The following is a 257556-nucleotide window of genomic DNA, read 5'->3' as shown; positions in this document are numbered from 1 at the left end:
CTCGAGGAAGTAAAATAGAGAGACGAGGCACCCAAGAAATTAAGTGATGAATGTGTGATGAAAAGGAAAAATGATACGAAGAGGATGGGAGAGGAGGGCGTCGGATGATGATATATTTATGAACCTATGTTGGGCCCTGGTTATTTATCCTCAAAAGGAAACCTGATGGGTCTGGGCAAGCAAGCCTGACCATCCCGGCAGCAGCAGCGGCGTACTGTAAGACAGCGAGGACGAGCGAGAGACAGCTCGTCGGACAGCTAGGCGGATAGGCAGGCGATCATGGCCGTTGACAGCAGCCGCGGTTTCCAGCGGTGAGAGAGAGACCCATATAGCTTGAACCGGCAGCATGGAAAACGAAGCGACCACACAGCCCAAGACCGACAAGGGTACCCATTTTCTGCGTCTATCGCATGCGAAGATTGAGTGTCCGCAAGCCCACTCTATACGCGGGTCCCGTGGAGATGCGAAAAGAAAGAAAAGGTGAAGCTGGGATGCTGGAACATGGACGAATCAGGGCCACATCGGGGAACCGGGGAGCGGGTCCAAATAGAATGGGACCTCTCAGTAAGGTAAAGTACAGGCTTCGATACGGATGCTCCGTATGGTCACGGACTACTGCGTGACGCTGCGAGTGCCGTCACCAGAGCCATGGATCTTGACCGCTATCTTCATTAATCACTCCAAAAGGGTATAGTCAGAGAAGGTAGGAGACCTGTTCCGCGTCGAAATTGGTGCTAGACTGGTACTAGCACGGAGCAGATGGAGTCCCAAGGGACTTTTAGCAGACTTTCGGACGGACGTACTAGTGATTAAGCCAAGTCACCCGGCAAATGGGGCCAGTCTGTGTTCGCCAAAAAAAAAAATGTTGTGCATGATGACCAGCAAATAGTACCGAGTTGCTGCGCCTATTGAAGTTGTTTTTTTTTTTTTTTCGCCCTGATCGCCCAATCCTTTCGGTCATGGCAATTTTTATGCGAGCGTAAAAGCAAAAAGATAAACTGAAATTCTTTTTTTTGGCGGCCCAATCAGATCGGCATTCAAAGCGATCCATGTCTGCAATGTGACAAACCCGGACAGATCAGCATAAGAGCCTGAAGTATTGCCTGCTGTCGTGGATGGCCAACTGTCAAATCATTAGCACGAGTGTCCTTTCTGGGGCTGGGTTTCGGCAGGAACAGAACAGCGCTACATTGGGCATCAACCATCGGTCCATCGGTCAGGAGCAATCTGCAAGCCGCATCTTCGTGGAGTAGCACTAAAAGGTGTTAGTTTTTGTAGTTTGAATTTTGTAGATTGTCGGTTTTCCATACTCTTGAGTTAGAGTCTTACTGTCGACCAAACCACGGTGAGGATTTGATTTGGAAAAGGCCCCATATTCCGGCACTTGGTACGTACAGCATTTCAAATTCCGTACTTGTGTATGCGCTGTCTGCGCAGGAGGGCACTGAGGTGTATCGGCAGTGAGACCGGACGCTGGTCACAGTCCTTTTTCCGACGGATGAGAATGTGTCACATTCCATTATTCCTTTTTTGTCTCTTTCCTTCTCTTTTTCTGGTTCCTTTTTCTTTATCTTCCTTTTATCTATCACGCCTCAAAAATTGCACCAACATCCTGACCCGGTGGGATGGAGTGATAATGAGGCTATACGTGCTCGATTTGGGGACAGCAAAAGCAAAACAGGTGACAGGGATGGCAGGATGAAAGAAAGCCGATCTATCCAAGTGCTGTGAACGAGCGATCTGAATTTGGAAAAAGATCCAGGCTGGAAAAAGCACAGAGGATCGGACACGGGCATGTTTTGCAGTGGATGAGAACGAGTCAGCGCCGTGGGCCCTGCGAGATGATCGATCTTATTCAAATCATGGTCTATACATACAGTAGTGCTGTAGTAGTTAGCCAGCTGCATGTTTTGTCACTGTAGTTGTATGTAGCCTTTCCTGCCTGACTGTCGTGGAGAGGTTCGTTGTTGTTGTTGAGGTCGCGCAGGTCACCTGCTTGGTCAGGTCACGGGAGCAGCCCTCCTTCACTCATTCGTACTCTGTACATACTCCGGAGTAGTCACTCAACCTCAACCGCTCTAAGCGCTGTTCCATCACATCTTACTCATATTCTATTCTAGACTAAAATCACAAATCCGTCCAGGTACCACCATCGACTGGATATATCACATCCCAGGATGCATGTCAGTACCCAATAACCCGGGACCACAGGTGCGTTATTACACCCAAACAAAAACAATCTCTGCCCTCCCACGAGCGTGCATACATAAGCTTACATATGATGACAGATCTATGCAGTGGATACGAAGTACAGCACTGAAAGGCATTGTTGTTCAGCCTATGATTCGACATATGCATGCATGGCCTACATTACGGCGCTCCGGGTACAGACACCCAAGTGCATACGGAACCTGCTGAGTACCTACGTATCTACGCAAGCTACGTCTAAAGAACACATAAGCAAGGATCGTGATGCAAATCAGATCGCGATGCATACGGCCCGCATTCTGCATGCTTTTTTGTTTCTCGGGGAAGGACCCGGTGCGAGTATATTGCGTGTGTTTTTGGCCCCCGAGGACGGCCGTACGAAGTATTCGAGGGAAAGTCGAGTACGAGGAAAAGAAAGGGTAACATACAAACAGCTGATGATATTTCTTTTTTTCTTCCGAATGAGGGAAATGGAATGACGGCGGAGTTGATATATCAAAATCCGGTGGTGAGGCACGTTCTGATTTGCCTGTTATCGTTTCAGCTGAATGAACTGAAGCCATCACAATTCCGGACAGTACGAAGTACGGGGAATGTCATTTATTCGTCGCATCCCACTAAGTGCCGATGGAATGTTCTACGACCCAACCTTCGCTATACGTCACAATTTCGGTACTCGCACGAAAAGCGTACGAAGGTACAAAGAACCTGGAATAACCTCGACCCGATCACTGACACTTGTATGCAGCATTACACTGTATGACGGTCAAAAACATGTGTGTCCCTTTCGGTCCAAGTGCAGACCACAAGTACTATGACACAATCCAAAGGTACACCGTAAAGGTACATCTGCCAATTCCCCAATCCATCCAGGTACATATTTCAGCAAGTCTCCATACTCGTCGGAAGACATTCGGAAAACAAAATCGGAAATCCACAGGTTGATTGACGATCAGAAAGCGGCGGTAAGACAACTGCTTGACAACTGTGCTGTGTACGGAGCGCTCCGTACTCCGCCCGTACTCCGTCCATGACTATGTGGCATAATTAATTGCCACTGGCATTGAGCTAGTCTGGATTTGATCTGGAAGCTCAGAGCTTGGAGCTCTGAAGACTATTGAGACCATTATTGAAGCCGGTCTTACTGCACCCCCACATCACGCACTATTTATTCAGCGGGACACGTTCCGACAACGCGTCGGTGGAGCTGACCGGTTCCTTCTAGACGATGACCGCCGAAGAATCGATATTGCTCTGGAATCCAGTAGTATCCCCGTACTTGTGCTATTGTGCGAAGACGAAAAGCCAGGGATACAATCTAGTATAGCATTCAACGTCTGTATGTCAGCCGTTGCCGTTGCGAGACATGCATTTGCAGCATGGATCACCAGTTCCTGGCAGACTGGTCATATAGGACTTTGGCAGTCCGACTGACTGTACTGCAAATGGCTTAGCACAGACTCATCAGAAAATCCATGATCAACATTCGTTGACTTGCGACTTGCGGTCTGGGCTGCTTCCTAGCCATGTCATTAGTACGTACGTCCCTACCTACTTCCGAAGTAGTCTACCGGCAACTGCAAGTGCGGTGGCTGACCGTTGCTTTGCTTTACGTTGCGTTGCTTTGCGTTTCCTTTCTCCGTCCGTCCATCCGTCCGGGGTTGATTGACTTGATTGTTGATCGTCTTGCCAAAATGAGTTGCCTCGGTTTGGACTTGCATCTACGCCTGCAGCTGCTATGTGCCTCTTTTTCTTTACCTTTTGTGTGCTATGCCTTCCGTTTTCATTCGCGTGCAGTGCTTGTCCCAGAGTTAATTTGGGTTTGGGCATTCGAATGAGGCTGGCTACCAGGCCAGGCCGTAAAAGCTAAAGCGAGCGAGAATCTGTCGGTCTACGGCCGAGAGGATCTGATTTGATTTCTCCGCTCCGCGCCATAACCTTCCAGAATGTTGGTTCATTCGACAGGAATTGTGCCATATGGCAATGCTGTTATGGAGCTCTTTCTCGGGGTTGAGCTGGCAATTTTGCCCCTGCATTGTGCATTGTACTCTGGAGCTGACTGGCTGGAGCTGACTAACAAATTCAAAGGTCCTTATGGCAATATACTATTGAAGCTATTCAGACGAGCAGCGTGACTGTTTGCTTCTCGTCCAAAGTTCCATGAATTAGACATTCTCAACGAGATAGCAGCTACGTAGAGAGCACTATTGAATCTCTGAAGATTCATCATGCCCAATTCGTAGAATGGAATCAAGTGGCGTTTCGTCCGAACTGCAACAGCCTCGGATGATGAGTATATAAACGCACACCAATATGCCAACTCAAATAATGATCGAGAATTAAGAAAGGTGACATCAATATGCCCATAATCCTCCTGTAAGCAATCCTCCCCCCTCGCCCCGTCCACAACCTAAAAACCACACAACAGCACTGGTGCAACCGGTTTCCTCGGCGGCGACATCCTCCATACCCTCACCCAACTTGGGACATAACCTGCCTCATCCACGACCCTCCAAAAGCCCTCACCCTCATCACAGGCAACCTCAACAGCACCGCATCGAAGACCAAGCCAGCCAAGCAGACATCGCCATCCACACAGCAGCCAGCGACGAACATGTCCTGTCAGCTGAAGCTACTGTTCGTGGCCTGAAAAGGCGGATGAAAACTGGGACAGGGTGTTATATACATACGTCGGGTGCGCTGAGCCTGGGGGGTGATAGTTTGATTACCAGGCGTTCTGAGGAGAGGGTTGTTTCGGGTGCTGGATGTGACAGTCAAGACGGCGGTTGTTGCGCCTGCGGTATTTTATGGTGTTGGGAGGGGACCGGGTAAGACATCGACGTTTCCGCTGTTCGGTGCATTTTTGAAGCATAAAAAGTGTCTTGTGTTGCGTTGAGAGCGAGGAAAGTCCTTGACTAGGAGTGGTGATGCCGAGATGAGGATATTTCAAATGCTATTGACGTTGATGCGAGGGCAATGGGGTTGGTATGGATATATTTAGTTCTCATTGCGGCTGCCAGAAGTCGTTTGTCAAGTCGAATGTAGCATAGGAGTTTGCCTCTTCTGGCAGGACTCCCATATCATTACCCATCCATGGACCTTGATACGCCCAGAGCAAATCATCTAACACCAGATCCAATCCGTTTCCATTAAAGCCCACTTCCTCATTTGTTACTGCTATCTCATTTCCATCATGAGTCCCTGCAGCTCCCCGGCCATTTTTCCTCTCAATAGAAACCACCCCAAAATATGGCACAACAATCCTCCTCACCTCCTTCCTCTCCCCCCTCCCCCTCCCCCTCCCCACAGCTCGAGTGTTATCCAACAACGTCTCCAAAGCCGTACAGCACTGTCCACATAACGACCCCGGCATCCCCGCAGCACAGCCCCTGAGTGCTGTGATCGTCCTGTTAATCAGGGCCTCATCGTACCCATGCCCGTTCCTCTGATCTTGGTTCTGACTCGTATGCCGCTCACCGATTAAATCCAAAAACACGATAACTACAGCGGTGAGCGCGGTAAGAGACGAGAGTTTAAAGGCATTGTCAATACTCGTTGCATCCGGGTCGCTTTCGTAGAGTACCAGATATGCTTCTAGTAGTGTTCTCGCGCTGTGAACACAGATTGTCCGGCCGTAGCCTTGTCTATCATATCCGTGCTCGTGTGCCGGGGAATTGAGGAAGAACGGAAGATACAAAAATGCTTTGAGTTGGTGGATATTTGCCAGTCGGAACGCGCGCGTGTACTTTTCCTTGTAATTTGGACATATAGATAGCTGGGACAGATCCACGTATCCGGGTGGTAGATGGCCTGTGACTTCATCAATGCGCTCCTCGACAGACACGGCGCTGGAAAGCGATGGTCCTTGAAGTGATTGTAGACAATCGATAACTCTTCTTGTTAGGATACTAAGATGCCGGTAATGATAGTCCACGGCCGTAATCCCATCCACGCCCGGAGCCGACGGGATGTACAAATCGCACAGCGCCTCGGGGACGGAATACGGTAACCCGATTAACAAACTCGCCCACCGATCCGCCGCGAATAGCTGCCAGAACAGCGAGTCCAACATCGCATTCTCCCTATGTCGTCGATGAATACCGTGTAGTTGCAGCAGTGTATTAGCACGTCTGTATACCGTCCACGCACGACGCGGCTGTAATGAACTAAGCAGACATAACCCCAACGCCATCAGACACTGAAAACCGTACTTGCCGGAAGCCAGCTCGTCGTCGTTGAGAATATACTGCTCTACTACCGGGATGTACCGCGCATGCTCGCCCGTGCTCAACGCGAGGCAGAGTAAGAGTGTACCCAGGAGGGAAGGATGGGCTGTGCGAATGGCGCGGGTTGCGAAGGATGGGAGGGTTGTGTCATCTTGGTCGCCCCAGAGGAGACCGAAGGATTCGCGCCATGCTGGCCACCAGTCGGTACGATGGTGAAATATGTACGTTACTTCTGAGTCGGGAGGTAGGGCGTGGGTGAGGGCTTTTAGAGCTGTGAGGTGTTGCTTTGATGGGGTTGGATGTGTTGTGTTGGGTGTTGGTTGTCGTCGAGCGCCGCCGATCTGGACATGTTAGCTCATGTATGTACCAAAATGAGTTGACGATTTAGTGACATACTAATTCATGATTGAAAAGCCTGATAATTGGTGCACAGTCATTTTCCAATGATTCCGATCTCCTAGTATCCCGTCCTCCCGGTTCCCTTGCAGATAACCCAGCGACACTCTGCCGCACTTCTTTCAACGCCTCGAAAAACGCCTCTTCATGTTCAGACCTCTCCCTCTCTTCAGCCAGTTCAATTGTTTCAGCGCTAGCCGGTACTTCAATATCTACATCTATATCCTCTCCCTGCGGCACGCAAGTCGACCCCCGTCGAACACAATGCACGCACTTGCTAGTCTGGCCCAAGGGATATGAACAGCGGACTTTTCGACGGCGGCCTTTTCTTCGTTAATATCCATTTCATTAGACGTATATATTAGGTTAAGAATACTTACATGCAGTACAGCTGCGAGTGCCCCTTCTCATTGGCCTTTTGGGTGGCATAGTGGCGGTTTTGCTTGGAGTGATGTCGGTTCGGACGAAGACGGTTGTTCGGACGAGTGGTTCGTCCGAGGGACAGAGTAGGGTTTAGGGTATTTAATGTGTATTGCCATAGCACAATAGAAAAGCAGGACATCCGAGCCAAGTCATTGATTCTCTATATGCTATTCAAGATGCTCAAACGCTCCAATAAACTCCTGTCGTCAAAAATGGGCAGACGCGAAATGAGAAAAGTATGACGCACGCAAGACTGGTATCCAACACTGGTATCTATATCTTTAAAACAAACAAAAAAACTAACCCAATAAAAATCGCAAAAGCGGACGTGAAAGAGAAGGGAAGAGGGGTTATATGTTTATGGACCGCCCGGGACACCACCCTCAAACGAAATCGGTCCGCTGGTACTGGCCGGTTTCGCGCTCCGTTCCCTTAACCGTCGACCCTCCATCAAACCGCGCAGACCACGTTTCTGTAACCCAATGACGCTGCTCAGATCGCCCGTCCAGATCTCTCCCTCCCCGTATGCATCGGTATCGTGGCGTTGACGCTGCCGACTCACAGAGCGCGAACGATCACCGCCCATCGTGTCAGAGTCGGAGTAATCGAAGCTAGTATTTGTGGATGCGGAGGTGGAAGTGCTGGCGTTGCTGATTGAATCTTCGCGCTCGCGGGTAGCGCCTCGTTCTTGACGGTGACGACGGTTCCGGCCGAAGGAGAAGTTGGTGTTGATGCGGAGGGGTGGGCCGCGAGATTGTCCTCCGGAACTGCTCGAGATCGAACGGCCAGAGGCCGTGCCATGTTCGGTGTCCGAGGAGTCGGAGTTGAGATGGCTGTTTGAGGCACTCGTTCCCGCGCCGATGGTCGCAGCGTCTCCGGCAGCGGCTGCAGCGGCTGCAGTATTCACGCCGTTGAGCGCTTCGAGGGTGCCGCCAATTCCACTGGTGAAGCCAGTGCCTCGTCCGCCTCCAGCGGCCATGGCAGCCGCGTTGAATACAGCTGCGGCGTTTCGGCCGTCGAGAACCTGGTGCAGACGTTCCACGGTCGCTTCTAGGAGACCGTCTATCTGATATGGTCGCGCCAGTTGCAGGAGAGAGCAGAGGATTTGTGGTGTGCAGAGTGATGATCCAGGTGCGGGAAGAGACGATGTATAGAAGTAATCGACGAGGACTTGCAGTGTGAAATAGGTATGAGGGAGGTAGAGGACACGAGGACGAGTAGTAGGAGGTAAGGTATGTGCGGAAGGAATTTCGAGGTTTGCCAACATGGCTTTGGTAGGGTCTGCATGGTTGTTGCTGACCAGGGTGGTCGCGTTCGAGTAGCTGCTGTTTTGGCCGATAGATGGGGTAATTGTGATAGTCGAGTTTCGATTTCCATACATTTGAGTCGGTGGCCGGAGTGTGGCAGAATCTGAAACTCCGTTGTCGCATGACTCTCGTAATAATTGGATGAAGTACGGACCCCATCGACGCGAGAGGATGCGCGAGTTTACCGGAATGCGTTCACCGCCGATGGCCTGAAGCTCCATATCGGCCATCTCTGGAAGAGACTGGGCGAGCTTGCCCAGCTCTTCCGAGGCGGGTGAGAACGGTCGTCCGCCCGACGAAGTCAACTGTAGTAACTTGTGCTGCAAAGAGGCTGGGATCGACGGAGCACTGTACGACTGGTACCCGGACGTAGGAGCGACCCTGCAAGGATTGTTGTGAAGCCCAAAGGCCTCCAATTCCACCAGGCACAAGTGTGAGAAGTTGATCCGTCGGTGGTTGTAATCCTCCACCAGACTGCGCTTGCGGTGACCAAGGATCACAAATGTGTTTCTTCTCAACCACAGCATGCCACGGTTCCAACTGCCTTGACCAAACACGGAGCCACCGGCATCAATCCGGCCCCATGTTAGGGTCCTCAAATCAAGCGCCCACAGCGCATACTCCTGTTTCGAAGAAGTGAGGTAGGTGCCACTCACGACGAAATGGCCATTGATAACGCCTCCGTTGGGGAATCGCAAGCCGGGAGGGGATGCCTGGCTGGGCATGGGCTTCTCGATCAAACGACCATCCGGTAAACGGATCTGGAGTTCCAACTTGACATCCAAGAAGTTGTAGTTCGAGTATATCAACATTGGACACCCTTCGACCTGCGAATCGTCAATCGGCTCATGCGCATCCTTATCCGTGCAAGCAGATCCGATTTCTGAGAGTTTCATGCCAACCAACGGTGCGACCACACTCCGATATGCACCGCAACTTCGACCCAGGAAGCTGGTGCTGGTCCATTCGAGACTCCGGAGGTTAAAGACGCTGACCTGTTCAATGTAATGGTTGGAGCTGTCTTGGCCTCCGGTCACGACCATTTCTGCACCTCCGAACCCGTCAATATCGACCCCAATGGACCCTTGATGGGGGTCTGCAGAAGAAGGGTTGAAGTGGATAGCAGACCGGGGTGCATTGGCTGAAGTAAAATAAGCACTGGATGGCAATATAGTTGCACAATGCGCGTATCGGCCTTGGGGTGAATCGACCGTGGACAGGCGCTTCCAAGTGCGAGACGGTACGTCGAAGACGTGGATATCAGACATGACGACGACTTCTGGCTGCGAATCTTGCCCTCCTGACCCATTATTCAACGACTCAGTCGGAGCCGGGGACATACCACCATAGCAAACCAATTTCTCATCGCCCAGAGCACAAACGCTATGAAAGTATCGAGGAGGGGGGATATCGCCGGTCGCTTCGATTTTGGACCAATGGCGGCGGACCAAATCGAGTTCGTATAGATCGGACGTCAATTGCGGACGACTCCGTGAGAGAATCCGGCCACCAAAAACGTAGAGTTTATCGCCCAGGATAGTCGTCGTCGCTCCAACCAGGGGACGCGGCTCCCTGCCTGTCGTCCTGCGCACATTGCAAACCAAACCCGACAAATTGATGGGACCCGAAGTAGAAGTGGACTGGTTAAAGGCAGGCGAGTTTCCCGCGGTCGAAGGGTCGTCTCTGACCGAATCCACCCAACCCAAGCTCGATTGACTTCGGGACATCATCTTGACAGGCGAGACCCGACTCAATTGATTCAGTGTATGGTCTTATAACGTAGCGCACATTCCACACTGTGATCGATAACCGGGGGAGGAGGGAACAGATAACGAGGGACACTCCGAAGCGAGTGGACGGTAATACGGCGGTACAAATAATTGATTTGATCGATCGTGGCAGGGTTACTGTCAGCCAAAGTCAGGGATAAGCCAATAGTTCAAAATCCCCTATAAAGAAATAGCAGGAAAAGCGAGACGTGTGCTATTAATATTATCCTGATCATCCCCGCCGATAAAATAAAGGCCAACGCAGAGCCTCACCGGGACGGAAAATCCAGAAGAGGAAGAGAGGGAGAGCCATACCAAACAATAGTCCGCAATTAAACGACAGTCACAGTTTCAGGTACTGCAAAGGAGAGATTATAGACAGGGTGGTGAAAGCCACAGAAAGACGAGAGAAGAACAGCGAAAATAGACACGGAAAAGGAGCCGTTGGGCAGAAACCTTAAGGCGGTCTGTCAGATGGACTTCGGCCCTTGACGTCCAGCCAGATATCATTACTGGTGAACCACTTCTCCCGACAATCAAGTCATGCTGGCCCAAGTTGGTGATCAAGAAGGGTTGGTTTAGGAATCATCGTCCACCGATGAGCAGGTGACATATGATGGCGTGAGTGATGGCGGATCCAGCTCGGCCATTATATCCTTGTGCCTACGGGCTTGTCGAGTCGCCGTGTCGGGATTCCAAAGAGCTTGGCTAATTCAATCACTCAGCAGGTGTCCATAAAGAGGTATCTATTCACCCGGTGTCGGCTAGGGTAGTCATGGGGATACTGATTCCATTGTAAACTATCTGACTATTCACATTGAATCCTTGTCCTCCGCTCAGTTGACTAAGATCCGACTCGCCTAGGTCGATACTTTCTAGTCCTAGGTCGGAGACTTTCTCCTGGGCTAGACTTTTCTCGCTTCATTGTTGATTCCATCTTCAGACACTGCAATCTGCTCGAGTTCCTTCAGTTCAGGGGTCGAGGGTTGGTGGGGCAATCTCGGGCGAGGTGGCCATGCTCCTGACAGTGGAAGCATCTGCCTTTATCAATCGTTCACGGTTAGTATCTGTACAGATAACATGGGTCGTTAGTTTTGAATTGAAATAAGGCAGAAGACCGCGACTTACATCGAATTGGTTGTCATCTCTTCCGAGCCGGTTGAAAAGGAGATGCCGGTACACCTGTCAAATCAGCCTACCACATTTCAGTCTTTAATTAGCCAGTCTTCAAATGGGGGAAGACTGGCTGCTCCTTGCCATCAGTGAGCATCGGGGGATCAGGGATCTTGGCTGACTTTCGTGCAGCAGGCACCGGCTCGCCTCTCACTGACAGGGCTGACATTCTGCACAATTATCTTCGCTATCTAGTTGGCGTAGATGCTTTTGTCTATCAGAGCTGAGTCCACTTCTGCTCAAGCCCATTCTTCTCGCGGTGTAGCAAGACCAAATAAACCTCCAAGAACTGGGTCTTCAGCTCAACCTCAGCAATCTGGTTATCACAGTCCAACAAGTCGCCGGTGCTCTTTTGGTATAACTCCAAGAGCTTAGCGTACAACGCTCGGGGGTTCGCTCGACACTGCTGGACGAACTCGTCACAGCTCAGTTGATTCACCACCTCTTTCCAGGGAGGCAACTCCTTAGGCCACAACAACCCGTTGTTGATGCAGTCAGGTAGAACTTGGTTCTTCGCCAGCCACATCTTTCCCAGGATGATGTCATGCTTGCCCAAATCCGCAAATCAACGTAGAGGTGTCCGCTAGTTTCCTTCTATCAACCCGCAGGTCCAATATTATGGCATGAGTTATGGACTCCTCCATCCTGCCATCATATCCTCTGACTGGACAGGCTTGGCTCAGTGGGAGAGTGCCTACACCAAAGAATTGAGCTAGTTTAATCGCCAGTGGTGTGCTCAAAAATACATCCATTTGCTCCAGTGTCAATCAAGACAATAGTTGCAATTGATACTCCATGTTCAGCTGCCTGTACACCTAAAGTGAAATCATCTTGTTCTCGTCCAAGTAAATGTTGCAAATCGATGCCATAAAGACTGACAGTGTGACGGCCTAAGCAGGAGACTTCACCTAGGCATCCCATTTCCCGAATTGCTTTTTGATATCTCAGGAACTGCTTCAATCTTGCGGGGTTGGGTAATGTTAGTGTTCTTCTTCCAACGGGGACAGTCCCAGAACACATGGCCTATCTCCTTGCAGTGGAAGCATTTGCCTTGGCTCATCAGCTCCTGTCGTGTATCGTCGTCAAGCTGGATATTGCCTGAGCTGTTAGTATCCTTCAAGGGATTAGTGTTGGGGTCGTTGCGGGAGTTGCAACTCAGATTGTGGGGTTTGGCCTCTTGGGCATTGGCATTCCAAGGACTGGACTACCGTACCTACATAGGCTGTGAATTCATCGAAAGTCTTATCATTGCCAATATAGGGAAGAGACAACTCCTTGACCTTATCAGTAAGTCGTCGGCTGAGCTCAATTTTGTATCGACCATCAGGGATCCCGGCCTCACTCACCAGGAATTTGGCCAGGAATTCAAGAAACCTATCACTAGGGTGCATGTACATAGTCTGTAACTCTGCGTCAGCTTCCATGCGGCGATGGGGATTTCGAAAAGCAGTAGTGAGTGTCTTGAACATCTGCTCAACACTGGTATATGGGTCGGTGGCATCTTGCGCGCAATCTGACACTCAGTTGCTGTCGTGCTAGACCGCCGGTGCGGGAGACGAGGTAAACTCGTTTCATCTGGTCATTATCAAAACGGTCTGCATTGGCCACAAACTTTACTTTCATCTCAATCAGCCGGTCCTCGAACTTAGGCTCTTTGCCATCAGTGAGGAGTGGAGGGCCAGGCACTTTCTCAGACTTTGCCTGATAGCTTGGTGCTCTCCACGGTGGAACCACGGGAACGCAGCTGCGCTCTCTGCATAGGCTGTCTTGTACTCGTCCCGTTCCGCCATCAACTCATCAATCTGGTGCTCTTTGTCCTTCAATCGATCCTTGTGTTCCTGAAGCTCATTCTGAAGGTTCTGGACAAGCTCTTCATCCATCTGCTCACGGTATTCATTCTCGATGTCAACCATACGGTTGAGAGTATCAGCAACATAGTAAAACAGCTCATTGGGTTAGTCACGGCACTGTGCCAGAAATTCTTCGTGGTTGATAATCTTTCGATCCTGTTCTTTCATGTCCAAAGTCAGGCGCCGACTCTGGGTTGGTTCGGTAGCGTCTCGAGCCATCTTGGCTGATTTGGTTCGTTGGTTCGTTCGTTCGTTCGTTCGTTGGTCGTTGGGGGTTCTCTATCGCAAGCGTATGGGTCTCTCTGACGGAGTCCTAGCTGTATGCGCCAGAGAGGTTGTGAAGAAGAATAAGAGTGATTCTAGTATTATGTGACGGTCCCATTCAATATAAAATCTATTGGTTGACTATCTCGTGAAATACTAGCATGAGGAGGGAAAGGAAACAACGCTGGGCCTGTCAGCGTTGTTTCATAGGATGTAGAGCCAGAGGCTGTACAGTCTTTTGTTCAGACAGAACTGACTCAACACAGGCTTAAAACAATTGATCTGGTTGAGTGAAAGTTCTATGTATCACAGTGTCTCCTTGTCATGAGACCAGTAGTCAGCTAGAATCCAAAACGCCTGAACAAACAAAATGACAGGATCTGACCAGCACAAAGTGTCATGCAATTAATTTCTGATCAGGTCCTCTTGATGGTCTCCTGCATGTACTGGTGTGTCCATTCTGGCCGTGAACTGTCAGACAGTACGAAGCACAGTATTTAATATAGACGAAACAAATACTCTGTACAAGTATATGAGGAATGCCGTTGGATGAACGGCGCGGCGTCTGGTTGAGGAAAAAGCAATACAAACACGCTTCGCTTGTCACTCTAATAGTTATAGTCGGCTTTTCCCGAAGGATCTAAATATGTAACTATAAGGCTATGGGGTATATATACGGAGTACATATGCCAGCTGTACTCCTGCAGGAACAGATGGCCTCCGCGGAGAGAATGCAAATGCACAGAAGATTATATTCGTAAGAGGTATCAATCAAATAATCTTCACAAGATCATTTCCACAGCCTTTTATCTATCCATCTAATCATAATTCGTGATACATTTACTCCTTCTTGACGTTGGTAAAGCGCAGGTAACTGTTTTTTTATGTTAGTATCGATCAGTTTCCCTAACGAAAGGAAGAAGACTCACGGCTTAACAGTGCGGACCTCACCGAACTTCTTCTGAGCATCCTCAGTGGAGACCGGAGGAGGAACGACAACATCGTCACCAGGGAGCCAGTTGATGGGGCAGGTAACACCGTGCTTGTCGGTGGTCTGCAGAGCATCAACGACACGGAGGACCTCAGCGGTGTTACGGCCGGTAGAGGCGGGGTAGGACATGATGAGACGGATCTTCTTGCTGGGGTCAATGATAAAGACAGAGCGGATGGTCAGAGCCTGGCCCTTGGTGTCGACGTTGGTGGTGTCCTGGTAGTCAACCATGTCGTAGGCGTAGGCGACCTTGCGTTCGGGGTCGGCGACGATGGGAAACTGGAGCTTGGAGCCGGTAACCTCGTCAATGTCCTTGATCCAGGCGTGGTGGGACTCGACACCGTTGGCGCTGAGACCGATCAACTTGACGCCACGAGCGGTGAACTCGGGCTCGAGCTTGGCGAAAGCACCCAGCTCGGTGGTACAGATGGGGGTGAAGTCATCGGGGTGGGAGAAGAGGATGGCCCAGCTGTCACCGATGAAGTCGTGGAAGGTAATGGGACCGTTAGAGGTCTGAGCATCGAAGTTGGGGGCAACGGAGCCGAGACGGAGGCTGTTGATTGTTGTCAGTATGCTTGAACTGTCGCTGGGAGAGTGCTGAGAGGGCAATTGAGACTTACGGAGCACGTTCCTGAGCCATTGTGGTTGATTGAGGGGTATGAATCGATATAGCAGAGATTAAGAGAATTGGATCGTAGTGAGAGAGGACCTCCGGAATTATATAGAGAGGTATACCCCTCCACCCCTCCGGTTACCTCGAAAACCCCTCCATCAATCACGCCATTGCCCAGGGTTGCTTACTGATTGGCTGCTCTCCCAAGGTTCTGCCCCGCGCTTCCGCTCGCTCTCGCCCGCATCCATCTCCAACTCACATGATGCCCCTCGACTTCTACTTTAACTGCTGCTCTTCCTTTTGTCTGGACAGTTACTGCTGCATTCTACTCTCCTGTTCAGGACCCTGTCCTCGTAACTCTTTATATGATGCATTGTTATCATTGTCCTCATTCATCCTATTCTCTCCCCCGAATCTGTCGGCCGAGCCATCCTTTGTCCAGGGATAGTCGGTCGACAATAGACCAATAAAGACGGTTGGCGATGGCGCAATTGCACCGTGAAAAGGACGAAGAACGACGGACTGAAGCATTAGGATGATCAATTATGCTATTAACTTTTACTATCTGCAGTATTACAGTTATGTATCGAGTACTGGATTCTAATTGCCAAGGCAGGTCGAATGCGACTTTTTGAATGCGCGCAGCTAACTCTGCTGCATGATTTGCTGCAAATAGGTCAGCGACATTTCGTTATGCATATGCACGGCGGAGGACCTACACTGGCAATCTTGCTCTTCGCACGGATTTGGGGCCCCTTCCACGCCAGCGCCCATGGCACGAGCGTCAACAGAATACCCTGCCGCAGGTTAGCAAAGTCCATAAGGAAAGATCGGTAGCTCGTCATACAATTCCTCCCAGCAAACTGGAAGCGCCAGGATACGTGAGATTCGTAAACATGAAATTCGCAACCAACGGGAAGATACCAGCGAGGATGTTTCGACAGAACGACTGCGCGGCAATTGCGGAACTAGCATATCGATGGTACGTATCGGCAAGGTAGTTAAACGTGGCCAGGTAGATGGAAAAGATACCCATAGTAGCACAACCTAGGGCGAGGGTGGGCACGATCCATGGAACGGACGAATAGGATGTCCATCCAAACCAGAACAGACCGATGGGCATGAGAATAGACTCGACGCAGGTGAAGTAGAGACGACCTTCCGGGGTATTGGGCATCTTGCCCAGGCGCATTGCCAGTTTCTCTTGATAAATACTCAACAGGGTGGCCAGGAGAGCTCCAATGGACACCGCTATGGATTGTCAGTGATGGACAAAACATAGTACAAACGGGTTCACTCACCGGAGAACACGGCGCCAACCTGTTGCACATTGAAACCATGGTTGGTCGAGAAGACAAGAGGAATAGAACTGAAGTTGAGGTACAGAATCGCCCAGCTAAATGCGACCCAAAGGGAGAAGAAGAACACCACCGGTTCAGTGCACAAAAGATCTAGTTTCGTTAGTTACTAACTTCATGCGGATGTCGGAATGGAACTTACGGAAAGGCCGGTAACAAGAGATGGAGATCATCCTGACCAACGTCTCTCGTTCCTCATCACTCTTGACCTTCCACCGGATGCGCTGCACACGTTGCTTTTCGCCTGAATCTTCTGCAGTGAAGACGACACCATAGTAACCTGCTTCCTCGAGCTTCTCGTAATACTTGTTGAGAGCCTTGGCCTTGCCGCTCAGCAGCACACTACCCCGAGTTTCCTTAAGGAAGGCTAACAAAAGAACCAGAAAGATGGCGGATGCGATGGCTTCGGAGTAGAAAATCCATCGCCAGGAGACGCGCATTTCGATAAAGCCCGAAATCAACGGTCCCAACCCAGTTCCAAATAGCGCGGCGCCGGAGAAGCAAGACATAGGACCATTGCGATCCTGGGCATGATATATATCACTGATGACACCACCCACCATGGTCGAGAACGTTGCTAAACTAAGTTAGCGTTGTGTGACAGCCAAAATTGAAATGTTCCACATACATCCCCCAATTCCCAGGAAGAATCTCCCGACCAGCATCCCAGCATAAGAATCAGTAGCACCGCATCCAATCAAGCACACTACAATCTCATCAGCGCATATCAAACAGCATGCCAAACTAACCACAACACACCTGTAAAAACCAACCCACTAGCCACAAAAATCGGCCGTCGCCCATTAATCTCCGAAAACGGCGCCAGCACCATCGGCGCAATACCAAACCCAAGCGTAAACAACGTAATCCCCACATTATATGCAACCTTACTAACATGCCATTTCGCCGTCAACTCCTCCGACGGCGGCGTATACTCTCCAGCTGCATACGCAGATAACGCCGTCACGCAGCACGAGATCATGGTGATGATTGTCTTGCGCGGCTTCGACCATAGGAATGGCGAGGTGTACTTCTTCAGACTTGGCGGTGACGGCGGTGATGATTGGCCGGGTCGCGGGGAGGATGAGATCCCCATGGGGTTTGGGAGTGAGGTGTCGAAGTCGAGGTAGAGGTAATCGATGTCTTGGTGGGATGCATCTTCTTCGTCTGTTGTGTGAAGGCCTTCTGGTTTGTTGTCCAGGTGGTTGGCATTATTGGTGTTGTTCTCCAGAGTCATAGTCGTTTCTGTCTCTGGAGATGCAGTTCCGATATTTGAATCCGAGGATTGGGATACCCGAGGGTTGTCGTTCATTGTCCGGAATTCGCAAACGTAGCACTCATGAACAGAACATGGAGAAAAAAAAAAAGAGGACAGGTTGACCATAAAAAAGAAAATATATAGTCTCTCAAAGAAAGAAAAAAAAAAGAAAACTGGCAATTGATAAGCTGGAATACCGATGGCGAGCTATGCCAGCAGATTCCCCAAATTGGGGATTTGGAGACGGGTAGAAATCCGAAGAGAGATCGGGTTCGGACCCGGCTGCTGGGTAGAACTGGGGAAAAGTTGGGGGAATTATCCAGCATGATTCATTCGAGACAAGCGTTGGATTGTTTTATGGGCTCTTTCTGGGCCAATTGAGCTTTTTTTTTTTTTTCTTTGAGTCATTGGGCGTTCAAGTTGGCTGTTGATTCCGGGGGTTCTACGGAGTATGGCTGGAGCATAGAGGGCTAACTACCGCATCCGACGCAGCTACAAGATCAACAGGAGCTCTCCAATTTGGTGCCGGGTTCCGAAGCTCAAAGCATGTACAAAGATGTTAAAGTTTTGATAATCTGCAAGGTTCGTCAATGCACATGCACGGATTTGAAAAGTCGGTGGCCTTAAGGCTGATACCGTTGTGCTTAGTACGGAGTTCTTGTAGATCATCTTAATCGTGCCTCTTCAACACATCTAAGGAATAGCAAGATCAAATCAAGGACTAGAGCATTCTTTCTGTCTTGATTGAAAAAATTGACGTTGTGAAGAGGGTATAATTACTCGCAGAGCTGTTCCGGAGAGTTGAGCCCGAAGCTTAGTCTCTGTCAGTTTTCATAGTTCTTTTCGTTGGACTTTGGGGTGCTAGAGATGAGCTTGTTTGGAAGTACTACATCCGATAATAGTGGAGGTCACTGGATTGGACATCGAAGAGAATCAAGTGGTGTTCACTGTTCAAAATGTAGTACCTAGCACCATCCCTATATATCTGTTCATGATCTGCAATGAAATAGTTTGATAGTGGGCGCTGTCAATGTCTTAAGTTTCCGAATATATATCCTGTTGCACCATAGATACTAAGCACGAATAGCCCAGATCAATTGATATTGTAGAACTCATTCTTATAATTATATATTTATATCAAAAGAACATCAGTATTCAAACTCCAACAGGGTGTCTTGACGGCCATATAAACGGCTACCATCAAAGTCACGTGCGCTCCACCCGTCGCGTTCAAAACAAAGCTTCAGATTTGCTGGAATCGGCGTCGATTTTGCCCAGTCCAGGACTCCTGCATCGCTCTCGCTCTCTCTTTTTCCTGCGCGCCTTTTTCCCTGGCCGTCTTTGCTTTTTTTGATTATTTTTCTTTATTTTTTGCTTCTTTTTGCTTGGGCGCATCTCCCGATTTCGCCCGTTTTACCTTCACCATCCTCTCCTCTCCCCGCTCGCTTCCTGTTGAGGAGTGAATCGACCCATCGTCTGCGACTGCTCGATTGTTTACCTGCCTTGTGACGATTTGGATAGGTTTTTATCGCCTTTGCGCGATTTTTCTGTAATTTTTCCTCGACCAATTTCAAGCCAAAAAAAAAAAATCAGCAAAATGCCGCCCAAAAAGCGAAAGACCTCTGACTCGCCAGAGACCGATGGGAATGACTTGACGGCAAACCAGGTAAGCGCATGTTTATGGGGAATAAACCAGGAGGATACTATTGCGTTTGCCTTGGTTTTCCTCTTTTCTTTATTTTCCCACTGATTTGAGAACCCTACGGCCGCCCAATTCCATCAATATCGCTTAGACTAACCCAATCCAGACAACGGCAGCGCCCCCAACTGGAGAGAAGAGAAAGAGAGGTCGTCCTCGCAAGTACCCCGAAAGTGCTACCCCCAAGCCACCACCAGGGCCCAAGCGGGGCCGTGGAAGGCCTCGCAAGGACGAGTCGGCGAAAGGTCCGTATGCCCCGATTTCAGTGTGGAGTGGATAGAAAACTTACCCGCGAGCCCTGGAGAAGTAACAACACCCAAGCCGGCGACACCGAAAGAAGGCAAGCGACCTGTAGGACGGCCGCGCAAATACCCATTACCGAACGGAGCGGACCAGCGTGCGACCAAGTCAACGTCGGTAGAAGCTAAGGAGCATTCGGAGGAGGAGGGGGAAAATCATGATTATGATGATGATGATGATGATGATGATTCGGGTCGGTCATACTGGTTGATGAAGGCCGAGCCGGAGTCGCGGCTGGAGAAGGGTGTTGATGTCAAGTTCTCGATTGATGACTTGCGCGCGGCGCAGGAGCCAGAGCCTTGGGATGGTAGGTTTACGATTGCCGTTGGATGTGTTGATTGAAACTACGTCGCTAACATCGTCTAGGTATCCGCAACCCTGTCGGTAAGGTGCTTTGAATGATGTACAACGGGAAATTGGCTTACGAGGAATAGCACGAAGACATCTTCGGGATATGAAAAAGGGCGACTTGGCTTTCTTCTACCACTCCAATTGCAAAGTTCCTGGGATTGTTGGCATTATGGAGATTGTCCAAGAGCACTCCCCAGATGGTCTGTTCGAGACCCTTCTCCGCACCGCAAGCACGCATACTGACCCAAGTTCCAGAATCCGCACTGGACCCCTCGAATCCCTACTACGACGAGAAATCCACCAAAGAAGACCCCAAATGGGACGTCGTCCATGTCGAGTTCCGACAGAAATTCCCGACCATGATCACTCTCAACGACCTCAAGGCCCAGTCCGCACCCGGCAAGCCCCTCGAGAACCTGCAGACCCTCAAACAGACCCGCCTTAGCGTATCGTCCGTGACGCGCGCACAATGGAAGTTCATTATGAGGTTAGCCAAGGAGAAGGAAGGCGCCGGGTTACGGCAGAGTACGTCGGGAGACGACGAGGAGAGCGAGGAGTCAAGTGAACAATAAACGAGGACGCAAACGCATGAAGCATTCTAGCCGATTCATAATTTGCAGCGACTCACGGGATGGGATGCCTGGGATATTCTTTTCTTGCTTTTTTTTTTTTTCATGGACATGGGTGTCATCATTTTTCTTTGTACACAGCCAATGGAGTATCTTACGATTTAGGACAATTCAATTCAACAATACAACTTTTGGAAAAAATGTTCATGGTTCAACCCGTCTGGCAGATGGTATCATCCCACCTCTAACCCACCTCCAATGCCTTGTTCGGGTCGCCTGCAGAGACCTCGATGGCATGCATCGCGCTGTCACTTTTATAGCACTGGTACCGTCATTCGAAGACACGGGGGGGTGGAAGGATTCGGAAGATCGCAGCATCGATGCGAGGTTCTCTGACGCCGGTCATGTCATTGTACAGAGATTTGTCTCGAATAGATGCACCTCTCTGTAGGCGTATCGCTTCAGTAACATCTGCAGGTCAGTAGCACCCGTCAATGGTACGAAGCAGCTGAAGTGGTTGTTAAAAGCTGTGAGAAAAGAAAAGCCCAGAAGAGAAGGTCGATCCGACGAGGGGCATCTGGACCGCCGTATCAGCGGATTGAGACTCCATTGGACAGTGCCGATTCTCTATTTATCACCAAGACAAGATAAATAACCAAGGAAACACGTAAATAATAAATAAGTGAAAGCCCATGCGTGGGCTTATGTTCTCCAGCGTCCGTCTGTGTGCGCGCAGTTTCCCCTCCTATCGTCATACCTTTTCCATTCCTCCTCCATACTACCGAGCATATCGATTCTTCCACAGCACTCACTCCAGAAGAATGTCGGATCTTACGCTTTCGTTGACGGCTCCGAACGGACGCCAGTATACCCAGCCTACTGGACTGTTTATTAACAATGAGTTCGTTGCGTCCAAGGCGGGGGATAAGTTTGCTACTATCAATCCTGCGTGAGTAGCACTCGGCAATAGTAAGAAGGATGAAGCTAATAGAGGCAGTGATGAATCGGAGATCGCCTCTGTCTATGCGGCCGGTGAAGAAGACGTTGATATCGCTGTCAAGGCAGCCCGGAAGGCTCTCAAAGATCCCTCGTGGAAGTCGTTGCCGGGCACGGATCGGGGCCGCTTGATGCTAAAGCTGGCTGATCTGGTCGAGCAGCACAAGGAGACTCTGGCCACGATTGAGACGTGGGATAATGGTATACTCCCCTCCCCTCCTCGCTTTTTTTGAATGCTTTAGCTAACCAGTACAGGAAAACCATACGGCGAGTCCCTCAACGCCGACGTAGGCGAAGTCATCAACACAATCCGCTACTACGCCGGCTGGGCCGACAAAGTCCACGGCCAAACCATCGGCACCTACCCCGAAAAACTAGCCTACACCCTTCGCCAGCCCATCGGCGTCGTAGCCCAGATCATCCCCTGGAACTTTCCCTTAGGCATGGCCGCCTGGAAGCTCGGCCCGGCCTTAGCCTGCGGCAACACAGTCGTCCTGAAACCCGCAGAGCAAACCCCGCTAAGCATCCTCTACTTCGCCACGCTCCTCAAGGAAGCGGGCTTTCCGCCGGGCGTTGTCAACATCCTGAACGGTCGCGGCCGCGTCTGCGGCAGCGCGCTGGTCACCCACCCGGACGTGGACAAGGTTGCCTTCACGGGGTCGACCCAGACAGGCCGCGAAATCATGAAAATGGCAGCGGGCACGATGAAGAACATCACCCTGGAGACGGGCGGCAAGTCGCCACTGATCGTCTTCGACGACGCAGACCTCGAACAGGCGGCTAAATGGGCGCACATGGGAATAATGTATAACCAGGGCCAAGTCTGCACCGCGACCTCGCGGGTGCTCGTCCACGACTCTGTCTATGACGACTTTGTCACACTTTTCAAGCAGGCCATGGCGTCGACGAACAAGGTCGGCGATCCCTTCGCCGACGACACCTTCCAGGGCCCCCAGGTGACGCAAGCCCAGTACGAGCGCGTGCTCGAGTACATCGAAGCCGGGAAGAAAGAAGGCGCGACTCTCGCCGCCGGAGGCGAACCCGTTAAGAACGTTGCCGGAGGCAAGGGCTTCTTCATCGCGCCGACCATCTTCACCAACGTGAAAGATAACATGCGCATCTACCGCGAGGAAGTCTTTGGTCCGTTCGTGGTGATTTCCAGCTTCGCGACTGAGGAGGAGGCGCTGCAGCGCGCAAATGATACTACGTTTGGTCTTGGTGCTGCGCTGTTTACGAAGGATATTGCGCGCGCGCACCGCGTAGCTGCTGATATCGAGGCTGGGATGGTTTGGATTAATAGTAGCAATGATAGCGACTTCCGGGTGCCGTTTGGGGGTGTTAAGCAGAGTGGGATTGGACGGGAGCTGGGTGAGGCTGGGCTTGAGGCGTATACGCAGACGAAGGCGATTCATGTTAATTTGGGGTCGAAGCTGTAGATTTCCACTACGCTGAGTTCGTTAGCTAGTCATTCAATGCAACGGAATGAATATAGCATCATTGAAGATATACGAACAACCCAGGTTAACATTAACCTATAAAAGTGACAATCCCAAAACCTAACCATACTAGCAAAGAAATCTATGCATCACATTTATACAAAAAAGCAATCTATCGCGGACGAGCCATAACCCACTTCGCCCAAATCCAAGCCTGGTTACTATTAATCCTGACACCATCATCCCCCAAATCGTCAACCGTAAGAGCCCTCAATTGTTCCGGCGTAATACCCAACCAATTGACTTTACCGTTAGGGTGTCTGTAATCCCGATCAGGAAGTCGAGAATAGTTAACATGGTCTAGCGCAACCCGCTGTAAGACAGCCATTTCATAACGCAAAACTGATAGCACGTCTTTCCACCTTCCGTTTAGTAGGTGGACAGTGTGTAGTTTGAACTCGCGGAGATGGCTATGGCGGCGGATGATGGAGGTGAGGTCTTCTGCGTTTAGGACCCAGTTTTCTAGGCTGAGAGTGTGTAATCGGGTGAGCTGTAGGGTTGGAGGGATGACATAGTCTATGGATAGGGGTTGGTGAGAGAGAGAGCTCAGGTGGAGGGATGTTAGGTTTGTGGTGGCGAGGAAGAAGTTGTGGAAGACGGTGGATAGGGCTGTTATGTTAGCGGTTGCGTCGGTTATGGGGTGGAAGGTGATGTCTAGGCTTGTCAGTCGTGTGGCTATGGTGGAAAGTAGCGTGGGCGGGACTTGGAGTAGCTTTGTTGTCATCTCGGGGGTGATGGTGTGGGTATGCGGTGTGTAGAATTGGATCGGTTTGCAGGTCGATTCTGATAGAGCGATTCCCAAGTTGATGATTGCGCGGGTGCATGCTGCCTCCCAGTCTAAGACCACCGTCTCTTCTAGAGGGCCGCCGCGAATGCATTCTCCCAAGTAATTGTCCGTTTTATCCACCAGTCGCAGTAATTTGACCTGTTTCAGCGACGGAAATGAAGCAAACGCACGTCGTAAAAGCACCAGATCACGGTTTGTAGCCGTCAGCGAGTTCTGATTCTCCAAACGGCTGCGTAACACAGAGATTGGAACACGACTGCCGTCAATGCCGACACCATTCAGGACCTGCGGCCAGCCTATCCAATGTTCATCAGCGCCGTTTCTCTTCACGGGTGTACGCAGGTAGTACCGCTTCCTTGGTAAAATGGTCGCACCATATACGTGAAATGTCGGACATAACAGGCCAGCTGCATATCCAGCAAATGTTCCAACCGCTTGAAACCTTCTTCAGAAAAACGGACAACAAAGCGAGAAAACTTTCGGGGTGTACCGATTCGCATGAATCGTTTGTTGACGAGTCGGAATCTGTCCAGATCGCTATTGGCTTCCGAGGGTAAGCCCCTAGTAGAGCTCGTGGAGCTAGTCATAGTGTACGGATTAAGTAAGGCTGGCAAGAAGTTGAACGGCCGTGGCTCTGGTCTTAATAGAAACGAGAGAACTTCGCTGAGCAGTTCATCTGCCAAGTCCTCAATGTGCCGTGGCCTATCCATTGCGTTTGCGCATTCAGACAGTCGCATGTCCTAACTGCCTTGACTGCTCGCAACGACATGGAATCAATGTCAATGCGGTCGATGGAAAAAGGTTAAAAAAAAAAAAGAAGAATCGACGCTAGATTTGACGTCGGTTCGTAGTCTTCAGGCGTTGAAAAAGAAAGAGGACAAGGTGATGCAGCGAAAAGGATATAAAAAGGTTCAGTAGAAAAAGCAACAAGAACACCAACTAGAAATAACAATGTTCAACAGCAACCAACAAAAGTGACACATCCCCTCTCATCTTCTGCTCCTGCATGTACACTGCATATCGGTAAGAACCCTCTAGATTCTGAACCAACAGATAGCGCGCTTGCAGTCCGGTTTGCTATGTCTGACAACAAACGGCATTCCGAAGCGTCCCGCCCAGAAAACCTATACCATTTGCCACGAAATCCGTCTACTGCGCACTGCAGTCATAGTCTATACGTGTTCAGGGGCTTCACGTCATCATAAGCAGGAGAGAATGGTGGATTGGTCGAGAGATGGCGTCCAAAGATCACATGATTGAATTTGCATGCGGGTTACCCAGCGCGAACCTGCAGGAGTGCCAGGTAAATGCAGATGTTTCATACTGAATGGACAGTGCGGTGGTGGCTGGCAGAGGAGCAGCAAGAACGCGGGATGATAATGCAACAGCAACCACAAGTCGGATAGACGCCAGCTGCAAGCTAGCCCCGCTAGCGATGAGTTAGAAGGGGGTTCAATTCGATAGCAGGGAATGATTCGGTGATTGTGCGCTTTAACATCCGCGAATAACATGAAACGCGCCAGGGAGACTGTTAACTATGCAGAACTGTATCGGAATGGCTCCATGGCCAATCATCGCCGGTGAAAAGGCCGGAAGGAAGGGATCAACACACTTTCGAGTACGGCCAGGCGATGGTGAAGAAATAAACAGTAAAAGCTCCGGCCCAAGTTGCGTTTGCATTGTGCCCAGCCTCGAATGATCGATATTCCAATGATTTAATATTCCGTATACAAACTACAGGAGAAGGGCCCTCAATTTGTCCCATTGAAGAACCAGTAGTATTGCGGTTGGATGCAGATTGATGCATTGTCGGCGGCACAGGGCCATTTTTGCTTTTTTTTTTTTTTGTACGGCAGTCATACTGTGAGATCTCAGGATTCAAGTGTGTCTTGTCGTCGCTCGCACTAACGCTTGTTGTTCGCGTCTAAGGCTGCTGATTGCAAGGAAACCGCAACTGATTGCAAAAGCGCTTCGCGGAACCAATCGACACTAGTTGTAGAAGAAACTACCTTGAAGCCATATCCATCCGTCGCCGTCTGATATCCGTACTGCTTAATTTCGATGCAAAACTCTCAGTCTCGGATGTTTGAACTTCACCCGACTGGAGCACATCGACCTCAAACACTTCGAGACTCTTCCAACCCTTCTTTATACGCTCGTCATTGACAGCAGAGCCGCCAGACCGAGTCTCCTTTGAGACAATGAGGGCGGTGATACTCTCTTCGGTAATCGTAGGCCCAAACATGTCAGATATCTCGACGAGTTTGAGGGTCAAGCCCGGCTGAAGTTTGATCAATAAATACTTTCCATTCGGTTCGGGTTGCGACACTCGTTGGATGCTGGGTGCACTCTTCTCGGGTGGTCTGAAATCGATGATCGCGGACAGGAAAGAACTAATACTCTGGCACCGTTCTTCCCAACTTTCAAGAAACTCTGCATATTTCTTGTTCACTAACAACTCCTCTCCCGTCACTCCCACGGAGAGCAACCTTTCTGTAGTCGAGTCTGCACCCTGAATGGGCTCCAAGGCCAGTGCAGTGGCTGTAAGTAACAACTTGTGTCCTAAATGGACGTGGTCGAATGTGCCCCCTACAATAGCCGAATAATGTGCGACAGATGACTGTTTATCTTCCAATTTCAGAAGCGATCCGGATGGGGTCTTTTCCGGTCCTCCTGGGATCGGATGTAGATTTCCGGCTGTGGAACCCTTGGATTGGGTGTAGATACTACTGAAGGCTGCGGCCAATTTTTGACCGCTGATATTATTTGGGTAGAAGATCCAATCCCATTGCCGCCCAGAGCTTGCCAGCGTATCCAGATTGAGAACAGGGCCATATTGTGAGTTCCGAAGAGACCCCTCGGATGTCGAACCAGGAGCGGGGTTGAAGTCCAGAAAGACCACTCGTACATCAACACCCCCCGGTAAGTCCAGTTCAATCCTCTGTTCGGTGCAGACAACGCCAATCAGTTTATAGACGTCCGATAGCAGGCGCTGGAGAGTTCCAAAGGCCCGTGTCCGGGGCAAACAGGTAGGAGAAAGCAGACCGGGTACGCAGAGCGCAATGTCCAATATTGCAATCTGATTGGCACTTTTGAGGCTTTGAGGGAGCTTGGAGCATGCCGCAGAAATAGAAGATCTATACGCCTCCTGGAGCTGCTCAAACGAAGCTGACGGAGGGGGAGGGAGGAGCAGCAGGGCGGAAGGAGGGCTGATGCGATCAAGATCCATGTTGGCGACAATATACCGTGAAACCAGCACAGTGCAAAAGCGATAGAATAGCCAGACACAAGCAAAACCAGATAGAATAGAAATCGAAGTTGAGAGAGAAAGAGAAAGTGAAGTCAAAGTCGTCTTGGAGAACAGAGCGCTGACTCAGCGGCACATGACGGTCGCTTTGGATAGCCTCATCTCCAGCCCGTGTCGTCTCTCTCTCTCTCTCTCTTGCCCGATGCCATTCGGATCCTCACAGGCATCGCTGTCTCTTACGCGCGCTGCACAATGCTCTGGTGAGCCGCTCGTTTCTATCTAGGGCATGATCCATCCCGCTCTTGCCAGCAACTAGGATTGTGGTGCGAATCCGAGTCTCCAGTGAGTGCCCATATGCGAAGGGCTCTGGGATCCCCACCGTCTCCCTCTACAGGACCAACAACTGGACTAGCATAGGCTGAAATTTGAGCTGCTTCAAAGAACTACAACTCGGCAGTTTATTCTACTCGAACGTTTTCATATAGCTCCCCCCCAGTTTCTACGTACGATGTCCAACCCCGCGCAGCCCTTCGAGTCCTCCCGACGGCAAAGCACCCTCGGGCGCCAGCCAGAAGAGCTTCATATTCCATCGTCATCAGGTATGGCGAATGCAAATTTGAACCGCCAGTCAATGGCCCTCGATTTCCACGCGCCCTCCGATCCGGCTTCCAACAACCACGTGCCTTCAATTAATGTCCACCAACCCTCGAATACTCAGTATGGCGGAACGAATCCTAGCAGCGCTGGCACTGCCCCAGTACCGGGAGCGCTCCAGCCAGGGAATATGAGCCGACCTCCAGTGATGTCTATGAACACAGCGCCGTCCGTACTACCCACGTTACCCCAGTTATCGACGCAGTTCTCGCAGCAACAGCAGCAGCAGCAGCAGCAGCAGCAGCAACCTACCACCCCTCGCTCGAGCATCAACATGTCGAACTCCCATAGCTATTCCAGGTCCAGCCCGTCGAATTTCGACCAATCCAGATACAGACAGCATGCGACGTCAGACTCGTCTAAATACGCATCGCCTCCGGGACCCGGTTACCCACCACAGACGCCGCAGGGGCCGAAATACTCTCCTCTCGGACTGGCTGACATTCGACCTCCACCAGACCTATTGGGGGATCATGTTACAAGTCCGGGCGGCAATCAATTTAATGGAGGAGACGCTCAAGTGCCAACAAACAGCAACTATATAGCACCCTGGCCTATTTACGCGGTGGATTGGTGTAAATGGCCGCTCTCCGGCTCAAACTATTTTGGGGGCAAGATTGCATTGGGAAGCTATCTGGAAGACAATCATAATTATGTACGTCGTTGCTGATTGTTTCTTTCTTCCCGTCTACTGACTAAGATATAGATACAAATTGTCGACACGCACTGGACACAGCCAGACCCAGATACACCAGATGCTCTAAATGGGGAGATCAAACTGGAGTATACAAAGACGGCAGAAGCCATGCATTCATACCCGGTTACGCGTATCCTCTGGGAACCACCTTCGTCACAGAAGCAAACGACCGATTTGCTAGCAACATCAGGAGACCACCTACGCTTGTGGTCGCTGCCCTCGCCGCAGTCATTGCATACAAACTCGATCACGCGGTCCGCCAATCAACGGGATCTTCCCACGGCAAAATTGTCACCGTTGGCATTACTGTCGAATTCGAAGTCCCCTGAGCACACCGCCCCAATAACGTCACTCGACTGGAATACTATTTCCCCGAGTTTGATTATCACGTCCAGCATTGACACGACCTGTACCATTTGGGATATTCCCACGCTCACGGCAAAGACACAATTGATTGCACATGACAAAGAGGTTTACGATGTTCGGTTCTGTGCCAACAGCGTTGACGTGTTTGTCAGCTGCGGAGCTGATGGTAGCGTGCGCATGTTCGATCTGCGTAGTCTCGAGCATAGTACTATCATCTACGAACCAACAGACAAGAATGAAAAGGGTAAGCTTTATCACCTCCCAAGGGCGTGAATGCACTGTCGCTGATTTGCATAGTCATGAGTCCTGGAAATGGCAGCCCGTCGGCGCCTCATAATCCTCCACCATTGCTGCGCATTGCAGGTAAGACTCACCGATCGACGTGAAATTGCAGAACAGCCTAACTAATGAATGAAGCCTCTCCTCACGACTCCCATCTTCTTGCCACCTTTTCCCAAGACTCCAATGTCGTCCGCGTATTGGACGTACGACAACCAGGTCAAGCTCTTCTAGAACTCAAGGGCCACTCATCACCCCTCAACTGCGTTGAATGGTCACCAAACCGCCGCGGAGTGCTGGCATCCGGGGCGGATGACAGTTTAGTCCTACTCTGGGACCTAATCAACCAACACAATGCTGCACCCGTGCCAACCACCAACCCTAACCCAGTACCCGCCACCAACCCCAACACGCGGGCACCGGCTACCACCACTGAACGGGGACCTGCCGCAGCATTTCAGTGTGATTATGAGGTCTCGAACATCAGCTGGTCGCCCCAGGGCGGGACTACCGGTTCTGGCCATCCGCGCGATTGGCTGGGCGTTTGTGGTGGGAGAGGGATTTGGGGTGTTGGACTATGATCTTCTTTTCTTATTTTCCTTATGGTTGCAAATGGGTCATTTTCTTGTCTTCAAAACTTGGGTTCCTTTTCATCTGTTCTATTTCTGCTCTCTTGCTTATTCTCCTATGGGTATGATCATGCAAAGCTGGCCATGAATGAATGATTGATGTATAAAGCCTGAATGCATATCTTTTTCTTCTCTAGTTAGAAATAGAGTTGGTGCCAAAACCCGTCTTTCGAAAGGATTATCCCATATTTAGCGCACATGACAGCCTGCTTCTCAACTCCATACCACGTCCTTATGCTTCCACCGACAATGTCAGGTGTTTGCACAATTATAGACTCCACAGACATATAACTGAAATTCCAGATCTTCCACCTCGCTTGGCTGACACAATACTCTACATGGCACATTCAGGGGAAGATAACTCATTCGCACATAACACCAGCCGCAGACAGGAGCCTCATCCCTGACGACGCAACATGCCGATGCTCCATACTCCTAGCTATAAATATTCTCAAACGTATCCGGCCCTGGAAAGGAAGCGTCCTCATGTTAACAGACCTACTATGCGTCAAGTACGGATCTCGTGTGCATTTGCCCGAGGCATCCACCATGCGCTTTATATCGCAGAACACGTCGATCCCGGTTTCTAGGGTTTATTGTGCGTTTACACATCAGGATTGCACATATATCGTGATGCAGAGGATTCAGGGGATAATGATGGGCGCTGGATGGGTGAAACGGAGTGAAGAGTCGAAGACTAGGCTTCTGTCGCAATTGGGGATGATGATACGGGAGATACGAGAACTTCAGCCTCCCAAAGATGTAAGGAGTGCTTCTGTAGATAGCGGATCTCTTTTTGATTGTCGCGTGTCAGGCCCGTCTTTACGATTTGGAACGTTTTGCAGCATTCATGACTTTCATTTGCATCTGCGAGAAGGCATGCGATTGATCCTAGGCTTAGTCCTGAAGTCCAGGACCTGATTAAACAGCATGTTAGGCATTGGCCTACTGTATTTACACATGGTGACCTTAACAGCTTTAATATCCTGATGCGCGGGAACGATGTTGTTGGGATTGATTGGGAGACTGCTGGATGGTATCCGTCGTATTGGAAATATACTACGGCCTGTCAAATTAATCCTCAAAATTTGTTTTTGATCAATGAGATTGATAGATTTCTTGATCCGAGGCCTAGAGAGTTAGCGATGGAGCGTACCCGGCAGAAGTATTTTGGAGATATCCCATTCTAACAAGCTATATAAGTTTCAAACTCGAATCATTTCCAGAATGAAAGGTCAGGGTGCAAAGACGCAGTAAGCTAGGAATTTAATGGACATGCCCATCCCGCTGACCCTCCGGATGCTTTGTGATTACCTTATCTTCCAGCCAGCGGGCAAATTTAACACTTGGGATATCAACGGCGCGCCAATAGATATCACCCAACCAGATAGCCAAAGGAAGACAGATTACCCATCCAACTAAGAACCCAAAACAATACTGGAAATTCGTCTCCTTGCCGACAACACTCCAGATGTTGGGCATGAGTGAGTATCCAAGAGAATGAAGAATGGGCCCATGCACGATATAGAACGCAAAGGAGATCTTGCCTAGATACTGTGAGAGAGGGTGGTTGAAGAATTTCTGAATGTCGGGGGAGCGGTTGATTCCCAGAACAATCAAGATAGCACCGATCGTCTGTGGGAAACGATGCGGTTCTGGGTAATATCTTGGGGTGAGGTCCCAAAGCCACATGTAGAAGGGAGTCCATTTGAAACCGATGTTGGGACAGGAACCAAAGTATAGGCCTGCGACGAAGACGGTGATCCAGAAATTACGTCTTAAGGGACGGAGCTGCAAGGGTAGCCATTCGGGGCCCATCTTCGCAGATGATGACAGCGGTGACCTTGGATGTTCCCAAGTGCCGTTGATCAAGTCAATCTCTGCCAGCAGGTTCCCGGAGAGGAAAAGCACAACGTCCCAACGGCCGTAGCGCATGCAAAACCATAGTAAACAAGCCACCATGGACATGCGCATTGATGTGCGAAGGCGCGAAGTACCAAGAATTGTGAGAAAGAGAACAACTGAGCAGCGGAACTCAACAGGGATGGTCCAGAGATGAGGGTTGTAGTAGTTGTAATACAGGGACCAGTTAAACGGATCGATGAGGTTTGCCAGCGTCAGGTAGTAATCCCAGTATTGATTATAGAAGTACTTGTAAATGGGTGGGTGTTGTTCGTTGGTCCCTTGGATAGTGTGGCCATGGTTGATCACTCGGTGCGAATAGTCGTACACGCCTGCGCGCACGGCCAGCATGACCAGAGTGATGCCCACGAACGAGGGAATATAGAGCCGGAACGCACGACGGAAAGTAGACGATGCGAGCGTAGTGAAGGTCTGCTCCCACGAGCGACTTCGGATCAACTTCAATGGTTTATAGGAGAGCACGTAGCCAGAAAGAACGAAGAAGATTGCGACCATGATATGGCCCGAGACAGCCATGTGGAGGATGGGTAGCTGCCAGAGCGCATAATTCTCGCCATTGAATCCCCAACCGACCGCGACCTTCCAGGTATAGGTAAAGAGGAAATGGAAGTTGAAAACAAGTAGCGAGGCCCAACCGCGCAGGCCGTCGAGCGCTGCGATCGCATGCTGCTTTGCGGGCGGAGACGGCTGGCCGCCTACATGATGCTGTAGAAAGCTTGGTGTGAGGGCGACGCCCAGTTTCGTGAGCATAAGATCAATAGTATCGGCCCAGTCATCTGCCAAGTGTTTTTTGCTCTGCTTGGAGTGTCCGTGTTCGGCAGGGTGCGAATGCGGGTAGGGACTGCTATTCGGTTCGAGAGTATGGAGGGGAATCTCAACGGTCGGAGAAGGAGACCGACGATGGTCCTTGTCGTGCGACATGTTCAACGAAAGAGTATTCACGTCGATAGAGAAGAGGTGGAGTGCAGGTCATTTATTCTCGAGGTACACAGAGGGAGGGGCCCTCAAACGGTCGCCATCCGCCACGAGGGGCTCTTGATCAAGTATGCCCGGATGCGACAGTCGCTCGCGGATTTGCGCAAGTTGAGTTCGACAAGATATATCTCTGGTTAGATGGAGGTATGGAGAGCCATCAAGGACATTCTATCAATTCAATGTGGTCAGTGAACTGTGCTCCGTATACTCCGCAATGACGCGGCGCCATCACATGCCTGACACACGTACGAACACGGGATCTAGAGTGACAGGTGTTGCGCAGATAGAGGGAAGTATTAATATGATAAGCAGCAGCTGAAAACGAGAAGAGTAAAAGTAAATAGTCTCGTATAGCGAAGTGTCAAGAAGTTCGTTGGAGAATGATACAAACCGAAGCTAAAATGAGTGCAGGTCACGGGACCGGGGATAGCTTCATCTTTTCTCTTTCCGGCAGAGCTTCGCCGTCTGCCATTCGCCCGCCCACGTCGCTTGGTCGCTGCGCTTCAAACTGCTTGTTCTCGATGTCGTGAATGGTCTCCCGTGTCTTCTTCCTCTTCCAGTTTTCTTCTTTTACCTTTTCTGCTCGTTTCTACTTCTCACTGTCTCGGACAACACCCCGAGTCTACTGCGATACAATAGCGCCATGGATTTGCGCAGCATCATCAACACCGAAAGCGCATCCAATTCTGACTCCTCTTCCTCTGAGAATCGCCCTCCAGTCCATGAGAGATCCTCGTTCGCTGCTCCTGCTCCTCCCGCGACTCCTTATGCGCCCTCTTCGCGTGAATCATTTGCAGCGCCCGCGCCTTACAACCATCCTCAACCGCATCCCCAACCGGTTGAACTACTGAGCTCCCCCTATACACCGCACTCTGCCAGTGCTGGGGTCCAACAGCACTCACCGCAACAATCGTTCGCGCCGAAGCGGTCTCAATCAATTCAATCTGTCCTTTCCTCCGACCCTGCCCCCAGCTACCCATACCACCCCAAAGATCACTCTCCCGTCGCCGCGCCGCAACCCTTGCCATCACAGCAATTTTCGCCTCGCACTCAAAGATCGTTGCCCGGAACCGCTCTTGGTCCACCTCCGGCGTTTGCGCGCAGTTCTCCCTCCTCCGTGCGCCCCCAGTCATCCGGACACGAGTCCCAACCAGGCCAACCCCCCAGTTCTTGGGTCGGGCAAGAGTCTGTTCATAGTCACGATCAAAAGCCGCTCGTATCCCCTTCTGCGCAATCGCGACCCTCCTGGCAGGATTCGAAACTTGTGGAACAGACCCCGCGACATCATTCAGCCGCGTCGGAGAAGGAGCACGAGGAGACTGTGAGCCCGAGGACAGTTGGCACCCCGCATACTCGTCAAGGAAGCTCTATAGGACCTGCGGATCAGGCGGCTGCGTCATCCGCACGAAGCCATAGTCACAGCGAAGAGCAAGGTTGGAAGCAGAGCCCTACAAGGTCCTTATCTCACTCTTCGCAGCAGCAACCGCAACAATACCAACAAACACCCGTGGACTTGGAGGACAAGGCTCAATCGTTGCCGTCACAAATGGACACCACACCTGATGTTACAGCAAGTCCCAGTTCCCAGCCGCCCAGGCGCAAGAGGAGACGCTTCAATGAACCGCCTATCTATGCGCAAAGATCCCGGCATGCCCGCGGAACAGGTCCTGTCATCAAGAACCCACTTCCACCAGTTCCGAAGCACATGCGAAATTCACCATCTAATCCGTGGTCGGCGCGCGCTCGGTCGTCCGCTGCTAGCGTCTCAGGTAGCTCAGTGCGCGCATCTTCGCAAGGACCGCTCAAGGTTCATGCGGATGAACCTATTCCTGCCAATGGCCCCCCGGTGCAAGCTGCTCCTTCTGCTCCTGCTGTCCCTGTCACCCCCCTTGCCCCCGCCCCACCACAATCGCAACCTGGATCTCTTGGTGCATGGGAACCGTCCATCACAGGTTATATTCCGCATGAAGACATGACCAAATTGGTGTGCGATTTCTTGTTCCAGCATGTCGTTCTGCGAAATGATGTTGGTGCAGGTCCAGCAGGCTCAGGTGCTACTGGCCAAGGGGCCATCATCGAGGTGGAAGCCAAATTGGGAAAGCACATCGACCAGGATCGAAGGGAGAGGTTATACCTACCAGTGATGACAGAAACTATCCTTAACCGAGAGAATTCGCGTTTCCGGACATCGTTTGAGAGTTCAATGAGCTTGGTAAGTACCTCTCAGGAGAAGCTACCCTGAAATGACCATCCACTAACCCACCTAGGCCCAACACCGCGCAATGAACAATTTCCTCAACGACATCGTCAAAGCCGCCATGCCCAACAGCAACCCAGGCCGCATCCCCCTCTCCTACGCCCACAAAAAAGAACGCGATACCTTCTACGAAGTCCCCCCATCAGAGCTCCCCCCACTGATTAGACAAAACCTCAACCCGCGCCACAAGCCCCGAGTCCGCGTAACCACCGACCAAAAAACCGGCGAAATCCTAGCCAAAATTGTCAAAATCCGAATCGCGGATCTGAACGTCCTCAGCCCCCGAACCTGCGTCGACTACCGGATCAGCGTAAACTTGGAAATGAACTACGATGGCGACGTCAACCATCTCCCTGTCGTCGATACCAATTCGGATGGCGGCAAGGCGCGGGATCGGAACAAGGACCGTATGAGCTATCGGCATTTGGCGTACCAGGTCGATCTTACGCAGGTTGCCAAATCGGAGGTATTTTCTTGTCCCCGAAGACGGCATATTATGGAATCAAGTGCTGACATGTCTTACCTCAGTCCGCGAAGAACGAATTCGACCACGAACTCGAAGTCGAAATCTCTGCCGCCGAAATCCGCCGTCAGGGACAGCTAGCCATGGCCGGGGATCCCAAAAACCAGTACGAAGACCTGGTTAAAGGATTCCTGGATAATATACGGGTATTGGCGAGAGCTGTGCCGCCACAATAAAGCTTTTCCCTTTCTTTTTGTTTAACCACTGCAGGCGTCTTATATGTTTTCTGTTCATGCATTATTAGCCATCGAGTTGCTATGGGATTATCATGGGTGGCCTTGTCTGAGTTTTTTCTAGTTCATTTTATGTTCTGCAGTTGTTCTGTAATCTCCTGTATTACGATCCATATCCTACGCTTTATTTTATTCGAATGGTATCCTCCTCTTTCAGAGTATCTCTTGTTATCCTGCTATGTACGGAGTATTTCAGGGATGGACTGTTACGAAGAGCAGTTGAAGTATCAGATAAACATGTACGATTTTTGAGTGTCTGTATGACGATTATACCCCAAATCCCCTAGTCCATGTAGCAAAGATAAAAAGAAAATAAAATACATAATCTTATTTGACCTCTTTGAGAATAAAACACTATGCATATACCCAGTAATAATAATAATAGAACATGAATGACCTCCTATGTCTCTAACAATCAAGGACTAGGAGACTCATCATACCGCGGCCCACCATCGTCCCCATCACCATAACCCCCCGGAGTAGCAGCCGCACCGCCAGGAGTCGGTGCATTAAACGCACCCGGTGTCGGCGCACTATCAGCCCATCCACCGGGCGTAGGCGCAGATAGACCCGGAGTCGGGGCGGCATACGAACCAGGCGTGGGAGCAGCGTACGCACCGGGTGTTGGGGCATCGTAACCGCGTGAGTCTTTGCTGCCACTGCCCGCCATGCCGCCGGCAGACCAGGCGGGTGTGCGGTTTCCTACGTTTGCACCACCGCCGCCCCAGGCTGGTGTTCGGGATCCGGATGCGAAGGCGTCGAAGTCGCTCATGCCGGAGCTGCCGCCGTATGGTGTACGGGCGCCTGCGTTCCAAGCTGGGGTGCGTCCGCCACCGCCGAATCCGCCGTAGGCCGTGCGGTTGCCGTCGTAAGGGTTTGATGTGCGAGAGCCGTCCATTTTCCAGGCGGGAGTACGAGAACCACCACCGAGACCGCCCCAGGCGGGTGCTGGAGAGTGTTAGCATATGGAAAATGTCTGAGTCAATGCGTTGCCACTTACTCCGTGCAGACGAAGGACCTCCCCAAGCAGGTGTCCTGGAAGAATCGGCAGCTGCCATAGGGGTACGTCCGCCGCTCCAGCTCGACGGTGGTGCAGCAGAGGCACCGTTGGGAACGCGCGGACCACCCCTCCCACGGGAGATATCGACGGTTTGTCCGGTAACAGGGCTGTGAAATTAGCAAGAGGGAACAGAAAACACCGAAAGAAGGCTACATACTTCTTGACAACAAGCAATTCCTTTGGTATCGTCACCAGCTTACTCTTCGAATGCAGTTCGACACGAGCTTGCACATCTGTGGAATCCTTGACAATACCAACAAGACCCTTGAAGGGACCCTTCCTGACCAACACGGTTTTTCCAAGCATTCGATCGCGACCAAAGCTCTTGGGAGGAGGCATTCCGCGGCCAGCACCGGCCATACCATTGCCCATCAAAGCCGGGTTCATCTTGGTCAAATCGGGGCCGGTGGATCTGCCTCCCTTGGCTGACACTGTGAGAACATTCGTTGTGCGTACAACGATGATGCCTGCGTTTTCAGCCTGTGCCTTGTTGTGCAGGAATAGGAACGAACGATGGATATGAAGGATGACACCGTTTCTTTGCTCTCCATACACCTCACGAACAGTATCCCCATGCCGGATCTCAGCACCGTTGCGGTCTGTTGCCACTGCGTCCCGGCGTGGAGTGATCTTATTTGCGACCTGGGTAGGAAGGACAGTCCGAATTGAGCCGTTTTGGTCCAAGCATTTTAGTGACTCGCGGTCGACCTTGATTACACAAGCAACGGTAGCGGCACTAAATTATAAGTTAGTACCTAGATTGTAGGGTTAATTGGGACAGATGAACTCACTCTAGTTGGACGAGATCATGGACATCAAACATTCCCAGCTTTCCGTCAACACCAGTCTCAGTGGAAAGTCGAAGATCTTTACTGAAGACCGTGATTTCTTGCATGCTCATGTCACTGAGCAAGGTCACTGTATCATCCTTGACTTGTACCACCATACCAAGCTCATCTTGGTATCTGCTGCCGCCAATGACCTTGACATGGTCACCTTCTCTGAAACGTTTCCGAAGAGATTTAACGGGTGCATCGATCAATTGCCCTTCCAGATCTCCTTCGGTTACTTGAATAGTGACGATATCACCTCTTGTCGAACTGGTGCGGCCAACCAATCCCTGCTGTTCACCCCTGAAAACTTCCACGGGATCACCTGGAAGGTATGCATCCTCAGCCGTAGAGTTCTTGAGTGTCTCGGCGAGAGAGGCAAGATCCAGATTCGACGTGCCGTCCTCAGAGCCACGAGCAAACATGGTAACTTCCTCGAGGCGCGGGTTGACATTCTTTGTGATAAGATGCTGGACCTTCATGTCCTTGATCAGGAAACCGTCAATGTAGGTTTCGCCAAGATAGTTCCACGACTTCCCACCCAGACCCGACGTAGCGGACAGATACTTGCCATGCTTTTTCTTGGCTTCTGCTTCACTGAACAAACGCTGCGGTGGCCGTGCGACTGCCAGATTCATACCAGGACGCTTCCTCTTTGGATCCACCACAGGAGCACTGGTATCTTCGTTCAAACCATAATCTAGTCGTGGAACCAGCCTAACTGTGACTTCGAGACCATTTGTCTCAACCTCCTCAATCTGGGCCAGATCATTCATGTACTTCCCACGCTTGATACGTACCCATCCACCAGGGACGAGTTCTTCCGACTTCTGAACCCGGAGAAGGTCGGGCATTTCCTTCACGGGGACCAGGATGACCTTCGATCTGGGGTAGACGTTTGTCATGTCTTGCAGTGCTTCCATGACATCCGCCTGTCTGCGTGCTTCACAATAGATATAACCGCTCATAGCACCCCCACGCTCAAATGCGGAGATAATTTTGACGGGTTTCCTCGAGCCTGGTGGTCTTTCTTCGATGCGCTTCTGAATGGCGAACACAACTTCCCGTTCCTTGCCGGGTTTGCAACGAACACCCCAGATGCTGGGATCGTCGACACTGGGGAGAAGCAGTCGCTTGGGGACGACGACGGCATCAGTCGCAGCAGCCCGGTTCCGACCATAACGCTCCTTGAGCATCTGAGCCTGCTTCTCCGCATCCATGCTCGCTTCGAGTTCACGCTGACGATCTAGTTGTCGGTGCCGGCGGTCGTCCGTTTCTGCGCCCATGGGCAAAGCATCCATATCGTCAGGGTGCATCTCGCCTCCAAACTCGCCCATTTCGTCTTCCTCCTCATCGCCTTCTTCTTCCTCTTCATCGACACCAGCCTCTTCTTCAATGAAGTTGTGCACACCTCCTCTTCTTCTGCGCTTGCGGGGACGACTCTGAACGAGAGAATGCAGGGTCAATTTCAGTTGTGGCTAACGGGGACTAACGGGGAAAGGCCAAATAACCCACCGAAACGGCTTCTTCATCGTCATCTTCCTCTTCCTCTTCTTCGTCCTCCTCTTCCTCATCCTGCTCTTCGCCACCCTCTTCTTCTTCTTCTTCTTCTTCTTCTTCTTCTTCCTCTTCTTCAGCGCCGCCCTCTTCTTTTATATTGGTGCTCGCTCGCGCGTGAGAGGCACTCCGGTCGTTGGTGTCTTCCTCTTCCTCTTCTTCTTCATCGCCCTGTACCTGACCTGGTGTCAGTTTATCCATAGCCCAGCACGAATCCTTCTTTCGCCATCTGGGTTCCACACACCTTTACTTGTTCCTCCTCATCGTCGGATTCCTTTGCAGGCATGGGATTAAAGTCATCATCGTCTTCCTCCTCAGAGCCGAAATCCTGGTTCATAAAGTTGCGTGACATATTGGTTCGAAGAATAGGTATCGGGGTTTGACGGCGAAATTGGATTCGTGAGAGTTCGGTGGAAAATAGCCTTTGAGCACACGCGAGGGATCGATTTAACCGTGAAGATACCTAACAAAGACAAAAACCAGTGTTAGTTGCGATCAGAATCAAGTCAATGTCCACGGCAGAACTACGAAGTAGGGAATCAAAATGAAGGTCCCCAGGAGCGTAAGAAGACGCGAAAGGGGATCGGCCTCCAGCACATACCTGTTGAGTACCAACTTAATCTGAAAAGGGATGTAGAAGTCTGAATGGCAAATCAACCGGACAGACAGTCGGACGGTTCCTCGGCGAGAGTGCGACCGCAACAGCGCCTCAGTCTGAATTCCACGAGGACACAGTTGAATGAGCCGAACGGAGCGATGAGAGAGAAGCTCCTCGCACAGGAGATACCAATATCAAAAATTCCGCGTGTCGTCCCAAACAGCGGCAAATGGAAAGAAGGAGGCTGTTCTCTTCGCGAATTTGAGGCTCTGATCGAAGCTGTAAAGGGACTGCGCATATGGTGTGAATGCCCTCCCGGAGTTGACCTTCACCTACAGATCTACATAAACGCTTTGAACCACTGCTCTAGCTCCCACTATGCACTCATATCTGATATAGCATTGCTTTTCTTATTGCCCTCACCAACTGGGTGACATAAAGAAATGCAAACATCTACATGAACAGGGCTGTTCATGACAAATGACAAGGCAGTCTCAGACGTCGAGGTAGATTATTCGGATCAAGCACGCTAACCAAGAAAAACTACAATTTCCTCGTGCTCTGACATAAAGTCATTACTATCAAGAACCATACCAACTGTACAAGAGTGTGGCGCAATACTGGTCTGCAAGACGAATTCATCGATGGAGGGAAGAACACAGGTCCCAATTACTGGATTGCAAACAAAGGAGGATAACATCCTCTGTGGAGAGCTGTCCCTATAGCTGGCCGCCATTAGAAACACTTACCAAGGTGGGGATGAACGACAAGGGAGCATCCCTTCCTCGGAAGAAGCAATACGATTCAACCATGAGAACAGAAGGCCTGATGGCCGCTATCGAAGAAGGTTCCTCAGAAAAAAAATTCACCGCCGTTGCTCCGTTTAGAGGCCCTTGCAGAGCCCCGTGAGTGGATTGGATCGCCGGTTCTCTTCAGGTGCCAATCTAAAGATGCAGTAACGGCGCTTAGAGATATGTATGTTTCTCAGCACAACATACTTGAGCAGACAGTCCTACCGCAGACGGTCGTTTCAGGCTCACATTCGAGCCTATATAAACTCGAGAACAAACGTGTCAAATTTTGATGATGCATGATACGTCTCTACGCCACGTTTAGCCGCGTTCTAGGAGACATCCTACAAGGAAGCCAGTAGCTGACGAAGTCCAAATGACTGTGGAAACCCATTGACCCACTAAATACAACGAGTGTGCAACTGTCACGACACAGATCATATCTGGAGCTTCAGCCCTTACAATGTTCTGCCAACATACCACGATGGGGGCTCTGATCTGAGAACCCACCACATTTGAGCTAATAAACCACGCCGAACCAATGCTATGGGGTCCAAAGCTAGCTTTTAACAATACGACCAGCATTAAAGAACCTTATAATTATATACAGATAGATCAGCGTCTTCAATCAGCCAGACCTCTGAAGTCGACTGAGACCTCAACTCTGCCGTTTGTGCTGTCGTGTATCACCGCGGTCCTACTAATTACGTGAAGAGCGCGGACTAGCTCATAGTCATTCCTGTCGTCCGCTAATGATGTTGCTAATTGAGCCATCCGGAACATCAATTCCTGCCTCGGGAGTCGAACCCACGGAAGCGCATGGAAAGAGCTTGGTTCTCGCAAAGAAGGTGAATTCTTTTCTCGAGTTCCAACTGACCATGCTTAGTTATACGAGTATCAATGGGTAGTAAAGAGGATGTGAAGAAACATGTAGCATGATAGAGCTATTATACATAAAGACATCCAAATTATAAGCAAAGGAATTATCCATCCTCATGGTATATCCAAACCCCAATAAACTGAAACCAAAAGAGACCAATCACAACTTCATACCAAACATCTTATGCACCCTCAAACTCTGCCTCATACTCAAATCCAACATAATCTCCTCACTCCCACCGGGAATAGCATAAGCCCTAACATCCCGATACAACCGCTCGATCTTGCCCCCCTGTCCACCACGACTATAACTCAACCCCCCAAAGATCTGACTTGCCTCGCGCGCACAGTACTCGAATGTCGTCGTCGACTGCGCCTTGAGACCAGCAATCGCACCGCCGAGTTTCAGCATGGCTTCGGTTTCCTCCATGCACTGGCATTGGTAGATAATATTCTCGAGCCAATTGTAGCTGGCTTCGATTTGGCGGGCCATGTGGGCGAGTTTGAGGCGGATGACGGGGTGGTCGATGAGGCGCTTGCCGAAGGTTTTGCGCTTGTGGGCGTATTTGACGGATTCTTCGTAGCAAACGCGAGCGAAGCGGACGCATTGGATTACGATGCCGATGCGCTCATGGTTAAAGTTGGTCATAATTACTGGTTGGTGTTAGTGAGGTTCGCAAATTTAAATGTGAGACGGTGTTGCTTACCCTTGAATCCCTGGTTCTCCTTTCCGAGGATGTTCTCCACGGGTACCTTGACATCTTCAAAGGTAACATACGTAGTACCACTGCTCCAGACACCCTGGCAGTCCATCCGTCTGGTGCTGACACCACCACTTTCTCTCTCTATCAGAAGCAGACTGAGACCGTTCATACCAGGCCCACCGGTACGAACCGCAGTTGTAAAGTAATCACACCAGTGTCCGTTAGTGATCCACTTCTTCTCACCATTGACAATGTAGTGCTTGCCATCGGGAGTGAGCTTAGCCTCGCACCCAAGGCTGGCAACATCACTGCCAGCATCCGGCTCAGTAATGGCAAGGCAGATACGCTTGTCACCAGCCAGGATACCAGGCAAGATCCTGTCAACAAGCTCCTTCTTGCCGAACTTGACGAGCGGCGGGCATCCGATACCGTAACCACCGAGCAAGTTCCAGACCAGACCACCGCTGCCCGCGCGCGACAGCTCATCGGTCAAGAGCATCTCGTGGAAGTGGTCCCAGCGCTCTGGGGGCACGGACTTGACTCTGTACGGAGTATGGTTGACAGGGTACTTGATACCAAGCAAGCCTCCCAGGTAGCCGCGTTCACCCATCTGCTTGTAGATCTTGTGCGGCACTTGCTTGCCCTCGTCCCATTCGGTGACATATGGTTCGATTTCGGACTCGACCCATTCGCGGATTTCAGTGCGGAGGGCTTCGTGGGTCTCGTTGAAGTAGGGAGAGTGGTACTGCAAAGCATTAGTCCAGCCCCTCACATCAAACATCCCAATCTCGAATACTTACGCCATGGTACCAAGCAGGATCGGCGAACGGTACAAGATCACCATACGGATCATGCGGCTGCGAAGGCTCAGACGAAGCCACAGCCGTCGAAGCAGCAGGCGCAGGAGCAGGGGGCTTGGGTGCCTCCTTAGCCGGAGCAGGCGCCGGTGGTGCAGGCTCAGCCTTCTTGGTGTTCAACGATCCAATCTGCAGCTTGCCCTTGTACTTCTTCAGAACTCCTTCGTTGTGGTATTTCCAGAACTGCTTCGAGGCATCTTTTCCGGCGACTCGGGAGAGGACTAAACTGCGTCAATAATCGTCTATGGGGAGGTTATCGCACGTAGTAAGACGCACTCTTCTTTCCACCTGTAATCGTACACTGTCAGCATCAGACCAAGACAAAACTTCGGCGCAAAAGGTTAGACATACCTGGGTGCTCCTCCTGGAACTGAGTCAAGTCATAGACATCTTCATCGATCACAACCCAGAGATTATCGGGCTTGCTATGCGACGCGACGTCTTCCTTGCTAAATGTCTTGGCCATTTTGTGCTGATTCCCGTTGAAGCTAAGAAAGAATCCGGGGTCTGGGGTAAAGAAGAAGGAGAAAACGAAAGGAGAAAACAGAAAAATTTAAAGAATCCACAAAAATGTCCGGGGTAGACCAGCGGCCTATATAAGGGGATCCAGAACCGGTGATATTACCGGATACGCCAAAGAGAGTATGGACAGAGTCAGTTACACGCACCCTCGGAGTTGCTGGATAAGGACGGTGAGATCTGCTATTTTAGCTCCATCACATGCCTGGAAGCGTCTCATGCTGAATGTCTCTTTGCGACCCCTTCTGGCAGCCAACGCGACGCCGCACAAAGGTCGCCTCGGTCATTCCGGGTGTCTTGATTGGGTCTGAGCAGCCGACTGCGTCATGGTGGCACGTGCGGAAGATTACTATGTTGGGAATGTACCGAGGCTGGGGAGGAGCTGCACATGATCAGAGCTTCAGGGACGACGAATTATTAATGACCATAACTGACTGGAATGACCACTAAAGGTATCATGTGAAGCATTCGGACCATGGTTATTCGTATAGTTAGGTTGAAGGTAAGGAGGAATGAACCATGTACTACAGTATACCTGCTTGCATCCAACATAAACAAATACCATCATTATTCTAGTAATACAACCAGCACAATATGCCACCCCATTACTCTTCCTCTTCCTCGCCCTCGGTCTCGTATTGGAACTCGTTCGGGACCGGTGCATCCTCATCCCCCTCCTCGTCTTCATCCACAGCAGTCAACACGCCCGCTGCGGCGGCTGCTCCGGCTGCAGCTTCCAAACCGCGTGCCGGGCGTTGAGGTGTCTGCATAGCAGCAGCGTCAATGGCGGCCTGAAGGCGGTCCGAGAGGGAGTCCGCTTGAGGGGCGGGCTGCTTAGCTTCCTTGCTGGCCTTCATCTCAATGATCTCGCGGGGCTCCTCGGGCTGCTTGTCAAGAACCACGACCACTCCACCAGTAGGCTGTATACATAGTTAGCAATCACGCTACTTTATAAAGGGGAATAACAGGGGGAAAGGACATACGCGCTTCACGGGCTCGTATCTCGGGTCAGGGAATGTGAGATACTTGAGCTGAGCAGGAAGGACCCTCGACATATTGTCAAGTTCATAGCCCACCTTCTCCCGCTCGACCTTCTTCTTCTGGCCCTCCCCAGCACCTTTCTCACCCTCCTTAGGCTCCTCCTCACCCTTAGCTTCATCGGTTTCCATCTTCTCCGGTAGCTGTCCCGACGGCTTCGGTGTCGTAGGTGTTTGGTCGACGTCCATGCTCTCACGGCGCTGTTGCTTCTCACGACGTTGAGCACGACGCTTGGCCTGGGCCGTGGTCGATAGAACCGCGGTCTTGACCTTCTCTGGTGCTTCTTCTGCCTTCACTTGCTGCTCGGGAGGATAGTCGAACAGACTTGGCCTCGTGTTGCTGTGGAACTTGAAGAAGGGCACTTCAAGCTTCTGGTCCACACCAATCACTGATGTAGGTGCCAAACTGAGCGACAAGAAGTGCGCAAGCGGGAACCAGTACCAGTATTGAATGAATACGGCGGCACCGACAATTCCGGGCATGTTAAGGTTGCCCGTCTGGGTCTGCAGGCTGATGGTGCAATTCCGACCACCGGCGTCAATGATACCCAGAGCAACGGCACAACCAAACTTGGCCATTGCGTCCTCGTGCCGGTCCCCAATCATCTTCATCATGGTCTTGCGGAGGCTGCTGACACGCGGGTTCATAGCCTCATTCTGTTGCACCAAGACCATAGCCAGGGAGATCAAAGCACCCTGTCTGACGAAGTCTGTTGAGTCCTTCAGCATTGGCTCGAGCAAATCGATTGCCTCGTCCAATCCTGTACCAGCGCACGAGATACCGAGTGCCATAGCCGCACCATAACGAACATGAGGGTTGTACGACTCGGAGAGCAGCTCAACCATCCGCGGCACGCTTTGGTGCTTCCTGAACAGAATAAAGCCCAAGCTCAGCACTGCCACACGGCGGACATCGTCGTTGACATCGCTGACGGCGACATGAAGAAGCCTGCGGACAGCCTTGTTGCTGCCACTTCCACAGTACGCCAAAGCGATGGTCATGATACCACCGTAGCGGAGAGTCGGGTCGGGATCAGCCAAAAGTCCGTTGATCAGTTCATCGGCCGCTTCTTGGCGACCGTACATAACCAACGCCATACCCATAGCACACCCGCGGACGATCTTCTCGTGCTGTGTTTCATGGGCATATTGGATCATGTCCTCAAGGGCCCGCATGTTGCCAGTTCCCAGCATGACGAGACCCATGGCCACCCCGACGGCTTCACCGTTCAGGGCGGAGTCGGTGTACAAAACGTTCCGAAGGTCTTCGTAGATACCCTCATCGCCAGTAGCCATTCCCGCAACACCAAGACCTAGAGCACCACCATGTTGGACGACCTCTTCCGTAGCTTTCTTGAAGTGATCGCGGATGAGGTCGACCGCCATCCCACCGTGGTTAGCATAGATCAACCCAAATGCGTACAGTGATCCTCCCTGGCTGTACACCGAGCCCGAGCCGCCGACACCGGCAATGTGTTCCCTTGGAAGGTAAGGCTGCAAAAGCTTCTGGCCCTGGCTCAAGTTGCCACGATGAATGACACCCAGCGCAGCAGTTGCGGTAAACTTGGACCAGTTGACAGCTTTTCCAAGCCATTCAAGGTTGTCCCGGAAAAACTTGTCGTGAGTAGTACCGGCATGCATAAACGCATTCGAAAGGGTCACAGCGGTGTGGAAGATGGAGTTGCGAGCCTCCAGGCTATCCCGAACCTTGTTGAGAATCGCGATATCGGCCTTGTTACTCCTATACAGAAACTCCAGGTTCAATTGAATAGACTTGATGCCGTCCAGGATGGCGAGGATATTTTTGAATGCTGCGCGAGCCTCCTCTGTGAGCTTGTCGCTGTTTCCTCCCAAAGTCCTTTGTTCCGATGAACCCTGGTCGGAAAGCAATGCATCGTTCTCGGTCGGCTCGGCCCTTTCACCTTCGGATTTCTGCTCTTCCCCTTCTGGGACGAGTTCGGCGATTTCCTGGCGAACCTTCTTAAGGAATTCCTGCGTGCTATTGTCGTACAGATCGAACGAAATCTGATATGCCACGGCAAGGGAGCGCGCATCGCCCTTTTCAACCAACTGACGAAGAATAGTGGAGGCCATCGAGTGCTCATTAAGGTAGACGACACATTTCGCGATGGAGAAGTAATCGGGAGCCGGGATTTCGTTAAGGAGGTCGAGGATAAGTTTCAGAATCTAGAAAAAATTTCGCGCGGTCAGAAATCAAGACGAGCAAGACTTGGAGTTGTGAACACAAACCTCGTTACGGAACCCGCGCTCCTGGACAATTCCCATGCAGATATCCAGAACGTATTCCAACAATTCCTCGCTTCGTCGGGATTCGCCATCCAGCTTCTTCTCATCGTCACTGGCCCTGACAATAGTCTTCCGAAGGACATCCAAGCTCTTCGCCTCAACTGCAATACCAATCACTTGGCGGTAACGCTTTTGCCGGTAACAGTCCTCGAATAGACGTTCGATAACCTCCTGCAACTGACCCTGGACACCTCGTCTCAGAACCAGCGGGGTTTCGATTTTCTTGACGCTAGCATCCTCCCCACCGGGGTGAGAGTCATCGATACCGGGAACCTCCTGCCGGGAGAGCAAGGATTTTGATGGCAAGGCCGACTGAGAGAAGGGGGTTATCGGAGAAGTTAGGCTAGCGGCGGTACTGCTGGCTCCCTCGCCAGATGTTGGGAATGCGGAGTTCAGGTTGGCGGGCTGGTCACCGGCAGCGGGCCGTTGAGCAGCAGAAAGGGAGATGAAGGTGTCGACGCATTTTGCTGTGAAGAGAAGCACTAAGTAAGCCAGATATTCTATGCATGTAATTCAGACAGTTCGGTGGACCTACCGATTATTGTCTCCTCGAATTCGCCACCCTTGTCCAGCTTGAACAGCTTTCCTGCACCAAGAGCAAACACCATACTCTCATTGTATTCCTGAAGGTGGTAGTAAACCTTTGCCGCAACTAGAGCGGCAAGCTCGCGCTCCGGGAACGTTTCATCTTCGTACAGCGCCTCTCTGAATGAATGACAACCAGTCAGCATCCATCGCCATCAAACTCATTTAATATCCAGCCCATGTATGATCACCCACATTTGAGGAACGGCATCGACGACTTCTGTCCAGAGCAGGTCAATCTGGGAATCCAGAGTCTTCAAGGCGAAGACTCTCAACTCCGGGTCCGGCTCAGACAGGAAGCCAACAAGACCCGCGGCCGAAGCAAGTCCGACCATCTTGGATTAATTATCGTGCGTCACAGCCAGTCCAGAAGGATGGAAGAAGGATCGTGATTGATTGTACTGTCGCTGGTGAATGAGGCGACAGCGGAGAGAGGGAGCTTTTAGACTAGTGAGGTCAGTTTGAGATCGACAAACGAGAATCGCGGGACAAACAGTTTTGACCGTAGATGAGACGTACAGGGCAGGAGCAGGGAGAAGAACAAGGAAAAAGAAAACAAAGCAAAGGACGAAAAACGTAGGTAAAGAAGGATCTTGAAAGCGCACTCTCTTCGGCGAGGCACACGTCAACGGGCGAAGCTGATGGGAGGTACTCTTGGTTCCTGCAGCCGACCCTATTATATCACGTGATCTATGATGGAATGAACAAGATCACGAGGGAACAACACTGCACTCCATGCCCACTTGCGATGGATTATTAGACGCTGGTTTTGAGGAACCATGTGCTGACAACACTACCTATCTCTCACGATTCTCTCAATAATAATATACCGCAGTTTCTTCCTGTCTTCACTGACTGATTTCTACCTCTGAACTAAAATCTTAGACTGCCTCCTACGTATCCAGGATGTCCGTCAGTCTCGCATACACGGACAAACATCTGAAGCCCCTGCCCATCCGAGCCTCTGCACACCACCAAGATCCCCTTCTCTACATTGATCGTCAAACGAAGCACATTCAGCGAAATCTCCAAGTCCTTATTGATGCCCAAAGTGAAGGTCTCCTGGCTGGTCTCTCGGGCCCACAACAGAATGACGCCCGATCGTTGTCAGACTCGAAGGTGACGGTGCCAGTTAGACAGCCTGCTCCCAAGAAAATCGGATTACGTGCTGCTCGGGAAGGGATATTCAAGTCTATATATGATTTGCTGAAGCTCAGAGAGGAGGAGCGGGAACTACTCGGATTTCGCGATGGAGAGAGAAAGGATGCACTGATTGAAATTGACGAATTTAGTTCGAAAAAGTCTGAGTTAGAAGAGGCAATATCGTCAATTCGCAACAACCCTGATAATCAACGCTCCACAAACCTGAAAGACGAGGCCCGTACTCTAGAATCGGAGATCCACGAACTCGAGACCAAGTTGTACGAGATGAAAGCGAAACACCGACACGTCGTACAGGAGATCTCGGAAATTGAAAATTCGGTGGACTCCAAGCTGTCTTCCTATAATGCCTCCCTGTCACTCGTGGAATCCAACATTCGCAAATACCTTCAGAACCCTCCTCTCCAGCCTCTGTCGCCCACTGCTGACGAGCCCACATTCTATTCATTACACCCTAAACGCCGCACACTTGATATGGCGCGAGAGCACTGGACAGCCGAGCAGGAAAGATTACACAAGAGACAGTCGGAGGTTGGCGCGGAAATTCAAGCGCTTGAAGCGGGTGGTGGTGTATGGAAACAAGTGGTCACAGAGGTCACCGGGTTTGAGAAGCGCTTAAGATCTGAAATGCGCCGTTCCATTCAAACACAGTCGCAAGTATTGGAAGCGGACTGTCCTTCTGGGAGCAAAGCGGAAGATGGTCGGGCCCAAACCATTATAGATGATTTGCAGGCCACTACACAGCGAATCGAAGGTCAGTTGGAACTTGCGGAGGAACGGGATTGGAAGCTACTTATGTGTTGTATTGGTGCTGAATTAGAAGCGTTGAGAGAGGCGCGCGAGATGCTTCTCGACGTGTTCAATGTGCAAGAATCACCCGAAAACAAGAAATCAGGCCCTAACGATCATGACCACCACGATGATCTACCAGCGGATCCCCTTGGGGTCGACAACCCGGAGCCTCCGGAGGATCTATTACGGGATACAGGCGATCATCGACATGAAACTACTGATGAGGATAATGAACCGGATCCCGCATGGCTGCTTCCTGAGTCGTAACAGTTTGTCACATTTAAAGCATTATTCAATTCGCATAGATAGATTATTGGTAGATCTTTTACTATGACACTCGTGATTTTATACAAATTTACAGTTCATTGGATATTGTAAAAGTTACTATAGAACCAAGTTGCGACTGCTACGGAGACGCTTTGTCGGCCGAACCCACCCACTTTCTAGAACTTCACCAACTACGCAAAGCCAGCGGTGCCACGAATATTTCTCATCATGTCATTAAAAGAAAATTCAAGGACGAAGAATAAAAGACGTTGAAATGTATCTCCCGCCTTCAAATTTCACCTTTACCATCCCCTCCGTTTATGACGGTACCCATCTCGACTGCCGCATCTATCTACCCCGCGAACTCCAGCAGTCAGATAATACATCACGATCACGCTGGGTAAAACGAGGAGCAATAGTAGCTCACCCCTACGCTCCTCTGGGAGGCTGCTATGATGATCCGGTGGTGAGCTTTATCGGCGGAGAGCTTCTCCGGTCTGGATATGTTGTGGGCACGTTCAATTTCCGGTATGCCTGGTTTCGACGCAACCCATGGAGCTATATATGGAACAGAAGCTAATACCGCTATTATAGAGGAGCTGGCGGTTCTGAAGGAAGGACTAGTTGGACAGCAAGGCCTGAATTGGCGGATTATGTCTCTTTCTACGGGTTTATGTTGCATTATCTGGGTTCGCTTGAGACAGAAGGCGATGCTAATATCATTCTTGGGGGTTATTCCTATGGGTCAATGATTGCTTCGAACCTCCCCGGTGTCGATGCAGTCACGGATATCTTTGAAAACGCTCCCAACCACCGTGAAATGGGTGCGATCTGTCAGACGGCAAAGGAGATGGCTACCTCGACAAACAGATGTCTTACCATGCAAGCTCGGTCGTCGTCACAGGAAGCATTCAAAACAACTTCCCATGGAAAAATTTCTTATCTTTTGATATCCCCCATCTTACCACCCATCAGCTCATTCCTGACATTATTCGGCACCTTTTCCATAGACATTCAAATGGGACCATCCGCACCTGGAAAGCATATTCCCTGCCCGAAGCCAGCTGATCAACTGTCTACACACGACACATTGGTCATCTACGGAAACGAGGACACTTTCACGCCAGCAAGCAAAATACGGAATTGGTCGAATGGGATTGCTAAGGTTTCGGGAAGTAAGCTTGAATCTCACGAGATCGACGGCGCTGGGCATTTCTGGCGAGAGGACGGTGTCGAATCACAGGCTAGAAGTGTTTTGAGGAATTGGCTGAGCCGGATTTCTTGATCAATGGCGTCCTCTATTCTTCTTCCTTTCCTTGGATGAGGTAGATGAATGTAAGACTTTGTTAACTATCTCTTCAGAACTACCTGCCTGTATTTTGGACCTTCTGGCAAGACAACAAATAACCCGGGCTTACTATCTAGATGGGTTAAGTTGGTTTAGAAGATTGGCTTGTGGTATATGACGCTGATGTCGATGGAGAACATAAACATTTATCTGAACAGATAAGGCAATGGATTTTAAAGTTGACAGCGTCCTAAATCGGTTGCCCAGTGACTGCTGGAGGAACATTCTGGACCTTCTTTCAGTGCACAACCTGATTTCAGTCTCGTATATCTGCAGAGCTGAATGCATTTGCAGAACCGCTGCTATACCGCGACATCTCGTGGAAATGGGACGTCGTGCCCGTTTGGCGGATTCTGCAGCTCCTGCGGGCGACCTGGCAGCATCCAGAGCGATTGCTGTATGTACAGCATGTAAGCTGGCTGTCTTCGGACCAGATGGGGGAATGGACAGTTCCAGAACTCAATGTAGACTGGAGTCAGAAGAAGGCAGATTACACAGATGTCGCCCAGCGTGCTGAAGCCATTGTGGACAGGGCTGAATTTCCAGACGCATCCAAATTGAACCAAACTCTGACTGATGGAGATGATTATGCCTTTGTCACAATCTTGTTGTCTCAGCTGCATAATCTCCAGTCCCTCCGTCTTGACTATGGGTTTGTCTGGAGGCCCGGTATCCAAGGTTAATGCTGAAGCATGTTCTCTTCTCTGCGCCAGAAGGATTACTATCCAAATTTAACGACCTGGAACTCTGTAATACGATGCTAATGTTCCTGAAGCCGAGTTTATATCTTATATCTCAGAGCGCGACAAAACAGACGGTTACCCGCGCTGCGATTCAAACCAGTTCATGGCATAGTTTTATCTTCAATCGGTCAAATCCCTAGGACTTTGGACCCAGAGCCTTCAAGGGGTGTTGTCAAAGGTTTTGGTCTGTAGAAGTGCCCATTACCATGCTCTTGGGCACAGATCCAGCAACGGCGGTTGATATCCGCACAGTCCTGCCTAGTACCTTACAGCAGTTGTGTCTGCAATGGGACTTTTCAGGAGTCACAGGACAAAATATCCGGAACAACGAGGGCCGGCTTCTGAGCTGTATTCGTCAACTGCTGCCCGACTGGCTTTCAATCCTGCCACACTTACAACAGCGGGCTTATGGACGCAGCCCTGCTTGAAGAGTGGATGAATAATCCTGCCAGGAATTAGCAGGATAACCTTTCCTGGAATGCACCTTGAGACAACGTTTAGCCTGTGCCTGCATCTGACAATAGAAAAAGCTTCGATTTTGTCTGGTGGACGGCTCTTCCGCGCTCAGGCCTGGTCATCTGCTGCATAATGATATGCCGAGAGATAAGACCGAGTGATCAAGTCTGAGATCATCTGTGCTGAGGATTCCCATGCCCAGTGAATGACACTGTTTCATTGCATGTAACAGTAAGATTGTAATTAATCTAATTTAGCTGTATATAGTCTTGTTAGTAATCTGGTAATCTGGTAATCTGGTTCATCCCCGGATATTCTCCCCCGCAAAAAGGATTCGTCGATCGCTGCTGTCCTCGTGACTTCTACATCTGCCTTGGCCTCGACCTCGACTTATCTGCCACCTCTTCACATGCCATTTCCTTGACTTGACTATATATTTACTTGACACACCCGCAAAGTGCGACTCATTGCTTTTCTCGAGTTAATAGGCATGACCTTGATACAAACACACAATCTATCATGTCATACTTTCGTGACCCCGGGATAGGCTGTTCGGAACGCCATAGCAACAATAAGGACCCTCTTGCATGCTCAGGACCGCCTGTAAGCAATCGTCAATTTCTTGGATCAAGCTGGAATCTGTCATTGTCGTCGATTCTAAGAAATCCGCTGGGATGGGTTGAGGATGGCTTCAACACATGTCGAGATGGCACCTCGAAAGAAGAACGGAAGGACCGAATGGACCGGGGAAACCGCAAACAGGTGCTATACCTGAAGATGCGAAATGTACGTATATAACCACGTTTATTCATTGAATGCTTCACGGAGGATCTCTTTTAACTAAGTTGTGACATGCAGGCTACGTCATACGACGAATGGAGAGATTGCGCCTACGAGCTAGACGAGCTGGAGGGCCATAATACCTGGAAGAAGACCTTCGAATGCTCCGACTACAACCCAGATCAGGTCCAAGAGCGGCTGAACCAGCTTGGAGACGCCCGGATCAGTTGCGATGTGGGCCGGATGTTGTTTCTGATTCGCACGTCGTTGAACCGTGATCTGGGTGGCATGAGCAACGCCTCTCTATACAGACACTCGCATGTTGGTACGAAGGATCTGATCGATAGATACATTACCACCGCTGTCGACACGATAAATGCTCTAGTGAATCTTTCGGAACAGAACCGTGACGAGGTAGAACTCAAATACATACTCGACCAGCTGCTAGCGACAAGGCAGGCCTTTGGCAGAAGTGCCTTGCTTTTTTCAGGTGGAGCTACCTTTGGAATGAACCATATTGGAGTGCTCAAGGTCTTGTGGGAGAAGAACCTGTTACCACGCATTATCTCAGGTGCGTCGGCTGGGAGCATTATCTGCGCCGTGTTCTGTACACGTACGGATGATGAGCTACCGGTTCTCTTGGATACGTATGCGTATGGTGACTTCAATGTGTTCAATGAGCATGCAAAGGAGGAGAACATCCTGCAGAAGACGGCACGGTTTTTGAAGTACGGCTCGTTCTTGGACATCTCCCATTTGGCCAAGGTCATGAGGAACTGGCTTGGGGATATCACATTCCAAGAAGCTTACAACAGGACACGGAGAATACTTAATATCTGCGTCTCTAGCGCTGGGGTCTACGAACTGCCACGGTTATTAAACTATCTAACTGCGCCTAATGTGCTCATTTGGTCGGCTGTGTAAGTGGTAGTCCCCTATTGATCTCTTCACACAACTGACATTTTCTAGGGCCGTATCTTGCTCTGTTCCCCTTGTCTTCAGACCGTTTGTTCTCATGGCCAAGGATCCCATTACCGAAGAACCTGTTCCTTGGAATGATCTCCACAGACAATATATCGATGGCTCTGTGGACGGCGATTTGCCCATGACCCGCTTGTCGGAGATATTCAACGTCAATCACTTTATCGTGTCGCAAGTGAATCCACATGTAGTCCCTTTTCTTCCAAGAGATGAGGGGCCTAGCGATTATACGGGCCCCGACTCAAAATCGTCCCCTGGATGGTTGCATACCATAACACACCTGGCCAAAGAGGAGGTTCTTCATCGCATGGCTGTCTTGTCGGACTTGGGTTTCTTTCCCACTTCGTTGACTAAGATCGCCTCCATCATGAATCAAAAGTACTTTGGCGACATTACTATCTATCCGGAAATACAGTACTCAGACATCCGGCGAGCGCTCACTAACCCGACAACCGAATTCATGCTCCAGTCATGCATAAATGGGGAGCGAGCTACATGGCCCAAAATGGGGCGTGTTAGAAACCATGTTGCGATTGAACTGGCCCTCGATTCAGCAGTTCAGAAGATGCGCGCAAGGGTCGCACTCAGCAATAGCCCTCTTGACATGAGGAGGCTCACCCGGCATTCGACGGATCCTTTTGACAGCAGTGGAGACCACGGACACGTACATCATCAAAGGAGAAATTCCTTTAGCCACGAAGTTGAACCAACCAAGCGAGTTCGGTGTAATTCTTCGAGTCGACGATTGAAGAGATCACAAAGTGTTGTGTCTTTCGAGAAACCCGCTCATGTCCGGACAACTCACTCGGAGCCTGCCATACAAGATTGGGGCGACATTCACGAGACTACCATAACAAGAGCTGGGGATGGTCCATCCATATCACGAACTAGCAGTAGGCAACCTAACCCTCTAAATCGTCGCGCGTCTTGGGGACCATTATCTGGAGCTGCGTCTGTTAGCTCAAGCCAGCATATTCGGCGCCCTCGCTCTCGACAGTCTTCTAGCAGCTCTTCTTCATGGCAATCAGTTCATACAGATGAACCCACATCCTCACAGACATATTCATGGCCTAATCCTATGTCACCTCTGTGCGGCCTGCTGAAAATGACGCCCAAGACCAGCGACAGCTACTTTGATTCATCGCCACAGAATAGTCTATACTGATTTGTCTTTCCTTTTCGTGTATTAATCACGTTTCGCTTTGACTGAATAAGCTACAGGCGGCGCGTTGGCGGCGCATTCGAATAGACTGCATCTTGGTCATTGCTTGACATGCTTGGCAGCCCACACAGAACAGATGGCGCATGAGGTAAATTGGCGTTTAGAAGATATGGTCACTATGTTTTTCTCGGCGTTTGGCCCTGGGCACAGTACGATTAGCCACGAAAATGGCACGGTGCTTGGGCATGACTCGGTATGTTATGATTTGAGTAGCTATAGCGTACATGTTGGGCATTTATATAATTGCTTACTATTGCCCTGAGTTTATAGGAAGAAATGACAATATTCGAGATGTGTTTGTCTCACAATTTCGCATTGCTACGCCGCCAACTTTACTCCGTACATATACAACAAAACCAACACCAACGACACCACGACCTCTCTACATGACTCACCGAAATAGAACCAACCCGATTCTAATCCATGCTCTTATGCAAAACATGAATAGAAACAAAAAGCGAAAGCACCAACACCAAAGAACCACCCGTCTCAGAACCCTGTCATCCCCGGCGCGTACAAACATCAATACTTCCTCTGATTGGTCAATGTCCCCGAATGAGCGCTAATTAATCTCATTAACACTCCAGCTTTGTTGCATTGCATTAGCGTTTAATGTCCTTAATATAGCAATCCCATGATTTGAATTGCCCGTTAATTGCTAAAATTGGCAGTGTTTGCTGCATCAGCGGTAAATTGGGTCTCTTTCGGCGAATGACCATTGCGGCGACTGGACAACAATGTGCTCTCGAGCGATGCAGGGCCCTAGTTGAGGGGTGTTTCAGAGCTCTGAGGAATAAAAAGAAACAAGATAATCATCGTTTTATGGCGCTTGAGATAAGAGGTGGTCAAGCTTTTATACCATCTATCATCCGCTCGGTTTATGGGTTTGTTTCTTGTCTTATTCTTGTTTCTGTCTGTGAGATGGAATAATCCCGTGTCTGGGCAAGTACTTGCTTGGCCCCATGCTTCTTGACTGAGAGAGTTATTATTTTGCTACTAATCTGATTAACACCGTTTATGATTGACAACCTTGTCCAACAAAATACCACCATGGCAAGCATCGTTCCCAACCCTCTAAACCGCTTCCGCAAACACGACTCCCACAAACCCCTTCACGCCAGATGGGGTGATGTATCCATCACAGCACCGACAGATGGATCCTGGTGCCAATACGATAACCCGCATAAATCCGCACAACGACGTCTAGGCTACGGACCCGGGTACGTCCCCGATGGGTTCCATCGAGCATCTATCTCACCGGCCCGGGACTTCGAAGACGAGTATGAAGATGACGAAGCCCCCAAGGCAGAGACATCTTCACGACGAATGAGCACACTAAACCCCCGACGCTTATCAATGCGTCTATCCCGGACGAAGTCTCCAGACGGCAGACAACAACAGCAACGCCGCCCCCGCGGCCTCGACAGAGCAGACTTCGCCTACAAACCCATAAGACAAGACTACTCCACCGAAGTCGCTGAGGTAGCGCATAGACGCGAGTCCCGGTTCCGGTATATCCCCGCTAGTCCGCAGTATCTCGAGGAGCTTGAGCGCAGTCAGTCGGTTAGCTCTGGGTATGGCTCTGTTTCTAGCTCTAACTCGTATGGTCATGAATGTGGCCATTCTTCTCGGAGCGGGAGTCCCTTGCGCTATGGTGCTGGTGTTGATGATGAGTTTGAACCTCATCGGGGACAGAGAGATAGGGGGAGTAGGGTATTCCCCATGGGTTGTTCTACTATTTCGGGACAAGGACACGGACAGAGGAATTGGTTGTCAGTGCCGGGTGACAGGAAGAAGAGGTACTCGACAAAGAGATTGACTACGGTTATGGTTCCGGATCCTGAGGATATGTATGGTTGATGGTTGAATTGGGCATTTGGTGTTGGGGTTGGGGTTTTCTTTTGGGGCGTTTTAGGGCAGTGTTTTTTCGGTTCTGGCTTGGCGTATGATTTCAATTGGCGTTAGGATTGGGATTTGAAGTTGACGATAATGCTACGGATCTACCTACGAAGTTTGGTCGTGTTCGATTGTAGAGCCCATTGCTATCCGAAGGCTGAATCTATACGGAGTACATAGCACAAAGCACGACGCTCTCGGGAAAGACTCCACAAATCAAGGCATTTCATTCTCTATTTCTACCAGATTACTGCCCTCTATATTATGCTTACTTGGCTACCAGTCCTGACGTCGACCAAGCCGATGACGTCACATACAAAACATCGTCTTGCAACGACCTTTTCCAGTCTGGATTATATTCCAGCTTGCCTGTTCCGATTGGCCTGGAGCGGTGTTCCTCAGTATGTAATGTAATCACGACGAGATGTCAGCTCTCATTATCGGTGTTTATCTCCAGATTTCTGTATCCGGATTCGACGGGGTTATGACGGCATTGTCAGCGCATGCTTGATCCGGTGTTCATATTTCTCATTCTGGATTCCTATATATCTTTTTTTCTTCGATTCAATCTGCGGAATATAGAGTTGCTGAATTGCTCTACGTCGACTGTTCCGCATATAAATTAGACCCCTTGAATATAACGACAATGGCGGACGCCGTGGTTCAACTTAGATGTGGTGTTAAGGTATGTCCAACATTATCCTCCGCAATATTGGTGCTAATCGATATATAGAACGATGGATGGGGAAAGCCGGGAAAGGAAGGAATGGCCGCGAAGCTGTGGTCGCAGACGCCCGGGAACCCGCAGATTGATGATTCGAAGACCTATTCAGAGGTAGGCTAAGGCGCAGATATTATATACGAGAAGAGAAGCTCATTTTGCAGATGTGGATGGGGACATATCCAACCAATCCGTCCTATGTCCTCTCAACCGGCGAGCTGCTCTCGGACTATCTCAAGAAGAACCAGCAACTGGTGGGTAAGTCTGTGTTGGATCGATTTGGACCAGAAATTCCGTTCCTGCCAAAGGTATGCAACACTTTACTTTTCAGATTGGAGTACCTTTACTAATTGATATAGATCCTTTCGTTCAGCAAGGCGCTCCCCCTCCAAATCCACCCCGACCTGTCGCTCGCCAAAAAGCTCCACGAAAAGGATCCCAAGAAATTCGGCGATACCAACCACAAGCCCGAGATTGCAATTGCACTTTCCAACTTTGAGCTTTTTGCTGGCTTCAAGCCCACCTGGGTGATTGAAAACCAGATGAAATTGAAGCCCCTCGAGAAATTCTTACCACCGCAAGACAGCAAGACCGATAACGAATACTTACGGGAAATCTGCCAGAACTTGCTCTCCCTGGAGCCAGATACCGTTGCTCAGACTATCAAGGAACTTCGAACCGTTCCTGAAGCCAACTTCGGGGAGGACAAATATATCCCCAGCATCTTGGATCGTTTGTGCCGGCAGTACGGCGACACCGACAATGGGAACCTGGTGGCGGCAATCTTGATGAACTATATAACACTGGGACCCGGTGACTCCGTTTGTGTGCCTGCAGACAGTATCCACGCCTATCTCTCAGGTGACATTGTCGAATGCATGGCGCGGTCGGACAATGTGTTGAACACGGGATTCTGTCCTCGTGCGCAACGCGATAATGTGGAGTTATTCTCGCAGGCGCTGAATTTTAAACCTCATTCGCGAGAAGCGGCTATTTTACCACGGAAAAAGAGCGACAAAGGTATGAATGGTAAGACAGAGGTCTATGCGCCGCCGTTCAGTGAGTTCAACGTCTTGTCGACTTGTCTGGGACCAGGCGAGTCGGAGACGCACAAATCCATTCTGGGGCCAAGTTTGATGATCGTCACCAAGGGATCTGGGAAGATGAATGCTCCTGGAAAGACAATCGAAATGAAGGAAGGATTTGTTTACTTTGTTGGTCAGGGAATTGCGCTGGACTTTAGCACTGAGAAGGGGATGGCGTTGTACCGGCCATTCGCGGAGTGACTTGTCGAATTAACCTTCCTTGCGATAAAATGCTATATCAATTCAGGCGTTTTGGTATCCATGTTCGGTAGAAATGCAGAAAACATGCCGCAATTCATTTAGGGCTATCGGTGCCTAAGGCACGTCAATTGCATCAGAATCTAAGATCTTCAGCAAAAATGGATACATCAATTCCAACAGCAGTTTTAGAAACCAACTCTTAACGCAGCCCAACGTGGCCCAATGGATTCTTTCTCCGACGTGGAGAAAAGCGCCCACTCGCGCGCACTGATACGCTTCCCGAAGCGCCTGGATCGAATGGAGTCGCAACAGCGGCCTCTCACAGCCAATCAATAGATGAAACCCGAACAATCTCAGTTAGAGGTTGCTATTTTGGGGAGAGCCGCCTTTAATTGTGGCAGCTGAGTTTGTTTATCCTTATTCTCAAAATAACACGCGCTGAAACGGAACGGTGAGAGGGTATAGCAATCTTCTCGTGCTGAGTGGAGGATGGGTTATTTGAATGGGGATTTGTCCGTCGATTCGGCTTTTGTGTTTTTACTTGGTCTGGGGTTGCTTGTCAGCTTTGCTTCTTGTGTCTGTTTATACCTGTCATATTGGTACGTTATGCTTATAGCTCGGCATGAGGGCAGTTTTCTCCAGGCTAGATCCCCGGATAGTTCGGTAGACGACATCAATGGCGTTTCGGGGGGCTCCAGTGAGCCCGACAGCCTCTCACCTGAGAAGCAAGCCATTATCGGGGCCGTTGTAGGAGGGGTCGCTGTCATTGTCAGTGAGTTAGCCCGAGCAATTCTATAGTATAGACTTGCACGAACCAATGCTGACGAAATAACTCCCATACAGTCACAGCAGGAATCCTCTTCTTCCTCATTAAAAAGCACAGATGGGATCAAATCCGACAGCGCGAAAAAGCCCTGCTGGCGCTTCACGCTCCTCCGCCAGCATACGATAGCAGCGATGCAAGCAATAGCTCGAGGTCCTCAAGAAAACCCTCTCCTTCTCCTCTCCTTCCTCCTGTTCCCATTCGTACTCCTGCACGCCCAGCAACCGTATCCATCCCCTCCTCGTATCAATGTCAAGTCAGCAGAGACATAGAAGAGCAACCACCAGCGTACGACACCCTGTCGATGCCAGTATACGATCCATCGAGATATCAACAGCAGCAGCAACAGTTCCGCCCCACATCGACTCTGACGGTAAACAACGGTTACCTGCACTATTTGACCGGCGACACCATGTACGGCCAGAGGTCTTCCCAACTATCAGTGCCGTTTCAGGGTCATCGGCATACCATTCAAAGTATGCCAAGGTCGCATATCGGGGGTCAAGGGTCAGGAACTGGACTGCGAGAGTCGAATCTTTCGTCTGTTCCGCAGCATGGTAACAATGGGACGAGGCCTCCTCGAAAGCCAAAGCCGGTGCTATCGAGGTTGATAACGAATTTCGGGTAACTGGGTATCATGGCGTTTGGGATCGTCTTTATGACATGGAGTTTGGAGGTGGCTTTTTTTTCTTTGATAAAAGCAGAAACAGTTGTCAATATAAATGAAAGAACAAATTCTGAGGATTGTGTAGAAAGAGCAGATCCATAAGATTTGTTCTCTTTCTTCACGCGCACTTGACCTCACTCTTTATACTCTACCAACTAAATCCCCTCTTCATATTCAAGCACAATGTTACCTTGTCTTCGGATATACTATTGACTAGACTTGGTTTACGATATTCACCAGGAATTGAATTTATTTTTTTTGTCGACGAGCACATAGACATAGACATACAACGACTCGGTAAGCACTTTATTCTACTTAATGCAGATGACCTGGATTCATACTAACACGCCGTTTGACGGAAAAAAGGTATAAGTTTGGGCCTGGACGCTCAGGACAAGTTGGACCCGCCGAGCAACGCTAGCCGATACACCGTTACGCTACCTCAGTACTATGATACAGAGGACTATACCCGGAACCTCCGCGTCAATCTACATGTGGATTACTACGGATGTCGGGCCGCATAGGATGTGCCGAAGACAATAGCAGCTTTTGCATATACGACCTGGACACGGATCATCCGGCGCTCACCTCTTACAAATACTTGCTCCGGTATTAATTCGCTTTCATATTACTTTCTGCAGCTACTGGTTAGCTCCCAATCGGCGCGTAGGTAAGCTCTGTGGATGGCCGACAGCCGGTCGATCAACCGTGCTTCTTACACTCCTCCACTCTCCCACTCATACGCTCTCATTTCCCTCGATCCTTTCCGTTCCCGCTATTTTCAGGGATCTTGATTAATTGTTGACAGGGTGGGCCCTGCTTTTTCCGTTTCCGGTTAATGTCGGGCAATTAAGATGCATGACTCTTTCCTGTCGCTCGAAACTGCGCTGACTTTTGGTTCTTCGATTTCCCAGGTTCATCTTCTAGCCGACGAGATAGCCCGGAATTCCAACCATTCCTATCGTTGCTTGCTACGGTTACATTGAGAGGACCCATAGTGAGACTGAACCATTCATCACACTCTCTCCTCGGACGACAAATAGATCAATGTCAGTCCCAGAGGCCTATAATGCAAGCGCCTTGCCAAGCCGCCAGACAAATGCTTGCATATCTGTACGACTGCAGTATCCCGGCGGGAAAACAAGTTGGCATGCTGGTTGACTGCGCCGCAATTTCTCTATCTACCAAAACTCGGGCTACTTACCCCTCGCGTGCTCATTATCGTCGGCCTAGCAGTCTGCCCCGCCCATTATCAGCCGCCGCGGTAGGGAACGGGCAAGGTACATATGCACTTTGTCCTATGATGACTTCGGGCCCTTTCCACCCTAGCGGCTGACCATGGCGCAAGAATTCCCCGTTGTCCCTCTCGTAATCCCTCGAGAGATCGTCTCCCGCTAAAGTGGAAGGGGCAGGCTGACCCAAACTGTCGGGTCGTGAGCGCGTTTTCGATAGCGACAGAGAGGCCCAAATTCTGCGCCGGACGACGATTGAGGAAATTCGTCCCCCTCTCTTTGTCCTTTCTTCACATTGTAAAAGAGAATATGCAAGCGGGCTGTGATTCTGCGTGCGCCTCAGCCGGCTCTGATATAAGCCCGTCCAATGCTGCCAAAGTGCCGGTTCAGTTTTTTTTTTTTTTTCCTTCTCCCTCATTCCATAAACTGAATCCTTAATTTTGCCCCGACTCGAGACTCCGGATGACTACGAACCTTGAAACCATCGTCAGGTAGGACCTCTCTTTTGTAGTCATCAATATTGTAAAACGTTCGAGTTTTGACTCATAAGTTGTACTAGGCTCAGTGCATAGTCGACCGAACATCATGGCTACCGTCTTTCGGAAAATTCGAGGAAAACGCAAGCTGTCCAGCGAACTAGACTCACGATGGGGTGATGTCTCCATCTCCTCCCCGAACGAGGGGTCTTGGAATCAAGGCTTTCAGCCATCGGGCTCCACTGTCAACACAAATCTGGGAAGCCCAGAGCAAGAGCAACGGCCTAACTCTATGAATTCGCTCGGACGGCGCAGTACCTCATCTCACAGAGCAACTAGGCCAGGCCCGTCGAGCGCCATTTCAGTGGATTCGATGCCGACAGGCCACTATAACGCCAACATACGAAGCCGGCCCCGAACGTCACACAAAAAACCATCAACAACAGGCCTTGGTATCGGAATGCTCCAAAATGGTTACAGTGCCTGGGATGATGCCAGCAGCGATGGCATGTCGTCGGACGATGAAATCAAAGACGGCGGAGGGCGTACCGGGCAATATCTGACCGTGGGTACGGAAGAGGACTACTCTCGAGCATCCAGGTCACCGCCTCTGTCAGTCACATCTCGCATGCGACGCCACAGCCACCAGACCACGATAGAGCCCAGCCCTTTCATACCAAGGACGACGAATTCGAGGCATGCGAGCTTCACTTCTTCCGCTCCAATGGCATCAACTGAGAATTCTCGGATCGGGTATGGACATCGCCATCCTCCATTTCCAGAAAGAAAGCATGTGCATCGTCCAAAGCCTTTGGAACTTGAAGCGGCTAGAGGACCGGAACTGGTTCCGTCGTACGATGAGCTGTACGGGTAGATGTGTGGTTTATATCTTTGATGACCGTTTCCTTTTTATCCCCTACACATTTCTTTCTTCTGGCAGATTCTAGAGATTTTCGATATTTTATGTCTTTATGAAACGCTTCGATACTTCCCTTTGCATGTCTTGTTATAATACGCCGGTAGGCATTTGGACCAAAAACGAAACTTCTTACATTTTTGGATTGTATATTTTGAAATGCGCGAAAACGCCTCGCCTTTTTTTTTTTTTCCTTTCCTTGTGGCATAAGTACGGAGTACGTACCCCGACTATATATATCCCGCATTAATCGGCGCCAAGGCATCGCTAGGAAATCGACACTTTCCTTTGTCCAAGACACACGTTCGCAGCGCTGATATTAAACTGATATTAATCATTATGGACCGTGCCAGACGGCAATACTCGGCATCATCAACCGATTGAACTCTCAGATCATAAAAATCAGTCGCCAGTGACTTTTGTCGATGAGTGAGCAAAGAGGGGATTCTCGTCGCGGATCGGCGAATGAGATGCTCGCAGCTGCATTCCCAATCACTATCACAATCAGGCCTTTGCTTGCTCGCCCATCACGTCCGTCACATCCACTTGGCCAAAGATGGTCCGGATCGAATCGCCCAGTGACTGCTTGCCGGCTGCTGGTCGTCAAATAGCGATCGTGTCCCCCGCTCCCCATCCGGCCTGCAATGTGGGTTTGCCTTTGTTGAATGGACGTCTGGGAGGCTTTCTCTAAGCGCCGGGGTGATGTCCCCTGCCGCATAGCGTGTGTTTGATTCGACGTTGACAAATGCGCTGCAGAGCCATGGTCTGAAACACTCACCCTCGAAAACGTTCATTTCTTTTATCACCTTGTGGGAAGTACCAACATACCAAGATGCTCACCAAGCTTTTTTTTGTTGCTTAATTGAAACAGCGAGAATCCTCTGATCCCGCGATAGAAATACGTATTGAACGCTGCTCATTACCGGTCTGGAACGTTTTTTATCTCGATACGAACGTTCTCTTGTCGCTCGGCGTCTGTCTCGTCTTGGCTGTGATCGCGGGCGTTAAGAAGACCGTCCAATCCAACCCAGAAGGAGCTGTCTCTTCCTCTGTTTGTGTGTGCATTTTTAATATCGAGGACGATGCTCGGCTTCTTGGGCCGCGGCCCAAGGCCCACGATTCAACTGACACTGGCGATCCTATTTGTATTCAGTCAGCTTACTTCCGTGGTCCTCGGTCTGAGAACAACAGCAGGCTCGCCTTGCGCAAGTGTCTGCAATCGCGACTCGACCAACACCACCTCGTCAGAAATCGTTTGCTTAGATCGACAATACAACAGTACCTTGAAGGGAACGCATTTTCAGGAATGCGTCGACTGTCAATTGCGCAGTGATTTCTTCGATACAATTTCGGGCGAATCAGATGTAACATGGGGGCTCTGTATGTCGGCCATATAGTACGGTTCGTTATGGTGTATGCTGACCAATATCCTCGTCTAGATAATCTTCGTTATGCTTTTACCTCGTGTCTCTATGGATACCCACGGCAAGTGGCCAACATCTCGTCGCCGTGTGTAGTATCCTGCTCGTCGCTGCAACCGGCTCTCGATCAGAACATCGAGAACCCAAGTGCCTATGGGTTCTTCGAATGGTGCGGCTCATCCGCGTTTGCCGATGTCGTCGTTACTCAGTGCCATGAGTGCTACAACCTGACAACCAACCAGATTTATCTGGGAAACTGTACGTTCACTTCACCCGTACAATTATGTATGCAGTGGCTAACATTTCCTGAAATCACAGTCGTCGAAGCCATCCGCTACAACTGCCACTTCCGCACTTCAGCCGGCCAAGCATTCCCCATCAGCCCAGACGACATCTTCACACAGAACCCGCTCCCGGAACATACGGTATCGCTAACCGATCCCCCAAAAGACGACTCGGGAGTAAACCTCCCCGTGGTCATCGCAGTCCCCATCGTCTGTTTCATCGTGTTAGTCTGCGCGCTTAGCGTCTGCTGTTTCTTCTGCATCCGCCACCGTCGCAAGAAGGCGAAGGCGCGCGAGGAGAGGGAGTTCCATGAGCAGTGGAATACTATGGCGCTTGCCTCACCGGGTCCCGGTGCTTGGGGCCAATATCCCGCACAAGTACCGGTCATGTCGCCGGCTGTCTGGGGGTATGGCGGGTATGGATATGGGCCTGGGGTTGCGTTTTCGGATAATAATGTGAATGATGGGCAAGCGCAGGGTGTGGGGTTTGCAAAGTCGGACTTTGATACTATTCAGCCGGCTGTGACTGTTACTTCGTCGTCGACTCCGGGGTCATCGGAGCAGGAGCAGCAGCAGCAGCAACATGCCGGGAACGGGAATGAGGAACAAGCTCATGCTCAAAATTATTTCCCTCCTCCCCCTGGTGCTTCGCAACCCCCGCCACAACGTGGTTCATGATGCATGGATCACAGATAATAGCTTGCCTTTCGGGCAGCTCTCTCTGACATTGACTGGGGACAAACATGCCTTTCTGAATGCTCTGCTATTGGTGTTTTTTTTTTTTTTTTTTGAAGCTTGCTTCGCTTATTGATACTTACTCTCCTTATATACCCCCTTGATGAAGCGTTGATACTGCTCTTGATATTTTGTTGCTATCATACGGATAATAACTGTACAACCAGAATAGTTACTATAAATACAGTGATACACAGCAAATTCCAAGTCCATAATGTACGGGAGAGCTTTCTCGGGACGCCCTTGGGGCTATCTGAAGCAGACAGTCGATTTTCCCAGAACACCCGCCATGTCGAGCGAGAGGTAGATATGGCATGCATGAAACGAACCAGATAGACGCGCTCACTATCCAACAAAGATACGCGGCATCTCCGCTGCTGAGCGTTGAACTTGGTAGAAGGTCTTTCATCAGGAGAGATTCTGGCACTTGAACGATCACATACTACCACAGCGTCACTTCAGACATAGCCACGTCGAGGTCAATGGCAAATGGTGGTTGCGATAACAACATCGGGACTGATAGTTTGTGGAAAGCCTTCCTCTGTGACAAATATGGGTTGTCGTTATTGCTGGAGTATAGAATTATTGCTGGAGTATAGAATTTGAATGAGAAGCAGACATTGTGCCCTCATAACACGCAATACCGTCTTTCAGCGAGATGTTTTCATCCCCGTAAACCAGATCGCAGAGAATGATTGCAGAGCATCCACAGGACATCTTTTCGAGTTTATGGTCATTTCTGCGGTCGTATTTCTCGGTCTTGAACCTTCTCGAGCGGCGTGCTGGTATCGGTTGCTCTTTTGGGTCTTCCCCGTTTCTTCTCCCGCACCCTTTTCGATGTCAAGGCATTGAGACAGAATGGACACCGTGAAAAATATTTGAGATATGGTAAGTTCATCTGGACAGTTATGCAGACATTAAATTGCCATTATCAGGCAGTTGTAATAAGGGCAACAGAAGTAATGTTGACATTCAAGATTTCATTGTAGGTGTTGCGGGCTGCTGAGAGATCATATTTGGATGGAAGACGAATGATACCGGCGTTGTTGATCAAGACTGTTTAGGAAGAATTATTATTATGATGATAATGTGATGATGATGTTGTTGGAATAGGGAGCAATGAGATTGGCCTACCATCCAGTCTACCATAAGTGTTGGTAACATGGTTGATGACTGTAGTGATCTGTTGGTCATTGGTGACATCCAGCTCGACCAAATCAATCTTAGCAGTCACTCCTAGATCTTTGAGCTTCTGGACCGCCTGTTGACCAGCATTTAGATCCCGGCTGCAAAAGATATAGGTGTTTATTGGGTGGCGCAGACCAGCAACCTGGAGGATGGCGAAACCCAAGCCTTGGTTGGCACCGGTACAACTTTTTCAGACATGATTGAGGGAGTAAACGCAGCTGCTTAGCTCAGACAGGTGGAGAGAGGAATGAAAATGAGGAAGAGGCTGGATTGATTGCTCATTCGCATGGAAGACTGTCTCTTTAACAGCAACTAAGGAGAGGATAGGATGAAAGTGGCATAACGGAGTTTAGCGGAATTAAGCCAGGAAGGAACAGACGGAGGAGGCGGAGATAGGCATATACACCGTGCAGGGGACAAAGACACGGAATCGAAGCTATCTCAAACATCCCATGCAGGCCAGATAATCAGTCATCATATCCAGAGCAGTCATGGATACGCAAATATTCAGCTGGATATGGTAAGCCACTTTTTACTCCACGGATGTCAAGTTTATTTCTCACAAGGATCAGGATTCAAGAGTTGGCATCCCCACTAACCCATGATATAAAGATACAGCAAACAGCTGTCATGAACCAGTTAAAATGTCATCTTAATCACTCATCGCTAGAAATGTATTCTCTCACATCCTGGTTGCTAGCCCTTGGTAATGCGTTGCATTTGCCTGTCATGTCAGCTTTGTTCCCCTCCATCAATCTTTCCTCTGTCTTGTCGTCTCCACAACTCGGTCTCTCATCTGCGACTGAGTTCTTCAGCCCCCCTTACTCCGACTGGACCAATGAGACCCAGCGGTGGACGACCTATGAGGCCCCTACATATGGTGTAGCAGTGAGGCCTTCTACAGAGGTGGATGCTCAGAAGCTGGTAGGTTTATTATCGGAGCCAAAGTGTCTGAGCCTTGTTCTGAGATGGTCCAATCCAATAGGTCGCGTTTGCTGCCATGGCTGGGGGGGATAGAACAGACTGACCCTCTGATATATCCCCCCTGGCAGGCCGAGGACCCTAGAACTAGCCAAAACATATGCCCTATCCGAGATGGGGCAGGTGTGGCCTTCCAACAATGGGCTGACCCATGCCCTCCACTCTCCATGTGCCTCTTCACCAACGGCAGCCGCTTGAGTAACTCAGATACTGTAGCTGATGCTGGATGGTATGAACACTGGGGTGCTTGGAATCAGGAGTCAGCTCGCGGCCATCTCTCCCTCCCACAACATGAAGTTTTTGATGCAGAGGCCACCGCAGCATATGAAGGGCTGAAGGCCACCTTTGATAGCGCCCAGGCTCCCTACACACAGAATTTATACATCCTCCTAGATAACCAGGAGGTAGCACGACAGCTAGTGGGCTCCCCCAGAGGCTCCAGCCAGAGCACCATTCTGGCCTTCCAAGAAATCACAAATGCCTCGCCCAATCGGCCCCTCAGATGCGAGGCTATCCCACCTGGGCGAGTACATGTTCGCTGGATCCCTGGGCATGCCGGTATTACAGGGAACGAGCAGGTCGATGAGCAAGCAAAGAAAGGAGCTAGGTCTACCCCACAGACCAACCCTCCTCCTGTAAGGTATGTCTGAGCTCGCCGGACGTTGAAGGAGGAATTCTGGCGGCGATTTCAATCATACTGAACTGAGAACGCGCCACAGCAATATCGCGATCGCTCCATCGACCTGGATAAACGACCCCATGAGCTATCCCTTCCCAGAGCTACCCTCGGTCGCCTCCTCGCTGCCCGGTCAGGGCATGGAGACTTCGCCCAATACCACGAGCGCTTCAAACATGATGATGCCTTATTATCCTGCTCATGTGGCAGCAGAAAGGAGCCTTTCCACTTCTATTTCTGCCGAGAGGGTCGCAAAGCAGCGGCACATCCATGGGGCCAACAGCCAGTAGCCGACATCCTCACCAAAAAGACAAGATTCAGTGCATACGCGGGTTGGCTGCGAAAATGGCAATTCTATACAGCCATCTGCAAACGCCATTAGGATGCCAAACCTATCAGACCTGAGGACCACACCTCTGGTTTCCCCTCTTTTCCTTTTTCATTGTTTTCTTTTTGTTCAGCCTCCCCTTCCCCTTCTCCTTTTCCTCAGTTTCCTTTTCAAGAAAACCCCAAGATGCGCAGTTTGCTGTTTAACAGTCATGAAAACCCAAGCAGAGCCCGCGCGGGGGGCTATTTGTATTTAGATGATAGATGATAGTTTAGCTAGAGTGTGTGTGTGTGTGTGTGTGTGTGTGTGTATCTATTTAACGTCGAGGGTCGGGTCTTTCCACGCATCCTTGGAGCTTCACCCCTCGGAGCGGGAGAACCCTGGTCCCGGTGCGGGACATACGACGGGCAGATCGGGACTGCCTGTCACCTAGCTAAACTACCATCTATCATCTAAATACAGGTAGCTCCCCGCGCGGGGAGCTGCTTGGGTTTTCACAGCTGTTAAGAGCGAACTGAGTGTCTTCAGGTTTTCTTGATACGAAAACTGAGGCAAGGAGAAGTAGGAGAAAAGAGGGGGGAGAGTGTCACGGCGCTCTACTAGGATGATGGAACGTCCAACTCATGGGTTCTACCTAGGTAGCTATCGACGAGAATAATCAACATGAGGAAGGAAGAAAGGAGGTAACGCCATATTTATCAACAAAGCAATAAAGCAAACAACCACACCTCACGTGATAATCAACCAACGTGACCAGGCCGTCACATTACCCCCCGGCTTCAATAGGCATTGTCCTCAATGTCATGGTCAACCCACAGGTAAGAAAACATGAGAAGGCAACAATACATGAGACACTTGAAAAAGAAAAACACATGAACATGTCCAAACATCTCCAAAAATCAATCATCGAGATCATTAAGGTCATCAAGACGGTTTGCCTCTAACCTTGCAATCATCTGCTGGTTCCATATTTTATTGGATTCCTTGTGTGCCTTCATGGAACAATCCTTCACCCAATGATCAGAGGAGCCACATCTCACACAGGATCCTTGTTGTCGTCGTCTGTTCCTTTCATCTAGGGAGGTGGACGCTGCTGACAGGGAGTTGATATTGATGACGCTGAGGTCCATAGGATCAGACTTGGTGTGAGAGCCAGATTGGTGTGATTGAGAGTGGGAAACATTGGTGGAATTTGAGCTGAAAGAATGACTTCCCAATTGTTGAACCACACGAAGGAAATCAGTGTATGATTTTGGAAGATTCAACTGCTGGTTGAGACGTCCTCGGAGAGTAGGATTGAGGCCTTTCCTGAACGCTGAAATCTTGGTGACATCAGGCCAATCTTTGCCCTTTGCCTCATAAAGAATCCTCTCAAACTTGGCGATGTAGGCTGCCACAGATTCACCACTATCCTGCTTTAGGACTAGTAGATAATCTTCAGCTTCTTGAACCTTGTTGGGGTTGTCATAAACCAGAGATAGTTGATCAAGGATGGTGTTGTAATCCCAGGTGTTGGTGTCTTCTGCATAAGATAACTGGGGAAGAACTAGAGCTTGGACTTTGCTTTCCAGATTCAGATAGACATAGTAGAACTGAGCCACTGCATCACCAATAGCTGGAGCATCAATCCTAAGCTTAGCCTTCATCGAAGCAAGCCAGGTATCAAACTTCAAAGATTGGCCATTGAATTTCTCGGGATCAGGGAGGCATGGCTTTGGTCGTTGAAGTGGTTTGGGTTCATTTTTGACGGATTCGATTTCATTCTGGAGGGCGCGGATCGTAGAAGAAAATTCGTTTCGGAGTTCTTGAAAGGGGTCCATGATCTTTAAGAAAGGGATCGTGAGCTTGAATCTTGAAAAACTTAAGTCTTGAGAACTTGAAGGGGTGCCAGCATAGTCGCAACCACTGGACTTCTTGAAAGTTGAACTTGAATATGCCAACAACAGAAGTTTCAGTCCTGAGCTCTAGAAACTTAACTGAAGCAGCGCTTGACTTGACTTGAGGATGAACTTGAGGATGGAAACTTGAATGGAGACACTGTTATAGCCTGGCCAGCTCCCGAACTGCGGCACCAGCGAATCCCTTGAAGGGAGAAGCCTTTGGTATTTCTCTCCCTAAGGTATAAAAGGAGGATGTTGATTATTATGTCACGGCGCTCTACTAGGATGATGGAACGTCCAACTCATGGGTTCTACCTAGGTAGCTATCGACGAGAATAATCAACATGAGGAAGGAAGAAAGGAGGTAACGCCATATTTATCAACAAAGCAATAAAGCAAACAACCACACCTCACGTGATAATCAACCAACGTGACCAGGCCGTCACAGAGAGATGGGAAGAGGAGGGGGAGGGGGGCAGACGAAAAGGAGAAACAGAGAGAAGGAAACCAGAGGTAAGCCTAGAGGTTCCCATGTTTGATGCATTTAGCATCCTAATGGCGTCTACAGATGGCAGTATAGAATTGTGATCTACCCAGCCAATCTGCATATGCAGTGAACCCGGCCTTTTTGGTGAGGATGTCCACTACTGGTTGTTGGCCCCATGGATGTGCCGCTGCTTTGCGACCGTCTCTGCAGAAGTAGAAGTGCGAGGGCTCCTTTCTGCGGCCACATGAGCATGTCAACAGGGCATTGTCATGTTTGAAGCGCTCATGGTACTCAGCAAAATCACCATGACCGCTCCTGGCGGCGAGGAGGTGACCCAGAGCTGCTCGGGGAGCTGGAGCTCTGGTGGCCGTTTCTCTATGGCTATGCCAAGGGCCTTATACCGTTCAGGGGCCTTGTCTGCCCAGTACTGTGTGAAATGTTGCCAGTGCACCCTCTGGGCTGCTCGCTTGGCAGCCGCTATTGAAGCAGGTGGTGGGGACTGCCCCAGGGGAGCTCGGCATCCCATCTTAGCTTCTTTATCTGCCTCGTCATTGCCTTCTATGCCTGTGTGGCCAGGGACCCATTTGACCTGCACTGCGCCTGGCCGTACACCAGGTGCTCTGGGATAGTCTGCCCACGACTGGGCCGTTTCTTGGAAGCTTCTGAAGACAGATTGGCTTGATCCTCCGGGCTGACCCTGGAGTTGTTGTACTGCCTCCAGGTTGTCCAGGCAGATATATAGGTTGGTGGCATGCCAGGGTCGGTGATTTTTGAGAGCTGCCTGCAGACCTAGCAGGGCAGCTCTGGCTTCTGCATCAAAGATCTCCTGATTAGGAAGCTTTGTGTGTCCACTGAAGATCTTGATCCTGCTGGTGCCCCAGTAGCCCACCCAGCCGGCTCCTGCTGCAGTGCTCCCCTTTTCTTTGGACCCATCTGTATAGACAACCAACGATGGTTGGGGGATGGAGCTAAGCCAGGACTGGAAATCCTCCCTGGCCTGTGCCCTAGGGGCTGCAGTAGGCCGACCTCTGGGCATTAGACTTGAGTCCCAGGGTCTTGTTAGCAAAGGGTCCACATGCTCAATGTTGTGGAAGTTCACTGGGTCAATGGCTCGAAGGAGGCGAGTTTTAATTTGGGGGTTCCGCGGGTGTGTTGCCCGGCGGTACACTGGGTGCCTGGTATCAAGTTGGTGCACTCTGACAGATAGCGCCTGTTTTCGTTGATCTAGGAGGAGTTCAATGGGTGGTATGGCTGTCTCCCGGTGGAGGGCAGCCGCTTGGGTGGTCCTATAGACCGGGAGGTTTCCACGGAGCGCACTGCGGAGCACCCGATCCAGACAGGCTAGCTGTGCAGCTACCCCATTAGATACCAGTTTTTGTTCACCTGAGATGCTCTGCCTTGGTCTGTGTCGTCCAGGCCACCATGCCTCTGCTCCATAGCATAGGACTGAGACCACGCAGGCAATTGTTGTTTGCCTCAGTAGGGGAGCTTTGACCCCTCGTACTGTGTTGGCAAGGGCTTGGATGCCATTGGCTGCCAGTTTGGCCTTGGCTGCCAGTGTCTGAATGTGTATTCTGAATTTTAGTCTCCGGTCAAACCAAATTCCCAGCCATCGTGTGGCCTCATTGAGTTGGGGAGGTATGATCTCCACCGTGCCCTCAGGGGTTTGGATTGAACAGGTGGGATTGTTCCTTTTCCAACCCCTGGCAAAGTGTTGGAGTTCTGTTTTGGCCAGGTCAAAGGTGAGACCCTCTCTTTGGCCCCATTCCATCAGGTCTGTTGCAATGCTTTGCAGTCTGGTAGTGTTTTCTTCAAGGGATTTGCTGATAACCAACTGGCAGATATCGTCTGCATATCCAAAACGACCTCTGCGGGCTATTGCCGGCCCTATCTTGAAGACGGGTTCAATGTACAGCATGAAAAGGATTGGTGAAACTGGGGAGCCCTGAGGCAGGCCTGCTGGGACTGCAAAAATTGGGCTCTGATGCCCATCCAATTGTATAGCTGCTGTTCGGTCTTGGGTGAAGCTCAGCACCCAATGAATCACTGCAGAGGGCCATCCTTGACCGCGGAGTCGTTGGGTTAGCCTGCCTGAAAGGACTGCATCAAATGCGCCTTTGACATCCATGGTTAGCATGGAGCCGCTGAGGCCGCAGGCCCAGGATTCTTCAACATCATGCACCAGAGCTGCCGCTAGGTCAGTAGCTGAGCGACAGGGGAGAGCCCCAAACTGTTGGGGATGAAGGATCTTGTGCTTGATGGTGTGACGGCCTGGTCACGTTGGCTGATTATCACGTGAGGTGTGGTTGTTTGCTTTATTGCTTTGTTGATAAATATGGCGTTACCTCCTTTCTTCCTTCCTCATGTTGATTATTCTCGTCGATAGCTACCTAGGTAGAACCCATGAGTTGGACGTTCCATCATCCTAGTAGAGCGCCGTGACATAATAATCAACATCCTCCTTTTATACCTTAGGGAGAGAAATACCAAAGGCTTCTCCCTTTAAGGGATTCACTGGTGCCGCAGTTCGGGAGCTGGCCAGGCTATAACAGTGTCTCCATTCAAGTTTCCATCCTCAAGTTCATCCTCAAGTCAAGTCAAGCGCTGCTTCAGTTAAGTTTCTAGAGCTCAGGACTGAAACTTCTGTTGTTGGCATATTCAAGTTCAACTTTCAAGAAGTCCAGTGGTTGCGACTATGCTGGCACCCCTTCAAGTTCTCAAGACTTAAGTTTTTCAAGCTTCAAGCTCACGATCCCTTTCTTAAAGATCATGGACCCCTTTCAAGAACTCCGAAACGAATTTTCTTCTACGATCCGCGCCCTCCAGAATGAAATCGAATCCATCAAAAACGAACCCAAACCACTTCAACGATCAAAGCCATGCCTCCCTGATCCCGAGAAATTCAATGGCCAATCTTTGAAGTTTGATACCTGGCTTGCTTCGATGAAGGCTAAGCTTAGGATTGATGCTCCAGCTATTGGTGATGCAGTGGCTCAGTTCTACTACGTCTATCTGAATCTGGAAAGCAAAGTCCAAGCTCTAGTTCTTCCCCAGTTATCTTATGCAGAAGACACCAACACCTGGGATTACAACACCATCCTTGATCAACTATCTCTGGTTTATGACAACCCCAACAAGGTTCAAGAAGCTGAAGATCATCTACTAGTCCTAAAGCAGGATAGTGGTGAATCTGTGGCAGCCTACATCGCCAAGTTTGAGAGGATTCTTTATGAGGCAAAGGGCAAAGATTGGCCTGATGTCACCAAGATTTCAGCGTTCAGGAAAGGCCTCAATCCTACTCTCCGAGGACGTCTCAACCAGCAGTTGAATCTTCCAAAATCATACACTGATTTCCTTCGTGTGGTTCAACAATTGGGAAGTCATTCTTTCAGCTCAAATTCCACCAATGTTTCCCACTCTCAATCACACCAATCTGGCTCTCACACCAAGTTTGATCCTATGGACCTCAGCGTCATCAATATCAACTCCCTGTCAGCAGCGTCCACCTCCCTAGATGAAAGGAACAGACGACGACAACAAGGATCCTGTGTGAGATGTGGCTCCTCTGATCATTGGGTGAAGGATTGTTCCATGAAGGCACACAAGGAATCCAATAAAATATGGAACCAGCAGATGATTGCAAGGTTAGAGGCAAACCGTCTTGATGACCTTAATGATCTCGATGATTGATTTTTGGAGATGTTTGGACATGTTCACGTGTTTTTCTTTTTCAAGTGTCTCATGTATTGTTGCCTTCTCATGTTTTCTTACCTGTGGGTTGACCATGACATTGAGGACAATGCCTATTGAAGCCGGGGGGTAATGTGACGGCCTGGTCACGTTGGCTGATTATCACGTGAGGTGTGGTTGTTTGCTTTATTGCTTTGTTGATAAATATGGCGTTACCTCCTTTCTTCCTTCCTCATGTTGATTATTCTCGTCGATAGCTACCTAGGTAGAACCCATGAGTTGGACGTTCCATCATCCTAGTAGAGCGCCGTGACAGATGGCTATCCAGGAGAGTCTGCGGGCCAACAAGCGTTCCAACCCTTTCCCCAAGGTGGAGAGGAGGGCGATTAGTCTGTATGAGCGTGGACTGCTGTAGTCCTTCTTCCCTGGCTTTGGAAGGGCTACCAACAGGGCTTGACGGAAGGGAGTTGGGTGCCATCCAGTTGCAGCACAGTGCTTGTAAAGAGCTGCAATGTGGAGGCCAAGGGCAGGCCAAGCTTTTTTCAACACTGCATTGGGTATCTCATCTTGACCGGGGGTACTGCTCTTGGCTTGGAAGATGGCTTGGTGTGCTTCCCCAGTTGTGACAGGTGGGAAGGGCAGAGTTGCCTCTGGATTGTTGTCATTACAGTCAATGGGAATATCCTCTGCGGAGGCAGCCTTCTGGAGGAGGGTTATTTATTTATTTATTTAATCAAGTTTAAGGTCCATACCGAGCCCTAGGGGCTATGACAGACCGCTACCAAGATGGTAGACTTATTCAGTACATTCAGTTTTTCTTAACATCTTTTTTCTTGACCATTCGTAGCTTTTTCCTCGCCCCAATCCGCCTTGTCTGCGCAGGGCATTTGGGCAGTACTTATTTCTTATGCCCCTATAGCGCTACGATAACTGTGGCTATAGGGCCCTAAGAAAGTTCCTAACCCTCCTTGTATTATTGGCTAGTTCACTCTAGCCACCTTCGACGGGTAAAGAACCCATGATTCCTTGTCCATAAGGACCGTACCCTATCCCTAGGGATAAGTAGCTTAGCTGAGGCATGAGCTTACCATCCGCTCCTTTTTACATCTGAGCTTGATGTGATTCAAACTGTTAATTGGCCTAGGCCGTTCTTCGTAAGCATCCTTAGGGGTTAGAGGCTGGGAAAAGGTCCTCTAACACCCCACACCGTGTGTGATAGACTAGAGAACGCTCACTTACTTCTTTTTTGGGAGCCCCTAGATGCTCCCGGGTGCCGTAGCATGCCAAATTCCTCGGAAAAAGGCCACATGGTGGTATAATGTGCCAGTGGTGAGAATCGAACTCACGACCTCCCAGTGGTAGAACTTTCTCTAGGAAAAGTTCCCAATAATGGGGGCTGCCTCGGGACGCTACCACAACGCCACGCCGCCGGCTCTGGAGGAGGGTTTTCACCAGGAGCTCTGCTTTGGCGTCAGGGGTGGTGTGTAGACTGCGACACGATCCGCAAAATATCCAAATTATACATATCCAAATCCGCAAATTTGCGGATTTGGATAGCATTTGACATCCTCATATCCGTGCGGATATGGATTTGGATAGCATTTGCTATCCGCATGTGGATTTGGATATCCATGTGGATATGTAAACAGTGCAAATTTGACGAATCTGTGTCTACATAATTTATGCGATCCTTGGCAGTATTAAATGGTATTGTAGTTGTAAGAAAGTCTACTGGTTGAATAATTCACATTTGTTGATATTGGATCGAAGAGAACTTTTGTCATAACTCAATTTATTGTAATTCTTCTAATAGGAACTAGTATCTATCAATTTCAAAGCCAGCTGGCATCTTTGGCTGTTTCCGAACTCTTCTTGAACGTGCCTGCATACTACTCTTTTCTTCTGGTATATTAGGTAGAGGATGATCACCATCATCATCATCAAGCTCATGGTCTATCTCATCCCTTGGCTCAGAAGAAATGCTTCTGCGTCGTTTCCCTAGGGCACGCTCACTAGGTGCTGCAGGCTGTGAGTTATATAGTATATCATCTTCCTCATTGTCGCTTATTGGTTCCAAATCTTCCTGGGGCTGAGAGAGGGCTTTTTCCTCCTCAATGCCTGTAATTTCACCAGCTGAGAGATACTCTTTTATCAAATCTAGCTCCTCTTGTTTAATCTCAAACTTTGATGTGCACATATACATCATCAGATCCTTGATTGTATCAGATTTGAGGTTTCCTCGACGATAATGACAGATATCACGAGCAGAGTTAAAGAGGCGCTCAACACCAGCACCACTAGCTGGGATAGAAAGGATATCCCGAGCAAGGCTTGATAGTGCTGGAAATTCAAGCTCATGCTCTTTCCAGAAGAGTCTTGGAGGAGTATAAACAAGACCTGCTATTAGTGTTAGTCATAATCATCCAAGACATAAAATAAGCACTGACCTCTCTCTAGATATTGTGTAAGCTCATCATTATTCTTTCTTGTTTGTGAATGCTGAGATCTGGGGGTTGTAGAGTTAAGTAGCATCTCAAGCTCAGAAGTAGGGCTTGTAGATGGTTGATGCATTGGCAGTATGTGCTTATCAGAAAGCTGCTTTTTATACCGCTCAAGATAGTTGTCAAGGCTATTGCGGTATCGTGCACAATAGTCAATTGTATCATCCTCCCAATCCTTAGTGGAAAAGAACTGAAGCTTGTTTGATGGAGCCATAATTGTGCTAATTGCGAAGATATCACCATGGAGCTCATTATCTGTATTACCATAGTAATCAGAGAGCTTAGACCGCGCTGCTTCTAGTGCATCAAGCATTGTCTTCTTCCAGGGGACTTTCTTGCGCTGAAGCTGCTGTATAGATGCCTCAAGGTGGTCAAACAGCTTATTGTAAATGCCAAAGATCAGATGAACAGTAACATCCTTTGTCTTTGAAAGGGCAGTGGTGAATTGAAAGAAAGGCTGGGTAACCCAAAGAAGATACTCAATTTGGCGCCATTCCTCCTTATTGAGCTTGAAATGGAGATATTGATGCATCATACAGTATTCATCGAAAATAGGCTGCAGTTGTTTGGCACGGCGAAGCATCAAAAATGTAGAATTCCAGCGTGTACGAACATCTTGGTAAGGAACAAGCTTTGGCTGTTTGGTCTGAAGATCTAGGAATGCTTCCCGGCGCTGTGGACTTGCATTGATAAAGATAGCAAGGCTCCGAACCTTTCAATACTGTTAGTAGTTATTAGATATTAGGGTAGAGGATAAGAGCATATTATACCTTGTTTAATGTGTCTGCAATCTCCTTTGTCTGATATCTTGTATGAAGGGAGTGTGTACATGCATCTGACCATTCTGTCTCTGTTGTATCGTTGACTGGGTTTGCTTTCATTTTCCCAAGGAGCTGATTCAAGCTCAGCTGAATAACATGTGCAATGCATGGAACCCGGATAATAATGGTATCACTATTAAGATTTTGTGCCTGAACAGATGCTTGAATGCTTGACATCATGGTGTTATTGTTCGATGCATTATCAGTTGTGATTGATAGCACACGGTCAGTGACATTATGCTCCTGGAGAATATTGAAGAGGACTGAGCTTAGATTACTGCCAGTATGGGTTCCATAAAGCGGCTCAAAGCCAAGAAGGATCTCACAGTAGTTCCATTCCTGATCAATAAAATAGCCAGTGATTGCCATAAATGCTTGGCAAAAGGGAGATGTCCAGCAGTCAAGTGCAATTGAAAGCTTCCCTCCTGGTGGAAGCCTCTGGAGCAGCTTTTGTTGTCGTTCTTTAACCATTGTGTGTAGATGGCGTCGAATAGTTGTGGTGGAAGGGATATCTGGTCTTGATGGGGCAAGCTGTGCAAGTTCAACAAGGTCCTTAAATTCAGGATGCTCAACAATACGGAAGGGAAGCCGTGCAATAGTGATGAAATTAAGCAGCTTTTCCATCCATAGATCTGGGGTAAACACTCTCTTGGCGGATAAATGTGACTAGAAATTATTAACATTATTAGTGTTCTTAAAGTAAGAAAAAGAATTATATCAGCACTTAGCCTTACTGAGTCCTGTAGAAGCTGATCAACACCTCGCTTTCTTGGTATTAGACTGCGACAGCCAGATCCTTTGAGGTGTGCTTGCATTGGAGATGATCCTGCACGGCGATGATGTGGGTGAACAAGGATATTATGGCAGCGTTTACACATGACCTTTGGCTCGCCAGTCTTTTCATGTGCAACTTGTTCAAATTGCTCCCAGCATTTGGATGATTTTCTACCATCCCAATGTATTGTATTCCTCACCTCCCTCTTTGATCCAAAGTCTGTTTTTAACCACCATTCAACAAAGTCGGTTTTTGCCATATTGCTGTAAAGAATCCAATTCTGGCGGAATTTAGGACCAACCCGAGCAAGAGTATCAGGAGCACGAGGTCGTGGTGGTGGAAAAGTGAAGTCTGAATCAGGTGCAGAAAGGATGGTTTGCTGACTATCAGAGAATGGTTGTATAATGTCTGATTGAAGAAAGTCAGAATCATAGAAAGAATCAGAAAACTGAGATTGTTGGTTTTGTGACATATTGAAAAATGTGTAAATAGGAAACTATCACTGAGCAAAATGTGAGGGACTCACAGAAAGATTTAAACATGGCTTCAGGGGACATTGACTATTGCAGGGAGTTACATGTAGAGTAGATAGATCTATTATTATGGAGTACCGCTCTATATTATGATAGGTTTAAATGAACACTAGTGCGGATATGATATGGATATCCTTGGATTATCCGCATGATATCCATTAATTATCCATGTAGATCCGCAAAGTTCACGATAAAATCATCAAGTTCCCATTTTCTTGATTTTCCAACAATTACATATTGAACTATATGGACTAGGCATTGGAAATATATAAAAATCAGCTCCTGCTACTGCTTGATATCTTATTCAGGCAAATGTTCCCCTAAATCAATCTTCATGAGAGTAGTTCTCTTGGTAGAGGATACACCTGCACACTCCAGCAGTAAATATATATTTTCACCTGTAACACCCAAGGTCAGCTTTTAATATCTAAATCATTAGTAGCTACCACCACTTCGCCTGTAATTTGAGATACTAGAATTACTTCAAATGCAGAGGGTCTAATATACCTAAGCATTTTCAAAAATTTCATAAGGAGGACAATGGAAAAGTGCCAACTGATCCTATTACAATCAGAACAGGCGTAAATAACTGATATTTACGAATCTGAATCAGCGAGTTATGCATCACATGACAGCCTGAATGTAGTTAATTTAGCGAGAATTGTGCAAATGCGGATACCATGCGGATATCCGCATCCTATCCACGCGGATTTGGATTTGGATTTGGATACCTGAGTCATATCCAAATCCGTGCGGATTTGGATGTGGATAGCAAAGTGGTATCCGCGGATGAGGATATGTCGCAGTCTAGTGGTGTGGACTGTCTCTCCATTTTTCAGAGGTGGGATTGGGAAGGATCCCTCTGTCCTGTTCCACCTGATTGCTCGGAAAACGTCCTGGCTGTCAGTGAAGCTATCCAGTTGTATGCACCAATACTGTCGTTTTGCTTGGCGTATTGTGCAGCGAAAGTTTCGTTTTGCAGCTTCTATCTCAAGTGGGGGGCTATCTGGATCCTTTAAGATCCTTCGGAGTGATGTCACTGACTCCTGGCAGTCCATGTTCCACCATCTATGGCCTGATGGGCGTGTGTGTGCCCTTTTTGTGGAGGCTTCAATGGCATTAGTGGTCGCCTGGATGATTGCTGTGGCATATCTATCCAAGGCATCGGATGGGAGGCTCGGCTGAACAGGTGGAGGTTGCCCCATTTTCTCTGCTTCCTTGCAGAGGGCTGAATGAAAGATGTCCTCCTGCATGGTGGACATTCAGAGGGGTGGCATTGTCTTCACATTGTTAACAGGGTGCCAGTGAACGGTTGTGGACAGAGCTACATGGTCCGCTAGGACTGGGATTCCTGGTGCTGGCTCTGTGAGTGTTCCTAGGCGAACCAGGGATCTATTGGCCCAGGCAAGATCAATGGTGTTTTTTCCATGCGTTGGGGTGTTTGGCTCCAGCGTCAAAGCTAGCCCCTGGTGGTTTGCCCATTGGAGGAAAGGCTCTGCTCCTGCTATGTTGATTGCATTGGTCTGCCAAGATGAGTGGTGGAGATTGAAGTCTCCTGCAACCAAACAGGGTCTGGTAGGGAGAGATTGGCTTAGGAGGTGTTTCAGCCCCTCCCCTGTGTCCACTGCTCCTGGAGGGGCATTATACAGATTTATTAGTGTCACATGTTGGCCTCCTGAACCCACCTGTACTGCTGTCAAGTCCCGGTTAGATTGGGGGCCGTGTGGCACTAGCTCTGCTTTGAGCTGTGGGTGTTTGTGGATATATGTGAGGGTGCGTGGCCTGTTTGACCAGTCTTCTATTGGTGTGAAGAGTTGGAAAGCAGGGTGATGTTTGGAAAGGCGTCGTTCTCGGAATTTCGAAACCCAAGGCTCTTGGATGAGAACAACATGGTAGTCTTGTTCAAAAGCGAGTTGGAGAGTAGCTTCATGGGGGGATGGGCTCCGGGCCACATTGACCTGGAGGATCCGCAGTTGTGGGAGAGATTTGTCATATCTCATTGAGGTGATGTGGGTCTGGGAACTGCCTCTACAGCAGTGTTATTTTTGGATGGTGGAGTTTGTTGTTGTTTGGATTCAATTCGTCGAATTGCTGCTACCTGTGTCTTGGGAACCCGGACCAAAATGCCTTGCTTGATACTGGGCCGTACAGGGCATTGTGCATGGTCAGCTGGAGCGGGTCTTAGGCAATTGGCACATTGTTGGGTGCTTTCTTTGTGGTCCTCTTCAGTGTGGTCTTTAGCTCCACATAGCCGGCATTTGGGTCGTCGGGTGCAGGACCGGGGGTTGTGATAGTCCCAGCAGCGGGCACACTGTTGGACCTTGGGGGTTATGATCTTGCGTCTAATGCGGAGGTTCTTGCCAAAAAAAATGGATCCAAGGTGGGATCCTGGAGGCAGAAGTCTCTGGCACTGCCAGGATTATTGTTGCTGTGTTGTCTGTGTTGAGAGAGTGTTCTTGGCTCTTCCTGGCCCAGTGTAGCTTTAGGGGCATGGTACCTGTCTGCAGCTTAAATTCTTCCTTTGCTGCTTGCTCTGTTACAGTGACAATAGAGGTATCATAGCCAATGTATTGTTTGATGGCACCGGGAATGACAAAGATTGCCCATCTCTGTTCTAGCTCAGCATTAGAGCCTTGGATTACCTGTTGTATATCGTCCTTATTGTTGAGTAGGACCTCTGCACTTTGGACATCTTTAGGCCCAATAGCGAGCCCCGTGGGAACATGTTGTATTTCCTTGATGGCGTCAGTGACTGCTGGATTTAGGCTACTGCGAAGCTTTTGTAGAGCCGCATGCGGGCTGGCATGTCGGGCAGGGTGGTCTGTTGGGAGTCGAAGGAAAAGGCGAAGAGGTCTTGCTGGCTTAGGGAGAGAGTGTGTGTGTGTGTGTACTATTTAACGTCGGGGGGCGAGTCCTACCGCCGAGGCGGTGAGGCTCTGGTCCCGGAGCGGGACATACGACGGGCAGATCGGAACTGCCTGTTCTCTAGCTAAACTACCATCTATCATCTAAATACAGGTAGCCCCCCGCGCGGGGGGCTGCTTGGGTTTTCGCAACTGTTAGACAGCGAATTGGGCGTCTTGGGGTTTCCTTAAGGAAATCAAGGGAAGGAAACCAGAAAAAAGGGGGGGGTGAACAAAGGAAAATGGAGGAGAAAGAGAATAGGAGGGAGGAGGGGGAGGGAGCCAGAGGTAAGCCTAGAGGTTCCCAGGTTTGATGCACTCAGCATCCTAATGGCGTTTACAGATGGCTGTATAGAATTGTGATTTACCCAGCCAATCCGCATATGCAGTAAATCCGGCCTTTTTGGTGAGGATGTCCGCTACTGGTTGTTGGCCCCATGGATGTGCTGCTGCTTTGCGACCGTCACGGCAGAAATAGAAGTGGGAGGGCTCCTTTCTGCGGCCACATGAGCATGTCAACAGGGCATTGTCATGTTTGAAGCGCTCATGGTACTCAGCAAAATCACCGTGACCGCTCCTGGCAGCAAGGAGGTGACCCAGAGCTGCTCGGGGGAGCTGGAGCTCTGGTGGCCGTTTCTCTATGGCTATGCCAAGGGCCTTATAGTGTTCAGGGGCCTTCTCTGCCCAGAATTGTGCAAAGCATTGCCAGTGCACTGTCCGGGCTGCCCGCTTGGCGGCTGCTATTGAGGCAGGTGGTAGGGGGAGACCTGGGCGAGCCTGGCAGCCCTTCTTGGCCTCCTTATCTGCTTCTTCATTTCCTTTGATGCCTGAGTGTCCAGGTACCCATTTCACCTGCACCCTGTCTGGCTGTGTGTTTGGTGCTCTCAGGTAGAATGGCCATGTCCGGGCGGCTTCTTGAAACTGTTTAAAGACTGATTGGCTCGATCCTGTGGGTTGGCCCCGGGATTGGAGTTGTTGTACTGCTTCCAGGTTGTCCAAACAGATGTATAGGTTTGTGGAGTGCTGTGCATTGGGGTCCTTAAGAGCCATCAGCAGTCCAAGCAGGGCCCCTCTGGCCTCTGCGTCAAAGACCTCATGGTTGGGGAGTTTCCTGTGTCCGCTGAAGATCTTGGTTTTGCAGGCACCCCAGTAGCCCACCCAGCCGGCTCCTGCAGCGTTACTGTCTTTTCCTTTTGATCCATCTGTATAGACGACCATCGATCGTGGTGGAATAGAAGTAAGCCACCTATGGAAATTCTCCTTGGCCTGTGCCCTATTGATTGCAGTTGGCTGCTCTTTGGGGATTGTGTTTCCATCCCAGGGGCTTGTCAGCAGCGGGTCTATCTGTTCAATGGTGTGAAAATTTGATGGGTCTAAGGCCCGGAGCAGGCGGGTGTTGATGTGGAAGCTTCTCTGGTGTGTGGCCCGGCGGTGTAGAGGATGTCGGGTGTCTAATTCATGTACTCTGATTGCCAGTCTGCGGCGTCTTTGATTGAGGAGCAGCTCCATTGGTTGTGACGGCCTGGTCACGTTGGTTGATTATCACGTGAGGTGTGGTTGTTTGCTTTATTGCTTTGTTGATAAATATGGCGTTACCTCCTTTCTTCCTTCCTCATGTTGATTATTCTCGTCGATAGCTACCTAGGTAGAACCCATGAGTTGGACGTTCCATCATCCTAGTAGAGCGCCGTGACATAATAATCAACATCCTCCTTTTATACCTTAGGGAGAGAAATACCAAAGGCTTCTCCCTTCAAGGGATTCGCTGGTGCCGCAGTTCGGGAGCTGGCCAGGCTATAACAGTGTCTCCATTCAAGTTTCCATCCTCAAGTTCATCCTCAAGTCAAGTCAAGCGCTGCTTCAGTTAAGTTTCTAGAGCTCAGGACTGAAACTTCTGTTGTTGGCATATTCAAGTTCAACTTTCAAGAAGTCCAGTGGTTGCGACTATGCTGGCACCCCTTCAAGTTCTCAAGACTTAAGTTTTTCAAGATTCAAGCTCACGATCCCTTTCTTAAAGATCATGGACCCCTTTCAAGAACTCCGAAACGAATTTTCTTCTACGATCCGCGCCCTCCAGAATGAAATCGAATCCGTCAAAAATGAACCCAAACCACTTCAACGACCAAAGCCATGCCTCCCTGATCCCGAGAAATTCAATGGCCAATCTTTGAAGTTTGATACCTGGCTTGCTTCGATGAAGGCTAAGCTTAGGATTGATGCTCCAGCTATTGGTGATGCAGTGGCTCAGTTCTACTATGTCTATCTGAATCTGGAAAGCAAAGTCCAAGCTCTAGTTCTTCCCCAGTTATCTTATGCAGAAGACACCAACACCTGGGATTACAACACCATCCTTGATCAACTATCTCTGGTTTATGACAACCCCAACAAGGTTCAAGAAGCTGAAGATTATCTACTAGTCCTAAAGCAGGATAGTGGTGAATCTGTGGCAGCCTACATCGCCAAGTTTGAGAGGATTCTTTATGAGGCAAAGGGCAAAGATTGGCCTGATGTCACCAAGATTTCAGCGTTCAGGAAAGGCCTCAATCCTACTCTCCGAGGACGTCTCAACCAGCAGTTGAATCTTCCAAAATCATACACTGATTTCCTTCGTGTGGTTCAACAATTGGGAAGTCATTCTTTCAGCTCAAATTCCACCAATGTTTCCCACTCTCAATCACACCAATCTGGCTCTCACACCAAGTCTGATCCTATGGACCTCAGCGTCATCAATATCAACTCCCTGTCAGCAGCGTCCACCTCCCTAGATGAAAGGAACAGACGACGACAACAAGGATCCTGTGTGAGATGTGGCTCCTCTGATCATTGGGTGAAGGATTGTTCCATGAAGGCACACAAGGAATCCAATAAAATATGGAACCAGCAGATGATTGCAAGGTTAGAGGCAAACCGTCTTGATGACCTTAATGATCTCGATGATTGATTTTTGGAGATGTTTGGACATGTTCATGTGTTTTTCTTTTTCAAGTGTCTCATGTATTGTTGCCTTCTCATGTTTTCTTACCTGTGGGTTGACCATGACATTGAGGACAATGCCTATTGAAGCCGGGGGGTAATGTGACGGCCTGGTCACGTTGGTTGATTATCACGTGAGGTGTGGTTGTTTGCTTTATTGCTTTGTTGATAAATATGGCGTTACCTCCTTTCTTCCTTCCTCATGTTGATTATTCTCGTCGATAGCTACCTAGGTAGAACCCATGAGTTGGACGTTCCATCATCCTAGTAGAGCGCCGTGACATTGGTGGGATGGCTGCTTCTCGATGCAGTACAGCTGTCTGTGTGGTCTTATAGACCGGGAGGAGTTTTAACAGTGCACTGCGGAGCACCCGGTCCAGGCAGGCTAGTTGGATGGATGCCCTATTGGAGATGGGCTTTTGTCTGCCTGAGCTGTCTTGTGCTGGTCTATTCATTCCTGGCCACCATGCCTCTGCTCCATAGCATAGGACTGAGACCACACAAGCTATTGTTGCTTGTCGCAATAGTGGTGCCTTGACCCCTCGTACAGTGTTGGCCAGGGCTTGGATGCTGTTACAGACCTTGTCGTATCAGCCTCACGTGATGATACCAGGTTAGGAGGGAATCATTGGATAACAGTTATTAGTGGATATGCAGGAGAGAACAGGGATCAGACTGATATTTGACGGCCATGTCACGTGATCGGCATATCAGTGATATGTTTCCGCATAGCGATGATATGAAACAACATAGCAGGGCTACGAAATACCATATCAGTGATATGAAGCGACAGATCACTGATATGATCGGAAAGGATATATAAGGACGCTCACTCATGTACTTAGTTTAGTCCTTCGCGATCAATACAAGTCATTCAGCATTGGTTACCTTCTAGTTTCTGACTCGTCCGCACTTAACCAACAACCCAGTATACGTACTCGGTTGGCCTTGTTTCTCTATTCGTTACCTTTACTGTTTCTACTTGTTGAATATCTTACGGAGCCTGGAGGGGGCGACATACCCATCAACGCATACGACATACCGGACCGGACCCGGAGGGGCATTGAGCATACGATCACTTGGGAGGCACTTAGGGTAAGTGTCCAGTCTCGAAATACAACTAACTAGAACCCTAGGTACGATACGAGAGAAGCCAGGTTGTGACACATTGATCGCCAGTCAGTACAAGTCAGGTTTCGAGACTATATTGACTTAAAACACGAACTGCAACCATGTCCAACAACAGTAACAGCAACACCACTCCCAGATCCTCTCGCGGATCTGAAGGACGAACGCCGACTTATGAAGAGCTCTTTGGAATGGTTAGCCAGCTGCAGGAAAGCATCACTACTTTGGAAGAACGACAGTCAGCCAAAGCTATCAAAGTTCGACCGCCGGAACCCTTTGATGGTACCCGATACAAGTTGCGACCCTTTATCACTCAGTTGGACTTGTATGTCCGCATGAACCGGAGCAAGCTCATCTTCGAATCCGACAAAGTCCTACTTGCAGCAACTTATTTGACTGGACCAGCATTTGATTGGTTTGAACCTACCTTGCGCGACTTCCAGGAGAAAGATGAACAATACCATAATGACAATACCACTGAGGTTTTCAGCAGCTTCACTGAATTCAAGAAACGACTCCAGGGAACATTTGGAGATATTGACGCCACACGGAACGCTGAACGGAAGCTATGGCGACTCAAACAGACAGGATCAGTAGCCAAGTTGGTATCTGATTTCCAGCAGATCATCACCCATCTGAACTGGGATAAAACGATGTACATTGCGAAATTCGAGGAAATGTTGAAACCGGAGATCCAGGAGAAACTGGTCTGGATGGAACGACCAAAAACATTGAACGAACTCTTTGAACGAGCCGTCAAGATTGACAACACCCTGTATGACCTTAGAGTCAGACAGAAGGAGTCAAGATATGGAAACACCTTCAGAGGAAACCCACGAACGAGCCACTATCGATCGAACGATAAACGACCAGCTCAACCACGAAGCCAAGGGTATGAAGATCCCTATGGACCACGACCAATGGAGCTGGATGCCACACAGCATAGGCCCTTCATATCCGACAAGGAAAGAGAACGAAGAAGGAAAGAGAAACTTTGCTTCACATGTGGAAAGCCGGGCCACATGACGAAGGCATGCAGGCAACGACAGAACGTTAGGCCTCAGCAACAACGAAACGATAATAAGCAACTGCACGCTACCCAGGAGAGAGGAGCGTATGACACCACAGGAATTGTGAACCCTGAACTCAGAGCAACGAATGATTCTGGATGGCACATGCAAGAGGCTTCGGATGAGCATGGAGGACCATGGAGATCCAGAACTACGATTGTACCCAACCTGAGCCCATTGAGGAGGTTGATGGAAGAACAGACGACCCTCACGACAGAGGAAATTGATGAGATCATGAGTTCAAGTGAAGAAGAATATTGGCCCAATGAACGGATGGTGGGATCCGACAGCGGAAGCGACAAAGCCCATATAAGGACGGATGGGTCCGAAAAAGCCATCAACGAGCCAGTTCAGGAGAAATCACTCAGCGAACTGCCCAACCAAGATTGGCCAGTTAATGATTTCCTTGACGAAGAGTACGGTACTCAGTGGAATGGCCACGATCCCAACGTGGAGGAACTCCATGAGATACCGGAGACACCTCAGAATGCAACTCCCGAAAATGATGAACAAGAAGAACAGAGTCTGGCAGAAGATAATGAGGGATACACGAAGTCCAGTGTGTATAGCCCTATCTCGAGACAACAGCTATGGTCCAAGCGATATACGGAACAACGAAAAGCCGATGAAGAAACAAATACCGACGTTGCCGCGTACTTCATTGATGATATAGTTATTTCACTCCAGGAGAACCCCAAGAGGCTCTCTAAAGGATTGAAGGAACTATTCAATGAATTGAACACGTATTGCCCACATCAGAACCTGAAATGTTGGGAACGAACGAACGAAACTTGGGATGAACACCTACGGAAATGCGACCAGCACCCATACACGTGCCACTACTGTGGACAGAACAATGGAGAACTATGGGGATACTTACAAGACATCACGACCAAACGACTACGAGGCCCCATCCACAGCTCATGCAAGTATGATTGGTGTGACTGTGTGCACTATCGAGAGCACCCAAAGCATAACCAATTACCTTGGATTGTGTGTTATAGCCATGCATGTGGAAAACACTATGATCGGAAGAAAATGGCGCATTATTTCCCAGAACGACCTAGGAAATATGACGACAGTTGTCCTTGTTGGGATTGGAACTGTGCATGCAGAGGATATCTACTGCATCCAGAGCATTCAAGTATGCACTGGACTGCTTGTTATGAAGACGACTGCATAGTTCACTTTGAACCCAAGGATTACTACCCAAGTCCACGACGTCTATGGCAACCAAGATGGCAAGCGAGCCTATCAGCGACACAGCGAGGATACCACTTGAAGTTTATGACACCAGTTCTCAATCAACTAGCCAGAGTGATGGTTGACTCAGGAGCTACTGGAAATTACATGGATCCAAGATTCCAGCGACAATTGGGGATCTTAGGAATTGAGAAGGCGCAGCCAGAGCCTATCTCAGGACTGAATGGTGAGAATTTGGGAAGCCACCTGACGGTCGAATCGGGATTTGTCCCTATGGCTGTAGCGGAACATGAAGAAAGGATCAATTTCGACGTGACACCGCTGGGACAATACGATATAGTGTTGGGGATTCCATGGCTCAGGAATCACAACCCGGAAATTAACTGGAAAACTGGACAAATGAACTTTGTGAATTGTGATTGCCCAAGAATGAAAGGACCGAGTCAACGGGAGGCCGGGACCTCACCACGATCTACAGGCAGGAGACCTGGTAGATACGTAAAGCAACCGAGAGGTGGGTTGAATAACAGAGAAATGAATGACACAGCAACGAACATTGTTTTAGCAGCCACCAGGGCCTCAGAACGACATTGGCTGATGAATTTACCCGGATGGGCACCGGACACGACCCAGAAGTATTGCGAATACTCCATGGACGAGGATATATCCAAGAGATCAGCACCGATTGAGGAATATCGCTCAGAAAGAGTTGATAGCAACCAAGAAGCATCAGACTCAGAGCTAAGCTCATGGGAATGGATTGACCATAAGGAGCTAGCAGCGACGACTCAGGAACCACAGATTCCACAGGAGTATATTGAGTTTCAGCACTTGTTCAAACAGCCTGAACAACCTGAACTACCGGACCATGGACCACACGATCATCGAATGCCCCTTATGGAAGGGAAGGAACCAACATGCAAAAAAATATACTCGATGTCAGAAAAAGAGTCAAAGGCATTACGAGAATGCATCAACGAACAACTGGAGAAAGGAACAATCCAACCATCAACATCACCAGCAGGACATGGAGTCCTATTCGTTCCAAAAAAGGATGGAAGCTTACGATTATGTGTGGATTATCGACCACTCAATGCCATCACTGTTAAGGACCGACATCCATTACCACGAATTGATGAAATGCAAGATCGAATTAGAGGAGCAAAATGGTTCACAAAACTTGATGTGACAGACGCATACAACCGACTACGAATCGCAAAAGGAGAAGAATGGAAGACAGCCTTTCAAACAAAATACGGACATTATGAATATTTGGTCATGCCATTTGGGCTTACCAACGCACCAGCATCATTTCAACGATTCATCAATGAGGTATTCGGAGAGTATCTCGACATCTTTGTGATAGCCTACCTTGATGATATTCTGATCTTTTCCAACACCTTTGAAGAACACATGCAGCATGTCAAGAAAGCACTGCAAAAACTTGAGGAAGCAAAGCTACGATTGAAGTTGAAGAAGTGCGAATTCCATGTTCAAGAAACCGAGTTCTTAGGACACTGGATCACTACAGAGGGAATCCAGATGGATAAGAACAAAGTTCAAGCAATCTTGGATTGGCCAGAACTGAAGAACACCAAGGAAGTTCAGCAGTTTACAGGACTTGTGAACTACTACCGACGATTCTTGAAGGACTACTCACAATTCATGACGCCACTGTTCAAATTGTTGAAAAAGGGACAAGAGTTTCAATGGGGACCAGAACAACAACAAGCATTTCAACAAGCCAAGGAAAGAATTGTATCTGCACCATCACTTGTGCAGTTCGACCCAGAAAAGGAAACCACGATTGAAACAGATGCATCAGACTACGCCATTGGTATGAGAATGACTCAACCAGGACCAGATGGAAAACCACGAGCCGTTGCATTCCACTCAAGGAAACTAGTTCAAGCAGAGTTGAACTATGACATCCATGACAAAGAATTGCTAGCTATAGTGGTAGCATTCAAGACTTGGAGAGTTTATTTGGAAGGAGCACAACACACTGTACTTGTGAAGACAGATCACAAGAACCTGACCTTCTTCACGACAACCAAAGAGTTGACCCGAAGACAGGCCAGATGGGCTGAAGTACTATCGCAATATGACTTCAAGATCATCCACTGCAAAGGAAATGAGAATGGACAGGCAGACGCACTCAGTCGACGACCAGACTATGAGATCAAAGACCGAACAATCAATCCAGCGATATTGAAAACCAACGAAGATGGAACCATCAGCTATAACCACCAGGTGTTAGCAGCAACAATGCATACTTCAAACGAACCTTTGGAAAAGAAAATTGTTGAAGAGACACAAAAAGACAAAATGATCCAGGATATGATTGAAAACTCAGCAGAAAACAACAAATTGACCACTGATGACAATGGATTAGTGTACTTGCACAATCTCATCTATGTGCCAAAGAGCATGAGAAATGAGATCATCAGCATGCACCATGACACTCCACTCCACGGACATTTGGGAACAGAGAAAACAGCTGAACAAATCATGAGAAACTACTATTTCCCAAACACGCGAAAAGTTGTTCAAGAATATGTGAAGAACTGTGAAACTTGCATTCAAGATAAGGCAGCAAGACATCAACCCTACGGAAAAATGCAATCCCCGGATGCTCCAACACATCCATGGGAATGGGTTACCATCGACTTCATCACACAGTTACCGACATCACAAGGATATGACTCCATCACAGTCATCACAGACCGAATGACCAAATATATCCATTTGGTACCAGCCAAAGGAACCATGACCGCAGCAGATATGGCACAGATATTCCTGAAGCATGTCATTACCAACAATGGAATGCCTCAGAAGATCACATCAGACAGAGACAAGCTGTTCACTTCGAAATTCTGGACGACACTCACAAACTTGATGGGTATAGAGCACTGCCTCACCACAGCCTACCACCCACAAGCAAATGGTCAAACTGAACGAACCAACCAAACAATTGAGCAATACCTACGGCACTACATCAACTATGAACAAGATGATTGGGTTAGATTCCTACCCATGGCACAGTTTGCATACAACAATGCAGAGCATTCAACACTCAGAGTAACGCCATTTTACGCCAATTATGGATACCACCCAGTGCTATATGAAAAGCCACGACCACAAGAATCCACATCAGAAGCAGCGAACGAGACAGTTCAAAAGCTGAAGAACTTACACCACCAACTATCAAGAGACATTGATTTCATGAACCTACGAGCGGCTATATATTACGACAAGCACCACGGAGAGGGACCTACCTTAAAAAGGGGGGAGAAAGTATTCCTGCTCCGCAGAAATATCAAAACGAAACGACCAAGTCAAAAGCTCGATCACCAGAAGATTGGACCTTTCACCATTGAAGAAAAAACAGGACCAGTGAATTACCGCTTGAAACTACCGAAATCAATGAAGCGCATACATCCAGTATTTCACATCTCGCTATTGGAACCAGCACCGAAAAACGCCATGCCAACAGAAAATATCGAAATCGAAAGCGATGATGATGAATATGAAGTTGAACGAATTCTGGATTACCGACAAGTCAATGGACGACCATGTTACCTGATCAAATGGAAAGGGTACGATACCTCTGAGAACACATGGGAACCTATTGCGAACTTGACTGGTTGCCACCAGTTGGTGAAGGAATACCACCAGCGACAGCAGAGTCGAAATTCTCCCAGAAGGAAGGGGAATTCAGCATCTGAGTCAAACTAGGATCATCAGACATTGATGCCAGTTGAGCATTGTACTCAACGTCCTTTCTTTGTTTCTGAAGATTCTCTTGCTCTTCACGAGCCTTACATTCCTTTTCAAGACGTTCAGATTCCTCTTTTTCTCGACGTTCAAGATCTTCCAACTCTGCAATCTCCTTATAATCGCGAGCGATAAAATCACCGGCACGAGAACGAAGCAAAGACTCCTGACGCTCAAGACGCATCACCTTAGCCAGAGCATCTCGCCGTTCCTCAGCAATTTGTTGTTGAAGTTTCACCAGTCGCCGCCATTCAGCATCGGAATAAGTTGGTTTGGACATTTCGCACTTTACCCCACTACCACGAACACACTCGCTACAATGATCGGAACTCTCGGACTTGAAGCAGACCTTATGAAGACGCACACAACGATCGCAAGGGATAACCGCACGAAAACCTTCGGATTCAATACGTTGACGTAACACGTTCTTGCGCACTGCAGTTCTGGAGGACATAATGAATCAGCAAAAGAAGATGAAAAGAAGTTGGGCAGCCAGGCGCTTACCTGAGGGATGCCGCAGCTTTATGACTTTCGAGGACGAAAGCCTGAAAGAGGGGGAGGTAATGTTACAGACCTTGTCGTATCAGCCTCACGTGATGATACCAGGTTAGGAGGGAATCATTGGATAACAGTTATTAGTGGATATGCAGGAGAGAACAGGGATCAGACTGATATTTGACGGCCATGTCACGTGATCGGCATATCAGTGATATGTTTCCGCATAGCGATGATATGAAACAACATAGCAGGGCTACGAAATACCATATCAGTGATATGAAGCGACAGATCACTGATATGATCGGAAAGGATATATAAGGACGCTCACTCATGTACTTAGTTTAGTCCTTCGCGATCAATACAAGTCATTCAGCATTGGTTACCTTCTAGTTTCTGACTCGTCCGCACTTAACCAACAACCCAGTATACGTACTCGGTTGGCCTTGTTTCTCTATTCGTTACCTTTACTGTTTCTACTTGTTGAATATCTTACGGAGCCTGGAGGGGGCGACATACCCATCAACGCATACGACATACCGGACCGGACCCGGAGGGGCATTGAGCATACGATCACTTGGGAGGCACTTAGGGTAAGTGTCCAGTCTCGAAATACAACTAACTAGAACCCTAGGTACGATACGAGAGAAGCCAGGTTGTGACAGATGCCTCCTGCTGCCTGTTTGGCCTTGCCTGCTAGTGTGCGGGCATGTGCTTTGAAGTTCAGTTTTCGGTCAAACCAGACTCCTAGCCAGCGTGTGGCCCCGTGGAGTGGGGGAGGTGTGATCTCCACTGTGTCTTCTGGGGTGCAGATTGTGCAGGTGGGGTTATTGCCCTTCCGATCTTTGGCATAGTGTTGGAGTTCTGTTTTGGCTAAATCAAAAGTGAGTCCCTCTCTGTGGCCCCATGATATCAGATCCATCACAATGTTTTGCAGTTTGGCTGTATTTTCTTCAAGGGATTTGCTAACAGCCAGTTGGCAGATGTCGTCTGCATATCCAAATCGACCTCTGCGGGCTATTGCTGGCCCTATTTTGAAAATGGGTTCAATGTACAGCATGAAGAGGATTGGTGACACTGGAGAGCCCTGTGGCAGGCCTGCTGGGACTGCAAAAGTTGGGCTCTGGTGTCCATCCAGCTGTAAAGCTGCTGTTCGGTCTTGGGTGAAGCTCGCTACCCAGTGGAGTACTGTAGGGGGCCATCCTTGATCGTGGAGCCGTTGGATTAGCCTGCCTCTTAGGACTGCGTCAAATGCGCCTTTGATATCCAAAGTCAGCATAGAGGCAAGAAGGCCGCGGGCCCATGCTTCCTCAATGTCGTGCACCAATGCTGCTGCCAGGTCGGTAGCTGAACGGCAGGGGAGGGCCCCAAATTGTTGGGGGGTGGAGGACCTTGTGTTTGATGGCTATCCAAGCTAATCTCCGGGCAATAAGGCGTTCTAGTCCTTTCCCCAAGGTAGAGAGGAGAGCAATTAGTCTGTATGAGCGTGGGCTACTGTAGTCCTTCTTCCCTGGCTTGGGGAGGGCTACCAACAGGGCTTGTCGGAAGGGAGTTGGGTGCCAACCAGTTGCAGCACAGTGTCTGTATAGTGCTGAGATGTGTGGGCCGAGGGCCGGCCAGGCTTTCTTTAGGACAGCATTTGATATTTCATCCTGTCCAGGTGTGCTGCTTTTGGCTCGGAAAATAGCTTGATGAACTTCCTCTGTTGTGATGTCTGGGAAGGGGAGAGTTGCCCCTGGATTGCTGCAGTTGACAGGGACATCTTCTGTACAGGCAGCCTTCTGGAGGAGGGTTTTTACCAGGAGCTCTGCTTTGGCATTGGCAGTGGTGTGAGTTCTGTTACCATCTTTGAGTGGCGGGGTGGGGAAGGTCCCTTCTGTCCTGTTCCATTTGATTGCTTTGAAAATGTCCTTGCTGTCAGAGAAGTTATCCAGTTGTGTACGCCAATAGTGCCGTTTTGCTTGGCGAACTGTGCAGCGGAAATTTCGTTGTGCTGTTCCTACTTCAGTTGGGGGGCTATCTGGATCTCGTGAGACTCTTCGGAGGGCTGAGACTGCCTCCTGGCAGTCCTCATTCCACCATCTATGGCCTGATGGATGAGCATGGGCTCTCTTTGTGGACACTTCCAGGGCATTCTTGATTGTTTGTATGATTGCAGAAGTGTGCTGGTCCAGAGCTTCAGGTGTGAGGTCCGGCTGTGTTGGTGGAGGTTCACCCAATGCTGCTGCTTCTTTGTGTATGGCTGAAAGAAATACATCTTCTTGCATGGTAGCCATTCGGAGGGGTGGCACTGGCTTTTTGTTGTTGACAGGGTGCCAGTGAATTGATGTGCTTATTGCTATGTGATCTGTCAGGGCTGGGAATCCTGGTGCTGGTTCTGTATGTGTGCCTTGGCAAATGAGAGAACTATTGGCCCAAACTAGGTCAATGGTGCTGTTCCCTCGTGTGGGGGTGTTCGGTTGGAGGGTTAGGTGCAATCCTTGTTGGTCTGCCCACTGTAGAAATGGCTCTGCGCCAGGTGAGGTGAAGTTGGTATTGGTTCGCCATTGAGAGTGGTGCAGGTTGAAGTCTCCAGCCACAAGACAGGGCCCAACTGGTAGAGACTGGCTTGTGAGGTGCTTCAGTCCCTCTCCAGAGTCCACAGTCCGTGGGGGAGCGTTGTATAGGTTTAGCAGAGTCAGCTGATGGTCTCCTGAGCCTACCTGGACCGCTGTCAGGTCCCGGCTGGGTTGGGGGCCATGTGGCACTAGCTCTGCTTTGAGTTGTGGGTGTTTGTGGATATATGTGAGGGTGCGTGGCCTGTTTGACCAGTCTTCTATTGGTGTGAAGAGTTGGAAAGCAGGATGATGTTTGGAAAGGCGTCGTTCTCGGAAGTTGGAGATCCATGGCTCTTGGATGAGAACCACATGATATTCTTGTTCAAAGGCAAGTTGAAGAGCAGCTTCATGCGGAGATGGGCTCCGGGCCACATTGACTTGGAGGATCCGCAGTTGTGAGAGAGATTTGTCATATCTCATTGAGGCGATGTGGGACTGGGAACTGCTTCTACAGCAGTGTTCTTGGAGGAGCCATCAGTGTCTGTTTGTTTATCCTGGTTGCTGTCCTCCATGCTTTTGGATGGTGGAGTTCGTTGTTGACTGGATTCAATTCGTCGAATAGCTGCTACCTGTGTCTTGGGAACCCGGACCAAAATGCCCTGCTTGATACTGGGCCGTACAGGGCATTGTGCATGGTCAGCAGGAGCAGGTCTAAGGCAATTGACACATTGTTGGGTGCTTTCTTTGTGATCCTCTTCAGTGTGGTCTTTAGCTCCACATAGCCGGCATTTGGGTCGTCGGGTGCAGGACCGGGGGCTATGGTAGTCCCAGCAACAGGCACATTGTTGGACTTTGGGGGTTATGATCTTGCGTCTAATGCGGAGGTTCTTGCCGAAGAAATGGACCCAAGGTGGAATCTTGGAGGCGGAAGTCTCTGGCACTGCCAGGACCATTGTTGCTGCATTGTCTGTATTGAGAGAGTGTTCTTGGCTCCTCTTGGACCAGTGTAGTTTTAGGGGCGTGATGCCTGTCTGCAGCTTAAATTCTTCCTTTGCTGCTTGCTCTGTTACAGTGACAATTGAGGTATCATAGCCAATGTATTGTTTGATGGCACCGGGAATGACAAAGATTGCCCATCTCTGTTCTAGCTCAGCATTAGAGCCTTGGATTACCTGTTGTATATCATCCTTATTGTCAAGTAGGATCTCTGCACTTTGGGCATCTTTAGGCCCAATGGCGAGCCCTGTGGGAACATGTTGTATTTCCTTGATGGCGTCAGTGACTGCTGGATCTAGGCTACTGCGAAGCTTTTGTAGAGCCGCATGCGGGCTGGCATGTCGGGCAGGGTGGTCTGTTGGGAGTCGAAGGAAAAGGCGAAGAGGTCTTGCTGGCTTAGGGGCTGAGACAACAAGTTTTTTTCCAGTAGTGTTGTTCGGTTTGGGCGTGGGGATAGCGTTTGCATACGTTTTGGGGGGGCTAGCTGGGGCTGGGTTGGCTGTGTGGCCTTGGTTATTTGCATTGGCACTGGGTTGGGTGAAGTAGTTGTGCGCAAAGGTTTGGAGGGCCTTGCCAAAAGAGGAGGCCCTGGGGAGGTTTTTCTGTTTCATAGAGGAGAGCTTCTTGTCCAGTATGTTGAGGAACTCCAGTATCTCCTCGTCTTCCTCTTCTTCTTTTTGGCTCGGGCTTGTAGGGCGATGCTGGCGTTTTTTCGGAGCTCGAATTCGAGTTGTTTGTTTGGGCTTTGTGGCTCCAGCATAGCTGGTGGCGTCTGGGTTGCCATTTCATGGTCCATGAACAGAGGTGTTGGGGGTGGAGGCGAGGCATTTGGCTCGCCTGTGTCTCCCTCCATCTGTTTATCTGGCTTTTCGCGTTTTCGGTGTTTGCGGGCTTTCACTAGCGCGGCTAAGCCTTGTTCCCGGGGGCTATCCCCGTGGCGGGGACCGCCTGAGGCGTGGCCTCTGGCCGAGTGCCTGGTGACAGGCGGCATTATTGAGGCGCTCCGGAATGGCGTCGATGGTGGCGTATGAGTCTGATAGTTTAGCTAGAGGACAGGCAGTTCTGATCTGCCCGTTGTATGTCCCGCTCCGGGACCAGGGTTCTCCCGCTTTCGAGGGTTCCAAGAATGCGCGGAAGGATCCGACCCTCGACGTAAAATATACACACACACACTACTACTGCTCAGTGAGCGGCCGTCCATGATGTGAAATACTCACTGAGCAAGCCCCTGAGTATGCTCGTTAAAGCAGCGGCATCCAGAAGGGGAAAGTCACGGTCGTTCTGAAAAAAAAAAAAAACAGATAATTTTAGTATATATTATAAAATGAGAAAATCATATCAGTAGCAGCGCTAGTGGTCAAGTGGTTACGATCCCGTCCTCCCATCAGTTGGATAGACGGTGGCCCGAGTTCGAATCTCGGCTGGCGCACGTGTTCTTTTTTTCTTTTTTCGTTCTTCGTTCTCTTTGCTATTTTTGGTTAATTAAATTTGCTTTGTTTTCTTTTTTTTTTCTTGGTATTGATAAATTCGAACAAGATGGTCCGGATATCCCTCTACTTGGTGCTTCAATACGCAGAATGGTTCTTGATGGAAGATCTATTCAATCATCACCCTAATATCGCGCTTTACCCAGTAGTCATTTAGAGAAATCATTATCATAAGCATAAGCATCGGCAGATGTACATTACAGTCCAGCCCGAATCAACTGTCCGCCTTCCCAGGAGTCACCAGCCTCCAGCGTCTGCCATCCAGCGACAGAACCAGCCTCGACACAAATCATCTTCTGGTACGCCTCGTCGGGGCTGAAATCAGCAATCGCCTTGGCCTTTTCGATCCACGGGTTCCAGACCACGACGTCGTTCAGGGCCTCGCGGGTAACGGAGAAGAGTGGCTTGTTACCGTCTGTAGACGAGACGACAATGGGGACTGTGGGTTCCAGGGCCTGGTAGATACGGTCTGTTTCGCCAACGATGGGCAGAGCGGACTGGCTTTCGGTGTGCGTGGTTGCGTCCTGAACCTTGTCGACGTAGGTCTTGGATTCGAGGTTGTTGATGCGGATCTTGGAGATGTCCTGTTTTTGTCAGTCAGTGCCCAAAGCCAATGCGCAGATGTCGCTGGAACTCACCTCAATACTCAGATAGGTATGCATCAAGACCTGGAACTCAAAGTTCTGGCTACCATTGTTCTGCACTTGCAGCGACGTTCTCAATCCTTCCTTGCTCAGGGTGACGCTGTACACGAGCGCAAACTCGTGTGGCCACGCCTTGCGGAAGTCCTCGCTAAGCAATGTATGCGACAGTCCAAAGTCGAGCTTGACAGAGTCATCCCCCTCTTTCCGGTCCTTGCCCAGGGATTCCGAAGAGGACTTGCCGAGAAACTCCCAGTTCGAATTCCGGGCGAAGCCGTGCTGCGGCAATGAGGATGTAGCATGATTCTGCGAGGTGCCGAAAACCTAGGATAGAGAGTGTGTTAGCTTGGATGCATTCAGGACGTTCATTGATAAGAGCATGTGGTATAAGATATGTAAACATACAGGGAAGACAACTGGAATTCCACCGCGGATAGGCTTGGAACCATCCAGACGAGCCTTTTCGCTCACGAACAATTGCTCCCGTCCATTGGCGAGCTTCCAGGATGTGACCGTGGCACCGAACAGGTGAACCGTGACGGATTCGCCGGTTGGCAAGGTGGCTTCAACCTTGTTCTCGCGGAGAGAGACGGTAGGCTGGGGAAGCGATGCGCCGACCCCAATGGCGGAGGGTTTGTTAGATCTGTCCATGGTTAGGGGTATATTTGTTGTTTACTAGATTACAGCGAGAAAAAACACGTAAAAGAAGTTGTAGGAAAACAACGGGGATCGAGCTTAGAGTTCAGCTGTAGGAGCTGTAGGAGAAGCGGGGCCGGCATCATCGCGGGGCAACGTCATCCGCAGCTTCACTTCTATAGCCGATTTACCACGCAAGAAATGGATTTGGGGCTATTACTAACAAAGAAACATGGTATTTCCATCAATCTAGGATCACATTACCAACATAATCATCCATGCTGCCACATAGCAGTTGTAGCTCCCTCAAGGCTAACCTTTTCAATCTCCCGCATCTCATCAGGTGTTAATCGCCATCCCAATGCCTGCATATTCTGCACAGCCTGCGCAGCACTGCGGACCCCAGTCACTGGCAAAACACCCTTGTTGATGTTGAAATTCAGCGCCACAGCAGCCATGGGAACCTGTCTCTTTTCCGAGATCCGCTGCAGGACATTGAGGGTCGGATCGAGCATATGCATGGGATAGCTGCTGAAACGATACGTGCGTGGAGCCTCGTTGAAGCGCGAGTACTTGCCTGTCAGTCGACCTTCAGCCAAGGCGGCATAGCCTTGGAAAACGATTCCGCGACTATGGCATTCGCGGATTAATCCTGATGTCTCGGGGTGCCGTCTGATGACGGAGTACTCGCATTGGTTGACGGCAAGGGGGACCCCGTGAGATGCGAGTTCATCGGCCATTTTTATCATCTCTTCTTTGCTGTAGTTGGCTACTCCGACAACCTTAGCCTTGCCGGTATTCACGCACTCAGCAAGACCTTTGGCCACTGTCGAGATCATATTGAGATGGATGGGTCCATCTACCATATAAATGTCCACATAGTCAAGACCGAGATTCGTCAGTGACGATAGAAGATCGTGCTGCGGTCCACGGGATTGAAGTATCGTGCTCGTCAAATTGCCCCAAGCCTTCCACTTGGTCTGGATCACGAACTGCTCCCGCCGCATCTTTTTGAATAATTGTCCGCAGATACGCTCACTCTCTCCATCTCCGTATGCCTGGTCCGTGTCAACAAATGTCAACCCGGCGCCCTGCAGCTTCTCCCAGGCTTCCATGATACGAGGGAGGTCATTGACGGCGTTGTACTTCCAGGTGGCCTTGTCTCCCCAGGACCATGCCCCGATACAGATATAGGGAACCAGGACGTCTTGGTTCTTCCCACGAAGTGCTACACGAGCGTTGGCATCCGGGGTGATAGATGCCGGCAATACGTACTCATCCTCGCTGTACTTTGGGTCCACTGGCTTGGGGTGAGGTGAGTGGATGCCCTCTGTTGCTGACATACCAAAGGTCAAGCCTGTCTGCAAGGCATATTGTGCTCCGGCGGCGGCCATTTCGATTTGTTAACAAGGGTCGAAAGTTACATATATAAGATGTGAAGAATATGGGTGTCTAGCTTCTTAGCAGGAGAGGATAAAGAGCAATTATCTTGTACCGTCCCCAGCTCAATTGTGGGGGGCCAGCCCCGGATTTTATTCAGCAACGCCTGGGGAAGCGTGAAGATACATTGCCTCATCAGGCATCATGATGACATGCAAAGACGGGCCCCATTGCTGCGGACCTAACCTCCGACTTTGGGTTACGGCAAACGAAGGCAAACTACGGAGTACTCCGGTTGCCACATCCCAATTGTACGGTTTGTAGATATAATGATATTCCGTATTGACACTGCCATGGACTCGGGATCCTGTCGAGTCCTGCGCATGATGATTCAGGTACTGAACCAGGCTTATTCTATCCTTACTCCTCTCAGAACGTACAGAATACTTGTTATTATAATAGATGTTGTGATAGAAAATAACGCGAGAAAAGGCGTACAATAGCCTCTGGGAGCTTAGATACAAGGTGACTGCCCAAGCCTTCTAGCCTACCTTTTTTTCTATGACGGTTGGCTTCAACAAACTCTGCATCTTGTCATCTACAGGTCATTCACTTGAAATAAACCTCTTACCTCTTCATGGTTAACCTATTCATGCTCTGTCATCCAAGCCATCAACTTCCTTCATCGCTTCTACAAGTACCACCACGCAATATCGTTCATTTTCAGTGTCGACATCTCTTTAACTATGCGCAACAAGGATAAAACGCCTGAGCCACCTCAATACGTATTATGGTGCGCATTCAGCGACAAGTTATTCGATTCATTTCCCATAACCTGCACACTTAACCACGACACCTATCGTGATCTAAAGAAGAAGATACGAGGCATGAGACGTTTCGATGACTCTGACCCCGACACTGACGACTGGGTTTTATGGGAGCCAGGACGACCACGGAATATAGAAGAGACCTTTATACCAGAGAAATGTGACGAGCACTTGGCGTCCAGGCTTACAGTGCAGCGCAGTCAGTCAAAAGATCGACTTGATGTTGTGGTTGTTGTGTGTGATGATGATGTCCCACAGCGTCAGAATGGGAAGAAGGATATTAGAACTGTTTTTGGGAAGACAGGTTCTTATTCAACCTTTAAATTCGTTCGAGTTTATGTGCTAACTTGATAACGGACAGGACTTCCATATCGACCCCCTGCATCAGATGTTCTTCTCAACTCGGCCGGGCGAGATTGGGATTACCAAGTCTCGCCAGAGCTTATCGACACACTGCACTGGCAAATATCAGAACAATACCAGAGCTACAAAAATGGCTTTATGGACAAATTGACTATCCCACTTTATCTTTTCCTGTCCGGTGCCGGAACGGGGAAGTCACGAAATGCTGCTGAGCTTCATCACACTGCGTACAAATGTTTCAATGGCACATATCTTGGAATGGCTAGAAACGACGAGCTAGCTGATCGACTTAAGGATTCCCTTGTTTTTCACGTCGGTTTTGAAGGCGGCTTAGGCCTTCGAATAGACGACGTTGACCCATGGGAAGCGATTGGGAACCGTATGTTACTGCAACTCCTACCGGAGACAGACAGGAAAGAGACAACGCTTTATAATATTCACGATAATTGGAACGCACCAACACCTGATGAAGTAATCGACCTGCTTGTTACCAAGGATGGCTCAAAACTAAAGGAAAAGACTATCTTTCTGGTAATTGATGGATTGGATCAGATATCCCATGTGTTCGGAGAATACAAACTCTCAGATATGCTCATCGAAATGGGTGGTTTTGCACAGGAAGGGTTCCGCATTGTCTGCGGTACATCCTCAGTCACTAAACCAATCAAAAAGGCGACGGGATGCTCATCAAGCAGGCGCACGGTATTACTCCCTTGTACCCAACTGCTGCCTCCTACCATCGAGCAGAAGCCAATATTCAATGATAAAAGCATACTTGAACGAGCTCTCGTCGAAGACTGCGGCGGGCATGGATGTGCACTGGAAGTACTAGCGGAATTCTTCCCTGAAATCACTCAACATAGTGACACTGAACTAGGCCAATCAGCAGTGAAAGCTTACTTCAGGCAGCTTCGCCTCTTATGTCCCACTGCTTTGTCTAGACCGGAAGATGCAATTGCTGTCATGAAAGCAGCTGTCACAAACAGGCATCTGGCGTGGGATCAATATGTCCCGGGTACTCAGTTAACACCAGATGATATTTGCCAACATGGGCTTATGCGGTTCTATGTGAAGCACCTGACTTGTTACATTGCAACTGGGTATTTTGTGATGCCTTATATCTGGTTGTTACTGCATCATGACATATATCCGGGAAATGAGTTCTTCGAGCTACAATTGCTCGATTATAGGGACCTGCGAGCAAAAGAGGACTTAACACTCCAAGAAGGCTTCTCCTGGAGTGATTTCGAATGCCTGATGATCAGAATTAGAAAAATGAAATCATATGCCTTCAGTGATGGACAACCCATATCGCTAGGCGACTTGCATCGGGGTGCATTTATGAATGCTGCAACAGAGCAGATACAATTCACCAACCATCACTTAAGTGACGAAGTCTCTACCCGGCCATTCAAGACAAAAACAAAAATATTGAACAAATACTACTGGGGAGTAGACACCATGAACTCTGGTAGAATCAACATGCGAAAATATTCGCATATCATTCGAAATGGGACCGGTGTTCCGGCCGGCGATGCCGTATTGGCCCTGGATCTAAAGCCAACCAGAAACGAAGTACATCAGTACAAGCATGTGAAAACAGCGCGCTTCAATTTCGACCTCGAGTGTGAAAAGGCCGCTAGCGCTGGTGATATAATTGTCATGTTCTGCACATCTTCAATTCCCAGTTTAAAGAAAGACGGCAGATACTATGTCCCGCGGAATTGCATTCTAGTGGCGAAGGAAAACTGGGATGAGTATTTCGGCCCTTACGCAGCCAGAGCAGGCTTGTTTGCGGAGTTACTTAGGGAGTGATACTCCGGCAATTGTGACTTGGTTTGGTTGATTGAGGTACCAGCACATATCTGACCAGAATGACGAGTTACGGCGAGATGTAATCGAGCGGATTTGACTGGCTGTTGGCATTGAGAATTGCACAGGTAATTGGTGGGATGTTCATGGCTAGCATTGACTTGACAGGTACACTGGCTTTAAAGGCATGGACATATTAGAGTGGATTGTGTCCAGGCGAGTATATCCAACTGCTGTCGTTCATGGAAATAAACTAGTCTGGTTAGTTCATACAATATGACTTTGTTGGCAGTACATGTTCTTTGTTATTATTATATTAACTCTGTTGAATGACCAAAAGTCTTGTAAAACATTTGAACCAAAACGCCGTTCGCTATGCTCATGATCAGAAGACGCCTGAAAGATGTAGACTAGTGATATAATGCGAGTAGCCGTCACAAGGACGGCAAGACGAGGTCATATATTCTCATCGTTCAACCCAGAACTGGTAACAGCGGCCATGGCTGCTCCCTCAGTAGCTGGTCTGGACAAACCCAATGCAGTCGATGCATCTCGCTTAGACACTTCTTCATCGACAAAGCAACCCAATCCGGCAAATGCCTCGAGCAAAGTACGCGAGTAGTACTCCCGCACGTCGTACCCGCCAGCCTGCATACGGGTATCCTGTCTGATAGGATCGAGGTAACCGGATGGGTAATGATCCCGTAACGTATAGTAATCCCGCTTGTTTGGCACCATCCCCATAAAAGGATCGTACGGCTTCTCCGGTTCTGGAGTCTTGATCTTCTTCAGACCCTTGATCAAACCAGTATCGCCAGCCCGCTCTGTTGTAGCCACTGGAGCTTCAGCCTTCTTAGCATCCGAGTTCCGCAACGCAGCCTGTTTCTGTCGAATCCGCTCCTCCTCACTACGACGCGCAGAAGACTTCTTGAGCAGAACCTTCTGGCCCTCGCGCGCGATTGTCGCTGCATCTGTAGGCTTCCCAGACGCAAGACGACTGATGACGTCCTCCCGACCAGCAAGGATCTCGCGCCGTTCATCTTCGTATTCCTGTCTTGCGGCCTGGCGGCGAAGACGTGCTTGTTCTTGCTCGAGTGTCTGTTGTTCCTGGAATGATGTGGCTTCTTGGGCTTCGAGAGCTTGGTTCGCGCGGATGGAGCGGACGTTCTCGGATGCGTAGGCTTGTAGGTCGGATTCGGTTTTGGAGACGTCCGTGCCAGTGACGAGGTTTGCGATGATCTCTTCGCGCTGTTCAAGGAAGTCGTCCCAGGCTCGTTTCGAGTCAAATTCTTCTTCGCGGCGGTTGAGACTGGATGTTGTTAGACCGCAAATCGTGGAAGCGTTGAATACAAAACCAACATTTGCATCACCTTGCGCCGGATATCAACCTCCCTTTCCACGTTGATGTCTTCGAATGTCTGCTTCCGAAATCGATTCTTCCGCAACGTCTTATGACACCCTGCAACCGGACAGTTCGCTGGTCCTCCAGAGAATATTCGGTCCACGCACGACTCGCACATCTTATGGTAACATTCTGGATTGATGAGGAATCGCATGTCCGGGTTCAAATACCGCGAGGACTTGCAGACGGGGCAGACTTCTAACCCGGGTTAGTCCTCATCACAGAATGAAAGGGGGCTCAAAACAGGCATACCGTCATCGTCCCCGCGGTCCAGTATCCTATTCTGCGGAGGCATGATTCCGACTGCGATTGTAGGTGGTATGCGACAGAGAGTGAAGAGAGACGAAGAGCAGTGCCGCAAGATCACCCGGATGTCCTATCAAGTGTCTCCGGCCAATCAAGGAGCTCCGCGGCTTCTCCGCCCTTCTTTTTTCTCTCGCCTCCGGCGGGGGTCTTTCTCTCCTTTCGTATTTTCCTCCTACAGCTGATTATATTTTTCTATTTGAATATTTAGCGGAAGTAGTTTATTTCCTCTTCTGACCAGCGAAAATGGGCGTTCCAACAAATAACCTCCACGGACTCGAACGCCAACGCCGCGAACTAGAAGCCAACATCCTCAAGCTCCAAGAATCCCTCTATCACTGGCGAACCTGGGAAGCCGAATACGACGGCTTGAAAGAAGAAATCGACGAATTAGACGACAGTGCCTCGACCGACGATTTCCTCCGCATCGGTCGCGATTTCGGCGGTGATTTGGTCAACGAAGAGGAGGTCAAGGTGATTCTGGGCGCAAAGCAGGGCGTGACGCGGTCGAAGGAACAGGCGGTTAATCTTATTTCGAGGCGGATTGACTACGTGAGGGAGAATGTGAAGATCATGGAGAAGAGGTTGCTTACGGCTGAGAATCAAATGAATGGGTTGGATGCTGTCGGTCAGGCGCCTCCTGTGACTGATCCACAGCTGCCGATGACGGAGATTATGGAGGAGCTTGATGAGGAGGGGAATGTTGTTTCGAGGTCGACACAGACACCAGGTAGTGAGGCGCCAGAACTTCTGAATATCTTGAAGAGAGTGGGCGCGGAGGTTCCGGATACTCCTCAGCAGGGTACGAAGACTGAGACGCCGCAATCGAAGGTCGAAGAAGTGGAGAACCCTCAGCCCGACGAAAAGAAGCAGGAAGGAAAGAAGGCCACCCCAGCTCCGAAAGAAAGGACGACCTCCCCTCAAGCCCCCGAAACGAGGCCTGAACCTTCGAAATCCACGCCTGTGGAACCGCGACCTGAGATCCCCGAAGAGCACCCCATTACGGAAGTTGACGAGTCTCCTGAAGATGCAGCGCTACGGCGAGAAATGCTGGAATACGGAATGAACGAAATTGGCGCTGTGGTGGCAGAGCTCGAGCTGGATGAAAATGCAAGCGATGTTTCTTATGACGACGGTTACGGCACTTATGATGAAGATGAGGAAGAAGATGAATTTGGACGCAGCACGGGATCCGTCCTGAGCGAGGATTATCACAAGCAAATGCGCGATTTGGAGCAGAAGCTGAATGCTAAAGGATTGTGGAATATGGGCAAAGACACGGCTGCGCTGCCAGATGAGATGCAAAGTGACCTCGATCGGCCGCAGGTGGTCAGGATTGAAAGAACCGACGACGATCAGCCAGATGCGCTGGCCCCAGGAAAGGAGAAGTCAAAGAAGAAAAAGAAGGTTGCGTTCGCTGATGACCTCGACATCGCACCTGCGCAGGAGCTCCCTTCAGCAAAGAAGACCCTTCCACCTCAGCAGCCCGAAGTGCCTACCATGTCGGATGCTATTATCGAACGCGCCGAACCAGTCGCAAAGACCTCGGCACCGGCTGAAGCACCTAAGAAGGCGTCTCACTTCAAGAATGCCAGGAAGAACACCCCAAGAAGCGAACCTACTCCACCAGCCCCAGCTACAAATGTCAGCTTCCGACCCCCCAAGGTTCGTTCGACGGCTCACAAATCTGACCGATCTCCTTCCCTTCCCCTATTCCCTGCCAAGCCTGCAGAACCCAAGCCTTTCTCTCAACCCATTGCCGATGTTTTCGCGCACGAGAAATCGCCTGTCTCGGAACCACAGCCACCTCAAGACAAGATCTTAGCGGACAAACTCGTCGAGAGAGACATCAAAGAAGGGACCGCCCCAGCACCCGAGGCGGACGGGATCGAGGAGAGTATCCACAGAAAGGAGATCGCAAGCGAGTTCTACAGAATGAGAAACCGGATGGTCCAGCAAAACGGCGGATTCCTGAATAATGAACCCGAGACTGTTCCCCTGGACGAAGACGATGCGCCACGAGTCAGCAAATTCAAGGCCGCGCGGATGAACAAATCGTAGAAAAGCATATATGGACCCGAACAATCAATTGCATTTGCACCACTAGATCCTTTTTCCCCTTTCCAATCGGAATTCCCTTGCCTCTATGAATATACCTCGGCCATGGTATAATTCACTCAAGGATATTCCAAGATGAACAAATCGAGGGCTCTCAGGCTGTCTTTTGTTCTCGTTTTGTCTTATTTGCACGTATTGGGCTGTTTTCGAGTACTTACGGGCAGTGGGATGATGGGATATCTATGGAAAGATGGTTACGTTTCACTCTCGACATTTCCAGTTCGTCTTGTAGATGTTCACGTACATTATATACGAAATACAACCAGCACCAAAGAAGATTGTTCATTTTGCAAAGTGCATCCCGATATCGAACTATATGCATTCTGATTCCCATCAATGGCCATTTTACCTGGACCAAGGCTCCACGGTAGCAAGCAAGTCAAGATGAACCTGGCCATCACCACTTCTTTTCAGAGTTTCCTCAAAAAATTCTGTGCCCAGCCGCTGACAGAAAAAGAGGATACTGGCCCAGACAAGATCAGCATAGCTGGGCGTATCCCCCATAAAGAATGGTCCATTCTGCTCCTTCAACAGCGCAGTAGCCTCGCGAATTGCAACCTCAACTTCGCTCCAAGCTCTATCGCCTCCTTGCTCCTTCTCCAGACGATCCAATGGCATCCTAAACATCTTTTCGCGGGTTGTATACCAAAACTCAAGACTTGCATCATTGAGAATCCGCTTCGGGACCTGAGGAATGAAGATGGGACAAAAAGCGCTCATGTACCGAGACCAAATGTCCTCAACCTTGGCCAAGTAGCTGGACTCCAAGTGAAGTGAAGGCTGGGGGTGTCGTTGCTCGATGTAATCGGCGATTTTGCGCGAGTCCATTATGTAAGTCCCATCGGGGCAAACGATGGCCGGGATGGTATATGCAAAACCGTCGGGGTTAGGTGGAGTGCTGCTTCATAGTCAGACAAACCTGTCGAATAATGTTGGCAAAGGGGCACGTGTTGAGCTAACTGGTTTTCCAATGCTGGTTTGATTTCTGGGTATTCGAGCTATGTGTATACATGAGTCACATTTCCAAGCATCGTGGCATAGCTTCCCTTACCCATTGTGTTTGGAAGCTAAGGCCCTTAAAATTGAGAAGAAGCCTGGCTAAACTGGAGGTTAGATTGACACCTGATAAGTTTTTGCAAATCCCTCTCAGGGCAAGGAACACATTACTCTTCCAGGGATTTGGCGACCATGTCAAGCCTGATGCTCTACTGGGCAAGTCATAGAGTAGATATTGGTCGGATGGCATATTGGATTTTTGGACTGTCAGGATCTCTTGCAGTGGCAGTCTCAGTTTAATATTCAAAAAAAGTGTTAGGGGCTAAGCCCGTAATGCTAATGACTAGCTATCATACAAAAGACTTCGTTGAAGAACAGAAGAATGGATGTCCGATCGGACAGCTCTATATACAAATGTACATCGTGCGGGGTACGTAGCCTGGTAACCCCTCCAATCGTCCCTCCGAATAACATATCGTTTATTCTACAGGCGCAGCCTGTGACAATACAGCTGTATTTAAAGGCCTTCCTATGTAATTCACAGAAATCAAGCATATTGAAAAGCCCTCAACCTGGTGCCTGCATATTTGCCATGGCATATGCTCATGTTTTAGCCTTTAGACCTTGCCATTATGTTTTGTTGAGATATTGGGATCCTGAAAAGTGCCATTTTATATACAATACACAGGTGGCCAGTTCGGGGGTGTGGCCGACTCGGTGGTGGATTACGGTATCTGTTTGTAAGTAACCTCTAGTTAACGTAATTCACAAGTGAGCGGCGCACCCAAGCGAGCGGCGCGCCTCTGTATTCCATAGAAAATGGCACTTTTTAGGATGATAGCCCATATGAATTGAAGGCGAGTCTGTTCTCTAGCAAGGACGTTCTGTCTGGAAAAGTTTAATGTGACATTCAGTGTCTAGAATATTGATGATAATTGTGTTATTATGTCCATGTCCTGTACAAATATACTCTATCATACGTCTCGATTTCCATAGTCTAACCAGCATATGGGCTTTCTTGGTGTTGTATACCCCAACTATGTCTGTTCTTTCTTGCATGCATGGGTGCTCATGATAATGCCCTGAATGGGAATAGCCGCTTCTTATCTCTTTTTCCCCATGCGGGGTTCTCCACTAATGCTGCCCCATGCTTATCTCTCCAACATTGATGAGCTTGATAGCAATGTATTAGAAATAAGCGTCTTAGGCCTTTAATAGGATATATGCCAACCTAGACTGAACATACGCAACGATGGCCGAATCTCGCTCACCAAAAAAGAGGCCAAGAAAGATTCGAGGTAGGAACAGCCTACATGACTTTGAGAGTATGAGTCCATCTGGCTAATACAACGCAGGCTGCTACAACTGCTCCCAGCGTCGCATTAACTGTGATCGTGGAACGCCCATGTGCCGTAAATGCATCGGCAAGGGCCTTGAATGTTTTGGGTGGGCCACTAGATATCGGATTTTAGATGGAGTAGCATCCCGTGGGAGACTGGCTGGAGTGAAGATACCAGTCAGAGATTTGGGGTATTACTCGTCCGAGAATTACTATTTTCCATTAGTGCATGCCCATCATTGACAACTCTACTAGGTCCTCTAGCAGTGGCCAAACATCGGTGTCACTCCCGGTCAACTCACCACCACAACCGACATCGATGAGAAGGGCAAGACACGATCCGTGCCACTACGCTCCGTCACCAAGCCTTGAGAGCATTGAGTCTAAGTCGAGGTTTCTACTGCAACACTGCAAGTAGACTGAGCCATCTCATGGAAGAATGATCATTAATTAAAAATTTAGTCTCCGATAAGGTAGCCCCCGCAATGGTGGCCGTTGTGGCCTTGAATGGCTATCAGGACTTCATTCTACCACTATCAGAGCAAGACGAGATAGTCCAAAATGCAGTCATGGCAGCATCTGCACACCACCTCTCCTTTCATTGTAGTAAATGGAAGAGTCTAGCATTCAAGTGTCATATGGCTGCAATCCGGGGTCTTAGGCAGCGCAACGAGGCCCATAACCACGAGTCAAACGTGTACTCGAATCTATCAACCATGCTTCTTCTTCTGATTGAGGAGATGATTACCGGGAATAATGGCAAAGACTACCAGATATTACTACGCATGGTGAAGTCTTTTGCTAATTCCCAGGGTGGGGAAAATGCAATTGAGAAGACATCGCCGGGGAGATTTCTTATGCAGCAAATGCGAAAGTAAAATGTGCCTCCTCAATTAAAAGTATTGGGAGCTAATCAGTATCCCTCTAGGATTTCTCTCTATTCACAGCCACTGATATGTCAGCGCATGGCACAACAAACACTAGCCAATATATCAAGAAAAGATTTGGGGTTCCTTTACAGCGTTCTTGACTTTAATCCCGAACACGGTCCCACTGTTCTCAAGTTGATCAGCTTAATAACCAAAGCGTGCGATATTTACATGGCTCGCGCAGCAAACTTACCCGAACAAAAGATACAAGACTTGGTTCGATTATCAATGAAACAGCATCATTCAATGCGAGATCTCTGGGTGGTCACATTTTAATATGGCCATTTTTCATTCTCGGAACGGAGTGCTCGCAGGCCAGGGACCGGGAATTTGTAATTGATCAGCTACAATACTTGTGGGAGTGGACTGGTTTTGCGAACACGTTGCGCGCCATTGAAACCTTGAAGCAGTTTTGGTCGGATGATATCGGGAACGGGTGGATTCAGGGTTTGGTAAAGCAAGTTGATGTATTTATCATGTTATTCGATTATTATTTATCGTATGCACGTTTCGTGAAGACCAGTTGGTTGAGAAACATAACTCTGCGTGAGCCCTGCAGGGAGGCGTGGTCCTTCATAGTTCTGGCTAGCATGCATGAACCAATTGGTAAGTGTAAAAACAGTCATGGTACCGATGACGACAACCGAGTAATCTATGTTAGATGGCGATTAGCATCCCATATCATGCATTGAACAAGGCCAATCCAACGCATACTCATATTACCCCCACTCACTGGAAATTCAGCGGGGAAGCAATAAAAGACCAAAGCTATAACACCAAATGCTATCGTCATCGCATTTGAGATCCAGCCAAGCCACCCAAGCCTGAAGCGACGGGATGGAGGTAGATAGGTCGACGAGCGACGACGGTAAAGTAACAGTGCCGCCGGAAACACAAAGGAAACTTGCTGGAGAATGAGCCCTGTCCCGATCAAGGCATTGAAAGCTGTTGAAGACGCCAAGTAGATGCAACCGATGATGAAGACGATTCCCGCATTTGCTACGAGAGCATAGACTGGCACTTGAAGGCTAGGGTGGATTCGAGAAAGTAATCTGGACATGATCAGCGCGTCGTCACGGGCGAATGCCCACGTTAGTCGCGATGCAGTCTGCTGACAGCCATTCAGTGCGAATAATGCAATGATTGCCAGCAGGCAGACGAAGAAGGTCGCAACAGCATCCGAATGGGTAGCCTGGATCCATATCTCGTAAATCGGGACGCTTGTACTGGTAACAGAATCCATGTCTGTCATTGTATAAAGCATGGCGATGACGAAAGGGAACGAGGTAGCAAACCCAATGATAAGAGTACTCATTAACGCGTACGGAACGGCAGTAGAAGGGTTGCTGCATTCTTCCGCGAGATGGACTGCGCCGTCGATACCGGCATAGACATAATTTGGGTTGATGAGTCCGGTCAGAAAGGCTATTCCATTCGACGGCCAACCAGACTTGTTAGTAAATGTGGTCCATACAAACTCTGATGTCTGTTTCTGGGGAGACAGGGCAAGACAGGTAACTAAAATAGCGAGGAAGGAGGTCAAGGATACAACAACTGGATCATTAGTCAAGAGGTACTTGAGAAACTAGACTCCAAAAACATACAGCCAAGGTCATGTATCCAGGAAGTCCGACGAATGGCAAATACATTGAATAGTAAGATGATAATATTTGCCGCTTGGTAGATGAGAAAATAGTGCCATCTTTGGGACTCATATTCCGGATTGTCATAGGAGGCCATCGCGATAATAAACTCTGCGGGAAGGATCGTGACACCAGCGCTGATGGAGATCCAGCTGAAGATGTTTACGGCACCGCAGCCATAACTCTAAAATAGCCATTACTAGGTTAGTTTAACGGTATGAGTCTGGATTAAGGAACCACGTACCAGGACACGACTTGCTTTCCTTGGGCTCAAAATTGAAGTCCAGTGATATTGCCCACCTGCCGTTGGGTAGACGCTTGACAGTTCGGCAAGGGTACTGGTACAACATCCAATAGCAACAAGCGCGATGACAATACCGTACAAGAGCAGAACGGTACCACCTTGGACTATTCCAATCGCCAGTGTACCAACAATACCAGCCCAACTGTTGCAAATATTCCAGCCACCGCATATGATCTTGAATGTGCTCATATTCCGCTCAGTGAGCTGGGATAAACCCAAAACCTCTAGATCAGCCGTTTGAATTGACCCTTGCGCTTGGGTTTTGTCTGGAAGGTGCGCTCATGTTAGCAATATCAATCAACATTGGTGATGGCAGACATACCTTTTTTCAGCGACAACATATCTATACTATGCGTTAGTAATCTTGGAATAAAGAATCTTCATGAATACAATACATACCTTTCTCATGCTCATCAGCGCACTTGGCGTCTCGTGATGCTGTCGACATAGTGCTCGGTCAAGTACAATTCGTATCTGGTACAAAAGAGAACCGCAGCGAAGGAACAATGAGATGACGTGAGTGAGAATATATACCCAGAAGCTGACAAGGGTAGTATCTGAATGATAGTAGAAGTGCTGGACATCGCTTGGTTCGCTCTGCACGGTTGTGTTCATGCTGGGGATATCCAATACCAGACCACACCCCGCACTGCAGTCAGGCGCATGATAAGAACCATGCATGAGCTGAAAGAGCGAATCGGAGAAGATGTGTATAGATACCTATCGCTATAAGAGCTTCGATGTTGTCAGTAGTGCTATAGAATATATCCGAAAAGGGTAAACGTAATGAGTACCTGCACATCCACCCGTGCGGGGTCATGCGGAAGTGGGTTAAACTTCATGAGCACTGATAATGACCTGCAAGTTTATAAGAGTATTTGGACAAAAAGGGTCATTGGAACGAGCATCTGAAATGGCATTCTGCAAAGTGCATATCGTATCTGTGGGGTTTGTCGACTTCGCCGCGGCATAACTGGTCCACGATCAATGGAATGGCAACACTGGCTCCCATGGGCATAGTACACTCCACCCTTCCCATTCCAGTATTCAAAGATCTATGGATATAATAAGAGCATGTATCTGCTTCTGAACAGCTCTAAATATCTTAGGATAGTCTGTCCAAAATGGATCAACCCATGCTTACAGCAATCAATCTTGCACAGTGGAAAATCTTGGCCCTATTCCTCTGCATGTGCTTCGTGTCAGTTCTGATTGTTCTTTGTACTAAACAGAAAGAGCCTTTGAAGAGCTCAACCCCTCCAATTTTCAAGAACGATGTCGAGCCTACAACCTATCCACCAGTCGAGCCACTGCCAGACTTTGAATGGCAGAAAACAGAGCCATTAAAGCTTCGGCCCTTCAAGCCAAAGTACCATCTCACAATGAGTAAGACTTTATTGGCTTTTATTTGTAACTCATATTGAGACACGATCGCCAGGTATCGAGGACTCCACGCTCAGCGAGTTGATCGAAATCGACAAGAACTATGTGGACCGCATTGCACTGAGAAAAGAAGTCATGAAGAAACATCCCGAGACTGTTCTAGGTGCGGAAGATTGTGTCAAAATGGCAGTGGATGAGTTCTACACCTGGCTCGTAGGAACTTATCTCCCTACCAGGTTTTCCCGAATGTTCAAAGTGATCGGACCGGCTGGTGACCAGCCGTCATTGCTGCACAATCTCGCGACAGGAGAGAAGTTTTGCCTGCGTCCAGCGGACAAGCCATTGGAGACACTTCGCACGATGGGTGGTCTGGTTGAAGATGACTTGCTTTTTCTTTTACCCTCTGCTGATGGTGACGGATACACCTTGAAGGGCTTCGTGACGTGTTTCCCGAATGGGTTTGATACCAAGAAGAAACTGAATCTAAAGCTGAGGGATATACATAAGCCTGTTCCTAGTTATAAGCAGAAATTGGAGAAAAGCATGGACCGGTATTTTGACAGACTCAAGACGGGAAAATTCATCAGACGAGCCAATGTCCGTGGGATTCTCCTTGATTATATACAGAATGAAAGCTGACCGCCCTTATTAGTGGACCATTACGAGTACAGATCAGCTCTTCACAGATCATGGTAACCACTTATATGAAGGGGAAAGCATTCCCAAGGAAGACCTTGACATTGACAAGGTAAGCGCTTCATTGCAGCAGGTTTTCTAAATTGACGCTGACAGGGCAACAGGCCCGCGTCCGCTGTGAGAGGCAGTTTGTCCACCGCTTGCCTCAGACTCGAGGCATCCTCTTCTCGTTCAAAACCTATCTTTACACTGCCGGAAATTAAAGCAGATTGTCTTGGGGAGACTCTTGCACAGGCCATTGATGGACTGAAGGAGGGCAGCGTTCCAGAGTTCCATTTCTACAAGCGCGCTGCTGTATGGGGCGAGTCTGCAAAGGCTTACTTGCTTTGTTAGTCGATGGGATTGTATTTAGTCACCAACTACATATTCTATTAGCCGGTTTGGAGCAATCACAGTGGAACACACAACCAAGTATTTACACGATAGTGGTGAGGGGTCAGGGCACACACACACCCCACTACACTCGAACATCTCCAAATCAGTGGATATTCACCAACTTGACCTCCTCTGAGGAAAGCTGGACAGAGGACATAGGCGTGTCTGTTTCTGTTAGTAGCGGGTTTTTCGTATCGGAGAAGCCTCCGCGGGCACTGAGTATACTCATTCGAAAACCAAATCTAATTCTACATCATACGCCCAGAGCCACTCGATCACTTAGAGTGGAAGTGTGGAAGTTGATCCGGGGGTGTTATACAATCGTTCATCTTCTCTGTTACACCGGTCATTTTGAGGTTTCTTGCACTGTTGAAATAACTCTGATCGGCGTATCAGGGTCAGAACTATTTTGACAAGAACTGGAAACTTGACAGGAGCAGCTTCCGGTGTTGGTCTCCTGCGACAGTACCACCTTTCTCCAAATGAAGTGGAAGATGTCCTGTCCCACAAGCCCTGGGAAGAGAGAGGAGCTAGACGAAGATAAGGTTCCACCAAACACTGAAAGTTTCGTGGCGCCTGCCGAAAAATGACCAAGGTTGTACTCCTTACAGAGAGCCGCTTTTCGTCGAATCGAATGCGATTGTATGGAATGACATGACCTATCATCTAGTCAAATGCTGAAGCCTCGGCTCATTTCATATTGTATGTTTTTTTTTTTCTTTTTTTTCTGCCTTGATGTGGGTTTCTCCCTATGTATAATAGCTTTCCCCATGTCTTCATGCAAATGTGAAGGCTTTCTTGTTTGAATCATTCTGAAACCCATGAATACCAGTCCTATTGGGGTATTTAGTGCATATTAATCAAGTGAAGAATAGTTACAACGTGGTCCATCAAAAGTGTACTAAGTTTCTGTTCAAAGGCCAGTCGCAAGGCTAATTTTGTCCTCGGCGCAGCAACGAGTACCATGAATGCATTTAATAAAAACTATGAGGCGCACCGCTTTTTTTCGTGGCTTCTGGTGCAGAAACAGAAGCATCATGATAGTGTCGACACCCGCTGAAGATGATGCTCGTAAGATCGCCAGGGAGGGAGGATACAGAAAGGACGGCGCCCCATATGACAGCCACACCTTTAAAAACAAAGGCGACATATAGAAATAATAGCATATTATGTACAGTATTTTATTATTGTAATAAATATATCATGGGTATAAGTTGTGACGGTTAGCGGGGCGCCAGAAACGGCTCCCATTGAACCATCCTTCTGCCGAGCCCTACCGCCTGCCGTAGGTGAGAATACGATTACCCTTTGCGATATGGCGTCTACTGTATCAGGGATAGCGCCGCCTCGCGCTGCTTTTGATGAGGATCTATCGGACAAATAGTAGGCCCGATTACCGAGACCAGGGGATCTTTATATAGGTCGGTGTTTACATACTGTGTATATTTAGATAGTCAAGCACTCAAGCACTTGTTCTACGTGTGGTTACCATAGACTTCAATATTACTCCTTTCGGCGTATACTAAACTCTCCATCTTTCGTACGCCATATAGCCTCATGCGGTCAGATTATCGGCTCCCGATTCCCCGAACCTGAGCTACCCGCTTCAAGTTTCAATCCGCATCACTGATTTCAACTGCCTTGAGTACACAGGTCAACTTTAGGTCCACCTTGGCATTCAAACGGGCCTATCCAACCTGTAACCTGCAACTGCCTTCTATATCAACTCCCCGCAGGGACGGCGGATGACGTAATCAACCAACCAATCAACACACTAATATCACATGCTCACATTCCTTTCTAAGAATGGATGTGTGTGTGTATATTCGGAGGTGGTAAGCTAACATGCCTAAATAGCCTCTTGGACCGAAGCGAGGGCGGACACAGTGACACGTGACCCGCCGGGTACTAACATCCTTGGCGGCAACGGCGGCGGTGGTAGTATATTCCGTAGGTCTTCCGTACCATCCATCTCTAATGATCATCTCTCATCTCATTACATCCTATTCTCTGCAAATTTTATTTCCTGACCTGGCTTGGAATAGTCTTGGATGGAAAACTGACACATATTGCCTGCCCGTGTGTGTAGGCCGTTGCCAACCCCTCTTCTTACAGTATTGTTTGTCAGGCAGGCGCATTTCTAGTTCTCATTAGGCAGGTGCCAGGTGCACTCCTTGTTCTCATCAGGCAGGTGCACTTCTAGTTCTTATCTTTCAATGGCTGCCGCCATCACCAGCTGGGTGCTCAACCCAATCCAATCTTTGACAATGTCTCGACCACATACTCGCAAATTATGGTGCGCTGTTCCCAGCAATCTCAGAGAGCCATTCTCTGTTGTGTGTTTTCCAGATCAGGACGATATTGAGACACTCAAGGAGAAAATATGGGAGAAGATCAAGGAAGAAATCAAGGATACCACGCCTCATTATGGCAAGCTTACTCTCTACAGCCCTGTGGTGCAACTCAATCATGAAGAGCAGTTCAATATCGATGATGGTGAATTCCTACATCCACGCCGAATGATCACGTCCAACCCACTCTTCCCTGAAAGCAAGGATCCAGATGTGGATATTGTTGTTGTTGTGAGCGGAGATACCACTACACGGAAACGGAAGCGCTCTGAATCACAAGGTGGTGAGAATATCCATTCTTAATGATCTTTTCATACTTATAATTAACATTTATATATGATAGTGAATTTATCTCTGGAACGGCCCATCACAGAGGATCCACACATATGTCCTCGAGAGCGTACAGTGATAGAACTTGCAGCCATTCTGGATGAAGTGAACATAGTCCATGTGCGCGGAACTCCAGCCAGTGGGAAAACATATCTCTCTGAACTTCTGAGGCACCACTATCACAACAGGGGAAGAAGGGTTTCCTTGATCAAGGAATGGGAGAAACTCAATCACAGAAATCCTTGGGAAAGTCTTGTCAAGCTTGTTGAGAAATGGAATGAAGAAGTACAGGATGCTCCCACCACAACTTCATCACAATCAGAACAGGATCTCTCTTGGGTTTTGATGTCAAACACTGTGATTCTTGTGGATGAGGCACAGATGACCTACAATGACAGTGCGCTTTGGAACACAATCCTCAAAAAGAGACAGTCATCTTTTCTTGGTTATAATTTTCGACTATGTCTTTTCTGCTCCTATGGCAGTCCATCAGCAGGCCCAGATCAAACATTCTTCACTCCAGTCAGGCTTTCTAACCAACAATGCATCTCCTTGACACCACAAAGTCGGCAAGGCTCACCACCTATTGGTTTATTTTATGACAAAGAAGAGTTCAAGGATGTTGCTTCACGATCAATCCCATTTGAATATCGAAAAAGGTTCACTTTTGATGAAGGTGCCCAGGACTACATATTTGCATTATCAAATGGCCATCCAGGAGCAGTTGAATCCATACTCAACACACTTTTCCAAGTACGTACCAAATATGGTTTCAAATAATTTTGGGATTCTTTGGGTATTCCCATAATGGGGCATGTTAAAAAGCTTTATCTGAACCAAGAAGCTAACAGTTTCAGGCCTATCACCATGGCATCAAGCATGGACATATTAGGGCCTTGACAGAAGATCATGTCATCTGGTTCCTGGAGGACACTGCCACAGTCTTTCAAAAACTAAGCATGCAGCCAGTTAATCGCTCCTTTCCAGATATATCAAGAGCTACAAATGGAATCTCCAACATATTGAACAAAATTACAGAGGAAGGAAGTGTTCCATTTGATCTCAACGACGCAGACATCAGGTTCTGCTATCAGAATGGTTGGATTCACAGGGTAGCTCTGGATGGTGATGATATTGCAGTTCTGCCATCGCGCTTACATGAAAAGTAATTATTCTCATATGCCCCTATTGTTGTTCTGACCTGACCATCTTAGATACATTGAATATTGGATTGGCACAATGTCAAAACCCCTGCCTGCCAGATTTGACTCCCTACTGAAATTATGCAAAGAAATTCTCAGCAAATTCTCTATCATGAACTTAAGGCATTCAGCTGAGGGCAAAAAAATGTCAACTGCATCACAACCCAAACCTGTGGAAGTTCAGTATAAAAGTGAGTTCTACAGGGGATTTGTCCATACAGCAGGGCAAGGTGTACCAATATCCAGTGAATGGTCAAGGACCAAGGATGGTCGAGTGGATTTCTATATCCCAGAAAAGAAATGGGCGATTGAATTGTTGAGAAATCATATCAAAGTCGAGGAACATATCTCTCGATTCAAGGAGGGTGGAAAATATCATCCCTGGCTGAAGGAGAAAATGGTCAAGGATTGGATCATAATTGACTGTGCGACTTCCTTACCAATCAAAGGTACGTTCTTAATGCCAATTGAGTATCTATGATTTCATCCCACTGACAACTTGATAGAGTACTCTGAGTCTAGACTGTGGCATGCTGTGTTTGTCAATGATTATTCTGAATTGCAGTTGTATAACCATCAGAAAGTTCTTATGATGTCTATGCATCTACGTGGCTAAGAATCAGCAGGGATGATATGGCTATTACACTGTTTCCTTGCATCTGTCTTTCATTGTGATATCTTTGTTAGCTGTAGCCAACTTCTCGACCATCAAGCAATCAGATGAATTCGTCTGATTTCCTTTGTCTTACCCCGTGGCTTCTTCTCTCTCTTCTTCAGGGCTGATATTCTCGCCTTATGGCTACCAACCTACCTAGTTTATATTGAGAATGCTATTTCATTTTATCTATTAGACCGAGCCCATGACAAGCAGGGCAATACTCTTAGAGTCACAGGTGAGTCGATAAATGAGAAGAGGACTTATAGACACATATCTGGAAAAGGTTTTTTATGGACACTATTGACAAGGCGCATATCCAGTCAACTCAATACACTAAGCCTTTGGGAAATGAACTAGAGATCATTGAAGATAGTATCTATAACACCCATGGTTCCGAAACTAAACCCTTGTTTGAGGGTTGGCCATTGGAGCTTTCGATCACCTGTGAATCTCAGCCTAGCTCACAGGATAGTCGGTTGTGTTCCTGGGAGCGTCGAGCAAGCTTCTTGGACCCAGATTGATCCCAGAAACGGACTGGAACTTCATCTTCAATTGACTGTCAGATTGATGATGCCAGCGCTTGGACCGGGGTAGAGAAAGGGGGTGGGGATCGCACCGGGTGTGGGTGGCCGTATGAGTAGCGCACCCCTCTATAGAGCACCCTGTTACAGATCCCAACATATCATCTCATGTGATGATGCAGGGAGTCAAGGCAGAATTATTGGATAACAAGTGGTGATGAAAACGCAGGATGGAACAGGGATTAAGCTGATATCTAAATGGATCAGTCATGTAATCTCCTACCATTGTTCGACCATGAATGGTATACGAAATGGTATACTGCGACCGTCGTTTGACCACAGATGGTATACAGAATGGTATACAGATACAGGATATATATAAGGACACTCATTCATGTACTTAGCTTAGTTCTTCACAATCAATCTAGTTAATCAAGCATTGGTTACCTTTCTAGTTTCTGACTCGTCTGCACTTAACTGACAACCCAGCATACATGCTTGGTTGACCTTGTTTCTCTATTCATTACCTTCATCGATTCTACCTGTTGACTATCTACAGAGCTCAGAAGGGGCGATATACCCATTGACACATTACAAACCGGACCCGGAGGGGCATTGAGCATACAGACACATTAGGGAACACTTAGGGTAAGTGTTCAGTCTCAAAATACAACTAGAACCCTAGGTACAATATGGGAGAAGCCAGGTTGTGACACACCCACGCTAGTCGCGCGAGCGCCATAAGTTGACACCACCTCGCACCCTTTAGGGATACCCACCCAACTATTGACTGTACTCAAAGCCAAACGCCGGCCGGTAGTAGTTGGGTGGGTGACCACCAGCGAATCATATAGTGTAATTTTTGAAATGGTAGAAGGAAAAGAAAATATGGACAATGATCTTATGCTGCCATGGATCGAGATTTCGTGCTATTTTGTAACAGGACTGGGATATTTGTGAATGCTCAGGTTAGAATGCTTGAGTTGAGACCATTTCAAGCAGAGATGATTTGTTTTGGACCTCTAACACATAACTGTACAGTTTAACTACTCAAGTCTTCTTCGTTTGGGTATTATACAATTCAGCCTTGGGAACCCCTCTTGAAATGCAGAGTAATCATCGCCAGGTAAGGGTAGGGACAGACTGGATAGTAGGGACGGACTGTCAAGTAAGGACGGACTGGAGGGTAGGAACGGACTAGGGAGTAGGAACAGACCAGAGAGTAGGGACAGACTGGAGAGTAGGCCATCCATGTCGTCCAATCATTGCCGGAAAGACTCCCAGTTCCACTACAGCATTTGCTGCTGAGGCAAAGTACCAGAAGCCAAATACCATCAAACGACTCTTATTTGTCTACATATTTAAACAGGCCTACGCCCTATTCTAAGAGAGTAGGCTTAATTGGCTGTATGACATAATGTCAGTTTTGTAATTTACAATTAATTCAATGTTTGATTCCAGATTGTGTATGAAGGCATCCCTTAATTGACCTGAAGGTGGCTTATTGAAGTAGATGATCTTTAACCATAGCTAGACCCTCCCAACCATCAATCCAAATTTTCAGCATTTTCAGATAATGTTTTATTCAGTTGACCAAAAGCAAGAGAGCTCATAATTTATTTGATGAAGTCGTTTGAGGTCAGCTTCAACGGCACTGGATAGTGATGTTCTTTTGTAAGTATTTCAGGTTTCTGTAAGCAACATTTAGGGCATACCAATTCTGACGTTGAGGGTGACCACTCATCATCAGAAGTGAAAGAGAAGATATGGCCATTAACCTGTAACTGCAGAGCTACATAGACATCTGCACCACAGTATGTGACATATTCATAAAGCCTTTGTAAATAGTCCTTGCTTATGTTTGTGTTTGTGTTAATTCTTCGCTTTCAGACTTCCTGACTGACGGGTATTCTTTGCAATGTGAAGTTGGCAGGGTATTTTTGCTATTTTTATAAATACCCACTGAGGAAACGGGCGACTTTATGGGAAAGCTTAGCATCATTAGTATTACCAAGAATTCCTCATTATTCCTTTTCTTATCATCCAGTTGCAACACTATTTGGTAGCGGACCTCTTCAGTGTCGCAGACCCACACATCAGCTTGAGGAACCTTCTTGGGTGGAGATCCACCATTTCAAGGCGGAGACTACTTCATAAGATCCCAAATCCTTCTAGTTAAGCAATAGCCATTAGAAAGCGCCATTAGGGGGAATGCCAAGCCCAACTGTGTTCAAATAAGATTAAATGCACTTGAGTACAGTGTCTGCGGGAGCTGTGTTGGATCGCAGCAGTCCAAAGCAAGGTCCATCAAATGGGAGGCCACTGCAGTACATCCTGCAGTGGTGACCCACTTCCTCAGGCGATATCATATGGCGCTACAGAAGATAGGTTTGTTTTCTTTTGGCCTATAGAGCTTTGCGCTCAGGATAGCTGTTGAGAATATTTTCATGATCAATAAAACTGATTCCTTCATCTTGACTAAACCAACCACCATACCAAGATTTGAGCGCTGCAGTGAGCTGTTGCGGCAATGATCCTGGGATCAATTGCCTAGGATCCGGATTGCGGGATGATAGTCTAACCCAGAAACATCTATTATTTTGGGGCCAGAATACCAGGATAGAAAGTCTCCAGTTATGGAACCAGGAGCTTTCCAGCCATTGCCTCACAGTCACAGTCGCCCTATACCCATGTATTATGATTGCATTGGGTATGACTGTATGAGACGAGTGTTCTAGAATATATACCTCTTGATGAGCTGTTTCACATGATGCTGTCTCTCTCATCTGGCTTTTACTTTCAGATGGATCCTCACGTGCCCGATTTCCTCACAAGAGGAATCTCACAACAAGAGTTCCCTTATAAGAAAGACTTTGTCACAACCCGGTTTCTCTCCTGTCTTACCTAGGGTTCTAGTTGTATTTTGAGACTGGGCTCTTACCCTAGGTGCCTCCCAATGTGTGTATGCTTCAATGAACTTCCACTTTGCTTCCATTGTCTGATTCTGGAGAAGTTCAAGCTTTCCCTGTAGATGATGGTGATGTTTGGGAAGCACTCTCTCATCAAGGTGGCCAAAGGGCAGCTTGACATGCCATACTGCCACAGTCTAACTTGGCTTTGCAGTCATCCCATTTCTGCTTGTGTTTGTTTACTGTGTCCTGCCGTGCACAAGCCACAACAAGCCAATTGAGGGATTTACATTCTTTCAGGAGAGAGCTTATAGGGTTGATTCAGGTCAATTGAGGCGCTCAATGAGCATGCAAATCGCACTAATGGTGTTTGAGAACCTGTTTTGCAGATAATGCCCTGAACATCAACATCAACATCCACCTCATAATGTTGGATGAAGGTGCGGATATCTGCATGCTGTAGAATGACATTTTGGAGGGCATCGGTAACTGCTTCTATCCATAGGGTTAGCTACTCAACTAGCTGAAGGACTCATGAATACTCACCACTGCTGTTGAATTCCTTGGCTCCAGCGTATCAAAGGAGGTCCGGCCTGGCAACTTGATCAAAGCCCGTGATCTCGCCTCATTCTTGCCACAACATATATTGCACCGCCAGTCAAGAAATGCGTACAGGAAACGGACCGTCTCGTCTGAGTCTGAGATCCATTGCCAGTGCTGTACTGGGTCGACACGAATATACTGACAATATCTACCAGGAAGCCACCAGTGAGCTTTCAACATGATTTGATGGCCAAGAGAGTTATCTACCTATTCCAGTACATGCGGGTCTCATCGAGTCTTTCCTGAGTGGCGTCACTGTACTGCTTTTGTTGAAGTTGAGAGACATTCAAGCTCGCTGCTTGGACCAAATAGTGTTCAGGAGGCAGCTGGTCCTCACAATCAGAGATATTGTCGTCGGGTTCATCTTAATCTTCATCATCTGCATCCTCACTATCAAGTTCCAGGTCGCTGGTGGAGTCACTATCAGAGCAGTTGTCTGAAAAGATCTCGGTCAGGTCAGAGCTGGCACCGGTCTGATTCTCTTTGTCATCAGATCCGACCAGTTGGGAGCGAGGTGCCATGGTCGACACAGCAAACAAAGGAAAGCGTGGAGTAGAAGATAAAGAAGGTGAGAGTAACAGCGGTTTTGTGGATGAAGACAGACCTCAAAAAGAATGGGAAGGGGAAGTGCTCCAAGAGATGCTCATGGGAGGAAGGATGGAAGCAGGGAAGGACAGAGTCGGCATTATGAGACTTATAACTGGAGAGAACATGATAATTGAGGGAGGAGCCAAAAACAGCTCCCCTCCGCAGCGACCGCAGCGAAAGCGTCTAGGTAGGTGATATTGAACAAAGAGAAACAAAAGGTCCATTTTGAAACTAGCGTCAAGGACATGAAACCCATCGCCTCGCGTGGAGGGAAAGCCCATGGCCGTGGGAATACGCTCACCTGATGTTAAGACGGGAGTTGGTTAGCAGGACTCGATAAACGGCCACCGAAGTAGCCCTTTTCGGCCGCCTGCTAACCGTCTCATCGTTAAATTGAGTTATATATTGTTGAATGGTTGTACGCAAACAAACACATCAGGAAAAGGAAAAAGGGAAGAAAAAGCAAACTTATGGGAGAATTTAAGGATAGATTACGGATCTATAATTCTTTTCCTTGGGGCATATGAAACCAAGGTCGCGTGTCAAAGCATAGTAAAGATATGCATCTTAGGGCTAGCCCATCCTAGACAACACGAGACAGCCAAACCCCTCCATACAGCCGAATGGCAGGTTCTACAGCTATTAAAATTAATATTATGCCATGAACTGTAGGAAACCTGTATGAGCAATATCATTTTAAAAAGCAAACAGAAATGAATAGCGTATCCCATGAGCCTACATCACCCACATGTCTAACAGTGAATACATCAGGGCAATACTCTTCACTGCCATAACTCCAAGCAATCAAAACAATACAGCCCCTTTCCACTCCGTGTCAGACGACTAGTCTCCCAGACGAAGAAGCTTTGCAAACAGCAGCTTGGCTAGTTATTGTTTGCTGGGACAAACGTACCATGTCAGAATCCCCAACCTCACCTGCATGCATAACAAGAAGCTCTTCGCCTGATAAAAGCAGTCAACAGGGTATGTTTACTGTAACATATCTCCAGAATATCGTTGCGTGTCAGAGTTTTGTTAATTCGTTCGCCAGATTATCAAGCCGAAGACGAAAACCCTCCCGGCAGCCAGAAGACTCAGAGACGTTCAAAAGCCATCGACTTGATACGCGCCCGAACGGTCGTCCGCATGTCTCCGCCCGTGTCTGCAGAGAACTCTCCCGTGAAGGCGGAGTTGCCAGGACGATCCCCAGAGGTATCACCAACAAAGCTACCGGCAAAACGTCCAGGGAGCCCTCCACAAAGGCCCTCAAACAATTCTGCACCAAAGTCACCTAGCAAGTCGTCAAAGGAAACACCAGGAAAGTCACAAAAGGCGTCGCCAGCCCGGCAGAGCATGCAATCAGGATCTCCTGCTCTACATGGACAGCCTGTTCAGCTGTACAAAAATCCAGTTCCCTCCCTAGAACCGTCGCCCATGCCAAATCCTGAGAAAGATCAGAGTGCCGCATCCTCAGGCGGCGAAGCGGGTTTTCAGTCTTTCGGTGGCAGTTATACATATCCGTACATGTTGAACACCCAGCTTTTCCCCGAGCAGGACGCTGCCGGTACATTTCAGCCTGCTTTGTATGTTGTGCCCGTCTATGCCGGAGGTACAAATACGGCGCAGAGTCCCGTCCTCGAGTTTGAACAGGTTCTCCCTCCTACTAAATTTCGAGGTGGCTACAGTAGCCTCGCGTCGTTCGAAGCGGAATGGAGAGCAAATCTGGAATCATTCGTCACAGCCTCAAGTGAAGAAAACACAGGAGTAATAGCTGAGCAGTCTATCACTACTCACACGGATGAGGGAAATCTGGCGATACCTACTCCACGAAATCTTGGAGTTGTCTCACCGGAAACGGACAGCACAACCGAACGAAGCGAAACGCAAGACACCCAACATCAACCTCTCCCAAACCCTATTTCGCGTCGAAACACACTCTCCACCAGACCAAAACTATCCCCCATCCAAGAAATCTCCCGGCAAGACACCCTGTCACCAAAATCCGAGACCTCGACAGCCATAACAACTGACCCCCCATCCCCCGCCAGATCCATTGACTCAGGCCAATTCTTCAAACACGCCTCATCAATAAGTACGCAGTCCAGTCCAACACCAAGCACAGCAACCACAACCACAGCCAGTACCACAATAACCCGAAAACAGAAACCCTCTGACTTCTTCTACCAACTCGACAGCCACGGCTTCCCCTGCGCTTCCAGCGCATGCGATAACCGCTGCAACCTCTGGGACGACACGAGTGTGATTTGTCCTAAATGCGGGCCGTATTCTGAAATCCGGTACTGCTCAAAGGCCCATTTACTCGAAGATATCAAATGGCACTGGGTGTACTGCGGAACGATGAGCTTCGAGTATCCATGTAAAGAGAGCAGTATCCCGAGGGAGATTCGGGTAGACACGCCGTGTTTGATTCCGTGTATACATGGGTATGATACGCCGGAGCGACATCGGCAGGCTGTTTATTTCAATGTCTGTGGCTCACGGGCGGATTATTTTATCTTTTCAGATTGGGGTGATTTGATGGAGGCTGGCGGGGCGTCTGATGGGATGGCGCCGCGGTGCTCGTCGAGGATTATCTGCACTGTTACCTTTGAAGATTCAGCTGAGAAAGATCGATTCCGCCGTGTGCTCGCGGCTTGTCTTTTCCGTAAACCACCTCTTCTCCCTAACCTTTCCCTCCTAGACAAAACCGCGCTAACAAACCCAGTAACAATCGAAGTCCCGGACGTAGCAGACTACCTCTTCCGACTAATCCGCAACAACCTACGCACAAAATCCCTCTGGAGCAAATCCCTCCACCAGTCCCTAATACACCAACTATCCCAAGAACTCTCCGTCCAAATCCAGCCACACGTCACGGGTGAACGGCACGCTTGTTCAACAGACTGGGACGGACAAAGCCGGCGCGCTTGTAAAGATGTTGTTTGTCGAGGCGAGTATCGGCGGCTGCTGGGAAAGTTAGGGGGGATGGGATTTGGACGGTTGCTTGAGCATTTGGAGGCAGGGTATTGGGTGCTTAGAGCTGCGAGGAGCACGCATCCTGTGGTTAAGGAGGTGGAGGAGAGGATGAGAGGGGTGGGGTTTGAGGGGGTTTTGGAGGAGGATAGGAGGGTTTTTCGGAGGGGGGTTGGTTGGGATGGGGTTGGGAGTGGGTGTATGGAGATTGAGGGGGTAAATGTTTGATGGGGTTTTGTTCGGGAGATTCCTAGGATTGATTGCCGTTGCTTGGAGATTGTTGTATGATATAGTGAGTGTTATCATGTTTGGACAGCTCAGAGCGTTGCCACAGCCAGGCTCAGCTATTGCGCAGAAAGTGGAAGGGAAAGGATGGGATATTGTACGAATATACAATTGACGATGATAACCGCATAATGATATACTTGCGTGAGACATTGGAATGAAGACCATGTGACAACCCTGGGGCATCTAATTTTATTTCCTTTTATCAAATGCTTAAATATGTACTCGCCTGATAACCCTCAAGAAACCATGAACAATCATACCTAACACAGTCAGAAGTGGTATCTGCTCATTGGATATACTTCTTCAAACCGCGCAATCTCTCCTTTGCAGTTTCAAGGACATCGTCGTTCTTGCAAACGGCAAAACGGAGGTAATCTTCTGCAATGTGCGCATTCGCATCGGTATAGAACTCAGTGGGAGGAATGGCGGCCACACCGACCTCATGGATGAGGAACCAGCAGAGCTTGAAGTCGCGGGGGCGGTTAGCCACATGAGGAGGGAACTGATAGCCCTCTGGCAGTTTGACTGAGGCCATGTTGGCCAGGACGAAGTAACCACCTTCGGGGTCAGAGTACTGAATTGTGGTTAGCGCGGTCTATCGAGCATGGTGGTAATCAAACGTACTGGGATGCCAAGCTCTTTGAACACTTCACAGAAGCGTTCCATCTTGCTCTTCATCTCCGCACGGCTGTCGTCCCAGAAACCAACCTGGTCGGCTTGTTCAAAAGCGATAGCAGTCGCTTCTTGAAGGGGCGACACGGAACTGTAGCAGATGCGAGTGTGCGCACCAGCAACGTACTTGATCAGATGCTCGGGGCCAATCAAGTATCCGACACGCCAACCGGTGGCATAGAATGCCTTACCGGCGGAGGCCACAGTCAGAGTGCGCTCGTAGAGTTCTGGGGACAGGGTGGCGATTCTAGTAAAAGGGACGTAGTAGAGACGGTCGTAGACCTCGTCGGAAAGGATGATAAGGTTGTGCTTAACACAGAGCTCACCAATACGTTCCAGTTCAGCTTTAGAGAAGACCTTGCCAACAGGATTGTGACTGTGTCCGTTAGCCATTTGCAGGAGCGATGTATAAAATATAACTTACGGAGAGTTCAGCACCTGGTAGCAAGATTAGTTTATGTTACAAACACATTGATGTGAAGGATTGTACTCACAATCATCTTGGTTTTAGGGTTGATCGCATTCTCCAACTCCTCAAAGTTAATCGTCCACTCCGCAGCAGACGAAGTCCTGGTGGCACCGTCTTTGGGCGGGTGAAGCGGAACATAACGAATAGTGCCACTGGGCATTTCAATGTTGCTGATGTATCTTGGAGGGTGTCAGAGTGAGAATGCGAAAGTCGCATGCCGCAACTTACTGGTCGAAGAATGGCTCGAAGATGATGACTTCGTCCCCGGGCTCAATGAAGCCCATAAAAGCACTCAGCATTCCTATTGAGATGACCCGGAATCAGCCGCGCATATCCGATATAACCCTAAGAATTGCGATAGTATCCCACCTTCATTGGCACCAGTGGTGATCGAGACCTCCGTGTCAGGGTTCAATGTTCGTCCGAAGAAGGGGGAGTAGGCATCCGCAATGGCTTTCTTGAGACGTGGACGACCCTATATGGCATGAGCGCTGTGCCCGGTATTATTCCTTATGCGACAAGTACCTTCGTCGGGGAGTATTGGTTGCAGTCCACACGGTCCAGCGCATCCTTCGCAGCGTCAAGGGCGAATTTCGGGGGGTTGTAGCCACTATCAGAGACCGGAAATTAGCTTTGGAATTCATCCGCTTGCGAGAAAAAGGTTGCAATTACTCACAAGAAACCTTGGCCCATGTTCACAATGGGCTGGACCGGCGAAGCGGCTGCGGCCTCATTGACGATTGACCTGCGCAAACCAGTAAGAACAGTGAGCCAACTTCAAACTCCACGAAATAGGTAATATCTCACCAAACATCCTGCCTCTGGCCAGCGACTCTCGCGGCTGGACGAAAGGGATCCGGACGAGCAGCAGTCGCAGTCATGGTTCGGACTCCGGGGAAGTGTATGCGGGGTAACAAAGAAGATCGATAAGTGCAGGAAATAGCAGGAAGAATGGAAGACTTCTTGAGAATGGCAGAAGATGGCGAAAAAGGAAGAGAAGATCTTAAGAGAGCAGGCATGGGAGTCACAGGGAGAATAGTAGAGGGTTTAAAGAGTCAGTAGAATTCACGCAATCAATTATGGCTCTGGTGGGACAAGCCCGGGTTGATTCCTGCACTATGCCGGGATAGCAATCAACCAGCCAATTGAGACCACGAATGGCGTATCAATGCAGATAGGGCACCAATTGAAAGAGAATGAGCGATTTGCTTCCAATTATTCCAAATTCACGCTTTGCGACAATTTCGTCTCTTTCTATCGCTGGTATTAAGGCACTCAGGTGTCAATCGATACAGTAATTACTAATTATCACGTGACCTCCTGTTATCACGCGTTTCACGCGTCAAGATGGCAATTGCATAATATCTTCACAACACAGCTGCTTTTGCCCAGTATCGTTCCTGCTGGACTATCTCGATGGTTCAGGCGAGATGGTATCCTGTCCCATTTGCGGGAATTCGGTCCCCTCCTTGAGAATCAACGACCATATCGATTCCAACTGCCAGAGTTTCATAGGCGAAACAGCCTCCGATCCCCCATCGTCCCAGAAAGGGAACGTTCCCAGTCTCTTCCAGCCTACTTCAGCTCGAAAAGCGTCTGCGCAAGCTAGCTTACAGAAGGAATCGTCACAATCAGATGCCTCGCCTCTGCGGAGCGTTAACGGAAAGGGAACCCACGATACAGACTCGCCGGTGGAACGGAGTAGAACAAGGCCAGATGACTTCTCCACAGAAACGCAGTCACAGCCGAAACGACCAAAGACGAATGCATTTCAAAGAGCCGCGCCGCTAGCAGAGCGTATGCGCCCCCGTACATTGGACGATGTCTGTGGCCAGGAATTGGTTGGGCCAAATGGCGTCCTCCGCGGGCTGATCGAGCAGGATCGGGTTCCAAGTATGATTCTCTGGGGCGGTCCTGGGACAGGCAAAACAACAATAGCGAGGGTAATTGCCTCGATGGTAGGCAGCCGGTTTGTGGAGATCAACAGTACCAGCACGGGAGTCGCGGAGTGCAAGAAGATCTTCTCGGATGCCAGGAATGAATTGAGCCTTGCTGGCAGGAAGACGATTGTATTCTGTGACGAGATACATCGCTTTTCCAAGTCGCAACAAGATGTCTGGTTAGGGCCTGTGGAAAGTGGACAAGTCACGCTCATAGGTGCGACAACGGAAAACCCATCGTTCAAAGTACAAAGCGCACTGCTCTCCAGATGCAGAACGTTCACTTTGTCCAAACTTTCTGATGAAGAGGTCGAATCTATTCTCTTCCGGGCCCTCAAGTTTGAAGGGCCGAACTATTCGCCCTCAGAATTGGTGGACGAAGAGCTGGTCAAGTATCTTGCAAGATTTGCAGATGGTGACGCGCGAACCTCTCTCAATCTCCTAGAACTTGCCATGGACCTGTCGAAGCGGCCGTCGATCACAAAAGATGAGTTGAAGCGGTCGTTGACCAAAACGCTGGTATACGATAGGGCAGGGGACCAACATTATGATACCATATCGGCCTTTCACAAGTCCCTTCGTGGCAGCGATCCAGATGCAGCATTATATTACCTCGCGCGGATGATTCAATCTGGGGAAGACCCGTTGTACATAGCAAGACGCCTCATCGTTGTTGCATCTGAGGACATTGGTCTGGCGGATAATTCGATGTTAACGCTGGCCATCTCCACACATTCTGCCGTGGAAAAAATTGGCCTTCCTGAAGCACGAATCAATCTAGCACATGCTACGGTGGCTATGGCGCTATCAAAGAAGAGTACCCGCTCTTATCGTGGCCTTAACAATGCGTTTGCTGCCTTGAATGAACCGGGGATCGCTGGACTACCAGTCCCCATACATTTGAGAAATGCTCCCACGCGATTGATGAAAGAATTGGGTTATGGAAAGGAGTACAAATATAATCCGAACTATGTTGATGGCCAGGTTGCGCAGGATTATCTCCCTGAGACTCTGCATGGCCGGCGGTTCCTCGAGGACAGGGATCTAGGCACGGCGATTGACCACGACTTGAATGACTGATTTTGTAATAGATATACTAGGCTACTAGACTATACTATCTTTTGATCAATGACGATTAATGATACCGCATACTGAGTATCTCGAGGTACAGCCGTGATAGCCTGACAGGCAGCCGTTCGCTTAGCAACTATAATCGACCTTTCTATGTCGACAATAGTCCTCCATCTTCCATCCTCTTTTGCATTTCTCATCAGGGTGGTTTTGCTTTCTTTACAACCAGCAACTGTCCTGTTTTGCCCTACTTGCTCTAGCATTGACTTATCCATTAACTCAGTGTCGTTCGCTTTTCGACACTCTATTTCCTTCGTTCAGGTGGACCAGACTTCTTTTGCTCTAACACAAAAGTCGACCCTTCTCATCGCTCAACATGGCATCTGGACTTACATTTACTCAAACCAAGCCCGTTCAGTTTACCGACGATCAATATTCCGCTGTAAGACTTCTGATTCCATCTTATGTTTCTTATCATCAGCTAACCCTTTGCGTACAGCCCAGCACGGAGCAAGACTACCAAGACTCCAACGGATGCCCATTTGGCTATCTACCAGCTGAGCACTTCGGACCAGATGGTCAGTTGGACGCCTCGTCTTACCCGGGTGCTTACATGCAAGACAACACATCCGGCTACAGCAATATGGGCAAGCAAGGCTACTCTAGCGTGTCTAGTCAAATGGGGCCAAAACAAGCTGATGCTACCTCTATAGACCAGGGACTCGATCAATCCGAGCTCAGATTTTATGCTGGCCTTGTGAGGGAAATGGCAGAGATGAACGGTACTAGGCAGGGTTCAAGCTGCATTCCTGGGCCCCAAAGTCCCACTGCCATGCCGGTTCAATTGGCGGCGGAACCACAGGCCAGTGCCAATGTACCTGGTCCTCAAGGTTTCGTTGCCATGCCGAACGAGAGGGTAGCAGGGCCAGAGGATCAGGACGACCTGCAGCTTTGGGATGGTGGGGTGAGTGAATGGAAAGCAATTGGAGCTCATTTTCACCCAACCTCTACGGTTCAGTATGCAAACATCGTGTCTGGCCTTCAGGTTCCTGATCCCACAAATTACATGGCAGTGGAACCACTAATTAATACCGAGGCAATGGGCCAGGATAGTTCTCCACCTACGCCTGCTTTCATCAGGGATTGGAAAGCACGTGTGGAAGCTCACGTGGCTCGCCAGAAATCTAAGGAGAGAAACTGTTTACGCAAATTGCTTCGCTCCCGAAGGTCTGCTGGTGTGGGGACAATGGTGAACGGCAGGGCTTTTACAGACATGTCTAGTGGAATGGGACCAGGATTACAAACTGGTACCAACTATATGGGCCAGGGTTTTAACACACCTGGTCATTTCACTGACATGCCTACTGGAGTGGCGGGAGAAGCCAGCATTACCGGGCACGGTGTAAATCCTCAACCCAGCCCTACATGCGTGTTCCAGAATCACACCCCCGGCAACGTTAACCGGACACCGCCACAACAGAACTTGCCTAGCCCCAACCGCAAGAGAGCCGCTTCCACGACTTTCGTGATGGAAGACCCAAGTTCCCCGCTTGAAAAACGAGCTCGTTTCAGCAGCGATGAAGATGAGCAAAAAGCAAGGAAGGAACAACGGTTAATGAAGGAGGCAGGAGGCTCGTGTCTGTGGTGCTACCGCAACAAGAAGAAGTGTGGTCCCATGAGCCCATGCTCAAATTGCGAGTCTAATGGATTCCAATGTATCCGGGATGCTGCACAGCTGAGCCTGTCATCAGCTAGCAACGCGACAGGGAGCACTACAGGCAACGAGCAGACTGTTGACATCTTCCGCCAGCTACGCGACACAGCCATGCGATCGCCACCGCAAGCTAATATCGACGTCAAGTTCAGGCAGCCAAGAACGGGGTCGGTTGCGTTCTGGTCCGCCAGTCTGCCTCGTGTTGAGCCATTTTCCCCAGGCTACGTGAATGAGCAACTTGTTTCGGCGTTGCTGGGGTTGGTCCAGTCACCGAGATTGGGCTGGATCGAGAACGAGACGGCACAACACCCACTCGTCCTCTCAGCATCGGCCATGTTTAGACTCCTCTCCATCATCAAGTCCCTGCTCAGAGGGCAAGTTTATGTCCGTCCAGCTGAAACAGACGCAGGGAGGATCACGGCGCTTTACATACTGACAGCCTGCATCCAGAGCCTCCGTGAAAGATCACAGGCCTTTTCCTCCAAACTCTGCGAGGCAGTCCGCCACAAAAACAAACCTGGTTTCGATAGCAGGAACCCGACCAAGAAACCCCTGAATCCAGAGTGGGTTGCAACAGGCCTCTACTACCGGGTCATCGACGGGCTCCGGACCATGCAACCATTGCCCTTTCTGGAAAAGGCCCTCGGTGACGTCTCCCACCTGCACAACCACCCAGCCAACGTCTGGAGCGTGTTGCACTGGCTCCCTGTGTTCACAGGCAAGCTGAACAGTAAGATTGAGGTCCACGGCATTTTCCACGAGCACATCCCCGTCCTGGAAGAGCAGTGGCCGCTCGACGTCGCACTGTTACCAGGTAATAATGCCAACGGCCAACAGCTACCTCCTACAGTGATGCAGCGAGTAGCGGAGCCGTTCTGGGGGTCATCGTACAACATGGAGACCTTTTTGGATGATAACTTCAGCTTCCTGCCTGCCGTCACCACACCTACGCCTCCCACCACAACAACCAGCAACGGCAACACTAACCAAGTAAGTGTACCGGACCTGGACTGGGACTCCTTTTTGGACTTTGAAGGATTTCAATCGTCAGAGCCATCGGAGTCTCAGTTCTCTGAACCGTCTACTGAGACCCTTGTTGGCTCTCAGGATAATGTGCTGGTTGTTCAGGATGGACTTCGATAATCGATTTCTGATTGATTGATTGGAGTAAATTGGATGGGATTGATGGGAACAGTGCTGCTTAAGTTATTCTTTCTGAGGTTGGTTAGTGTTGGTTTGGATATACACATTACGGATGCAACATTACATGGTTTGCGCAGTACACGGTCGATGCTTGATTTATACAAGCCGTATTTACGTGAATTTAAATGAGACATGATCTTCTTTTTCCATTGCACGGTACTTCGTACTTTGTACTTGTAGCTATAGTAGGGCTGTTATGTACTTATGCCGTCGTTGAGCATATTGTTCGAGTCAAGTAAAAAAAAAAACAAAAAAATGTGTAGTAAAAACATCCAATCCATGATTTCCACTCCTAGAATAATTTCCAAATTGACTGCACATAGTCCATCTCGTGCAGCAGACTTTGTTTGCTCGGCCCTCCCGCACGCTAACCATCCCAGCCGGAGGATCAACAACAACAAAACACCCGAACCGCAACCCAATCCGCACCCACTCTCCAACCACCACCACCACCCACACCTACCATTACACCAACCAACCAGCCACATCAATTCCGATTCCACAAAATCCCGATTGTGATGGCCCAACCTTTTGCCTCGCGCTCCTACGCGGGCGGCAAACTCCCCGACCGCTCCGTCAACGCGAACGCGCTGCCCTTCAGCGCTTCCTCGTTCTCGCGTCACCGCGGCCTAGGCGCGACGACAGCCACGGCACCGGGCGACTTCGGCGCGGAGGGATTGAAGTCGCAGGGTGCGACTGGTGCGGCTCCGTTACATGCACAGACACATGGGCCTGGAGTAGGGACGGGGGCGAGCGTGGGCGCTGGGGCAGGCCCGTCGCAGGAGACGAATCCGTTGAATCGGTTGACGGAGGAGCAGAGGGAGGAGATTAATGAGGCTGTATGTCCCTCATCCGGTTCACCCTTCAAAGCAGACTGGGATTGAGAACAGATACTGACACTGGATGATGTAGTTCACACTTTTCGACCTCGACCGCGACCGCCACCTCGACTACCATGAACTCCGCGTCGCCTTCCGCGCACTGGGCTTTACCCTCGCAAAACAAGAACTCATCTCCCTCCTAACAACCTACGGCGTGCCACGGCCACAAGTCCAAGCCTCCCAGAACCAATCCGCCCAAAATCCCCCGCAACCACAACCCTCCGCAAACAAAGCCACAAACCCGCAACACCCCTCCAACCTCCTCATGCCGCTAACGGCCTTCCAAGCGGTGACCGCGTTAAAGATCCTGGAGCGCGACCCGAGAGATGAGATTCTCCGCGCCTTCGAGCTTTTTGATGAGGGGGGGAAAGGGTATATTGATTTGGAAGATTTGAGGCGCGTAGCGAGGGAACTTGGGGAGACGGGACTGGAGGAGGATGAGTTGAGGGCTATGATTGAGGAGTTTGATTTGGAGGGGGTTGGGGGTGTTACGAGGGAAGCATTTGTTAGTATTTGTTGGCAGTAACTAACTCACTTTCACTGCGTTTTTGTGATTTTGTTGGGTTTGTTGGTTTGGGGTTCTGTTTTCTTTTCTGGTTGTGTGCATGGGCATTGGGTGGGCGTATCTGTGCTCTATTTGGTTTTTTATTCATTATTTTCAGGATTCTATCTGGTAGATGGGTTTCAATGTTATGGTTATTGCATACGTTGTACGGTTGAAGATGCTCAAGCTAAGTGACATTTTATGCAATCCAATCCAGGATGCCATGTAGGATATTAAACTATTTGAAAGAAACTAAGTCCCAGATATCCCTCGTACGCCAAGAATGATCCACCCTGAATGACGGCAATCATATATCATATAAATGTACACTAAGTACAAGTGCAAAAGAAGAGAAAAACAATCACGCATATCGCGCATGTCCCACCGGCGCCGAATTACCGTAATACGGCCCTGGATATGGCGGTGGAGGCTCATTAGCAAGGCCTTGATACCCAGCGCCATTAGGTCCATTGGCCCACTGTCCCATCGATGGCCGCGGCGGTGGTGCCGGCCAGGCACCAGGCGGAGGCACCGGCATGGCCTTAGGGCGGGGACGACGGCAGCGGTTGAACAGACAAGACAAGATTGCAAGAACAATAAGTCCACCGACAGCACAGCAGATACCGATAACCACGCCCTTGTGCTTGTCAACCCAGGACTTGATCTCTCCGCCGACCGAGGTGCCCTCGCACTTTCCGTTATTGCAGTGGCCTCCACCTCCGCATGGTGTGCCATCGATGAAGTTGTTCTGTTCAAGAATCGAGCAGGAGTTCGGACCCGTGGTGTCGGAAGCGCAAACCACGGTGCAGGAGGAATCGTCACATGCCCACGTGTCGTTACTGTTCAACAGCTTGCCCATCAGGGACTTGCATTGCTGGTCACGGCTGGTACATTGGCCGCTGGCGCAGGTCAAACCCGATCCACTGCCACAGCTGGTGCCGTCGTCCTTGTATTCGTCCGAAGGACAAGAGCTCGAGTTGCCAGTGCACTTCTCCTCGATGTCGCATTCGCCACGGCTCGCGCGACAGACAGTATCCGCAGATGAATATTGACAGTCGCTACAGCAGCCGTCATTGGCATCGTCGCAGACAGCATCGCCCTTGAACTTGCATGTTTTGGCATCACAACAGTTATTGCTGCCGCAGGACTCTTCACCACCGCAGTCACAATCCTCTCCGTCCTCGACGATACCATTACCACATTGGCTTCCAGTGATTGTGGTCACACCCTTGTTTTGAGACAGGCAGCTCGACGAGACACTGTTTCCGCCTAACGCTGAGCAGATGTTTCCAATGGTACAAGGAGAGAAATGTTTCACGTCCTGTGCGCTTGGATTCATGATGTACTTGGCATCCGCATCACAAGTAGAACTTGAAAGAGGACAGCACTGCGACGAGCTGTCGTAACCCTGCGCACAGGTGCTGGAATCACAGTCGTGAACAGCACCGAAGGTATGGCCCGACTCGTGGGCAAAAACTTGCCAGCCACCGCCGGAGGTTCGAACAACGATATTGGTTCCACTGACAATGCTCGAGCCTTGGTCTGAGGCGTCGGAGTTACAAAGCTGTCCCAGCCATGAAAGTCCAACTTCGCTGCCGGTAGGGCAACCGCTCATCAAGGTCCAGTAGGCATTGCTGTCCTTGTTGTCGCCCCGCCACTGGGAGAACAGGTTCAACCTGGAAGAGACGTTGCCTTGATCGCATGGCATATTCCATTTAGTTGATTCCGGTGCAGTCGTGGGGCAGTCGGCCTCGTTAACGGTCAGGTTCCGAAGGCCAATGGAGATGTTGAACGAGCTTTCGTAGACGCTAGAGGCACTGTTGACCGTGTTGATGATCCATTCACGTGCCGTTTGATTGTCGCTGAACCCAGAGGTAAAGGTGCAGTCGGTTGCGATACCAATCAACGCAACTTGCTTCGTGTTGGGGCACCCAGACGTATCGCCAATAGTGGTCTTCAAGTTGACATTACCGGTGTTACCCGATACGCTACCAATGTCCGACTGACGCTTACTGAGTCCGAACATGGAATTCAGAGACATGGCACCCCACCTACTCGGCTCCCCGTAGTCATAGGCGCGGAGGACGGGATGGTCGGGATCGGTATTGAAGCCCAGCTGGTCGGCCTGACATGTTGCCGCCTCGCCAAAAGAACGTTTCAGTTCAGAGTGTTGTACGTGGCGGACCATATCAGAATCACGGTAAACAATCATAAAATCCTCCGATCGCTGCGAGATTGCGACATCATCCTCGCGCTTCTTCTCGAGGTACGTTGACGCTAGTTCGATGTGATGATGGTCTCCATGGACGCGGAACACGCCTTCAAATAAGGGCTTAGCGCCATCTCTCTTCATGTAAATTCGGGCCCAACCCACGGGGTTCCATCGCCCTTGTCCAGTACCGACCAGTGCTCTTCCTTTGAAGACCTTGTGTTCATGCCGCTTGATTGGTTCTTCTTGATGGACGTTTCCTTCCTTATCCAGGTATTGCACGTAGGCGTCATCGGCCAAGATATCGTGGTTCGGTTCTAACTCGAGTTTTATCCGCTGGGTACCGCTATGAAGACTGAAAGTGAGGTCGAAGTTGGAGAGATGGTCGATTTGGTGCGACGGCGTCTTGATCACCGGATGGAGCACGGAGGAGACATGTTTGATGGCTTTGGGGGCCTGCGATCGGGCTATGGAGCAAATGGGTTAGCCATCAGTTCGGATGTAACAAGACGATCTATAAAAAGAACACCCACCTTCGACGTCACCCACGAACAACGCTGGGATGACACTTGCGACCAAAGGCAAGATATTCCTGAACAACCTCATCGCCGCACAAATCTCCCCTGGAGAACTAGTGGCGAGTTGATGGGGAAAGAAGGGAGAAAAAAAATTAGATTAGAGAATCAGGCAGCCATATAACATATCAAGGATCCTGAATGCAAACAAAGCGATCGTTCTTGGTGTTGAATGTGTGTTAAAGCGACTCGAGACGCGCACAGCGACAGTCGGTCTGCAAAGAAAGAAACAAGTGGATTATTAGACTTTGGTATATGTCAGATGTATGCTGTCTTTGTATGCTGCCGCTGATCTGTTTTGTCCGAACCGCCGGTTGCTGTGAGGCGCAGCAGACTTGGCTAGGGGGCGATTCTGCAATGGCGCGATTGCGATGAAACGTAGCGAGTGACAGTGAAAGAACGATAGAGACAAATATTATGGAGAGAGGATGGACTGGATCGAATTGAATCGAGAGATTGGAGATGGAGCCCGGAACAGGCGGAGAACCTTACAGGTGGTGACACGTGATTTAAAAGGAACGGTCACGTGTCAGGCATCCCAGGGACAGGAATGACGACCCTTGGCTCGGCGTTAATACGGCCTACCATGTTCCCGTTCTACGATGCTACTAATCCGGCGCTTGGTGATACACTTCATGGGCCTCCACAGCCAAACAAGGAATCATCTCGCCACAAACCCTGCATGGCACGCTCGGCATGGCTTCGTCCTCGTCGCTCTCTTCCCATGTAGGCTCATCTGCATGGATAGTCACATCCTCAGCAGGAATACGCACTGATCCCTGTTTCTGAAACATAGACCCGATATCTCTCCCACTGTTCTGCTTTTTGTCCCCCGCAATATCAACCATGTTAGTCACGGCGATATTTAGTAAACTCAGATTCCACCCAGACTTCTCCGGGTGAAGACGCCGAAATAGGGCCAAAACATGCTCCTGCACTAGCCTCTCGGCTACAGCCTCAACCCGATCGCCCATGTTGAAGACATACTGGGGCAGTGCCACAGAACGAGACATGCGATTGTGATAAGGGTTGTCCGGGTTGGAAGGGCGACGGGGTCGGCTAGTCAGACGCAGGGTTCGCGGATGGGCACGCCATCGGATGGCACCTCCGGCCGAGTCCTCCTCGGTCAAATCAATGCGCATCCGACGAAGCAAGCTGACCGTTAGCTTCACCAGCTCATTCTTCACAATTTCGAAACGGTCCAGCCGGCCGTAAGAGTCTTCAATGCTTATTTGCGTCGGAACATCTCTGGCTTCCAGGACTTCGGAATTATCGATACCATGAATCAGCCCCCAAACCCGTGCACCCATTCCCTTAGAATACCCAGGACCCCCCACAATGCGGTTGAGCAACCCGGGACCCATTCCAGGCAACAGACGAAGCTCGCGCACGGTAAGGGGGTTATCCATCGAGCGAGACATGTGGTCATGGAGTTTATGCGCAATTTTGGAGCCTATCCCCGGGATCTTTCGGATCTCATGACCGTTCATAAAGCGGATGACATTACTATCAATGGTGACATCTGGTCCCTCATCGACTCCATAGGGTGGCAGAAGCGTGGTCTGACTCTTGGGCTTATGGACTTTGCCTGCCAGCTTTGCCAATAGTTTGTTTGTGGAGATGCCTACTGTGGCTGTGTAGCCCTTGTGAGACTCCAGCTGTTGTCGCAGATAGCCAGCTAAATGCGAAGCTACTAAGAGCCGCATGCACAGTAGATCTGATTTGGGGGCCAGAAAGTATCCTCGTGTTTCTGGCGAATTGGTTGGTTGCTGATCAACCGGGGGCCAGGTAGGACCGTAGAACTCGGTGGCGTTGTAGATGAAACCGACAGTAGGATCCTGACGGTCGAGATGGAAAAACGAGTGTTCCAAGTTGTTGGTGTTCAATAAGTCGATGTTGTAGTCAATCATGTCAGTCACGTCAAGAAATAACTGCGTCATCAGTCAGTCTCTGTCTTGGCCTGTTATTTTAGAGGCACTCAAGGCATGCACAAACCTCATCAAATCCCAATCTTTCAACACGGTCACCCCAAATTAAGCTCCGCAAATACAGGAAAAGCTCTTTGGACACATCCCGGAACTGGGTGAGGTCCTCCCCCAAGACAATAACCGCATCGGGACACACTTGCCTGGCATCCTGGATACGCTGCAACTTGTACAAGCCCCTCCTCCGGGCTTCATAGTTACATGTCACGATAATTTGTTTCTGTTGGACGGCCAGCGGACGTGATTTCAAAGCCGGCTGGTCGACCTCGAAGACGGCGGCATAGAAACAGTCATAATCCTAGTCCGGTGGTCAGCGGTGGCCCAGTGGGGTATAGACTTTGGGGTTCAAGAATAGTTACAAACCAAGTGGAGGATAACCCGACCATTACCGTCTCTGTTAGCCATGGACAAGAGGATCTTCTGGGTCTGGTGGGATTTGGAGATATTTTGGTATGATTTGCGGTTAGAGCGCCATCACGTGCGGTGGTCTATGATTGGCGGAAAAGCGGTGGCTGGAATGGACAGTAATATTAAAGAGATTAAGAGATGCCACTATTGAATAGTGCCATGGGTCTACCAGCCTCTTTTTTTTTCCTTTTTCCCTGCATTCTAGATAGAGTAGCATGCTCTGTGTAAAGCACGGAGTACGAAGTACTCTGTACAAGTACTACGGGGCTACTACAGAGTACTGCTACTGCTACAGTATCAGGCAGGCCCCACGTGCTTTTTATAGCCGTGACTAATCAGCGATCCGTGGCAAGAACCATCCATACTGAACAGAGAGGGGAGTCGTACTCGTATGGAGAAGAGGACAGGTATTTGTAGTAGTAGAGTACAGTAGTAGAGAGTACAGTAGTAGAGAGCACAGAAAGTGTCATAGTGCAGAGGACAGAGCAAATACTAGCCGCGTGGCAGTGGATCTGCTCATATATTATGGACCCTCGAAAGTATGCAGGAAATAGTTAAAAATAACTGATCTATATTTATCCTCACTTTTTCTCCTCTTGTTTTTCACCATTAAATATTATTCTTCCTTCCTCTCCATCTCTTCGTCTCTCCAAACTCTTATCTTGTCCTAGATCCTTGCTGTCCTCGTGCGGGGTGTGCATCTCTCATCATCTCTCATCTCTTCCATCTCACCCTCTCTAAGCGCCGCACTATATCACACCTCCACCCTCCACCCGCGCACACACAAATTCTGAATATATTCTTGAACGCCCTCACATATCCGACCACCGTCATGCTTGTCGTCCCCATGCCCCCGCAAACGTCGCATTTGCATCCTGCCTCCAAGTCGCCCTCTTCTTACCCTTCATCATCTTCTACGCCAACAACAACAACCACTCCCGGCGAGACGCGCCCCAAGCTTGCCACCAAACCGAAGCTCACTCTCCAAACCTCGTCGCTTCCTCGCACATTTGGCCGTTCTACCACTGGCCTGTCTCTCTCGCTGGCCACTGCCTCTCCGACCGTATCCAACACCTTCAAAAATGCCTATGAGCCATGCCCGCCCTCCGCCATCCCCACCACATCCTCTTCGACGCCCTCTCCGATCAAGACCTCTACTCCTTTGAAACACTCGAGACAACCTTCCTCCAATAACCCCTACCAACAACCACTGGGCGTGAAGAGCATCCTGCGCAACTCGCCCTTGGATTCCACATCTCATCGCCGGTCGGTTTCGATCGGTGGTGGCAATGGCGCATCGGGATCTCGTCGGGTATTCTTCCCTACCAAGAAACAAGTGACCTTTCGGCAAACATTAGATGAGGAGATCCGGACTGTGCATTATGTGGCACGGCATTCGGATCTCCTCGCGGAAGAGTCGGATCTAGACAACCAGAAGAAGGAGCAGAAGCAGAAGCAGGAACAGCCGGTCCAGGAGGGATCCGATTCAGACTCTGATTCGAACTCGAGTCTGGCACCGTCGGATTCTGGCTCGGATGATGACCAGACAGGGTCGCTAGACAAATCTGAACGGAGAAAGCGGAAGAGTCTCAGCGCAGAGAGACAAGTCCGCGCTGCGGCATTACTGGATGGCCTTGAGGGCGATGCGTATGGGATTTCGACACCACAAACACCCCGCCAGGGTCGTGTCAAGCGTCGTCGCGAATGGAAATGGACATTAGGCCCGGTCGAGGCGCGCAATGAAATTTACGGCCTTCCTCGGACGCCTGACGAGGCCAAATCTTTCGACTCGGAAGGAAAGAAACACGAGCACGAAAACGAAACAGAAAGCCTGGGGTCATGTGAATCCGACTGGACGTCAGCCTCATGGTCCGGTTCATCAGTTGCTTCATATACGAACACTAGGCCTGACGAGTTCAAGACTGCATGACACATGACATACAATGACTTCACCATGACTATGACCATGACCACGATAGATTATTTTTGCTTACTTCTTTTTGGGAGGATTATGAATCATGTTGCTGCATTGCATTGCATTAGTTATATACCCATCAGCATTATTTTTTCGAAATGCATCATATCTTCTCAACCATGTTACTTCCATACATCATGACCGCAAGGCATCCAAATTGGATTCTCTAGTAGGCATCCGCAATGTCATAGTAACCTAGGCCGCTCTACAGTTCTACCTTTAATAGCTACATCGTCTACAGATCCAGAATGTGCATTCTTCATCAACACTCCATCCAGCTTCGCACTACATTCACTTGAAAACACTAACCACACATCTCAAGAACAAGAACAAAACCATATACTCACCATGGCGTTCCTCAACAACTACCCTCCCTCCCTCATAACAGGCCTCACCCTAGAGTTCACCAGGCAACCTTGCACCAGACAAACCTTCACCACCATGGAATCCCTCATCACAGCTGCACGCACCATCCAAACCCAACTAACAAGAAATAGCACCACAAACCAATACCTCCTAGTCCAAAATCTACCCACGGACATGCTCAACAGCCTCATCGAAGACAAAAATGCCCTAGACGGGATCACCTTCCGATTCACCTTCGAGGGAAGCACAGGACTAATCAAGATAATCCCAGCTAAGCATACCGCTGTGACAAGAGAACTAGCAAAGACCATCCTGCTAGAATGTCTTCTTGCCGGCGTCCCAAGCAAAGAGGAGATTTACTGGACAGGAGGCAGTACCGCGCCCACTATGTACAAGGCAGCAGCTGGCGACGCCAACAGCAAAGACAAAGGGAAACAACCAGATGATAGCTTCCTGCCACTAACCCGCCAGCCACACGGCTGGCCAACATTAGTCATCGAATCTGGTATTCCACAATCCCTCCCTCGTCTCCGCGAGGATGCGAAATGGTGGTTTGAGACTTCCGCCGGAGCGGTGCGCTCGGTTCTCCTTTTGGGAATCAACACGGATATCAGAACGATCGAGGTAGAGAAGTGGGCGTTTGGTCACACCCATGCTTGTCCTATTAGGGCTCCGTACCTGGTGCAGAGCGTTACTGTCTCGCCTAGGGGGGTTGAGGGAGGTGCGGCGGTAATGATTCGGTTCCGGGAGTTGTTCTGTAGGCCTCGGAAATGGGACGATGAGGAGAGGGATATTTTACTGGGGGGTAAGGGGTTGGCTGATGTTGTTAGGGTTTTAGATTAGGGTTGTTTGCTTTTTGGTGGCGTCTGATGATTGTTTTAGTGATATAGGTTGCTTGGTGCCTTTAGTGAATATGAGCAAAACAAAATGCAGTCATCTCAAAACCAAGTCGAATATTGTACAGGACCAAGCCAACCAAACTAGATAACAATAATTCTCGCTCTATCAAAGTCCACGGAGACTGGACTTTCACAGTGTCTTATATATCAACTAGAATCCAGGTAACAAGTACTTCCGCAACAGAATAACTATTACCATCTAGAGTCCCAGCTTCAAACGGGATCTCATTCCCTGACGCTGTTTTGGATGGCCGTATTTGAAATTAATCACAATCGGTATATCTGTGACCATTTGCACCGCGTCGGCAATCAGTTAGAGTAAATATAGAAGAGAAAATCAGTAAGCCTCCAGAAATGAGGCTAATGTGCCCGGCGGGAGCTGCTCTGGCGACTGGAGCGGATCTCAGCAATATGGAGTACAGCTAAACGTTATGATGCTGATCCAGTAGTTAATGCACCAGATTCTTATTCTTCTGGGTAGAATTTTCGTGGACAGTACAATTGCTTGTATGTGTATGTACATCGCTGTAAAATGGAAGATGGAAGTTTTATGCATTCGTGCCCGTGTCCGTCCAATACATTTCTGGTTCCATTTGACTTGGTGATCGATTTCGTTAGACTTTGTGGGCTGTAGCTGGCATCTCTTAGAAGCCACGGAGTGTCCTTTGATCGTACGTACTCAAGGCCACAGAAGTGCTATCTGTACCACATCCTATTTCCTCTGTTTTCTAGCCATGGATTGGTCATCTACCTGTGATCCACCAGTGTTGCAACGTGGGGTTGCCACTTTCAGTTTCAGCTTTCATCAGATGCACTACCGGGGGTAAGCAGTGCAATTGGCGTTCGTTCTTATATATCTTTTTGGGCAATTTCTGAACTTAGTTCAAATCACAAGGATGGTGTCATAGCTTGTATTAGTATGCCAAAATATCAACGCAGAAGTCGCTTTTGACAAGTTTTGTCAATGCCTGTCTCAGGTCCAGGACGGAGACTATTTTTCGATCCGCTAAATGCGGCCAGCTTCAACAAACGCGAGACCGTAATACTGCAGATATGGTAGCCCAAAAACTAATATCCCAAGCTCAATGTAAGGTTTCACACATTCTTTTAGGAGGTGAAATTTCCTTCATGGAATACAGCAGCCACGTTCATCTATGAGACCAGCCTTAGTCATGAGCATGTTCAGTTCCAACTTGCTAATGATAAGCAATTTCATGAAAATCGCACATGACGTGGCCAGCCAATGTAGAAAACGCAGGAACGTGTATACGACCAGTGCCAGTCGAACAGAGACGAAAAGCGAGGCACAGGTTGCTTTCCTTTAATCTCTGGTGGTAATGAACGGTATGTAGCTGTCTTGGGTGCTTGATGCCTGCGCAATTCACATGGAGCAACAGTGACTCTATCTTTGTATCATGTTGTAAGCTTGTTGCTTGGTCCTCAGTTGCGGCTCTTGCATCCAGAAAGCTCAGTCATGGTGGTGAAAGCTTGAAATTTGCTGGGGCTTTCTGGGAGAAGCCATGAAAACATATGTGCTCTCTCGTGTGCTCTTCTCCGACTAAACTCAGTAATTTTCACATTCCAAACCAAGCTCAGTCAAAATGGGTCATTTAGTATCATCATAAGCCTCTCTAGCCTCTTTGAGGCAATAACAAGATAAAGAGGATAAAGAGAATTTGACTCTCCCCTCATTATCCCCTGCCACCCTCATCGTTGATATCTCGCGTTTGTTTCTTGATTCTAATACTGCTGGGTTGCCTGATAGGTAGCGTTATGATTATACGAACAGTTCCTCGTAGTTTGGAAATATCGAGTCACCAGTTGACGTTTTCTTTAATATATGTGGTAGTGACTCATATACGCCTGTCTCAATGACCTATTTCATCGTCTTGATTTTGGGCATAAATAATCACGGCTTGTTTACCTTCATCCTGTATGTTGGCAATATACTTGTCGTGGTACTTCCTTAACGAGGCTCACTTCTTCCTGGTTAAAACAGGGAGATTAGGATTAAGCGCAATTGCCATATCCTGCTAACCTTGCTGTAAATGAAGGTGATGATGACCTTTCTTAGGTCCACGGATCCTTCCTGAATAAATTGGTATTCGAAACAGGATTCCGTTCGAGGCATTGTTAATCTTCCTTATATACCATTAGAAGTATAGGGTGATAATGTACTGGTTTCTTCTTTCCTTCTAATTCCCACGCTCGTTCCATTCGGAATCATAAAGTTGTTCTTCCCGTTGTAAAATGCAAGCTTGGTCCGGATTCGGAGCCAGGAAGCTTCGAACAGCCCGGGGTAAGCTGACTATTATCCCGTAGATGAAACGTCCTCGGGGATATGGGAAAATGGTCGATATAGATGATAGCACCAGAGATACAGGAAGATGACTGTGTTGAGCCATCCTGACAAGTGATAGTCAGGGTGATATAAGGGTACAATAAAGGAAGAGAGGGTTTTGGCCGATGTCAGTATGTCTCTATGGAGAAGTAGGTGGGTGTTTTGGTGATTTAAAGCTCCTGAACAAGAGTAGGATGAAGGTTTCAAGTGATGAAGGAGTAACAGTGAATATGTATAAGGCTGCAAACTATCATAAAACATAATCATGACCTGAACAAAGTATTCACAAACAAACTCAGCCCTAGTATAGCGTACAAAACAATCACAAAAGGATACAAAAGAAATGAAACAAAACCTAAGTCTCCGTCTCAACGTCCGGCTCTCTCCCAGTCAAATCGCCCGTAAACTTCTTTCCAACCCTCCTCAGTGCATACTTCGCCTCGTCCTTTGCAAACGCCATGTTCCTCGCAGGCTTCCACTGCATCAGTCCGCGTTGCTGACGTTCATCTGTGCGTTTGTTCGCCTTTTTGGTGGCTTTGTCGGCTTTGTTGCCGTTGGAGTTGCTGCTGGTGTTGCTGGTATCATTGGTTGTGGTGCTTATGATTGTAGGGGTATCTTCGCTTTCTGTTGAGGATTGGGTATCGGAGTCTTCGTCATGCTCGTTATCGTACCCCTGACCATGGTTCTGGGTCTCACCGGACTCCCGTGACCGTTGCGCCTGGGTTTCCTCGGTTTCCTGAAACTGGCTGGTTCCTGGTGCTTGTGCTTCAACTGGCGGCGGAACAACAGGGTCATGGGGGGGCTTATCACGCCCCGGCTCGGCAATCTTGCGTCCCTTGTGATCCGTATAGGCGCGCGGATCATCACCAAAAGCACCACTCCAGTCGATTCCTTGCTTGTCAATCCAGCGCCTGCGTTCCTTTAGATCCGCATGCTTGAGCACGTCGCGTCCGTTCACGAGGGATCGCTCATGCAACTGCTCGACTTCTTCCGGGACTTCAGCGATGACATTGCTTGTGCGGACGCCTTCCGCGACACAGGCTTCCCATGACTCGAAGGTCTCGCGGGAGTTGTTGTCGACGACGAATTGTTCATGGGACTCGTCGATTCCTGGGCTGAAGCGGCCCTTGAATTTGAGACGGCCAATCTCAGTAAGGTCTTCCAGACCGGGAACTTCCTTGGCTTTCCAATTGGTCTCGGTGATATAGTTCTGTGTCAGGCGAGCACCTTTCTTCGTAGACCAGATGGGGATATCGATAGAGGTGTCTTCGTTGTCAATGAGGTGCTGGAGCCAGAAGACCGCGAATCCCGCTGCGTGGTGCTTGCCTTGCGTGTGGAGCTCAAAGACCACAGGGCTACGGTAGCGGTGCTTCACGGGGAGACGGATCTGGTGTCTTTGTGCTGTTTTGCTGGTGAGGTCGAAGGTGGCACTGTTGTTCTCAAGGTGGCATCCGTGACGTGGGAGTTTTCCGCTGCTACCCCCTGTGCGAAGCTTGATCTTGCAGTAGTGGTTGAAGCCCTCCGCAATGAGCTTATTGGAGGTGAACTCGAATGTTCCAACATCCCAACCCAGCATCTGTGGAGGAAGCTTGGTCTCGACATGCCGGAGCAGAAGCGAGATGCGGATGCGGCCGAATCCTACACCGCCATCAAGCGGGTACCATCTTGTGGACTGTGAGCTATTCTGGAGAATATCTGAGAGTTTCAGTGGCACCACACCCAAGATGGGATCGTGCTCGCGATATCGCTGGTCTCGGACAGTCACGGTGACCACGGCAGATCTCCAGTCGCGGATGAACCGCTCGGTTCCAGCATTGAAAATTGGCTTGGAGCTCACGGCTTTCGCTCGAGTACGGTAGACCTGTTCATGTCAGTTCATGTGTCGTTTTACAATAGTTGTCGAACGTACCAATTGGTCATTGAGTATAACCTTGCAGTAGCTGGTAGGCAACTCGCCACCCTGCTCTTCAGTATTTTCACCGTACTTCCTAGCCGGTTCATACTCTCTTCCTTTTCGGTTGCCTTTGCTACCCTTAATATCGACCAGCTGCAGATTCACAATCTGGTGGACAATGATACTCAGAATACCACTGGGCCAGAGAGGATCCGGGGGTGTGCGGACGATCGCGTCCTCTTCCTCGTTGCTGATAACGCCCTTCTCGTCCTGAAATTCTGGAATGTCTTGCATGTTCTCCGGTAGGTCCTTCTTCTTACCATCGGTGATCAGTTCAGGCCTCAACCGGGGCTTACCAAAGAATCCAACTTCCCAGTGCAATTCACCCGGCATCTCGCTGCCTTCGCTTAGACCCTGGAGCTTTGACACCTGAGGATACATCCGAGCCGGGTGTTGAAGCATCTCACGGATTGGGAGTTCCACTTTGCCAACGATGTCATCAGCAGTGGTACGGTCAGAATCCCAGAGCTCGACACTCAGGTTTTCATCGGCCTTTATCAGCTCTGGGGTAACGAGAAGCGCTGCAGTTTCCTCCCAGATAGGGTTGAGGTCATCTGTGATCACACGCGTACAATACATAGGCTTTCCGTACTTGGAGAAGGACAAGTTGATATAGGGGTCGCTACCTCCGCCCTCACTGCCACGGGTATCTTGTTTGCTCAACCCAACAGCACGGTGTATGCGAACCCACATGATACCTAAAGCCTGGGTCTCTTTGACAACGTCGTCGCCCTTCAGCATCATGCCCAGGTCCATTGTCATCGACTTGGGAGCGGCAAACATGCTACAGGCAGTTCCAATGGCATAGTTGACAAAGTTGGATATCAAGGGAAGGTTCAAGATGTTGACACCGCCACGCACCATGGGCATACAGCCAGCCCGGATATGGGGAATGCCTACCAAGCTGAACGTCACATCCTTCATGAACGGAGCCTCGGGCATCATCTGAAACCGCAAGCGTACCGTCCCAACCATTTCAATCAATTCCACGAAAACAGGGAATGGCACGCCAAAGAGACCCCGGGATCCCAGGTAGAAGACGAGTTGCATGTGCATATTACGCGCTTTTGATGAAGCAGATTGGGTACTCGGTTTCGCGTGGTAGGCAAAAGATGCTTCAAGGTTGTAGTAGCTACCACCCTCTTCTGCAGCGGCAGCTTCTTGCGGGTCTTTTTTCTTGTTCTCCTCGTGGATGTTCTCTTTGAGGTTCTCGACGTGGTCGTCCGGGAGAGCGCGCATGCTCAGGATTCGTAGAGGGTTGTTCCCTTGGTCAATCTCAGCGATCCGCACATTTTCAATCACGCCGGGTGAGGACGCCTGCATAATGTCCTCAATGGTGTCGCTGATGGGGGACAGCATCTCAGGGTTAACGAGTCCCCAGAAGACACCAAGGAAACTGTTCATCCACTCGACTGATTCAGGAAGAAGATTTGCCGTAGCCTAGATGATCTAGTCAGTATTGTCCTCAGTGCAGAGACAAAGGATTCCGTACCGTTTGTCCTCGGAGTTGCTCACTGCTCCATTCTAATTCCCGGCCACTTCGAATGACCTCCTTCATCCACAGCCATACGGCTGATGTGACGCAAGCAGCCAACGGCACCAATCCCCAGAGAGAAGCACCAAACATCCTACCAACAAACAGAATTCCCAGTGTAAACCCCAAGCACATCCCTGTCGCACGCTTTTCCAGGTGTTCGAACATAGGCTTAAACGAGATCGCCGGGGTAGGGTGAAAGAGAACGTTCGTTCTCTCGCCTCGAATGGGGACGTCGGATGTTGTCCCTTCAGCGACGGGATCTGGAGGGGCCGTGACATCTTGTGCTTCTTTGTATTCTTCGTAGCTTTGGTTCGCATGGGTTTTGACGTTCTTTTATTATTAGTTTTGGTCATTCTATTTGATTGCAAAAGGATATAAATCTCACCGTTTCCTTGCCAATATTGGCATTTGGAATCGCCAACTGAACCGTTATTAGCAACATATTCACATCCCCCGTCTAGAAGTGACATACCGTCGGATTCTTAACCGGCTCCATCGAATCCTCATCCTGATCCTCCACCTCAATATCGCGACCCGTTATTGGATCTGTAACCATCCTAGTCTTCCCCTTGGGGATCTCCCGATTCTTATGAGCGGCCGTCTCATCTTCCGGTTTTTCTCCGAGTGCTTCTTTCTCGCGGCGCTGGTCTTCTTGTTTCCTCGTGATTTCTACTTCGTGGGCTTCTCGTTCGCGTTTCTCGGTGTCCAGATGTTGCATGAATTTCTGGATGGTGGGCACCGGGTTGGCGGCACTCCAGTGCTCACCTACCCGGTGTTGTTTGGGGGAATGGGGCCCCTGCCCGTTGGTGCTCATGTTGGTGGATTGGTCGGTATGGGCGTGTTAAGAGAAAGGTAGATTTGGAGATGGTATGTACTTGGCAGATGGCATTGATTCCCTCCCAGCGCCGGCCAAAGCTAGGATATGGTCAAAACGAGAAAACGAGACAAGCTGTAGATAAAAATAAAAACGAAAGCATAGGAGTAGCCGATGGGCGACGACAGGGCTGAGAGCTGGTTCACAGTCCAGCTACGTCATTGTGGAGGATGAGGAACCGGGAATTGGCTGTCGCACTACCCTGCCAATGGATATCACTTGAGATGTACGTACACTCAGCAGAGATGACGAGGATTGCAGATACACGCGTGGGCTATCTGAGGAGATGGTGGGAGACAACTATAATATAGAAAAGCCTTGGCAGTGTTCAACAATGTAGTATGAGTATACAGCTTCCACTTCAACCTCAACCCGACTCACTTCAATTGCACCTTATTCACCGTTTAAGAAGGATTACATCCGATTTCTCTATGGATAGATCTCTTAAAGTGCTAGAAAGTCATGTTTGAATTGATCCAATGGAACACAGGGTTATTCAACTGTTCGATAGGCTGTTCACGATCTATGATGTCACCAGTCACTTGTAACTAGACACCTCAGGCACCTAATATCTGACCATCTCTACTCTGTACGGAGTAGCTCTGGGCTATCTCTATAGGATCTCATAGCATGTCAATGCTTTGAGTCAATCACCAAAAGGATTCTATATGAGCAGCAATTGCTCAATGAATAGGCGTGGTCTGCTGCAGAACACTGTAATGTCAAGTTATATATATTCTGCTGCGGCAGTACCAGAACAGGCACTTGGACCTACAAATGACATACCAGCCTTATATATCTTCGGAGCACATATACAATACCATCTAGGATAGTAGCTATGGTGTTGTCCATACAGTAATTGTAGATATAGCACACTGCCTGTACTCCGTACTATGTGTACTTCAGCCAATGGCCGCCAAGCTTCGGCCGTTGTTCGTTTTGCCGCCTAACAGTCAAATCCACACTTGGCTTCTTCAACGCTATTCAGACCTCCTTCATCCATCGCATTGAATCAGCAAGAGCTATCTCCTGATCCTACACGCATTCTGAAGAACAACGATAGCTGTTGCTTACGACGTGCACTACCGTGAGCGAGACGACATCTCAAGACCGACCAATCGTCACTCCTGCAATTCTGCCCGTCAGCGACACGAGAAAGAGAACAAAACAACAAGATAATGTCTGCTCCAGAAGAATCGGCCGCACAGAGATCTGCCCGTCTCCGTCGCGAACGTCGGGAGGCCAAGATCAAAGAAGGGGGTACTGCGCGGTTGGACAAGATCACCAGTATGAGTGGACGGACGCCGGCGAGTGGTATGTTTTCATTTTTTATTTTGCATGCTACAATCAACATAGAAGGAACCTACAAGATAAACCGATACTGACTGCTACAGCCCGTGAAGATGCGTCGCCGACCCCAGCACCACAGCCAACGAGCCTGACATCCGCCCCCCGACCGGCACCGACCGTGACTCCTGCTACGGTCATCCAGGATCAGCAATCACCGGATGACCTCCAGGCGCAACAAGAGTACTTCCGGGCGCTTCTCCGACAAGCCGCCCCTGCGCAGGGACAACAGCAACAGCTGCAGGAGCAAGGAATTGAGGACGAGGATCCGGCCGTGAAATTACTTCATTCAATTCTCGCAGGGAACGTACCGGGATCAGAACAAGGAGGGGCAGGGGCAGGGGGTGCAGAAGGGCCATCACAGGCCGATCTGCTGTCTGCACTTGGTCTCCCACCGTTCTTGTCAAGTCTGGTTGGAGCAGCTACGCAGACTAAGTCGGAGACGGAGAAACAAGAGACATGGGTGTGGAAAATGGTTCATGTGGCTTTTGCGCTGGTTATGGCGGTCTATGTTTTGGTCGTGATCGGCACGTCGGTAGCAACCTATGGCAGCTCCCCTCCACCGCCAGCGACGGCGCGAAATCCATTTGTGGTGTTTACGACAGGGGAGATGGTGTTGAGTGGAGCACGGATGGCACTCAAGAGCCGACGGGGTGCGAACGGAGGCATAGGGGTGTGGGTAGAAATGATGCGAGATGCGGTTCGGGATGGAGCATTGATGGTGTTTGTGCTGGGGATGGGGACATGGTGGCAGGGGTGGTAATTTGTCTAGATAATCGTATTGTCTATTCAGAACTCTGCGTGAAATTCTACTTTATACGGTATTCGTGTCCTTTGTTCGAAATCTTCTACCTGCACAAGTACTGCTGCGCCGCATGAAGACCTTCCGGAAGTGGCGGCGTGCAGCCGGACTAGAAACTGTCCACCATGGCGGGAAGACGATCATCTTAGCGGCGCTTAGTGGGAATTAGCACTGACCGGGCTTTTTTTGCAGGGAAGGACTGCCATGGCAGAGGATGACAATGGCTACTTATATACCCCGACAGAATCCAGTATTTTCGGGTCATAGTCGAAAAAGAATCCCTTCCTCCATAACCTCGGTGTTGGCTCGGTGACGGTATAAGGGACTGATTGAATCAGTATGACCGAACTTCCGTGCGGCCGTCTGGGGAGTGGGAGTGGGAGAGGGGAGTCGATCCCAGTTGGTGCCCAATCGGTTCGAGTCCGTAACGACAATCATAATCGTCTTTTGAATTCAGAGTCTGGACAGAACCGGCTGAGTAAGTCCTACAAAGTAGAAGTATGGCGGGGTTGGAATGAAGGATTCTGAACTAGAATAGGGCAATTTGGATAAAACCTCCCCGCCATCTGTATCTCTGTACTCCGGAGTATATTCGGACGAAAAGAAAAGAACCCCCGCGAATGCCAATATGCGCCTGTATCTTCCAGTAGGATTCGATGTATTCCATGCGCTCCCTCTTTCTCCGGAGTCCAACGATTCTCCGGAGCAACGGAACAGAAGCCTGTCACGCCCCGCATGGCCGAATTCGGTTGAATGGTCAGAGTTGCAGTGAGTCTGTCTCCGGAAAGAAGTCATATTGGGTGAGAGAACATTGGACAGTAGAATAGACTCTATGGTAGGAATTCATCTGACTCGCCTCATCGCCCGAGAGAGTGTACTCCGTAGAGAGTGGTGGGCATGAACCGGTGCCCCGACCAAATTTCAATATAAGAAGATCCCCTCCCCAACGCTCCTCCCATCCAATTACTCCCCACTGCTCTAATTCTACTTAGCATCCTTTCTCCCCTTTTCTTCTTAACTACTTCTGTCATCTCTTCTTCCTCCTACACATTGCCTCCTTTCCTCTCCTTCCTTCTTCCTTATTCCCTCTTGTTCATTCCTCTATTCAACAACCCCGCGTTCCGGTGAGTTTATTCCGCTGTCATCGCGTCCTGTAGCCAATTACTGACTTTTCTCTACTTGCAGTTCCTCAATTCCTCTTTCCTCGTTCCTCTCTAATTCACCACCGATACCACCGCAAACATGTCTGAAGGAGACGTTATGCCCCCTAAGCCCGCAGTGGTAAGCTTTATCGCCCAGAAAAAGTAACATCACGCAGGGACTAATCTCTGCAGGTCTCCGAGGCCCACGAGGTCAATACCTTCAACATCCCCAAGGCCTTCTATGACAAGCACCCCACAGGCACTCACCTTAAAGACCTCGACGAGTACAAGAAGCTGCACGAAGAGTCCATCCGTGATCCCGACACCTTCTGGGCTCGCATGGCCCGCGAGCTCCTCACCTTCGACAAGGACTTCCAGACCACCCGCTCCGGTTCTTTCATCAACGGTGACGTTGCCTGGTTCGTTGAGGGTCGTCTGAACGCCTCTTTCAACTGTGTCGACCGTCATGCTCTCAAAGACCCCAACAAGACCGCCATTATCTACGAGGCCGATGAGCCCAGCGAGGGCCGCACCATCACATACGGAGAGCTTCTGCGTGAGGTTTCCCGCGTTGCCTGGGCTCTCAAGCAGCAGGGTGTCAAGAAGGGTGACACCGTTGCCATCTACCTTCCTATGATTCCTGAGGCTCTCGTTGCTTTCCTTGCTTGCTCCCGTATTGGTGCTGTCCACTCCGTCATCTTCGCCGGTTTCTCCTCTGACTCCCTCCGTGACCGTGTCCTCGATGCTGGCTCCAAGGTCGTTATCACCACTGATGAGGGTCGCCGTGGTGGCAAGGTCATTGGTACCAAGCGCATTGTTGACGAGGCTCTCAAGCAGTGCCCTGATGTCACCAGCGTTCTCGTCTACAAGCGGACCGGTGCTGAGGTCCCTTGGACCCCTGGTCGTGACCTCTGGTGGCACGAGGAGGTTGAGAAGTACCCCAACTACTTCCCTCCTGAGCCTGTCAACTCCGAAGACCCGCTCTTCTTGCTCTACACCTCCGGTTCCACCGGTAAGCCCAAGGGTGTCATGCACACCACCGCTGGTTACCTGCTCGGTGCTGCCATGACTGGTAAGCACGTCTTTGACATCCACGACGATGACCGCTTCTTCTGCGGTGGTGACGTTGGCTGGATCACTGGTCACACCTATGTCGTCTACGCTCCTTTGCTCTTGGGATGTGCCACCGTTGTTTTCGAAAGTACCCCCGCCTACCCCAACTTCTCTCGCTATTGGGATGTTATCGAGAAGTACCAGGTTACTCAGTTCTACGTTGCTCCCACCGCTCTGCGCTTGCTCAAGCGTGCTGGTGACGAGCACATCAAGCACCAGATGGAGCACCTGCGTATCCTTGGCTCTGTCGGTGAGCCCATTGCTTCGGAAGTCTGGAAGTGGTACTTCGAGAAGGTTGGCAAGGAGGAGGCTCACATTTGTGACACCTACTGGCAAACCGAGACTGGTTCCCACGTCATCACTCCCCTTGGTGGTATCACCCCCACCAAGCCCGGTAGTGCCTCTCTGCCGTTCTTCGGTATTGAGCCCGCCATTATTGACCCCGTCTCGGGTGAGGAAATCACTGGTAACGATGTCGAGGGTGTGCTCGCCTTCAAGCAGCCCTGGCCCTCTATGGCCCGTACCGTCTGGGGTGCCCACAAGCGCTACATGGACACTTACCTGAATGTCTACAAGGGCTACTACGTAGGTTTTCTCTTAAACTTCTTATTGGAATCTCTTGAAACTAACTACCATTGCAGTTCACTGGTGACGGTGCTGGTCGAGACAAGGACGGCTACTACTGGATCCGTGGCCGTGTTGACGACGTTGTCAACGTTTCTGGACACCGTTTGTCTACCGCTGAGATCGAGGCCGCTCTGATTGAGCATCCCCAGGTTGCCGAAGCCGCTGTCGTCGGTATCGCTGATGAACTCACCGGCCAAGCCGTCAACGCCTTCGTCTCTCTCAAGGAGGGCAACGAGACCAACGAGCAGGTTCGCAAAGACCTTGTCATGCAGGTCCGCAAGTCCATTGGACCGTTCGCCGCCCCCAAGGCCGTCTTCGTTGTGGACGACCTCCCCAAGACTCGCAGCGGTAAGATCATGCGCCGTGTTTTGCGCAAGATCCTCAGCGGCGAGGAGGACAGCCTTGGTGACACCTCAACGCTGTCGGATCCTTCCGTTGTCGGCAGAATCATCGACACTGTTCATGCTGCGCGGAAGTAAGCAATGAATTGAAAAAAAAAAAGAAAAAAGATGAATATATTGATGTGGACGATGACTATATGCATATGCTTTTATATATATGTGTGGGCTCTTGTCACCCCTGCTTTTTTTTTTTATATTTACATACCTTATGATTCCCTTTTTTATTGCGTTAGTTGCAGTATTCATGAATGAATTGCATAATCTTATCACTTCACCCAGGGTACTCTGTAGTCAATGTGAATACACCCTAGACATCCTGAAAATCTAGCTGCCAATCAACTCACTCCAAACAACTTCCAACCTATCCCGTACAACCCTCGCCGGCCAATAATTCAACACCCTCCCCATACCAACAACCACATCCATCAACGCCCTTTTTACTCCACGACTACAACCACTAAACCTCTCCGCACAAATACTAACCGCAATGCAAGCCGTCGTCAGCGCTGGCGCAGATTGCTTATTTGAAACCGCAATCCCACAGATCTCCAACACAGCAGCCCTCAGCTTCTCATCCACTTTCTCCATCTCTAGATGTAGCGCAGGTCCAATGCGGGGTATGTATGGCGAATATGCTGCGAAGAGGATATCGAATAACTTGAGGGTTTGCGCTGCGACGATGTGGCAATCGTCTAGATACCACATACCAGGGAAGAATACTTTTTCTTCTGGATTCGGTTGTTCGAAATAAACCGGTGACAACGACACAGGCCTCGAACGCACCCATTTATCCCGTAGGGAAACTAACTCTTGATAACCAACTACATTCCCGTATCCGGGGGATGTATCATCATAGCAGTACTGAATCACCCGTGCCCCGATAATAAGCAACCGATTCGTCCAAATCGCATCTATTGCAGGTGTCCAGACTAGATGATCCCGTGTAACAGAGAGGGAGAGGGGAAGCCGGAATGGCCGTTGTTGTGAGAAAGCCATGTGGAATTCCTGCCGGAAGCCCGTCCAGAAGACGGCTTGTCGGAGACTATCATTGGTTTTAGGGTCGAGGGTAGAAGAGGGGGAGAGAGCGGTCTGCGCCTGCGCTTCGATGAAGACGTGTAACCCGCGAGCGGCAGTTTCGGTGGGGAGAGTGACAAAAGGGTCTTCATTTATTAGTAGCGTTTTAGGGGGAGAGAGGGGGAATGGGAGGGACCGTACTGTCTAACTCCTCATAGAACCGGAGTATAACTACCGCCGCGAGCAGATTCCCGTCCGTGATTGCGTCTGGTTCACCAGCTAGGGAGCGCAGGTCTGTGATGCATTGGTTGTGGTAGTATAGCACTGTCTCCTCGTTGATGATTATGCTATGCCTCATGCTGTATTTCTGGCAAGTATCTGTCTGTCGAGATGCAGACAGAGTGCTGAAGTGTCTCGCTGACGCAGCTAGAATTGCATGCCGGAGGGTCAGGCATTCACGTGCCCTTTGAGGAATGAGGCTTGCGAAGTGGTTGGAAGAATCACAGATATCAAACTAGAGCTCGTTAGTAGACTGGACAGAGTACATGCCTGTGGTGGATAGTTGAGTACCCATCTTGCTAGTTCTTCGACAAAGTAGCGGAGGAGACATGCTTCGTTAGGACCGATCTGGAACCAGGGAGTGTGGCTGGTTTTGAATTCTGTTTCTGGTGAAGTAGGTTGAGAGGATATTGGAGGATTGGGAGGAGCTGGGCTGTCCAGGGTTTGATTCGACGGAGAAGAAAGGTTCGTTGAAGTTCCTGTGAACTTGGGCGTCTCGTCGATATATCTCGCTAGTCCGACCATTTAGCTAGTAACACAAGTACATCAAATGTATACAGGGTAAGCAAACCAGTCGAGCCTGAGCCATGGCGAAAGCTCGCCCGCCGACTGATCCGAATACACTCCCTGCCGAACTTCTCGCATCGAGCGCATTTAGGGCTGCCAGTATCGCCTGGATATCGTCAGCAGACTATCTTCTGGTAGTCAGAGAGATCAATTGAGTTACATTTGACATGATGTCCTAAGTCCAACCACGTTAGCCCCGCAGCAAGCAGCAATGTTCATCACATACTTCGACAATTCTCACTGGCCGTCTTAGCAATGGTTCACTAACAGTGGCTAGCTACTTACCAGGGATTGTGTCTCGGTGGCATCGTTGTATCCTGCAATTACATAGATTAGAGCCGTGATATCGTCGACTGTTCTCTTTAAAGAAGGACATCGCCGATGCTGACGAACGGAGGATCTTCGGCTATTTCCCCGCATTGTACTCCACGATAATGCTGTTTCGCTATTTGAGGGCCTATGCTCTGCCCGGGGTATATTTCTCTCTTGAGATATATGACCATAGTAGAGGAATGAGAGGAAACGTATGATACTGATGAATTGCAGGCCAGCTTTGCAGCTGAACTGTACAAAGATTCCCTTTTGGGATGAGAATCGCCGATGAGTTTCCTTTTAAAGCAATCGTTCGCCGATTCTGAATCCTTTTCTGAACGTATCCCAGCAGGTATCCAGCAGAGCTCATCTCGAAGACACCCAAATGAGCTGCCTTCTGGAATGTATATAGACTGATAGATATCCAGACTAGGCCACATGCCACAGTTTCTTTCGTTATTGAACACAAATATAAATTCACTATGTACGTCGAAATCCTAGCAGCCCTATTCCTCCACTTTTTTACTTCCTACGTGATATTCCCAATAATAACCTACTACCGTGATCCTAAACTTCTCCGCCGCTATCCCAATTTCTACAAATTGTCCGGTATATCTGATCTCCCCTACATCTACGAAGCCCACAAAAGCTTCCGTTCCCGGAACCTCTACGAAGCACACAAGGAGCATCCCGTCCTTCGCGTTGGACCCAACTCGCTTTCCTATGGTGACCCGCGAGCAATTAAAGACATATACGGCCACGGCACGGCATGCGTCAAAGACCGCTTTTATTCAGAAACTGGAGGGGCGCATGCGCATCTGGCGGATGTCGTGGATAAGGGTGAGCATGCACGGAAGAGGAAGATCCTTGCTAGTGCATATGCGCTGAAGAATCTTGAAGAGTGGGAGTATAAAGTGGGCGATATGACGGAGAGATTGGTAAAGGCTTTTGATGAGAGGTGTACAGGGCCGCTGCTCCCCGAGGAATTACCAAAGGAAGAGGATCTCAGGGTCGACTATCGGATGTGGACGAATTTGTATACCATCGCCGCAATGGCGAGTATTGGGTTGAGTGAGGATTTACGGTTCTTGGATCAGGGGTCGGATTTGGTGAGATCAGAGAGTAGGGATGGGAATATCAAGCACGTTTCTTTCCGGCAGTGTCAGTCTGCTGCTGGTCGAGTTACCTATAACCTGGTCTGGGCTTATGATTGGTACCAAACCCTGGTTCGAATCAGCAAGCTGACCTCCTCGACTTACCGCAGACTGTGGAAGTTGAATGACGACTGGAACGGGATTGTACTAAACCGTGGAACAACTCGACTCAAGCGATACCTAGCCGGAGAGAAACTTGACGACTTCTTCGCCGCCATGATGGAGGATAAGAACGGCAAACCGCATAACCTTGAATGGGGCGAGATCTTGGCCGAAATCAGCATCATGATGAATGCTGGATCTGACACCACTGCTATATCTCTGCGGAATGTCATGTTCTTCCTGCTAAAGAACTCGCATTGCATGGAGAAGCTCCGTGCTGAGGTTGACAGCGTCCTCGACGAAGACGAGGTTGTCGCACCTTATGCCAAAGTCAAGCACCTACCGTACCTCCGCGCCTGTTTAGACGAAAGCCTGCGCATGCTCCCACCGGTAATCTTCGCTCTCCCCCGTCGAACACCCCCAGAAGGCACAACCATCCTAGGCGAGTATATCCCCGGTAACACTTCTGTCAGCATGTCAGCATACGTGGTCCACCACAACGAATTCATCTTCAAAGACCACAATGTCTACCGGCCGGAGCGTTGGTTGGGAGAATCTGGAAAAGCACTGCAGCCGTATTTCATCCCGTTTAGCACTGGGGCGAGGGGGTGCATTGGCCGGAATATTAGCTATCTTGAGCAGACGGTGCTTTTGGCGTCCTTGTTGCATCGATTCGAGTTTGCTTTGCCACAGCCTGAGTGGGATCCTCCTATTCCGGAGACGACCAATTTGAGTCCGGGACCAATGCCGTTGAAAATTTGGAGGAGGCAGAGTCAAAGTGTGTGATGTACTCCGTAGGCTTCCCCAGAAACGGAGCAGAGGGATCCGTCGAGAGAGGAGCGGTAGATGCCTGACAAGACAGTCATATATATGTGAGCATTCGAGATTTTTCACACAGCTTCAACTCTTTCTTTCCACAATTCGAGGTAGTTATTACTAGTTTGCAAATACAGTGTAGCGGTAGAATTCACGTGACCAAGACCGCTTGTGGCTGCACTTTTGGTCGGTTTCGCCACCCGCGGCTGTTTCTCTGCCCGACTCCAGCGAGCGTCTTCTCTCTCTCTTCCACATCTTCCCCTTCTGGCGGCGTTCGCGTCTTCGTGCGGCAACTTGCTCTCTCTTCTTGCTTGCCACCAGCTCTGGTTATTTCTCTTTCGCATCGGCGCATTCTGACTTCGCTTTGAATCGGCCTGCATTGCTCCTTATTCCAGTGCGAAAGGGAAAGGGGACTGAAAAAACAAAACTGAAGTTTTTGCGCGTCATCTCGACTTGCACTGCTTCAGTCTCTGACGACACTCCCATCCTCTCGCTTTTATTTCGCAGACTTAACCTCTACTTTATTCTTCAAATCCTTGTGTATCTTTATTAGTACTATTTCATTTAATATCGTGCCACGTTCTCTCGAACCTGCGAACGGATGAATCCATAATCTGAACGAACAACTACGACGAAGCAAACATGTCTTTCGGATTCGGAGGATTCGGTCAGAATAACCAGAGCTCCGGCTTTGGCACGGGCTCAGGATTTGGAGGAACGAGTACCGGTGGAGGTAGGTTTCTTCACTTGCTGCGCAACCCCGTTCATTTACTTCCCGTTTTGCCCCCTTTGTTTTCTTCCTACTTTGCGCGCTCCTTGAGACACATCGAAAATATATGCTGGTGCTCCTCGATGTCGAACTCGCCACAATCTGCAGCCGGAGAGACCGGACAGGCAAGCTCCAAGACAACAAAAGAAAATCGAATAAATCCTCCAGCGCGGAATGAAATGCCTTCGACAATGAGCGACACGCAGCGGCATACCGACAATCAAAAGCATCCAAGAAAAACCCAGGTTCATGACAGTCTCTGACCGCATCTTCCCCGTTATCTAGGCTTTGGATCATCCACATCTTCCCCGTTTGGTGGCGGTACTACTGGTAGTACCGGCGGTGGCCTTTTTGGGAATACCTCCAGTAGCTTCGGTTCCGGTGGTGGTATGTGCTTGTTGACTACACCCCCATGAACTTGACGATTCTTTCTTTCCGACGGGTTTTTTTGCGACATGGACTCTCCGAGTGGCGCTCACACGACTGCTATCTTCATACTCGATGTGCTTCCGAGGAAGCCGACATCTCCAAACCTCTCGAAACCTTGGGATACCAACACTACGACCCACAAAACTATTGGATAGGCCGCCGGGGATCTGTGTCCAAGGATCCGCTTATTTCATTCTATCTTTCTAATCCTCTTTTCGAAGCAAACATTACAAGTCGATGATACTAACGTTCGGTTTCCCTGTAGGATTCGGTACGCAAAATCAATCCAATTCGTTATTTGGAAGCCAAAACCGCACCGGTGGCTTTGGCACTACGGGCACTGGCACCTCGTCCGGTGGAGGCCTCTTTGGTAGTGGTACCTCCACCGCTGGAGGTACTGGGTTTGGTGGCGGCGGCAGTGGTTTCGGATCGAGCAACACTGGCGGTGGTTTCGGCAGCTCAGGCGGTGGGCTATTTGGAAACAAGACCGGTGGAGGCTTTGGTACCGGAACAAGTGGATTTGGCACAGGAGGTGGTGGATTTGGAACATCAGGGGGTGCCACTGGTGGATTTGGTGGTGGAACAGGAACCGCCTTCAACCAACCTGTTCCTCCGTCCGATGGTACTGCCAGCACTCCATTCAGCCCTTTTACCGAGAAGGACAACAGTTCCAATGTGACCAACCACTACCAAAGCATTTCGTTCATGCAACCCTACAACAAGTACTCCTTCGAGGAGTTGCGATTGGGTGATTACAACGGAGGTCGTCGTTTCGGAAATGGGAGTGGTCAAGCTGGTGCTTTCGGTACCTCTGCGTTTGGCGGGTCCGGCTTTGGCGCACAACCCACCGGGGGCTTTGGCAACACCGCCGCATCACCATTCGGGGGCGGCACCAGTGCTCCTGCGTTTGGTACTCAGACCCAGACCACCGGTGGCTTTGGAAATACGGGCAGCTCCCTGTTTGGCGGTCAACAACAGAAGCCCGCAACGTCCCTGTTCGGAGGAGGTACCACCACTGGGACTTCCCAGCCAAGCATATTTGGCAACAACACTTCTACTACTGGCGGTTTCGGAAGCACCGCGGGAACTGGGACCGGCGGCTTCGGAACTGGCACCGGCACGGGTAGTTCGCTGTTTGGCAACAACCAACAGCAACAGCAGAGTAAGCCCTTATTTGGCGTTGGAGCCACTGGAGGCACCGGAACCGGCACTGGCACTGGTTTCGGCTTCGGTAACCAGCAGACTACTACAGCCAGCCCGTTTGGAAGCACTCCAGCTACAGCTTCGCCATTTGGCGGCACCCAGCAGACTGGAACTAGTGCCTTTGGCGGCGGCGGCTTTGGCGCACAGAATCAGACTCAGAACAAGGGAGGATTATTTGGCGGTGGTGCTGGTGGCTTCGGCACGGGCACTCAACAGCAACCCTCCACCGGTGGCGGTGGCCTCTTCGGAGGTGGTGCTGGTACGACAGGTTCGTCCCTCTTTGGGCAGAACAACCAGCAAACCCAACAGCAAAACGCCGGTAGCTCGCTCTTCGGAGGTGGAACTCAGCAGACTGGAACTGGAGGAGGCCTTTTTGGAGGAGGCGCCCAACAACAGCAGCAGCAGAAGCCGGGTGGTCTCTTCGGCTCGTCGACTACGGGCACGGGTACCGGCGCTAGCCCATTCGGGGGCTTTGGTAGCACTCAAAACCAGTCAACCGGAGGTGGTGGCTTATTCGGTGGAGGTGCTGCTCAGAACCAGCAACAACAGAAGCCAAGTTTGTTTGGTGGTAACACTGGCACGGGCAGCTCCTTATTCGGCGGCGGCGGCCAGACTACAGCGCCCCAGGGTGCTGGCGGTTCGCTGTTTAGTAACACTCAGAGCCAGCAGCCTCAGACGGGCGGATTGGGGAGCAGTCTGTTTGGTACCTCCCAGCAACCTCAACAGCAGCCGCAGCAACCAGCGCCAGGTAGCTTGCAGGCTTCCCTTTTCGATGGCAATCCCTACGGAAACCAATCCATTTTCTCCGGCCTGCCCGGGCCAAGCGCCCCAAGCCCCGGTCCCTTGGCTACGCCTTTGTCCTCCTCTATGAAGCAAAAGCAACGGACTCCTCTGCCTGTTCATAAGATTACTCCCAGTGCTTCCACCCGTCTTGCCACGCCGCCAAAGCGAGGATATGGTTTCTCTTATTCCACTTATGGGTCTCCCTCTAGCTCCACGAACACTCCCAACGGTCTTGGGGGCAGCCTTATTGGTGGCAGCATGCGCGGAAGCCTCAACGGCGGTAGCTTCAACCGCAGCTTCAGCAAGAGCTTCTCCACTAGCAACCTGCGCAAGAGCTTTGACCCTGATACGGACAGTGTTCTGTCTCCTGGTGCTCTTTCCCAAGGCACCAACCGCTTGTCCAGTGGTGGTCTCAAGCGACTTACCATTGACCGCAGTTTGAGAAACGACCTCTTCGCTCGCCCCACTAGCACTTCGCCTGCTCCCATTACGAATGGCGAGGACTCCGCTCAGCCAACCGACAAGGGCAAGAAGAGAGTTAGTTTCGATTCTGCGGCCTCCAAGACCCCTGATGGCTCTGGCGGTGAGCTGGTTGCAGCAGAGGTTGAAAGCCCGGAACCAACCCCCGAGGAGCTTGGTTTCCTGCGCTCCATCCGCAAGAGTGGCAGCATGAACGGAATCAGCAGTGCTAAGTCCTTTGATGGCACAGAGTCTGCCAAGGAACTTCCGGCCGTCCCAGAGGATGCAGAGCAATCCGTCACCGCGAATGGCGAAACCAGACTTTCATTCACCCCTGGTGCGGATCCTAAACCCGGTGATTACTGGATGAAGCCTTCTCGTGCTGAACTCAGCAAATTGCCCCGTGAGCAGCTCAAGAGCTTTGTCGGCCTCACTGTCGGACGCCAACGCTGTGGTCAAGTGACCTTTGATGAACCCGTTGACTTGACAACCGTCGACCTAGACCAAATTTTCGGAGGTCTTGTGGAGATTAGCGTGAGAAAGATCACCGTGTACCCTGATGAGGCCATCAAGCCCCCAATGGGCAAAGGTCTTAACGTCCCATCGACCCTCCGGATTGAGAACTCCTGGCCCCGTGGTCGTGACAGGAAATCGCCGTCTCCGGTTACCAGCGGTCCCCTTTTCGAGAGGCACATTGATCGCTTGAGGAAGGTCGTGAATGCCGAATTTGTTGACTACGAGACAGAAACTGGAACATGGGTCTTCCGGGTGCCTCACTACACTACCTATGGCCTCGACTATGATAGCGAGGACGAAGAAGAAGCAGGTGAGGGCCTCAACCAAAGCACTGTTAGTAGTGCGGCTCCTGACACTCCGACTCCGAAGGCTCCGGCGACCGCCAATTTCGACCAGACTGTGACATCCACCTTCTCTACTGATGACTCGTTTGTTGGTTCCGTGGCCGGGGTGGACGATGACACATTCGATTTCAAGAAGCGCAAGATAGTCCCCGGAGCGTTTGGCGTTCAGGAGATGGAGGTGGAGGAAGAACAACAATCGGCTAATGGCGAAGAAGAGGGTTCTTTTTTAGGGGAAAGCTCCACGGGTTCAACTACTGAGCAAGAAGGCGGTTATAAAGAGGATGCCACCGTGAGCCAGCAATCTGGCGAATCAGAAGTTGAATTGGATGAAGACCAGGAAATGGATATGGCGGGCGCCTTTCCGAGCCTTCGTCCCACCGTGGAGCGCCAGGCTTCTCCAAGCACCGACAGTTACATGGAGAATCAGCCCTCGCTTAAGCCTTGGAACACACCAGCCAAGGCTCGTCTTGATCTGAGTGGTGATTGGGCTGAACAGCTGCAACGAACAATCAGCCCTAGAAAGCAGAATCGTGATGCACTTCGTGAGATTCAAGGAAATGCTTTCAACGACCGACCTTTGCACGACACTACACCCACCAAGAAGTCGACTGCGGAAGTCCAACCGAAGGGATTTGCGACCAGCATTGATTTGATGAATTCTTTGTTCCAACAGCCACGAAAGCAACAAATTCAGTCTCCTTTGAAGGTCCACAATGTACAATATACTGGTGTTGAGGTTTGATTTTCCCCTTTTTTCTTTTTATCTTCCATTTCATTTGCGATTTGTTGTCTTTGCATGTTGCTGTAACAATATGATGTATTTAAGAAGTTGGATGACTTTATATACACTACAGATAGTTGAATCATAAGCTAAACTGTTTCTTATTATCTAGTGGCCCTATCACAAACAGCCAAAGACCTTCGCTGGCGAATCGAACGAGTTGAGTCGTGACGATATTGCTTTCCATCACTCATTCAAGCCGCGGTGGGGTCCGATGGATTCCCTTATTACGGTCAAGAATGAGATGAAGGATACTCAGGCTGAGGATGAACGATGGGAGCAGGGTATCCCTATTACTAGCGAGAACAGGGATGTCATTGTCTTGGCATACAACAAGACTCCGGAGGCAGGTCTATTCACATCTTAGCTGGAATTTGTAGCTGACAGTACACAGTCTAGTGATATGCTTAACGCGCAAAAGCACCAGTCGACTATCAATCGCGTCGACGGAATTCCCTTCGCCCGTCTGCCCCAGGCTGATTTCCGACGGTTCACCCAGATTTCCTCCGTCTCGGCACAATCCGATAGCGAGCGACTTGTCTGGCAACTGGCCAACGTGCTGTTCAACGAAGACATCGAGGATGATCTCTCCGCATCGGTGCCCGTTCAACTTCGGTCCAAGTATGCTGCTCGTATCAAGAAAGATCGACTTAGTCGCTTGTGGGAGGGTCTTGTTAGCCAAAAGCTTGTGCGTGATTTGGAACGTGCTTCTTCGCCTGAGGAGCGTGCTCTGTATTTGCTGAGCGCGCACCGGATCGAGGAGGCTTGCAAGGTCCTGATGGCGAATCAGGATTTCCGTCTGGCCACCTTGATTGCACAGATCGGTCGTGACCCTACGACTCGTGCAGATATGGCCCAGCAGGTTGAAATGTGGCGTCAACACAACGTATACTCGGAAATGAGCGAGCCTGTCCGTGCGCTCTACGAATTGCTTGCTGGTAATGCTCTCCGCAGTGAGGGTAAATCGAACGGTGCCCTGGAGGACCGCACTTCTACGTTTACGTTTACCGAGCGGTTTGAGCTTGATTGGTTCCAGGCATTTGGTCTCCGTCTTTGGTACTCCATTACTGAAGATGAGCCCCTCGAGGTCGCTGTGTCCAAGTTCCTTGACGAATTGAGCGTCGGGGGCGAGCCTGCTCACCCGTGCCCCTCTCATTTCGATGATGCGGGAGTGATCCACACAACGCCCGATTCGCTTGGTCGGGAATCTCCGCTCTGGGTTCTGATCAAGGTCTACTCTGTACTCACCGGCACTACGAAGGGTGACAGTCTCTCCGCGCTCGAGTTCCCGGCTGCTCTGCTGCCCGAGTCTGTCTCGGGAGACCGATTGTCCAACCGGTTGTCTTTCCAGCTGTATCAATTGCTCACAGCCGCCGTGGGTCAGAACCAACACTTCAAGGTCAACACCACGCAGGCAGACCAGTTGGCCTGGGACTACGCATGGGAACTCAGTGTTGGTGGACAGTTGGAGAACGCTATGTTTGTCCTGCTGCATCTTTCTCGGCCGTCCGACCGCGAACGTGCCATCAAGGAAACCCTGGCACGGTTCGCCCCGCAACTTCCCGACCCTGTTACGGCGGATGGTTCTCTGGATGCTGCCTGGCAGTACCTCTCCAACGAGCTGCAGATTCCCGAGGCTTGGATCTGGGTTGCTAAGGCCCTGTGTGCTCGTGATGCTGGTGACGCTGCCCGGGAGGTCGACTGTTTGATCCGCGGCAAGAACTGGAACGATGCACATGCCACTTTCTGCCGCATCGTGGGTCCTACTGCGGTAATTGAAGGAGACTATGCGACTTTGGAGACGTTGATTTCTGGCTTTGGCGATGGACCGGAGCGCAAGGTCAGAGGATGGGCTAGTGGTGGAGGTGTTTATGAGAACTTCCTGCGTCTCGCTACGGCCAAGGGTGGTAAGCGGGATCCAGCTCGGTTGAACCGTCTGGTAAACGCATTGGTCACTATGGGTGAGAAGGTTGGAAAGGGATCAAGTGTGGAAGGATTGGAGGAACGGGTTGCATTTAAAGAGATGAGCCGTGCTGTTGCCGGTTGGACCGCTCAGGAGGACGCCAATGTGAGTGCCTTCTCCTTTGATTCCAGCTTTCCTGATAAGGTTGCTAACGAGTTCTCAGGCTGTCGAATTGTCTTCCGTCCTCAGCCTGCCGCTTACTGGCGATGCGCGCGTTATGCAAACCGCAGACATGAGCCGTCGATATTATAGCGTGATCATGGCCGGTGGCTACTAGAAGGGGAAAAAAAAGAAAAGACAAAAGATACTAGTCAGAGGGAAGGGGAACAGAGAAGAGACGCCTGTATTATGAAAATGTTTGCTTATTATTTCTTGTGTGTTGGTACGATCGATGATAACTTGCGTTATCTACCAGTGTGTAATCGATACGGTTCTGTTTCCTTTCCTGGTTGGTGCCTAAGGTTTAGATAGACAATGATAATTGAATAACTCTGATCTCATTCACTACTCGATTCTAGACCCCCAATGCCGGTCCAGGCACCGCATCCCGGCCCCGGAGAGTTTCTCATTGGCACCTTCTCCAAGAGTCATGCCGGTACCGGGAAGAATATGTATACAGAGGCATTTTCGCATTACACAGCATGTGAAGACGCTTCTTTTCTTGTGCATCACAGAATCCCATTCTCCTCTTTCATTCCCGCGTTGCATCACTGCTGATAGTCAGCGTTGAGTTATCGTCTTCATCTCCAACGCTTCTATCCGCCTAATCTAAAGTCAACTTGTTGGACTGCGCCTCGAGTCGTCTATCCTCGGAGGTCACGGTAGGTGGGATTCCTTGTCTTCGTCTGAGCTTCTGTGTTCCCTTGTTCTTACTCTCCCTGACTGACGCCGCTTCCCCTTCCTTCAGACCACTAGCGGGAGCAACGATGGAGAACGAACGGCGTAAAGAGTCAGAAAGCACCATGGCCTCGCTGTCTACCTCTCACACGATCAAGGACACCGCCCCAGATGTCATCGAATGCAAAACCGACGGCCGATCAAGCCAGGACCAACGTGGAAGTGACAATGACGGCAAATGTGATAGAGACCAGGCAGACAAAGATTTCTCAGCCCTCGAAGCACAGTCCCCAGACGAGCAGACAACAGTCCATTCAGCTTTCACCAAAAATGAGAAACGTTTCATCATTGCAATGATCTCCATGGCTTCCTTTTTCTCGCCTCTGTCCGGCCAGATCTATTACCCAGTCATGCCAACCCTCGTCGGGAACTACCATCTGACTACGGCACTTGTTAATCTTACGGTGACGACGTACATGATCCTGCAGGGTTTGGCACCGAGTTTTATGGGTACGTTTGCGGATTCTGGTGGTCGACGACCTGCGTACATATTGGCATTTGTCATCTACACCGCAGCAAATATAGGGCTGGCAGTGCAGGACAGTTTTGCGGCATTGCTGGTGCTGCGTTGTCTCCAGAGTGCAGGGAGTAGTGGCACAGTGTCATTCGGATATGGTGTCGTGTCAGATATCGCTACTCCATCCGAACGAGGTCGGTTCGTTGGCCCCATGGCAGCAGGTGTCATGGTAGCACCAGCCCTAGGCCCTGTTATCGGAGGTATTCTGGCGAAGTTCCTTGGCTGGCGCAGCGTATTCTGGTTCCTAGTAATTATCAGCGGTGGATATTTGGTCGTCTTCACCATCACAATGCCCGAGACCGCACGCAGGATTGTTGGGAATGGCAACGTGCCCCCGAAAGAGTGGTGGAGGATGTCGCTGATCCAATACCTTGCTGAGCGTCGTCGAGTGAAGAAAATGTCGGCTGAAGAGCGAGAGGAACATGAAGCGCAACAATTGGTGCTGAGCAACAGTGCGAGTCATACGAGAAAGCTTAAGTTTCCGAATCCATTGGAGACGTTCGCAATCCTACTGGAGAAGGATGCGTTGATTATCATCTCGTTTATTGGCACGGTGATGTTCGCGAATATTGCGCTGTTGACCAGCACGCCCAATATTTTCACGAAGATATATGGGTTTAATGATCTTCAAATTGGTTTATGTTTTCTGTAAGTCCCCTTCCCTCTCCGGTCACTATTCGAACGCTAACAGGGACAGCCCCCTCGGAACCAGCGCCTGCCTTGCCGCCATCCTCAACGGCAGACTCCTCGACTGGAACTACCGCCGCACAGCAACCCGCCTGGGCTTCCCCATCGACCGCAAAAAAGGCGATGACATCCGCACTTTCCCCATCGAAAAGACCCGCCTCCAGACCTTCTTCCCGTTAATGTCCGTCGGTATTCTTACTTACCTCCCCTACGGCTGGGTTCTACAACGGCGCGCACCGCTCGTGGCGCCTCTAATCCTGCAGTTCATCATCGGGTTCTGCTTCGTTGCTGCACTTAACACGCTCAACACTCTGATCGTGGATCTATTTCCAGATCGGTCTGCCACAGCGTCTGCGGCGAATAATTTGGTTCGGTGTTGGCTGGGAGCTGTGGGCGCGGCGTTGATTGATCAGATGCTTAACGGAATGGGTGGGGGATGGTGTTTTACGTTTTTGGGGTTGGTCATGGCGGTTGGGTTAGGGTTCGTGCTGTTGGAGGGCAAGTATGGGATGGAGTGGCGGGAGCAGAGGCGTGTGAAGATGGAGAAGAAGAGGGAGGAGAAAGAGAGGAAGGAGGAAGAGAAGAAGCAGAAGGGGGAGGAGCTGGAAGAACGGCAGCAGAACGGGACTGGTTCTGGCAATGGTAATTCTTGAAAGAGTGATATTGCTTGGATTTTCTAGTAATAGCAGTTTGATGGTTTGGACGTATGATAGACATGAATCACAACGTCTTTCAAATCACGCAGATTAGAGCATATCTAAATAAATCTACAAGGCCAGGCATAACAAAAGAAATATAAATTGCTCCAGAGAACTGACTGTACATGAACGAACCTAAACAGACAAGGAATAAAAAAAGTAAATTTAAAGGGCAAAACACGCCTATTCCTGCCCATATACTTTATCTTTATGAAAATGCACTTCCATCTTTCTTTTTTTTTTTTTCCTTTCATTCAATATAAGGGGGAAATATTTTACATGCCAGGCGAAATCAACTTGCCCTCAGCCCTGCTGTTAGGGCCCCAGCCACCGGCATAAGGCTGAGCACCATTAAGCTCCTTCTGGTACTCCTGGATTCTAGCCTCGATTTCGGGACGGAAGTGACGGATGAGACCCTGGATGGGCCAGGCGAAAGCCTCACCAAGGGCACAGATTGTGTGACCCTCGACCTGCTTGGTCAACTCCTGGAGCATGTCGATCTCGCGTTCCTTGGCCTTGCCGGACTCGAGGCGCTGCATCATCTGCAAAGTCCACTTGCTTCCCTCACGGCAGGGCGTGCACTGACCGCAAGACTCGTGCTTGTAGAAGCTCGACAGACGACCGATGGCGCGGACAATGTCAGTGCTCTTGTCCATGACAACAACGGCAGCGGTACCCAGACCGGTCTGGGAGTCCTTCAGGGCGTCGAAGTCCATGAGTTGATCATCACAGACAGACTTGGGGATAACAGGAGTGGACGATCCACCGGGAATGACGGCAAGCAGGTTGTCCCAGCCACCACGCACACCACCGCAGTGCTTCTCGATAAGCTCACGCAGAGGGATGGACATCTCCTCCTCAACGGTACAGGGGTTGTTGACATTGCCCGAGATACAGAACAGCTTCGTACCAGCGTTACGCTCACGGCCGAACGACGAGAACCAGCTAGGTCCACGACGCATAATGGTGGGGGTGACAGCAACGGTTTCGACATTGGTGACGGTACTGGGGCATCCGAAAACACCGACGGCAGCGGGGAACGGAGGCTTCAAGCGGGGCTTGCCGGCCTTGCCCTCAATGGACTCAATGAGCGAAGTCTCTTCACCACAGATATAAGCACCCATTCCACGGTGGATGTAAACGTCGAAGTCGTAGCCGGTGCCACAGGCGTTCTTTCCAATCAGGCCAGCCTGGTAGGCCTCGTTAATGGCGCGCTGGAGGACGGTGGCTTCATGGTAGAATTCACCGCGAATGTAAATATAGGCAGCGTTGGCGTTCATGGCACGCCCCACGACCAGGCAGCCTTCGATAAGCTTCTGGGGGTCTTTCCGCATAATCTCACGGTCCTTGCACGTTCCGGGTTCACCCTCATCGGCGTTGACAACAAGGTAACGGGGTCGGGGGTCCTTGTCCCAGTCCTTGAAGTTCATGAAAGACTATATCACGCGCACATGGTTAGGATATTCTTCCTTATACCAAGCGTCCACTCCACTTACGTATTTCAAACCCGAGGGGAAACCGGCACCACCACGACCACGAAGACCGGAGGCCTTGAGTTCTCCAATAAGCTGCAGAAGTGAATCACATATTAGCATACGTTTTCCGTTTCCATTCAATGCCCCAGAATAACCCCCAATGTCTTTGAATGCACCGTCGGGCAGAGGGATTTGCTTACCCAGTCATGACCCTTCAAAACAATATCCTTGGTCCGATACCAATCCCCATACTTCATCGCAGACTTCAAATCCGCTCCATGGTGACCGTAAAGGTTTGTGAATATCCGATCCTGGTCCTTCAGACCGCCATGACGATGTACCGGGGGAGCGTTCTCCTGGACGGTCGCGAACGAACGGACAGCGGTGCCCTGGGCTCGGACGGAGCGGGAGGAGAGGTTGGCGAGGGAGGACGAAGGAGCCGCCGCTCGAGATATCATGGTGGAGGCAGGGATATGTGACACGCCCAATGGCTTGCGCGGGGAAAGGTGGAGGAGGAAGGACGAGAGAGGTTGAAGTTGGCGATGGTCTGCCGTTGAGCCTCAGTTTGCGCTTGCTGAATATCCGCTTTTGGACGCTTGTTGATTGGTCACCGTGGGTCACGTGGTGCTGAATAAGCCCGCTGGCATGAACAACGCAACGGCTGTGATTCGACAAAACAACTTTGATTATTCTCTGGCATTTCTATTCATCACGCTGTTTTCCTGATAGGACAGCTACTATACAGTTTCTACTGGGCAGAATCATCTTGCGGAATGTAAAGATACGATACCGTCGACAGCATCACCTGTCCCGAGCCCCCCGCGGACAACATCTGCAACGGGTCATCGGGCGCTTGGACTGATTCCTGCTCGACCAACATCCACGCCCATCGGATCCAATTTGGAGACAACCACCAACTATTGCCCTTCCAGTCTCCCGTGAACACAGCTAGATCGTCGAATACCGCCTGATTCCGGGTTCTCATCGTCTCGAGCACCTCTTCGTCAAACAAGCTGGCCAGTTGTTCATCGTCTTCGTCCTCGAGCATCCAAGCGACGTCATCGGGAGGCGGGGGATACTTTTCGAGGAGGAAGCGAGCCCATCTTACCAGACGCGGGGAAAGTTCGGAGGTGTCGGGAGCCGCGCGGTAGACCGCTGTGATAAAGCAGACGAAAATCGGGAAAACAAAGGGTGATGACTCGCCGCTCCCTCTCAGCATCGGAATTGCCCGTTCTGTAGTTGTCAAGATGGTTTTAAGGGATGATGTGCACGGTTGCCGCATCTTGTCTGGAAGGGCGTTAAACAAATCGTTAAGGGCAAACAGCTCCCCGTTGGCTGTAAGAATCGACGGGCGTTCTAGGATTCTCACGCAGATGCGAGACACAATTTCTTCGGAGAATTTGCCAACAGGCACACGGGCCATGTGGGCACTGAGAATATTCTTTGTCTGTTCCCAGGCCCCAGTGTAGCCATGCTGTTGCGCGCGGTTAAGGGACCATGCAGCGATGACCAAGGCAGTCTCAGAGAGCATTATCTGACTATCGCGGTATATTTTGCCGTGAGTTTGCTTGATGTTCTTCGGTTCTTCCAAGTCATCTGCGGAAGCTTTTAGTTTGACCACATGTGTAATCAGCTCGATGATGATCTGGCTGAGTGCTGCGAGTATCGTGCGCGAGGTTCCATATTGATTAGGGATCCGGATGCCTTGTTCGGAGATCTCAAGCGACTCGAGTTCCCGGTCGTTTGCGGCCAGAACGGAGACGGCGTTGAAAAGCGCAGGCGAGAAGATAGAATGCTCCATAGGCGTATCAGGGGCAAGCAGAGGGTAGAAGATGTTGAAGACGTAGTATGGATCGTCTGCTTCCTTTGCCACCTCCGGATACAGCTGTCGTTGCTCAAGTTTGGCTTCATACAACGGGCTCCCTGGCGGTGCTCGTAGACTAACGATACGATAGTCGCACGGATTATTGCTCAAGCAGAAGCCGTAGTTCACCATCACTGTAACCATCAGTCGGGGCATTCTTGAAGTAGTTCATACCGAAAGTACTCACACTGCTCATTGTTCCGTGGTCCATAGTTGTTTGCAATCTCCTCACCGGCAGCCACATTTTCCAAAGTCAGGAAGAAGACATCATTGTCACCGGCACGCCATTCAACCTTGGCCAGAGGACGATGGTTCAGAATATCAATAAACGGCAAAAGGACCGACACTTCCTCGGATAGGGTTTCATCGGGAATTGCTTCCGACAGCACCTTGGACGAGAACGCACGCGAGACAAAGATAGTCGAGGCCCAAAGATACAGGTCCCTATGGACAATAAGCCTTACAACCAATTTTCGACACATGCACCATAACTCACCATGTATACCGTTCCACATCTTCAAATCCCACTTTTCGTAACTCCCCCATACCATGCTCATACTTATCCTTGAACAACTTCATCTTCTGCTGTTTTGCCCCCAGTAAGCTCGTCCCATTCAACCACTCCAGATCATCCCCCTCATAGTACAACGGCGTCGTTAGCGCCCCCGGCTGCGGCAACGTCCGAATATACGGAGCCCAATACCCCTCCGCACTCAGCAGATACTGGCCCATCAAAAAAAACACAGATGTTTCCTCTGGTCCAACGGCATCTATAAACTCCCGCGGGAGGTGCACGCCATGCGCAGAGAAAGTGGACGCATCACCTTCTCCGGTGGGCCGGTAGTCAATGGCGTTGAAATACGACATAGTAGACGAAAGAGGAGTCTTGATGATACGAGTTTCCTTGGGGATGCGATCTTGCCAGTCCTTCCGGACTCGTAGATGGACCCCTCGGGCGTCATCTCTGGCTATTTGAATGCTCTCGTGGAGGTGACCATCTTGTTTGGCCATCCATTGGAGAAGCAAGGTGTATGTTTCTAAGGGGTCTTCGTTGGGTCTAGGAATAGATTAGCTTGGAGCATAAAGTATCAATATAATCGAAATGATTATCATCCATTAATCCTTTTCATGTTCCTCCGAGTTTATACTACCCCCAACCCGATTCCGGGAAAATAGCGGGGGAAACGACTTACTGCAACGAATCCGTCGTTGGTTTTGTTTCATCTGTCATAATCACTCAATGGACATTTCACCTCAAAACCAAATTGGGACTTTTTTTCACTGTTGCGACACAAAAAGGTCGTTGAGATGATGGAGGGGCAGCAGAAAGAACCGATCAATGATGAATGCGGCGTCCCACTTTTTTCGAAGTTTTTTTTCTATTGTAGTATAAACGTCAATCCATTTACTTCGGCGTGAAAATATTCCTCATTTCCTACATTCAAATTTTACCTGAGGGCTTATGCCAATTTATTTTGATTGCTCCTGACGATGTAGACTCGTCTGTCTTTTCTGCATTTAATTTAGCATAAATGAGCCTAGGCTAGGCGATCAGTGCGTTCAATTCGGTCGAGTTTGACACACTTCTGTCGCCCAAGAAGAGTCATACTACATAGATATGCTTAGCTGATTCAACATGTGCGGCAAATTCCCTGTCATGGTGCTTCAACGGACTCGATGCCTTCTTAGAAGGGTATGCTTCAGCCCAGACTGCTTAAATGCATGAAGGGGTTTCGGTGCTCAGTAATATTGACAACATATCGAAGTAGCTGAGAAGCATATGCATCTAGCTTGTCTGCGAAACAGTCAGTATCTATAGCAACCTGCTTTGATCCTACTCTGTCAGCCATATGCAGGCCAACCACGCCTTGTACAACCTGGAGAGCAAGACCCGTGTCGAATAGGGATCGTAAAACGTATCCCGGAAAACGTATGTAGGTTTTTTGAGCGGGTCTTAGTTTTCTACATGAAACAAGCGTTAGACGAGTTTCCGTCCGGCAGCATGTTATTCGAATCTGACCCGTCCCAGCTCTGTCACTTTGCTGGGAATCCCTAAAGACAGAGAGCTTTCTGGAATGCATTGTCATTGGCTCATGTATGTGCAAGAAAGGCCGCCTGATCAGCTATCTTTTGATATCCCTGCAGTGGTCTCCCGATCAGCCACATCATATCACGTATCTTGTCTTTGTCTCGAGAATACAGCGCCCCCTGGTTCTCCTCTCGCAGCAACTATCTCCCCCACATCCTCACATGTCAAGACATTCGAGAGTTACTTCATCTACACAATGCCATCATGCTCCAAACTCCCCGTTGTACGAGCCATTCGCCACCCATTCAATGCTGTGTCCAGGATCTTGCGTGGTTGGAAACGGTCAGCAAGTCGCTCAAAGGATCAAGATGTGTCTTCTGAGCTGAAGCCAACAACTAGTGAAAAAGTAAATCCATCCCACTGCATGCCATTGAGAGATTGCTTATATATGAATTGGACGACATGACCGCACCAATAGATATAGAAAGCAGTCAACCAGCCTCCAACGTCATCGAAGCCATCAGATTTCATAATTTTTATCCTCCGGGCCTCTAAAAAAATCATTAACCATAGTGCCTTTAATTACATCGGCATTGTAGACGAATCGACAATCATGATGAAATACCCGAACCTTGAAGGTGACCAACCACGCCGTTATTTCGCTTGACCAGAGACTACGATGGTGCAGGCAGGCGGCTGAAGCGACCGAGCACATACATAAGACCATGTTATCTACTGGTGTAGCTCTTAGAAACTTATTGCTTGATGAGAATCTTGATCTCTTGCTTTCTGACTGCCAGGGAACACTGATGTCCGACGATGGTGAAAAAATATTACTGGACGAGCTTTCAAGAGGGGATACGAGGTCGCACTTGCCTCGGGTGGATAACGACACGGATGAGAAGCTTGGTTCTTTGCATTCGGATCTGCCATTTATTTCATCATGATGGGTCATGAGATTTTCCCAGAGCTGGACACGTTGAATGATGAGAATCAAGGGTTCTTTCTCATTGCTAATGCATCGTTTATAAGCCAGGTGGTTGCTATATAGCTTTGATTAGTGTGTGCCAACCTAGTGGTTTAGGGCAACACGCTCCTAATGGCTCAAAAGGTCAAGCAAAGAATACGAATCAGACTAAACGGAATAGATACTTTCCAGGGCTTGAACATCGAACATGAAAACTATAATTGCCATGATGCCATCCAGATGCCATCCAACATAAAACAGAACATACATATGCCACCCCAGATCTAAATAAATGGACCCAATAACAATCCCTTCCATCGAAACCAAGCATGCAAATACCATCACACCACAGAAGACGAAATATTTACAACGTAGTGTGCATTTAGTGTACAGGTCATATCATGATAGCACGTAAACCACCGAAGTAAAGACAGAAACTACCGGCGCAGAAGTTTAGGTTTGGGGAGATGTCGAGTTTTTCCGTCCTGGTACTAGGATCTCAACTAAGCCTTCATCCTCGCCGTCACTACTGTCATTCTGCTCGTCATTGTCGCCAAATGGTGAAGTTCCAATGCGTGGCCGCCGGAAGTTCTGGTATCGATTCGGATATCCCAGTGACTCGTTAATGATGGCCTCGTCATCGTCGTCTGAATCCATCATCGTGGATCCCACAGAAGGTCCCACCATTTCGCCCATCTCATCATCGTCATCGTCGACCTCGAGAGGTGCGCGGTCGTTACGCCGTGTGCCTTCGAGCCGGTCATCATCGGATGAATTGGTCGAGAAGGAGTCAGGAGGGCTAAAGCGGGCATCTGGGAAAGTGGGTGACGCGAAAGGTTCGTCTTTGAAATCTTCCGATGGGAATGCTGCGCTTTGGTCATCGTCATTGCCGTCATCCTCTAGCCCTGCAATCACGAATGGGTTGCTTGGCCATTGAGTGTCCGTGTTCTCATTACCGTTATCGTTCGATCTATCCTCTTCTCCTTCGTTCTCGGCATCTTCTGCCGCTTGCTGCTTCTGTGCTGCCAGCCGAGCGGCGAGTTGTCGTCGAGCACGAGAAGGGCCTGTGCTCAGAGGTGCCGGAGGCGGAGGGAGAATAGGAATAGGCTGACTTGTGGAGTTCTCAGATGACTGTAATAAACGTCAGCTCCTGGAATGATGGCAATAGCAAAGAAAGTCGGGAAAGCAAGAAAAAAACATTCATGCCCCAGGAACCATATGGCGCTAAGAGAAACCCAGAGGGTGATTGAGTGGTTGGGAACCAAATAGAATATACCATGATTTCAGGAAAATGAAGGAGGTTCCGGATGGCCTCATATATGAATGCGAAGCGCTGCTAATAAGACGCCCTATGTATATGGTCCTTTCAGAGACCTCCATCATTCCTGTAACCATCATGCAAATCCTCCAGTCTCCAAAATGAAATATACACACAATGGTGAGATAAGGAGATATAAACCAAACAAAGGGTATGCATATGCAAGGCTGTTACGAATCACGCATATCAACGTCAGAAAAGGAATAATAGTTACCCACATTTTCGCCTCCGCCCTCAGCAGACTCATGGCTAGTATTCCGGTCATCTTGGTCCTCCATGTCTTCGTCTTCATCACTCGAGCTTCCGAAGCCGCTCAGAAGAGAATGGCCGCCGCCACCTGCAAGACCAAAGGCTCCACCAGAGGCGCTTCCCTGGCTCATATCGAAGCCCTGGAAGTCGGACACATTGACTCCGCCATTCAAGCCGGCTTCAGCAAGGGCCGACGAACCACCGAAACCTTGGCCTTGGCCGAGCATGGACTGTCGTTGCCCGATAGTCATGTCCGGCCGTACTCCACCAAGAATAGCGTTGTCACGTTCTCTTGTCTCAGACAAGGTTTGCTCAACGTAATCAATCCAGTCGGGATTTAGTACGTATTCCATGACCGCGGGAGAGAGTAACTCGGGTGGATGCCGCTCAGTGAACTTAACAACTTCCTCCGCGATGAGAGTCAAGTGGCCCATGTAGCCAAGTCGGATCCGCTTGGCTTGCTGCACTTCGTCATTTCGCTTTTGACCTTCGTAGATCTGTTGCGAGATCCGCCCGGTCTCGAAAACGTCAATGGCCAATACTCGGTTGTATCCACGGTCCATATGACCGTTGAATACTTGTTGAACAACATCGTAAACCACATTGTGAAGGAAGTTGTTCCAAGGAAACCGGAAAAAGAAGCCCTGCAACACGATCAAAGTCAGCTATTTCCATTCAATCGCCGCAGTACAAGTGCAGGTATACATACCAAAATAGTCGGCACCACCTTATGCTCCACAAACATGATTTTAAGATAATCACCAACAACGGGTTGGCCGTTTATATCAGCTTGAGCGAACGGGTGAAGTTTCAGTTCCGGAATCTTCTCATCCTTTTGACCCTTGTTCTTTTCAGCAGGCGGCTCGGTCTCGCCAGCAGTTGAAGGCCCTTCTTGCTGCTTAGAGGCAAAGAGAGGAGCTGGGACATCGTCCGGATTCGAAGACATTGGCGCAGAAGCCGGCTCTTGTTCCTTTGGCTCCTGGGTCTCTCGCTTCGCTGATGTTCGGTCCTCAGCGGTAGGTTCTTTCGAGCCTTGTTCGCCTTCAAGCTTGATATCACCCATTTGTTCAGTAAGACCGGATGCGGTGGGTGACATTGGACGCGCTGGCTCTGAAGCTGCCGGTTCGTTCTTCGTTTCTTGGCTGCTGGCAGCATCTTGCACATTGTTGACGAGAATGCTTGATGCAGAGACATCTTCAAAGCCCTCCTCCTCGCCGGCATTCGTGACTTCGAGTGTCTTCACATCCTCCGGCGACCCCGAACCAAGAACGGATGACCCGTTGACAAAATCGGAGGAATCATTGAAATCAACGCTGGAAAACCCTTCTCCATGCACGTGAAGAGCGCCTTCCCGAACGAGCCGTTCACGCTCAGCATCCCTTTCCCGGATATAGTGCTCGCTTCCAGGTTGGTTCAAAAGACCCATATTACTGCAGTGTAATAATTCGGCCATCAATTCGCAGGTTTTGAACCGGTCGAAGCCCAGCGGCTCAACTTTGGCGCCCCAAGGAGAAGTGAGATCTACTCTCTCCACCCTCTTCACCTGTCCGCCTTCGTTGACAGTATGTTTCGAGCTGTTGAGCAATGCCATGAAATTTGGGATGCGCTGGCCAAATATTCGAAGAAGCGTGCCGAGATAAATGGGGTCATATGTCGTCGGTATTGTACCAGGGGCGTTGATACCAGGCGGGTCATAATCAGAGTTGTTCTTCCGAATAACCTCGATAATTATTCCCACGCCCACCGTTAGAGGATTTCCACCTTGCAGCATCGAATTTATCAAACTCTCCACGCACGGTGCAGATACTAATTCCCTCGTCAAGCTATTGGGACCGATACACGAATCGTCGTTCTGAATTGCGTTGGCGGAGATAGTGATGATGGCCTTAATGAAGTCACCAGAAGAAGTTTGAACAGTCGCGGGATATTCGGGGGAGAGAAAGGAAAGAAGAGTCGGAATCAAGCCTTGAGCTTTCAGCCACTATGAAGGGGAAATCGGGTCAGTTTCGGATTTCATTATCAATACCCGTGAAAGGTTGGGGGGGGGCACTCACGTCCACAATTCCCTGACCACCTTCAGTCTTTTCCAAACTGATGATCTTCAGCAACAGATCCATGACCATCGGGTTGTCAATATGCTGAAGAATCGCAGGCAGGATCCCATCAAGGGATTTGAAGAATTCCAGCATATCCTCGGTCTTGCGATCGAACATAGTCTCGTTAACCTTCGTGAAATAACTTGCTTGGAGAGGATCCAAAGACGGAGGCCTCCTCAGAAAGCCCCAGAAATCCCGCAGGTGCTCCTGATTCAGCATAATGGATTCGATTATCGACCATGTCGGCGTCGAAAGAAGCTCGCATGCAACATAGGCATGTCTAAGGCGGTTGTTCTCCGCCCTTTCCAAGTCCTCCGGATCTAGTGCCTCCTTGAGCGGATCGGTCGTCTTCTTTTTTTCTTCCTCGCCAACGTTGCTGTCGTCAAGTTCGTCCGCGTCATCATCGTCGTTTACCAGACTCGGTGCGATCACATAGTCCATGAGCCGTTTCAAGACATTATCCTCTCGTAAATACTCGATGAGCTTGTTATTATTTTGGTTCAATTCCTGGATCACCTCCGACTCGTCCAAGAGTTCTTCCAGGGACACATCCGGCTTATCGAGCAGGGCATCGATGGTGGAGATACCGGCGTATCCACCAAACCGCCAAAACATGTTGGAATTATATAATTAGGACGAAAGGGCAGAAATGCGACGAAAATGAAAAGAAAAACGGGGTATCGCAAGCACTTTTGTTGGTGTTTATCGCTTTCCTCGTCTCCGGAGGATATCGTAACAGAGATCTATATGGTACAAGGCGACAAAGGGCACCTGGTTCTAAATCCTCCTGTGACGGAAGGAGATGAATTTGGCTCGTTGTTATAATTGAAGAAGAGGGGAGAGGGGAGATAGTGGATCGTAAGCGGGAAAGGAAATCGGGATCGAAACGGCCAAGCGCTGATATGAACAAGCAGGAGTTAGCAATCCGATTGATTCCATCCAGAGCATTACGCGCAATAATGACGCTGGAATGTAGCGAGGGAATGCGGCAGCCAAGAGGGGGAGTTTGAAAGAGGCACAGATCAGGAAGAGATCTGGGGATAATGATGATGACAGGCGGACGCACATACCTTCGATGCCCTCCAAGGGAGTGGCAGAACGAAAAAAAAGAAAAAGGAAAATACAAAGATTCGTAAAGATTTTTTTCCGACGTCGAGAATGGAAATCGAGGAAGAGTCGTGAAGGAGAGAGAAGAGAGAGAGGAGAGGAGGGGGACGTCCAGGCCTGAATGGGGGGAACAGACCGACAGCGGAACCCAAAAAGACCCTCGAGACCACCGGAATGCACGAATGCACCCACCACACACTGATACGCGCGCGGCCAGGTCCGCCTGAAAAAAATAGCCACGAGGATTAGCACAGGGGTACTTATGTATCAATATGTATATTTTGTGATTATTGTTCTCGTTATCATGCAAAAACAAGGTTGAGTTTCAAATCTGTACGTCGGTTTCCGATCACGCTGCCCGAATCTGCGCGGCGGGGGATGTTCGACCGATGTTTCAGGTCAGATGACCAAGGATTGCGATGCAAGTATACAAAAAGTGGAATTAAAGCTGTTTCGAATCATGTTTCTTCAATTAGAGGCCAAAAATTTGACATTCTGAACTGGCTTATCGGTGCTTCGTACAAGATACCGAACCCTGTTCCCGGTATACTTTGTCAATCACACTCTAGTTCCAGTCTTGTACATCTCTCCAGCCCTATAACTCCCGAAACCTATGTTATCCCACGTTCTATTCCTTCTCAACGCCAGGGGAACGCATCACACAGTTACTGTTTCCCACATTCAACTATATCAGTCTCCCATAGGGTCATCAAACTCTTCAATTCAAATTCCGCATCAAGCTGCGGTGCCATGGGTTGTGAATATAGATAAATCACGCAGAGGACAGGCACAAAGCCGGTGCAAAGCTTCGATAATTCTCCGTCTACCAACGTTCTAGAGGATTTTGTTCTGATATGGGGTCACCCTGTGTCCTCTGACATACAATCCAACCAATTGTTAGCCATTCTATCCGGCGCTGGGACGCAGCTCGCAGATCAGATTGAACATTCACTTTACGTCAGAATACCATGTCCTCGAGCTTGACATTGAGGCGCTACAGCCTTTGCATCTGGCGTAATGTTGCATGCCATGTTTTGATTGGGATATTCGTAGTATCTGGTCTCCCGTGCCCGGTTTCGATGAGATGTGTCACGAGGATCGAACAGTACGTCGATCTTTTTCCTGAACATCATATCTTCCACGGCACTCATTCCGGTGAGTAGACTTGATACATGGAAATGCGGTGTTATTATTTTCGTTCCAGGAGCCAAATTGCGCATGGTCATGTCTCGGATAAGATTCTCATGGTCACCGAGCTTCCATGTGACCTTTTTTCTAGGTTTGTCAGGAAGATTGATCCTCGCAAGCGATTGCACGAATGCTCGCGCAAAACGACTATTTCGAGTTCGATTGCCTACGCTCCCAGTAAACATCCATACGTCTTTCTCGGATGCTGCGACAGCGTACCGATACTCTTCGGTCGAGTCCTTGATGACACCGACGAATGGCCCAGATGACAAGCGTCCATTATGGTGTTCACTTGGACGCCCTTTTGAATTCGGAGATCAGGTCCCGGATGATTTTCTAGTGGAAGCTATGCCTGCCAATTGTCACACCGTAGTCTCTGGCTTCTTGCTTCTTTTGTGATATCCAATACTTGAGCAACATCTCTGGCCTTATTTGCTTGAACCAGTGCCTCCTGTGATGAAGGCGCGGCGTGAATAGCTGTACACATATTTGTCCTTGTTTGGGCCAAATTTTCCGAACTTGATTGTATCTATTGGCGGCTTATGCACATTCTTGAGCCACATGAAATGGCTTTCGAGTGGAAAGCATGACAGGAATTGCCCCTCGCCCCCCAACACCCTGCTCCCGGAGCGCTATGCAGATGTCCATAAAATCGAAAGATATGAACCCATCGAGGTAGCTCGTGGCCCCACATATGACTAGATTGAATGATTTTGATTCCTTGACTGGGATAGCGAGTCCTGGCGTCGTCCGACTCTCCAGGGCCTTAGCTCATGTTTGGCTGCGTAGGCCATCCCTGATTCCCGACGCTTAAAGTTGTTCGCATGGCTCCCATAGAGGCAACGCGTGGCTGAATTATCCCAATGGTTTAATTTACATCTTGAAGGCATTTGACATGGAATCTATGGGGTATTCTAGAAATTTGAATGAAAATGGTAATAATAATTTATTCTTGGCATTTTGGGCCACATCGGAATCTTGGGCTAATTATCCGCGGCCCGACCGCCTAAGCGTGCCCCATCATTTACATCACTTACCTTCTTCCATCAACAGTCACTTAGCAACGCAATCCAAAATGAATCGATTATTCGGAACAAAGAACACGACACCAAAGCCGACGCTTGAAGGTGCCATTTCAAACGTACGCGCTCCTCTTTTTCCCTCTTCTATGATCTGACAAGTCCGTTAAACGAGGTAAACAGGTAGACAACCGCATCTCCAGCCTCGATGTAAAACTCGCCGCCCTAAACTCCGAACTCTCAACCTACCAAGCCAAAATCTCCAAGATGCGCGACGGCCCAGGCAAAAATGCTCTCCGCCAAAAAGCCCTCAAAGTTCTCCAACGCCGCAAACAATACGAAGCGCAGCGCGACCAACTCTCGCAGCAGTCCTGGAATATGGAGCAGGCGGGGATGATGCAGGATAATTTGAAGAATACGATGACGACGGTGGATGCAATGAAGACGACGACTAAGACGCTAAAGAAGCAGTATGGTAAGGTGGATATTGATCAGATTGAACGGTTGCAGGATGAGATGGCGGACTTGATGGATGTGGGGAATGAGATTCAGGAGAGTCTCTCGAGGGCGTATGATGTGCCTGAGGATGTGGATGAGGCGGATTTGGATGCGGAATTGGAAGCATTAGGGGAGGAGACGATGTTTGAGAGCTCGATGGGGGAGAGTGCGATGCCTGGCTTTTTGCAGGATGAGGTCGCGCCGCCGCAGTTTGTTGATGAGCCGCCGGAGGAGGCTAAGGTGAAGGAGCCTGCTGGCGGGGCAGCATGATAAAGATGTTAATCGCATACAAAACTTATGATAAGTGTTATGAGCAAGGCTATGGAGTTACGGCATGTTGTATTTTTTTTTTTTCTCCTTTGAATTGTTTGGGTTCTCTATCTAGTCTTTTTGTTCACGATTGCTTTGCAAAGCTTGACTGCACGTCTTATACTTCCGGTTGTTCGATTGCCTTTGCCTGAGGTTATTGTCTTTCCTTGTGCGCTGTTTTTTAAGAAGCTTTGCCCATTCCGATTAGAACCAGCAAAGCTACGTTCATGACTGCAATGATCAGCCATATAATGACACCAAGGATACACATAAGAATATTATTTCTCATCCCCACTCCCTCCGGCTGGGGATGACCTTCGCCATGAACAGTTCGATCCGTAGGGACGGTCATGTATCGGTTCCGGCACGTAAAGTAGATCAAAGGCGCAGTGACAAATGGAAGAATGACACTTAGCACCACTTGACTTGCGTTCAGGGTCTTATCCAACCCTTTTTTACCCACTGCCGCAGCGATGATAATGCTGGGAACGATGCTGATCGAACGGGTAATAACCCTCCGAAGCCAGGGCCGGATGCTCCAATTCAGCATACCTTCACTGACCATCTGTCCGGCCATGGTGCACACGATGCCCGCTGATATACCGGAGAGAAGCAGGGCTAGGGCAAAAATCAACCCTGCAGCAGGAGCGATAGAGTCAGAGAGCAAATCATGAATTCCCCAAAGGTCAGCCTCGTCAGCTCCGGGCTTCCCGTATAACGCAGCACCTGCGACTATGAGAATCGCACTGTTGACGAAAAGCGCGAATGTGAAAAGTGATAAAGTCAGTTCAATGATGGAATACTTCATGCAGCTTCGGATTGCCGCAAAGGAGGGACGATATTCCACCTCTCCGCCATTGCTTCCTAACGGGACTGAAGCGTCCACATAACCTTGTGTCACATCAAAATCCTTCAGACGTGCTTGGACAACACCGCTCCCCAGAAACAAGGAATGCGGCATCACCGTAGCTCCGAGGATGCCACAACTCTGATAGAGGCTATTTTCGGATCCCGTTAGCGACAATCTTACTTCGACGCATGTTTTGAGGTGGGGAAAACAAACCCTTGTGACTGGACCACGGCAGAAGATGGCACATAACCTCTAAGTACGTGCCCAACAGATTGATCCTTAATCAGGGCGAGTTGAATGCAAAAGCAAACCACGACCCCGAGGACCAAAGCCATGACAAAGAGTTCGAACAACCGTAGACCCCACATGGCACCATTGGGCCTGTAGAATATAAGAAGGAAAAGCACATCCGCAAGTGTAATTGCACATCCTGCTACCAACGGGATATTGAGAAGGAGATTAAGCGCAATGGCTGATCCAATGACCTATGGCGTGTCAGTAAAGTGACACAATTGGCTATAATTTGATTCTAGTCTCTCTTACCTCCGCAATATCAGTAGCAACAATGGCAGCCTCTGAGAAGATATAAAGGATGATAACCATCCATTTTGGAAGATGTTCTTTGCAATTCTCCGCTAAATTCAGCCCAGTTACTGTTCCCAGTTTGACGCACAATGACTGCAGGTAAACGGCGAAGAGATTGGCAACCAAAACAATGAAGAGCAAGGCGTACTGGTACTGCGCACCGGCAGCAACGTCGGTGGAATAGTTTCCCGGATCGATATAAGCCACAGCGACCAAAAAGCCTGGGCCCACGAAGCGGGAAAACTTGACTATACTCCGAATGACATCTTGGAAACAAGATGAGATGGAGAAGTTGGAAATTTTCTTGTAGAAAGAACGGCGAGGTGGTCCGCTGTCCGTCTCGGGCTGTTGTTCACAGGTCCCAGAGGCGGCAGTGACCACTTCGCCGGTGGTTTTTTCTTTCTCAGGATCTGTCTTGCTCCGTTGTTGAATCTGCTGGGATTCAATCACCATTGTTCCCTCCCCGGGATTAACTCCCACCCCAGACGCATGTTTCCTATGGACCTTTGAGTTGGCGAAGCCGTTGAAGTCGTTGCGTGTGGTAATGTCGGGGTTCAAAGGGGACGGATTCTGGTTCCAGTCGGGGTGTTCGAGGGTTTCGTCGGTTCTGGAGGGGCAATTCATTGTGCCAAAATTGGTAACTGTCTTTCTCTATTCCCCTTCAACAAGGCACTTGTCTTTTCAATGCAGGAATTCAACGTTAGCTAGAATTGAATTGACACAGACAGGCTTAACCGGCTTCGCAGCGCACCCTGCGGGACAGAATGCCCGAAACTGCCCGATTCCGGAGGATTTATTGCTGAACGGGTGGCACCCCACGGTTATGCCTAATCCCAAGTCGGAATTGAACTCAGCAGCGACACAATTGTTCTTTCTTTATTTTCTTGGGGAGCAAATAGTGCTTGCGATGGGGAATGGGCGTGGAGACAAATCGTCAGAGAGATAAGAGATGAGCAAGAACGTAACCTTGGCGGGCATAGTGTACTTTTGGCGTCATCGTTGGCGAGTGCCGGCAGCATTGAGTCTGCCGGTGCAATCCATGTTAATTGGGTTATTGTGAGGTTCTTTTAGCTAGATATATGAGGAGAAGAAGAAGAAGAAGAAGAAGAAGAAGAAGAAGAAGAAGAAGAAGAAGAAGAAGAAGAAGAAGAAGAAGAAGAAGACAATAGAGCGAAAAATATGGAGACAGAGAGGATAGGATGTGACGGAAAACATAGAAAAGAAACGTGCCAAGTCCGGGCTGAGAGGGGCGTCGCAGCTTGGCAGGTACTCTATGGAGACGACAGTTTGTATACAGCAGCATGTTACGGCACCTTTGTAAAACCTCGAGGAGTGCTTTTTGATTCTCTATGTCAAATGTAATTGGGCTAAAGTATGTGTAGTGATTCTAGAGATATTAATTGCAAACTTTGGTCAGCTATATGGTGAAATGAAGACCTGCACAGATTATACAATACGAAAAAAAAGCTTGACACTCATGCAGAGATATGGCTTGGAACCACAAGTCTCTTAGATGAGGTTTTGAATTATGAAAACAATCAATATCCATAGTGTCCTGCGGATCTATGCAAGACGTGCTCATCGCAAAGTTTGATCGAGAGCTGATCTGGTAAAATTTTGCACAGAGCCTGGTCCAGCGAAAGAATTATCAAGATTAAAGATAGAATTGAACAGACTAGCCAGCAACAGGAGGTGTGTACTGCATCTTACTGTTGGATCAAGGGCACAGATGTCGCCGACATGTTGTGTGCATCATGAGGAGTTACCACAGGTGATCTCAAGATTGATGAAAGGCAGCCAGAAATGGCATATGCTAAATTCAAGATTTGACGGAGTACTCAAGGAGCTCATCAATGCCATGGTGCTTTCTCCAACGGCCCAGCGACAAGCCCCTGACAGTTGGCCATATTGACGTGTCAATGTGGGAATTACGGTTATGACAATAGGCCCCGCATAGTGAGCTGTCAGCACAAGTTGAGGTCAGAGACATGGAATATGCCGGGCTAGTTAAAAGGAAAGTATTCCGTACAGAGGATGGCGTATTGAGACGTCTCGACAGCTGACCGATCACGTGTGAGAACTCACATTATGCTAATGTTAGTACAGTAGCTTATACCTCGTACTTGTACCCCATGGAAGAGAAGTAAGAAGGTCAAGACCTGTGGTCAAACATGAGGCAATCAATCTCGGTATACCAGATCGAGTAGAATACAGTACCATGGCACCGATAGACGCCATGACCACACACAAAACTGAACCAATTCCAATCAAGATAAGAGGCATGCATATAAGAACAGCAACAAGACCATTCTAAGGGAGCAATTGAGAAATTCTCCGCTCTATCCGTACAGAAATGCAGTCATCCTGCAGAAAACGCCCACTTTTACCAGCCATCAAACGGTGCGTTGCCCCCGGCAACCGACAGGTGTTTACTCGCGACGTGCAACGCCGGCGGATCTCCTCAGCTTTACTCGACGATGAAAAGGTTCAAAAGTCTCGGAGGGGCTTCAGATTCTGTTCTGAATTAATCCTTCGCCGTGCATTGTGCTGGTTTTTGCTTTCTCTCTTTCTCCTCGTGGTTGTTCGCTGGTCTCCCTGGCGCATTCCTCCCGCTTTACTCTCTACGTACTCTATTCCCGGCGCGACTCGTTCTTCCTTTTCGATGTCTTTGCTTCTATTCTGCTGCGCAGCTTTGTCCTTCTCCTGCGTTTCTTGATTGATTCATTGCTTGATTCTCATTGTTCGGTTCTGTGTGATCTTTTTTTTTTTTTTTCCTTCTTATTGTCGGGTCCTGTGCTACGTCGTGGAAGTCATCTCTACACCGTATGTCGCTTATCGGCAACCGCCCATCGATCTGCTCTATACTAACAATGCTTCTGCAGTTTCTGGTCAAAGGCTAAAAGATATGGCTCCAAATACGCAACCCCCCAATATTTTCGAAGACGCTCCCCGTTCTCCTACCAAACCGTCCGTGATTCGAGCCATCCTATCCGCCAAAGCACACAAAAGAAACCTCTCCGCAGATGAGACGATCGCCCCCAAGCCCTTGAATCGAAGCAAGCCCCTCAACAACTCTTTCGAATCATCAATCGATGGGCAGAATCAGCACTACCAGCAGCCATTGACTGAAATAACGGCCAACCGTGACGCGGGCGACGGGCCTCCCAAGTCGCCCACCAAGTCTGGCGGGATTGGTCTGCACAAGAAGACAAAGAGTGCCGTCTCGCTAAAATCGCTGATTAGCTACATGGAGCGAAAGGACAATAAAACAGAGGACTTGGCGGACGAGGAATCACAGGAGTGGAAGCCCAAAAAGGCCAAGTCCGCCAACAGCCTAACGGCTATCCTGAAACGTTCTCAGCGGGGCCGCAAGAATTCCACCGCCTCCTCCAAGGACGGTCCCAATAATAAAGAGAACCGGAGCCCAAGTGATAGTTTGCCATCGCCCGTTTGGACACAGTATACAGCACGGTCTTCGTTCGAACAACCTGCACCCCGACGGTCGCAAGACAAACGGCGAACGTTACACGACGAAGTCTCTCTGTACACCCCAAGAGGCTATGGACCACAAGAACAACGCAATTTCTACGACCTCCATCAACCGTCTTTGACGAAACGCACTGAAACAAGACCCCGTCCCAAGTCGGAGATTATAACGGGAAACCGTAAGATGAAGGAAGTACTCGGCGCCATGCGTACCCCATCTGACAACGCGTATCCCGCCGACGCGCCAGAGTCTCCATCACCAACCAAGCCCCAAGGACGGCCTCGAAGGTTCTCGCGACCAAGGTCGCGTTCTCGTTCCCGTTCAGGAATTGAGCAGCAGCCAGAACAGAAGCCAGATTCCAATCCCAAAAAGGTTTCCCGCGTCCAAGCAGCGATCTCAGCTTTCAATGCCAAAGAGCAGGGAGCAGATTTGCATCGAATGAGCGTCAAAGAGCTTGAAAGCGAGTTCGAAAAGCTCCTGGTCAGTCCAGACACCTCCCTATTTCAGGAAAAAGACAAGCTAACTTAGAGTTGCAGGATGCACGCAACATCCCCCATAACATGAGGGATAAAATGCGGTCGTTGGATACAAACATAAAAATAGACTTTATCCAGAAGGACCGCAACGAAAGTGCAACGCCGTCCAGTGCCAACCCTGGTGCGGACACGACAGACGGCAGTCGCCGAGGTCGCAAGAAGGAACAGAAAGACGACCAAAGTCGGGATGGCAAGTCTCGCTCGCGATCGAGAAGTCGCGGCTGGAGCTTCAAGGGCAGCATCTCGCCGACAAAGAAACGATCCGGGAGTGGAAGCTCCCACCGGCGTCCCAAGTCGGCAGATTTCTCGCAGCCCGCAACACTGGCGAATATCTTGACGCCAACGACTTCGGTGACATCGCTTGCCATGACGACAAATCACGATACTGCCATTGACCCGTCTGACTTCGTGCATTATCTGAGAGAGATCCAGAAGCCAGAAATGGTCGAGGTAGGAAAGGTGCATAAACTACGCCTTCTATTACGGAACGAGACGGTCACTTGGGTGGACACCTTTATTGCGGATGGCGGTATGGATGAAATAGTTCAACTGCTTTACCGCATTATGAAAGTGGAATGGAGGTACGTGCTCGTCTCTCTCGCTTTATTTTGTGTCCATCTTACATAACTGACCCTTCCAACAGAGAAGAGCATGAAGACAATCTCTTACACGAGACCCTGCTCTGTATGAAAGCTCTCTGCACAACGTCTGTAGCGTTGAAACACCTTACCGATATCGAGGGTGAACTCTTTCCAGCCCTACTGAAAATGCTCTTTGACGAGGAGAAAAAGGGACCAAGCGAGTTCACCACTCGTCAGATCATCATCAACCTTTTATTTACGCAGCTTGACACCGCCAGCTCCAACGATGATGCAGCTACTCGTGCTTCACGGCTTCTGTCCTACTTACGTGACCCTACCCCATCCGAAGAGAATCAACCCTTGAACTTCATTGCCAACATCTACCAATCTCGTCCGTACCGAGTCTGGTGCAAGGAAGTAACAAACGTCAGCAAAGAAGTATTCTGGATCTTCCTGCACCACTTGAACGTGATCCCGATCGTGAAATCCGATGACACAACTTCAGCCTATCGAGAGCGTCATTTCCCCGTACCTAGGCCACCAGTCCCAGCAGCGCCCTATGTGGGTGGAGTGGAATGGGATGCCACCAATTACCTGGCTGCACACCTAGACCTCCTCAACGGTCTCATTGCATCGATGCCAACAAAGGAAGAACGCAACAATCTGCGCGACGAGTTCCGAGCTTCCGGCTTCGAAAAGGTAATGGGTGGCAATCTACGGACATGCAAAGAGAAATTCTACTCGTCCATTCATGACTGTTTGCGCACTTGGATATCGGCCGCCATGGAAGATGAATGGCCATACACCTTTGTCCGCGAGGGACCACCTCGACCAGAACCGTCCAAATCACCAATCAAAACTACTGGTGGTAGCCCTAAGAAGGGAGTTATCGCTGAAAAGCCACCACAGTTGGAGCTGCCGCTCCCTTTGCCCGTTGGCAACAACAATGACAATCGCCGGTTTTCGCCCAAGGGCGATATCAACAATTGGCTTTGACTTGCATATTTGATTGAGACTATTCTCTCTTTCTATCTTCCTTTCTTTCACTCTTTTTATCTGTCGTTTCCTTGTTTGGTCTGGTTGCCAAACTCTCCATGCATCATAAACGACCATGCAGTCATGACTTGGCGTTCCAGTGATTACCCACTATTCCAATCGTTCTTTCATCTTTCTTGTCCATTCGTTTGCAACATAACATTACATATTGGATTCCTTGGGACATTGGGCGTTAGCATATTCCGGGTGTTTTTTTTGGCGCATTTAGACTGGATAACAATCGTGGAGAATGATCTAATGGAGCAACGGGGCTCAAAGCTGACGGATCTTCGCATTTCTCCAGTGTTCGTTTTGCAATTGTTCCGCTTCTTGTCTTGTCTTTTGTTATCTTTTGGATACATACATTTTGTAGCTCAGATCGGTCTTTCGAATTGATGAATGAGAATTGGGCTCATTTCCCTCGTTTCCGGGGCTACGGACTAGTTTGGCCTTGGTTGAACATATTCATGTGCGGTCTATTAATTGTACAGTATAGTCACTCCCTATGCTAGGATAGTGTTATTGACAGCAATATCAATCACACGGCTTATTCTCTATCTTTCTTGACAGAACCCGGGGATGGAGGAGCCGAGAACACAGCCTTGACACCAGCAAAGAAAACGTCTCGAAGCTAAAGAGGAATCCATCAGCACATGCCACCAGTCACATAAATGCTTGGAAACGAGTATACTCACCTCATCAAACGGACTCCCCTTATCATCCCACTGCATGAACAAAAGCGCATACACAAGCGTAACTAATCCTCGTCAGCGCCATCCATCCCAGAAAAACCTCATCGTATACGGGTCAAACTTACATCCAATAACACTCCACTGCACCAACTTCGTCCCCTTGGTCCACTTCGGCCTCGCGAACTTCAGCGCTGCGCGCCGGCGGTACTTCCGCTCAAGCCGGAACTGGTGTTTCGGTGAGAGCTTGGTCATGTCCGGTGGCCATTGGCGTTTGGGTTTGTATTGCGCGTAGCGGGAGAGGGGGTCTGAGGGGTCAAGGTCTTCTTCGAAGTCGTGGGTATCGTTGGGGTTATTGGAGGATAGGCGGAAGGGGGAGGAGAAAATTGTTGGGGTTTGAGAGAAGAGTCGAGACGGGATTTCGGGGAAGTTCTAAGTTGGATGGGTGTTAGTTGGGGGACTGGGTTGGTTCGCAAGAGGGTCAATGATGGCGTACACGGCGGAGTGTGTTTCTGAGCCATGGTGATATTGTTGGTGTTTCTGCGACGGATCGAGATAATAGGATAGTCGGTGTTGCCGACGTTAATCTGCGTAAGAGGACGTTTGAATTCATTTTGAGATTGCGGTAGATCTGTAGTGCTGGAGTACAAGGTACTTTGAATCTGAAAGTTTTTGTGATATGCGGAGTCGGAGGTTTCACTTGTCCGCTGGCCTGCAGTCGAGCCATATACTATGAATTACACGCAGTTCTACGAGCTAAAGAACAAATAGAGAAATCAATTTCTCGTGTTCTACCACAATCTATCCAAGTTCGACTTCCGACACCTGATCTATGTGAACTTCATCAATTCACATGATATCGGCTGAAATCCCGTGACTTAATCTCGGAACAACGATGACGCGCGGACCTCGGCATTTTCACAGGAATCGCATACAAATGGCAACATGACCGAGACCGAACAGCTTATAAGTACAAGATCTCATCCCGGGGTTTCACGGATTTGTCCTTTTCATTTTCTCTGCGATCCCCCATTTTATCAGCGTTGTCTTTTTTCACTTAATTCCTCCAAGTTCTATACCCCGGATCTCTATACATTGACGTCATGTCTTCTGGTAAGTAATTCATCTTAAGATGCGACAATTTGTCTCACCCCTGAACTATATCTCACCGTTTCTAGCCCAGCAACGCCTGAACCAAGTCTCCTCCCACTTCGGTGGCAAGAAGGGAGCCGCCGCCCTCACCGAGAAGCATCCCGATGACATTGTCGTAACATGCGCTCTGCGCTCTGCCATCACCAAGGGCGGCAAGGGTGGTTTCAAGGACACAGCCGCCGCTGACCTGCTGGCCGGTGTTTTTAAGGCCGTCATCGAGCGCAGCGGCATTGACCCCAAGCTAGTTAACGATGTGGCGGTTGGCTCTGTCCTTCCCCCTGGTGGCGGTGCCACCGAGTTCCGTGCTGCATCGCTTGTTGCTGGATTCCCCGAGTCGACTGCTGTCCGGAGTTTGAACAGACAGTGCTCGAGTGGATTGCAGGCTATTGTTGACATTGCGAATGCGTTGAAGACTGGTATGATTGATGTTGGTATTGGTGCTGGTGTGGAGAGCATGAGCTCCCAATATGGGTATATTTACCTTGCGCTGTGGGTTAGTCTAAGATACTAACAATATTGTAGTCCCGGTGCCGTGACTGAATTCTCAGACCTCCTCGAAAACCACATGGAGGCTGCCAACTGCAAGGTCCCCATGGGTGTCCTTTCCGAGCAGATGGCTAAGGAGCGCAACATCACTCGCGCCTCTCAGGACTCTTTCGCCGCTTCTTCGTACCAGAAGGCCGTTGAGGCCCAGAAGACTGGCCTCTTCAACGAAGAGATTGCTCCCCTTGAAGTCAAGTGGACTGACCCCAAGACCGGCGAGGAGAAGACCATCACCGTCAAGGAGGACGATGGTATCCGCAAGGGAATTACCGCCGAGTCTCTCGGCAAGATCCGCCCTGCGTTCGCCAAGGACGGCTCCATCCATGCCGGTAACGCCTCTCAGATTTCCGACGGTGCCGCCGCCGTCCTGCTCATGAAGCGGTCTACCGCTGAGCGTCTGGGCCAGAAGATCATTGGCAAGTACGTCGCTGCCTCTGTTGTCGGTGTCCCGCCTCTTCTGATGGGTGTTGGTCCCTGGAAGGCCATCCCTGTCGCCCTGGAGAAGGCAGGCATCAGCAAGGACGATGTGGACATCTACGAGATTAACGAGGCTTTCGCCTCGCAGTGTGTGTGGTGTGTCAACGAACTTGGCATTCCTCAAGAGAAGATCAACCCCAAGGGTGGTGCCATTGCTTTCGGCCACCCCTTGGGTTGCACCGGATCCCGCCAGGTCAGCACGCTTCTAACGGAGCTGAAGCGGACCAACAAGAAGATTGGTGTTTCTAGCATGTGTGTTGGTACTGGTATGGGTATGGCTGCTGTTTGGGTTTCCGAGTAAACGTTAGGCGTTTGACTTTTAGGGTTCTTTCGTGTTCACTGTACAGCTTTCTTCCTTCTTTTGTTTTTCTCCATGTATTTGATATCCGCTACAATACCACTGTTACGCAATGGCACTTACTGAATGAGATATTCGAACTGATACACATATACACTCCGAAGGAAACCATCGTAATCTAAAGCTTAGTCCTAAACTTCTTGAAAGCATCATTAACCGTCTCCCCCTGCAACACTGCCTCCTTAACATTATCATCCATAGCAACCAACTTCGGCATAACCTCCAACACCTGATCCAGCAACTCGCTTGGAATAGCCACAACCCCTTCCAACGGATCACAGAAGATAATATCACCCTGTCCTTGTTAGTCCCCATCACAATAGACATTATGCGTACGCAAAACATACCGGCTTCACAGTAACACCCCCAACATCAACTGGCACATTCCTCAACCCCGGCTTTGCCTCCGCTCCACTCCCCACCGTCGAGGTCCCCTGCGCCCAAACTGGCAACGCACACCCCGTAATCTCACTTAAATCCCTCACACGTCCATTCACAACCGCGCCCTTCACACCGAGATACTTCATCCGCACGGCCATGATACCGCCCAGAACGGCGCAGTTCTGATGCGGGGGTTGGTCGATGATGGCGATTGTGTTGGGTTCGGCGTGGTCGACCCAGTGGGTGCCGCTGGGGAAGCTGTGTTCGGGGGATGACAGTAGACGACCTACTTCGTGGGGGAAGGAGGTGGTTGTTTTGGGAATGAATTTGAAGGTGCTTGCGGGGGCGATTATTTTGGGTGAGGTAGTGTTGCGACCGAGGGTGGGTGAGAAGGGAGCTGTTTTGGTTATTTTGGTTAGCTGTGGATTGATTTATGTATGGGATGTTGTATTGTAGGCTTACTGAAATCAGCGAGATGGCCGGCTCGTGGTGTAGCACCTTCCGGGAGCTTCTGGATTTTGAGGAGGGCGTCTGATACCTGGAAATTCTTAGCTACTGATCTAGGCGTTAAATTATGACTCATATTAAACTCACGTCACAAGCACAGTAATCCTGCAGTGTCTTGATCTTCTGCTCGATCGAAGCCATGGTGCGGCGTGTTCCTGGCGTAAAGCGTGGCGTACGGATGGCTGTGAAAGGCTGGGATGATATACAAGATAGCCTGACTCTGGAAGTAAATCTTAGGGGATATTCCATGAGTAATTTGTTCTGAAGAATGTTGTTGTACAGGAAAAGAGGACGAAGTCAATGAGTGGTGGTGGGATGTACAGTAGTAGTATGTCCGCTGGTCCGTCGGTCGGTTGAAATCGGTTGGCTTATATCATGAGGGGATCTCAATGGGTGCTATGATTTCGAAGGAGTTATAGCAAAACTTGATTGTGTTTATTTTACATAAATGCTTTATTCTAGCACTCAATTTGTCTGTCGACTGGTGAACTGATTGATTTGATTGATAAGTGCCGGCTGTCTTTGTCCCTACGTCATTGCTAGCAGTACTCCGAGATGCCGAGGCATAGAATGCATCACAGCTTCCGTACATGCTCACAAGCTAGTAAGCGAACTTCTGACGAACAAGCTTCTCACTCAGATTCATAATTTCCTTGCTTCAGGGCTGCTGGTTGCCCACGGCTTGATCGTGTTCGAGAGAGGATCACCAATGCGGCAGTCGATCAGATAGGAGCCGTTGTGAGCTATACAAGTTAGTTCATCTAGTTAGTGAGAAAAACCGTGAATAACTACCATACTCTTAAAATCAGGATCAAATGCAGCCTAAACATGAGTGGCCACGCCCTGATCTAGCGACTTGGCTTCGAAGTCTCCCCAGCCTTCTCGATTTCCCAGGGTTTTGTCAGCGGCGCCTATAAGTTAGTTACCAGTTAGTTAGTGCTTTGATGTTGGTGGACTGGTCGCAGTCCATCAAAATCAATATCCATATCCAAATGATCAGCTAGGTTCGTCCAGATCAGGCCAGGATGAAGGCTAAAAGCGAGGACATTGCGTTTGATACCCAGCTTCTCCGCCAGTGAGATTACCATCAACATGTTGGCGGTTTTGACTGGCCTTAGGCATACCATTTATTGTATGTCTTTCCGCTGTCGAAATTGTGGTCGTAGAAACGGAACGGATTGAGACGATGGCCGTCACTGCTCACCACGACCACCCGGGGACTTTGTGAAGCCCAATATCTTCTTAATGATCAAATTGGTAAGTAAGAAAGTCTCAAGATGGTTGGTTTCCAATTGGGATTCGAAGCCATCCTCGGATACCTGGTGTTCCGGAGCCATGATACCAGCGTTGTTGACCAGCACATCAATGATGGGTACATCGTCCCAAAACTTGGCCTAGTCAGCCGCTTTACGAACGCTTGTGAAGGATCCGAGATCCAGCTGGAGAGTCCGGGTCTCGGCCTCTGCTTCTGCAGCGAATATTTCTTGAGCCGTCTGCTGGGCTTTGGATGAGTTGCGAGCGGCGAGGATGAGGAATGATGGTTTTGCTTTGGCGATGGGGATGCTAGCTCAGGATCGGTATCAGGATTTGATTGTCGTATGCCATACAAGGCCACTGTATGGGAATAGGGATCAGATACTATCCCATTGAGAGCGTATGTGTATATTGATTATCGTACTACTGCGAGTGCCTGCACGAGTGCTTGTCTCTACTATGTAGCAAACGTGTGCCGACCTTCGGCATCTCACTGGTCTCGATTCGACCATTATTCCGCATCAAGTATAAACAAGCAACCTCCCCCACCCAGTGCATTGGCAGGCACCTCTACGCGGTGCTGGGGTTTAGTATTCTTGCATAGATACTCTTTGCAAGAAGAAGCTAAGTGCTGTCCAAAAGAATGGATGGAAAATGGTGTTGTGGGGTGGAATGCGCGCGTCTTGCTACAACAGTGCAGATTCTTCAACACAACGTCTAGCTACGACGATAGCCCCATTTATATTCATGGATAGAAATTTCGCTCGCTAGGTCTTCCCTCTGCGGGATTCTTCTAGTCATCCTCTGTCCTGCCTCCCTCCATACGACATTGGATGGTGTATGACCGCCAAGGACCTCCTCCTCACCCTCCATGCAGCCTTGAACAGAAGGGTAGCTAGACTTTCATGTGCTCGGTCTCTGTCGATGTACGACCACAAACACTACAGATTCTTTTCTCTCCGTCCGCTCTCCCCCCTCACTCCACGCGGGTTTGAACAGAAAAATAGCTGGACTTATCGTCAGGTCTCCTTGGCTATTGACGGGTGACTGCAAACATCCTGACTCTACTTTCACCCTCCTCTCTGCTGACTACCAAACGCCCTACAACCTGAGCCTAGAAACCTTCATCCCATACATTATCACAGCGAGCTTTTCCCCTAATGAGGTTTTTACTCCGATAGACGAAGACAGCAGCACCCAGTAGAGTGGCGAATCAGGCTGTAGGGTGCCTTTGTCTTCGTTTTTACCAAGAGACCCATCTACGATGAGAACCCCAATTGCGACCCCCAATATTTCGGTTCTCCTACATGTTCCTTGGTTCGGATGTTGTACATACCTCTTAACTAGGAAGCAAGCCGTCAAGTGGAGGATGGGATAGGTGATGTAATGTTTTCGCCGTTGTGAGTTCTTCCTACATGGTATCAGGATATAATGGAATTGACAGATCTGGCAGATCACATATAGTGCTTATTGCAACAATTGACGGGGAGGAATACATAGTAAGCTTTTCAGAATAAACTGCTTGCTTCTATGATATACTAAAATAAAATACGATGCGCTACAGGTAGATGTTGGTTTCGGGACCAATTGCGCAATGCGTCCAATTCCTCTCAAAGAGAATACCATCATGCCGTGCATCGCAACAGCTGAGATGCGCCTGATCCGAGACAGTCTTGACGAATGCACCGATGAAAGCCAGCGCGTTTGGATCTACCAGGTTCGGTATACGCCGCGAAGTGACTGGATCTCAAACTTCTGCTTCTCCGAGGCCGAGTTCCTACCCCGGGATTTCAAGCTCCTTAACTTCTATGAGTCAGCATCCAAGTAGCTGGTTTACCCAAATGTTCGTCTGTACTTTCATGATCACGCATGAGAATGAACAGGAAGTGAAGGGGCAGTACGTGATGCCGGGAAAAGAGGTCAAAAGGAGAATCAATGGGCAGACAGAAGTCATGATACTGAATAACGAGTATGACCGGGTCCGAGCTCTGGCCAAATGGTTCGGAATTCATTTCCGCGAGGATGAGGTTGAAGGGATTCGGGGCTTGTCCTTTGAATTGAAATAGGACATATCGGTTTTGTATTTTGTAGAATAGTTGCGGCAATTGTCCATGTTGCGGATGATATATTGATACAAACAATTTATAGAGACGGAATTGCCATGGTAAATCTCTCTCAGGAATAAATTTGGGAATAATAGCTATAAACACATAATACGGAGACACGTAGTTCCCTTAGAAGATCCGTTTCTCGAGCTGGGCATAATTAGCATGCGTCTTATAGGCCTATACCAGAACCAATCAATCTCACCTTCCACGGGTTGTTGACTTCGAATCCCTTTGGAGCCACGGCATTGCTGGATTGGCCTCTCAGATTCCCTGTAAGTCTGAGGTCCCTTTCCATCACTGTTGTTTTCGATGGTTAGCGTCTTCGGCTCGGGGAGTATTTCACGGAATAAAATCGAGGGTCATCACGTACTTTGCTGTAAGTTGAGAGATCACATATTAGCAAAACCGCAATTCCGATTGCAGAAACGAGGGAAAAGGTCAAGACTCACTCTGTCCCACAGATCCTTGTTCCACCGCGCCTTCTTTCCATCGTTCGAGAAGTATTTGACAGCAGTCAGACCGGCTCCGGTGACGCCGAACATCTATCCATTATGATATCCACGATCAGTCCGTAGGTCCACATTGTACCGCAATTATGAGGGGCGCACCGTGATGATGATTCCATAGGGAATCAGGGCCTCGAAAGGAACACCCATGGCGAATTGCTATCGAGTAGGGAGGAGTGGGGGAAACGCTCTCGAAAGCCCGAATAAACCAGGAATTGCGAGTTGGGAGGGCAGTGAATCGGCGAGCGAGAGTTCGGCTTGCAAATCGACTGGACGTCGTTGGAATCCGCCCAAGTTCAAGTGAAGTTACCCAAAACGGTTTAGTGTGTGTCGGGGTCCAGTCGGCTGAGTCAGCACCCTTCCCCCAGCAACCTCAACGAACAGCAGGAGAAGGAGCGCCTTTGATGCCGCCGCAGGTCGATCTGGACTACTGGATGGAAGCCACGGCCAGTATTGCTGCCGCTGTTGCTGCTGCTAATCTACAAAGCTATTATTCGCAGTGGTTGACCCTGTTCAATCTGAGGTGAGTTCCTCCCCGCTCCTTTTCGTGGCGGCCGACGCGCGTGGGTTCGTCTCCTCCCCCAACGAAAAGACCCGCCGTCAGGACCTTGTCTGACACTTGATCGCATGCGCCTTGATCAGATCTACCCTAAGCGCGCAACTATACCGAGAAGATCGCCGCTAAGGACGGCTGTGTTGGATCAAAGCTATCCCAAGGACCACTCGTTTCCTTACTCGCTCTCCATGCCCCTTTTCCACGCTACCAGATGACTTTATCCTTTACGACGGATTCCGGATAGCCTTTCGTGTTGAGCTTGTTCTACGACGGCGAATTTCATACTTCTTGAGGCGGACCGTGGCGCGACCATATGCTCAATCTGGCGACTGCACTGACATCCACCATGCCGGCGACTATGCCGCCGGCCAACGAGGCTCCGGTCATGGACCCGCCAACCGATGCGATGGACAGTGACCAAGATGCAGAGGGAGAAGAGGAAACAGATTTCTATCACATGGATCAACAACTTCAGAATGCGGTTCATCGCGCCTATTCGGGAGAGGCAGCGGGTGAAGGTACAAAAGTCGACGACGATAGGGATGCGGAAGGCGAACCAGATATTGAAGCAGTCATGGATGGCGATAACGATGAGACGGAACCCGTTGGCGCCGTGAAACTGCCTGATGAGGCCGCCCAATCTTCTGATAATGACGAGGATGTCGACGCTGAGGCCGAAGCCGATCCAGCGTTTGAACATCAGAGTGGTAGTGATAATGACGGATCTGAATCCAGCAGTCAAGCTTCAGACGAAGAGTGGGAAGCAGAAAGCAACGGTCATGAGGATGCGGAGGCGGAAATCCCATCTCGCAGTAATTGCATGTGAGTACAGTCCTTGCTCCCTCATTTTTTTCTCCTTTTGAAATTGTCGCAAAACATTTATATGAAGTATATACTAACATTTTGTTGTAGATTCTGTGGCCAAGATGAAGACCATGATCCTAGCGAAGAGTATGAAGAGTATCTAACCTGCACAGTTTGCGGTGATCACTGTATGTTTATTTGCGGCCCGGAGAAAAAGCTTAACAAACCCTATGTTTCCATGGCGCGGTTGCTGACTTAAAAAATCCCGACAGCTCATCGGCAATGTGCTCGTGAACAGGAAGCTTTGCACGAAGGAGATGGTACGTTTATTCTCTTATTTCTTGGTTCTTTTAAAATCTAAATCAGCGCTGACGCTGGAATAATGTGCAGATGCCAGCCAATGGCGATGCCTTACTTGCGCACGAGAAAACTTGGAACCGGGTGCCCCCGAGAGCAGTGGCCAAAGACTCCGACGGAAGAACATGTCTAAAGAGCTTCTACCAGCACATACTGGAGACGAAGGCTCTGGTTTCCATTCTATTTTCAATACATTGTCTGTCGATGAAAGTTTGTTGAGCAGCTCACGATCTCTGCGAAAAAGAAAGACACTGTCAGTCGAGGCTGAAGAGCACACGCCCGTGCTTCGAAAACGTTCACGGCAAACATCGCTCCGCTCTGAGCGTGCGGCCTCGAGGGACCAAGAATTTGAGAGCACTGAGGCGACAGGTGATGGTGCCGCTGAAGAATCGCCCGTTCGGACGCGATCGCGGCGTGGACGCCCAGTGATTAAAGAAAGATGCCATGTGGTATCAAAACAGTTTGAAAAACTCGTCGTCAGTTTCAATCTGCCACCAAGCAAGCTCTCTAAAGTCGTCAGCTCCCACCAGCGGTCACGTACTCGGGCCAGAAGGACCCCGAAGCCGCCGACGGTCATCCAGGAACCGCAAGCTCATTTTGCTCCTATCACAACCACCACGCCTTATATTTCCCCATTTTACTCTTTTACCGACCGTGAGATGGACGAATCAAAAACCAAACCATATGGTGGTATCTTGTCTGAAGCTGATGCCGATACCACCAAGACTCTTCCAGCACAACTTGACCGAGAACGATTTGAGGTAGCTCGACAGAAGGCCGAAGAAGAATGGCAAAGAAGGGTGAAAGAAGCCGAGGATAACGGAGAAGCTGTTCAAAGTGCCTCGCAGAAGGTTTCAGGTCCTCCATCCAAAATCAAATATATCAATTTTGGCGGCTATGAGATTGAGACCTGGTACGCGGCACCATATCCGGAAGAATACAGTCGCAACCGAGTACTCTATATTTGTGAGTTCTGCTTGAAATACATGAATTCGGATTTCGTTGCGTGGCGTCACCGGCTCAAGTGTCCTGCCAAACACCCACCGGGCGATGAGATCTACCGCGAAAGCTCCATCTCGATATTCGAAGTGGATGGGCGGAAGCATCCGGTCTATTGTCAAAACCTGTGCTTGCTAGCCAAGTTGTTCTTGGGCTCCAAGACACTTTATTACGATGTCGAGCCGTTTTTGTTCTACGTCATGACGGAATTCGACGACTTGGGCTGTCACTTCGTCGGTTATTTCAGCAAAGAAAAACGACCCAGTTCAGCAAACAACGTTTCTTGTATTCTCACATTGCCAATTCACCAGCGAAAGGGCTACGGGAACCTCCTTATCGACTTCTCCTATCTTCTGACCCGCATTGAAGGCAAGACCGGTTCCCCGGAGAAACCGCTTTCTGATATGGGTTTGGTATCTTATCGGAACTACTGGCGACTGATATTATCATATCACCTACGTGATCAGAAGGGCACGCTTAGCATTGCGGACCTGTCTGAGCGGACAGGAATGACCGCAGACGACATTGTGTCTGGGTTGGAAGGGTTGCGTGCGCTCGTCAGAGACCCTATTACCAAGACCTACGCATTACGTCTTGACTATAAGTACTTTGACGAATGTGTACGGAACTGGGAGAGCAAAGGCTACGTTCAGCTCAATCCGGATGCACTGGTCTGGACACCGTATATTATGGGCCGAAGCAACCAGTCACATTTCGATCGTGCACCATTGCACGCCGTCGCTCCACGAGAAGGCTTGGAAGATGAAGGTGAGGCAGGGGCATCGTCAGTCAATGATGATAACTCAGTGGAGCTATCAAAAACAAAGGATGGTTCCATCCCGGCAGCGAATGGAGCTGGAGATGAGACTGCGTCAGCAAGCTTCTTATCCAGTGCTAACGGTCTCCATCCGCTGTCTACTGCCCCTGAGGGTTCAAGCACTCCGGCAGAGACTACAACAGAGAATAACCCTGCCGTGGGGATACCGCCGACGCGGTTTGAGATTTGGCCCCCTATCCAGGCGCCCGTGTTTAAACGACGCCCTGGTCGACCGTTTGGCAGCAAGAATTCGTACAATCGTGGCTACTTTATTACTCCAACAACGGCTCGAACAGTTGGCCGTGGCACACCTAGGAAAGCAAGCACGTTGACGTCGGAGACTCCAACGGCTAATCCGTCGAGTGCCCGTCGCGGTCGCAGCGCAATTTTCGCGGATTCTCCCGCAGCAGAATCGGCAGATGCGAAGGCCAACGGGGACGAGGTAGATCAACGACAACCAGTGGAGGAAACAGCCGGCGAAGGACGGCAGGGAACCGGTCCCCTTCCAGACGCACCGGCAGAAACCAAAACGAAGGACACGAATTATGCTGAAGGTGGTGGAGAGTCGATCGGAACTAATGGCACGAACCATGCAGATAGCTCTGTGGAAAATGCAAAAACGCCCGAGGCTAACCCCCCAGAGACTCCAAGGGGAAGGAGCTCGGAAACCAAGTCCAAACTGCCTAGGTCGGGTAATCGGAAACCGGCCTTCTTGGAAAAGGTCTCGGTCGTCATTTCTTCTGCGGAGAAGCCCAATGTCTCAGGTGAGAACAGGGTTAATGGGACCGACATTAATAGAAACGCGTGATGCGGTAATGTGGAGATGCGATTCATTTTTTATTCGAGGGGGAACAGGGAAGATCGAAGAAAAGCAAGACAGAACACCGGTCCCATCCCGGCGACGCATTTGAACAGGGCGTTAAAGCGTTATTTCTGCAGGATGTTTTCTTCTTTTCTTTTTCTTCCTTGATGGGGTAAATTTCGTCTTTTGGACTCGTCTTCCTTTTTGGGCTTTTACATTTGTTATTACATCAAGCAAGGAGTGGGCAAGGAATCCGGAGTTTGGCTGTTCATTATCTGCGTCTCGTCATGGATTGTTCCTTCATCTTTTTCTGAATCTTTTTGACTCGATATTTTGTTTTTAGTCAGAGCATCAGTGCGTTTATCTCGTTTACATCCTTCGTATAGAAGGTTTGATTTGGTTCGTTGTTTTTTGTTGCTATTATGCCACGATTGAGAATGCTTTGTCTCTTCTGGGACAGCTTTATCTTTCGATTTGCGTGTGCTGTTTTGGTTCCCTTATCTTCATGTATGTAATGTAGCCAGAGCGGATGCTGAGTTCGACGTTATACAATTGGGGTTAGTGTTGTTTCTCTATGACGAGAGCATACGTACTTAATTTTCAAGACAGCTCGCAGGCTTTCCCCTTCCGTTCCCCTTCCGTTTCAACCCTCGCCGCTTTTTGCTCACTGCGCAGACCTGAACACGCCCTGAGCAGCCTGAGCTGATCGCTGAGTAGGGGCTGAGCAGAGGGGTGAGTAGCCTGAGTAAGGTAGCCTCAATAAAACGCACCGCGCTAGAGTTTCACTTATCTCCACTTTTCTTTGTAGCACTTTTAACCGTCACCCCTGGGAGTGTGCTTCTAGCCCTCAAAACAGGAGCAGCCATCTTAGGATCCAGGGCAGGGCTCCTAGGAGTCTGAGAAATCCAAGGAGCAAGCAAGGCCGTGCGGAAAATACTAAGGGCATAGAACCAATTGTCACAAAGGCTTACTGCTCAGGATGACAACAGTAAATGATCCCTAAGGGGTCTACTATCCGTTGGCCTCAACTAGTTATAATCTGGTGTTGTTTGTCAGGCAGGTGCACTCCTAGTTCTTATCTTTCAATGGCCGCCGCCATCACCAGCTGGGTGCTCAAGCCAATCCAATCTTTGACAATGTCTCGACCGCGTACTCGCAAGTTATGGTGCGCTTTATCCGGTGATCTTCAGAAGTCATTTTTTATGGAGTGTGTTGCAGACCAAGATGATATCGACACTCTCAGAAAGAAGATCTGGGAAGAGATAAAAGAAGAATTCAAGAATACAGCAGCCCGCAACCTCAAGCTCTACAGCCCTGTTGTGCAACTCAATTATGAAGAGGAGTTTAGGATTGGCAATAGTGAATCCCTACTTCCACGCCGAATGATTACATCTAATCCACTCTTCCCAGAAAGCAAGGACCCAGGTGTGGATACTGTTGTTGTTGTTGTTGTTGTTGTTGTTGTTGTTGTTGTTGTTGTTGTTGTGAGCGGAGGTGTTACTCCACAGAAACGGAAGCGCTTTGAACACAAAGTGGTGAGAATATCTCATTCTTAATGATCTTTTCATGCTTATAGTTGACAATTACAAATTACAGCGAATATACTTCGGACACAGCCCATCACACAGAATCCGTTGATATGCCCTTGAGAGCGTCCAGTGTCAAAACTTGCGGCCATTTTGGATGATGTGAACATAGTACATGTGCGTGGAACTCCAGCCAGTGGGAAAACATGTCTCTCAACTTCTGAGAGACTATTATCTTAAAGAAGGAAAAAAAAGGTTTCCTTGATCAAGGAATGGGAAAAACCCTATCACAGGAATCCTTGGAGAAATCTTGTCAAGCTTGTTGAAGAATGGAACAAAGAACTAGAAGGTGCTTCCACCACTAGTTTCACCGCGACTTCATCACGATCAGAACAGGATCTCTCTTGGGTTTTGACATCAAACACAGTAATTCTTGTTGATGAGGCACAGGTGACCTACAATGATACTGCGCTCTGGAACACAACCATCAAAGAAAGACGAAGTCTTACCTGTTTGTATAACTTTCGACTCTGTCTTTTCTGCTCTTACGGCAGCCCGAGAACAGGCCCAGATCAAATATTCGTCACTCCAGTTACCCTTTTTGACGAACGACGTATCTCATTGGCGCCGCAAAGCCAGGCAGGCTCACCATCTATAGCCTTATTTTTACAGCGAAGAAGAGTTCAAGGATTTTGTTTCACAGTTGATTAGGTTTCTCTATAAGCAACAGTTCAGTTTTGATGAAGGTGCCCTGGACTACATATTTGTGCTATCAGATGGTCATCCGGGAGCAGTTGAATCCCTACTCAACGTAATTTTCCAGGTATGTGCCAAATTACTTTTTATTTTTTTTATGTTTCTCTTATGCCCCAATAGTGAGGCATGGCGGGAAGCTTTATCTAAGTCATTGTGCAAAGAGATTCTCAGCAAATTTTCCATCATGAACTTAAGGCACTCAGCTGAGGGCAAAAAAATGTCAACTGCATCACAACCCAGACCTGTGGAGGCCCAATACCAAGATGAATTCTACAGGTGATTCACCCATGTAGCGGGGCGAGGTGTACCGATATCCAGTGAATGGTCAAGGACCAAGGATGGTCGAGTGGATTTCTATATCGCAGAAAATAAATGGGCGATTGAATTGCTGAGAGATCTCAATAAAGTTGATGAACATATCTCTCGATCAAGGACGGTGGGAAAATATCATCCCTGGCTGAAGGAGAAAATGGTCAAGGATTGGATCATAATCGACTGTGCGACTTCTTTACCAACCAAAGGTGTGTTCTTACTCATAATTCAATGGCCATGATTTATTCCACTAACAACTTGATATGGTTCTCTGAATCTAAGCTGTGGCATGCTGTGTTTGCCAATGATTATTCTAAATTGCAGTTGTACAACCATCAGCAAGCTCTTATGATGTCTGTGCATCTAAAGAATTGTCAAGAGGCAGGGATGATATGCTTGCATCTGTCTTTGTCGTGGTGTCTTTGTCAGCTGTAGCAAACTTCTCGACTATCAAGCAGTCGGATGAATTCGCCTGGTTCCCTTTTTCTCGCCCCTGTGGCTTCCCCTCTTACTTCCTCTTCAGGACCGATATTCTCGTCTTATTGCTACCTAGTTTAGATTAAGAATATTATCTCGTTTTACCCAATAGACTGAGCCCGTGACAAACAGGGCAATACTCTTAGAGTCACAAGTGAGTCGATGAATGAGACGGTAGACTTATAGACTCGTATCTGGAAATGAACATAAAAGGTTTAGAAAAATTACTATTGATAAGGTGCTGATGCAGTCAATTCCAATACGCTAAGCCTTTGGGGGGAAAAATTAGAGATTATAGAAGATAGTACCTATACGTCCATGGTTCCGAGACTGAACCCTGATGTGAGGGCTGGTCATGGAACCTCTCAATCTCTTGTGAATCTCAGCCTAGCTCACAGGATAGTCGGTTGTGTTCCTGGGAGCGTTGAGCAAGCTCCTCCGACCCAGATCAATCCCAGAAGCGGTCTGGAACTTCACCCGAACTTAATCTAGATAATTTCAAATGACAGTCAGATTGATAATGCCAGCGCTCGTACTGGGGTAGGGAAAGGGGGGCAGGGAGGGTTTCGCATCGGGTGTGAGTGGCCGTAGAATATCGCACCCTCCATAGAGCACTCACACTAGTCGTGCGAGCGCAAAGAGTTCGCACCATCCCACATCCTTTAGGGACCCCATCCGACTACTAATCGCACGCGACCGGCCGGTTAGTAGTTGGGTGGGTGACCATCAGCGAATCCCGGCTGTTGTATGTTTTACCTTGTTCTTTTTTTTTTTTTGATTCTCACTGAGCAATACTTATTTTTGCCCTTTGCTGCTTTTATGGGTGATGGCTGGGTGAACTCTTGTTGGGTGCAGCTGATTGAGGTAATGAGTGAATAAGTAGGGCCATGTAACCTGACGGAAATCTTGTGCAGCTTGATTATTGTATCCTTGCAAATTGGTGGCTCTCAGTGCACGTAAGATATGGTAACGGTTTCTGCAGATTGTCGCCGGCTATGTATTCCATAACGAAAATCGAACTGGTTTCCCGGATAATGACGGTTGTGTAGATAGACATTAGGACCGGGACTTTAGGACTTTACTGTCGATTGCAAGATTATATTTTTCATATTTTCTGCTTCAGACAGTGCAATACCATTGCTGAATTCGATCCCTTCACCCGGTCAACCTTAGTGGAATTGTTGGGCATTTTGAAAATTTCAGTTGTCGCTTCAATCTTGGAGATAATTGGATGGGAAGGATGAGGCAGCATGAGACTAATTACCTGGTCATAGTATTGTAATAACTGGCTTCTTACCACCAGGTAGACCTGGCCCGGCCCATTTGGCCCAAAGTGGGACAAACCCCAGCTTGCACGTGCCTTGCATAAGTTATCCCTCTTTTATTGTAAATTTTCGCTGTATCAGCTTAACAAGAAGATATCGTCCTGAATCAGTATAGGTGACATAGTTATATTTGAGTTTATATAACTACATCAAATTGCTTAATTTAAACCTCATAATCACTAAGCCACCTTGATCGCTTTCGAACGCTTCCTAATACCCGCTGGGTTGACTGCTGAGGTAAATCAGGCTCATTATTTGATTTGGATGGATGCGAATCATGAGATGAAAGACTCATTTGCCTCTTTCTTCCCCGATTCTGCTGTTGTGGAGGCTGCATAGGGTTAGATGTAGGGTTCTCTTCCTCTGTATCACTAATTGACTCAATTCTATCTCATCTCTTGTAGTGAGCTCTCGGGTGAAAGCAAGCTGCTCCTCTTCAAGATCAAACTTAACTGCACACATAAAGAACATTAGATCTTGAATTGTGCTAGCAGACAAAAACCCTCAGCGGTAGTGGCAAATATCGCGAGCAGAATTGAATAACGCTCAACCACTGAGCCAGTTGCTGCGACCGAAAGAGTATCCCGAGCAAGGCTTGTGAGTACAGTACTGGATATTCATATTGATGAGCTCTCCAGAACCGCCGAGATGGAATCGAAACAGCGCCTAGTTATAAATTAGTTTCTGTTAGGAAAGAAAAGGAGAAAGGACTTACCTGCTTTGAGATATTGTCTAAGCTCGCTTTGCAAGCCCTTGGGAGGTGGAACTTCGACCAAGAAGTGATCAAACCTCATTGATCTGGGGTAATTGACTTTGGCTTTGGTTAAGTGGACTAGAGCCATGAAGCCTATCCTGATACCTTTTGATTCGCTCTTCCATGATTTCTTGATACTGTGAGCTATAATCGGTTTCAGGGTCTTGCCAATCAGATGTTTTGAAGAAGTCCAACTTATACTGCGGGTCTAGAATAGTACTGCTCGCAAATGAATCACCAAGGCCCTTTGTGTCTGTCATATAATAGTACTCGCGAAGCTTGCTCTCAGCTGGTTCCAAAGCCTGAAGCATCTGTTGTTTCCATCCAATTTTCTTGCGTTTAAGTTGTCTAATTGACCGCTCGAGGTAATCAAATAGGCAGTTATATATACTGAAAACAGTATGAATTGTAACATCCTTTGTCTTCGAGAGTGTAGTTGTGAATTGGAAGAAAGGTTGTGTAATGCAAAGAAGGTAGTCAACTTGACGCCATTCATCTGATGTAATCTGAAGGCGGGTGTGAGCGTATTCCAAGCAAAACCAATCAAATGAGAATTCTAGTCTCTTTGCACGGCGAAGCATCAAAAATGTCGAATTCCAGCGGGTTTGTACATCCTGAATTGGGACTAATTGAGGTTCTTTTATCTAAAGTTCAAGGCAGGATTCGCGCCGTTGCTGGGCTTGCATTAATAAAGACAGCGAGGTTTCGGATCTAGAAACAAAGCAGGGTATTAGTATTTATATATAAGGGAATACAGGAATAAATAAGAAATCGATCAACCCTTGGTCAATGTATTTGCAATATCATGCTATTGAGCTGTCCGACGAGTTGCATGCACGCTCTTCAGACCAAATCATCTCAATCGCCTCATTTGCGGGGTTTGCTTTCATCTGACAAAGCTGCTGCTTTAGGCTTAGCTAAATCACATGTGACATACATAAAACCGGAATAACAGTAGTATCAGAGTCTGAGCTTAATGACTGGATTGATTCATCAAGATCTGAGACCAATGTCGAGTTATTTGACGCATTATCAGTGGTGCTAGCAAGAATTCGATCCTGAACATCATATCGCTGAAGTATTTCAGGCACCACCGCACCAAGGTTTACACCAGAGTGCTTACCTGAAAGAGGGTCAAAGCCAAGTAGAACCTCACGACACTGCCAATCAGAATACCCCATTATCGCCATAAATGCTTGTCGAAAGGGGGATGTCCAGCAATCTAAGCTAATTGATAGCTTAGTATTCGGTGGAAGCATACGAAGGACCTCTGCTTGCTGATCTAATGCTTTCATCCGAATACGACTTCGAATAACCTTCCGAGAGGGTATAGGGAGTAGACTTCGAGAACTTAGCGAGGTTAAGCAGATTCCGGAACTCTCAGTGCTCAATGATCTGGAAGGGAAGGCGTAGGGTTGTAATAGTAGTGACCAATTGAAGCTCCCAATTAGTATCTGTGAAGGACTGGGATGATTCAAGTCTAGTGTTTGTCTAATAATATCATAGAAATTAGTATATTAAAGGTATTTAATCCACTTTGTTCGCTGTATCACAACTCACTCTAGATAATGCATCACATATTCTTGTTGTTGCTTTCTCATTTTATCAGTCTGATTATGTCTTTTTCGTACAGTGTCTTCCTCTTGATGGGCTTTTGAAATATAGCCATTTTCTGCCTGGTTCTCATGGTGCTTTCTTTTTACCTCTTCGTCTCAGAATAAACTTCTTTTGCCCATCATCTTGTCAGTGAACTGGCAAAGGCATGAGTGCGGAAGATTAATGGGAATAAAACATTTGAAAGATGTGATATAATAAGAGTAAATGAAAGGGGTAATGGCCGATGGGATCTTGCTTCCATGGATTGATTATTTAAAGAGGGAACTACCTGTATCTATAGCTTCGTTGGGAACCCATCGTTATATTAATTTACAGTTGCCCTGGGTGTATGCTTCGCTTAGAGTTCGCCACTTATGATTCAGCTAGTCTCCATCAACTTGCTACTTGTGCCATCTTGTATGGTAGATTGGACGACCTGGGTAATTTTGAGGGCTGTTCATCAGACATGGCCGTCAAACTACCCGCAATATAGAGAGGAGTGAGTAGCTCAGAGGCCACGTGACTGCTCACTGAGCAAGTCCCTGAGACCCTCATTAAAGCGGCGACATCCAGAAGAGGAAAGCCAGTCGTTCTAGAAAAACAGGTAACTACGTATAGCTACATATATATTTTCACTTTTCATGTAGATCTCGCAACATATGTTGACATATTGTGATTTATACAAGTCCAAATTGCTATGTAGCTATTTAATAACCATCATGATTGGGTTTAGACGAGTTGCAAGACCTTTGGCTGTATCTAGGGTTCAGACGAAGTCAGACGATGAAATTGGCGATTAATATCTATACGGGAAAAATTGTCCAAATAAATAAAAATTGGGCGTGTAACTCAGTGGTAGAGTGTTCGCTTTGCATTTGTATGAACATGCGAAAAGTCCGGCGTTCGATCCGCCGCTCGTCCATTCTTTTTTGGTGTTTTTTTTTGGGGCCATTACGGCTGTATAACTCACTCTTACCTTTGAGGAATGGAAACCCCGTATTCTACTTTTTACTCTTTACTTTTGAGGATTACATCACAAATCAGATATCTCAAGAACGGTTTTGTAACCCTGTTGGTAGGGAAGAATAGATGTATGTAAAGTCGGTCTTCGATCGCGCGACTATCACTTTACATGCCCTTTTTTTTCTCGTTTTCCTTCTTGTATATGGTCCATCATTAATCTAAATGTTTTTTCTGAGTTTTTTATACTCTTTAATGGAGTGTGCTATCATCTAGAGGTTTGAAATGCTTAGCATCCACGATATGTACTTGTTTTTAAGGATCATTTAAGCCTCGTGAATCTTATGTATCTTATTCTGCTAAACATTAGTCAGAAATGGGCGTGTAACTCAGTGGTAGAGTGTTCGCTTTGCAAAAGCCAATGTGCGAAAAGTCCGGCGTTCGATCCGCCGCTCGTCCAACTTTTTTTTTTCTTTCTTCTGCTAAAGATGTCTCCTCTCCCTCGTTCTCGTTCTTCTTTTTGTGATTCGATTAAGCATTACCACTACGAACAGCTATCCTGATAGTCCGTACTACATGTACGGAGTACATACTCTGTACAAGCATAGTAAAAATTAAACAACTGACCCACCTATTCTCTATGCGTAGTCGTTCCATTTGGCGGTGTATTTCGGGGTTTGAGAGGTCTCGAGCCACCGTTCTATTTTATGGGCTATCGGATCGCTGCGCATAGTTTTTAACTCTGCATTATCAGGCCGCTGGGACATCCCCCTTCGGGAAGAGTCAGAAGATCGTTATACGAGATATGATACATCGACTTTTACCCCCTTTTTCCTTACTTGGATAGCGTGGTGCAGGGGGCACTTGTACGAAGTACGGGTACTTATAGAGATCGGTATCCTGGAATCTAGTATCAGTGGACGTGTCCTCATTGGTGTTATTTGATGTACTTGCGCACGGAGTGCAGAGTAAGAATATACGAAGGGCAATTCCCGACGCTCGGGCCATCTACAACAAGATCGTTGGACGTGGTCGACACTTGATCGTCGGTCATGTCAATGAAATTTATTTATCCTAGTTTCTGTGTCGTCCGAGTCCTCCGAAGACGCAGTAATGATGCTCTGTTCTGTTGTGCGAGGATGTGTTCCGCGTAAAGTCCTGTGCGTTAATCAAATAATCACGCAGCAAGCATCGTAACACTACAGAGTACATAACACTGGATTGTACTATGTATGGGGTCGAGATTTGATCGGCGACATAACCAAAGGTGCTGACTCGGATTGTTGAACTGACCATGGAACCGAAAGCCACCAAATGCGGAACCTATATCCTAGGGGCAAAAATAAGCATAAACCGGGACGTGTTGCGATCTCTGGTTCAGTGACGGGAAGGAGCCGCTGTCAAGTCGATTGTTTTTCTTTATTTATCTTTGATGCAAGGATGCATGGTATGCGAAATGAGGGCCGATAAAAGTCCGATGAACACCACTTTGCACAAAGTACCAAGTACGGAGTTTTGTAGGACGATTAAAAAAAAAAAGAAAAGAACGGTTTTCTCTTCTCTGCTTTTGGGATATCTGGTTGCGTTGAGTGATGAATTGTTTGCTTCCCGAGAAACTCTTTGTCTGCGAAAGGACCCAGCTGAAGAGAAGGTTTCGATATGGGACGCTAGCCGGGCCTCTTCCCGGAAACCAACGCACCATGAGTAGAATAATGCTTGACCAAATATCCCCTACTACGCTAAATACCAACCTGTAGTATCATTGGCTTTGAAATGCAGTTCAGCCGTAGCCGTCCGTCCTTCATAGTGTGGGAACGTTAGTTCTAGTTGGCTTCTCTTCGCCCTTTCCTTTTTTTTTTTTTTTTGCCTCCATCACCATTCGTTCCTCCTAAATACGCGACCTGAACTGGTAACACCGACCGAGGTCAATCAATCAGAGACGCCATACCGGAGTCGGCGCTATCGTGACCAAGCCACAAGGATTCATTACCAAACCCTCCCGCTGATGTGACGGACCGTCCCCGGATCTCGACGAGTTTTGGGCCTCTTGCCTCAACCACCCTTGCGTGGCAAGCCGACGCTAAGGACAACCATTGTACTCCATACTCGCATCATGAACTCAAATTCCCGTCGCAAAAATACCCCGTTGGATTCTTTCTTCCCTTCCGTCTCTTGTCCCTGCCCGTCTCCGTACCATGACGATATTCCGTTGAATTATCGTCATTACGGCAAGTATTCAGCAATGCGGACTGCCGCCACGGAGGGAAAGCAAGGCAGACGAAATTCTGATTGCGTGCTCCTGACGCAGGTAACATGGTAGCAAATCGGTTAGGTGCAGATGCCACCCTATTAAATTCCAGGATCCCGTACAATTGTGATGTATGCACTTTGGCGCGCCTGGAGGATGACCAGGAATAAATGGCCCACTTCCTCAGCCACGACTCCACGGATTTACACTCGACTAAAAGCACTAGGGTCACTTGCCTCAATGAGCCGGATGCATAGGAGGATGCGTAGTAGCCCAACAGAATTCTCCCATTACCAAAAGCACCCCCGTACTGAATATTGTTAAGAACTTTCACATAGACCCAATGAAAAGATATAAGCCATTTGTCGTGCATCCATTGTGTCATCTTCTTTTCCATCTCCTATTTTCGCACACCCACGGTCAGTGACTTTGCACATTGCTTCCTGCAGCATCATGGACACAAGATTCGGTCACAGCACTGGAAGACTGCATCGCATCCACCCAGGCCAATATCTCGGAACACTCTCCCCAGCTGCATGGTCTCCACGGCCTGCATGTCAGATACAGGCAATGTGATCGAACTGGATCGGCCGCATTAGGGACATTTTTTTTTCTTTTTTATTATTAACCTATCGTTGAAAAAGAGCCGCTCCCGCCCCGAGCTGAACTTTCCATAATTTCTTCTTTCTGAAGTGACACGGTTCGCCGTCGCTGCTCTTTGCTCTACTCTGTACTTAAACCGTACACCAGAGCAGAGCATCTTATTGTCTCATCCTTTGAACCCAGCAAAAATTTTATCGCACCAAACGCGCGAACAGAACAGGGTCGGGTGATTGTCCAATCCAGCTCACGATATCGCAATTTCTGGCGACTTCACATAACAGAGGTAATTATCTCCCAATTCTTCAATTTTTATCTCATTCGCTGTTTTTGGTGGAAAAAGAATCCAGCGTCTATTTATTTGGTCGAGGACCCTCCTTCATTTTGACGTCTGAGCCTTTCCTTGGAACCCTCCCTTTCCGATACACGGAACGTCTGAAAATGACATTCGATATGACATTGAGCGGGAAAGAGTACAGGCGTGTGAAATGATGATGTTTTCAACTATATTATTATGTTATTATTTATTGGAAAATCCGCTGATCGGTTTATCATAGTGACTGCACTAATTGCGAATAATTTGAGAAGAGATTTGGACGACGAAAAAAGAGAAGAGAAAAAAAAAAGTCCTTCTTTTTGAAGGAACGGGGCCCGAAATCGAAGTGCGTGTGCATTTCCACGAATGCGGTGTTTGCTACGCCAAAGGACGACGGCGACACCCGAGATTTCTACGGATTGAGTGCGTATGCAACGCAACATTGGGGCGTCTGACGCATACGGCCTAAGGGATCGAGCCATTTTCGCCATTACTGGAATGCTTAAACGCGCGCACCGGCCAAGCAAGCCCTGGCGTCTGTGACCTCGATCGAACCTTCGAACTTCCGAAAGCGAAAAAGAAAAGAAAAGAAAAAGAAGAGAGAGGGGGGAGAAAAAAAAGAGGAGACCCTGCACGGCGTCTAGTCTAATTGAAACGGGTCTGATCACTTGCATAGCCGGGTCCATCTCCGCGCGCACGAGTCCAAACCGTTGCGCTTGCAGGTTTTGGGTTGGCTCGGGGAAGTAAGTGCTGGTCTGCCGCAAACGCGGTGGATTTCCATGCTTAGCTTGATCGAATCAATCGCCAATCGCCAGTCGATCCGACCTAGACGAGGCAAGGTCCGGAGTAGACTTTTGTGCCTTGCGCAGGTGACCGAACTGAATCTCAGTTCTCCGATATACCGATTGTCGCTCTAAGGCCTGCCAATGTGTGCATCAGCTTCATGTCGTTGCGGTTCCTGTCGGATCGTCTAGATTGTTATACACGCCTTAAGCCTGACTTTTGACTTCTCTCATCTGACGGCCGAAAAGTGGCCGACGCACTCGTTTTTTTTTTTTTTCCCTCTTTTCTGGAACCGCTCCACCTTTTGATTCGTCTGGGCTCAGCTGCTGGTTATTTGCTATCGCGGTGACTTCCAGTAGAAATTTTTTTTTCGATTTTCTATTTTTTTTTTCTTTTCTTCTTTCCCACTACTAAACCCTTTTTTTTTTGTGCCCTGTGTGCGTCAGAAGGATTAGTTCGGAGGCGATCTTTGGAGAGGATCCATCATTCAGCTGCTATTGTTCACTTCCTCTTCTTTTTTTAACATTCGCCTCAAAAAAAAAAAAAAGAAGGTTTGGCTTTCTCTGATTTGTCTACTTTTTCTCTTTTATAATTTTTTTTATTATTTTATTCGCCTCTTGTCTGTTTTTACTCCATCTCGGAGCATCTAAACGAGATCCGTTGCAACTGTGGCATTAAAGCACCACCACCATTCGAGGTAAAAAAAAAAAAGAGGCCACGGTCGGGCCGCGACTCTTTTACATACACTCATTTCTTCTTTCCTCTTTCTATCAATTCGTCTATCTTTCTGGCTTAAGGTTTGTCTGGAACCGTGACCGGCTGGTGCTGGTACTTCTTGCCGCTTGCATTCTGACGACACCAGGTGACTTCTTTTTTCCACCACCACCACTACTTACTACTACTACCTGCTCCGTTTTCAGTCATCACTACTACGACTACACTACGACTACGACTATACCGTTACTGTTACTTCTACTTCTACTTCTACTCTACTTCTACTACTACTGCAGTATCGTCACATCGTCACATCGTCATTTATCGTCATTGTCGGTTCAATTACTGGTCCAAGCCCCGGAGCAGACGGAGTCAGTTCGGTCAGACAGGCGTGAGTCCACAGTCCTGACAGACGCTGATTGATTCCCACTTCAACTCCACCCATGGTTAACAGTTTTTGGCTGAGCTCCGACTACTAATCATACTGCTCTGCTCATCTTTAACCCAGCTCTGACTCCATTCCTCATTCATCCAACTCTCTTCTCTCTAATCTCCACTACTGTGTATCCAATTTCTTTTTTTTTTCTCTCTTCATTATTTTAGGGTGCTTTCTGTCGAACCACAAGCATCCTATTCAAGGTTCAGGTCCCTTTCTGTTTCATCAGCCTTAATTCTGGCCCTGGAAAGCCATAGGTTCCAAGTCTTTCCTGTACCCTGTCTCTTCCATACGTGGTTCGTGGCGCTTCGTCTTCTGCGGATATCCCGACCTTCGTCCCTTTGGCTCCTCAGTCTGCCATCCCCAGTGTTTTAGGTTGCCTTGATTCTTGTTCTTTTGTGTGTGACAGATCGACTTGATGAGTGCGCCGGCCTTTTCGGACGCCACTCTTACTCGTGAATCCCAAAGGTTAGTTATAATCCTTGCCCTTCCCATCGGAATGGTATCAACTCTTACGTAGTTTGTCCAGGGCTTCGCACTGACCATGTTGAACAATAATAGTTCTGACTTTGAATTGACCATTCGCCAGCAGCCTGAACGGGCGCGCGTGGCTGGTGGGAAAGAGAAAGGTGCGTCGCTTTCACTTCTTCCTAGGGCAAATGGAGCTTCTTGGATGTTAACAGAAGCTTCTGATTTGCAGAGCGGAAGCCCGTTGATCCTCCACCGATTGTTCAACTTCGCGTGAGAGAGGAGGGCACTTACCTTGCTCAGTACGTGATCCCAATCTTGTCGCGTTTGCTTGCAGGACCCTGTTCGAACTGACTAGGAGGACAGGCACTACTTGCAAAGTCCTTATTATTTCATGTGCTGCAGCTTATGGGATGCAACGGAAGATCAAGCGGTTCCCGTTCCGCCGTCGACTGCATTAGCAGGAACCTTGGTCTCTTCCCTTCATCGCTTAAAAGACGTGGACAATAATGGTAAGAGCTCGCGTGACTTGCTCTTACCCGGTGGACCTGGAGAGCTGACCTGGTTGTTGCTTTAGATGGAGGATTTTTCGTGTTTGGGGACTTGTCTGTCAAGCTCGAGGGCGATTTTCGTCTCAAATTCACTCTGTTCGAAATGCGAAAGTGAGTGGGAAATCCTGGTTGAAGCAAAGCTAAGGGAAGACGAGCGCTGACATGGGTTCGCAACAGGGACAACGTGGCTTGCTTGAAGTACATCGTTTCTGAGCGTTTCACTGGTAAGATCATGATGATCCTGGGAGCGAAGCAGTCCAAGATACTGACGATTGACAGTATCACCACCCAAAAGCTTCCCGGGTATGGGAGAGTCGACATTCTTGTCTAGGTCTTTCGCGGACCAGGGTGTGAAGTTAAGAATACGCAAAGAACCTCGAGCGCTCATGTGAGTGAAACCTGGGAAGGGCAGTGTGTAAGAAAAGCCAGCGCTGATTGCGTGACCAGGAAACGGCCGGTTCCACGACCTGAGGAGTACCCCCAGCCTCTCCCTCCTCGCTCACCAGACCGCTCGTCGATGTCGATACCAGGGACTGCTTTTGCCGGCTATCCAAGTCGAGACTACACCTACATGCAGCCGGGACCGGCCAAACGTCAGCGTACTTCGTCAATTGACTACGGCACGTATCCGCAGGCTGCGACCATGTACCCGAATCAGCCGGGAGCTTATCAAACGCCGATCTTACAGGGCTACAACCCAGGGGTAGCGGATTTTCGTCAAGGAGGGCCTGCTGCGATAACTCCGTCACCGTACGGCTCTCCGGAGGAATCTATGCTGGGAGTGAGACCGGGTTCCAGATATGTGCAGCCTTCTTACCCTGCTTTTACCGACGCATACGGTCTCCCGTCCGCACAAGTTCCCACGTTGCCGGATCGGTCCAGTCAACAAGCTACTATGCAATCTTTGGGGATGCAGCCTGGCACTCCGGTAAGGACTCTCTCAAATGTCTAGTGGCCGAAGGTCGAAGACAGCTAACCCTTGGTCAGACCGCAGATCCTACAGCAGCGATGATGCCTCAGAGTTACGCTCGGCCACAGTATCAGCCAAACACCTTGCCTCCATTGAGCCGCCTTCCTCAAACCACAAACGGTGGAGCCACACGAGGGTATTTCGAACAACCGTCCCATGGAACCACCCCTATTCTTCCGTCACAACAGCCCATTGCTACAAATGAAGAACGGTATAGTGCTGCGCCGGGTGCGACAGGCTTTGAGCCTCCTGGTTCATCTAATGGGACGCCCAGATAAGAATGTGGCCAGTGGTGTTTTGCTATGCTTCTTCTTTTTTACTTTCTTCTGTTCTCTTCACTCGTTACATCCCCCTTTTCTGACTTATACCTTTCTTATTTTTCTCGCTGGAGATTATGATGTATTATGAAGTGATTATCTTTATATCCCTGTGTTTCTGGATAGACTGTCGGGACGGGTGTTTTGTGGTTATTCTTACTACTATTGCTTGTCGTTTATGGGAATAAAATCGGGTGGTTCTGGGTGGTTATACAAGGCGCCTGGGGAAATTCTGAAACCGGATGAATTTCGGCGGGTTGTTTCGTTTCTTCTGGGTTTCTTTCTCTGCGAGGTTGCGGTATTGTTCGTTGTATATATTATTTGGCTTCTAGGCAGTGTCATGGCGCTGGTGAGAGGAATGGCATGAAACCTGTCTGTTTACAGAGGATTTGATCTGACGAATTGTTGAAGATGAATACTTATTATTTGATTGATTAGATTAATGAAAAGCTTGGTGAGCTTCAACTCCGTACATGCCCTATGAGGCAGATGACCGGTGCTCCTTCCTGTTGTCATTCACTACCCATCCTTGGTTTTTTTGTTCCATCAACGCCTCCGGCCTTGTGGCTCCTCTTCTTCATTTCACCACTGCTTTTATACTCTCATGCACAAGTCTCTTTTGAAATCATATTCCCAGAGCTGGTATTAGATTGAGTACGAAGTCCAGAAAGATGGAGAGTCGCCCACTGAAGACCAAGAACGCGAGCGACCTCTTCCGTCGAGGACCAGCAGACTTCAACAATCTAGAGATCCGAAGCACATGGAGCGGCAAAGTTGATGAGCCTGCGGATCTCCAGATATCGTTCCATGTAAATTCCTTCTCTTGTGATTGTTGATTAACCATCCACTAACCTCGTCACCTATCCATACAGGTTATATGCACCCCAAATACGCAGCTCCCTCTCCTGAATCTCCGACCGTCGTATATATCACTCGTCAAGACGTCCGTTCGTTGTCTCGCTTCTGAATCGGGCAACGGGGAGTCAAGAGAAACCCCTCCGCGAAGTCCGTTATTTGCGTTCGCTGCTCCGCTTGCGTTCTCTGCGCCGGTTTCTGATGATGATGACGGAGGGGAGAGCTCTGTTTACGATGAATGTTGGGATAAAGATGGGCCGTCGGGCTTATCTGTTATACATGAGGAGGATGAGTTCTTGGAGATGGAATTGCCAGAGCCGGAGTCAGACCCAGAGCCATTGGATGAGGACGGTGGCCTTGATGAAGAGCCTCCTGTTTCAGTATCCGTTCCGAAAACTTCCAGTACCCATGCCTCAGTTTCTGAGACGGGATTGTCTGAACTAGGTTTGACGCGGTACCCTGAGGACGCGGGGGAGTCGGGGAAGCACACGGTGCAAGGGGAGCAGGAGTCCGAGAAACGGGATCGCCGGGATTCCGCCTTGTCCTTATTTCAGTTGTCACCTCTTTCAGACTACCCGCCGGAGCTGCCCTATGAAGAGTTCAATTTCTCGCGGAGTCTGGGGAAGAGGTCCGCTACGGATGCGTGCCTGTCGGACCATGAGCAGGACATGGAGGAAAAGAGGACGCATCGCAGGAATGTGTCGACACACAGCAGTGGCAGCCTTTGTAGCATTGGGATCGACTTTGCAACGCTTACAGGAGAAATAAAATCACAGACACGTCATACCAGCGACAGCATCGAGGGGGCCCCAGGAAGACACTCGAATCGACTGAGCCTCATTCCCGAGCGAGTATCCATGGGTGGACTTCCGCCTGAGCAGCAACAGCACTCGGAAGTGGACAATTCCCACCAGGAAGAGACAGACGTTAAAGACAATTCCCAAGAGAAAGAAGAGAGTACAGACTCAATTGAAAAGTCAATTCCTGACACGTCGGTTCCAGAAGCTGTGGCAACAGGCGACGTTGGCGCACAATTGATCGTCGAAGAATTGGATACCCAAACCAAAATCGCAAGCGATGAACTACTCATTTCTTCAGATACTGACGAAGACACTCCATCAGAGTCCGAAGAAGATGGTCTTGAGCTTGGCTCACCAACCCCAGTGAGATCTTCGAATCCTGTCATACCACCCACTCCAACCTCGCTTACGGACACGGTTGCACACAATGGGGTGACAAGCCACACTAAGACGGAAAAAGATGTCGAAGAAGTGCCGCGGACGCCTAAATCTGCGAGTGATGGCCACCCTGGAGCTAAAGGGACACCAACCAAGGATGAGGAAGATGATGATCCCGGCTCGCCAACGCCAGTGAGACCTACGAGACTTATTATCCCGCCGACTAAACCTTTGGCAAATGAAGACACGAAGAGCCCGTCGATGTCATCTAGCACAGATGTCGCTTATCCTGAAAGCGAATCCTTCCAGCATGTGACAAGTGAACCGGAGCTCGACTTGAATGATGGAATCCTCCTTGTCAGCAACCCTCCACAGGCCAATTACCTAACGTACAAAATATCGATAACCGTTTCAGTCTGCTTACAAAAAGGAAAGCTACATGGTTGGCATGACTTGGTCATACCCGGACTTCCTAGATTGAGGAATGGTGAGAGTGGCTATTTGATCTTTCTATTACCAGACAGCTGCGGCATGGAATTTCGTACCACGAACTTTCGCAGAAACAAATTTGTGGAGAATTGTTTCTTCGCCGAGTTTGCTATTTCAGGGGATCTCGTCATTCCGCTGCGTGTTTGTGATTTGAGATCTTACGGAATCGTCAAGGATTTCACCGTGGACTATGAACTCCTAACTGACCACGATGTATCGAATGGCAACAAAGTGAGCGTTGCCTACAATGCAGTATGCGAGCTAAAACTGCCTAATCGCCGTATCTGGGCTGATAAGTGCTGCTTCTTCCTCGATATTGAGGGGGGTCCTGAGGGCTTCTACCAATACGAGCTTGATCAACCCTGCACGAAATTTCCAATCATCTACCTGGCATCATGGGATAGGCCTGTAGGCGTAGCCCACGTCCAAATTACTTGTCCTCTAAAAATCCTGGAGATGTTCTGCATTACCTGGGATGTCAAAGACCTGACTCGACTGGAAACGAAGTGGATTCCACGGATCTATCCCGGATCAACTGGTGTTAACGGACAGGAGAGACAGTCTCTTCGAAAGAAGTTTGTCGATGCCCTCGGCGCAGCTAACTGCTATGAATTCGTGGAAGCTGAGTATGACGATACGGATGTGGAAGATTCTGATCCTGAGGTTTCCCTGCATTATGCGTTTTGGAATGATGATGCGTCCCAGGACAAAGAGGTTGACAAGATCTCGGGCGAAAAGGGTTCACCGAGGCTACAAGTCAAACTAAGCCCATTAGTGTTATGGCTGGTCATGGTTATTGTAGCCATGACTGTTACACTTATCCTCCGTGCTTTCGATCCAATGGGCCGGTCCTGGAGTATGGAGTCGACTGCAAATGCCACGCATGTGGGCGCTCGAAATGACCAAACCTATCATACCAACGCCAATGAAGAATACCACCTCTCAAACGACACTAGTGTTGATAATTCTCATGGGGATGGTCTGAGTGCGAACGGAACGCTGAACATCGACCAAGACAGTTCAGAGTATGAGGCACCCAATGAAGGAGAAAAGGCAGCATTGGAGACGTCATCAGCGCTTCGAGACTCAGATGTCAAGCCAGATGAATCCGATCAACCCGACTCTGGTGTCAAACCTGGTACCTCTGCAACTAAGCTTCCCTTTAGAGACAGGGTCGACTATCTGCTTGGATGGAAGGGACCTACATCCCAGTCGAGAGATGAGGTGTCGTAGGAGTATTGGTTCATCTGGTACACATTGTATGTATAGCAATTAGTACTACTAGGATCTGGATTAGTTCAATTGACGACGAAATACTATTGTACATGTTCCCAGCACCTCAACACTTCCTCCACAGCCCAAGTCAAAATATCAGTCATAGGTCTACTCCCCTGTCCCGGAGCAACAGCAATCCCAACATCCGTCCTCACATTCGTCCCACTCCCTGCCTTTTTAACCAATTCCACGGTATCCACATCCTGCTCACCCTCCGGCACCAACAGCCACGCATGATCCCGCACATAATGCGGCCAGACGATATCATCCACATACCCTGGCGGATCCTCCCAAAAAGTCTGCTGACCCTCCCCTCCTTCCCCACTCCCATCCGACGCCGAATTCCTCTGCGGCAGCGGCGGTTCCTGCGCAGGTCCAGACGTCACATACCCCGATCTCGCCTCTCTTCTTGTCTTGACATCTTCATACGCGGCGGGGAGGAATAATCGCACATCGATATTATCATGTACAGGACGAAGAAGATGTCCTTTATCGGGTTCAGGCGCGTACAGAAGGATTCCTTCTAGAAATGCCAACGTCCGCTTCCTCCCACCACCCTCACTCTTACCCGTAGAGGAAGTAGATAACCGTCCCTCAACATACCCCCTCAACCGTTGAACGGTCTCAAGACTAACTCCCGAATCAGCCTCCTCATTGAGATCCTGGATACTCTTCAGATTCTCCGGGAGCGACCCCGTGCTGTGGATATGTACAAGTGCTTTACTGAGGTGATTGATGTCGAGTGCCTCGACACAGTCCCAGTCTTGCAGCGTTTTGCCGGAGGGGGTTGTTGTGTACGGTATCCTATTTCTGTTAACATCTTTCGCTTTTTATATTGAAGGAAAACGGGAAAGGGGAGGAGTACTGATTATCAGGAACATAGAAATCATCCTCATGGACGATAAATGTCTTGGAGAGTGTCGGGGAGAAGATGCGCTGGAGTAAGCGGGCGAGAGTCGTTTTGCCGCTGGAGGAGGGGCCGGATATGCCGATTACGAGGGCTTGGGAGGTCATTGTCCCCCCATGTATGCTCGTAGTCTATGAGAATACTGTACTTCGCATGTGTTGGATTTGGTGGTGGAAGGCAGGTGACGTTGGGGAACAAGAGATTATTATCTTGGTGGGGTAATCGACGGTGGAGCTGGAGATTTGAGGTACGGCGATACAGAGTACTACATGTATTGAAGTGAGTAATTACTACTATGAAACAGAAATAGAATTAATGACAATTAAGAATTGGAGCTATCCCTGTAGTCTTATTGCTTTGTACCACATCCTCCTTCTCGATGCGGAAGACTACATATGGAAGTTCAAGACCATTTGGCCAATAAGAAATCCTGCGATTCTCACTATATATATAACGTGATTTAGGAGACCATGAGCAGATAGGCGCTTCTTTTTTTCGGAGCAAATTACGAATAGAGGATTCTTTCAGAAAAAATTCTCAGGTACATACACCAAATAAATCCATGGATATCTTTAACAAAACAAATATAAGTATAGGTATAGAACAACATCTTCAAAAACATCTATTCCAAACGCCCTGAACCCGATACATCCGTTGTCTGTACATCCTGGCCTGGATAAAGAGGGAAAAAAGAAGGAGGAGGAGGCGTAGGAAGAGGAGTCGCACTTCCACTATTTCTGTTACGAGGTGGACGTGGACGCGAAGGAGTCATGACAATCCCATTCCCGTTCACGTATTCCGCCGCTTCTGCCGTTGCTGCAGCTGAGTTCTTTCGTCGTTTGATGTTGGGCGTGAGGAGGTCTGGTCCATCATCTTGTTTGTCTTTGGGGCTTGCATTCGCACTAGCCGTGTCGAACCGTAAAGTTTTGCGTTTCCTCTTTGCGGACGTCTTAGACGGCGATGGTACTGGTGTCGTTAACGGTGACCCTTCGCATATCTGCTTCCCGTTCCCTTCCGCTGAATCAAAGCTGTCCGGCACCGGCAATTTATGCCGATCAAAAAGTCCAACCGGATTTTTCAAAAACGCCAACCGTGCAAACGGATTAGCATGCCCGTTACCATCCTCAAACATCGGGATAAACTTCTCGTTCTGAATGATAGTATTCATGGTACTATCATCCAATAGATCTTTCTCCGCATGTTGGATCTCCGAATCAGACATTTCCTTCCGTCGTTGAAGCATCTTGTCTTCTAGTGTATCTTTCAAAACGAGCGTCTCGACGTATACGGGTCTGGTTTGTCCGATACGGTGTGCACGTTTAATCGCTTGGCTCTCGACGTTGGGTTGCCAAATGGGGTTTACGATGAAGACACGGGATGCGTTGGCGAGGTGAAGGCCGTGAGAGGCCTGGCGGAGGTCCATTAGGAGGACGCGGACTTCTTCGTCTTCGCGAAATAGGGCTAGGTATGCGGTTCGTAGGGCGGGTTTGAGCGTATTGGCGTAAATACGGAACTCAACGCCTATCATTTCCAGACCTTCAGCTATCCAAAACGCAATATTGTTGTTGTCGTAGAAAATTATAATCTTCTCCTTCTCTTGGAGCTCCAAAACCCGATCAAGAAGATAGGTCAACTTTGCCGATGCTGTTGCGACAAGCTTCGTCCGAGCAAGCGGCGATTCCTTTGGCAAGGACTTGGAAAGGCCCTTGGGAAACGACTTCTTCGGTGAATTCTTCTTGGCACTTTTATCCAATGTACTAGTCTTCTTTGGCGAAGTCACAGGTGTGCTCATCCTCGTGGGCGTGGGCACAGAGTCGCTCTGCCGTTCAGCAAGCTCACGGCGTGCCTTGATGCCCGCACCAGCGAGACCTTCAGCTGGATCCTCCGTGTTCAAATGAGAGTTAATAAACTGCTGAGCCTGACGCGCCTGCGAAATACCCAGCAACAGCGGTTCAATGTCCGCCGTCGATGGGTCAAGAGCCCAAAGACTGCGCGCATGCGCGGGGAAATCCTGTACGAAGACACCCAGTTCATGGTATTGTCGAAATGCGCTCCGGCTTCCACAGCAAATGGCAATCTGTGCAATTCGAATACCCTCAGCCATCATAGCGATGTCGTCCTCCGACATCTGTTCTCTGTTCTTCTGCAGGTATTGTATAGCAACGTCCTTCGTCCCGGAGATATCTTGTTCGTCAAACCCAGCCCACCAGAACCCAGCTTGCCGAAGATTGCTGATAGTAAGACTAAGATGCTTCCGGTTACGTGGATGAAACATGTAGTCCTGATCAGTTCGCTCTGAGGTGATTGCGTTGACACCCAAGATGGCAATGAACATGTTCAGACTCAGTTGATCGTAAAATGTCGGTTCAAGATGGACCACCTTATTAGATAGCGGCGGAAGAGGAGTCTCACCGTGGATGGTATCCATGCGATGCCGTACAACGAGACTCTGTAATGTTGCTCGGAGCGACGGGGCCTTTCGACGCTTACCATCTTCACCGACCGGTTTCATATACTTGGTCCAATTTGCAGGGTCATCCGCCCGAGAATTCGACCATGGCTTCAGATCCAGAAATTCCACCACAATGTGGCGCAACTTGTCCAGGTCCTTCAGTTCACTCTCAAGCGCTGACCCGGTCTTCCTGCGCCTTCGAAGCGCGGTATTCGTAGCATTGGAAAGATCACTCTCGCTACTATACGTCTCTCGCGAAGCCAAGCTGACTTCCACTCCATACAGTCCACTAGACGGCGTTCCTGACACGATCCACCGGCGCTCGACTTGAAGCTGATCTAACAGGTGCACCATGTTCGTCCGTTGGCCATGTCCAGCGACATTGTGACCTTCATCGACAATTATGCGCAGCCAATGGACCTTGGTCAATGGAGAGTCTTCTGGTTTCACTGAAACACGGCGGTTGGGCACCAGTTCACCAGCTTCTTTCTCAAGGCGGATCCTCGAGAAGAGGACTATATCATACTGCAAAAGCTCATCCACTGATGGCGTCTCGTCAGAGCTGTTTCGAAGAATACGCACCTTCAATCCTTCCGTGTGTTTGGCAATCTCGCTTTCCCAGTGATCGACCAAGTTTGGTGGCACGACGATCAATGTCCCCGAGCAAAGGCGAAGATTCTGTGGTGGTGGTCTCGGATATGCCACACCGTTCCGAGCTTTCTGCCTTGTCGCTGCGGATGGAATGGTATAGTTACCACGATTAGTTTCACATGCTTTGGCACACCGATCGTTGGATAAACCGTGGCTTTTCAAAGAGTCAAAGTACCTTTTCCACGGCAAAGAGTACCGTCCCGCAGCTGCAGCCGCCATCTCGACGAGACTGGCAGTCTTCTCACGAACAGGATTCTCAATCTGCTGATAGTACTGCAGCGGAATTCGAGGAAAATGTCCCTGCGTCGCCAGTATCACCGCGAGACAGATGAGGGTCTTGCCGCAACCCATGGTTTCTGCTAGAATACCTCCACAGGCTTCTGAATACATCTTCTTCTCATGAAAGATACACCCCTCTTCCTTATCATAGTAGTACTCATGCCCAAGCGGATTCGTACAGGCCTGCAAACGAGGATCAAGCATCCTTGCCGGCTGTGCTTCACGCTGTACCATCATTGCCGCTGAGCGACGCTGATAAGGATACAGCGCAGTCTTAAGACCAATAACTCCCGAATCCTCCTGACCAACGCCCAAAAGCAACTCCTCCATGGCCTGCCTTGCATACGGGTCCTGCATCGTCTCCACCTGGGGTGCAGGATCCTGCAAAGTGTTGAAAATATACCACATCGATTCATCTTCCTCCCCCTTCCGTTTCTCATTGGTAAAAATCTCATTCTGGTCCCCGGGAAAGTTCCCCTCCCATGCTTTACGCGATCGATCCACCCTTGTCATGACAGCCTTGAGCGCGCGGCGTAACGCCGTGCTCGAGCGCGGAATGAGCTTGCGGCCCAAGTCATCCGGCAAAATGTATATGCGTACGTAGCTCCATTGCGGATTGGTTTCGTAAGGGAAGGCGTGTGTCCGGATCCAATTGTGTTTCTCCAAGTTCGCGATCGCTGACGAAGGAAATCCATCGACGTCTTCTGGGGTCTCCGTGTTCCCGGTATCGCTTGTGTTCCGTTTCCTTAACACGCCAACGGGGATATACGATTCCAGATCCAGCCCAGACGATCTATTTTGCGCAGCGGTGGGCGTAGATATAGAATTCGAATGTGAATGCGAAGGCGTAGATATAGTCGCAGTATTCATCGACGACTTGAGGACATGACAGGTTCCGCACGAGCGACGCATCGAAGTATCTTCATCGGGCAATCCAGGGGTATGTTCTCCGGGGTTCGCATCCTGTGCCTAGGAACCGAGAATAAGCCATGAGTTAGTTACACAAAGTCAAGCAAGGCCACGACCTGATGGCCGGGCACTCTGTTAAACAAATCAAGCGCATTATGCCATACATTCGAGTCCCCATCCCGAGGAACGAAACCTATCGGCTGGCCCGCGAACAGCCTTTCTGGAGAGGCAGAGTTGGGGAAATCGAGGTGAGCCATGCCGCTGGGTTCCATGCGTGTGTATTATGAGGGACTTTGATAACGACAGCATGAGAAAGAGCGATGAGAGAAAGGACGATTCATATAGATAAAGAGCTTTCCAATCAACATGCTGATCTCATTTTGGCCTCGTCCAGCCTGTCGCGAGTGAATCAGAAGAACCGCACGGGGAAAGGGCGATAAGCAGAGACCTCCAAAATAGTGGCGTTTCATTGGCTATGAGACTGACAGCCCCACTATTACCATATCGGGTTATATTGGTGGATGGTAGTAACTAGATGTGAATAGTTAAGGATATTATCATTAGATTTGTTTTTGAGTAAGTCCCTGCTTTGGCCACAAGTAGAGTGAAGGAGAGAAAAAGATGTAGGAAAAAGGCATTTGTAGCCAAAACACAGATGGTAATAACGGTAGCCCGAGGGTTCAAAACCCAAATATATACACCACCGAACTCCAAATATGAAACAAACGAGAAAACCACCTAACGGCTGTGCAAAGTAGAGCCAGAACGCCATTTTATACAGATCATCCATGGATGCAAGTTAGAACATAAGAAAACCGAAACTCCAACCAAGCAACTAATTACTGAGTCAAGAAATCTTCAATCTCAAACCCTACCCGTCTGAGAACTTTCTCCTCAAGCCCTTTAGGAGTGCCTGTCGCTTTCCGCACGACAACAGTCCGCGCATCGTGGAGACGCACCTCGACGGGATTGCCTCCAAGTCGATCCAGTTCATCTTTCTCGCATTCCCGTATGTAGACCGTGATATCAGGACCCACACATGCACGCCAGAGGGAAGCCATCCACTGCCAATGGTCAAGCGGCGCATACGAATCGTGAATGGGAACCGAGCAGGCAAATGCGTCGGCAGTGGTGAGTTGGTACCGGGGTACCAAAGCAATGGGGCTTGAGCTAGAAGTTGTCGGCGATGGCGATGACATCCCAGCGGATCCATTCTCACTGCCCTTGGGTGACCCGATTCGCAAGTTTGCTGCTTCGGAGAGGATAGTCTTTGGCGAGACACCGGACTGGGACTCTTCGTCGGCTGGGTTCATCACAGGAGACCCGGCGGACGGCCGGACGAAGTTGATAATCTCGTCTGAGATACGGTGCCATGCAGAAATGGTGTCGAGGTAATCCACAGTGGCATCCTTCATCTGCCCTGATTCTGAAGACGTATCGCGGGGACGGACCTCTGGCCCTTCGAATGTCCGGACATTGTATTTCCCTTCCTTTTGCAAAGCGCCTTCCAGATACTCCACCGTGACCTTCACCAACGCTGGATCCTGTCCATCAACAGCAATCACTGGACCCCTTTGTTGCTGTTGAGAAGCATCCCTGAGTGTGGGAGCCAGCGGAGGCGAAATCTTGGCGAGAACTTTGATCTTATTCAGGAACGGGATGGTCATGACAGTGCTTTCCAAGCTCGATCCATTCTGGGAAAAGGGCGTGATTGGGGTCATGATCCCGGGAGCTGAAGCGGTCGTTTGTAATGGTGGTAGCTTCAGGCTGGGATCATGTGGAGGCTGATGAGTTTTCATATTGGGATGCGGCCGTGGAGGATGCAACATGTGAAGCATGCTGTTGCTGGTGGCGCCTCGCGAGTCTGAGTGTGAAGTGTACGGAGACACCGGGTATGGCGAGTCCGGAGTTTTTTCACGGGGAAGGTTTGTCTTGAATGGATATGGGTTGAAGCGTCGACGCTTCGAATCTGGCGATCGAGATCCATCCTCTTCCCATTGTCGCGAACGGGATGGCCGGGGCTCGCCGTTGCTGCCAAATCGAATAGGGTTTGGAGGCCGATCAGCATCTTTGGTACGACACTGATAGCCACGGACAGGCAAGGTGTTGGTGTGAAAGGTCCCGTTACCGGAAGCAGAAGATCCGTTTGATGTGAAGGGAGCGTCTGGCGAGACTGGCGGATTCATGATTCGACCACCGCACTTATTGCAAACTGTCGAGCCGGAAGCGGTTTGTGTGACACCGGCGCCGTTACCGCGGAGGTTCCCATCACGGCCATATCGACGAGGCTGATACCGGTATTCAGGATATTGCTGCTGGTGGCGAGCTTTTTCCTCCTAATCCGATATTAGAGTTTGTTAGGGTTGTGATTGGGTTTCTCAGCTCCATACCTCTGCGAGAGCCTTCCACTCATCCTTGGTTTCCTGAGCAAGTTTCCTCCATTGCTCACCGATAATTTTGGAGATATCCGGGTTAGCCAGGCCGGGATTCTGAGCTACCACCGCAGCTTGATAGTGTTGGCGATAGAGAATGAAGGCTAGGATCATCGCAGTCAGTCTTTCGTTCTGAGACTTTCCAGAACTAGTCACTCACCATTACGGGGTCTAGGAATCTTGGGGTCGGGTTGACAGAGACAAAACTGAGCCGCGGGTTGCTGTTGTTGCTGCGGTTGCAGCTCTCTGGGACTCGATGATTTGCCTGGGCTGGAGGAGCCAGATCGATCTGAGAAAGAGGAGCGTTCTCGAATGGGAATTTCCTTGGCCGATGGTAACGGGGCGATAGGCTTGTAGGACTCTAGACCACTGGAGGCCATGTGGTTGTAGGCGACTTTGGCGCGGTTGATGGAGGAGAGATGGATCTGGGGCAGGGAATTGGCGTATCCATCGTGCGAGGGAGGAGGAGAGGAATACTGATGATGAGAAAGAGGAAGAGAATGATGGGAACGGTCCATCATAGCGACCTTGTGAGAGTAATCGTCGTTCATGATCTTGTGCTCGAGGAGGTTACTGGTCTGTCTAGGAGGAAGCACAACTTGAGCGGGCTCATGGTGTAGAGCAGCAGGCACGGGGAGCACTCGATCGTAAGACATTTAAACAAAAGATGAGCACTGGGATGACGACGAAGGATGAAAGAAAGACGAGGTAGTGACATAGATGAAAGAGACAAGAAGAAAAAAGGTTGAAGAGAGATGGAAGAGAAAGAGGGAGCGAGAGAGAGAAGAAAGAAAAAGACAAACCCGACTATAAGGTCATACAACGTCCAGACCCGAAGGAATAGTTCTTTATTACTTCTTCTTTCATATATGTATCTCGCTTTTTTTTCTTTTTTGGCTGCTTTGCTTTCCTTTCTAACTCCAGAGAGGAAAAGCAAATATGGTAGGGATAATAATAACAAAAAGAAAAGAAAAGAAAAGGAGGAAATGAATACGACGGGAAACACAGCCGGATTGGAGGCTTTCTTTATTTCTTTTTTTCTCCCCCTTCAAGTCCTTTGTCTCTGTCGGGGATATCACTATCACTTGCGGCGTTGTTTTACGGCTTGGCCGGTCTTTGTTCTCGGAGGCCTCTTTTTGGTCTGTGATGTGATTGATTTGCCGACAGATTTTGTCATTTCAGAGTAACCATAACAGTGGTATAGGCTCCTGTCTCCATAATCCATATCCATAGTCCAGTGATTATCTAATGGTCTTTCCTGAAGCGTCTACCAGTACTCTGTACTGGCAGTAGTACTGGCAGCAGTATTGACAGTAGACTGACAGTACGAAGATACTTGGTACTTGTGCGTGACAGAAGTGTCATTGTTTTTTTAGCGTTTCTTTGTCTCGTTTGGCCCGCATGCGGCCATCTGCAGGGATCCCCCGTCCAATGATCGTCCATCGGCATGTTCCAGCCCGATCTGATTGGTTCCGTCGGGGCGGCCGATCGCAACCCGGGCGGAGAGATTTTGGGAGGATTTTTTGTTTCGTTTGCTCGTTTTAGCATCGAACTATTCCTTTTTGGGCTTAATTACCTTCATTTTCTTGACAACTACACTAATTTCTCTCCTTTTGGGACGTGCAGTCATGATTCCATCGTTTGTACCGTTGCAGACACTCGTGGCACCATCTCGATTTCAGTTCTGCAGAATTCACTACTACCCTCCCCACAACTTCTATCCTGCAGACGTTGCACTGAGCATTCTCCTGGTTCCAGTGCAATGGAACATACCACGAGGCTTCCAACAACCCGAAATCTGGTTTGGTTTTATTTGGTCAATGTCTCGCTCAGTTTGTCCACTGATTGTTTCATGAAGTCAACACAGGCCATCGACCCAAGTGTCCTGTCGTAGTATCCGGCAGTACCATCCTACCACCCATCCATTCACACTGCCAGTGTTTGATTCGTGTCGGGTGCCGGCTGCCCTGTCTTCTCCTTTTCTTGTCTGGTTGTCTTGTACGTCAATCGACAATGACTTCAATGACTTTACGTCTTATCTGCAGAGTCCCTTTTACTTGTCTGAGGAACTTGTCAGTCAACCTCGATCGGAAACTAGCATGACACAGTCTCATTCGGGCTGTTCAGAATGATGGTTTGCTTTCTCTCAGGTGTCAGTTTTCATCCGGCTGCTATGAGACATAATGTGTTATTATCTCTGTTATTCTGTGCTAATTTGCCCCTCCCGATAGATTGCTCCACCCCATCGTCTCATGATTATGTCGGACTTAGTCCCAAGCCCAGCACGGGTATTTTCGAAGAACTGATATCTTGACAGCGATCTTCGTCTAGTCTTTCAGCTTCAACTGGTGTTTAGGTCACGCCAATATGTTGTAATCAACATCTAGCACCGCTCGACAAAGACTGAGCTCTAGGCAGTCCTATTAACGCATCGTGGTTCAATCTGAAGTCACTAGTTTCGATCTTGCACCGTACTGGTCAAGCAACTCTTTGACATTAAGCCACAATACCCCAGGGATGTATCACCTCGTGAACCAAGCTGCGATTAGTCTCTCAAAGAGCCCGTCCTTACCCTTTCAAGCATATTGTCTTCTTTCATCAACTCCTCATTATATCATCTTTCATGTACCCGAAAGACTGGTACGGATCACATCCCGCCCTGTTGTGAGACTCGACAACAGTCTCGCAGCGCGCACAAGACAAAGACACTCGTAGATTGGAGGTAGACATCCACGGTTCAAGCAAAGTTGAACCTCGTGTCACATATGACTGCAATAACACCAATTTGTATGGTCACACAGAGGTGAATAGTTTAACCTTGCTCAAACGTCCGTATTTGCCATGCTCTTTTCAGTATGCATGCATACATATCAATCGCAGAGACGGTAACGCCATGACCCCAACTGCAAATCCAAATGCAAAGACCAGAATCATAACACTCTCCACCATGTGCTCTTTCTTTGTCCTCTCACTAGAGGTACTGCTTTGGGAACCCCCGTTCTCAGAGAACAAAGAAGTCACATAGAGCCATGTGACAAAGGACGGACGAGCTTGCGCCCATGATTTTGTGGCTCGACTCAGACTCGGCTATTCTGCTGTTGTTATTGTAGGCGCTTTGACTGATTTTCACTGCCTAATATGCTGGTCTGTAACTGGAGATTGATTTTGGTAGCTGCGTGATACGTACACTACTAGTGCTCTTTGACATCTCCGCAATGTTATCGGCCATCCATGGCATCCTTGTAGGTCACTATTGATGCTCATGCATCAGCGGGTCATATCGTGACCGTTATAGTGCAGCATTTGAGTTGGTGCTGGCGCTGATGAACGGATCTATCGAATGAGGCACTTGGTGGCCCAGACCCGGGAGCTTACCAACGTTGGGATTATAGTACTCTGCACTCCGTATAGTGGCTCGTATTGGAGTATGGCACTCCGCCTGTTATTAATTTTTCCTTGTCAGCAAGTAGGCCTCGATAATTCTCACTCCATCATCCGTAGTTCTCTTCTGCTCTGGTTTCTGCTCCATCCTCTCGTAGCAGACTGTCTTAGTTTTCCGCATACAGTAAATCCAGATATTACATTTTCCGTAGTATAATTATTTATTAAAGCTGATCAGCTCGATATATATTTCTGTATGTGTTGGTCAACCTGGTAGATGTTCAGTACTAACCGGCTGATTTCTTGATACCTGGGGTTTGATCGCTCCACATTTGACGACTTTTATTGAAAGCAGAATACCAGGTGCAATAGCTTATCGTAGTAGTCCGATACTACGAAAACCGACTAACTGAACTTGGCTGTCTGCGACGGTGTACTCTGTAGTATGGAGTTGATGCCGCGGAGTCCTCATCCGGATAAGGCGTTCCAAAGTTCACCATACCACTCACTGGTGCTAGACAGCATATCTGTCACCGTCATTCGGATAGTACTCCTACTTCATTATTTCGTTTAAATTCTGATTTCTATTCATTTCTTCTTGCCCTCGTGCCTGGCTACTTTTGTACTTGTAGGGGTGCTTACATAAGAAGCCCTACCTCCCGGCACTAGCGCCCAAAACCGCCTAGTGCAGTCTGAGTCAGCCGCCCACACAGCGGAAATCTCGCTACACCAACAAGCCCCAAAAATCCCACCCGCGCGAGACAAGAACTCCGACGACTTGAAGAAAACATCTCCGACCTGTCGACAAAACCGTAACCCGCGCCTCTGTCTTGACCGCGCAGCTCCCGTCAAGTCAAGATGAAGCTCAACGTCTCCTACCCGGCCAATGGGTCGCAGAAGATCATCGAGGTCGATGACGAGCGCAAGCTCCGTCCCTTCATGGAGAAGCGCATGGGAACCGAAGTTAGTGCCAGCCCTCTGTCGTTTTGATTTGTGGGAAGAGATACAAAAGGGGATACAGGAAGAGGAGGAAAGGGAGAGAATTCGACACGACCGGATGGAGCATTTGCAACGTATACGGTTTGATGAATGGAAGGCTGATTGGGATTTCTTCGATGTCTTTAGATTCCCGGCGACTCTCTCGGTGACGAATTCAAGGGTTACGTCTTCAAGATCACCGGTGGTAACGACAAGCAAGGTACGACTATTCATGCGATCTAGCAAGAAAAAGGGTGTGTTGGGGAATGGTTGGCTAACGGTGATTCGTCTTTAGGTTTCCCCATGAAGCAGGGTGGTATGTAGCGACCGACAAACCAAACGGAAATCGTCTCATCGAACGGAAACTCATCGACTCTACAGTTCTCCTTCCCACTCGTACCCGCCTGCTCCTTAGCGATGGCCACAGGTAAATTCGACTCCGAACCCAACACAACACGGCAAAAAGATTTTGGAAGGAATACAAAGAAGGAGAAATGCGACAGAGGCTGATTATTGCTCGTCAATAGCTGCTACCGCCCCCGCCGCACTGGTGAGCGCAAGCGCAAGTCCGTCCGTGGTGCCATCACCAACTTCGACCTTGCCGTCCTGGCCCTCTCCATCGTCAAGCAGGGTGAGGGTGAGCTTCCCGGTCTGACCGACTCCGTCGTCCCCAAGCGTCTCGGTCCCAAGCGTGCCACCAAGATCCGCCGCTTCTTCGGCCTCGACAAGAAGGACGACGTCCGCAAGTTCGTCATCCGCCGTACCGTCACCAAGGAGGGCAAACCCGAATACACCAAGGCCCCCAAGATCCAGCGTCTGGTCACTCCCCAGCGTCTCCAGCACAAGCGCCACCGCATGGCCCTTAAGCGCCGTCGCGCGGAGGCTTCTCGCGAGGCTGCGTAAGTCCCCGGTTCACCCTTACGAATATCTGCGCGTTACGGGAATCACTAATAAGTATACAGTAACGAGTACTCCAAGCTCCTCGCTGGCCGTGTCCACGAGGAGAAGGCCAAGCGTGACGAGATCCGCAAGCGCCGGGCGTCTTCGATGAGGAAGTAAATGCGTTGTTTTTCTCCAGGGGTTTAATATGGTCGGTCGGGTTACGTCTCTTGTCTCTTATCATGGCTTAAGGAAACCGAATGAATAAATAAAAAAGTTTTCTTCAGCAACTTGAAAGGGGATACCAAAAAAAGGCTGCGAAGGGGGCGGGTTCCTTTGACAATCAATCAAACTCAAGTTCTTTCATGAAGAAAGAGAAAGAAAGATATCATCTATTTTTTCATTTTATTTGATGGAGCTCTGGGGGAGGCGTGTATCTGCAGGGACCAACATGAAGTGCAGACAAAATAAAGATATCAAAATTTGGAGTGCAATGGGATGTTTCTTTTTCTTATTCCTTTTCTATATTTCGGCTTGTCTATTTTCTTTTGTGTTCCAACTGCCAATCTATTTCCCTTTTTTTCTTGAACTATCTCCGTACAAAATGGTTCTAGACATTATTAATTTCTATCCTATCTGTGGGCAACCCCACACAGTCTTTTGCCACTAACCACCCTTCAAAATTTATCAATTGCTCAGCTAAAGTGTTGTGTCTGGGGTAAAGACATCACTCAATAATGAAACACCAGCCATTTTGCTTATATGTACAAATGCAAACCATGAAAAGGGCATGCAGCCTTGATTTCTTTTCCCATTTTTGTTTTCGTTCCCTTTTTTGAAACCTCGTTCATCATGATATCCAATTGAGGTTTAAAGACACTCCCGAGACCAATGATTGCCATAACAGCTAGAAAATGAGAATGATCAAGCCATGCAAATATCGAAAAAAAAAAAAAAAAGGCAGAAACAAGTAAACAAGGCGTCTTTCCTTAGCAGTACTAGACAGCTCCATATATTCGCGAATAAAAAGAAATGACCACATTAATTCGTACTCTTTTCGCCCTTAAGAGTGTATACCTAAGAAACCGCGTGCGAAAACAAGAAGCTAACCGACTCTCCGTTGTGTGTCCGGCGGCAAGCTTCGGCGAGCGTAGGGCTAATATCGATCGTTGCGATCTTGTCGCAGACCTCTTTCTTCTCCTCGTGGGGAACGGTGTTCGTAACGACGATACGGCTGAGGCAGCTGTTGTTGATGTTGTCGATGGCGTTACCGGAGAGGATACCGTGGACAACAATGGCGTTGACTTCCTTAGCACCGTGCTGCATGACGGTGTCGGCGGCCTTGACGAGGGTTCCACAAGTGTCTGCCATATCGTCGACGATGATGGCAACCTTGTCCTTGACGTTTCCAACAAGTACCATTCGGGAAACTTCGTTGGGACGAGGGCGTTCCTTGTGGATCAGGGCAAATTGCGAATCCAACCGGTCGGCGATAGCGGTGGCACTGTAGGAAGAGAAACGTCAGTTTAGTCAAACGCAAAGCACCAAATACACCAAACGAGCACTTACCGCTTAGCACCACCAGCGTCAGGACTCACAATGACACAGTTTTCCACATCCAGGTTCTCCCGGATCCACTTCAGCATGCTAGGCTCGGCATAAAGGTTGTCGACCGGCACATTGAAGAAACCCTGAATCTGACTAGCGTGAAGGTCCATAGTGATGACATGGTTGCAGCCAGCGGTCTGGAGCATGTTGGCCATCAACTTGGCGGTAATCGGAGCACGACTCTTGTCCTTCTTATCCTGGCGCGCGTAGGGGAAGTTGGGGATAACAGCCGTGATGCGCCGGGCAGAGGCCGTCTTGCAAGCGTTGATCATGATAAGGAGCTCCATGAGCCCATCGTTGATGTCGTTGGGTTTTGTGGACTGCAAAATGAAAACTGAGTAACAGCAAGAGGCCGCACGTTAGCGCAAAAGCGCACTGCGAACAATAGGGATAAGGCTGACAGTACCATCCTCATCCCGTACACTTTCACCGATCGTGACACTCGTTTCTTGGTTGGAGTACTGGAGGACCATGATCTTGGTCAACTCAATGCCGAGCCTGTAGTCCAAGAGATAGCCGTTAGTCCGACGATCGCACGAGCGAGAATAGACGTCCAGAATAACCATACCTGTCGGCAACGAGCTTGGCAAGCTCTGGATGACTGTTACCAGTCAGGAGTTTGATCGAGTTGGCTGACATGATGTGTATGTTGTTGGATGTGGAGGAAGAAGTGAAAAATTTCGGAGATGGAAGCGGAGTTCGACCACGAGAAATTAGTCGGATCCGGGGTTACGCCAAGAGCAAGCAATGACAGAAGGCCAGGCTTTTCGAAGTAAACAGGCGATGGTTAATCAGAGACCGCAGGTGTAGTTCAAGTGGGAGTTCCCCATGGACGGCGAAGGTGAAAGTCCAGCCCGAATGAGGCCCAGAAAAAAAAAAGAGCCCCTCGTGCAGCATCGGTCATGTGACAAGGCCCACCTGCCATTTGCGTCGTCACATGATTACATTCAGATAATATAAGAGGATATCAAAGTAAAAAGTCGGTTCATTAAGACATCAACTAGATACAGAAAGAGAAAAGAAAATAGAAGCCCTATATCACGTCCACCAGATTGCACCAGTTGACCTGCACTTCAACCGGTGGCTGAAAGACGATGAGCCCTATCTTCAATTCCACACCATTTTTCCTCCCCCATTAAACACGCAAAATCGTACATACAAACTAGTTCTGTAAATGTGAAACGCCACCATATGCTGGAGCATGGAACAAAGACGGTAAAGCACACAAAACACGTAAGCCAGAAATCCATCCTTCGCTTTTCGTCTATGCAAACCCAAAGTATTCGCTGCCAGCCGTCATTGCTGTATACAGGCGCTGCCTGAGTGTTTCGTAGCTTTCGTATTCTGGGAGATCAAGCTCTGTATTATCCTGTTAGTAGCTGACTGTTAAATTGAGAATCAGTTCGAGAAAACTTACGGTTGAAGCATGTATGCGAGCTAGGCAGGCGCTCCTTGTCACCGTAGTCGCGATGGATGTTGAACCTGTTGATTCCGTTCATACCCTCGAGTTCCTTGAAGCCGTTGAGTGGCACTTTACTGGTTCCAGTGACAAACTGGAGCAGTTTGGCACGCTCTTCCTTGTCGAAGGAACGCACTGCACGCCAGAACCATTGGATCTGGGCCGAGGACGCTGAATAGTTATGGTACTCGGTGTTGGCCTTCCAGTCGTCCACATCAATCTCGGGCAAACCGGAAATCAACAGTTCGAGCTCCTGCTCAGTGAAGATGGAAATAAGATCTGGTGGGATGATTTCATGGAAGCCTGGATGATCATTAGCATTTGTATTAGTTTCGTATAAAAGAAAATAAACATACCCTTGAGGAAATTATCGAGTTGCTCATTGACGGATCTGAGCAGGCGGTAATCAACCACACGCTGCACGTATTCTTCCTTGTTCTCTTGGGTAACAGGGATGTTGCGACCGTTCTCGATCAGGTCGATCACTTGCTTCTCTCCAAAGTCATCCGTCTCCACGGAGAAGGTCTCCGTGATAATGTCGGTGATATCGTTCTCGAGCATCCAGAGGAGAGATTTGTAGTAATCGAGGTCAAGTGTCTCCATGTCCTTGATAGACACGCTTCTTCCGAGAATGCACTTGTACACCGCTCGGCTGAAGTGGCAGTCGAGAACGCGACCCTCATAGAGAGCTTTACCGATGATCCGCCCGATGAATTTGAAAAACATCAAGTGTTCCGAGTTGACTCCACTCAGGCGATTAGGATGGAAGGTTGTGCTGTCGGCAGCGACTGGGATAAACAACGCGTAGTTGGGGTTGAACATGCCGCGCGCAAGAACTTGAAACCATTCTCTCGTTACACCACCTGCGTCGACACCCTCTTCGCCAATGAAGCGCACGTTCAATTTGCCATACTTCAACTCATCTGCCGTCTTGAAATACAGAGACTTGAAGGAGTCCAAGAACACCTGATCTCTGCGCACAGAGAGTTGAAGGGGTGGATGAGGTTGACGGGGCTCCGCGCCACGGGAATGGACTCGCCGGGTGAAGTAATTGCGCTTGTTGTCGAACTCGAGGACCTTGGGGTTCTTGACGAGCAAAGAGAAGGAGCCGCTCATGAGCTTGGGGTTCTGGCGAACCAGTTCGTTGAGGATCTTGCGATGTTCCTCAGTAAACTTGAAGAACAGATTCTCTATACCCATGTTGGCATCGATAGACGTGTTAGACACAGACAATTCCCGGCTGTTCCGAGAAGTCTCCTTCAGAGTCGTGTTCTTGCAAACAACCATCAGGGCTTCGATCAATGGGAGAAGAATAGTAGCCACGTTCAGCATATTCTCCTTCATCCGAATAGCGGTCAAACATTCGCTCAGCTTAGTCCAGAGGGGCCCAAATGTAGAGGTCTCGTACAAGCTCTGGAGAACATCTTCCTTAGCAGCAGATTCGGGCTCGTTTTGCTTGGTCTTGTCGATACGGTTAGGGTCAAATAGGTAGTCAAGCGCCGTTAGAGCACGCAACAGCTTCGCCTGATCGGAGCTAGCTGGAGAGAATTTCGCTAGTGCCAATCCTTGCATGTCGGTACCAGTCCGAGCCTGGTGGATATGAGGCAACAACTCATCCAAGTCGGTCAAGATCGTGGTGCTCAGCCTTCTAGACTGGCTGAGAAGTTCGTTTCCAATCACATCACGCGCTCCGGGAATGGCTGACAGATTATTGATGGTTGAGAGCGTGTCCCTGAACGTCTTCCCGTTGCATTCACGAGCAGCAAGGATATGGACGACTAGTTGTAAGTTGTAATCAGGGATGACAGGAGGTTCGATGGTTTTCCGCTTGTGCTTCTCGTCTCCCGAAGGTTCCTTGGCCTTGTCCGGCTTGTTGGCCTCTGCGGATGTGTCGTCTTCGGCCTGCGCAGACTCTGCACCTTGCGGTTCGGTGGTCTCCACGGTTGGGAGAGGAGCATCTGTCATGGTCGCATCGGCACCAGAGCCAGGAAATTCAGTTGTTTCGGAAGGCTGCGCCTGTTCTTGTTCTGCCAGGCGCTGCTCTTCTTGAGGTTGCTCAGGCTGCTTGCCCTTCTCTTTCTCCTTCTCCTCTTCTTGCTTCTCCTTCTCGCGCCGAAGAAGCAAGTTGAGAGGATGTGTGATGCTGCTAAGAAGACTTGAAAGCTGTTCCATGCAGTTTGGACTGTCCATAATCAACTGCCGGTCAAGAAGAGAAAGCAGAGCATTCAGAGCGAACTTGTTCGCACGGTTTTCCTTGCCCTTGCCCTTTCGAAGAGCCTTCAGTTTCAACGTAGAGGGATCATGCTCGGTGAGGAAGAACCATGCGATATGGGGGTTGTACTGCGACAGGAAAGAAAGAGCCGACAGACATTGTTGCACCACCATAATCGGAGTTACCTCACTGCTCACGCTCGAAGATGTCTGGAAGAACAGGTTTCGCTTGATAGATTGAGGTGTCTTCTGCACTGCAGGAGCCTTGGCACGAAGTGACAGCTGCGCGAAGCTACGTTCAATGGCCGAGACATCCACGCTACCGTCTTGCAGCACGGATAAGAGGAGACTGATGACCTCCATCCGGTTCTGGCGATTCTGGCAGACGTTGTGGAGAATGTCGTTCAGTTGATGGCGCGCGTTGCCTTGCAAAGGCATGAACATTAATCGGAGGAGGGTTGCAACACCGGCCTTGTCGAGCATTTGCACGATCTGTCGCCGCTGCGGCTTCTTCTGCTCCTCTGGTTCCTCATTTGGCTCATCCCTGTGTCGATCAAGTCGGGGAATATCGCCAAATTGAGCCAACCGTCTCCCTGGAAGAGTACGCGCTTCGGAGACATATTCTGGACCCAGAGTCGCCAGGACTTCTTCTGGTTGGTCGGCAAGGATGGACTGTCGCAAGATGGGGTCCAAAGTAGCCAGGAACCCAGCGGGAGTCTCGAGTTCTTCGGTATGAGACGGACCACCGGCACCGGCACCAGCACCGGCACCAGCTGCGGCCTGTCTACGTGCATTATCACGTTCCCGACGACGGCGGTCTGCGGCTTCTTGTTGCAGCAGTTCCTCGCGAATATCATCAGGCAATGCCTCCAAAAATTCAGGGTTGATCTCACTCGGTTCTTCGCCCGCTGCGGCAGCCTGCGAGCGCTGCTCGGCGACCTGCTGCATGATAACCTCTTCCCTCAAGTCTTCGGGTAGAGCCTCAAGGTACTCCGGGTCGATCTCCATCCCCGTAATGTCAAGCTCGCGGCCTCTGATTGTCGTCGTAACCCGTTGAACGGGCTCAGCCGGACCAGACTCAGGGGCAGCAGCAGCTTCTGCAGCGGATTCAGTTTGTTGAACATCATCCATCGGCTCTGCAGCCTCTCCAGCGGCCTGTCGTTCGGCTTCCTGCTGCTCCCTTTCCTGCTGCCGTTTGGCATTCTCTTCTTCCTCTTGTCGCTTTCGCTCTTTCTCTTCCTCTTCCCTGGCAATACGCTCTTGATGCTCTTTTTCTGCCCTCTCTTCCTCGCGTCGCTTGCGCTCTTCCTCCAGTTGCTTGAGTCGCTTCTTCTCTTCTTCAATGGCAGGAGGAACGAGAATCTTGAGAAGAGAGTTGATAACGCGTTGTGTTTTCTCCACATAGGTGTTGCTGAACAGGATGCCGGCTTCCTCTTGCCAGCGGTTCCTAGTGGTATCCAGAGCGAAGCTGACTGCTTGAGATGGATCGTCCCTTGGACGAGTCGGAGGTGCTTGTGGTCTACCTAAACCGAAGATGTCCTGAACTTGATTTGGCAGAATAGCCCGTTGATCAACATGAAGTTGGATACCCTCGGGGCGAGTGATGACACCAAAGCCCGGTGCACCTTGTCCACCAATGGCCTGTAGAATGGCATTCATGAAGCTGACAGGGCTATCCATCTGGAGCATGCGTCCCGCAGGAGGTTGTTCAATGCCATGCACCCAGTCGGAGAAAGCCTCAGCACCCGCATTGGCTGGGGCGGCCTGTTCAGCCCCACGATCGCTGCGAACAAGCAAAGGGTTGGTTCCATCATTATTGGTGCTTGTGGGTGCTTGAGCTCGGTGGAGTCGATAAGGCTGAATGGGAACAAGTCCACCGTTACGACCGGGCATAAATCCGGTAACAGCAGCCCACGTTGGTTGACCGCCACCAAACCGGGGAGGTTGTCCACCACGTGGCAATGGAAGGTCATCACCATCTATGTCCCAAGTGTCAAGCATATCGTCATCTGTCGGGGCACCGGTTAGCGATCCAGTATATTCCAAACGAGACAAGACAGATTTTCCTACCTTCGTCGACGCCCTGGTATGACCCTTGGTCGTCATCGGCATCGTCGCCAAGATCCTCCTCAAATTCATCAATTCCTTCATCATCTTGATTCATGTCAGCGCTCCAAATTCCATACATTGCCCTTCCAAGAGATCAGAAAAGGCAATTAGGATAAGTATACTTACCTTCGTCCTCCTGCATATCATCAACAATATCATCATGCATCTCCCCCATAAGACCATCATCTTGGAGGTCATCCATTCCTCCGGCAGCCTCATTCAGGACACGGAACAAATCATCAAATCGCTGACCATCACCGTGAGGGTCCGTCTGTCGAATGTCGGCCAATTGATCTTCGAACTGATCCATCATCTCGGCCTCTTCGTCATTTTCGGAAATTTCTTCGCTTTCCCATTCGTCGTCATCATCTTCGCCTTCTTCCAGACTTTCGTTATCATGATCGCCGGTGATTTCGCCTGCAAAAATTTCGTCATCATCCATGTCAGAAGCGTCCTCATCATCTTCCTCATCGTCTTCATCATCTTCATCATCAAGGACAACTTCGATGTCCATACCGGTGTCACCAGGAAGGCCTTCAATGGGCCCGACGCCCTCTTCATCATCCTCGTCGCTAACCACTTCACCGTCGTCTTCGGGCATGTCTTCGTCGTAGTCCATTTCTTCGTCATATTCGTCATCATACATCTCGTCATCGTCTTCCTCGCCAGACTCCTCGGAGCTTGTTTCTTCCTCATGACGAGGCTCGAGCATGCCTAAGGTGGAGTGGCGGAAAAGATCAGGGGTCTCTTCACGTTCGTCGTCGATGTCCGAAACCGATGTTGCGGAGGAAATCTCGTCTTCCTCAGTCTCCCCGAGGGTAGAAATATCTGAGGTCTCACTCAAAATAACAGCAGTCTGCGTGAGTTTGTTGAGAGGCCGCAAGATGTATTTGATAACGCGCTTGGAAGCAGGGAAGTTGAGGTCAACGTCTGCGATTGAAGCAGTGAGGGCGTTGATAAAATTCTTCTCAAACATGGTCTTCGCAAGGTGTCTTGTCGAAGCTGGGTACGCCGAATCCCCCGAAACAAATGTATACCCGCTGAGCATCTTGTCAAACAGGTCAGCAAGTGACATCAGTTTCGAGTACTTGGAATCCAAAGGCTCGTTCGACGCATTAGCGTCTTTGTAGGAACGCAAAGCATGCTCAAGGGTGAATCTGCGGACAAAAGCAAGTTCCGGTTCATCTTCTTCGTTGAGCTTTTGCTCACTGCGCCGTTTTGGAGTTCCACCAAATTCGCCGGTCTTGGTGCACAATGCAACAAGCACGCGCGATGTCCATGAAGACGTGTTGTTTCGCTTCTTGAAAGTCACAGATTCGTCGTGCTCCATGGTACCGATCGGAATGAGAGCGTTCAGGAGGTAGTTGAGGACACCCGAGCGAGGCTTTGACGGTGTCGTGGCAAGAGGATCTGCCTTGCGAGAGAAGTTGATGAATTCAACCTTCGTTCGGTTGTACGACGAAAGCAGTTCCGTCAGACACTGGAGAAGGAAGCACCTGTAAATGTAGATCGGATGCTCATCCGCTTTGAACGCCGGCTTCTCTGGCTTCTTGGAATCGCGGTTCGCCTGAGCGTCAGCCCCTGAGGCGGGAGTGGATTGTTCATCTGTTGCCATTTCGACTTCAGTCTGAGATGCAGACTGGTCTTGTCCAGGCTGCTGTGAAGTCTCAGCCGGTTGCTCTTTGTCGTCAACATCTTTGTAGGACAAGAGCTCCGAGAGTAAGTAGTGAATGACTCCGTCCGGGTTCTCGACGACTGGTGGCTTCAGCTCAGCACCCTTACCCTTGTCCTTGTCCTTGTCCTTGTCCTCAGACGCCAGCTCATCCACAGAAGGCTTCTGATTGTCCCCTTCTTGGCTAGACGAGGACTTTGAGGATGGATCGGATTTCAAGGCGAGTGTCTGGGGGCGCTGATGCGAATCGTATCGCATCAGCTTCAGCTTCTCGTTGGTCACTTCCACGAAAATTTCTGGTGATCTGAGCACGAGGTGGTACATTTGGCGAACGTAACTAGTCGTATCGATATGACGAGACGATTTGGCTTCAAAATTAGCCACAATCTCGCTCCTCATGATTTGCCGGATGGTGTCCTCGTCTTCGATGATGTGCCTCAAGATCAACATGAATGCACTTTGAAGCTTCGCGTTCGTAGCACTAGAGAGCTGCTTGACCATGACAAATAGACGCTGTAAGTTTTGCTTCTCTCCTAAACTAGTAGCGATACTGCGGTGCCGCGTGAGAATCACAAGAATTCGGCACACCGAAAGCGCCAATGCGTCATCCTTCCCTACTCTCGGCAGAATTTCAATAATCGCCTCAAAAAGCCGCGTCTTTTGGTCTTGCGAGACGAGAGGCTCTTGCAGTTGTGCTGGCTCATTACCCTCCGGGTTCGGGTCATCCAGACTGGGGGGTGTCCAACGAATTTGCTGAGGCTGCGCGTCGTCAGATAGTAATCTTTCAAGGATGAGCAACACATGTCCAATCCAAGGGAAAGACTCGTTCGGTTCTGGCTTTGGAGTCTTGACAAACGAAAGGAAAGTCTCAAAGTAATCCTTCAATTCTTCCAGCGTAGCGTTGTACATGTCTTTGTCTTGAAGGACCAAGGCCAGGATGTGAGCGTAGGCGGCGATTTTCTTCCCAGCAGTCTGGAAGTTCTCCATCTGCAGAGAAACTAGGGACTGGACAAGAATTTCACCAACTTCCCTACGGAAGCCCTCTGGATCACGGTGCTTCCTTGTGGCCGAGGAGATCAAATCCGATAACTCAAACGACACATCGTGATGCTCGTTAAGAACATCCAAGCAACGCTCGATCATGTTGGAGCGAACCTTTTCACGTTCCGCATCCAAATCCTCGATGGTGGACACTTCGCATCGTCGAGCAGGCTGTTCGGTGGGTTGCTGCGACTCCTGGCTTGCGGGTCGATTAGTGGGCTCAGAGGATGGCGGGGCACCGGAAGAATTGGAGTTTCTTGGGTTGCTGCTCGAAGGACCCTCCCGGTCATTATCGCCGGGTCGCTCATGGTTCAGGATATCATTAAGGGCCCGCGCAAGGACCTCGGGGCCATTGCCGGTGCCGGTCTCTGCACTTCTTCCTCGGGGCTGGCCGCCTCGATCGGAAGCTTGTGAAAGGAGCATGGCGAGTGCAGAAGACTCCAGAGGGCCACTATTGAAGAATGGGGAGTCCATCGTGTCTTCGGGAGCCTCCCCGCCAGACGTTGCCCCAGATCTCATAGATTCAATGTCATTGGAAGATGGAGGGAGTCTTGGGGGGGCCCGCAACCAGTTCTGCGCCTTGCAGTATTCTTCAGCGGCACCGGAAACGTTATTGCAACGGTATACAGCCTCCTTAGCGAGCTCCTTGTCAAAACCTTTCTCTTGCAAAGAAACAACACGGTCCTTATTGGCAACGAATTTTCTCCTAGTCACCTCCATGACTGCAGGGGGATTTTCGGAGCGCCGAGCAGCCCCAACCTCATATTCACCATCAAGGCAAGACCGCAAGATATCAACCATGCACTTTATGATTGAACTTGATGACTGGGTTGCGAAGTCGGAGTTCCAATGTTCCCGAACCATAGGCAAGATTTCCATCCGCAGGTCCACCAGGAACTGTCCGGGTTGGAAGTAATCAGATCGTTCACGCTCCCGGTCACTGCTGGAAGTTATGGCCTGCGTCTGGCTGGATTCGATGATGTTCTTTCCAGAAGCGAGCCCAGAGAAGAAATTGAAGATGATCCGGATACCTCCGTACGCAGATGTAAGTCGGGCCGAGACATCCTTTTCAGACTCAGACACGGATTCGGGCGGCGTCAGAGCTTTAACCTCCTGGATAAAAACATCACAGACATGCTTGATGGCTTCCAAACCACCAATCCTCTTGAACGCAAACAGAACGAGGGTGAGATACTGCGCTTGAGGGCGTTCGGCGGATGCTATGAGTTGTCAGTTTCGGGTTCAAATTTTACAATGCATGGGCAGAAAAATAATCCTGGAAATATAACCTACCTTCAAAAAGCAGATGTGAAAAGGATGAGAGTATGACAATCAGGTAAGCGAACCGATGCTTCGGGTTATCGCTCGAGTTCGGAGGACTGAACTGTAATTGATTGAGAACAGCCGTTGCGATAGATTCAGCAACCATGTTCGCATTCTGTCTCGGATAGGACTCTGCCTTTCTCTTTCCGATAAGTCCCAGGCCAAGGTTGTGGTAAAAGCCCGTTATGGAAGTGGGCAGCGAACTAAGAAGATAACGCAATGCCCGCACATTTTTGAATGCGACACCTTCGGGAGCTTTTGAGGAGCTGTCCTTGGGATCCCGATTGGCAGGAGTCTGAGCAGTGTCACTACCTTCTATTTGAGACTCAGTTGTAGACTGGGATAAGCTTTCTCCTGTGTTGGAGGGCTCAGCAGTATCCTGCGACGTTTCCATGGCATTACCGGCGGCTTGGACTTTCGTCGCTTGATCCCAGGTGTCTGGAATATTCTTTTCAAGTAAGATTTCTTCCCAGACACACGCCGCATGCAGTTTTCCTAGGGCCGTCACGAGCGAGGTATATCGATCAGCCAGGTTTACTTGGAGAAAAGCGGAAGTATGATGCCGAGTCTGATACAGCGGCATGGAGTAAACTTCGCGGAGTAAATCGGTCAAAATCAAGGCCGCGCCCATATTTTTGGCGAAGTACGTGCCGTTCTCTTTGGAGAAACTCAGCACATCTTTTCCTTTTTCTTCGGACACTTGTTCTTGTGGCGGCTTTATTAGGGACGTGAAGAAACCAGCGTCCTTGGGTTCGGAGCAGAAGCCAGAGAGATTATCCACCACAGACTGCGCCCGATTTACGAGAGACGGAAGGACAAGATGCGGTTTGGTTTCCACAAGCATGTGTACCAGCACGGTTAATTCTTGATTGGCGTCCGTGTTGTGGAAATCAAAGGGCAGACTCTGCAAAGTCGCGAAATCCAAGATGAATTCGACAGCTCCGGATTCGATGAAGTACGCGCAGTTGCTTTGGTTCTCGAAGAATGCTCCGAGGAATCGGAGTACAGGATAAATGTAATCCGTCGCAGTAAGTCCATTGTCGTCTTGATCTTTGGGTTCCAGGGATTCGTTCAAGGACGGCACGATATGGTTTAGGTCACCCATTGTGAGGTGGCCACCGTTGGGAAGCGTCGTAGCGTTGAGCTCCGGAACTCCAAGGTTCTGAACAGCATCTGTGGAAGATCCGTCGAGAGGCAGTCCAACTTCCCTGAACAAGACAAATAGGTCGCCCGAAATCGATGCTCTGCCCTGCAAGTCTTCGGTCCACAGCTTTGTTCCCATCCCATGCGACCACGCCTTACTTTTACACAAAAGAGCAACACGAGCAACCATCACAATGACTGCGGTCATAATGGATGACTTTATTGCAGGATGATGCCGAACTAATTCATCGAAAGTTGTGCCCAGTGAACGAACGAGATGCGAGTCGTCTTTCAGGCTCCTCACGTGCTCGGGATTCTCGAAAATCTCGAAGAAACTTTCCAATGCATGGGACGATTGGAAAAGCTGTAAACCAGACGAGTTCAAGCAAATGGCACCAAAAGCCGTGGGTATACATGATAAAGCCTCTGGGGCAGTCAAGATTCCAGGTGCAAGCTGCATCCCCTTAGGTCGAACAAGAGGATATTCACGAGACCTTTCACGCACGCCTGTCGACTGGGTAGGTACGACAGCCGCAGGCTCAGATGGAGCTTCGCCCTGAGCTGCGGCGCCCTCGGCTCCAGTCTCTTCAGGTTCAGCAGTCAGTTTCTCTTGGACCTTAAGTTCAGATTGCATGACGGCCTGTAAGAGAGCCTTGCTCAAGCCCGCTTCAGCGATGACCCCATAGCTAGTAGGTTCGTTGTGGATGAAGCTGCTGAGGATGTTGACCGCGTTGCTCCAAACGTGGGAACCATATACCCGAGCATTCTCGAAAACCAACTTTAGGGACGTCAGCAGCTGTGGAGAATCGATCAGGTTTCGAAGAACACGGTCAAAACCACCATGGGCATGTTGCATGATGTGATTGACGAATCGGAACATCCATCTAAGGGTCTGTTGCTGGAAATACGGGATCTGGTAATCCATCGATGGAGTTTTGTGACGAGAAGGAATACCCAAGCCCTTTGAGACGTTCTCAAAGGCCGTTTTTGTTTCGTATTCGATCAGATCAGAAATGGCATCAAAACCTTTGGCGGCCGTAAGAGTTCCAAGAGCATCCCGAACTGCATGGACGAAAGTATCAAGGAACTCGATGGTACGCGAGTATACGCGGCGAGCCTTCTCAGTTCGAAGGTTCAAAACATCGACAAACAGTCGGATGATACCGGCAGAGACGAGAGTTTCCGGGGTTCTAGAGCTTGAGCCAGGAAGCGTCCGCAAGAGGGCAAGCAGGGCATCGCGCCACTCGTCTTGACTAGCAACATCCTCAGATCCATCCTCTGTGCCGAGTTCATTAACTGCTTTGCGGGCCAAGAACATGAGAATTCCGTGATTTACGTTGACGCTCAAGGCTGCGCAAACGTCCATAGCGCGCGCTTTGTGTTTTGCAATCGCATCGAGTGCCAAAACTGCCAAAGCCTGTACATGCCTCGAAACGGGAAGATCGCCACTTGCACCCAGATGAACCAATTCAGCAAGCTGATATGCAAGCTGAAGACGTTTGGGTTGCTCCATGTCGAAGAGGAGGACCTTTTGTTGGAAGATAGCCTCAGGATAGACATAGGCTAAGTTGGTGATAGCAAGGATCCTGATTGCAAGAATTTGCTCACGTCCAGCATGAGACGCTGCCAGACTTTGGGCAATGCGAACTTTGTGAAGCAATTCGTATTTGGAATCAGCCGGCACCTCGTCCAAATGCGACGCAAGGATATCCTCAATTTTCAAGGAAGAGGTCTTTGAGTATGGAATATCAAGGACCTTCCCGCCTCGGATCGGCTCCTCCTGCTTCCCAGAGGGGCTGTTGGCGGTGGAACCAGGCGAGTCCTCCACAACGGTCGAGCGGCTCAAACGAGGGGTAGGATGGGTGTGACTCCTACGCAGCGGCGTTGGTGTGGTCGGGGCTTGCTGTCCATGTCCGCCGTCGCCCGTGGGTTTCGTTTGCTCCGAGGAGCCTGGGGGGTAATAAAGCACACGAGCGTGACCCCATTCATCCCAGCCATCGTTCTCTCGTACGAGCGAGATAATATCGTTGGCATTATGTTTTGTTTGGATGCCTTTCTCCTTGCTCTTGGCTAACACAGCAGGGGACGCAGAGCTAGGCTTGCCGGAGGTAAATGGGCGGGGGAATGGTACGGCAATTTTCAGCAACTTTTCCAGGTCGATGTTATAATGAGCGGCCAGCAAACTCTGCTGAATATGCGAGCCACCCTTTTGGCGAGAATAATATCTCTGCGCCAAGCAGAGACCCAACCGCAGTGTAGTATGCAGGAGAGAAAGTGATGTGGTATTAAGGAGATCACCTAGACGTTCGCTGCTGTTGTACAGACTGCGGTTGCCACATTTCTCCAGCAAAAGCTTTGAGAAATTCAAGAGTATTTCCACAAGCTCCCTGTCTCCTTCAGGGCCATATCCCAGAGCATTCAGCTTGGTATCGATGTCTTCACCGCTCGCTTTGGTTTCACCTTCCGAGCACGAATCCACCAAAACGTGTATACCGAAAGGCTTTGTCTGTGGACCATTGTTCAAAGCATATTTCTCGATAACCGTCGCTAGAATCTCATCGATGCGATTCACGACATTGATCCAGTGATAGAAGTCACCACGAGGGAAAGGCCATATCCGAGGAAACGATTTCAGGTGGGAAGGAAGCTCGGGGATTGGAATCGTCGTCGCACGGGCTATGAATTCCGACAAATACGGTGACTGTAACAGAAGAAGAGAAAATTTTAGCCCACTGTACTCAGAAGCCAAAAGAATGCCCAACATGCGGGGTGAGGGTAAACTTACGATCGTAGCCTCGTGCTTCTGGCTGGCCACCTTTCTAATTTTCCCCATAATGGCGATCGAATCAACAGGCAACCATGAGGATGTCTAAAAGTCTCCAGGAGGGTACCTCCTAGAAGAGGAGAGAGGAGGGGGGTCGTGAGACCGGGTTCGTGGAGCAAGCCGCGATCACTTATGACGTTTTTTGGTCCCTCCACAAGAAAATTTTGAGAAAAGCTTTCCGTTATGTTCAGTGACAATTTCGGGCGTTGAATTTCCGAGGAAACCTCTTCTCGATCCAGAAGCTTCTCGATGGATGAAGATCACCGAGGTGAGGGCGATGAGAGAATGGAGCCACTAAGCAAAAGACCAGGGAAAACGGTGCAGGTCGTTCAACCCTGAAGCTGTGGCGGCTCAATAAGTCGAGGGTATGTAAGCGACGATGACGCGGAGTATCGGGATCTGTCGATAGAAGATGATAAAAAAGGTGAGATGGAAGAGGAAGAGGGAAAAGAAAAAAGGTGTGTCAGGATTCGAAGGTTCGTGAAATCCCACCACTTGCAGGTTGGCTAGTCTAGCGGGCGGAGGAGAAGCTCGCAGTGACGCTCCCGCTGTTAGTCACGCCCGGAGCGGCTCTTTTTCCCCGCCGAGCAACAAAACACAGCGCAACTAGGAACTTTTACCTTAGGTAAACAGTCACTACGAGGTACAGACAGCACGAGCTGAATGGCCATTGGGGCTATGGATACAAGGAGCTATCCAATTGCAACATTTATTCATCGGTCAGGCAGCGAGACACAGTGGCCCAAACTAATGCATGTACAAGGTCGGCCGGCAGGATACGAGTAATAATGTCGATAGTATTCATTGCGTCACGAAGCATTAGGGTGAATGACAGTGTGGTATTCACAAGCATCTATGGGGGATATAACATTCAGAGTATCTGTGCACAGCAGCTATATGCGAACAACGCCTGTTCCATTCCCATTCACAAGTCCCTCTTTAGAGCTGGCAGATCACCGTCCCACTGAATTTTCATCGTGGTTGGAAAAGGAGAGAATCCACTGTGGTCAGCCGTCATATACTTCGCGATACCACCAGGTCCATCAAGCTTGTGCAGGCGACCCTGGCCTCCGGTGGCACGACGAAGATTGTCCAACCGTCCGATGACCTTGAGCATGGTCGTGAGAGCGGTCTTAGTGAGTCCAAGACCCAAGCACTGATGAGGCCCGAACCCGAAGTGAGCGTATGCGTCCATGTCACGGTCAAGTCTGACCTTCTCGGGCTCCTCGAAGGCAACGGGGTCCTTGCTCGCAGATACCTATAAAGCGGGGGCTTGTATTAGCATTCCTGCGTACTAGTGACACAGACGTCGATTCACATACCAGGTTGCACACTATTTGCTCTCCCTCCTTGAGAGAAACCTTTTCGCCACCATCCTCGATGACCGTCTCTTTGGCAACCTCTCGAGGCAATGCGACAGACGACTGCAGTCGAGCACCCTCCATAAAACTACAAATGATCAGTATAGTCAAAAGGACACGAATCTTAGAAGTACTCACTATCGCAGTAGTCTCTCATCGGCCTCAGGGGTATCCTCCTTTGCCAGCCGGTTGATCTCAGGCAGATGGACCGAGCCCTCCTCGGAGAGATAGTAGTCAAGCGACTGCGACAATAACTGTCCCTGGTTCGCCACCATCCCACCAGCTGTGGGAAGAATGTGAGTCCACACAATCTCAGGAGGAGGCAGCTTGCTATCGAGCAAACGCTTGATCATATGGGTACCGTATTCACTGAGCACGTCGTGTCGATGTAGATGATCCACTATGCTTGCAATAATACCAGTATTGGCAACTGCCTCAACATTGGCCATCGCCAGTTTTCCTAGTTGCTGCGTCACCATCCGAGCACCGTTGTTAAGCTCAAACGACTTCGCAACATCTGCGTCGTAGAAGATGGAGGCGAAGACCAATGCCATGATCTGGTACAGTTCAGACTCCGCAAAGACACCCCTTGGATTCGAATCAGTCTTTAATGGTAGTGAGAAAACTTTTGCGCAGAAGTGCACCTGTGCAAGGTTGGCGACATCTCGAACGATATCGACCTGATTAACGCCGGCAATCTGGTATGAGTATTTCTGCAGAAGCTCCAGAGTAATCTCTTCGTAGAACTTCTTGACTTCGCTCTCCCACTGTTCACGGTACAGAGCGCCTCCCATCATCTTGCGCGAGGCAGCATTGGGCTGCTTGTCACCAGACAGCATGAAATCCTTCCCGTACGGGTGGTCATGGTTCTCCATCAAGAATTTGATCTTCTTTCCCCATGTGACCTTGAACGCCTCCTGGTCAGACAGTATGGACGTGCAAGCAGCGTGGGAGTTGATAAATCGAGGCGTTGGCGTGTAGCTGGGTTTGTCCCAACTGTATTGCTTAGCATGTCCAAGCTTGCTTAGGATCTTCTGGTTCTCGGACGGAATGACAAGTGGGTAATGTGCGTAAATGGAATCGCCCTTGAAATGGTTCGGGAACGCCCGCAAAACAAGCTTGTGGAAAACCTGACCCTGGTCGATTGACGTATCGGTTTTGATTTCATTGTACGCCCAATTCGTGACATGTTTCGGTGTGAAATCAATCGTGTGGAAACGGTCACCACGAACTAAAGCAACAGCGTCGGAAAGAATGGCTCTGGAAATGGTAAAGTTGGTACAGAGACCACTACCCGGTGTCACTGCCTTTTTGGCTGTCTCGATATTGACACCTGGGTACATTTCCACAAGATCAGGGTGATCGTACAGTCTCCGGAGCTGCTCAGAAATGTATGGATCGGGGTTGATTTCTTCGAATGTTTTGTATGGAGCCAGGTTGAAGAATTGTCTAAACTCATTCAAGGTGGCCACATTCCAGGAACGGGCCTGCTTGATACCCAAGACCTCAATGCTCTTAAAGACCGTTGGAACATGGGATGCGCCAAATCTACCAGCGCAGTCTTCGACGCTCTCTTCAAAGATCTTCACTAGGCCGTCATCATCCAAGGTGCCGTCCTCTTTGCGCTGCACGTCAGCGAACGGACGCTTTTCGGGATCCTCCGGTAGGCTCGCTTCCCATTGACCAAGACCTCGCATAAACCTCTGGAGACTGATTTCCTTGTGGTCTTCATCTGGGAAAATCTGGTTGTACAGATCCTCTGTCCATTTCTGGTCTCGTTCAGAGATGCACGAGTGCCACCTGTACACAAGATTGAATTCAGCGGAAACTTGGTTTCCAGTTCCTTCAGCTGCTGCCTTGCTAAGCAATTCGTCTTTCATATCAGCGCGAGGGTCCAAGCTCCAAACACTGTTCGTTCGGTTGATGTTCAAGATGGTACGGACGTAGTCCTTGAGAATGATGTTGACGTAGAGACCGCAAGTCACCAGACGACCAGTCTGGAAGAGGTCATTATCGTACTTTTCATTCGTTTTAGCATTCGACTCGTCTGGCTTCGTAAATCGTCCACCTTCGTTGATCGTTGCCAATTGCTCAACAACATAATTGTGGAAGCGATTGAACATGATCAGCACTACACCCACACCTGGGGGAAAGCCCAAGACGCGTTTTGTGGAGAAACAGTCTGGCTTGAGCTTCCCATCTTTGAAAGTTCTGATAGCGTTCTGTTCTTCCTGGTTGTTGCCATACAGCGGTGACAGATCAAGGTATGACGATGTCAAGGTGATACTAGGGTCGTCGCGGTCCGTTTGAAACAGGTCTTCATTCACGTCAGCAATGCACATGATGCATTTCCATCTTTCAGGTAGCCTACCATGAATAATAATAGAGGCAATGTAAAACAGGACACTCGAAATTTTATTTGGATGTTCTTCAAAATCCTTCCGGGCCAGGAGACTATCGAAGAGGGTCTCTGGCTCCGGCAAGACGGCTGGCTGCAGAGTCTTCGGCCGTACAGATCTCGCATAATGGGCTCCAGCAGCACCAAGTTCAGGCCAACGCGGATTCTGTCGTACGGTTAGCAATGATTCCTCGCATGGGTTCGGGGAACGCCATACATTTCCAGAGCCGTCAGCTTTGCGGTACTGAGAATCACCGCCGATGAAGCTGCATGTAAAGTCAGAGCATGTAATTGACAATGTGATAATCATTGGATAGCATACGAAATCGGAGGATGTTCCAGGTCATTCCATAATTGGTTGAGGAAGGCATCTGTCAATTGTTTGCCATTCCGAGAGGTTGAAGGCAGCTCGGCAGCGATCTAACATAAGTTCAGAACGCAAAATCTCATAATTACTAGGGAAAGAGCAATGACTGACCTGAATCACGCGTTCCATTATGTATTCCCTGTCGTCCACGGGCTCGCCTGTCGCGCCAGCCTTGACGACATCCACTACGGTTTTGACATCGTCCAAGTCGAGATGAGGGAGATCTTTGGCAAATCCTGTTGTCTTGGACTCTTTAACATATGTCCCATCGCCCGTTTCAGTGGGCATCGATCGCAGGGATGCGGAAATGACTTGTTCAATCTGGGAGATCGATTTCTCAATCTTCGACTCCTCTGCGTCGGCCATTGTGGATACTAATGACAAGTGCGGGATGTTTACTGACTGACTATTAGTATATGCGACAGGAAGTGCCTCTAAGAAGCTGTGATGTGTGTTGATACTGTCACTATAGGGATAATCGAATCACTCTTACCAAATGGATATAACTCCGTAAACGTATGAACACAAGAGAAATATATAAATATACTTGACAGATGTAGATTCAGGTCGCAGCAATACAAGGGAAAAGGCAGAGATGATATACTTGTGAAGTAAGCACAATAAATCGAGTTGATTCGACTCATGGAGGTAAGGCCACGCTCTTATATCATAGACCAGGATAAGCCAACGAAGCTGCAGATAAACGGGTGCGGCTGAGCTGGGCGCTATCGAGGCAGCCGTATTGCCCATCAGCATCGGGCTTGTTCAATCATAAGCACCGTCTAGTTTTCAACATGGTGACTGCCCCACTACCTGCATATGTGTGGTGTGCGCATGACGGAGAATTCTGATTCGTCGATTTCTCCCCTACTTCCGAAATAAAAGGCTCTGGTAGAGCCTGCTTCGCCATAGTTTGGACGGATGCGCAGCCTTGTGATCCAATTGATCTCCGGTTTGTGGTATTTCGCAAACTATAGTTCCGTCTCCCCTGTTCCCGTATTCGTCAACGCCATCATACGGACCAGTCCGTCGGAGTAGGACTGAAAGAACAGGACGATCTGCAGCGAATGGTCCGCTGTGGCTCAGCAATCGTCCTACTGGATGCAGTAGTGGCAATAGTGCCAATTGTAATCATTGACGCACGATTCGACCACAAAACACAGGTATGGGGCAATGGTAGCCATTGGTAAAGCTGCTGTAGCAATGAATTGTGCCCGGTGCAGAGGGCCGTGCTTCCGTTTACCCATCAAGTCCCGTGGACGAGTTGATCATCACAGTTCATCTTAGTATTCCGGCTGTTGGTCACGGAATACGTATTATTACTAGCGAACGACAGGAGCCGCATACATAATAATACGTAGTCCAACAAAAGTCGGGGTTCTCATGTTGTGACCGACAGTTCTAATATTAGTGAGCCTCGCCCGAGACCTTGTGGCATGTCAGATTGGGAATAAGCGGAGGTCTGAATGGTCGCCAGGCTGAGACCGGAATGGAATTGCCGTACATAGCTCATCACTGCTTATCCATTCAGCTGATTCAATAATTGTCATCATCGTTTTCTTTTGCTTCTTCAAGGTATTTTTACCCTTGGTTCCAGAGCGGAGCATTGCCTCGGTACGGAGTAGAGGAATGATAGTAACATGAATGGAGTCATTAGAGCCGGGATATACGAGGCTT

At 49.3% G+C, this 257556-nt stretch overlaps 76 protein-coding genes and 4 non-coding genes across 80 annotated transcripts; 41 read left to right on the top strand and 39 right to left on the bottom strand.

Moving 5' to 3' along the window:
- Nucleotides 1–3658: 3658 nt before the first annotated feature.
- ACHE_10886S (uncharacterized protein) lies at nt 3659–4038 on the bottom strand (the record flags this gene model as incomplete). Its single annotated transcript, XM_043284252.1, has 2 exons — nt 3659–3728; nt 3806–4038. The coding sequence occupies 2 exons, from the start codon at nt 4036–4038 to the stop codon at nt 3659–3661; spliced, it is 303 nt and encodes a 100-aa protein (XP_043132006.1).
- A 1174-nt stretch (nt 4039–5212) lies between these two features.
- ACHE_10885S (uncharacterized protein) lies at nt 5213–7241 on the bottom strand (the record flags this gene model as incomplete). Its single annotated transcript, XM_043284241.1, has 3 exons — nt 5213–6775; nt 6831–7153; nt 7211–7241. The coding sequence occupies 3 exons, from the start codon at nt 7239–7241 to the stop codon at nt 5213–5215; spliced, it is 1917 nt and encodes a 638-aa protein (XP_043132005.1).
- A 370-nt stretch (nt 7242–7611) lies between these two features.
- On the bottom strand, nt 7612–10290 carry ACHE_10884S (putative regulatory protein Ral2; the record flags this gene model as incomplete). Its single annotated transcript, XM_043284230.1, has 1 exon — nt 7612–10290. One exon carries the CDS (start codon nt 10288–10290, stop codon nt 7612–7614), a length of 2679 nt encoding a protein of 892 aa, XP_043132004.1.
- A 1429-nt stretch (nt 10291–11719) lies between these two features.
- Nucleotides 11720–12028, bottom strand: ACHE_10883S (uncharacterized protein; the record flags this gene model as incomplete). The annotated part of the gene is made up of 1 exon (XM_043284219.1): nt 11720–12028. One exon carries the CDS (start codon nt 12026–12028, stop codon nt 11720–11722), a length of 309 nt encoding a protein of 102 aa, XP_043132003.1.
- A 1102-nt stretch (nt 12029–13130) lies between these two features.
- Nucleotides 13131–13415, bottom strand: ACHE_10882S (uncharacterized protein; the record flags this gene model as incomplete). Its single annotated transcript, XM_043284208.1, has 1 exon — nt 13131–13415. The coding sequence occupies one exon, from the start codon at nt 13413–13415 to the stop codon at nt 13131–13133; it is 285 nt and encodes a 94-aa protein (XP_043132002.1).
- Nucleotides 13416–14456: 1041 nt separating this feature from the next.
- PRX1_1 (peroxiredoxin) lies at nt 14457–15247 on the bottom strand (the record flags this gene model as incomplete). The annotated part of the gene is made up of 3 exons (XM_043284197.1): nt 14457–14490; nt 14546–15160; nt 15228–15247. 3 exons carry the CDS (start codon nt 15245–15247, stop codon nt 14457–14459), a joined length of 669 nt encoding a protein of 222 aa, XP_043132001.1.
- Nucleotides 15248–15865: 618 nt separating this feature from the next.
- ACHE_10880S (MFS transporter) lies at nt 15866–17890 on the bottom strand (the record flags this gene model as incomplete). Its single annotated transcript, XM_043284186.1, has 7 exons — nt 15866–15886; nt 15940–16017; nt 16068–16471; nt 16522–16671; nt 16721–17155; nt 17207–17284; nt 17338–17890. The coding sequence occupies 7 exons, from the start codon at nt 17888–17890 to the stop codon at nt 15866–15868; spliced, it is 1719 nt and encodes a 572-aa protein (XP_043132000.1).
- Nucleotides 17891–19433: 1543 nt separating this feature from the next.
- Nucleotides 19434–20758, top strand: ACHE_10879A (EVE domain-containing protein; the record flags this gene model as incomplete). Its single annotated transcript, XM_043284174.1, has 6 exons — nt 19434–19502; nt 19645–19780; nt 19843–20142; nt 20202–20219; nt 20270–20386; nt 20442–20758. The coding sequence occupies 6 exons, from the start codon at nt 19434–19436 to the stop codon at nt 20756–20758; spliced, it is 957 nt and encodes a 318-aa protein (XP_043131999.1).
- A 689-nt stretch (nt 20759–21447) lies between these two features.
- On the top strand, nt 21448–23187 carry ALD2 (aldehyde dehydrogenase family protein; the record flags this gene model as incomplete). The annotated part of the gene is made up of 3 exons (XM_043284163.1): nt 21448–21704; nt 21753–21952; nt 22007–23187. 3 exons carry the CDS (start codon nt 21448–21450, stop codon nt 23185–23187), a joined length of 1638 nt encoding a protein of 545 aa, XP_043131998.1.
- Nucleotides 23188–23359: 172 nt separating this feature from the next.
- Nucleotides 23360–24744, bottom strand: ACHE_10877S (F-box domain protein; the record flags this gene model as incomplete). Its single annotated transcript, XM_043284152.1, has 2 exons — nt 23360–24330; nt 24384–24744. The coding sequence occupies 2 exons, from the start codon at nt 24742–24744 to the stop codon at nt 23360–23362; spliced, it is 1332 nt and encodes a 443-aa protein (XP_043131997.1).
- Nucleotides 24745–26039: 1295 nt separating this feature from the next.
- ACHE_10876S (putative pantetheine-phosphate adenylyltransferase) lies at nt 26040–27263 on the bottom strand (the record flags this gene model as incomplete). Its single annotated transcript, XM_043284141.1, has 1 exon — nt 26040–27263. One exon carries the CDS (start codon nt 27261–27263, stop codon nt 26040–26042), a length of 1224 nt encoding a protein of 407 aa, XP_043131996.1.
- Nucleotides 27264–27789: 526 nt separating this feature from the next.
- On the top strand, nt 27790–29858 carry ACHE_10875A (WD repeat protein; the record flags this gene model as incomplete). The annotated part of the gene is made up of 4 exons (XM_043284130.1): nt 27790–28590; nt 28642–29242; nt 29296–29361; nt 29416–29858. The coding sequence occupies 4 exons, from the start codon at nt 27790–27792 to the stop codon at nt 29856–29858; spliced, it is 1911 nt and encodes a 636-aa protein (XP_043131995.1).
- Nucleotides 29859–31172: 1314 nt separating this feature from the next.
- On the bottom strand, nt 31173–32750 carry ACHE_10874S (acyltransferase family protein; the record flags this gene model as incomplete). Its single annotated transcript, XM_043284119.1, has 1 exon — nt 31173–32750. The coding sequence occupies one exon, from the start codon at nt 32748–32750 to the stop codon at nt 31173–31175; it is 1578 nt and encodes a 525-aa protein (XP_043131994.1).
- A 697-nt stretch (nt 32751–33447) lies between these two features.
- On the top strand, nt 33448–35760 carry triA (putative mRNA capping nucleoside-triphosphatase; the record flags this gene model as incomplete). The annotated part of the gene is made up of 3 exons (XM_043284108.1): nt 33448–35016; nt 35072–35527; nt 35590–35760. 3 exons carry the CDS (start codon nt 33448–33450, stop codon nt 35758–35760), a joined length of 2196 nt encoding a protein of 731 aa, XP_043131993.1.
- Nucleotides 35761–36232: 472 nt separating this feature from the next.
- Nucleotides 36233–39616, bottom strand: spt5 (transcription elongation factor spt5; the record flags this gene model as incomplete). Its single annotated transcript, XM_043284097.1, has 6 exons — nt 36233–36765; nt 36818–36984; nt 37035–37613; nt 37669–39149; nt 39223–39441; nt 39509–39616. The coding sequence occupies 6 exons, from the start codon at nt 39614–39616 to the stop codon at nt 36233–36235; spliced, it is 3087 nt and encodes a 1028-aa protein (XP_043131992.1).
- Nucleotides 39617–41692: 2076 nt separating this feature from the next.
- Nucleotides 41693–43559, bottom strand: ACHE_10871S (putative acyl-CoA dehydrogenase; the record flags this gene model as incomplete). Its single annotated transcript, XM_043284086.1, has 5 exons — nt 41693–42186; nt 42240–42981; nt 43037–43314; nt 43370–43381; nt 43445–43559. 5 exons carry the CDS (start codon nt 43557–43559, stop codon nt 41693–41695), a joined length of 1641 nt encoding a protein of 546 aa, XP_043131991.1.
- Nucleotides 43560–44217: 658 nt separating this feature from the next.
- On the bottom strand, nt 44218–47876 carry RPN2 (proteasome regulatory particle base subunit RPN2; the record flags this gene model as incomplete). Its single annotated transcript, XM_043284075.1, has 5 exons — nt 44218–44532; nt 44596–46836; nt 46900–47423; nt 47492–47661; nt 47737–47876. 5 exons carry the CDS (start codon nt 47874–47876, stop codon nt 44218–44220), a joined length of 3390 nt encoding a protein of 1129 aa, XP_043131990.1.
- Nucleotides 47877–48447: 571 nt separating this feature from the next.
- ACHE_10869A (uncharacterized protein) lies at nt 48448–49761 on the top strand (the record flags this gene model as incomplete). The annotated part of the gene is made up of 1 exon (XM_043284063.1): nt 48448–49761. One exon carries the CDS (start codon nt 48448–48450, stop codon nt 49759–49761), a length of 1314 nt encoding a protein of 437 aa, XP_043131989.1.
- Nucleotides 49762–50035: 274 nt separating this feature from the next.
- ACHE_10868A (uncharacterized protein) lies at nt 50036–51046 on the top strand (the record flags this gene model as incomplete). The annotated part of the gene is made up of 2 exons (XM_043284052.1): nt 50036–50289; nt 50356–51046. The coding sequence occupies 2 exons, from the start codon at nt 50036–50038 to the stop codon at nt 51044–51046; spliced, it is 945 nt and encodes a 314-aa protein (XP_043131988.1).
- A 388-nt stretch (nt 51047–51434) lies between these two features.
- On the top strand, nt 51435–51792 carry ACHE_10867A (uncharacterized protein; the record flags this gene model as incomplete). The annotated part of the gene is made up of 2 exons (XM_043284041.1): nt 51435–51519; nt 51578–51792. The coding sequence occupies 2 exons, from the start codon at nt 51435–51437 to the stop codon at nt 51790–51792; spliced, it is 300 nt and encodes a 99-aa protein (XP_043131987.1).
- Nucleotides 51793–53085: 1293 nt separating this feature from the next.
- On the top strand, nt 53086–54012 carry ACHE_10866A (putative Patatin family phospholipase; the record flags this gene model as incomplete). The annotated part of the gene is made up of 2 exons (XM_043284030.1): nt 53086–53094; nt 53167–54012. 2 exons carry the CDS (start codon nt 53086–53088, stop codon nt 54010–54012), a joined length of 855 nt encoding a protein of 284 aa, XP_043131986.1.
- Nucleotides 54013–56308: 2296 nt separating this feature from the next.
- On the top strand, nt 56309–57151 carry ACHE_10865A (uncharacterized protein; the record flags this gene model as incomplete). The annotated part of the gene is made up of 1 exon (XM_043284019.1): nt 56309–57151. The coding sequence occupies one exon, from the start codon at nt 56309–56311 to the stop codon at nt 57149–57151; it is 843 nt and encodes a 280-aa protein (XP_043131985.1).
- Nucleotides 57152–57833: 682 nt separating this feature from the next.
- Nucleotides 57834–59194, top strand: ACHE_10864A (uncharacterized protein; the record flags this gene model as incomplete). Its single annotated transcript, XM_043284008.1, has 4 exons — nt 57834–57872; nt 57921–58022; nt 58073–58216; nt 58268–59194. The coding sequence occupies 4 exons, from the start codon at nt 57834–57836 to the stop codon at nt 59192–59194; spliced, it is 1212 nt and encodes a 403-aa protein (XP_043131984.1).
- A 489-nt stretch (nt 59195–59683) lies between these two features.
- Nucleotides 59684–60645, top strand: ACHE_10863A (uncharacterized protein; the record flags this gene model as incomplete). The annotated part of the gene is made up of 2 exons (XM_043283997.1): nt 59684–59966; nt 60038–60645. The coding sequence occupies 2 exons, from the start codon at nt 59684–59686 to the stop codon at nt 60643–60645; spliced, it is 891 nt and encodes a 296-aa protein (XP_043131983.1).
- A 1856-nt stretch (nt 60646–62501) lies between these two features.
- Nucleotides 62502–63266, top strand: ACHE_10862A (uncharacterized protein; the record flags this gene model as incomplete). Its single annotated transcript, XM_043283986.1, has 1 exon — nt 62502–63266. One exon carries the CDS (start codon nt 62502–62504, stop codon nt 63264–63266), a length of 765 nt encoding a protein of 254 aa, XP_043131982.1.
- A 1124-nt stretch (nt 63267–64390) lies between these two features.
- Nucleotides 64391–65691, top strand: ACHE_10861A (uncharacterized protein; the record flags this gene model as incomplete). The annotated part of the gene is made up of 3 exons (XM_043283975.1): nt 64391–64688; nt 64748–64987; nt 65048–65691. 3 exons carry the CDS (start codon nt 64391–64393, stop codon nt 65689–65691), a joined length of 1182 nt encoding a protein of 393 aa, XP_043131981.1.
- Nucleotides 65692–66679: 988 nt separating this feature from the next.
- On the bottom strand, nt 66680–67134 carry ACHE_10860S (uncharacterized protein; the record flags this gene model as incomplete). The annotated part of the gene is made up of 3 exons (XM_043283964.1): nt 66680–66804; nt 66883–67009; nt 67072–67134. The coding sequence occupies 3 exons, from the start codon at nt 67132–67134 to the stop codon at nt 66680–66682; spliced, it is 315 nt and encodes a 104-aa protein (XP_043131980.1).
- Nucleotides 67135–76299: 9165 nt separating this feature from the next.
- Nucleotides 76300–76411, bottom strand: ACHE_t10015S. The gene has a single exon. It is a non-coding gene; the product is annotated as a tRNA-Asn (tRNA).
- Nucleotides 76412–98037: 21626 nt separating this feature from the next.
- On the top strand, nt 98038–98119 carry ACHE_t10014A. Its single transcript has one exon. It is a non-coding gene; the product is annotated as a tRNA-Gly (tRNA).
- Nucleotides 98120–98374: 255 nt separating this feature from the next.
- On the bottom strand, nt 98375–99469 carry ACHE_10859S (D-hexose-6-phosphate mutarotase; the record flags this gene model as incomplete). The annotated part of the gene is made up of 3 exons (XM_043283952.1): nt 98375–98761; nt 98816–99142; nt 99224–99469. 3 exons carry the CDS (start codon nt 99467–99469, stop codon nt 98375–98377), a joined length of 960 nt encoding a protein of 319 aa, XP_043131979.1.
- Nucleotides 99470–99726: 257 nt separating this feature from the next.
- Nucleotides 99727–100848, bottom strand: ACHE_10858S (uncharacterized protein; the record flags this gene model as incomplete). The annotated part of the gene is made up of 1 exon (XM_043283941.1): nt 99727–100848. One exon carries the CDS (start codon nt 100846–100848, stop codon nt 99727–99729), a length of 1122 nt encoding a protein of 373 aa, XP_043131978.1.
- A 732-nt stretch (nt 100849–101580) lies between these two features.
- On the top strand, nt 101581–102856 carry ACHE_10857A (uncharacterized protein; the record flags this gene model as incomplete). Its single annotated transcript, XM_043283930.1, has 3 exons — nt 101581–101965; nt 102023–102664; nt 102720–102856. 3 exons carry the CDS (start codon nt 101581–101583, stop codon nt 102854–102856), a joined length of 1164 nt encoding a protein of 387 aa, XP_043131977.1.
- Nucleotides 102857–103485: 629 nt separating this feature from the next.
- On the top strand, nt 103486–103839 carry ACHE_10856A (uncharacterized protein; the record flags this gene model as incomplete). The annotated part of the gene is made up of 1 exon (XM_043283919.1): nt 103486–103839. The coding sequence occupies one exon, from the start codon at nt 103486–103488 to the stop codon at nt 103837–103839; it is 354 nt and encodes a 117-aa protein (XP_043131976.1).
- Nucleotides 103840–104292: 453 nt separating this feature from the next.
- TFB3 (TFIIH/NER complex subunit TFB3) lies at nt 104293–105533 on the bottom strand (the record flags this gene model as incomplete). The annotated part of the gene is made up of 3 exons (XM_043283908.1): nt 104293–105145; nt 105196–105436; nt 105491–105533. 3 exons carry the CDS (start codon nt 105531–105533, stop codon nt 104293–104295), a joined length of 1137 nt encoding a protein of 378 aa, XP_043131975.1.
- A 254-nt stretch (nt 105534–105787) lies between these two features.
- Nucleotides 105788–107602, top strand: ACHE_10854A (prefoldin-like protein; the record flags this gene model as incomplete). The annotated part of the gene is made up of 1 exon (XM_043283897.1): nt 105788–107602. One exon carries the CDS (start codon nt 105788–105790, stop codon nt 107600–107602), a length of 1815 nt encoding a protein of 604 aa, XP_043131974.1.
- Nucleotides 107603–108004: 402 nt separating this feature from the next.
- Nucleotides 108005–108905, bottom strand: ACHE_10853S (glutathione S-transferase family protein; the record flags this gene model as incomplete). Its single annotated transcript, XM_043283886.1, has 4 exons — nt 108005–108557; nt 108620–108657; nt 108711–108757; nt 108827–108905. The coding sequence occupies 4 exons, from the start codon at nt 108903–108905 to the stop codon at nt 108005–108007; spliced, it is 717 nt and encodes a 238-aa protein (XP_043131973.1).
- Nucleotides 108906–111417: 2512 nt separating this feature from the next.
- Nucleotides 111418–113318, bottom strand: ACHE_10852S (uncharacterized protein; the record flags this gene model as incomplete). Its single annotated transcript, XM_043283875.1, has 6 exons — nt 111418–111575; nt 111638–112477; nt 112528–112750; nt 112811–113136; nt 113193–113213; nt 113270–113318. 6 exons carry the CDS (start codon nt 113316–113318, stop codon nt 111418–111420), a joined length of 1617 nt encoding a protein of 538 aa, XP_043131972.1.
- Nucleotides 113319–113994: 676 nt separating this feature from the next.
- Nucleotides 113995–115152, top strand: ACHE_10851A (heme-dependent oxidative N-demethylase family protein; the record flags this gene model as incomplete). Its single annotated transcript, XM_043283864.1, has 4 exons — nt 113995–114256; nt 114309–114850; nt 114906–115001; nt 115054–115152. 4 exons carry the CDS (start codon nt 113995–113997, stop codon nt 115150–115152), a joined length of 999 nt encoding a protein of 332 aa, XP_043131971.1.
- A 2388-nt stretch (nt 115153–117540) lies between these two features.
- On the top strand, nt 117541–119823 carry ACHE_10850A (crinkler effector domain-containing protein; the record flags this gene model as incomplete). Its single annotated transcript, XM_043283853.1, has 5 exons — nt 117541–117958; nt 118019–118758; nt 118863–119170; nt 119220–119656; nt 119714–119823. 5 exons carry the CDS (start codon nt 117541–117543, stop codon nt 119821–119823), a joined length of 2013 nt encoding a protein of 670 aa, XP_043131970.1.
- A 4440-nt stretch (nt 119824–124263) lies between these two features.
- ACHE_10849S (uncharacterized protein) lies at nt 124264–124419 on the bottom strand (the record flags this gene model as incomplete). The annotated part of the gene is made up of 1 exon (XM_043283841.1): nt 124264–124419. The coding sequence occupies one exon, from the start codon at nt 124417–124419 to the stop codon at nt 124264–124266; it is 156 nt and encodes a 51-aa protein (XP_043131969.1).
- A 981-nt stretch (nt 124420–125400) lies between these two features.
- ACHE_10848A (uncharacterized protein) lies at nt 125401–127687 on the top strand (the record flags this gene model as incomplete). The annotated part of the gene is made up of 2 exons (XM_043283830.1): nt 125401–125470; nt 125538–127687. 2 exons carry the CDS (start codon nt 125401–125403, stop codon nt 127685–127687), a joined length of 2220 nt encoding a protein of 739 aa, XP_043131968.1.
- A 346-nt stretch (nt 127688–128033) lies between these two features.
- On the bottom strand, nt 128034–129907 carry ACHE_10847S (kynurenine--oxoglutarate transaminase; the record flags this gene model as incomplete). Its single annotated transcript, XM_043283819.1, has 9 exons — nt 128034–128321; nt 128372–128795; nt 128844–128857; nt 128914–129067; nt 129117–129189; nt 129258–129363; nt 129414–129498; nt 129565–129633; nt 129696–129907. The coding sequence occupies 9 exons, from the start codon at nt 129905–129907 to the stop codon at nt 128034–128036; spliced, it is 1425 nt and encodes a 474-aa protein (XP_043131967.1).
- Nucleotides 129908–130318: 411 nt separating this feature from the next.
- On the top strand, nt 130319–131908 carry ACHE_10846A (ssDNA-dependent ATPase MGS1; the record flags this gene model as incomplete). The annotated part of the gene is made up of 1 exon (XM_043283808.1): nt 130319–131908. One exon carries the CDS (start codon nt 130319–130321, stop codon nt 131906–131908), a length of 1590 nt encoding a protein of 529 aa, XP_043131966.1.
- Nucleotides 131909–132275: 367 nt separating this feature from the next.
- ACHE_10845A (uncharacterized protein) lies at nt 132276–134756 on the top strand (the record flags this gene model as incomplete). The annotated part of the gene is made up of 2 exons (XM_043283797.1): nt 132276–132341; nt 132399–134756. The coding sequence occupies 2 exons, from the start codon at nt 132276–132278 to the stop codon at nt 134754–134756; spliced, it is 2424 nt and encodes an 807-aa protein (XP_043131965.1).
- Nucleotides 134757–135334: 578 nt separating this feature from the next.
- cdc31 (putative cell division control protein Cdc31) lies at nt 135335–136223 on the top strand (the record flags this gene model as incomplete). The annotated part of the gene is made up of 2 exons (XM_043283786.1): nt 135335–135655; nt 135729–136223. 2 exons carry the CDS (start codon nt 135335–135337, stop codon nt 136221–136223), a joined length of 816 nt encoding a protein of 271 aa, XP_043131964.1.
- A 379-nt stretch (nt 136224–136602) lies between these two features.
- On the bottom strand, nt 136603–139056 carry admB (ADAM family of metalloprotease ADM-B; the record flags this gene model as incomplete). Its single annotated transcript, XM_043283775.1, has 2 exons — nt 136603–138917; nt 138984–139056. The coding sequence occupies 2 exons, from the start codon at nt 139054–139056 to the stop codon at nt 136603–136605; spliced, it is 2388 nt and encodes a 795-aa protein (XP_043131963.1).
- Nucleotides 139057–139633: 577 nt separating this feature from the next.
- On the bottom strand, nt 139634–141415 carry ACHE_10842S (putative DNA polymerase iota; the record flags this gene model as incomplete). The annotated part of the gene is made up of 3 exons (XM_043283764.1): nt 139634–140956; nt 141021–141308; nt 141374–141415. 3 exons carry the CDS (start codon nt 141413–141415, stop codon nt 139634–139636), a joined length of 1653 nt encoding a protein of 550 aa, XP_043131962.1.
- Nucleotides 141416–142250: 835 nt separating this feature from the next.
- Nucleotides 142251–143348, top strand: ACHE_10841A (uncharacterized protein; the record flags this gene model as incomplete). The annotated part of the gene is made up of 1 exon (XM_043283753.1): nt 142251–143348. The coding sequence occupies one exon, from the start codon at nt 142251–142253 to the stop codon at nt 143346–143348; it is 1098 nt and encodes a 365-aa protein (XP_043131961.1).
- A 393-nt stretch (nt 143349–143741) lies between these two features.
- On the top strand, nt 143742–144602 carry ACHE_10840A (uncharacterized protein; the record flags this gene model as incomplete). Its single annotated transcript, XM_043283742.1, has 1 exon — nt 143742–144602. The coding sequence occupies one exon, from the start codon at nt 143742–143744 to the stop codon at nt 144600–144602; it is 861 nt and encodes a 286-aa protein (XP_043131960.1).
- Nucleotides 144603–147354: 2752 nt separating this feature from the next.
- Nucleotides 147355–151304, bottom strand: ACHE_10839S (C2 domain protein; the record flags this gene model as incomplete). The annotated part of the gene is made up of 5 exons (XM_043283730.1): nt 147355–148860; nt 148909–150393; nt 150446–150820; nt 150876–150911; nt 150963–151304. 5 exons carry the CDS (start codon nt 151302–151304, stop codon nt 147355–147357), a joined length of 3744 nt encoding a protein of 1247 aa, XP_043131959.1.
- Nucleotides 151305–152542: 1238 nt separating this feature from the next.
- Nucleotides 152543–153474, top strand: ACHE_10838A (uncharacterized protein; the record flags this gene model as incomplete). Its single annotated transcript, XM_043283719.1, has 2 exons — nt 152543–152678; nt 152759–153474. 2 exons carry the CDS (start codon nt 152543–152545, stop codon nt 153472–153474), a joined length of 852 nt encoding a protein of 283 aa, XP_043131958.1.
- Nucleotides 153475–154755: 1281 nt separating this feature from the next.
- Nucleotides 154756–156874, top strand: ACS1 (acetate--CoA ligase; the record flags this gene model as incomplete). The annotated part of the gene is made up of 3 exons (XM_043283708.1): nt 154756–154794; nt 154848–156353; nt 156410–156874. The coding sequence occupies 3 exons, from the start codon at nt 154756–154758 to the stop codon at nt 156872–156874; spliced, it is 2010 nt and encodes a 669-aa protein (XP_043131957.1).
- Nucleotides 156875–157120: 246 nt separating this feature from the next.
- ACHE_10836S (uncharacterized protein) lies at nt 157121–158168 on the bottom strand (the record flags this gene model as incomplete). The annotated part of the gene is made up of 2 exons (XM_043283697.1): nt 157121–157956; nt 158012–158168. 2 exons carry the CDS (start codon nt 158166–158168, stop codon nt 157121–157123), a joined length of 993 nt encoding a protein of 330 aa, XP_043131956.1.
- A 1282-nt stretch (nt 158169–159450) lies between these two features.
- Nucleotides 159451–161010, top strand: ACHE_10835A (cytochrome P450; the record flags this gene model as incomplete). Its single annotated transcript, XM_043283686.1, has 1 exon — nt 159451–161010. The coding sequence occupies one exon, from the start codon at nt 159451–159453 to the stop codon at nt 161008–161010; it is 1560 nt and encodes a 519-aa protein (XP_043131955.1).
- Nucleotides 161011–161682: 672 nt separating this feature from the next.
- On the top strand, nt 161683–168564 carry ACHE_10834A (nucleoporin family protein; the record flags this gene model as incomplete). Its single annotated transcript, XM_043283675.1, has 5 exons — nt 161683–161773; nt 162504–166279; nt 166437–166670; nt 166719–168392; nt 168451–168564. The coding sequence occupies 5 exons, from the start codon at nt 161683–161685 to the stop codon at nt 168562–168564; spliced, it is 5889 nt and encodes a 1962-aa protein (XP_043131954.1).
- Nucleotides 168565–169213: 649 nt separating this feature from the next.
- ACHE_10833A (putative MFS transporter) lies at nt 169214–171041 on the top strand (the record flags this gene model as incomplete). Its single annotated transcript, XM_043283664.1, has 2 exons — nt 169214–170349; nt 170399–171041. 2 exons carry the CDS (start codon nt 169214–169216, stop codon nt 171039–171041), a joined length of 1779 nt encoding a protein of 592 aa, XP_043131953.1.
- Nucleotides 171042–171361: 320 nt separating this feature from the next.
- On the bottom strand, nt 171362–173019 carry NDH51 (NADH-quinone oxidoreductase subunit NuoF; the record flags this gene model as incomplete). The annotated part of the gene is made up of 3 exons (XM_043283653.1): nt 171362–172522; nt 172583–172654; nt 172762–173019. 3 exons carry the CDS (start codon nt 173017–173019, stop codon nt 171362–171364), a joined length of 1491 nt encoding a protein of 496 aa, XP_043131952.1.
- Nucleotides 173020–173309: 290 nt separating this feature from the next.
- Nucleotides 173310–175656, bottom strand: ACHE_10831S (SET domain protein; the record flags this gene model as incomplete). The annotated part of the gene is made up of 4 exons (XM_043283642.1): nt 173310–174559; nt 174613–174869; nt 174922–175482; nt 175619–175656. The coding sequence occupies 4 exons, from the start codon at nt 175654–175656 to the stop codon at nt 173310–173312; spliced, it is 2106 nt and encodes a 701-aa protein (XP_043131951.1).
- Nucleotides 175657–177874: 2218 nt separating this feature from the next.
- On the bottom strand, nt 177875–181699 carry ACHE_10830S (uncharacterized protein; the record flags this gene model as incomplete). Its single annotated transcript, XM_043283631.1, has 4 exons — nt 177875–178552; nt 178958–179632; nt 179698–180969; nt 181043–181699. 4 exons carry the CDS (start codon nt 181697–181699, stop codon nt 177875–177877), a joined length of 3282 nt encoding a protein of 1093 aa, XP_043131950.1.
- Nucleotides 181700–184454: 2755 nt separating this feature from the next.
- Nucleotides 184455–185166, top strand: ACHE_10829A (putative SNF7 family protein (Cta1); the record flags this gene model as incomplete). The annotated part of the gene is made up of 2 exons (XM_043283619.1): nt 184455–184520; nt 184582–185166. The coding sequence occupies 2 exons, from the start codon at nt 184455–184457 to the stop codon at nt 185164–185166; spliced, it is 651 nt and encodes a 216-aa protein (XP_043131949.1).
- Nucleotides 185167–185386: 220 nt separating this feature from the next.
- On the bottom strand, nt 185387–187264 carry ACHE_10828S (NRAMP family metal ion transporter; the record flags this gene model as incomplete). The annotated part of the gene is made up of 3 exons (XM_043283608.1): nt 185387–186203; nt 186269–186540; nt 186599–187264. 3 exons carry the CDS (start codon nt 187262–187264, stop codon nt 185387–185389), a joined length of 1755 nt encoding a protein of 584 aa, XP_043131948.1.
- A 2281-nt stretch (nt 187265–189545) lies between these two features.
- Nucleotides 189546–192240, top strand: ACHE_10827A (uncharacterized protein; the record flags this gene model as incomplete). The annotated part of the gene is made up of 3 exons (XM_043283597.1): nt 189546–190607; nt 190664–191244; nt 191307–192240. The coding sequence occupies 3 exons, from the start codon at nt 189546–189548 to the stop codon at nt 192238–192240; spliced, it is 2577 nt and encodes an 858-aa protein (XP_043131947.1).
- Nucleotides 192241–192826: 586 nt separating this feature from the next.
- Nucleotides 192827–193695, bottom strand: ACHE_10826S (uncharacterized protein; the record flags this gene model as incomplete). The annotated part of the gene is made up of 4 exons (XM_043283586.1): nt 192827–192910; nt 192975–193036; nt 193097–193400; nt 193465–193695. 4 exons carry the CDS (start codon nt 193693–193695, stop codon nt 192827–192829), a joined length of 681 nt encoding a protein of 226 aa, XP_043131946.1.
- Nucleotides 193696–194071: 376 nt separating this feature from the next.
- Nucleotides 194072–195441, top strand: POT1 (3-ketoacyl-coA thiolase peroxisomal A precursor; the record flags this gene model as incomplete). The annotated part of the gene is made up of 3 exons (XM_043283575.1): nt 194072–194081; nt 194147–194591; nt 194643–195441. The coding sequence occupies 3 exons, from the start codon at nt 194072–194074 to the stop codon at nt 195439–195441; spliced, it is 1254 nt and encodes a 417-aa protein (XP_043131945.1).
- Nucleotides 195442–195616: 175 nt separating this feature from the next.
- Nucleotides 195617–196635, bottom strand: ACHE_10824S (RraA family protein; the record flags this gene model as incomplete). The annotated part of the gene is made up of 4 exons (XM_043283564.1): nt 195617–195793; nt 195846–196276; nt 196342–196417; nt 196474–196635. 4 exons carry the CDS (start codon nt 196633–196635, stop codon nt 195617–195619), a joined length of 846 nt encoding a protein of 281 aa, XP_043131944.1.
- Nucleotides 196636–197663: 1028 nt separating this feature from the next.
- Nucleotides 197664–197897, top strand: ACHE_10823A (uncharacterized protein; the record flags this gene model as incomplete). Its single annotated transcript, XM_043283553.1, has 1 exon — nt 197664–197897. The coding sequence occupies one exon, from the start codon at nt 197664–197666 to the stop codon at nt 197895–197897; it is 234 nt and encodes a 77-aa protein (XP_043131943.1).
- A 1129-nt stretch (nt 197898–199026) lies between these two features.
- NAT1 (N-terminal acetyltransferase) lies at nt 199027–199468 on the top strand (the record flags this gene model as incomplete). Its single annotated transcript, XM_043283542.1, has 3 exons — nt 199027–199040; nt 199094–199139; nt 199205–199468. 3 exons carry the CDS (start codon nt 199027–199029, stop codon nt 199466–199468), a joined length of 324 nt encoding a protein of 107 aa, XP_043131942.1.
- A 406-nt stretch (nt 199469–199874) lies between these two features.
- Nucleotides 199875–200404, bottom strand: ACHE_10821S (NADH dehydrogenase [ubiquinone] 1 alpha subcomplex subunit 1; the record flags this gene model as incomplete). The annotated part of the gene is made up of 5 exons (XM_043283531.1): nt 199875–199895; nt 199951–200045; nt 200119–200122; nt 200198–200290; nt 200357–200404. 5 exons carry the CDS (start codon nt 200402–200404, stop codon nt 199875–199877), a joined length of 261 nt encoding a protein of 86 aa, XP_043131941.1.
- Nucleotides 200405–201123: 719 nt separating this feature from the next.
- On the top strand, nt 201124–204595 carry ACHE_10820A (putative histone acetyltransferase; the record flags this gene model as incomplete). Its single annotated transcript, XM_043283520.1, has 4 exons — nt 201124–201632; nt 201723–201802; nt 201887–201934; nt 202005–204595. The coding sequence occupies 4 exons, from the start codon at nt 201124–201126 to the stop codon at nt 204593–204595; spliced, it is 3228 nt and encodes a 1075-aa protein (XP_043131940.1).
- A 7578-nt stretch (nt 204596–212173) lies between these two features.
- Nucleotides 212174–212257, top strand: ACHE_t10013A. Its single transcript has one exon. It is a non-coding gene; the product is annotated as a tRNA-Ala (tRNA).
- A 416-nt stretch (nt 212258–212673) lies between these two features.
- Nucleotides 212674–212755, top strand: ACHE_t10012A. Its single transcript has one exon. It is a non-coding gene; the product is annotated as a tRNA-Ala (tRNA).
- Nucleotides 212756–217810: 5055 nt separating this feature from the next.
- On the top strand, nt 217811–219659 carry vosA (the record flags this gene model as incomplete). Its single annotated transcript, XM_043283508.1, has 9 exons — nt 217811–217860; nt 217954–218021; nt 218093–218162; nt 218227–218372; nt 218438–218522; nt 218589–218635; nt 218691–218799; nt 218859–219339; nt 219399–219659. 9 exons carry the CDS (start codon nt 217811–217813, stop codon nt 219657–219659), a joined length of 1317 nt encoding a protein of 438 aa, XP_043131939.1.
- A 710-nt stretch (nt 219660–220369) lies between these two features.
- Nucleotides 220370–223453, top strand: ACHE_10818A (uncharacterized protein; the record flags this gene model as incomplete). Its single annotated transcript, XM_043283497.1, has 2 exons — nt 220370–220507; nt 220571–223453. The coding sequence occupies 2 exons, from the start codon at nt 220370–220372 to the stop codon at nt 223451–223453; spliced, it is 3021 nt and encodes a 1006-aa protein (XP_043131938.1).
- An 83-nt stretch (nt 223454–223536) lies between these two features.
- NRK1 (ribosylnicotinamide kinase) lies at nt 223537–224509 on the bottom strand (the record flags this gene model as incomplete). Its single annotated transcript, XM_043283486.1, has 2 exons — nt 223537–224299; nt 224361–224509. The coding sequence occupies 2 exons, from the start codon at nt 224507–224509 to the stop codon at nt 223537–223539; spliced, it is 912 nt and encodes a 303-aa protein (XP_043131937.1).
- Nucleotides 224510–225024: 515 nt separating this feature from the next.
- ACHE_10816S (DEAD/DEAH box helicase) lies at nt 225025–228965 on the bottom strand (the record flags this gene model as incomplete). Its single annotated transcript, XM_043283475.1, has 2 exons — nt 225025–228753; nt 228858–228965. 2 exons carry the CDS (start codon nt 228963–228965, stop codon nt 225025–225027), a joined length of 3837 nt encoding a protein of 1278 aa, XP_043131936.1.
- Nucleotides 228966–229532: 567 nt separating this feature from the next.
- On the bottom strand, nt 229533–231781 carry ACHE_10815S (putative HMG box transcriptional regulator; the record flags this gene model as incomplete). Its single annotated transcript, XM_043283464.1, has 3 exons — nt 229533–231029; nt 231084–231229; nt 231286–231781. 3 exons carry the CDS (start codon nt 231779–231781, stop codon nt 229533–229535), a joined length of 2139 nt encoding a protein of 712 aa, XP_043131935.1.
- A 3583-nt stretch (nt 231782–235364) lies between these two features.
- RPS6 (40S ribosomal protein eS6) lies at nt 235365–236543 on the top strand (the record flags this gene model as incomplete). The annotated part of the gene is made up of 6 exons (XM_043283453.1): nt 235365–235469; nt 235632–235704; nt 235780–235800; nt 235866–235911; nt 236012–236383; nt 236447–236543. 6 exons carry the CDS (start codon nt 235365–235367, stop codon nt 236541–236543), a joined length of 714 nt encoding a protein of 237 aa, XP_043131934.1.
- An 897-nt stretch (nt 236544–237440) lies between these two features.
- On the bottom strand, nt 237441–238610 carry ACHE_10813S (ribose-phosphate diphosphokinase; the record flags this gene model as incomplete). Its single annotated transcript, XM_043283442.1, has 4 exons — nt 237441–237867; nt 237933–238305; nt 238378–238469; nt 238540–238610. The coding sequence occupies 4 exons, from the start codon at nt 238608–238610 to the stop codon at nt 237441–237443; spliced, it is 963 nt and encodes a 320-aa protein (XP_043131933.1).
- Nucleotides 238611–239235: 625 nt separating this feature from the next.
- Nucleotides 239236–250247, bottom strand: tom1 (E3 ubiquitin-protein ligase TOM1; the record flags this gene model as incomplete). Its single annotated transcript, XM_043283431.1, has 7 exons — nt 239236–239330; nt 239389–239733; nt 239787–243650; nt 243712–243795; nt 243877–244167; nt 244267–247683; nt 247757–250247. 7 exons carry the CDS (start codon nt 250245–250247, stop codon nt 239236–239238), a joined length of 10587 nt encoding a protein of 3528 aa, XP_043131932.1.
- Nucleotides 250248–252678: 2431 nt separating this feature from the next.
- On the bottom strand, nt 252679–256523 carry ACHE_10811S (peroxidase/cytochrome P450 family protein; the record flags this gene model as incomplete). Its single annotated transcript, XM_043283420.1, has 8 exons — nt 252679–253011; nt 253076–253202; nt 253253–255431; nt 255486–255678; nt 255730–255778; nt 255835–255932; nt 255991–256277; nt 256373–256523. The coding sequence occupies 8 exons, from the start codon at nt 256521–256523 to the stop codon at nt 252679–252681; spliced, it is 3417 nt and encodes a 1138-aa protein (XP_043131931.1).
- Between the last annotated feature and the right edge of the window lie 1033 nt (nt 256524–257556).

The sequence above is a fragment of the Aspergillus chevalieri genome, chromosome 1 (assembly GCF_016861735.1).
Source record: "Aspergillus chevalieri M1 DNA, chromosome 1, nearly complete sequence".
Lineage (NCBI taxonomy): Eukaryota > Fungi > Ascomycota > Eurotiomycetes > Eurotiales > Aspergillaceae > Aspergillus > Aspergillus chevalieri.
The sequence above is the reverse complement of the archived record's forward strand: the minus strand, read 5'-3'. Positions and strand labels throughout refer to the sequence as shown.